The 271,911-nt window shown below is 38.0% G+C and overlaps 1 protein-coding gene, 20 non-coding genes and 233 pseudogenes across 21 annotated transcripts in view; 45 read left to right on the top strand and 209 right to left on the bottom strand.

Annotated features, from left to right (window-relative positions):
* Positions 1–25, top strand: part of TRNAH-GUG (transfer RNA histidin (anticodon GUG)) — a 73-nt gene extending 48 nt beyond the window's left edge. The window contains exon 1 of the tRNA in view: positions 1–25. This exon is cut by the window's left edge and continues 48 nt beyond it. This is a non-coding gene — a tRNA (tRNA-His).
* An 8,794-nt stretch (positions 26–8,819) lies between these two features.
* On the top strand, positions 8,820–8,892 carry TRNAN-GUU (transfer RNA asparagine (anticodon GUU)). Its single transcript has one exon. It is a non-coding gene; the product is annotated as a tRNA-Asn (tRNA).
* A 15,827-nt stretch (positions 8,893–24,719) lies between these two features.
* On the top strand, positions 24,720–24,792 carry TRNAN-GUU (transfer RNA asparagine (anticodon GUU)). The gene has a single exon. It is a non-coding gene; the product is annotated as a tRNA-Asn (tRNA).
* A 23,420-nt stretch (positions 24,793–48,212) lies between these two features.
* Positions 48,213–48,285, bottom strand: TRNAK-CUU (transfer RNA lysine (anticodon CUU)). Its single transcript has one exon. It is a non-coding gene; the product is annotated as a tRNA-Lys (tRNA).
* Positions 48,286–52,939: 4,654 nt separating this feature from the next.
* On the bottom strand, positions 52,940–53,012 carry TRNAN-GUU (transfer RNA asparagine (anticodon GUU)). The gene has a single exon. It is a non-coding gene; the product is annotated as a tRNA-Asn (tRNA).
* Positions 53,013–53,534: 522 nt separating this feature from the next.
* On the bottom strand, positions 53,535–53,607 carry TRNAN-GUU (transfer RNA asparagine (anticodon GUU)). The gene has a single exon. It is a non-coding gene; the product is annotated as a tRNA-Asn (tRNA).
* A 2,289-nt stretch (positions 53,608–55,896) lies between these two features.
* TRNAN-GUU (transfer RNA asparagine (anticodon GUU)) lies at positions 55,897–55,969 on the bottom strand. The gene has a single exon. It is a non-coding gene; the product is annotated as a tRNA-Asn (tRNA).
* Positions 55,970–57,525: 1,556 nt separating this feature from the next.
* On the bottom strand, positions 57,526–57,598 carry TRNAN-GUU (transfer RNA asparagine (anticodon GUU)). The gene has a single exon. It is a non-coding gene; the product is annotated as a tRNA-Asn (tRNA).
* Positions 57,599–58,120: 522 nt separating this feature from the next.
* TRNAN-GUU (transfer RNA asparagine (anticodon GUU)) lies at positions 58,121–58,193 on the bottom strand. The gene has a single exon. It is a non-coding gene; the product is annotated as a tRNA-Asn (tRNA).
* A 2,305-nt stretch (positions 58,194–60,498) lies between these two features.
* Positions 60,499–60,571, bottom strand: TRNAN-GUU (transfer RNA asparagine (anticodon GUU)). Its single transcript has one exon. It is a non-coding gene; the product is annotated as a tRNA-Asn (tRNA).
* A 1,859-nt stretch (positions 60,572–62,430) lies between these two features.
* On the bottom strand, positions 62,431–62,503 carry TRNAN-GUU (transfer RNA asparagine (anticodon GUU)). The gene has a single exon. It is a non-coding gene; the product is annotated as a tRNA-Asn (tRNA).
* A 14,021-nt stretch (positions 62,504–76,524) lies between these two features.
* On the top strand, positions 76,525–76,643 carry LOC149590560 (5S ribosomal RNA; annotated as a pseudogene).
* Positions 76,644–76,766: 123 nt separating this feature from the next.
* Positions 76,767–76,884, top strand: LOC149590561 (5S ribosomal RNA; annotated as a pseudogene).
* Positions 76,885–77,021: 137 nt separating this feature from the next.
* On the top strand, positions 77,022–77,124 carry LOC149590562 (5S ribosomal RNA; annotated as a pseudogene).
* A 1,157-nt stretch (positions 77,125–78,281) lies between these two features.
* LOC149590563 (5S ribosomal RNA) lies at positions 78,282–78,384 on the top strand (annotated as a pseudogene).
* A 228-nt stretch (positions 78,385–78,612) lies between these two features.
* LOC149590564 (5S ribosomal RNA) lies at positions 78,613–78,731 on the bottom strand (annotated as a pseudogene).
* Positions 78,732–78,853: 122 nt separating this feature from the next.
* On the bottom strand, positions 78,854–78,956 carry LOC149590565 (5S ribosomal RNA; annotated as a pseudogene).
* Positions 78,957–79,093: 137 nt separating this feature from the next.
* LOC149590566 (5S ribosomal RNA) lies at positions 79,094–79,212 on the bottom strand (annotated as a pseudogene).
* Positions 79,213–79,334: 122 nt separating this feature from the next.
* Positions 79,335–79,437, bottom strand: LOC149590567 (5S ribosomal RNA; annotated as a pseudogene).
* Positions 79,438–79,572: 135 nt separating this feature from the next.
* Positions 79,573–79,691, bottom strand: LOC149590568 (5S ribosomal RNA; annotated as a pseudogene).
* A 137-nt stretch (positions 79,692–79,828) lies between these two features.
* On the bottom strand, positions 79,829–79,946 carry LOC149590569 (5S ribosomal RNA; annotated as a pseudogene).
* Positions 79,947–80,069: 123 nt separating this feature from the next.
* Positions 80,070–80,172, bottom strand: LOC149590570 (5S ribosomal RNA; annotated as a pseudogene).
* Positions 80,173–80,308: 136 nt separating this feature from the next.
* Positions 80,309–80,411, bottom strand: LOC149590571 (5S ribosomal RNA; annotated as a pseudogene).
* A 361-nt stretch (positions 80,412–80,772) lies between these two features.
* LOC149590572 (5S ribosomal RNA) lies at positions 80,773–80,891 on the bottom strand (annotated as a pseudogene).
* Positions 80,892–81,536: 645 nt separating this feature from the next.
* On the bottom strand, positions 81,537–81,639 carry LOC149590573 (5S ribosomal RNA; annotated as a pseudogene).
* Positions 81,640–81,776: 137 nt separating this feature from the next.
* Positions 81,777–81,894, bottom strand: LOC149590574 (5S ribosomal RNA; annotated as a pseudogene).
* A 123-nt stretch (positions 81,895–82,017) lies between these two features.
* Positions 82,018–82,136, bottom strand: LOC149590575 (5S ribosomal RNA; annotated as a pseudogene).
* A 906-nt stretch (positions 82,137–83,042) lies between these two features.
* Positions 83,043–83,115, top strand: TRNAI-GAU (transfer RNA isoleucine (anticodon GAU)). The gene has a single exon. It is a non-coding gene; the product is annotated as a tRNA-Ile (tRNA).
* Positions 83,116–83,336: 221 nt separating this feature from the next.
* TRNAS-GCU (transfer RNA serine (anticodon GCU)) lies at positions 83,337–83,409 on the top strand. The gene has a single exon. It is a non-coding gene; the product is annotated as a tRNA-Ser (tRNA).
* Positions 83,410–89,312: 5,903 nt separating this feature from the next.
* TRNAN-GUU (transfer RNA asparagine (anticodon GUU)) lies at positions 89,313–89,385 on the bottom strand. The gene has a single exon. It is a non-coding gene; the product is annotated as a tRNA-Asn (tRNA).
* Positions 89,386–90,941: 1,556 nt separating this feature from the next.
* Positions 90,942–91,014, bottom strand: TRNAN-GUU (transfer RNA asparagine (anticodon GUU)). The gene has a single exon. It is a non-coding gene; the product is annotated as a tRNA-Asn (tRNA).
* A 3,861-nt stretch (positions 91,015–94,875) lies between these two features.
* On the top strand, positions 94,876–94,994 carry LOC149590580 (5S ribosomal RNA; annotated as a pseudogene).
* A 123-nt stretch (positions 94,995–95,117) lies between these two features.
* On the top strand, positions 95,118–95,235 carry LOC149590581 (5S ribosomal RNA; annotated as a pseudogene).
* A 137-nt stretch (positions 95,236–95,372) lies between these two features.
* LOC149590582 (5S ribosomal RNA) lies at positions 95,373–95,491 on the top strand (annotated as a pseudogene).
* A 137-nt stretch (positions 95,492–95,628) lies between these two features.
* Positions 95,629–95,747, top strand: LOC149590583 (5S ribosomal RNA; annotated as a pseudogene).
* A 135-nt stretch (positions 95,748–95,882) lies between these two features.
* On the top strand, positions 95,883–95,985 carry LOC149590584 (5S ribosomal RNA; annotated as a pseudogene).
* Positions 95,986–96,107: 122 nt separating this feature from the next.
* Positions 96,108–96,226, top strand: LOC149590585 (5S ribosomal RNA; annotated as a pseudogene).
* A 136-nt stretch (positions 96,227–96,362) lies between these two features.
* LOC149590586 (5S ribosomal RNA) lies at positions 96,363–96,481 on the top strand (annotated as a pseudogene).
* Positions 96,482–96,654: 173 nt separating this feature from the next.
* Positions 96,655–96,773, bottom strand: LOC149590587 (5S ribosomal RNA; annotated as a pseudogene).
* Positions 96,774–96,895: 122 nt separating this feature from the next.
* Positions 96,896–96,998, bottom strand: LOC149590588 (5S ribosomal RNA; annotated as a pseudogene).
* A 136-nt stretch (positions 96,999–97,134) lies between these two features.
* On the bottom strand, positions 97,135–97,253 carry LOC149590589 (5S ribosomal RNA; annotated as a pseudogene).
* Positions 97,254–97,375: 122 nt separating this feature from the next.
* LOC149590590 (5S ribosomal RNA) lies at positions 97,376–97,478 on the bottom strand (annotated as a pseudogene).
* A 136-nt stretch (positions 97,479–97,614) lies between these two features.
* LOC149590591 (5S ribosomal RNA) lies at positions 97,615–97,733 on the bottom strand (annotated as a pseudogene).
* Positions 97,734–97,870: 137 nt separating this feature from the next.
* LOC149590592 (5S ribosomal RNA) lies at positions 97,871–97,989 on the bottom strand (annotated as a pseudogene).
* Positions 97,990–98,111: 122 nt separating this feature from the next.
* LOC149590593 (5S ribosomal RNA) lies at positions 98,112–98,214 on the bottom strand (annotated as a pseudogene).
* A 135-nt stretch (positions 98,215–98,349) lies between these two features.
* On the bottom strand, positions 98,350–98,468 carry LOC149590594 (5S ribosomal RNA; annotated as a pseudogene).
* A 136-nt stretch (positions 98,469–98,604) lies between these two features.
* Positions 98,605–98,723, bottom strand: LOC149590595 (5S ribosomal RNA; annotated as a pseudogene).
* A 137-nt stretch (positions 98,724–98,860) lies between these two features.
* On the bottom strand, positions 98,861–98,963 carry LOC149590596 (5S ribosomal RNA; annotated as a pseudogene).
* A 135-nt stretch (positions 98,964–99,098) lies between these two features.
* On the bottom strand, positions 99,099–99,217 carry LOC149590597 (5S ribosomal RNA; annotated as a pseudogene).
* A 138-nt stretch (positions 99,218–99,355) lies between these two features.
* LOC149590598 (5S ribosomal RNA) lies at positions 99,356–99,474 on the bottom strand (annotated as a pseudogene).
* Positions 99,475–99,596: 122 nt separating this feature from the next.
* LOC149590599 (5S ribosomal RNA) lies at positions 99,597–99,699 on the bottom strand (annotated as a pseudogene).
* A 135-nt stretch (positions 99,700–99,834) lies between these two features.
* Positions 99,835–99,953, bottom strand: LOC149590600 (5S ribosomal RNA; annotated as a pseudogene).
* A 362-nt stretch (positions 99,954–100,315) lies between these two features.
* On the bottom strand, positions 100,316–100,433 carry LOC149590601 (5S ribosomal RNA; annotated as a pseudogene).
* A 137-nt stretch (positions 100,434–100,570) lies between these two features.
* Positions 100,571–100,689, bottom strand: LOC149590602 (5S ribosomal RNA; annotated as a pseudogene).
* A 122-nt stretch (positions 100,690–100,811) lies between these two features.
* Positions 100,812–100,914, bottom strand: LOC149590603 (5S ribosomal RNA; annotated as a pseudogene).
* Positions 100,915–101,050: 136 nt separating this feature from the next.
* Positions 101,051–101,169, bottom strand: LOC149590604 (5S ribosomal RNA; annotated as a pseudogene).
* Positions 101,170–101,303: 134 nt separating this feature from the next.
* LOC149590605 (5S ribosomal RNA) lies at positions 101,304–101,422 on the bottom strand (annotated as a pseudogene).
* A 136-nt stretch (positions 101,423–101,558) lies between these two features.
* LOC149590606 (5S ribosomal RNA) lies at positions 101,559–101,677 on the bottom strand (annotated as a pseudogene).
* Positions 101,678–101,813: 136 nt separating this feature from the next.
* On the bottom strand, positions 101,814–101,932 carry LOC149590607 (5S ribosomal RNA; annotated as a pseudogene).
* A 136-nt stretch (positions 101,933–102,068) lies between these two features.
* LOC149590608 (5S ribosomal RNA) lies at positions 102,069–102,187 on the bottom strand (annotated as a pseudogene).
* Positions 102,188–102,323: 136 nt separating this feature from the next.
* On the bottom strand, positions 102,324–102,442 carry LOC149590609 (5S ribosomal RNA; annotated as a pseudogene).
* A 121-nt stretch (positions 102,443–102,563) lies between these two features.
* Positions 102,564–102,666, bottom strand: LOC149590610 (5S ribosomal RNA; annotated as a pseudogene).
* Positions 102,667–102,802: 136 nt separating this feature from the next.
* On the bottom strand, positions 102,803–102,921 carry LOC149590611 (5S ribosomal RNA; annotated as a pseudogene).
* Positions 102,922–103,523: 602 nt separating this feature from the next.
* LOC149590612 (5S ribosomal RNA) lies at positions 103,524–103,626 on the bottom strand (annotated as a pseudogene).
* Positions 103,627–103,761: 135 nt separating this feature from the next.
* Positions 103,762–103,880, bottom strand: LOC149590613 (5S ribosomal RNA; annotated as a pseudogene).
* A 136-nt stretch (positions 103,881–104,016) lies between these two features.
* Positions 104,017–104,135, bottom strand: LOC149590614 (5S ribosomal RNA; annotated as a pseudogene).
* A 137-nt stretch (positions 104,136–104,272) lies between these two features.
* Positions 104,273–104,391, bottom strand: LOC149590615 (5S ribosomal RNA; annotated as a pseudogene).
* A 122-nt stretch (positions 104,392–104,513) lies between these two features.
* Positions 104,514–104,616, bottom strand: LOC149590616 (5S ribosomal RNA; annotated as a pseudogene).
* Positions 104,617–104,752: 136 nt separating this feature from the next.
* Positions 104,753–104,871, bottom strand: LOC149590617 (5S ribosomal RNA; annotated as a pseudogene).
* A 121-nt stretch (positions 104,872–104,992) lies between these two features.
* Positions 104,993–105,095, bottom strand: LOC149590618 (5S ribosomal RNA; annotated as a pseudogene).
* A 138-nt stretch (positions 105,096–105,233) lies between these two features.
* On the bottom strand, positions 105,234–105,351 carry LOC149590619 (5S ribosomal RNA; annotated as a pseudogene).
* A 121-nt stretch (positions 105,352–105,472) lies between these two features.
* On the bottom strand, positions 105,473–105,575 carry LOC149590620 (5S ribosomal RNA; annotated as a pseudogene).
* Positions 105,576–105,711: 136 nt separating this feature from the next.
* Positions 105,712–105,830, bottom strand: LOC149590621 (5S ribosomal RNA; annotated as a pseudogene).
* A 136-nt stretch (positions 105,831–105,966) lies between these two features.
* Positions 105,967–106,085, bottom strand: LOC149590622 (5S ribosomal RNA; annotated as a pseudogene).
* Positions 106,086–106,222: 137 nt separating this feature from the next.
* LOC149590623 (5S ribosomal RNA) lies at positions 106,223–106,341 on the bottom strand (annotated as a pseudogene).
* Positions 106,342–106,479: 138 nt separating this feature from the next.
* On the bottom strand, positions 106,480–106,598 carry LOC149590624 (5S ribosomal RNA). The gene has a single exon (XR_016379592.1). It is a non-coding gene; the product is annotated as a 5S ribosomal RNA (ribosomal RNA).
* Positions 106,599–106,720: 122 nt separating this feature from the next.
* LOC149590625 (5S ribosomal RNA) lies at positions 106,721–106,823 on the bottom strand (annotated as a pseudogene).
* A 136-nt stretch (positions 106,824–106,959) lies between these two features.
* On the bottom strand, positions 106,960–107,078 carry LOC149590626 (5S ribosomal RNA; annotated as a pseudogene).
* A 347-nt stretch (positions 107,079–107,425) lies between these two features.
* On the bottom strand, positions 107,426–107,528 carry LOC149590627 (5S ribosomal RNA; annotated as a pseudogene).
* A 135-nt stretch (positions 107,529–107,663) lies between these two features.
* On the bottom strand, positions 107,664–107,782 carry LOC149590628 (5S ribosomal RNA; annotated as a pseudogene).
* Positions 107,783–107,920: 138 nt separating this feature from the next.
* On the bottom strand, positions 107,921–108,039 carry LOC149590629 (5S ribosomal RNA). Its single transcript, XR_016379593.1, has one exon. It is a non-coding gene; the product is annotated as a 5S ribosomal RNA (ribosomal RNA).
* Positions 108,040–108,161: 122 nt separating this feature from the next.
* On the bottom strand, positions 108,162–108,264 carry LOC149590630 (5S ribosomal RNA; annotated as a pseudogene).
* Positions 108,265–108,400: 136 nt separating this feature from the next.
* Positions 108,401–108,519, bottom strand: LOC149590631 (5S ribosomal RNA; annotated as a pseudogene).
* Positions 108,520–108,866: 347 nt separating this feature from the next.
* LOC149590632 (5S ribosomal RNA) lies at positions 108,867–108,969 on the bottom strand (annotated as a pseudogene).
* Positions 108,970–109,104: 135 nt separating this feature from the next.
* LOC149590633 (5S ribosomal RNA) lies at positions 109,105–109,223 on the bottom strand (annotated as a pseudogene).
* Positions 109,224–109,361: 138 nt separating this feature from the next.
* On the bottom strand, positions 109,362–109,480 carry LOC149590634 (5S ribosomal RNA). The gene has a single exon (XR_016379594.1). It is a non-coding gene; the product is annotated as a 5S ribosomal RNA (ribosomal RNA).
* Positions 109,481–109,602: 122 nt separating this feature from the next.
* On the bottom strand, positions 109,603–109,705 carry LOC149590635 (5S ribosomal RNA; annotated as a pseudogene).
* Positions 109,706–109,840: 135 nt separating this feature from the next.
* LOC149590636 (5S ribosomal RNA) lies at positions 109,841–109,959 on the bottom strand (annotated as a pseudogene).
* A 122-nt stretch (positions 109,960–110,081) lies between these two features.
* Positions 110,082–110,184, bottom strand: LOC149590637 (5S ribosomal RNA; annotated as a pseudogene).
* A 122-nt stretch (positions 110,185–110,306) lies between these two features.
* Positions 110,307–110,409, bottom strand: LOC149590638 (5S ribosomal RNA; annotated as a pseudogene).
* A 135-nt stretch (positions 110,410–110,544) lies between these two features.
* LOC149590639 (5S ribosomal RNA) lies at positions 110,545–110,663 on the bottom strand (annotated as a pseudogene).
* Positions 110,664–110,785: 122 nt separating this feature from the next.
* LOC149590640 (5S ribosomal RNA) lies at positions 110,786–110,888 on the bottom strand (annotated as a pseudogene).
* A 122-nt stretch (positions 110,889–111,010) lies between these two features.
* LOC149590641 (5S ribosomal RNA) lies at positions 111,011–111,113 on the bottom strand (annotated as a pseudogene).
* A 138-nt stretch (positions 111,114–111,251) lies between these two features.
* Positions 111,252–111,370, bottom strand: LOC149590642 (5S ribosomal RNA; annotated as a pseudogene).
* A 122-nt stretch (positions 111,371–111,492) lies between these two features.
* LOC149590643 (5S ribosomal RNA) lies at positions 111,493–111,595 on the bottom strand (annotated as a pseudogene).
* A 212-nt stretch (positions 111,596–111,807) lies between these two features.
* Positions 111,808–111,910, bottom strand: LOC149590644 (5S ribosomal RNA; annotated as a pseudogene).
* A 134-nt stretch (positions 111,911–112,044) lies between these two features.
* On the bottom strand, positions 112,045–112,163 carry LOC149590645 (5S ribosomal RNA; annotated as a pseudogene).
* Positions 112,164–112,301: 138 nt separating this feature from the next.
* On the bottom strand, positions 112,302–112,420 carry LOC149590646 (5S ribosomal RNA; annotated as a pseudogene).
* Positions 112,421–112,542: 122 nt separating this feature from the next.
* On the bottom strand, positions 112,543–112,645 carry LOC149590647 (5S ribosomal RNA; annotated as a pseudogene).
* Positions 112,646–112,781: 136 nt separating this feature from the next.
* Positions 112,782–112,900, bottom strand: LOC149590648 (5S ribosomal RNA; annotated as a pseudogene).
* Positions 112,901–113,264: 364 nt separating this feature from the next.
* Positions 113,265–113,383, bottom strand: LOC149590649 (5S ribosomal RNA). Its single transcript, XR_016379590.1, has one exon. It is a non-coding gene; the product is annotated as a 5S ribosomal RNA (ribosomal RNA).
* A 122-nt stretch (positions 113,384–113,505) lies between these two features.
* LOC149590650 (5S ribosomal RNA) lies at positions 113,506–113,608 on the bottom strand (annotated as a pseudogene).
* Positions 113,609–113,743: 135 nt separating this feature from the next.
* Positions 113,744–113,862, bottom strand: LOC149590651 (5S ribosomal RNA; annotated as a pseudogene).
* A 137-nt stretch (positions 113,863–113,999) lies between these two features.
* LOC149590652 (5S ribosomal RNA) lies at positions 114,000–114,118 on the bottom strand (annotated as a pseudogene).
* A 136-nt stretch (positions 114,119–114,254) lies between these two features.
* On the bottom strand, positions 114,255–114,373 carry LOC149590653 (5S ribosomal RNA; annotated as a pseudogene).
* A 136-nt stretch (positions 114,374–114,509) lies between these two features.
* Positions 114,510–114,628, bottom strand: LOC149590654 (5S ribosomal RNA; annotated as a pseudogene).
* Positions 114,629–114,764: 136 nt separating this feature from the next.
* LOC149590655 (5S ribosomal RNA) lies at positions 114,765–114,883 on the bottom strand (annotated as a pseudogene).
* A 2,455-nt stretch (positions 114,884–117,338) lies between these two features.
* On the bottom strand, positions 117,339–117,456 carry LOC149590656 (5S ribosomal RNA; annotated as a pseudogene).
* Positions 117,457–117,679: 223 nt separating this feature from the next.
* On the bottom strand, positions 117,680–119,181 carry LOC149590657 (uncharacterized). The gene is made up of 2 exons (XM_089861783.1): positions 118,994–119,181; positions 117,680–118,580 (listed from the first exon to the last, which is right to left on the bottom strand). The coding sequence occupies exon 2, from the start codon at positions 118,448–118,450 to the stop codon at positions 117,929–117,931; it is 522 nt and encodes a 173-aa protein (XP_089717909.1). The 5' UTR covers positions 118,451–118,580; positions 118,994–119,181; the 3' UTR covers positions 117,680–117,928.
* Positions 119,182–119,401: 220 nt separating this feature from the next.
* Positions 119,402–119,520, bottom strand: LOC149590658 (5S ribosomal RNA; annotated as a pseudogene).
* Positions 119,521–119,642: 122 nt separating this feature from the next.
* On the bottom strand, positions 119,643–119,745 carry LOC149590659 (5S ribosomal RNA; annotated as a pseudogene).
* A 2,340-nt stretch (positions 119,746–122,085) lies between these two features.
* On the bottom strand, positions 122,086–122,204 carry LOC149590660 (5S ribosomal RNA; annotated as a pseudogene).
* A 122-nt stretch (positions 122,205–122,326) lies between these two features.
* On the bottom strand, positions 122,327–122,429 carry LOC149590661 (5S ribosomal RNA; annotated as a pseudogene).
* A 137-nt stretch (positions 122,430–122,566) lies between these two features.
* Positions 122,567–122,685, bottom strand: LOC149590662 (5S ribosomal RNA; annotated as a pseudogene).
* A 136-nt stretch (positions 122,686–122,821) lies between these two features.
* LOC149590663 (5S ribosomal RNA) lies at positions 122,822–122,940 on the bottom strand (annotated as a pseudogene).
* Positions 122,941–123,076: 136 nt separating this feature from the next.
* Positions 123,077–123,195, bottom strand: LOC149590664 (5S ribosomal RNA; annotated as a pseudogene).
* Positions 123,196–123,330: 135 nt separating this feature from the next.
* On the bottom strand, positions 123,331–123,449 carry LOC149590665 (5S ribosomal RNA; annotated as a pseudogene).
* Positions 123,450–123,571: 122 nt separating this feature from the next.
* LOC149590666 (5S ribosomal RNA) lies at positions 123,572–123,674 on the bottom strand (annotated as a pseudogene).
* A 136-nt stretch (positions 123,675–123,810) lies between these two features.
* LOC149590667 (5S ribosomal RNA) lies at positions 123,811–123,929 on the bottom strand (annotated as a pseudogene).
* Positions 123,930–124,051: 122 nt separating this feature from the next.
* Positions 124,052–124,154, bottom strand: LOC149590668 (5S ribosomal RNA; annotated as a pseudogene).
* Positions 124,155–124,290: 136 nt separating this feature from the next.
* Positions 124,291–124,409, bottom strand: LOC149590669 (5S ribosomal RNA; annotated as a pseudogene).
* Positions 124,410–124,529: 120 nt separating this feature from the next.
* Positions 124,530–124,632, bottom strand: LOC149590670 (5S ribosomal RNA; annotated as a pseudogene).
* A 136-nt stretch (positions 124,633–124,768) lies between these two features.
* LOC149590671 (5S ribosomal RNA) lies at positions 124,769–124,887 on the bottom strand (annotated as a pseudogene).
* A 136-nt stretch (positions 124,888–125,023) lies between these two features.
* On the bottom strand, positions 125,024–125,142 carry LOC149590672 (5S ribosomal RNA; annotated as a pseudogene).
* A 122-nt stretch (positions 125,143–125,264) lies between these two features.
* On the bottom strand, positions 125,265–125,367 carry LOC149590673 (5S ribosomal RNA; annotated as a pseudogene).
* A 138-nt stretch (positions 125,368–125,505) lies between these two features.
* Positions 125,506–125,624, bottom strand: LOC149590674 (5S ribosomal RNA; annotated as a pseudogene).
* A 138-nt stretch (positions 125,625–125,762) lies between these two features.
* LOC149590675 (5S ribosomal RNA) lies at positions 125,763–125,881 on the bottom strand (annotated as a pseudogene).
* A 122-nt stretch (positions 125,882–126,003) lies between these two features.
* LOC149590676 (5S ribosomal RNA) lies at positions 126,004–126,106 on the bottom strand (annotated as a pseudogene).
* A 136-nt stretch (positions 126,107–126,242) lies between these two features.
* Positions 126,243–126,361, bottom strand: LOC149590677 (5S ribosomal RNA; annotated as a pseudogene).
* Positions 126,362–126,499: 138 nt separating this feature from the next.
* Positions 126,500–126,618, bottom strand: LOC149590678 (5S ribosomal RNA; annotated as a pseudogene).
* A 122-nt stretch (positions 126,619–126,740) lies between these two features.
* On the bottom strand, positions 126,741–126,843 carry LOC149590679 (5S ribosomal RNA; annotated as a pseudogene).
* Positions 126,844–126,979: 136 nt separating this feature from the next.
* On the bottom strand, positions 126,980–127,098 carry LOC149590680 (5S ribosomal RNA; annotated as a pseudogene).
* A 138-nt stretch (positions 127,099–127,236) lies between these two features.
* Positions 127,237–127,355, bottom strand: LOC149590681 (5S ribosomal RNA; annotated as a pseudogene).
* A 122-nt stretch (positions 127,356–127,477) lies between these two features.
* LOC149590682 (5S ribosomal RNA) lies at positions 127,478–127,580 on the bottom strand (annotated as a pseudogene).
* A 136-nt stretch (positions 127,581–127,716) lies between these two features.
* Positions 127,717–127,835, bottom strand: LOC149590683 (5S ribosomal RNA; annotated as a pseudogene).
* Positions 127,836–127,955: 120 nt separating this feature from the next.
* LOC149590684 (5S ribosomal RNA) lies at positions 127,956–128,058 on the bottom strand (annotated as a pseudogene).
* Positions 128,059–128,194: 136 nt separating this feature from the next.
* Positions 128,195–128,313, bottom strand: LOC149590685 (5S ribosomal RNA; annotated as a pseudogene).
* A 136-nt stretch (positions 128,314–128,449) lies between these two features.
* Positions 128,450–128,568, bottom strand: LOC149590686 (5S ribosomal RNA; annotated as a pseudogene).
* A 122-nt stretch (positions 128,569–128,690) lies between these two features.
* On the bottom strand, positions 128,691–128,793 carry LOC149590687 (5S ribosomal RNA; annotated as a pseudogene).
* Positions 128,794–128,929: 136 nt separating this feature from the next.
* On the bottom strand, positions 128,930–129,048 carry LOC149590688 (5S ribosomal RNA; annotated as a pseudogene).
* Positions 129,049–129,185: 137 nt separating this feature from the next.
* On the bottom strand, positions 129,186–129,304 carry LOC149590689 (5S ribosomal RNA; annotated as a pseudogene).
* Positions 129,305–129,426: 122 nt separating this feature from the next.
* Positions 129,427–129,529, bottom strand: LOC149590690 (5S ribosomal RNA; annotated as a pseudogene).
* A 135-nt stretch (positions 129,530–129,664) lies between these two features.
* Positions 129,665–129,783, bottom strand: LOC149590691 (5S ribosomal RNA; annotated as a pseudogene).
* Positions 129,784–129,919: 136 nt separating this feature from the next.
* On the bottom strand, positions 129,920–130,038 carry LOC149590692 (5S ribosomal RNA; annotated as a pseudogene).
* Positions 130,039–130,173: 135 nt separating this feature from the next.
* LOC149590693 (5S ribosomal RNA) lies at positions 130,174–130,292 on the bottom strand (annotated as a pseudogene).
* Positions 130,293–130,414: 122 nt separating this feature from the next.
* Positions 130,415–130,517, bottom strand: LOC149590694 (5S ribosomal RNA; annotated as a pseudogene).
* A 136-nt stretch (positions 130,518–130,653) lies between these two features.
* LOC149590695 (5S ribosomal RNA) lies at positions 130,654–130,772 on the bottom strand (annotated as a pseudogene).
* Positions 130,773–130,894: 122 nt separating this feature from the next.
* On the bottom strand, positions 130,895–130,997 carry LOC149590696 (5S ribosomal RNA; annotated as a pseudogene).
* A 136-nt stretch (positions 130,998–131,133) lies between these two features.
* On the bottom strand, positions 131,134–131,252 carry LOC149590697 (5S ribosomal RNA; annotated as a pseudogene).
* Positions 131,253–131,372: 120 nt separating this feature from the next.
* On the bottom strand, positions 131,373–131,475 carry LOC149590698 (5S ribosomal RNA; annotated as a pseudogene).
* Positions 131,476–131,611: 136 nt separating this feature from the next.
* On the bottom strand, positions 131,612–131,730 carry LOC149590699 (5S ribosomal RNA; annotated as a pseudogene).
* Positions 131,731–131,866: 136 nt separating this feature from the next.
* On the bottom strand, positions 131,867–131,985 carry LOC149590700 (5S ribosomal RNA; annotated as a pseudogene).
* A 122-nt stretch (positions 131,986–132,107) lies between these two features.
* On the bottom strand, positions 132,108–132,210 carry LOC149590701 (5S ribosomal RNA; annotated as a pseudogene).
* Positions 132,211–132,348: 138 nt separating this feature from the next.
* LOC149590702 (5S ribosomal RNA) lies at positions 132,349–132,467 on the bottom strand (annotated as a pseudogene).
* A 138-nt stretch (positions 132,468–132,605) lies between these two features.
* Positions 132,606–132,724, bottom strand: LOC149590703 (5S ribosomal RNA; annotated as a pseudogene).
* Positions 132,725–132,846: 122 nt separating this feature from the next.
* On the bottom strand, positions 132,847–132,949 carry LOC149590704 (5S ribosomal RNA; annotated as a pseudogene).
* A 136-nt stretch (positions 132,950–133,085) lies between these two features.
* On the bottom strand, positions 133,086–133,204 carry LOC149590705 (5S ribosomal RNA; annotated as a pseudogene).
* Positions 133,205–133,340: 136 nt separating this feature from the next.
* On the bottom strand, positions 133,341–133,459 carry LOC149590706 (5S ribosomal RNA; annotated as a pseudogene).
* A 120-nt stretch (positions 133,460–133,579) lies between these two features.
* LOC149590707 (5S ribosomal RNA) lies at positions 133,580–133,682 on the bottom strand (annotated as a pseudogene).
* Positions 133,683–133,816: 134 nt separating this feature from the next.
* LOC149590708 (5S ribosomal RNA) lies at positions 133,817–133,935 on the bottom strand (annotated as a pseudogene).
* A 136-nt stretch (positions 133,936–134,071) lies between these two features.
* Positions 134,072–134,190, bottom strand: LOC149590709 (5S ribosomal RNA; annotated as a pseudogene).
* A 122-nt stretch (positions 134,191–134,312) lies between these two features.
* Positions 134,313–134,415, bottom strand: LOC149590710 (5S ribosomal RNA; annotated as a pseudogene).
* A 136-nt stretch (positions 134,416–134,551) lies between these two features.
* LOC149590711 (5S ribosomal RNA) lies at positions 134,552–134,670 on the bottom strand (annotated as a pseudogene).
* Positions 134,671–134,807: 137 nt separating this feature from the next.
* On the bottom strand, positions 134,808–134,926 carry LOC149590712 (5S ribosomal RNA; annotated as a pseudogene).
* A 122-nt stretch (positions 134,927–135,048) lies between these two features.
* On the bottom strand, positions 135,049–135,151 carry LOC149590713 (5S ribosomal RNA; annotated as a pseudogene).
* A 138-nt stretch (positions 135,152–135,289) lies between these two features.
* On the bottom strand, positions 135,290–135,408 carry LOC149590714 (5S ribosomal RNA; annotated as a pseudogene).
* A 138-nt stretch (positions 135,409–135,546) lies between these two features.
* LOC149590715 (5S ribosomal RNA) lies at positions 135,547–135,665 on the bottom strand (annotated as a pseudogene).
* Positions 135,666–135,787: 122 nt separating this feature from the next.
* LOC149590716 (5S ribosomal RNA) lies at positions 135,788–135,890 on the bottom strand (annotated as a pseudogene).
* A 136-nt stretch (positions 135,891–136,026) lies between these two features.
* Positions 136,027–136,145, bottom strand: LOC149590717 (5S ribosomal RNA; annotated as a pseudogene).
* Positions 136,146–136,283: 138 nt separating this feature from the next.
* LOC149590718 (5S ribosomal RNA) lies at positions 136,284–136,402 on the bottom strand (annotated as a pseudogene).
* Positions 136,403–136,524: 122 nt separating this feature from the next.
* On the bottom strand, positions 136,525–136,627 carry LOC149590719 (5S ribosomal RNA; annotated as a pseudogene).
* Positions 136,628–136,762: 135 nt separating this feature from the next.
* Positions 136,763–136,881, bottom strand: LOC149590720 (5S ribosomal RNA; annotated as a pseudogene).
* A 122-nt stretch (positions 136,882–137,003) lies between these two features.
* LOC149590721 (5S ribosomal RNA) lies at positions 137,004–137,106 on the bottom strand (annotated as a pseudogene).
* Positions 137,107–137,242: 136 nt separating this feature from the next.
* LOC149590722 (5S ribosomal RNA) lies at positions 137,243–137,361 on the bottom strand (annotated as a pseudogene).
* Positions 137,362–137,483: 122 nt separating this feature from the next.
* Positions 137,484–137,586, bottom strand: LOC149590723 (5S ribosomal RNA; annotated as a pseudogene).
* A 135-nt stretch (positions 137,587–137,721) lies between these two features.
* On the bottom strand, positions 137,722–137,840 carry LOC149590724 (5S ribosomal RNA; annotated as a pseudogene).
* A 122-nt stretch (positions 137,841–137,962) lies between these two features.
* Positions 137,963–138,065, bottom strand: LOC149590725 (5S ribosomal RNA; annotated as a pseudogene).
* Positions 138,066–138,201: 136 nt separating this feature from the next.
* Positions 138,202–138,320, bottom strand: LOC149590726 (5S ribosomal RNA; annotated as a pseudogene).
* A 361-nt stretch (positions 138,321–138,681) lies between these two features.
* On the bottom strand, positions 138,682–138,800 carry LOC149590727 (5S ribosomal RNA; annotated as a pseudogene).
* Positions 138,801–138,922: 122 nt separating this feature from the next.
* LOC149590728 (5S ribosomal RNA) lies at positions 138,923–139,025 on the bottom strand (annotated as a pseudogene).
* Positions 139,026–139,161: 136 nt separating this feature from the next.
* Positions 139,162–139,280, bottom strand: LOC149590729 (5S ribosomal RNA; annotated as a pseudogene).
* A 120-nt stretch (positions 139,281–139,400) lies between these two features.
* LOC149590730 (5S ribosomal RNA) lies at positions 139,401–139,503 on the bottom strand (annotated as a pseudogene).
* A 136-nt stretch (positions 139,504–139,639) lies between these two features.
* Positions 139,640–139,758, bottom strand: LOC149590731 (5S ribosomal RNA; annotated as a pseudogene).
* Positions 139,759–139,894: 136 nt separating this feature from the next.
* Positions 139,895–140,013, bottom strand: LOC149590732 (5S ribosomal RNA; annotated as a pseudogene).
* Positions 140,014–140,135: 122 nt separating this feature from the next.
* Positions 140,136–140,238, bottom strand: LOC149590733 (5S ribosomal RNA; annotated as a pseudogene).
* A 1,227-nt stretch (positions 140,239–141,465) lies between these two features.
* On the bottom strand, positions 141,466–141,568 carry LOC149590734 (5S ribosomal RNA; annotated as a pseudogene).
* Positions 141,569–141,705: 137 nt separating this feature from the next.
* Positions 141,706–141,824, bottom strand: LOC149590735 (5S ribosomal RNA; annotated as a pseudogene).
* A 136-nt stretch (positions 141,825–141,960) lies between these two features.
* On the bottom strand, positions 141,961–142,079 carry LOC149590736 (5S ribosomal RNA; annotated as a pseudogene).
* Positions 142,080–142,201: 122 nt separating this feature from the next.
* Positions 142,202–142,304, bottom strand: LOC149590737 (5S ribosomal RNA; annotated as a pseudogene).
* Positions 142,305–142,441: 137 nt separating this feature from the next.
* LOC149590738 (5S ribosomal RNA) lies at positions 142,442–142,560 on the bottom strand (annotated as a pseudogene).
* A 137-nt stretch (positions 142,561–142,697) lies between these two features.
* On the bottom strand, positions 142,698–142,816 carry LOC149590739 (5S ribosomal RNA; annotated as a pseudogene).
* Positions 142,817–142,952: 136 nt separating this feature from the next.
* Positions 142,953–143,071, bottom strand: LOC149590740 (5S ribosomal RNA; annotated as a pseudogene).
* A 122-nt stretch (positions 143,072–143,193) lies between these two features.
* LOC149590741 (5S ribosomal RNA) lies at positions 143,194–143,296 on the bottom strand (annotated as a pseudogene).
* A 135-nt stretch (positions 143,297–143,431) lies between these two features.
* Positions 143,432–143,550, bottom strand: LOC149590742 (5S ribosomal RNA; annotated as a pseudogene).
* Positions 143,551–143,672: 122 nt separating this feature from the next.
* On the bottom strand, positions 143,673–143,775 carry LOC149590743 (5S ribosomal RNA; annotated as a pseudogene).
* A 136-nt stretch (positions 143,776–143,911) lies between these two features.
* Positions 143,912–144,029, bottom strand: LOC149590744 (5S ribosomal RNA; annotated as a pseudogene).
* Positions 144,030–144,165: 136 nt separating this feature from the next.
* LOC149590745 (5S ribosomal RNA) lies at positions 144,166–144,284 on the bottom strand (annotated as a pseudogene).
* A 363-nt stretch (positions 144,285–144,647) lies between these two features.
* On the bottom strand, positions 144,648–144,766 carry LOC149590746 (5S ribosomal RNA; annotated as a pseudogene).
* Positions 144,767–145,127: 361 nt separating this feature from the next.
* LOC149590747 (5S ribosomal RNA) lies at positions 145,128–145,246 on the bottom strand (annotated as a pseudogene).
* Positions 145,247–145,382: 136 nt separating this feature from the next.
* LOC149590748 (5S ribosomal RNA) lies at positions 145,383–145,501 on the bottom strand (annotated as a pseudogene).
* Positions 145,502–145,623: 122 nt separating this feature from the next.
* Positions 145,624–145,726, bottom strand: LOC149590749 (5S ribosomal RNA; annotated as a pseudogene).
* Positions 145,727–145,862: 136 nt separating this feature from the next.
* LOC149590750 (5S ribosomal RNA) lies at positions 145,863–145,981 on the bottom strand (annotated as a pseudogene).
* A 137-nt stretch (positions 145,982–146,118) lies between these two features.
* Positions 146,119–146,237, bottom strand: LOC149590751 (5S ribosomal RNA; annotated as a pseudogene).
* A 122-nt stretch (positions 146,238–146,359) lies between these two features.
* Positions 146,360–146,462, bottom strand: LOC149590752 (5S ribosomal RNA; annotated as a pseudogene).
* Positions 146,463–146,599: 137 nt separating this feature from the next.
* LOC149590753 (5S ribosomal RNA) lies at positions 146,600–146,718 on the bottom strand (annotated as a pseudogene).
* Positions 146,719–146,855: 137 nt separating this feature from the next.
* On the bottom strand, positions 146,856–146,974 carry LOC149590754 (5S ribosomal RNA; annotated as a pseudogene).
* Positions 146,975–147,335: 361 nt separating this feature from the next.
* LOC149590755 (5S ribosomal RNA) lies at positions 147,336–147,454 on the bottom strand (annotated as a pseudogene).
* Positions 147,455–147,589: 135 nt separating this feature from the next.
* Positions 147,590–147,708, bottom strand: LOC149590756 (5S ribosomal RNA; annotated as a pseudogene).
* Positions 147,709–147,830: 122 nt separating this feature from the next.
* Positions 147,831–147,933, bottom strand: LOC149590757 (5S ribosomal RNA; annotated as a pseudogene).
* Positions 147,934–148,069: 136 nt separating this feature from the next.
* LOC149590758 (5S ribosomal RNA) lies at positions 148,070–148,188 on the bottom strand (annotated as a pseudogene).
* Positions 148,189–148,310: 122 nt separating this feature from the next.
* On the bottom strand, positions 148,311–148,413 carry LOC149590759 (5S ribosomal RNA; annotated as a pseudogene).
* Positions 148,414–148,550: 137 nt separating this feature from the next.
* On the bottom strand, positions 148,551–148,669 carry LOC149590760 (5S ribosomal RNA; annotated as a pseudogene).
* A 122-nt stretch (positions 148,670–148,791) lies between these two features.
* LOC149590761 (5S ribosomal RNA) lies at positions 148,792–148,894 on the bottom strand (annotated as a pseudogene).
* A 137-nt stretch (positions 148,895–149,031) lies between these two features.
* LOC149590762 (5S ribosomal RNA) lies at positions 149,032–149,150 on the bottom strand (annotated as a pseudogene).
* Positions 149,151–149,287: 137 nt separating this feature from the next.
* LOC149590763 (5S ribosomal RNA) lies at positions 149,288–149,406 on the bottom strand (annotated as a pseudogene).
* A 122-nt stretch (positions 149,407–149,528) lies between these two features.
* Positions 149,529–149,631, bottom strand: LOC149590764 (5S ribosomal RNA; annotated as a pseudogene).
* A 136-nt stretch (positions 149,632–149,767) lies between these two features.
* LOC149590765 (5S ribosomal RNA) lies at positions 149,768–149,886 on the bottom strand (annotated as a pseudogene).
* A 135-nt stretch (positions 149,887–150,021) lies between these two features.
* On the bottom strand, positions 150,022–150,140 carry LOC149590766 (5S ribosomal RNA; annotated as a pseudogene).
* Positions 150,141–150,262: 122 nt separating this feature from the next.
* Positions 150,263–150,365, bottom strand: LOC149590767 (5S ribosomal RNA; annotated as a pseudogene).
* A 136-nt stretch (positions 150,366–150,501) lies between these two features.
* Positions 150,502–150,620, bottom strand: LOC149590768 (5S ribosomal RNA; annotated as a pseudogene).
* Positions 150,621–150,741: 121 nt separating this feature from the next.
* Positions 150,742–150,860, bottom strand: LOC149590769 (5S ribosomal RNA; annotated as a pseudogene).
* A 137-nt stretch (positions 150,861–150,997) lies between these two features.
* On the bottom strand, positions 150,998–151,116 carry LOC149590770 (5S ribosomal RNA; annotated as a pseudogene).
* A 122-nt stretch (positions 151,117–151,238) lies between these two features.
* Positions 151,239–151,341, bottom strand: LOC149590771 (5S ribosomal RNA; annotated as a pseudogene).
* A 136-nt stretch (positions 151,342–151,477) lies between these two features.
* LOC149590772 (5S ribosomal RNA) lies at positions 151,478–151,596 on the bottom strand (annotated as a pseudogene).
* Positions 151,597–151,732: 136 nt separating this feature from the next.
* Positions 151,733–151,851, bottom strand: LOC149590773 (5S ribosomal RNA; annotated as a pseudogene).
* A 37,710-nt stretch (positions 151,852–189,561) lies between these two features.
* On the top strand, positions 189,562–189,680 carry LOC149590774 (5S ribosomal RNA; annotated as a pseudogene).
* Positions 189,681–189,816: 136 nt separating this feature from the next.
* LOC149590775 (5S ribosomal RNA) lies at positions 189,817–189,935 on the top strand (annotated as a pseudogene).
* Positions 189,936–190,071: 136 nt separating this feature from the next.
* Positions 190,072–190,174, top strand: LOC149590776 (5S ribosomal RNA; annotated as a pseudogene).
* Positions 190,175–190,296: 122 nt separating this feature from the next.
* On the top strand, positions 190,297–190,415 carry LOC149590777 (5S ribosomal RNA; annotated as a pseudogene).
* A 137-nt stretch (positions 190,416–190,552) lies between these two features.
* On the top strand, positions 190,553–190,671 carry LOC149590778 (5S ribosomal RNA; annotated as a pseudogene).
* A 121-nt stretch (positions 190,672–190,792) lies between these two features.
* Positions 190,793–190,911, top strand: LOC149590779 (5S ribosomal RNA; annotated as a pseudogene).
* A 136-nt stretch (positions 190,912–191,047) lies between these two features.
* Positions 191,048–191,150, top strand: LOC149590780 (5S ribosomal RNA; annotated as a pseudogene).
* Positions 191,151–191,272: 122 nt separating this feature from the next.
* LOC149590781 (5S ribosomal RNA) lies at positions 191,273–191,391 on the top strand (annotated as a pseudogene).
* A 135-nt stretch (positions 191,392–191,526) lies between these two features.
* On the top strand, positions 191,527–191,645 carry LOC149590782 (5S ribosomal RNA; annotated as a pseudogene).
* A 136-nt stretch (positions 191,646–191,781) lies between these two features.
* LOC149590783 (5S ribosomal RNA) lies at positions 191,782–191,884 on the top strand (annotated as a pseudogene).
* Positions 191,885–192,006: 122 nt separating this feature from the next.
* Positions 192,007–192,125, top strand: LOC149590784 (5S ribosomal RNA; annotated as a pseudogene).
* A 137-nt stretch (positions 192,126–192,262) lies between these two features.
* LOC149590785 (5S ribosomal RNA) lies at positions 192,263–192,381 on the top strand (annotated as a pseudogene).
* Positions 192,382–192,518: 137 nt separating this feature from the next.
* LOC149590786 (5S ribosomal RNA) lies at positions 192,519–192,621 on the top strand (annotated as a pseudogene).
* Positions 192,622–192,743: 122 nt separating this feature from the next.
* LOC149590787 (5S ribosomal RNA) lies at positions 192,744–192,862 on the top strand (annotated as a pseudogene).
* A 137-nt stretch (positions 192,863–192,999) lies between these two features.
* On the top strand, positions 193,000–193,102 carry LOC149590788 (5S ribosomal RNA; annotated as a pseudogene).
* A 122-nt stretch (positions 193,103–193,224) lies between these two features.
* Positions 193,225–193,343, top strand: LOC149590789 (5S ribosomal RNA; annotated as a pseudogene).
* Positions 193,344–193,479: 136 nt separating this feature from the next.
* LOC149590790 (5S ribosomal RNA) lies at positions 193,480–193,582 on the top strand (annotated as a pseudogene).
* Positions 193,583–193,704: 122 nt separating this feature from the next.
* LOC149590791 (5S ribosomal RNA) lies at positions 193,705–193,823 on the top strand (annotated as a pseudogene).
* A 135-nt stretch (positions 193,824–193,958) lies between these two features.
* Positions 193,959–194,077, top strand: LOC149590792 (5S ribosomal RNA; annotated as a pseudogene).
* A 361-nt stretch (positions 194,078–194,438) lies between these two features.
* LOC149590793 (5S ribosomal RNA) lies at positions 194,439–194,557 on the top strand (annotated as a pseudogene).
* Positions 194,558–194,694: 137 nt separating this feature from the next.
* On the top strand, positions 194,695–194,813 carry LOC149590794 (5S ribosomal RNA; annotated as a pseudogene).
* Positions 194,814–194,950: 137 nt separating this feature from the next.
* On the top strand, positions 194,951–195,053 carry LOC149590795 (5S ribosomal RNA; annotated as a pseudogene).
* A 122-nt stretch (positions 195,054–195,175) lies between these two features.
* LOC149590796 (5S ribosomal RNA) lies at positions 195,176–195,294 on the top strand (annotated as a pseudogene).
* Positions 195,295–195,430: 136 nt separating this feature from the next.
* LOC149590797 (5S ribosomal RNA) lies at positions 195,431–195,549 on the top strand (annotated as a pseudogene).
* A 361-nt stretch (positions 195,550–195,910) lies between these two features.
* Positions 195,911–196,029, top strand: LOC149590798 (5S ribosomal RNA; annotated as a pseudogene).
* Positions 196,030–196,392: 363 nt separating this feature from the next.
* LOC149590799 (5S ribosomal RNA) lies at positions 196,393–196,511 on the top strand (annotated as a pseudogene).
* Positions 196,512–196,647: 136 nt separating this feature from the next.
* On the top strand, positions 196,648–196,765 carry LOC149590800 (5S ribosomal RNA; annotated as a pseudogene).
* Positions 196,766–196,901: 136 nt separating this feature from the next.
* Positions 196,902–197,004, top strand: LOC149590801 (5S ribosomal RNA; annotated as a pseudogene).
* A 54,465-nt stretch (positions 197,005–251,469) lies between these two features.
* On the top strand, positions 251,470–251,542 carry TRNAY-GUA (transfer RNA tyrosine (anticodon GUA)). Its single transcript has one exon. It is a non-coding gene; the product is annotated as a tRNA-Tyr (tRNA).
* Positions 251,543–271,911: the final 20,369 nt, after the last annotated feature.

A 271,911-nucleotide genomic window follows, 5' to 3' on the forward strand; every position in this document is an offset into this window, starting at 1 on the left:
GGTGGTTCGAGCCCACACGGTAGCGGTGTTATGGGATCTCAAATGTAACGTAAAAAGTCAGAGTTTTTCCACAATACCTGACGAACATTTAATTTTCAGGCTTCCGTGGCGCAATGGTTAGCGCGTTCAGCTGTTAATCGAAAGGTTGGTGGTTCGAACCCACCCGGAAGCGGTGTTGTGGGGTCTCAAATGTAACGTAAAAAGTCAGAGTTTTTCCACAATACCTGACGAACATTTCATTTTTAGGCTTCCGTGGCGCAATGGTTAGCGCGTTCAGCTGTTAACCGAAAGGTTGGTGGTTCGAGCCCACCCGGAAGAGGTGTTGTGGGGTCTCAAATGTAACGTAAAAAGTCAGAGTTTTTCCACAATACCTGACGAACATTTAATTTTTGGGCTTCCGTGGCGCATTTTTTAGCGCGTTCAGCTGTTAACCGAAAGTCTGGTGGTTCGAGCCCACCCGGGAGAAGTGTTGTGGGATCTCTGATGTAGCGTGAAAAGTCATAATTTTTCCACAATACCTGACAACCATTTAATTTCAGAGCTTCCGTGGCTCAATGCTTAGAGCGTTCGGCTGTTATCTAATAGGTTGGTGGTTCGAGCCCACCCGGGAGCGGTGTTATGGGTTCTCAAATGTAACGTAAAAAGCCAAAGTTTTTCCAAAATACCTGACGACCATTTATTGTTTGGGCTTCCGTGGCGCAATGGTTAGCGCGTTCGGCTGTTAACCAATAGGTTGGTGGTTCTAGTCCATCCGGGAGCGGTGTTATGGGATCTCAAATGTAACGTAAAAAGTCAGAGTTTTTCCACAATACCTGACGAACATTAAATTTTTGGGCTTCCGTGGCGCAATGGTTAGCGCGTTCGGCTGTTAACCGAAAGGTTGGTGGTTCGAGCCCACCCGGGAGCGGTGTTGTGGGGTCTCAAATGTAACGTAAAAAGTCAGAGTTTTTCCACAATACCTGACGAACATTTAATTTTTAGGCTTCCATGGCGCAATGTTTAGCGTGTTCAGCTGTTAACCGAAAGGTTGGTGGTTCGAGCCCACCCGGAAGCGGTGTTGTGGGGTCTCAAATGTAACGTAAAAAGTCAGAGTTTTTCCACAATACCTGACGAACATTAAATTTTTGGGCTTCCGTGGCGCAATGGTTAGCGCGCAGCGCGTTCAGCTGTTAACCGAAAGGTTGGTGGTTCGAGCCCACCCGCGAGAGGTGTTGTGGGGTCTCTGATGTAGCGTGAAAAGTCATAACTTTTACACAATACCTGACAACCATTTAATTTCTGAGCATCCGTGGCTCAATGGTTAGCGCGTTCGGCTGTTAACCAATAGGTTGGTGGTTCGAGCCCACCCGGGAGCGGTGTTATGGGATCTCAAATGTAACGTAAAAAGTCAGAGTTTTTCCACAATACCTGACGAACATTAAATTGTTGGGCTTCCGTGGCGCAATGGTTAGCGCGTTCGGCTGTTAACCGAAAGGTTGGTGGTTCGAGCCCACCCGGGAGCGGTGTTGTGGGGTCTCAAATGTAACGTAAAAAGTCAGAGTTTTTCCACAATACCTGACGAATATTTAATTTTTAGGCTTCCGTGGCGCAATGGTTAGCGCGTTCAGCTGTTAACCGAATGGTTGGTGGTTCGAGCCCACCCGGGAGCGGTGTTATGGGATCTCAAATGTAACGTAAAAAGTCAGAGTTTTTCCACAATACCTGACAACCATTCAATTTCTGAGCTTCCGTGGCTCAATGGTTAGCGCGTTCGGCTGTTAACCAATAGGTCGGTGGTTCGAGCCCACCCGGGAGCGGTGTTGTGGGGTCTCAAATGTAACGTAAAAAGTCAGAATTTTTCCACAATACCTGACGAACATTATATTTTTGGGCTTCCGTGGCACAATGGTTAGCGCGCAGCGCGTTCAGCTGTTAACCGAAAGGTTGGTTGTTCGAGCCCACCCGCGAGAGGTGTTGTGGGGTCTCTGATGTAACGTGAAAAGTCATAACTTTTCCACAATACCTGACAACCATTTAATTTCTGAGCTTCCGTGGCTCAATGCTTAGAGCGTTCGGCTGTTATCTAATAGGTTGGTGGTTCGAGCCCAGCCGGGAGCGGTGTTATGGGTTCTCAAATGTAACGTTAAAAGCCAAAGTTTTTCCAAAATACCTGACGACCATTTATTGTTTGGGCTTCCGTGGCGCAATGGTTAGCGCGTTCGGCTGTTAACCGAAAGGTTGGTGGTTCGAGCCCACCCGGGAGCGGTGTTATGGGATCTCAAATGTAACGTAAAAAGTCAGAGTTTTTCCACAATAGCTAACGAACATTTAAATTTTGGGCTTCCGTCGCGCAATGGTTAGCGCGTTCAGCTGTTAACCGAAAGGTTGGTGGTTCGAGCCCACCCGGAAGCGGTGTTATGGGATCTCAATGTAACGTAAAAAGTCAGAGTTTTCCCACAATACCTGACAACCGTTCAATTTCTGAGCTTCCGTGGCTCAATGGTTAACGCGTTCGGCTGTTAACCAATAGGTTGGTGGTTCGAGCCCACCCGGGAGCGGTGTTATGGGATCTCAAATGTAACGTAAAAAGTCAGAGTTTTTCCACAATACCTGACGAACATTTAAATTTTAGACTTCCGTGGCGCAATGGTTAGCGCGTTCAGCTGTTAACCGAAAGGTTGGTGGCTCGAGCCCACCCGGGAGAGGTGTTGTGGGATCTCAGATGTAGCGTGAAAAGTCATAACTTTTCCACAATACCTGACAACCATTTAATTTCTGATCTTCCGTGGCTCAATGGTTAGCGCGTTCGGCTGTTAACCAATAGGTTGGTGGTTCGAGCCCACCCGGGAGCGGTGTTGTGAAGTGTCAAATGTAACGTAAAAAGGCAAAGTTTTTCCACTTTACCTGACGAACATTTATTTTTTGGGCTTCCGTGGCGCAATGGTTAGCGCGTTCGGCTGTTAAACGAAAGGTTGGTGGTTCGAGCCCACCCGGGAGCGGTGTTATGGGATCTCAAATGTAACGTAAAAAGTCAGAGTTTTTCCACAATACCTGACGAACATTTAGTTTTTGGGCTTCCGTGGCGCAATGGTTAGCGCGTTCAGCTGTTAACCGAAAGGTTGGTGGTTCGAGCCCACCCGGAAGAGGTGTTGTGGGGTCTCAAATGTAACGTAAAAAGTCAGAGTTTTTCCACAATACCTGACGAACATTTAATTTTTGGGCTTCCGTGGCGCATTTTTTAGCGCGTTCAGCTGTTAACCGAAAGTCTGGTGGTTCGAGCCCACCCGGGAGAGGTGTTGTGGGGTCTCTGATGTAGCGTGAAAAGTCATAATTTTTCCACAATACCTGACAACCATTTAATTTCAGAGCTTCCGTGGCTCAATGCTTAGAGCGTTCGGCTGTTATCTAATAGGTTGGTGGTTCGAGCCCACCCGGGAGCGGTGTTATGGGTTCTCAAATGTAACGTAAAAAGCCAAAGTTTTTCCAAAATACCTGACGACCATTTATTGTTTGGGCTTCCGTGGCGCAATGGTTAGCGCGTTCGGCTGTTAACCAATAGGTTGGTGGTTCTAGTCCATCCGGGAGCGGTGTTATGGGATCTCAAATGTAACGTAAAAAGTCAGAGTTTTTCCACAATACCTGACGAACATTAAATTTTTGGGCTTCCGTGGCGCAATGGTTAGCGCGTTCGGCTGTTAACCGAAAGGTTGGTGGTTCGAGCCCACCCGGGAGCGGTGTTGTGGGGTCTCAAATGTAACGTAAAAAGTCAGAGTTTTTCCACAATACCTGACGAACATTTAATTTTTAGGCTTCCATGGCGCAATGTTTAGCGTGTTCAGCTGTTAACCGAAAGGTTGGTGGTTCGAGCCCACCCGGAAGCGGTGTTGTGGGGTCTCAAATGTAACGTAAAAAGTCAGAGTTTTTCCACAATACCTGACGAACATTAAATTTTTGGGCTTCCGTGGCGCAATGGTTAGCGCGCAGCGCGTTCAGCTGTTAACCGAAAGGTTGGTGGTTCGAGCCCACCCGCGAGAGGTGTTGTGGGGTCTCTGATGTAGCGTGAAAAGTCATAACTTTTACACAATACCTGACAACCATTTAATTTCTGAGCATCCGTGGCTCAATGGTTAGCGCGTTCGGCTGTTAACCAATAGGTTGGTGGTTCGAGCCCACCCGGGAGCGGTGTTATGGGATCTCAAATGTAACGTAAAAAGTCAGAGTTTTTCCACAATACCTGACGAACATTAAATTGTTGGGCTTCCGTGGCGCAATGGTTAGCGCGTTCGGCTGTTAACCGAAAGGTTGGTGGTTCGAGCCCACCCGGGAGCGGTGTTGTGGGGTCTCAAATGTAACGTAAAAAGTCAGAGTTTTTCCACAATACCTGACGAATATTTAATTTTTAGGCTTCCGTGGCGCAATGGTTAGCGCGTTCAGCTGTTAACCGAAAGGTTGGTGGTTCGAGCCCACCCGGGAGCGGTGTTATGGGATCTCAAATGTAACGTAAAAAGTCAGAGTTTTTCCACAATACCTGACAACCATTCAATTTCTGAGCTTCCGTGGCTCAATGGTTAGCGCGTTCGGCTGTTAACCAATAGGTCGGTGGTTCGAGCCCACCCGGGAGCGGTGTTGTGGGGTCTCAAATGTAACGTAAAAAGTCAGAGTTTTTCCACAATACCTGACGAACATTAAATTTTTGGGCTTCCGTGGCGCAATGGTTAGCGCGTTCGGCTGTTAACCGAAAGGTTGGTGGTTCGAGCCCACCCGGGAGCGGTGTTGTGGGGTCTCAAATGTAACGTAAAAAGTCAGAGTTTTTCCACAATACCTGACGAACATTTAATTTTTAGGCTTCCATGGCGCAATGTTTAGCGTGTTCAGCTGTTAACCGAAAGGTTGGTGGTTCGAGCCCACCCGGAAGCGGTGTTGTGGGGTCTCAAATGTAACGTAAAAAGTCAGAGTTTTTCCACAATACCTGACGAACATTAAATTTTTGGGCTTCCGTGGCGCAATGGTTAGCGCGCAGCGCGTTCAGCTGTTAACCGAAAGGTTGGTGGTTCGAGCCCACCCGCGAGAGGTGTTGTGGGGTCTCTGATGTAGCGTGAAAAGTCATAACTTTTACACAATACCTGACAACCATTTAATTTCTGAGCATCCGTGGCTCAATGGTTAGCGCGTTCGGCTGTTAACCAATAGGTTGGTGGTTCGAGCCCACCCGGGAGCGGTGTTATGGGATCTCAAATGTAACGTAAAAAGTCAGAGTTTTTCCACAATACCTGACGAACATTAAATTGTTGGGCTTCCGTGGCGCAATGGTTAGCGCGTTCGGCTGTTAACCGAAAGGTTGGTGGTTCGAGCCCACCCGGGAGCGGTGTTGTGGGGTCTCAAATGTAACGTAAAAAGTCAGAGTTTTTCCACAATACCTGACGAATATTTAATTTTTAGGCTTCCGTGGCGCAATGGTTAGCGCGTTCAGCTGTTAACCGAATGGTTGGTGGTTCGAGCCCACCCGGGAGCGGTGTTATGGGATCTCAAATGTAACGTAAAAAGTCAGAGTTTTTCCACAATACCTGACAACCATTCAATTTCTGAGCTTCCGTGGCTCAATGGTTAGCGCGTTCGGCTGTTAACCAATAGGTCGGTGGTTCGAGCCCACCCGGGAGCGGTGTTGTGGGGTCTCAAATGTAACGTAAAAAGTCAGAATTTTTCCACAATACCTGACGAACATTATATTTTTGGGCTTCCGTGGCACAATGGTTAGCGCGCAGCGCGTTCAGCTGTTAACCGAAAGGTTGGTTGTTCGAGCCCACCCGCGAGAGGTGTTGTGGGGTCTCTGATGTAACGTGAAAAGTCATAACTTTTCCACAATACCTGACAACCATTTAATTTCTGAGCTTCCGTGGCTCAATGCTTAGAGCGTTCGGCTGTTATCTAATAGGTTGGTGGTTCGAGCCCAGCCGGGAGCGGTGTTATGGGTTCTCAAATGTAACGTTAAAAGCCAAAGTTTTTCCAAAATACCTGACGACCATTTATTGTTTGGGCTTCCGTGGCGCAATGGTTAGCGCGTTCGGCTGTTAACCGAAAGGTTGGTGGTTCGAGCCCACCCGGGAGCGGTGTTATGGGATCTCAAATGTAACGTAAAAAGTCAGAGTTTTTCCACAATAGCTAACGAACATTTAAATTTTGGGCTTCCGTCGCGCAATGGTTAGCGCGTTCAGCTGTTAACCGAAAGGTTGGTGGTTCGAGCCCACCCGGAAGCGGTGTTATGGGATCTCAATGTAACGTAAAAAGTCAGAGTTTTCCCACAATACCTGACAACCGTTCAATTTCTGAGCTTCCGTGGCTCAATGGTTAACGCGTTCGGCTGTTAACCAATAGGTTGGTGGTTCGAGCCCACCCGGGAGCGGTGTTATGGGATCTCAAATGTAACGTAAAAAGTCAGAGTTTTTCCACAATACCTGACGAACATTTAAATTTTAGACTTCCGTGGCGCAATGGTTAGCGCGTTCAGCTGTTAACCGAAAGGTTGGTGGCTCGAGCCCACCCGGGAGAGGTGTTGTGGGATCTCAGATGTAGCGTGAAAAGTCATAACTTTTCCACAATACCTGACAACCATTTAATTTCTGATCTTCCGTGGCTCAATGGTTAGCGCGTTCGGCTGTTAACCAATAGGTTGGTGGTTCGAGCCCACCCGGGAGCGGTGTTGTGAAGTGTCAAATGTAACGTAAAAAGGCAAAGTTTTTCCACTTTACCTGACGAACATTTATTTTTTGGGCTTCCGTGGCGCAATGGTTAGCGCGTTCGGCTGTTAAACGAAAGGTTGGTGGTTCGAGCCCACCCGGGAGCGGTGTTATGGGATCTCAAATGTAACGTAAAAAGTCAGAGTTTTTCCACAATACCTGACGAACATTTAGTTTTTGGGCTTCCGTGGCGCAATGGTTAGCGCGTTCAGCTGTTAACCGAAAGGTTGGTGGTTCGAGCCCACCCGGAAGAGGTGTTGTGGGGTCTCAAATGTAACGTAAAAAGTCAGAGTTTTTCCACAATACCTGACGAACATTTAATTTTTGGGCTTCCGTGGCGCATTTTTTAGCGCGTTCAGCTGTTAACCGAAAGTCTGGTGGTTCGAGCCCACCCGGGAGAGGTGTTGTGGGGTCTCTGATGTAGCGTGAAAAGTCATAATTTTTCCACAATACCTGACAACCATTTAATTTCAGAGCTTCCGTGGCTCAATGCTTAGAGCGTTCGGCTGTTATCTAATAGGTTGGTGGTTCGAGCCCACCCGGGAGCGGTGTTATGGGTTCTCAAATGTAACGTAAAAAGCCAAAGTTTTTCCAAAATACCTGACGACCATTTATTGTTTGGGCTTCCGTGGCGCAATGGTTAGCGCGTTCGGCTGTTAACCAATAGGTTGGTGGTTCTAGTCCATCCGGGAGCGGTGTTATGGGATCTCAAATGTAACGTAAAAAGTCAGAGTTTTTCCACAATACCTGACGAACATTAAATTTTTGGGCTTCCGTGGCGCAATGGTTAGCGCGTTCGGCTGTTAACCGAAAGGTTGGTGGTTCGAGCCCACCCGGGAGCGGTGTTGTGGGGTCTCAAATGTAACGTAAAAAGTCAGAGTTTTTCCACAATACCTGACGAACATTTAATTTTTAGGCTTCCATGGCGCAATGTTTAGCGTGTTCAGCTGTTAACCGAAAGGTTGGTGGTTCGAGCCCACCCGGAAGCGGTGTTGTGGGGTCTCAAATGTAACGTAAAAAGTCAGAGTTTTTCCACAATACCTGACGAACATTAAATTTTTGGGCTTCCGTGGCGCAATGGTTAGCGCGCAGCGCGTTCAGCTGTTAACCGAAAGGTTGGTGGTTCGAGCCCACCCGCGAGAGGTGTTGTGGGGTCTCTGATGTAGCGTGAAAAGTCATAACTTTTACACAATACCTGACAACCATTTAATTTCTGAGCATCCGTGGCTCAATGGTTAGCGCGTTCGGCTGTTAACCAATAGGTTGGTGGTTCGAGCCCACCCGGGAGCGGTGTTATGGGATCTCAAATGTAACGTAAAAAGTCAGAGTTTTTCCACAATACCTGACGAACATTAAATTGTTGGGCTTCCGTGGCGCAATGGTTAGCGCGTTCGGCTGTTAACCGAAAGGTTGGTGGTTCGAGCCCACCCGGGAGCGGTGTTGTGGGGTCTCAAATGTAACGTAAAAAGTCAGAGTTTTTCCACAATACCTGACGAATATTTAATTTTTAGGCTTCCGTGGCGCAATGGTTAGCGCGTTCAGCTGTTAACCGAAAGGTTGGTGGTTCGAGCCCACCCGGGAGCGGTGTTATGGGATCTCAAATGTAACGTAAAAAGTCAGAGTTTTTCCACAATACCTGACAACCATTCAATTTCTGAGCTTCCGTGGCTCAATGGTTAGCGCGTTCGGCTGTTAACCAATAAATCGGTGGTTCGAGCCCACCCGGGAGCGGTGTTGTGGGGTCTCAAATGTAACGTAAAAAGTCAGAATTTTTCCACAATACCTGACGAACATTATATTTTTGGGCTTCCGTGGCACAATGGTTAGCGCGCAGCGCGTTCAGCTGTTAACCGAAAGGTTGGTTGTTCGAGCCCACCCGCGAGAGGTGTTGTGGGGTCTCTGATGTAACGTGAAAAGTCATAACTTTTCCACAATACCTGACAACCATTTAATTTCTGAGCTTCCGTGGCTCAATGCTTAGAGCGTTCGGCTGTTATCTAATAGGTTGGTGGTTCGAGCCCAGCCGGGAGCGGTGTTATGGGTTCTCACATGTAACGTTAAAAGCCAAAGTTTTTCCAAAATACCTGACGACCATTTATTGTTTGGGCTTCCGTGGCGCAATGGTTAGCGCGTTCGGCTGTTAACCGAAAGGTTGGTGGTTCGAACCCACCCGGGAGCGGTGTTATGGGATCTCAAATGTAACGTAAAAAGTCAGAGTTTTTCCACAATAGCTAACGAACATTTAAATTTTGGGCTTCCGTCGCGCAATGGTTAGCGCGTTCAGCTGTTAACCGAAAGGTTGGTGGTTCGAGCCCACCCGGAAGCGGTGTTATGGGATCTCAATGTAACGTAAAAAGTCAGAGTTTTCCCACAATACCTGACAACCGTTCAATTTCTGAGCTTCCGTGGCTCAATGGTTAACGCGTTCGGCTGTTAACCAATAGGTTGGTGGTTCGAGCCCACCCGGGAGCGGTGTTATGGGATCTCAAATGTAACGTAAAAAGTCAGAGTTTTTCCACAATACCTGACGAACATTTAAATTTTAGACTTCCGTGGCGCAATGGTTAGCGCGTTCAGCTGTTAACCGAAAGGTTGGTGGCTCGAGCCCACCCGGGAGAGGTGTTGTGGGATCTCAGATGTAGCGTGAAAAGTCATAACTTTTCCACAATACCTGACAACCATTTAATTTCTGATCTTCCGTGGCTCAATGGTTAGCGCGTTCGGCTGTTAACCAATAGGTTGGTGGTTCGAGCCCACCCGGGAGCGGTGTTGTGAAGTGTCAAATGTAACGTAAAAAGGCAAAGTTTTTCCACTTTACCTGACGAACATTTATTTTTTGGGCTTCCGTGGCGCAATGGTTAGCGCGTTCGGCTGTTAAACGAAAGGTTGGTGGTTCGAGCCCACCCGGGAGCGGTGTTATGGGATCTCAAATGTAACGTAAAAAGTCAGAGTTTTTCCACAATACCTGACGAACATTTAGTTTTTGGGCTTCCGTGGCGCAATGGTTAGCGCGTTCAGCTGTTAACCGAAAGGTTGGTGGTTCGAGCCCACCCGGAAGAGGTGTTGTGGGGTCTCAAATGTAACGTAAAAAGTCAGAGTTTTTCCACAATACCTGACGAACATTTAATTTTTGGGCTTCCGTGGCGCATTTTTTAGCGCGTTCAGCTGTTAACCGAAAGTCTGGTGGTTCGAGCCCACCCGGGAGAGGTGTTGTGGGGTCTCTGATGTAGCGTGAAAAGTCATAATTTTTCCACAATACCTGACAACCATTTAATTTCAGAGCTTCCGTGGCTCAATGCTTAGAGCGTTCGGCTGTTATCTAATAGGTTGGTGGTTCGAGCCCACCCGGGAGCGGTGTTATGGGTTCTCAAATGTAACGTAAAAAGCCAAAGTTTTTCCAAAATAGCTAACGAACATTTAAATTTTGGGCTTCCGTCGCGCAATGGTTAGCGCGTTCAGCTGTTAACCGAAAGGTTGGTGGTTCGAGCCCACCCGGGAGCGGTGTTGCGAAGTGTCAAATGTAACGTAAAAAGGCAAAGTTTTTCCACAATACCTGACGAACATTTAATTTTCAGGCTTCCGTGGCGCAATGGTTAGCGCGTTCAGCTGTTAACCGAAAGGTTGGTGGTTCGAGCCCACACGGGAGCGGTGTTATGGGATGTCAAATGTAACGTAAAAAAACAGACTTTTTCCACAATACCTGACGAACATTTAATTTTCAGGCTTCCGTGGCGCAAGGGTTAGCGCGTTCAGCTGTTAACCGAAAGGTTGGTGGTTCGAGCCCACCCGGAAGCGGTGTTGTGGGGTCTCAAATGTAACGTAAAAAGGCAAAGTTTTTCCACAATACCTGACGAACATTTATTTTTTGGGCTTCCGTGGCGCAATGGATAGCGCGTTCGGCTGTTAACCGAAAGGTTGGTGGTTCGAGCCCACACGGTAGCGGTGTTATGGGATCTCAAATGTAACGTAAAAAGTCAGAGTTTTTCCACAATACCTGACGAACATTTAATTTTCAGGCTTCCGTGGCGCAATGGTTAGCGCGTTCAGCTGTTAATCGAAAGGTTGGTGGTTCGAACCCACCCGGAAGCGGTGTTGTGGGGTCTCAAATGTAACGTAAAAAGTCAGAGTTTTTCCACAATACCTGACGAACATTTAATTTTTGGGCTTCCGTGGCGCATTTTTTAGCGCGTTCAGCTGTTAACCGAAAGTCTGGTGGTTCGAGCCCACCCGGGAGAAGTGTTGTGGGGTCTCTGATGTAGCGTGAAAAGTCATAATTTTTCCACAATACCTGACAACCATTTAATTTCAGAGCTTCCGTGGCTCAATGCTTAGAGCGTTCGGCTGTTATCTAATAGGTTGGTGGTTCGAGCCCACCCGGGAGCGGTGTTATGGGTTCTCAAATGTAACGTAAAAAGCCAAAGTTTTTCCACAATACCTGACGAACATTAAATTTTTGGGCTTCCGTCGCGCAATGGTTAGCGCGTTCAGCTGTTAACCGAAAGGTTGGTGGCTCGAGCCCACCCGGGAGAGGTGTTGTGGGATCTCAGATGTAGCGTGAAAAGTCATAACTTTTCCACAATACCTGACAACCATTTAATTTCTGATCTTCCGTGGCTCAATGGTTAGCGCGTTCGGCTGTTAACCAATAGGTTGGTGGTTCGAGCCCACCCGGGAGCGGTGTTGTGAAGTGTCAAATGTAACGTAAAAAGGCAAAGTTTTTCCACTTTACCTGACGAACATTTATTTTTTGGGCTTCCGTGGCGCAATGGTTAGCGCGTTCGGCTGTTAAACGAAAGGTTGGTGGTTCGAGCCCACCCGGGAGCGGTGTTATGGGATCTCAAATGTAACGTAAAAAGTCAGAGTTTTTCCACAATACCTGACGAACATTTAGTTTTTGGGCTTCCGTGGCGCAATGGTTAGCGCGTTCAGCTGTTAACCGAAAGGTTGGTGGTTCGAGCCCACCCGGAAGAGGTGTTGTGGGGTCTCAAATGTAACGTAAAAAGTCAGAGTTTTTCCACAATACCTGACGAACATTTAATTTTTGGGCTTCCGTGGCGCATTTTTTAGCGCGTTCAGCTGTTAACCGAAAGGTTGGTGGTTCGAGCCCAGCCGGGAGCGGTGTTATGGGATCTCAAATGTAACGTAAAAAGTCAGAATTTTTCCACAATACCTGACGAACATTATATTTTTGGGCTTCCGTGGCACAATGGTTAGCGCGCAGCGCGTTCAGCTGTTAACCGAAAGGTTGGTTGTTCGAGCCCACCCGCGAGAGGTGTTGTGGGGTCTCTGATGTAACGTGAAAAGTCATAACTTTTCCACAATACCTGACAACCATTTAATTTCTGAGCTTCCGTGGCTCAATGCTTAGAGCGTTCGGCTGTTATCTAATAGGTTGGTGGTTCGAGCCCAGCCGGGAGCGGTGTTATGGGTTCTCACATGTAACGTTAAAAGCCAAAGTTTTTCCAAAATACCTGACGACCATTTATTGTTTGGGCTTCCGTGGCGCAATGGTTAGCGCGTTCGGCTGTTAACCGAAAGGTTGGTGGTTCGAGCCCACCCGGGAGCGGTGTTATGGGATCTCAAATGTAACGTAAAAAGTCAGAGTTTTTCCACAATAGCTAACGAACATTTAAATTTTGGGCTTCCGTCGCGCAATGGTTAGCGCGTTCAGCTGTTAACCGAAAGGTTGGTGGTTCGAGCCCACCCGGAAGCGGTGTTATGGGATCTCAATGTAACGTAAAAAGTCAGAGTTTTCCCACAATACCTGACAACCGTTCAATTTCTGAGCTTCCGTGGCTCAATGGTTAACGCGTTCGGCTGTTAACCAATAGGTTGGTGGTTCGAGCCCACCCGGGAGCGGTGTTATGGGATCTCAAATGTAACGTAAAAAGTCAGAGTTTTTCCACAATACCTGACGAACATTTAAATTTTAGACTTCCGTGGCGCAATGGTTAGCGCGTTCAGCTGTTAACCGAAAGGTTGGTGGCTCGAGCCCACCCGGGAGAGGTGTTGTGGGATCTCAGATGTAGCGTGAAAAGTCATAACTTTTCCACAATACCTGACAACCATTTAATTTCTGATCTTCCGTGGCTCAATGGTTAGCGCGTTCGGCTGTTAACCAATAGGTTGGTGGTTCGAGCCCACCCGGGAGCGGTGTTGTGAAGTGTCAAATGTAACGTAAAAAGGCAAAGTTTTTCCACTTTACCTGACGAACATTTATTTTTTGGGCTTCCGTGGCGCAATGGTTAGCGCGTTCGGCTGTTAAACGAAAGGTTGGTGGTTCGAGCCCACCCGGGAGCGGTGTTATGGGATCTCAAATGTAACGTAAAAAGTCAGAGTTTTTCCACAATACCTGACGAACATTTAGTTTTTGGGCTTCCGTGGCGCAATGGTTAGCGCGTTCAGCTGTTAACCGAAAGGTTGGTGGTTCGAGCCCACCCGGAAGAGGTGTTGTGGGGTCTCAAATGTAACGTAAAAAGTCAGAGTTTTTCCACAATACCTGACGAACATTTAATTTTTGGGCTTCCGTGGCGCATTTTTTAGCGCGTTCAGCTGTTAACCGAAAGTCTGGTGGTTCGAGCCCACCCGGGAGAGGTGTTGTGGGGTCTCTGATGTAGCGTGAAAAGTCATAATTTTTCCACAATACCTGACAACCATTTAATTTCAGAGCTTCCGTGGCTCAATGCTTAGAGCGTTCGGCTGTTATCTAATAGGTTGGTGGTTCGAGCCCACCCGGGAGCGGTGTTATGGGTTCTCAAATGTAACGTAAAAAGCCAAAGTTTTTCCAAAATAGCTAACGAACATTTAAATTTTGGGCTTCCGTCGCGCAATGGTTAGCGCGTTCAGCTGTTAACCGAAAGGTTGGTGGTTCGAGCCCACCCGGGAGCGGTGTTGCGAAGTGTCAAATGTAACGTAAAAAGGCAAAGTTTTTCCACAATACCTGACGAACATTTAATTTTCAGGCTTCCGTGGCGCAATGGTTAGCGCGTTCAGCTGTTAACCGAAAGGTTGGTGGTTCGAGCCCACACGGGAGCGGTGTTATGGGATGTCAAATGTAACGTAAAAAAACAGACTTTTTCCACAATACCTGACGAACATTTAATTTTCAGGCTTCCGTGGCGCAAGGGTTAGCGCGTTCAGCTGTTAACCGAAAGGTTGGTGGTTCGAGCCCACCCGGAAGCGGTGTTGTGGGGTCTCAAATGTAACGTAAAAAGGCAAAGTTTTTCCACAATACCTGACGAACATTTATTTTTTGGGCTTCCGTGGCGCAATGGATAGCGCGTTCGGCTGTTAACCGAAAGGTTGGTGGTTCGAGCCCACACGGTAGCGGTGTTATGGGATCTCAAATGTAACGTAAAAAGTCAGAGTTTTTCCACAATACCTGACGAACATTTAATTTTCAGGCTTCCGTGGCGCAATGGTTAGCGCGTTCAGCTGTTAATCGAAAGGTTGGTGGTTCGAACCCACCCGGAAGCGGTGTTGTGGGGTCTCAAATGTAACGTAAAAAGTCAGAGTTTTTCCACAATACCTGACGAACATTTAATTTTTGGGCTTCCGTGGCGCATTTTTTAGCGCGTTCAGCTGTTAACCGAAAGTCTGGTGGTTCGAGCCCACCCGGGAGAAGTGTTGTGGGGTCTCTGATGTAGCGTGAAAAGTCATAATTTTTCCACAATACCTGACAACCATTTAATTTCAGAGCTTCCGTGGCTCAATGCTTAGAGCGTTCGGCTGTTATCTAATAGGTTGGTGGTTCGAGCCCACCCGGGAGCGGTGTTATGGGTTCTCAAATGTAACGTAAAAAGCCAAAGTTTTTCCACAATACCTGACGAACATTAAATTTTTGGGCTTCCGTCGCGCAATGGTTAGCGCGTTCAGCTGTTAACCGAAAGGTTGGTGGCTCGAGCCCACCCGGGAGAGGTGTTGTGGGATCTCAGATGTAGCGTGAAAAGTCATAACTTTTCCACAATACCTGACAACCATTTAATTTCTGATCTTCCGTGGCTCAATGGTTAGCGCGTTCGGCTGTTAACCAATAGGTTGGTGGTTCGAGCCCACCCGGGAGCGGTGTTGTGAAGTGTCAAATGTAACGTAAAAAGGCAAAGTTTTTCCACTTTACCTGACGAACATTTATTTTTTGGGCTTCCGAGGCGCAATGGTTAGCGCGTTCGGCTGTTAAACGAAAGGTTGGTGGTTCGAGCCCACCCGGGAGCGGTGTTATGGGATCTCAAATGTAACGTAAAAAGTCAGAGTTTTTCCACAATACCTGACGAACATTTAGTTTTTGGGCTTCCGTGGCGCAATGGTTAGCGCGTTCAGCTGTTAACCGAAAGGTTGGTGGTTCGAGCCCACCCGGAAGAGGTGTTGTGGGGTCTCAAATGTAACGTAAAAAGTCAGAGTTTTTCCACAATACCTGACGAACATTTAATTTTTGGGCTTCCGTGGCGCATTTTTTAGCGCGTTCAGCTGTTAACCGAAAGTCTGGTGGTTCGAGCCCACCCGGGAGAGGTGTTGTGGGGTCTCTGATGTAGCGTGAAAAGTCATAATTTTTCCACAATACCTGACAACCATTTAATTTCAGAGCTTCCGTGGCTCAATGCTTAGAGCGTTCGGCTGTTATCTAATAGGTTGGTGGTTCGAGCCCACCCGGGAGCGGTGTTATGGGTTCTCAAATGTAACGTAAAAAGCCAAAGTTTTTCCAAAATAGCTAACGAACATTTAAATTTTGGGCTTCCGTCGCGCAATGGTTAGCGCGTTCAGCTGTTAACCGAAAGGTTGGTGGTTCGAGCCCACCCGGGAGCGGTGTTGCGAAGTGTCAAATGTAACGTAAAAAGGCAAAGTTTTTCCACAATACCTGACGAACATTTAATTTTCAGGCTTCCGTGGCGCAATGGTTAGCGCGTTCAGCTGTTAACCGAAAGGTTGGTGGTTCGAGCCCACACGGGAGCGGTGTTATGGGATGTCAAATGTAACGTAAAAAAACAGACTTTTTCCACAATACCTGACGAACATTTAATTTTCAGGCTTCCGTGGCGCAAGGGTTAGCGCGTTCAGCTGTTAACCGAAAGGTTGGTGGTTCGAGCCCACCCGGAAGCGGTGTTGTGGGGTCTCAAATGTAACGTAAAAAGGCAAAGTTTTTCCACAATACCTGACGAACATTTATTTTTTGGGCTTCCGTGGCGCAATGGATAGCGCGTTCGGCTGTTAACCGAAAGGTTGGTGGTTCGAGCCCACACGGTAGCGGTGTTATGGGATCTCAAATGTAACGTAAAAAGTCAGAGTTTTTCCACAATACCTGACGAACATTTAATTTTCAGGCTTCCGTGGCGCAATGGTTAGCGCGTTCAGCTGTTAATCGAAAGGTTGGTGGTTCGAACCCACCCGGAAGCGGTGTTGTGGGGTCTCAAATGTAACGTAAAAAGTCAGAGTTTTTCCACAATACCTGACGAACATTTAATTTTTGGGCTTCCGTGGCGCATTTTTTAGCGCGTTCAGCTGTTAACCGAAAGTCTGGTGGTTCGAGCCCACCCGGGAGAAGTGTTGTGGGGTCTCTGATGTAGCGTGAAAAGTCATAATTTTTCCACAATACCTGACAACCATTTAATTTCAGAGCTTCCGTGGCTCAATGCTTAGAGCGTTCGGCTGTTATCTAATAGGTTGGTGGTTCGAGCCCACCCGGGAGCGGTGTTATGGGTTCTCAAATGTAACGTAAAAAGCCAAAGTTTTTCCAAAATACCTGACGACCATTTATTGTTTGGGCTTCCGTGGCGCAATGGTTAGCGCGTTCAGCTGTTAACCGAAAGGTTGGTGGTTCGAGCCCACCCGGGAGCGGTGTTATGGGATTTCAAATGTAACGTAAAAAGTAAGAGTTTTTCCACAATACCTGACGAACATTAAATTTTTGGGCTTCCGTCGCGCAATGGTTAGCGCGTTCAGCTGTTAACCGAAAGGTTGGTGGCTCGAGCCCACCCGGGAGAGGTGTTGTGGGATCTCAGATGTAGCGTGAAAAGTCATAACTTTTCCACAATACCTGACAACCATTTAATTTCTGATCTTCCGTGGCTCAATGGTTAGCGCGTTCGGCTGTTAACCAATAGGTTGGTGGTTCGAGCCCACCCGGGAGCGGTGTTGTGAAGTGTCAAATGTAACGTAAAAAGGCAAAGTTTTTCCACTTTACCTGACGAACATTTATTTTTTGGGCTTCCGTGGCGCAATGGTTAGCGCGTTCGGCTGTTAAACGAAAGGTTGGTGGTTCGAGCCCACCCGGGAGCGGTGTTATGGGATCTCAAATGTAACGTAAAAAGTCAGAGTTTTTCCACAATACCTGACGAACATTTAGTTTTTGGGCTTCCGTGGCGCAATGGTTAGCGCGTTCAGCTGTTAACCGAAAGGTTGGTGGTTCGAGCCCACCCGGAAGAGGTGTTGTGGGGTCTCAAATGTAACGTAAAAAGTCAGAGTTTTTCCACAATACCTGACGAACATTTAATTTTTGGGCTTCCGTGGCGCATTTTTTAGCGCGTTCAGCTGTTAACCGAAAGTCTGGTGGTTCGAGCCCACCCGGGAGAGGTGTTGTGGGGTCTCTGATGTAGCGTGAAAAGTCATAATTTTTCCACAATACCTGACAACCATTTAATTTCAGAGCTTCCGTGGCTCAATGCTTAGAGCGTTCGGCTGTTATCTAATAGGTTGGTGGTTCGAGCCCACCCGGGAGCGGTGTTATGGGTTCTCAAATGTAACGTAAAAAGCCAAAGTTTTTCCAAAATAGCTAACGAACATTTAAATTTTGGGCTTCCGTCGCGCAATGGTTAGCGCGTTCAGCTGTTAACCGAAAGGTTGGTGGTTCGAGCCCACCCGGGAGCGGTGTTGCGAAGTGTCAAATGTAACGTAAAAAGGCAAAGTTTTTCCACAATACCTGACGAACATTTAATTTTCAGGCTTCCGTGGCGCAATGGTTAGCGCGTTCAGCTGTTAACCGAAAGGTTGGTGGTTCGAGCCCACACGGGAGCGGTGTTATGGGATGTCAAATGTAACGTAAAAAAACAGACTTTTTCCACAATACCTGACGAACATTTAATTTTCAGGCTTCCGTGGCGCAATGGTTAGCGCGTTCAGCTGTTAACCGAAAGGTTGGTGGTTCGAGCCCACCCGGAAGCGGTGTTGTGGGGTCTCAAATGTAACGTAAAAAGGCAAAGTTTTTCCACAATACCTGACGAACATTTATTTTTTGGGCTTCCGTGGCGCAATGGATAGCGCGTTCGGCTGTTAACCGAAAGGTTGGTGGTTCGAGCCCACACGGTAGCGGTGTTATGGGATCTCAAATGTAACGTAAAAAGTCAGAGTTTTTCCACAATACCTGACGAACATTTAATTTTCAGGCTTCCGTGGCGCAATGGTTAGCGCGTTCAGCTGTTAATCGAAAGGTTGGTGGTTCGAACCCAAACGGAAGCGGTGTTGTGGGGTCTCAAATGTAACGTAAAAAGTCAGAGTTTTTCCACAATACCTGACGAACATTTAATTTTTGGGCTTCCGTGGCGCATTTTTTAGCGCGTTCAGCTGTTAACCGAAAGTCTGGTGGTTCGAGCCCACCCGGGAGAAGTGTTGTGGGGTCTCTGATGTAGCGTGAAAAGTCATAATTTTTCCACAATACCTGACAACCATTTAATTTCAGAGCTTCCGTGGCTCAATGCTTAGAGCGTTCGGCTGTTATCTAATAGGTTGGTGGTTCGAGCCCACCCGGGAGCGGTGTTATGGGTTCTCAAATGTAACGTAAAAAGCCAAAGTTTTTCCAAAATACCTGACGACCATTTATTGTTTGGGCTTCCGTGGCGCAATGGTTAGCGCGTTCAGCTGTTAACCGAAAGGTTGGTGGTTCGAGCCCACCCGGGAGCGGTGTTATGGGATTTCAAATGTAACGTAAAAAGTAAGAGTTTTTCCACAATACCTGACGAACATTAAATTTTTGGGCTTCCGTCGCGCAATGGTTAGCGCGTTCAGCTGTTAACCGAAAGGTTGGTGGTTCGAGCCCACCCGGAAGCGGTGTTATGGGATCTCAATGTAACGTAAAAAGTCAGAGTTTTTCCACAATACCTGACAACCATTCAATTTCTGAGCTTCCGTGGCTCAATGGTTAACGCGTTCGGCTGTTAACCAATAGGTTGGTGGTTCGAGCCCACCCGGGAGCGGTGTTATGGGATCTCAAATGTAACGTAAAAAGTCAGAGTTTTTCCACAATACCTGACGAACATTTAAATTTTAGACTTCCGTGGCGCAATGGTTAGCGCGTTCAGCTGTTAACCGAAAGGTTGGTGGCTCGAGCCCACCCGGGAGAGGTGTTGTGGGATCTCAGATGTAGCGTGAAAAGTCATAACTTTTCCACAATACCTGACAACCATTTAATTTCTGATCTTCCGTGGCTCAATGGTTAGCGCGTTCGGCTGTTAACCAATAGGTTGGTGGTTCGAGCCCACCCGGGAGCGGTGTTGTGAAGTGTCAAATGTAACGTAAAAGGGCAAAGTTTTTCCACTTTACCTGACGAACATTTATTTTTTGGGCTTCCGTGGCGCAATGGTTAGCGCGTTCGGCTGTTAAACGAAAGGTTGGTGGTTCGAGCCCACCCGGGAGCGGTGTTATGGGATCTCAAATGTAACGTAAAAAGTCAGAGTTTTTCCACAATACCTGACGAACATTTAGTTTTTGGGCTTCCGTGGCGCAATGGTTAGCGCGTTCAGCTGTTAACCGAAAGGTTGGTGGTTCGAGCCCACCCGGAAGAGGTGTTGTGGGGTCTCAAATGTATCGTAAAAAGTCAGAGTTTTTCCACAATACCTGACGAACATTTAATTTTTGGGCTTCCGTGGCGCATTTTTTAGCGCGTTCAGCTGTTAACCGAAAGTCTGGTGGTTCGAGCCCACCCGGGAGAGGTGTTGTGGGGTCTCTGATGTAGCGTGAAAAGTCATAATTTTTCCACAATACCTGACAACCATTTAATTTCAGAGCTTCCGGGGCTCAATGCTTAGAGCGTTCGGCTGTTATCTAATAGGTTGGTGGTTCGAGCCCACCCGGGAGCGGTGTTATGGGTTCTCAAATGTAACGTAAAAAGCCAAAGTTTTTCCAAAATAGCTAACGAACATTTAAATTTTGGGCTTCCGTCGCGCAATGGTTAGCGCGTTCAGCTGTTAACCGAAAGGTTGGTGGTTCGAGCCCACCCGGGAGCGGTGTTATGGGATTTCAAATGTAACGTAAAAAGTAAGAGTTTTTCCACAATACCTGACGAACATTAAATTTTTGGGCTTCCGTCGCGCAATGGTTAGCGCGTTCAGCTGTTAACCGAAAGGTTGGTGGTTCGAGCCCACCCGGAAGCGGTGTTATGGGATCTCAATGTAACGTAAAAAGTCAGAGTTTTTCCACAATACCTGACAACCATTCAATTTCTGAGCTTCCGTGGCTCAGTGGTTAACGCGTTCGGCTGTTAACCAATAGGTTGGTGGTTCGAGCCCACCCGGGAGCGGTGTTATGGGATCTCAAATGTAACGTAAAAAGTCAGAGTTTTTCCACAATACCTGACGAACATTTAAATTTTAGACTTCCGTGGCGCAATGGTTAGCGCGTTCAGCTGTTAACCGAAAGGTTGGTGGCTCGAGCCCACCCGGGAGAGGTGTTGTGGGATCTCAGATGTAGCGTGAAAAGTCATAACTTTTCCACAATACCTGACAACCATTTAATTTCTGATCTTCCGTGGCTCAATGGTTAGCGCGTTCGGCTGTTAACCAATAGGTTGGTGGTTCGAGCCCACCCGGGAGCGGTGTTGTGAAGTGTCAAATGTAACGTAAAAAGGCAAAGTTTTTCCACTTTACCTGACGAACATTTATTTTTTGGGCTTCCGTGGCGCAATGGTTAGCGCGTTCGGCTGTTAAACGAAAGGTTGGTGGTTCGAGCCCACCCGGGAGCGGTGTTATGGGATCTCAAATGTAACGTAAAAAGTCAGAGTTTTTCCACAATACCTGACGAACATTTAGTTTTTGGGCTTCCGTGGCGCAATGGTTAGCGCGTTCAGCTGTTAACCGAAAGGTTGGTGGTTCGAGCCCACCCGGAAGAGGTGTTGTGGGGTCTCAAATGTATCGTAAAAAGTCAGAGTTTTTCCACAATACCTGACGAACATTTAATTTTTGGGCTTCCGTGGCGCATTTTTTAGCGCGTTCAGCTGTTAACCGAAAGTCTGGTGGTTCGAGCCCACCCGGGAGAGGTGTTGTGGGGTCTCTGATGTAGCGTGAAAAGTCATAATTTTTCCACAATACCTGACAACCATTTAATTTCAGAGCTTCCGTGGCTCAATGCTTAGAGCGTTCGGCTGTTATCTAATAGGTTGGTGGTTCGAGCCCACCCGGGAGCGGTGTTATGGGTTCTCAAATGTAACGTAAAAAGCCAAAGTTTTTCCAAAATAGCTAACGAACATTTAAATTTTGGGCTTCCGTCGCGCAATGGTTAGCGCGTTCAGCTGTTAACCGAAAGGTTGGTGGTTCGAGCCCACCCGGGAGCGGTGTTGCGAAGTGTCAAATGTAACGTAAAAAGGCAAAGTTTTTCCACAATACCTGACGAACATTTAATTTTCAGGCTTCCGTGGCGCAATGGTTAGCGCGTTCAGCTGTTAACCGAAAGGTTGGTGGTTCGAGCCCACACGGGAGCGGTGTTATGGGATCTCAAATGTAACGTAAAAAGTCAGAGTTTTTCCACAATACCTGACGAACATTTAGTTTTTGGGCTTCCGTGGCGCAATGGTTAGCGCGTTCAGCTGTTAACCGAAAGGTTGGTGGTTCGAGCCCACCCGGAAGAGGTGTTGTGGGGTCTCAAATGTAACGTAAAAAGTCAGAGTTTTTCCACAATACCTGACGAACATTTAATTTTTGGGCTTCCGTGGCGCATTTTTTAGCGCGTTCAGCTGTTAACCGAAAGTCTGGTGGTTCGAGCCCACCCGGGAGAGGTGTTGTGGGGTCTCTGATGTAGCGTGAAAAGTCATAATTTTTCCACAATACCTGACAACCATTTAATTTCAGAGCTTCCGTGGCTCAATGCTTAGAGCGTTCGGCTGTTATCTAATAGGTTGGTGGTTCGAGCCCACCCGGGAGCGGTGTTATGGGTTCTCAAATGTAACGTAAAAAGCCAAAGTTTTTCCAAAATAGCTAACGAACATTTAAATTTTGGGCTTCCGTCGCGCAATGGTTAGCGCGTTCAGCTGTTAACCGAAAGGTTGGTGGTTCGAGCCCACCCGGGAGCGGTGTTGCGAAGTGTCAAATGTAACGTAAAAAGGCAAAGTTTTTCCACAATACCTGACGAACATTTAATTTTCAGGCTTCCGTGGCGCAATGGTTAGCGCGTTCAGCTGTTAACCGAAAGGTTGGTGGTTCGAGCCCACACGGGAGCGGTGTTATGGGATGTCAAATGTAACGTAAAAAGGCAAAGTTTTTCCACAATACCTGACGAACATTTATTTTTTGGGCTTCCGTGGCGCAATGGATAGCGCGTTCGGCTGTTAACCGAAAGGTTGGTGGTTCGAGCCCACACGGTAGCGGTGTTATGGGATCTCAAATGTAACGTAAAAAGTCAGAGTTTTTCCACAATACCTGACGAACATTTAATTTTCAGGCTTCCGTGGCGCAATGGTTAGCGCGTTCAGCTGTTAATCGAAAGGTTGGTGGTTCGAACCCACCCGGAAGCGGTGTTGTGGGGTCTCAAATGTAACGTAAAAAGTCAGAGTTTTTCCACAATACCTGACGAACATTTAATTTTTAGGCTTCCGTGGCGCAATGGTTAGCGCGTTCAGCTGTTAACCGAAAGGTTGGTGGTTCGAGCCCACCCGGAAGAGGTGTTGTGGGGTCTCAAATGTAACGTAAAAAGTCAGAGTTTTTCCACAATACCTGACGAACATTTAATTTTTGGGCTTCCGTGGCGCATTTTTTAGCGCGTTCAGCTGTTAACCGAAAGTCTGGTGGTTCGAGCCCACCCGGGAGAAGTGTTGTGGGGTCTCTGATGTAGCGTCAAAAGTCATAATTTTTCCACAATACCTGACAACCATTTAATTTCAGAGCTTCCGTGGCTCAATGCTTAGAGCGTTCGGCTGTTATCTAATAGGTTGGTGGTTCGAGCCCACCCGGGAGCGGTGTTATGGGTTCTCAAATGTAACGTAAAAAGCCAAAGTTTTTCCAAAATACCTGACGACCATTTATTGTTTGGGCTTCCGTGGCGCAATGGTTAGCGCGTTCGGCTGTTAACCAATAGGTTGGTGGTTCTAGTCCATCCGGGAGCGGTGTTATGGGATCTCAAATGTAACGTAAAAAGTCAGAGTTTTTCCACAATACCTGACGAACATTAAATTTTTGGGCTTCCGTGGCGCAATGGTTAGCGCGTTCGGCTGTTAACCGAAAGGTTGGTGGTTCGAGCCCACCCAGGAGCGGTGTTGTGGGGTCTCAAATGTAACGTAAAAAGTCAGAGTTTTTCCACAATACTTGACGAACATTTAATTTTTAGGCTTCCATGGCGCAATGTTTAGCGCGTTCAGCTGTTAACCGAAAGGTTGGTGGTTCGAGCCCACCCGGAAGCGGTGTTGTGGGGTCTCAAATGTAACGTAAAAAGTCAGAGTTTTTCCACAATACCTGACGAACATTAAATTTTTGGGCTTCCGTGGCGCAATGGTTAGCGCGCAGCGCGTTCAGCTGTTAACCGAAAGGTTGGTGGTTCGAGCCCACCCGCGAGAGGTGTTGTGGGGTCTCTGATGTAGCGTGAAAAGTCATAACTTTTACACAATACCTGACAACCATTTAATTTCTGAGCATCCGTGGCTCAATGGTTAGCGCGTTCGGCTGTTAACCAATAGGTTGGTGGTTCGAGCCCACCCGGGAGCGGTGTTATGGGATCTCAAATGTAACGTAAAAAGTCAGAGTTTTTCCACAATACCTGACGAACATTAAATTGTTGGGCTTCCGTGGCGCAATGGTTAGCGCGTTCGGCTGTTAACCGAAAGGTTGGTGGTTCGAGCCCACCCGGGAGCGGTGTTGTGGGGTCTCAAATGTAACGTAAAAAGTCAGAGTTTTTCCACAATACCTGACGAATATTTAATTTTTAGGCTTCCGTGGCGCAATGGTTAGCGCGTTCAGCTGTTAACCGAAAGGTTGGTGGTTCGAGCCCACCCGGGAGCGGTGTTATGGGATCTCAAATGTAACGTAAAAAGTCAGAGTTTTTCCACAATACCTGACAACCATTCAATTTCTGAGCTTCCGTGGCTCAATGGTTAGCGCGTTCGGCTGTTAACCAATAGGTCGGTGGTTCGAGCCCACCCGGGAGCGGTGTTGTGGGGTCTCAAATGTAACGTAAAAAGTCAGAATTTTTCCACAATACCTGACGAACATTATATTTTTGGGCTTCCGTGGCACAATGGTTAGCGCGCAGCGCGTTCAGCTGTTAACCGAAAGGTTGGTTGTTCGAGCCCACCCGCGAGAGGTGTTGTGGGGTCTCTGATGTAACGTGAAAAGTCATAACTTTTCCACAATACCTGACAACCATTTAATTTCTGAGCTACCGTGGCTCAATGGTTAGCGCGTTCGGCTGTTAACCAATAGGTTGGTGGTTCGAGTCCTCCCGGGAGCGGTGTTATGGGATCTCAAATGTAACGTAAAAAGTCAGAGTTTTTCCACAATACCTGACGAACATTAAATTTTTGGCCTTCCGTGGCGCAATGGTTAGCGCGCAGCGCGTTCAGCTGTTAACCGAAAGGTTGGTGGTTCGAGCCCACCCGCGAGAGGTGTTGTGGGGTCTCTGATGTAGCGTGAAAAGTCATAACTTTTCCACAATACCTGACAACCATTTAATTTCTGAGCTACCGTGGCTCAATGGTTAGCGCGTTCGGCTGTTAACCAATTGGTTGGTGGTTCGAGTCCACCCGGGAGCGGTGTTATGGGATCTCAAATGTAACGTAAAAAGTCAGAGTTTTTCCACAATACCTGACGAACATTAAATTTTTGGGCTTCCGTGGCGCAATGGTTAGCGCGTTCGGCTGTTAACCGAAAGGTTGGTGGTTCGAGTCCACCCGGGAGCGGTGTTGTGGGGTCTCAAATGTAACGTAAAAAGTCAGAGTTTTTCCACAATACCTGGCGAACATTTAATTTTTAGGCTTCCATGGCGCAATGTTTAGCGCGTTCAGCTGTTAACCGAAAGGTTGGTGGTTCGAGCCCACCCGGAAGCGGTGTTGTGGGGTCTCAAATGTAACGTAAAAAGTCAGAGTTTTTCCACAATACCTGACGAACATTAAATTTTTGGGCTTCCGTGGCGCAATGGTTAGCGCGCAGCGCGTTCAGCTGTTAACCGAAAGGTTGGTGGTTCGAGCCCACCCGCGAGAGGTGTTGTGGGGTCTCTGATGTAACGTGAAAAGTCATAACTTTTCCACAATACCTGACAACCATTTAATTTCTGAGCTACCGTGGCTCAATGGTTAGCGCGTTCGGCTGTTAACCAATAGGTTGGTGGTTCGAGTCCTCCCGGGAGCGGTGTTATGGGATCTCAAATGTAACGTAAAAAGTCAGAGTTTTTCCACAATACCTGACGAACATTAAATTTTTGGGCTTCCGTGGCGCAATGGTTAGCGCGCAGCGCGTTCAGCTGTTAACCGAAAGGTTGGTGGTTCGAGCCCACCCGCGAGAGGTGTTGTGGGGTCTCTGATGTAACGTGAAAAGTCATAACTTTTCCACAATACCTGACAACCATTTAATTTCTGAGCTACCGTGGCTCAATGGTTAGCGCGTTCGGCTGTTAACCAATAGGTTGGTGGTTCGAGCCCACCCGGGAGCGGTGTTGTGAAGTCTCAAATGTAACGTAAAAAGGCAAAGTTTTTCCACAATACCTGACGAACATTTAATTTTTAGGCTTCCGTGGCGCAATGGTTAGCGCGTTCAGCTGTTAACCGAAAGGTTGGTGGTTCGAGCCCATCCGGGAGCGGTGTTATGGGATCTCAAATGTAACGTAAAAAGTCAGAGTTTTTCCACAATACCTGACAACCATTCAATTTCTGAGCTTCCGTGGCTCAATGGTTAGCAGGTTCGGCTGTTGACCAATAGATTGGTGGTTCGAGCCCACCCGGGAGCGGTGTTGTGAAGTGTCAAATGTAACGTAAAAAGGCAAAGTTTTTCCACAATACCTGACGAACATTTAATTTTCAGGCTTCCGTGGCGCAATGGTTAGCGCGTTCAGCTGTTAACCGAAAGGTTGGTGGTTCGAGCCCACCCGGGAGCGGTGTTGTGAAGTCTCGAATGTAACGTAAAAAGGCACAGTTTTTCCACAATACCTGACGAACATTTATTTTTTGGGCTTCCGTGGCGCAATGGATAGCGCGTTCGGCTGTTAACCGAAAGGTTGGTGGTTCGAGCCCACAAGGGAGCGGTGTTATGGGGTCTCAAATGTAACGTAAAAAGTCAGAGTTTTTCCACAATACCTGACGAACATTTAATTTTCAGGCTTCCGTGGCGCAATGGTTAGCGCGTTCAGCTGTTAACCGAAAGGTTGGTGGTTCGAGCCCACCCGGAAGCGGTGTTGTGAGGTCTCAAATGTAACGTAAAAAGTCAGAGTTTTCCCACAATACCTGACGAACATTTAATTTTTAGGCTTCCGTGGCGCAATGGTTAGCGCGTTCAGCTGTTAACCGAAAGGTTGGTGGTTCGAGCCCACCCGGAAGCGGTGTTGTGGAGTCTCAGATGTAGCGTGAAAAGTCATAACTTTTCCACAATACCTGACAACCATTCAATTTCTGAGTTTCCGTGGCTCAATGGTTAGCGCGTTAGGCTGTTAACAAATAGGTTGGTGGTTCGAGCCCACCCGGGAGCGGTGTTATGGGATCTCAAATGTAACGTAAAAAGTCAGAGTTTTTTCCACAATACCTGATGAACATTAAATTTTTGGGCTTCCGTGGCGCAATGGTTAGCGCGCAGCGCGTTCAGCTGTTAACCGAAAGGTTGGTGGTTCGAGCCCACCCGCGAGAGGTGTTGTGGGGTCTCTGATGTAGCGTGAAAAGTCATAACTTTTCCACAATACCTGACAACCATTTAATATCTGAGCATCCGTGGCTCAATGGTTAGCGCGTTCGGCTGTTAACCAATAGGTTGGTGGTTCGAGCCCACCCGGAAGCGGTGTTGTGAAGTCTCAAATGTAACGTAAAAAGGCAAAGTTTTTCCACAATACCTGACGAACATTTAATTTTTAGGCTTCCGTGGCGCAATGGTTAGCGCGTTCAGCTGTTAACCGAAAGGTTGGTGGTTCGAGCCCATCCGGGAGCGGTGTTATGGGATCTCAAATGTAACGTAAAAAGTCAGAGTTTTTCCACAATACCTGACAACCATTCAATTTCTGAGCTTCCGTGGCTCAATGGTTAGCAGGTTCGGCTGTTAACCAATAGATTGGTGGTTCGAGCCCACCCGGGAGCGGTGTTGTGAAGTGTCAAATGTAACGTAAAAAGGCAAAGTTTTTCCACAATACCTGACGAACATTTAATTTTCAGGCTTCCGTGGCGCAATGGTTAGCGCGTTCAGCTGTTAACCGAAAGGTTGGTGGTTCGAGCCCACCCGGGAGCGGTGTTGTGGGGTCTCAAATGTAACGTAAAAAGTAAGAGTTTTTCCACAATACCTGACGAAAATTTAATTTTTAGGCTTCCGTGGCGCAATGGTTAGCGCGTTCAGCTGTTAACCGAAGGGTTGGTGGTTCGAGCCCACCCGGAAGCGGTGTTGTGGGGTCTCAAATGTAACGTAAAAATTCAGAGTTTTTCCACAATACCTGACGAACATTTAATTTTCAGGCTTCCGTGGCGCAATGGTTAGCGCGTTCAGCTGTTAACCGAAAGGTTGGTGGTTCGAGCCCACACGGAAGCGGTGTTATGGGATGTCAAATGTAACGTAAAAAGTCAGAGTTTTTCCACAATACCTGACGAACATTTAATTTTCAGGCTTCCGTGGCGCAATGGTTAGCGCGTTCAGCTGTTAACCGAAAGGGTGGTGGTTCGAGCCCACCCGGAAGCGGTGTTGTGGGGTCTCAAATGTAACGTAAAAAGGCAAAGTTTTTCCACAATACCTGACGAACATTTATTTTTTGGGCTTCCGTGGCGCAATGGTTAGCGCGTTCAGCTGTTAACCGAAAGGTTGGTGGTTCGAGCCCACCCGGAAGCGGTGTTGTGGAGTCTCAGATGTAGCGTGAAAAGTCATAACTTTTCCACAATACCTGACAACCATTCAATTTCTGAGTTTCCGTGGCTCAATGGTTAGCGCGTTAGGCTGTTAACAAATAGGTTGGTGGTTCGAGCCCACCCGGGAGCGGTGTTATGGGATCTCAAATGTAACGTAAAAAGTCAGAGTTTTTTCCACAATACCTGATGAACACTTAATTTTTGGGCTTCCGTGGCGCAATGGTTAGCGCGTTCAGCTGTTAACCGAAAGGTTGGTGGTTCGAGCCCACCCGGGAGCGGTGTTATGGGATCTCAAATGTAACGTAAAAAGTCAGAGTTTTTCCACAATACCTGACGAACATTAAATTTTTGGGCTTCCGTGGCGCAATGGTTAGCGCGCAGCGCGATCAGCTGTTAACCGAAAGGTTGGTGGTTCGAGCCCACCCGCGAGAGGTGTTGTGGGGTCTCTGATGTAGCGTGAAAAGTCATAACTTTTCCACAATACCTGACAACCATTTAATTTCTGAGCTACCGTGGCTCAATGGTTAGCGCGTTCGGCTGTTAACCAATAGGTTGGTGGTTCGAGTCCACCCGGGAGCGGTGTTATGGGATCTCAAATGTAACGTAAAAAGTCAGAGTTTTTCCACAATACCTGACGAACATTTAATTTTTAGGCTTCCATGGCGCAATTTTTAGCGCGTTCAGCTGTTAACCGAAAGGTTGGTGGTTCGAGCCCACCCGGGAGCGGTGTTGTTGGGTCTCAAATGTAACGTAAAAAGTCAGAGTTTTTCCACAATACCTGACGAACATTTAATTTTTAGGCTTCCGTGGCGCAATGGTTAGCGCGTTCAGCTGTTAACCGAAGGGTTGGTGGTTCGAGCCCACCCGGGAGCGGTGTTGTTGGGTCTCAAATGTAACGTAAAAAGTCAGAGTTTTTCCACAATACCTGACGAACATTAAATTTTTGGGCTTCCGTGGCGCAATGGTTAGCGCGCAGCGCGTTCAGCTGTTAACCGAAAGGTTGGTGGTTCGAGCCCACCCGCGAGAGGTGTTGTGGGGTCTCTGATGTAGCGTGAAAAGTCATAACTTTTCCACAATACCTGACAAACATTAAATTGTTTGGGCTTCCGTGGCGCAATGGTTAGCGCGTTCGGCTGTTAACCGAAAGGTTGGTGGTTCGAGCCCACCCGGGAGCGGTGTTGTGAAGTCCCGAATGTAACGTAAAAAGGCAAAGTTTTTCCACAATACCTGACGAACATTTACTTTTTGGGCTTCCGTGGCGCAATGGTTAGCGCGTTCGGCTGTTAACTGAAAGGTTGGTGGTTCGAGCCCACCCGGGAGCGGTGTTATGGGATCTCAAATGTAGCGTGAAAAGTCATAACTTTTCCACAATACCTGACAACCATTTAATTTCTGAGCTTCCGTGACTCAATGCTTAGAGCGTTCGGCTGTTATCTAATAGGTTGGTGGTTCAAGCCCACCCGGGAGCGGTGTTATGGGTTTTCAAATGTAACGTAAAAAGCCAAAGTTTTTCCAAAATACCTGACGACCATTTATTGTTTGGGCTTCCGTGGCGCAATGGTTAGCGCGTTCAGCTGTTAACCGAAGGGTTGGTGGTTCGAGCCCACCCGGAAGCGGTGTTGTGGGGTCTCAAATGTAACGTAAAAAGTCAGAGTTTTTCCACAATACCTGACGAACATTTAATTTTTGGGCTTCCGTGGCATATTTTTTAGCGCGTTCAGCTGTTAACCGAAAGGTTGGTGGTTCGAGCCCACCCGGGAGAGGTGTTGTGGGGTCTCTGATGTAGCGTGAAAAGTCATAAATTTTCCACAATACCTGACAACCATTTACTTTCTGAGCTTCCGTGGCTCAATGGTTAGCGCGTTCGGCTGTTAACCAATAGGTTGGTGGTTCGAGCCCACCCGGGAGCGGTGTTATGGGATCTCAAATGTAACGTAAAAAGTCAGAGTTTTTCCACAATACCTGACGAACATTTTCTTTTTGGGCTTCCGTGGCGCAATGGTTAGCGCGTTCGGCTGTTAACCGAAAGGTTGGTGTTTCGAACCCACCCGGGAGCGGTGTTGTGGGGTCTCAAATGTAACGTAAAAAGTCAGAGTTTTTCCACAATACCTGACGAACATTTAATTTATAGGCTTCCATGGCGCAATGGTTAGCGCGTTCAGCTGTTAACCGAAAGGTTGGTGGTTCGAGCCCACCCGGAAGCGGTGTTGTGGGGTCTCAAATGTAACGTAAAAAGTCAGAGTTTTTCCACAATACCTGACGAACATTAAATTTTTGGGCTTCCGTGGCGCAATGGTTAGCGCGCAGCGCGTTCAGCTGTTAACCGAAAGGTTGGTGGTTCGAGCCCACCCGCGAGAGGTGTTGTGGGGTCTCTGATGTAGCGTGAAAAGTCATAACTTTTCCACAATACCTGACAAACATTAAATTGTTTGGGCTTCCGTGGCGCAATGGTTAGCGCGTTCGGCTGTTAACCGAAAGGTTGGTGGTTCGAGCCCACCCGGGAGCGGTGTTGTGAAGTCCCGAATGTAACGTAAAAAGGCAAAGTTTTTCCACAATACCTGACGAACATTTACTTTTTGGGCTTCCGTGGCGCAATGGTTAGCGCGTTCGGCTGTTAACTGAAAGGTTGGTGGTTCGAGCCCACCCGGGAGCGGTGTTATGGGATCTCAAATGTAGCGTGAAAAGTCATAACTTTTCCACAATACCTGACAACCATTTAATTTCTGAGCTTCCGTGACTCAATGCTTAGAGCGTTCGGCTGTTATCTAATAGGTTGGTGGTTCAAGCCCACCCGGGAGCGGTGTTATGGGTTTTCAAATGTAACGTAAAAAGCCAAAGTTTTTCCAAAATACCTGACGACCATTTATTGTTTGGGCTTCCGTGGCGCAATGGTTAGCGCGTTCAGCTGTTAACCGAAGGGTTGGTGGTTCGAGCCCACCCGGAAGCGGTGTTGTGGGGTCTCAAATGTAACGTAAAAAGTCAGAGTTTTTCCACAATACCTGACGAACATTTAATTTTTGGGCTTCCGTGGCATATTTTTTAGCGCGTTCAGCTGTTAACCGAAAGGTTGGTGGTTCGAGCCCACCCGGGAGAGGTGTTGTGGGGTCTCTGATGTAGCGTGAAAAGTCATAAATTTTCCACAATACCTGACAACCATTTACTTTCTGAGCTTCCGTGGCTCAATGGTTAGCGCGTTCGGCTGTTAACCAATAGGTTGGTGGTTCGAGCCCACCCGGGAGCGGTGTTATGGGATCTCAAATGTAACGTAAAAAGTCAGAGTTTTTCCACAATACCTGACGAACATTTTCTTTTTGGGCTTCCGTGGCGCAATGGTTAGCGCGTTCGGCTGTTAACCGAAAGGTTGGTGTTTCGAACCCACCCGGGAGCGGTGTTGTGGGGTCTCAAATGTAACGTAAAAAGTCAGAGTTTTTCCACAATACCTGACGAACATTTAATTTATAGGCTTCCATGGCGCAATGGTTAGCGCGTTCAGCTGTTAACCGAAAGGTTGGTGGTTCGAGCCCACCCGGAAGCGGTGTTGTGGGGTCTCAAATGTAACGTAAAAAGTCAGAGTTTTTCCACAATACCTGACGAACATTAAATTTTTGGGCTTCCGTGGCGCAATGGTTAGCGCGCAGCGCGTTCAGCTGTTAACCGAAAGGTTGGTGGTTCGAGCCCACCCGCGAGAGGTGTTGTGGGGTCTCTGATGTAGCGTGAAAAGTCATAACTTTTCCACAATACCTGACAACCATTTAATTTCTGAGCATCCGTGGCGCAATGGTTAGCGCGTTCAGCTGTTAACCGAAAGGTTGGTGGTTCGAGCCCACCCGGGAGCGGTGTTGTGAAGTCCCGAATGTAACGTAAAAAGGCAAAGTTTTTCCACAATACCTGACGAACATTTACTTTTTGGGCTTCCGTGGCGCAATAGTTAACGCGTTCGGCTGTTAACTGAAAGGTTGGTGGTTCGAGCCCACCCGGGAGCGGTGTTATGGGATCTCAAATGTAACGTAAAATGTCAGTTTTTCCACAATACCTAACGAACATTTAATTTTTGGGCTTCCGTGGCGCAATGGTTAGCGCGTTCAGCTGTTAACCGAAAGGTTGGTGGTTCGAGCCCACCCGGAAGCGGTGTTATGGGATCTCAAATGTAGCGTGAAAAGTCATAACTTTTCCACAATACCTGACAACCATTTAATTTCTGAGTTTTCCGTGACTCAATGCTTAGAGCGTTCGGCTGTTATCTAATAGGTTGGTGGTTCAAGCCCACCCGGGAGCGGTGTTATGGGTTTTCAAATGTAACGTAAAAAGTCAGAGTTTTTCCACAATAGCTAACGAACATTTAAATTTTGGGCTTCCGTGGCGCAATAGTTAGCGCGTTCAGCTGTTAACCGAAAGGTTGGTGGTTCGAACCCACCCGGAAGCGGTGTTATGAGATCTCAAATGTAACGTAAAAAGTCAGAGTTTTTCCAAAATACCTGACAACCAGTCAATTTCTGAGCTTCCGTGGCTCAATGGTTAACGCGTTCGGCTGATAACCAATAGGTTGGTGGTTCGAGCCCACCCGGGTGCGGTGTTGTGGGGTCTCAAATGTAACGTAAAAAGTCAGAGTTTTTCCACAATACCTGACGAACATTTAATTTATAGGCTTCCATGGCGCAAGGGTTAGCGCGTTCAGCTGTTAACCGAAAGGTTGGTGGTTCGAGCCCACCCGGAAGCGGTGTTGTGGGGTCTCAAATGTAACGTAAAAAGTCAGAGTTTTTCCACAATACCTGACGAACATTAAATTGTTGGGCTTCCGTGGCGCAATGGCTAGCGCGTTCGGCTGTTAACCGAAAGGTTGGTGGTTCGAGCCCACCCGGGAGCGGTGTTGTGGGGTCTCAAATGTAACGTAAAAAGTCAGAGTTTTTCCACAATACCTGACGAACATTTAATTTTTAGGCTTCCGTGGCGCAATGGTTAGCGCGTTCAGCTGTTAACCGAAGGGTTGGTGGTTCGAGCCCACCCGGAAGCGGTGTTGTGGGGTCTCAAATGTAACGTAAAAAGTGAGAGTTTTTCCACAATACCTGACGAACATTTAATTTTTGGGCTTCCGTGGCATATTTTTTAGCGCGTTCAGCTGTTAACCGAAAGGTTGGTGGTTCGAGCCCACCCGGGAGAGGTGTTGTGGGGTCTCTGATGTAGCGTGAAAAGTCATAAATTTTCCACAATACCTGACAACCATTTACTTTCTGAGCTTCCGTGGCTCAATGGTTAGCGCGTTCGGCTGTTAACCAATAGGTTGGTGGTTCGAGCCCACCCGGGAGCGGTGTTATGGGATCTCAAATGTAACGTAAAAAGTCAGAGTTTTTCCACAATACCTGACGAACATTTTCTTTTTGGGCTTCCGTGGCGCAATGGTTAGCGCGTTCGGCTGTTAACCGAAAGGTTGGTGTTTCGAGCCCACCCGGGAGCGGTGTTGTGGGGTCTCAAATGTAACGTAAAAAGTCAGAGTTTTTCCACAATACCTGACGAACATTTAATTTATAGGCTTCCATGGCGCAATGGTTAGCGCGTTCAGCTGTTAACCGAAAGGTTGGTGGTTCGAGCCCACCCGGAAGCGGTGTTGTGGGGTCTCAAATGTAACGTAAAAAGTCAGAGTTTTTCCACAATACCTGACAACCATTTAATTTCTGAGCATCCGTGGCGAAATGGTTAGCACGTTCAGCTGTTAACCGAAAGGTTGGTGGTTCGAGCCCACCCGGGAGCGGTGTTGTGAAGTCCCGAATGTAACGTAAAAAGGCAAAGTTTTTCCACAATACCCGACGAACATTTACTTTTTGGGCTTCCGTGGCGCAATGGTTAGCGCGTTCGGCTGTTAACTGAAAGGTTGGTGGTTCGAGCCCACCCGGGAGCGGTGTTATGGGATCTCAAATGTAACGTAAAATGTCAGTTTTTCCACAATACCTAACGAACATTTAATTTTTGGGCTTCCGTGGCGCAATGGTTAGCGCGTTCAGCTGTTAACCGAAAGGTTGGTGGTTCGAGCCCACCCGGAAGCGGTGTTATGGGATCTCAAATGTAGCGTGAAAAGTCATAACTTTTCCACAATACCTGACAACCATTTAATTTCTGAGCTTCCGTGACTCAATGCTTAGAGCGTTCGGCTGTTATCTAATAGGTTGGTGGTTCAAGCCCACCCGGGAGCGGTGTTATGGGTTTTCAAATGTAACGTAAAAAGCCAAAGTTTTTCCAAAATACCTGACGACCATTTAATTTCTGAGCTTCCGTGGCTCAATGGTTAGCGCGCTCGGCTGTTAACCAATAGAGTGGTGGTTCGAGCCCACCCGGGAGCAGTGTTATGGGCTCTAAAATGTAACGTAAAAAGTCAGAGTTTTTCCACAATACCTGACGAACATTTAATTTTTGGGCTTCCGTGGCGCAATAGTTAGCGCGTTCAGCTGTTAACCGAAAGGTTGGTGGTTCGAGCCCACCCGGAAGCGGTGTTATGAGATCTCAAATGTAACGTAAAAAGTCAAGAGTTTTTCCAAAATACCTGACAACCAGTCAATTTATGAGCTTCCGTGGCTCAATGGTTAACGCGTTCGGCTGATAACCAATAGGTTGGTGGTTCGAGCCCACGCGGGAGAGGTGTTGTGGGGTCTCTGATGTAGCGTGAAAAGTCAAAAATTTTCCACAATACCTGACAACCATTTACTTTCTGAGCTTCCGTTTCAATGGTTAGCGCGTTCGGCTGTTAACCAATAGGTTGGTGGTTCGAGCCCACCCGGGAGCGGTGTTATGGGATCTCAAATGGAACGTAAAAAGTCAGAGTTTTTCCACAATACCTGACAAACATTAAATTGTTGGGCTTCCGTGGCGCAATGGTTAGCGCGTTCGGCTGTTAACCGAAAGGTTGGTGGTTCGAGCCCACCCGGGAGCGGTGTTGTGAAGTCTCGAATGTAACGTAAAAAGGCAAAGTTTTTCCACAATACCTGACGAACATTTTTTTTTTGGGCTTCCGTGGCGCAATGGTTAGCGCGTTCGGCTGTTAACCGACAGGTTGGTGGTTCGAGCCCACCCGGGAGCGGTGTTGTGGGGTCTCAAATGTAACGTAAAAAGTCAGAGTTTTTCCATAATACCTGACGAACATTTAATTTATAGGCTCGAACCACCAGCCTTTCGGTTAACAGCTGAACGCGCTGCGCGCTAACCATTGCGCCACGGAAGCCCAAAAATTTAATGTTCGTCAGGTATTGTGGAAAAACTATGACTTTTTACGTTACATTTGAGACCCCACAACACCGCTTCCGGGTGGGCTCGAACCACCAACCTTTCGGTTAACAGCTGAACGCGCTAAACATTGCGCCATGGAAGCCTAAAAATTAAATGTTCGTCAGGTATTGTGGAAAAACTCTGACTTTTTACGTTACATTTGAGACCCCACAACACCGCTCCCGGGTGGGCTCGAACCACCAACCTTTCGGTTAACAGCCGAACGCGCTAACCATTGCGCCACGGAAGCCCAAAAATTTAATGTTCGTCAGGTATTGTGGAAAAACTCTGACTTTTTACGTTACATTTGAGATCCCATAACACCGCTCCCGGGTGGACTCGAACCACCAACCTATTGGTTAACAGCCGAACGCGCTAACCATTGAGCCACGGTAGCTCAGAAATTAAATGGTTGTCAGGTATTGTGGAAAAGTTATGACTTTTCACGCTACATCAGAGACCCCACAACACCTCTCGCGGGTGGGCTCGAACCACCAACCTTTCGGTTAACAGCTGAACGCGCTGCGCGCTAACCATTGCGCCACGGAAGCCTAAAAATTAAATGTTCGTCAGGTATTGTGGAAAAACTCTGACTTTTTACGTTACATTTGAGACCCAACAACACCGCTCCCGGGTGGGCTCGAACCACCAACCTTTCGGTTAACAGCCGAACGCGCTAACCATTGCGCCACGGAAGCCCAACAATTTAATGTTCGTCAGGTATTGTGGAAAAACTCTGACTTTTTACGTTACATTTGAGATCCCATAACACCGCTCCCGGGTGGGCTCGAACCACCAACCTATTGGTTAACAGCCGAACGCGCTAACCATTGAGCCACGGATGCTCAGAAATTAAATGGTTGTCAGGTATTGTGGAAAAGTTATGACTTTTCACGCTACATCAGAGACCCCACAACACCTCTCGCGGGTGGGCTCGAACCACCAACCTTTCGGTTAACAGCTGAACGCGCTGCGCGCTAACCATTGCGCCACGGAAGCCCAAAAATTTAATGTTCGTCAGGTATTGTGGAAAAACTATGACTTTTTACGTTACATTTGAGACCCCACAACACCGCTTCCGGGTGGGCTCGAACCACCAACCTTTCGGTTAACAGCTGAACGCGCTAAACATTGCGCCATGGAAGCCTAAAAATTAAATGTTCGTCAGGTATTGTGGAAAAACTCTGACTTTTTACGTTACATTTGAGACCCCACAACACCGCTCCCGGGTGGGCTCGAACCACCAACCTTTCGGTTAACAGCCGAACGCGCTAACCATTGCGCCACGGAAGCCCAAAAATTTAATGTTCGTCAGGTATTGTGGAAAAACTCTGACTTTTTACGTTACATTTGAGATCCCATAACACCGCTCCCGGGTGGACTCGAACCACCAACTTATTGGTTAACAGCCGAACGCGCTAACCATTGAGCCACGGTAGCTCAGAAATTAAATGGTTGTCAGGTATTGTGGAAAAGTTATGACTTTTCACGCTACATCAGAGACCCCACAACACCTCTCGCGGGTGGGCTCGAACCACCAACCTTTCGGTTAACAGCTGAACGCGCTGCGCGCTAACCATTGCGCCACGGAAGCCCAAAAATTTAATGTTCGTCAGGTATTGTGGAAAAACTCTGACTTTTTACGTTACATTTGAGATCCCATAACACCGCTCCCGGGTGGGCTCGAACCACCAACCTATTTGTTAACAGCCTAACGCGCTAACCATTGAGCCACGGAAACTCAGAAATTGAATGGTTGTCAGGTATTGTGGAAAAGTTATGACTTTTCACGCTACATCTGAGACTCCACAACACCGCTTCCGGGTGGGCTCGAACCACCAACCTTTCGGTTAACAGCTGAACGCGCTAACCATTGCGCCACGGAAGCCTGAAAATTAAATGTTCGTCAGGTATTGTGGAAAAACTCTGACTTTTTACGTTACATTTGAGATCCCATAACACCGCTCCCGTGTGGGCTCGAACCACCAACCTTTCGGTTAACAGCCGAACGCGCTATCCATTGCGCCACGGAAGCCCAAAAAATAAATGTTCGTCAGGTATTGTTGAAAAACTTTGCCTTTTTACGTTACATTTGAGACCCCACAACACCGCTTCCGGGTGGGCTCGAACCACCAACCTTTCGGTTAACAGCTGAACGCGCTAACCATTGCGCCACGGAAGCCTGAAAATTAAATGTTCGTCAGGTATTGTGGAAAAACTCTGACTTTTTACGTTACATTTGACATCCCATAACACCGCTTCCGTGTGGGCTCGAACCACCAACCTTTCGGTTAACAGCTGAACGCGCTAACCATTGCGCCACGGAAGCCTGAAAATTAAATGTTCGTCAGGTATTGTGGAAAAACTCTGACTTTTTACGTTACATTTGAGACCCCACAACACCGCTCCCGGTTGGGCTCGAACCACCAACCTTTCGGTTAACAGCTGAACGCGCTAACCATTGCGCCACGGATGCTCAGAAATTAAATGGTTGTCAGGTATTGTGGAAAAGTTATGACTTTTCACGCTACATCAGAGACCCCACAACACCTCTCGCGGGTGGGCTCGAACCACCAACCTTTCGGTTAACAGCTGAACGCGCTGCGCGCTAACCATTGCGCCACGGAAGCCCAAAAATTTAATGTTCGTCAGGTATTGTGGAAAAACTCTGACTTTTTACGTTACATTTGAGACCCCACAACACCGCTTCCGGGTGGGCTCGAACCACCAACCTTTCGGTTAACAGCTGAACGCGCTAAAAATTGCGCCATGGAAGCCTAAAAATTAAATGTTCGTCAGGTATTGTGGAAAAACTCTGACTTTTTACGTTACATTTGAGACCCCACAACACCGCTCCCGGGTGGGCTCGAACCACCAACCTTTCGGTTAACAGCCGAACGCGCTAACCATTGCGCCACGGAAGCCCAAAAATTTAATGTTCGTCAGGTATTGTGGAAAAACTCTGACTTTTTACGTTACATTTGAGATCCCATAACACCGCTCCCGGGTGGGCTCGAACCACCAACCTATTTGTTAACAGCCTAACGCGCTAACCATTGAGCCACGGAAACTCAGAAATTGAATGGTTGTCAGGTATTGTGGAAAAGTTATGACTTTTCACGCTACATCTGAGACTCCACAACACCGCTTCCGGGTGGGCTCGAACCACCAACCTTTCGGTTAACAGCTGAACGCGCTAACCATTGCGCCACGGAAGCCTGAAAATTAAATGTTCGTCAGGTATTGTGGAAAAACTCTGACTTTTTACGTTACATTTGAGATCCCATAACACCGCTCCCGTGTGGGCTCGAACCACCAACCTTTCGGTTAACAGCCGAACGCGCTATCCATTGCGCCACGGAAGCCCAAAAAATAAATGTTCGTCAGGTATTGTTGAAAAACTTTGCCTTTTTACGTTACATTTGAGACCCCACAACACCGCTTCCGGGTGGGCTCGAACCACCAACCTTTCGGTTAACAGCTGAACGCGCTAACCATTGCGCCACGGAAGCCTGAAAATTAAATGTTCGTCAGGTATTGTGGAAAAACTCTGACTTTTTACGTTACATTTGACATCCCATAACACCGCTTCCGTGTGGGCTCGAACCACCAACCTTTCGGTTAACAGCTGAACGCGCTAACCATTGCGCCACGGAAGCCTGAAAATTAAATGTTCGTCAGGTATTGTGGAAAAACTCTGACTTTTTACGTTACATTTGACATCCCATAACACCGCTTCCGTGTGGGCTCGAACCACCAACCTTTCGGTTAACAGCTGAACGCGCTAACCATTGCGCCACGGAAGCCTGAAAATTAAATGTTCGTCAGGTATTGTGGAAAAACTCTGACTTTTTACGTTACATTTGAGACCCCACAACACCGCTCCCGGTTGGGCTCGAACCACCAACCTTTCGGTTAACAGCTGAACGCGCTAACCATTGCGCCACGGATGCTCAGAAATTAAATGGTTGTCAGGTATTGTGGAAAAGTTATGACTTTTCACGCTACATCAGAGACCCCACAACACCTCTCGCGGGTGGGCTCGAACCACCAACCTTTCGGTTAACAGCTGAACGCGCTGCGCGCTAACCATTGCGCCACGGAAGCCCAAAAATTTAATGTTCGTCAGGTATTGTGGAAAAACTCTGACTTTTTACGTTACATTTGAGACCCCACAACACCGCTTCCGGGTGGGCTCGAACCACCAACCTTTCGGTTAACAGCTGAACGCGCTAAAAATTGCGCCATGGAAGCCTAAAAATTAAATGTTCGTCAGGTATTGTGGAAAAACTCTGACTTTTTACGTTACATTTGAGACCCCACAACACCGCTCCCGGGTGGGCTCGAACCACCAACCTTTCGGTTAACAGCCGAACGCGCTAACCATTGCGCCACGGAAGCCCAAAAATTTAATGTTCGTCAGGTATTGTGGAAAAACTCTGACTTTTTACGTTACATTTGAGATCCCATAACACCGCTCCCGGGTGGGCTCGAACCACCAACCTATTTGTTAACAGCCTAACGCGCTAACCATTGAGCCACGGAAACTCAGAAATTGAATGGTTGTCAGGTATTGTGGAAAAGTTATGACTTTTCACGCTACATCTGAGACTCCACAACACCGCTTCCGGGTGGGCTCGAACCACCAACCTTTCGGTTAACAGCTGAACGCGCTAACCATTGCGCCACGGAAGCCTGAAAATTAAATGTTCGTCAGGTATTGTGGAAAAACTCTGACTTTTTACGTTACATTTGAGATCCCATAACACCGCTCCCGTGTGGGCTCGAACCACCAACCTTTCGGTTAACAGCCGAACGCGCTATCCATTGCGCCACGGAAGCCCAAAAAATAAATGTTCGTCAGGTATTGTTGAAAAACTTTGCCTTTTTACGTTACATTTGAGACCCCACAACACCGCTTCCGGGTGGGCTCGAACCACCAACCTTTCGGTTAACAGCTGAACGCGCTAACCATTGCGCCACGGAAGCCTGAAAATTAAATGTTCGTCAGGTATTGTGGAAAAACTCTGACTTTTTACGTTACATTTGACATCCCATAACACCGCTTCCGTGTGGGCTCGAACCACCAACCTTTCGGTTAACAGCTGAACGCGCTAACCATTGCGCCACGGAAGCCTGAAAATTAAATGTTCGTCAGGTATTGTGGAAAAACTCTGACTTTTTACGTTACATTTGAGACCCCACAACACCGCTCCCGGTTGGGCTCGAACCACCAACCTTTCGGTTAACAGCTGAACGCGCTAACCATTGCGCCACGGATGCTCAGAAATTAAATGGTTGTCAGGTATTGTGGAAAAGTTATGACTTTTCACGCTACATCAGAGACCCCACAACACCTCTCGCGGGTGGGCTCGAACCACCAACCTTTCGGTTAACAGCTGAACGCGCTGCGCGCTAACCATTGCGCCACGGAAGCCCAAAAATTTAATGTTCGTCAGGTATTGTGGAAAAACTCTGACTTTTTACGTTACATTTGAGACCCCACAACACCGCTTCCGGGTGGGCTCGAACCACCAACCTTTCGGTTAACAGCTGAACGCGCTAAAAATTGCGCCATGGAAGCCTAAAAATTAAATGTTCGTCAGGTATTGTGGAAAAACTCTGACTTTTTACGTTACATTTGAGACCCCACAACACCGCTCCCGGGTGGGCTCGAACCACCAACCTTTCGGTTAACAGCCGAACGCGCTAACCATTGCGCCACGGAAGCCCAAAAATTTAATGTTCGTCAGGTATTGTGGAAAAACTCTGACTTTTTACGTTACATTTGAGATCCCATAACACCGCTCCCGGGTGGGCTCGAACCACCAACCTATTTGTTAACAGCCTAACGCGCTAACCATTGAGCCACGGAAACTCAGAAATTGAATGGTTGTCAGGTATTGTGGAAAAGTTATGACTTTTCACGCTACATCTGAGACTCCACAACACCGCTTCCGGGTGGGCTCGAACCACCAACCTTTCGGTTAACAGCTGAACGCGCTAACCATTGCGCCACGGAAGCCTGAAAATTAAATGTTCGTCAGGTATTGTGGAAAAACTCTGACTTTTTACGTTACATTTGAGATCCCATAACACCGCTCCCGTGTGGGCTCGAACCACCAACCTTTCGGTTAACAGCCGAACGCGCTATCCATTGCGCCACGGAAGCCCAAAAAATAAATGTTCGTCAGGTATTGTTGAAAAACTTTGCCTTTTTACGTTACATTTGAGACCCCACAACACCGCTTCCGGGTGGGCTCGAACCACCAACCTTTCGGTTAACAGCTGAACGCGCTAACCATTGCGCCACGGAAGCCTGAAAATTAAATGTTCGTCAGGTATTGTGGAAAAACTCTGACTTTTTACGTTACATTTGACATCCCATAACACCGCTTCCGTGTGGGCTCGAACCACCAACCTTTCGGTTAACAGCTGAACGCGCTAACCATTGCGCCACGGAAGCCTGAAAATTAAATGTTCGTCAGGTATTGTGGAAAAACTCTGACTTTTTACGTTACATTTGAGCCCCCACAACACCGCTCCCGGTTGGGCTCGAACCACCAACCTTTCGGTTAACAGCTGAACGCGCTAACCATTGCGCCACGGATGCTCAGAAATTAAATGGTTGTCAGGTATTGTGGAAAAGTTATGACTTTTCACGCTACATCAGAGACCCCACAACACCTCTCGCGGGTGGGCTCGAACCACCAACCTTTCGGTTAACAGCTGAACGCGCTGCGCGCTAACCATTGCGCCACGGAAGCCCAAAAATTTAATGTTCGTCAGGTATTGTGGAAAAACTCTGACTTTTTACGTTACATTTGAGACCCCACAACACCGCTTCCGGGTGGGCTCGAACCACCAACCTTTCGGTTAACAGCTGAACGCGCTAAAAATTGCGCCATGGAAGCCTAAAAATTAAATGTTCGTCAGGTATTGTGGAAAAACTCTGACTTTTTACGTTACATTTGAGACCCCACAACACCGCTCCCGGGTGGGCTCGAACCACCAACCTTTCGGTTAACAGCCGAACGCGCTATCCATTGCGCCACGGAAGCCCAAAAAATAAATGTTCGTCAGGTATTGTTGAAAAACTTTGCCTTTTTACGTTACATTTGAGACCCCACAACACCGCTTCCGGGTGGGCTCGAACCACCAACCTTTCGGTTAACAGCTGAACGCGCTAACCATTGCGCCACGGAAGCCTGAAAATTAAATGTTCGTCAGGTATTGTGGAAAAACTCTGACTTTTTACGTTACATTTGACATCCCATAACACCGCTTCCGTGTGGGCTCGAACCACCAACCTTTCGGTTAACAGCTGAACGCGCTAACCATTGCGCCACGGAAGCCTGAAAATTAAATGTTCGTCAGGTATTGTGGAAAAACTCTGACTTTTTACGTTACATTTGAGACCACACAACACCGCTCCCGGTTGGGCTCGAACCACCAACCTTTCGGTTAACAGCTGAACGCGCTAACCATTGCGCCACGGATGCTCAGAAATTAAATGGTTGTCAGGTATTGTGGAAAAGTTATGACTTTTCACGCTACATCAGAGACCCCACAACACCTCTCGCGGGTGGGCTCGAACCACCAACCTTTCGGTTAACAGCTGAACGCGCTGCGCGCTAACCATTGCGCCACGGAAGCCCAAAAATTTAATGTTCGTCAGGTATTGTGGAAAAACTCTGACTTTTTACGTTACATTTGAGACCCCACAACACCGCTTCCGGGTGGGCTCGAACCACCAACCTTTCGGTTAACAGCTGAACGCGCTAAAAATTGCGCCATGGAAGCCTAAAAATTAAATGTTCGTCAGGTATTGTGGAAAAACTCTGACTTTTTACGTTACATTTGAGACCCCACAACACCGCTCCCGGGTGGGCTCGAACCACCAACCTTTCGGTTAACAGCCGAACGCGCTAACCATTGCGCCACGGAAGCCCAAAAATTTAATGTTCGTCAGGTATTGTGGAAAAACTCTGACTTTTTACGTTACATTTGAGATCCCATAACACCGCTCCCGGGTGGGCTCGAACCACCAACCTATTTGTTAACAGCCTAACGCGCTAACCATTGAGCCACGGAAACTCAGAAATTGAATGGTTGTCAGGTATTGTGGAAAAGTTATGACTTTTCACGCTACATCTGAGACTCCACAACACCGCTTCCGGGTGGGCTCGAACCACCAACCTTTCGGTTAACAGCTGAACGCGCTAACCATTGCGCCACGGAAGCCTGAAAATTAAATGTTCGTCAGGTATTGTGGAAAAACTCTGACTTTTTACGTTACATTTGAGATCCCATAACACCGCTCCCGTGTGGGCTCGAACCACCAACCTTTCGGTTAACAGCCGAACGCGCTATCCATTGCGCCACGGAAGCCCAAAAAATAAATGTTCGTCAGGTATTGTTGAAAAACTTTGCCTTTTTACGTTACATTTGAGACCCCACAACACCGCTTCCGGGTGGGCTCGAACCACCAACCTTTCGGTTAACAGCTGAACGCGCTAACCATTGCGCCACGGAAGCCTGAAAATTAAATGTTCGTCAGGTATTGTGGAAAAACTCTGACTTTTTACGTTACATTTGACATCCCATAACACCGCTTCCGTGTGGGCTCGAACCACCAACCTTTCGGTTAACAGCTGAACGCGCTAACCATTGCGCCACGGAAGCCTGAAAATTAAATGTTCGTCAGGTATTGTGGAAAAACTCTGACTTTTTACGTTACATTTGAGCCCCCACAACACCGCTCCCGGTTGGGCTCGAACCACCAACCTTTCGGTTAACAGCTGAACGCGCTAACCATTGCGCCACGGATGCTCAGAAATTAAATGGTTGTCAGGTATTGTGGAAAAGTTATGACTTTTCACGCTACATCAGAGACCCCACAACACCTCTCGCGGGTGGGCTCGAACCACCAACCTTTCGGTTAACAGCTGAACGCGCTGCGCGCTAACCATTGCGCCACGGAAGCCCAAAAATTTAATGTTCGTCAGGTATTGTGGAAAAACTCTGACTTTTTACGTTACATTTGAGACCCCACAACACCGCTTCCGGGTGGGCTCGAACCACCAACCTTTCGGTTAACAGCTGAACGCGCTAAAAATTGCGCCATGGAAGCCTAAAAATTAAATGTTCGTCAGGTATTGTGGAAAAACTCTGACTTTTTACGTTACATATGAGACCCCACAACACCGCTCCCGGGTGGGCTCGAACCACCAACCTTTCGGTTAACAGCCGAACGCGCTAACCATTGCGCCACGGAAGCCCAAAAATTTAATGTTCGTCAGGTATTGTGGAAAAACTCTGACTTTTTACGTTACATTTGAGATCCCATAACACCGCTCCCGGGTGGGCTCGAACCACCAACCTATTTGTTAACAGCCTAACGCGCTAACCATTGAGCCACGGAAACTCAGAAATTGAATGGTTGTCAGGTATTGTGGAAAAGTTATGACTTTTCACGCTACATCTGAGACTCCACAACACCGCTTCCGGGTGGGCTCGAACCACCAACCTTTCGGTTAACAGCTGAACGCGCTAACCATTGCGCCACGGAAGCCTGAAAATTAAATGTTCATCAGGTATTGTGGAAAAACTCTGACTTTTTACGTTACATTTGAGATCCCATAACACCGCTCCCGTGTGGGCTCGAACCACCAACCTTTCGGTTAACAGCCGAACGCGCTATCCATTGCGCCACGGAAGCCCAAAAAATAAATGTTCGTCAGGTATTGTTGAAAAACTTTGCCTTTTTACGTTACATTTGAGACCCCACAACACCGCTTCCGGGTGGGCTCGAACCACCAACCTTTCGGTTAACAGCTGAACGCGCTAACCATTGCGCCACGGAAGCCTGAAAATTAAATGTTCGTCAGGTATTGTGGAAAAACTCTGACTTTTTACGTTACATTTGACATCCCATAACACCGCTTCCGTGTGGGCTCGAACCACCAACCTTTCGGTTAACAGCTGAACGCGCTAACCATTGCGCCACGGAAGCCTGAAAATTAAATGTTCGTCAGGTATTGTGGAAAAACTCTGACTTTTTACGTTACATTTGAGCCCCCACAACACCGCTCCCGGTTGGGCTCGAACCACCAACCTTTCGGTTAACAGCTGAACGCGCTAACCATTGCGCCACGGATGCTCAGAAATTAAATGGTTGTCAGGTATTGTGGAAAAGTTATGACTTTTCACGCTACATCAGAGACCCCACAACACCTCTCGCGGGTGGGCTCGAACCACCAACCTTTCGGTTAACAGCTGAACGCGCTGCGCGCTAACCATTGCGCCACGGAAGCCCAAAAATTTAATGTTCGTCAGGTATTGTGGAAAAACTCTGACTTTTTACGTTACATTTGAGACCCCACAACACCGCTTCCGGGTGGGCTCGAACCACCAACCTTTCGGTTAACAGCTGAACGCGCTAAAAATTGCGCCATGGAAGCCTAAAAATTAAATGTTCGTCAGGTATTGTGGAAAAACTCTGACTTTTTACGTTACATATGAGACCCCACAACACCGCTCCCGGGTGGGCTCGAACCACCAACCTTTCGGTTAACAGCCGAACGCGCTAACCATTGCGCCACGGAAGCCCAAAAATTTAATGTTCGTCAGGTATTGTGGAAAAACTCTGACTTTTTACGTTACATTTGAGATCCCATAACACCGCTCCCGGGTGGGCTCGAACCACCAACCTATTTGTTAACAGCCTAACGCGCTAACCATTGAGCCACGGAAACTCAGAAATTGAATGGTTGTCAGGTATTGTGGAAAAGTTATGACTTTTCACGCTACATCTGAGACTCCACAACACCGCTTCCCGGTGGGCTCGAACCACCAACCTTTCGGTTAACAGCTGAACGCGCTAACCATTGCGCCACGGAAGCCTGAAAATTAAATGTTCATCAGGTATTGTGGAAAAACTCTGACTTTTTACGTTACATTTGAGATCCCATAACACCGCTCCCGTGTGGGCTCGAACCACCAACCTTTCGGTTAACAGCCGAACGCGCTATCCATTGCGCCACGGAAGCCCAAAAAATAAATGTTCGTCAGGTATTGTTGAAAAACTTTGCCTTTTTACGTTACATTTGAGACCCCACAACACCGCTTCCGGGTGGGCTCGAACCACCAACCTTTCGGTTAACAGCTGAACGCGCTAACCATTGCGCCACGGAAGCCTGAAAATTAAATGTTCGTCAGGTATTGTGGAAAAACTCTGACTTTTTACGTTACATTTGACATCCCATAACACCGCTTCCGTGTGGGCTCGAACCACCAACCTTTCGGTTAACAGCTGAACGCGCTAACCATTGCGCTACGGAAGCCTGAAAATTAAATGTTCGTCAGGTATTGTGGAAAAACTCTGACTTTTTACGTTACATTTGAGACCCCACAACACCGCTCCCGGGTGGGCTCGAACCACCAACCTTTCGGTTAACAGCTGAACGCGCTAACCATTGCGCCACGGATGCTCAGAAATTAAATGGTTGTCAGGTATTGTGGAAAAGTTATGACTTTTCACGCTACATCAGAGACCCCACAACACCTCTCGCGGGTGGGCTCGAACCACCAACCTTTCGGTTAACAGCTGAACGCGCTGCGCGCTAACCATTGCGCCACGGAAGCCCAAAAATTTAATGTTCGTCAGGTATTGTGGAAAAACTCTGACTTTTTACGTTACATTTGAGACCCCACAACACCGCTTCCGGGTGGGCTCGAACCACCAACCTTTCGGTTAACAGCTGAACGCGCTAACCATTGCGCCACGGAAGCCCAGAAATTAAATGTTCGTTAGGTATTGTGGAAAAACTCTGACATTTTACGTTACATTTGAGATCCCATAACACCGCTCCCGGGTGGGCTCGAACCACCAACCTTTCAGTTAACAGCCGAACGCGCTAACCATTGCGCCACGGAAGCCCAAAAAGTAAATGTTCGTCAGGTATTGTGGAAAAACTTTGCCTTTTTACGTTACATTCGAGACTTCACAACACCGCTCCCGGGTGGGCTCGAACCACCAACCTTTCGGTTAACAGCCGAACGCGCTAACCATTGCGCCACGGAAGCCCAACAATTTAATGTTTGTCAGGTATTGTGGAAAAACTCTGACTTTTTACGTTACATTTGAGATCCCATAACACCACTCCCGGGTGGGCTCGAACCACCAACCTATTGGTTAACAGCCGAACGCGCTAACCATTGAGCCACGGAAGCTCAGAAAGTAAATGGTTGTCAGGTATTGTGGAAAAGTTATGACTTTTCACGCTACATCAGAGACCCCACAACACCTCTCCCGGGTGGGCTCGAACCACCAACCTTTCGGTTAACAGCTGAACGCGCTAACCATTGCGCCACGGAAGCCTAAAAATTAAATGTTCGTCAGGTATTGTGGAAAAACTCTGACTTTTTACGTTACATTTGAGACCCAACAACACCGCTCCCGGGTGGGCTCGAACCACCAACCTTTCGGTTAACAGCCGAACGCGCTAACCATTGCGCCACGGAAGCCCAACAATTTAATGTTCGTCAGGTATTGTGGAAAAACTCTGACTTTTTACGTTACATTTGAGATCCCATAACACCGCTCCCGGGTGGGCTCGAACCACCAACCTTTCGGTTAACAGCTGAACGCGCTAAAAATTGCGCCATGGAAGCCTAAAAATTAAATGTTCGTCAGGTATTGTGGAAAAACTCTGACTTTTTACGTTACATTTGAGACCCCACAACACCGCTCCCGGGTGGGCTCGAACCACCAACCTTTCGGTTAACAGCCGAACGCGCTAACCATTGCGCCACGGAAGCCCAAAAATTTAATGTTCGTCAGGTATTGTGGAAAAACTCTGACTTTTTACGTTACATTTGAGATCCCATAACACCGCTCCCGGGTGGGCTCGAACCACCAACCTATTTGTTAACAGCCTAACGCGCTAACCATTGAGCCACGGAAACTCAGAAATTGAATGGTTGTCAGGTATTGTGGAAAAGTTATGACTTTTCACGCTACATCTGAGACTCCACAACACCGCTTCCGGGTGGGCTCGAACCACCAACCTTTCGGTTAAGAGCTGAACGCGCTAACCATTGCGCCACGGAAGCCTGAAAATTAAATGTTCGTCAGGTATTGTGGAAAAACTGACTTTTTACGTTACATTTGAGATCCCATAACACCGCTCCCGTGTGGGCTCGAACCACCAACCTTTCGGTTAACAGCCGAACGCGCTATCCATTGCGCCACGGAAGCCCAAAAAATAAATGTTCGTCAGGTATTGTTGAAAAACTTTGCCTTTTTACGTTACATTTGAGACCCCACAACACCGCTTCCGGGTGGGCTCGAACCACCAACCTTTCGGTTAACAGCTGAACGCGCTAACCATTGCGCCACGGAAGCCTGAAAATTAAATGTTCGTCAGGTATTGTGGAAAAACTCTGACTTTTTACGTTACATTTGACATCCCATAACACCGCTTCCGTGTGGGCTCGAACCACCAACCTTTCGGTTAACAGCTGCACGCGCTAACCATTGCGCCACGGAAGCCTGAAAATTAAATGTTCGTCAGGTATTGTGGAAAAACTCTGACTTTTTACGTTACATTTGAGACCCCACAACACCGCTCCCGGGTGGGCTCGAACCACCAACCTTTCGGTTAACAGCTGAACGCGCTAACCATTGCGCCACGGATGCTCAGAAATTAAATGGTTGTCAGGTATTGTGGAAAAGTTATGAGTTTTCACGCTACATCAGAGACCCCACAACACCTCTCGCGGGTGGGCTCGAACCACCAACCTTTCGGTTAACAGCTGAACGCGCTGCGCGCTAACCATTGCGCCACGGAAGCCCAAAAATTTAATGTTCGTCAGGTATTGTGGAAAAACTCTGACTTTTTACGTTACATTTGAGACCCCACAACACCGCTTCCGGGTGGGCTCGAACCACCAACCTTTCGGTTAACAGCTGAACGCGCTAACCATTGCGCCACGGAAGCCCAGAAATTAAATGTTCGTTAGGTATTGTGGAAAAACTCTGACATTTTACGTTACATTTGAGATCCCATAACACCGCTCCCGGGTGGGCTCGAACCACCAACCTTTCAGTTAACAGCCGAACGCGCTAACCATTGAGCCACGGAAACTCAGAAATTGAATGGTTGTCAGGTATTGTGGAAAAGTTATGACTTTTCACGCTACATCTGAGACTCCACAACACCGCTTCCGGGTGGGCTCGAACCACCAACCTTTCGGTTAACAGCTGAACGCGCTAACCATTGCGCCACGGAAGCCCAAAAAATAAATGTTCGTCAGGTATTGTGGAAAAACTTTGCCTTTTTACGTTACATTTGAGACCCCACAACACCGCTTCCGGGTGGGCTCGAACCACCAACCTTTCGGTTAACAGCTGAACGCGCTAACCATTGCGCCACGGAAGCCTGAAAATTAAATGTTCGTCAGGTATTGTGGAAAAACTCTGACTTTTTACGTTACATTTGACATCCCATAACACCGCTTCCGTGTGGGCTCGAACCACCAACCTTTCGGTTAACAGCTGAACGCGCTAACCATTGCGCCACGGAAGCCTGAAAATTAAATGTTCGTCAGGTATTGTGGAAAAACTCTGACTTTTTACGTTACATTTGAGACCCCACAACACCGCTTCCGGGTGGGCTCGAACCACCAACCCTTCGGTTAACAGCTGAACGCGCTAACCATTGCGCCACGGAAGCCTAAAAATTAAATGTTCGGTAGGTATTGTGGAAAAACTCTTACTTTTTACGTTACATTTGAGACCCCACAACACCGCTCCCGGGTGGGCTCGAACCACCAACCTATTGGTTAACAGCCGAACGCGCTAACCATTGAGCCACGGATGCTCAGAAATTAAATGGTTGTCAGGTATTGTGGAAAAGTTATGACTTTTCACGCTACATCAGAGACCCCACAACACCTCTCGCGGGTGGGCTCGAACCACCAACCTTTCGGTTAACAGCTGAACGCGCTGCGCGCTAACCATTGCGCCACGGAAGCCCAAAAATTTAATGTTCGTCAGGTATTGTGGAAAAACTCTGACTTTTTACGTTACATTTGAGACCCCACAACACCGCTTCCGGGTGGGCTCGAACCACCAACCTTTCGGTTAACAGCTGAACGCGCTAAAAATTGCGCCATGGAAGCCTAAAAATTAAATGTTCGTCAGGTATTGTGGAAAAACTCTGTTTTTTACGTTACATTTGAGACCCCACAACACCGCTCCCGGGTGGGCTCGAACCACCAACCTATTTGTTAACAGCCTAACGCGCTAACCATTGAGCCACGGAAACTCAGAAATTGAATGGTTGTCAGGTATTGTGGAAAAGTTATGACTTTTCACGCTACATCTGAGACTCCACAACACCGCTTCCGGGTGGGCTCGAACCACCAACCTTTCGGTTAACAGCTGAACGCGCTAACCATTGCGCCACGGAAGCCTAAAAATTAAATGTTCGTCAGGTATTGTGGGAAAACTCTGACTTTTTACGTTACATTTGAGACCTCACAACACCGCTTCCGGGTGGGCTCGAACCACCAACCCTTCGGTTAACAGCTGAACGCGCTAACCATTGCGCCACGGAAGCCTAAAAATTAAATGTTCGGTAGGTATTGTGGAAAAACTCTTACTTTTTACGTTACATTTGAGACCCCACAACACCGCTCCCGGGTGGGCTCGAACCACCAACCTATTGGTTAACAGCCGAACGCGCTAACCATTGAGCCACGGATGCTCAGAAATTAAATGGTTGTCAGGTATTGTGGAAAAGTTATGACTTTTCACGCTACATCAGAGACCCCACAACACCTCTCGCGGGTGGGCTCGAACCACCAACCTTTCGGTTAACAGCTGAACGCGCTGCGCGCTAACCATTGCGCCACGGAAGCCCAAAAATTTAATGTTCGTCAGGTATTGTGGAAAAACTCTGACTTTTTACGTTACATTTGAGACCCCACAACACCGCTTCCGGGTGGGCTCGAACCACCAACCTTTCGGTTAACAGCTGAACGCGCTAAAAATTGTGCCATGGAAGCCTAAAAATTAAATGTTCGTCAGGTATTGTGGAAAAACTCTGTTTTTTACGTTACATTTGAGACCCCACAACACCGCTCCCGGGTGGGCTCGAACCACCAACCTATTTGTTAACAGCCTAACGCGCTAACCATTGAGCCACGGAAACTCAGAAATTGAATGGTTGTCAGGTATTGTGGAAAAGTTATGACTTTTCACGCTACATCTGAGACTCCACAACACCGCTTCCGGGTGGGCTCGAACCACCAACCTTTCGGTTAACAGCTGAACGCGCTAACCATTGCGCCACGGAAGCCTAAAAATTAAATGTTCGTCAGGTATTGTGGGAAAACTCTGACTTTTTACGTTACATTTGAGACCTCACAACACCGCTTCCGGGTGGGCTCGAACCACCAACCTTTCGGTTAACAGCTGAACGCGCTAACCATTGCGCCACGGAAGCCTGAAAATTAAATGTTCGTCAGGTATTGTGGAAAAACTCTGACTTTTTACGTTACATTTGAGACCCCATAACACCGCTCCCCTTGTGGGCTCGAACCACCAACCTTTCGGTTAACAGCCGAACGCGCTATCCATTGCGCCACGGAAGCCCAAAAAATAAATGTTCGTCAGGTATTGTGGAAAAACTCTGACTTTTTACGTTACATTTGACATCCCATAACACCGCTCCCGTGTGGGCTCGAACCACCAACCTTTCGGTTAACAGCTGAACGCGCTAACCATTGCGCCACGGAAGCCTGAAAATTAAATGTTCGTCAGGTATTGTGGAAAAACTTTGCCTTTTTACGTTACATTTGAGACTTCACAACACCGCTCCCGGGTGGGCTCGAACCACCAACCTATTGGTTAACAGCCGAACGCGCTAACCATTGAGCCACGGAAGCTCAGAAATTGAATGGTTGTCAGGTATTGTGGAAAAACTGACTTTTTACGTTACATTTGAGATCCCATAACACCGCTCCCGGGTGGGCTCGAACCACCAACCTTTCGGTTAACAGCTGAACGCGCTAACCATTGCGCCACGGAAGCCTAAAAGTTAAATGTTCGTCAGGTATTGTGGAAAAACTCTGACTTTTTACGTTACATTTGAGACCCCACAACACCGCTCCCGGGTGGGCTCGAACCACCAACCTTTCGGTTAACAGCCGAACGCGCTAACCATTGCGCCACGGAAGCCCAACAATTTAATGTTCGTCAGGTATTGTGGAAAAACTCTGACTTTTTACGTTACATTTGAGATCCCATAACACCGCTCCCGGGTTGGCTCGAACCACCAACCTATTGGTTAACAGCCGAACGCGCTAACCATTGAGCCACGGATGCTCAGAAATTAAATGGTTGTCAGGTATTGTGTAAAAGTTATGACTTTTCACGCTACATCAGAGACCCCACAACACCTCTCGCGGGTGGGCTCGAACCACCAACCTTTCGGTTAACAGCTGAACGCGCTGCGCGCTAACCATTGCGCCACGGAAGCCCAAAAATTTAATGTTCGTCAGGTATTGTGGAAAAACTCTGACTTTTTACGTTACATTTGAGACCCCGCAACACCGCTTCCGGGTGGGCTCGAACCACCAACCTTTCGGTTAACAGCTGAACGCGCTAAACATTGCGCCATGGAAGCCTAAAAATTAAATGTTCGTCAGGTATTGTGGAAAAACTCTGACTTTTTACGTTACATTTGAGACCCCACAACACCGCTCCCGGGTGGACTCGAACCACCAACCTTTCGGTTAACAGCCGAACGCGCTAACCATTGCGCCACGGAAGCCCAAAAATTTAATGTTCGTCAGGTATTGTGGAAAAACTCTGACTTTTTACGTTACATTTGAGATACCATAACACCGCTCCCGGGTGGACTCGAACCACCAACCTATTGGTTAACAGCCGAACTTGCTAACCATTGAGCCACGGTAGCTCAGAAATTAAATGGTTGTCAGGTATTGTGGAAAAGTTATGACTTTTCACGCTACATCAGAGACCCCACAACACCTCTCGCGGGTGGGCTCGAACCACCAACCTTTCGGTTAACAGCTGAACGCGCTGCGCGCTAACCATTGCGCCACGGAAGCCCAAAAATTTAATGTTCGTCAGGTATTGTGGAAAAACTCTGACTTTTTACGTTACATTTGAGACCCCGCAACACCGCTTCCGGGTGGGCTCGAACCACCAACCTTTCGGTTAACAGCTGAACGCGCTAAACATTGCGCCATGGAAGCTTAAAAATTAAATGTTCGTCAGGTATTGTGGAAAAACTCTGACTTTTTACGTTACATTTGAGACCCCACAACACCGCTCCCGGGTGGACTCGAACCACCAACCTTTCGGTTAACAGCCGAACGCGCTAACCATTGCGCCACGGAAGCCCAAAAATTTAATGTTCGTCAGGTATTGTGGAAAAACTCTGACTTTTTACGTTACATTTGAGATCCCATAACAACGCTCCCGGGTGGACTCGAACCACCAACCTATTGGTTAACAGCCGAACGCGCTAACCATTGAGCCACGGTAGCTCAGAAATTAAATGGTTGTCAGGTATTGTGGAAAAACTCTGACTTTTTACGTTACATTTGACATCCCATAACACCGCTCCCGTGTGGGCTCGAACCACCAACCTTTCGGTTAACAGCTGAACGCGCTAACCATTGCGCCACGGAAGCCTGAAAATTAAATGTTCGTCAGGTATTGTGGAAAAACTTTGCCTTTTTACGTTACATTTGAGACTTCACAACACCGCTCCCGGGTGGGCTCGAACCACCAACCTATTGGTTAACAGCCGAACGCGCTAACCATTGAGCCACGGAAGCTCAGAAATTGAATGGTTGTCAGGTATTGTGGAAAAACTGACTTTTTACGTTACATTTGAGATCCCATAACACCGCTCCCGGGTGGGCTCGAACCACCAACCTTTCGGTTAACAGCCGAACGCGCTAACCATTGAGCCACGGTAGCTCAGAAATTAAATGGTTGTCAGGTATTGTGGAAAAGTTATGACTTTTCACGCTACATCAGAGACCCCACAACACCTCTCGCGGGTGGGCTCGAACCACCAACCTTTCGGTTAACAGCCGAACGCGCTAACCATTGCGCCACGGAAGCCCAACAATTTAATGTTCGTCAGGTATTGTGGAAAAACTCTGACTTTTTACGTTACATTTGAGATCCCATAACACCGCTCCCGGGTTGGCTCGAACCACCAACCTATTGGTTAACAGCCGAACGCGCTAACCATTGAGCCACGGATGCTCAGAAATTAAATGGTTGTCAGGTATTGTGTAAAAGTTATGACTTTTCACGCTACATCAGAGACCCCACAACACCTCTCGCGGGTGGGCTCGAACCACCAACCTTTCGGTTAACAGCTGAACGCGCTGCGCGCTAACCATTGCGCCACGGAAGCCCAAAAATTTAATGTTCGTCAGGTATTGTGCAAAAACTCTGACTTTTTACGTTACATTTGAGACCCCATAACACCGCTCCCTTGTGGGCTCGAACCACCAACCTTTCGGTTAACAGCCGAACGCGCTATCCATTGCGCCACGGAAGCCCAAAAAATAAATGTTCGTCAGGTATTGTGGAAAAACTCTGACTTTTTACGTTACATTTGACATCCCATAACACCGCTCCCGTGTGGGCTCGAACCACCAACCTTTCGGTTAACAGCTGAACGCGCTAACCATTGCGCCACGGAAGCCTGAAAATTAAATGTTCGTCAGGTATTGTGGAAAAACTTTGCCTTTTTACGTTACATTTGAGACTTCACAACACCGCTCCCGGGTGGGCTCGAACCACCAACCTATTGGTTAACAGCCGAACGCGCTAACCATTGAGCCACGGAAGCTCAGAAATTGAATGGTTGTCAGGTATTGTGGAAAAACTGACTTTTTACGTTACATTTGAGATCCCATAACACCGCTCCCGGGTGGGCTCGAACCACCAACCTTTCGGTTAACAGCTGAACGCGCTAACCATTGCGCCACGGAAGCCTAAAAGTTAAATGTTCGTCAGGTATTGTGGAAAAACTCTGGCTTTTTACGTTACATTTGAGACCCCACAACACCGCTCCCGGGTGGGCTCGAACCACCAACCTTTCGGTTAACAGCCGAACGCGCTAACCATTGCGCCACGGAAGCCCAACAATTTAATGTTCGTCAGGTATTGTGGAAAAACTCTGACTTTTTACGTTACATTTGAGATCCCATAACACCGCTCCCGGGTTGGCTCGAACCACCAACCTATTGGTTAACAGCCGAACGCGCTAACCATTGAGCCACGGATGCTCAGAAATTAAATGGTTGTCAGGTATTGTGTAAAAGTTATGACTTTTCACGCTACATCAGAGACCCCACAACACCTCTCGCGGGTGGGCTCGAACCACCAACCTTTCGGTTAACAGCTGAACGCGCTGCGCGCTAACCATTGCGCCACGGAAGCCCAAAAATTTAATGTTCGTCAGGTATTGTGGAAAAACTCTGACTTTTTACGTTACATTTGAGACCCCGCAACACCGCTTCCGGGTGGGCTCGAACCACCAACCTTTCGGTTAACAGCTGAACGCGCTAAACATTGCGCCATGGAAGCCTAAAAATTAAATGTTCGTCAGGTATTGTGGAAAAACTCTGACTTTTTACGTTACATTTGAGACCCCACAACACCGCTCCCGGGTGGACTCGAACCACCAACCTTTCGGTTAACAGCCGAACGCGCTAACCATTGCGCCACGGAAGCCCAACAATTTAATGTTCGTCAGGTATTGTGGAAAAACTCTGACTTTTTACGTTACATTTGAGATCCCATAACACCGCTCCCGGGTTGGCTCGAACCACCAACCTATTGGTTAACAGCCGAACGCGCTAACCATTGAGCCACGGATGCTCAGAAATTAAATGGTTGTCAGGTATTGTGTAAAAGTTATGACTTTTCACGCTACATCAGAGACCCCACAACACCTCTCGCGGGTGGGCTCGAACCACCAACCTTTCGGTTAACAGCTGAACGCGCTGCGCGCTAACCATTGCGCCACGGAAGCCCAAAAATTTAATGTTCGTCAGGTATTGTGCAAAAACTCTGACTTTTTACGTTACATTTGAGACCCCATAACACCGCTCCCTTGTGGGCTCGAACCACCAACCTTTCGGTTAACAGCCGAACGCGCTATCCATTGCGCCACGGAAGCCCAAAAAATAAATGTTCGTCAGGTATTGTGGAAAAACTCTGACTTTTTACGTTACATTTGACATCCCATAACACCGCTCCCGTGTGGGCTCGAACCACCAACCTTTCGGTTAACAGCTGAACGCGCTAACCATTGCGCCACGGAAGCCTGAAAATTAAATGTTCGTCAGGTATTGTGGAAAAACTTTGCCTTTTTACGTTACATTTGAGACTTCACAACACCGCTCCCGGGTGGGCTCGAACCACCAACCTATTGGTTAACAGCCGAACGCGCTAACCATTGAGCCACGGAAGCTCAGAAATTGAATGGTTGTCAGGTATTGTGGAAAAACTGACTTTTTACGTTACATTTGAGATCCCATAACACCGCTCCCGGGTGGGCTCGAACCACCAACCTTTCGGTTAACAGCTGAACGCGCTAACCATTGCGCCACGGAAGCCTAAAAGTTAAATGTTCGTCAGGTATTGTGGAAAAACTCTGGCTTTTTACGTTACATTTGAGACCCCACAACACCGCTCCCGGGTGGGCTCGAACCACCAACCTTTCGGTTAACAGCCGAACGCGCTAACCATTGCGCCACGGAAGCCCAACAATTTAATGTTCGTCAGGTATTGTGGAAAAACTCTGACTTTTTACGTTACATTTGAGATCCCATAACACCGCTCCCGGGTTGGCTCGAACCACCAACCTATTGGTTAACAGCCGAACGCGCTAACCATTGAGCCACGGATGCTCAGAAATTAAATGGTTGTCAGGTATTGTGTAAAAGTTATGACTTTTCACGCTACATCAGAGACCCCACAACACCTCTCGCGGGTGGGCTCGAACCACCAACCTTTCGGTTAACAGCTGAACGCGCTGCGCGCTAACCATTGCGCCACGGAAGCCCAAAAATTTAATGTTCGTCAGGTATTGTGGAAAAACTCTGACTTTTTACGTTACATTTGAGACCCCGCAACACCGCTTCCGGGTGGGCTCGAACCACCAACCTTTCGGTTAACAGCTGAACGCGCTAAACATTGCGCCATGGAAGCCTAAAAATTAAATGTTCGTCAGGTATTGTGGAAAAACTCTGACTTTTTACGTTACATTTGAGACCCCACAACACCGCTCCCGGGTGGACTCGAACCACCAACCTTTCGGTTAACAGCCGAACGCGCTAACCATTGCGCCACGGAAGCCCAAAAATTTAATGTTCGTCAGGTATTGTGGAAAAACTCTGACTTTTTACGTTACATTTGAGATCCCATAACACCGCTCCCGGGTGGACTCGAACCACCAACCTATTGGTTAACACCCGAACGCGCTAACCATTGAGCCACGGTAGCTCAGAAATTAAATGGTTGTCAGGTATTGTGGAAAAGTTATGACTTTTCACGCTACATCAGAGACCCCACAACACCTCTCGCGGGTGGGCTCGAACCACCAACCTTTCGGTTAACAGCTGAACGCGCTGCGCGCTAACCATTGCGCCACGGAAGCCCAAAAATTTAATGTTCGTCAGGTATTGTGGAAAAACTCTGACTTTTTACGTTACATTTGAGATCCCATAACACCGCTCCCGGATGGACTAGAACCACCAACCTATTGGTTAAAAGCTGAACGCGCTAAACATTGCGCCATGGAAGCCTAAAAATTAAATGTTCGTCAGGTATTGTGGAAAAACTCTGACTTTTTACGTTACATTTGAGACCCCACAACACCGCTCCCGGGTGGACTCGAACCACCAACCTTTCGGTTAACAGCCGAACGCGCTAACCATTGCGCCACGGAAGCCCAAAAATTTAATGTTCGTCAGGTATTGTGGAAAAACTCTGACTTTTTACGTTACATTTGAGATCCCATAACACCGCTCCCGGGTGGACTCGAACCACCAACCTATTGGTTAACACCCGAACGCGCTAACCATTGAGCCACGGTAGCTCAGAAATTAAATGGTTGTCAGGTATTGTGGAAAAGTTATGACTTTTCACGCTACATCAGAGACCCCACAACACCTCTCGCGGGTGGGCTCGAACCACCAACCTTTCGGTTAACAGCTGAACGCGCTGCGCGCTAACCATTGCGCCACGGAAGCCCAAAAATTTAATGTTCGTCAGGTATTGTGGAAAAACTCTGACTTTTTACGTTACATTTGAGATCCCATAACACCGCTCCCGGATGGACTAGAACCACCAACCTATTGGTTAACAGCCGAACGCGCTAACCATTGAGCCACGGTAGCTCAGAAATTAAATGGTTGTCAGGTATTGTGGAAAAGTTATGACTTTTCACGCTACATCAGAGACCCCACAACACCTCTCGCGGGTGGACTCGAACCACCAACCTATTGGTTAACAGCCGAACGCGCTAACCATTGAGCCACGGTAGCTCAGAAATTAAATGGTTGTCAGGTATTGTGGAAAAGTTATGACTTTTCACGCTACATCAGAGACCCCACAACACCTCTCGCGGGTGGGCTCGAACCACCAACCTTTCGGTTAACAGCTGAACGCGCTGCGCGCTAACCATTGCGCCACGGAAGCCCAAAAAATTAATGTTCGTCAGGTATTGTGGAAAAACTCTGACTTTTTACGTTTCATTTGAGATCCCATAACACCGCTCCCGGGTGGACTCGAACCACCAACCTATTGGTTAACAGCCGAACGCGCTAACCATTGAGCCACGGTAGCTCAGAAATTAAATGGTTGTCAGGTATTGTGGAAAAGTTATGACTTTTCACGCTACATCAGAGACCCCACAACACCTCTCGCGGGTGGGCTCGAACCACCAACCTTTCGGTTAACAGCTGAACGCGCTGCGCGCTAACCATTGCGCCACTGAAGCCCAAAAATTTAATGTTCGTCAGGTATTGTGGAAAAACTCTGACTTTTTACGTTACATTTGAGACCCCATAACACCGCTCCCTTGTGGGCTCGAACCACCAACCTTTCGGTTAACAGCCGAACGCGCTATCCATTGCGCCACGGAAGCCCAAAAAATAAATGTTCGTCAGGTATTGTGGAAAAACTCTGAGTTTTTACGTTACATTTGACATCCCATAACACCGCTCCCGTGTGGGCTCGAACCACCAACCTTTCGGTTAACAGCTGAACGCGCTAACCATTGCGCCACGGAAGCCTGAAAATTAAATGTTCGTCAGGTATTGTGGAAAAACTTTGCCTTTTTACGTTACATTTGAGACTTCACAACACCGCTCCCGGGTGGGCTCGAACCACCAACCTATTGGTTAACAGCCGAACGCGCTAACCATTGAGCCACGGAAGCTCAGAAATTGAATGGTTGTCAGGTATTGTGGAAAAACTGACTTTTTACGTTACATTTGAGATCCCATAACACCGCTCCCGGGTGGGCTCGAACCACCAACCTTTCGGTTAACAGCTGAACGCGCTAACCATTGCGCCACGGAAGCCTAAAAGTTAAATGTTCGTCAGGTATTGTGGAAAAACTCTGGCTTTTTACGTTACATTTGAGACCCCACAACACCGCTCCCGGGTGGGCTCGAACCACCAACCTTTCGGTTAACAGCCGAACGCGCTAACCATTGCGCCACGGAAGCCCAACAATTTAATGTTCGTCAGGTATTGTGGAAAAACTCTGACTTTTTACGTTACATTTGAGATCCCATAACACCGCTCCCGGGTTGGCTCGAACCACCAACCTTTTGGTTAACAGCCGAACGCGCTAACCATTGAGCCACGGATGCTCAGAAATTAAATGGTTGTCAGGTATTGTGTAAAAGTTATGCCTTTTCACGCTACATCAGAGACCCCACAACACCTCTCGCGGGTGGGCTCGAACCACCAACCTTTCGGTTAACAGCTGAACGCGCTGCGCGCTAACCATTGCGCCACGGAAGCCCAAAAATTTAGTGTTCGTCAGGTATTGTGGAAAAACTCTGACTTTTTACGTTACATTTGAGACCCCGCAACACCGCTTCCGGGTGGGCTCGAACCACCAACCTTTCGGTTAACAGCTGAACGCGCTAAACATTGCGCCATGGAAGCCTAAAAATTAAATGTTCGTCAGGTATTGTGGAAAAACTCTAACTTTTTACGTTACATTTGAGACCCCACAACACCGCTCCCGGGTGGACTCGAACCACCAACCTTTCGGTTAACAGCCGAACGCGCTAACCATTGCGCCACGGAAGCCCAAAAATTTAATGTTCGTCAGGTATTGTGGAAAAACTCTGAATTTTTACGTTACATTTGAGATCCCATAACACCGCTCCCGGGTGGACTCGAAATACCAACCTATTGGTTAACACCCGAACGCGCTAACCATTGAGCCACGGTAGCTCAGAAATTAAATGGTTGTCAGGTATTGTGGAAAAGTTATGACTTTTCACGCTACATCAGAGACCCCACAACACCTCTCGCGGGTGGGCTCGAACCACCAACCTTTCGGTTAACAGCTGAACGCGCTGCGCGCTAACCATTGCGCCACGGAAGCCCAAAAATTTAATGTTCGTCAGGTATTGTGGAAAAACTCTGACTTTTTACGTTACATTTGAGATCCCATAACACCGCTCCCGGATGGACTAGAACCACCAACCTATTGGTTAACAGCCGAACGCGCTAACCATTGAGCCACGGTAGCTCAGAAATTAAATGGTTGTCAGGTATTGTGGAAAAGTTATGACTTTTCACGCTACATCAGAGACCCCACAACACCTCTCGCGGGTGGACTCGAACCACCAACCTATTGGTTAACAGCCGAACGCGCTAACCATTGAGCCACGGTAGCTCAGAAATTAAATGGTTGTCAGGTATTGTGGAAAAGTTATGACTTTTCACGCTACATCAGAGACCCCACAACACCTCTCGCGGGTGGGCTCGAACCACCAACCTTTCGGTTAACAGCTGAACGCGCTGCGCGCTAACCATTGCGCCACGGAAGCCCAAAAAATTAATGTTCGTCAGGTATTGTGGAAAAACTCTGACTTTTTACGTTACATTTGAGACCCCACAACACCGCTTCCGGGTGGGCTCGAACCACCAACCTATTGGTTAACAGCCGAACGCGCTAACCATTGAGCCACGGAAGCTCAGAAATTGAATGGTTGTCAGGTATTGTGGAAAAACTCTGACTTTTTACGTTACATTTGAGATCCCATAACACCGCTCCCGGGTGGGCTCGAACCACCAACCTTTCGGTTAACAGCTGAACGCGCTAAACATTGCGCCACGGAAGCCTAAAAATTAAATGTTCGTCAGGTATTGTGGAAAAACTCTGACTTTTTACGTTACATTTGAGACCCCACAACACCGCTCCCGGGTGGGCTCGAACCACCAACCTTTCGGTTAACAGCCGAACGCGCTAACCATTGCGCCACGGAAGCCCAACAATTTAATGTTCGTCAGGTATTGTGGAAAAACTCTGACTTTTTACGTTACATTTGAGATCCCATAACACCGCTCCCGGGTGGGCTCGAACCACCAACCTATTGGTTAACAGCCGAACGCGCTAACCATTGAGCCACGGATGCTCAGAAATTAAATGGTTGTCAGGTATTGTGTAAAAGTTATGACTTTTCACGCTACATCAGAGACCCCACAACACCTCTCGCGGGTGGGCTCGAACCACCAACCTTTCGGTTAACAGCCGAACGCGCTAACCATTGAGCCACGGATGCTCAGAAATTAAATGGTTGTCAGGTATTGTGTAAAAGTTATGCCTTTTCACGCTACATCAGAGACCCCACAACACCTCTCGCGGGTGGGCTCGAACCACCAACCTTTCGGTTAACAGCTGAACGCGCTGCGCGCTAACCATTGCGCCACGGAAGCCCAAAAATTTAGTGTTCGTCAGGTATTGTGGAAAAACTCTGACTTTTTACGTTACATTTGAGACCCCGCAACACCGCTTCCGGGTGGGCTCGAACCACCAACCTTTCGGTTAACAGCTGAACGCGCTAAACATTGCGCCATGGAAGCCTAAAAATTAAATGTTCGTCAGGTATTGTGGAAAAACTCTAACTTTTTACGTTACATTTGAGACCCCACAACACCGCTCCCGGGTGGACTCGAACCACCAACCTTTCGGTTAACAGCCGAACGCGCTAACCATTGCGCCACGGAAGCCCAAAAATTTAATGTTCGTCAGGTATTGTGGAAAAACTCTGAATTTTTACGTTACATTTGAGATCCCATAACACCGCTCCCGGGTGGACTCGAAATACCAACCTATTGGTTAACACCCGAACGCGCTAACCATTGAGCCACGGTAGCTCAGAAATTAAATGGTTGTCAGGTATTGTGGAAAAGTTATGACTTTTCACGCTACATCAGAGACCCCACAACACCTCTCGCGGGTGGGCTCGAACCACCAACCTTTCGGTTAACAGCTGAACGCGCTGCGCGCTAACCATTGCGCCACGGAAGCCCAAAAATTTAATGTTCGTCAGGTATTGTGGAAAAACTCTGACTTTTTACGTTACATTTGAGATCCCATAACACCGCTCCCGGATGGACTAGAACCACCAACCTATTGGTTAACAGCCGAACGCGCTAACCATTGAGCCACGGTAGCTCAGAAATTAAATGGTTGTCAGGTATTGTGGAAAAGTTATGACTTTTCACGCTACATCAGAGACCCCACAACACCTCTCGCGGGTGGACTCGAACCACCAACCTATTGGTTAACAGCCGAACGCGCTAACCATTGAGCCACGGTAGCTCAGAAATTAAATGGTTGTCAGGTATTGTGGAAAAGTTATGACTTTTCACGCTACATCAGAGACCCCACAACACCTCTCGCGGGTGGGCTCGAACCACCAACCTTTCGGTTAACAGCTGAACGCGCTGCGCGCTAACCATTGCGCCACGGAAGCCCAAAAAATTAATGTTCGTCAGGTATTGTGGAAAAACTCTGACTTTTTACGTTACATTTGAGACCCCACAACACCGCTTCCGGGTGGGCTCGAACCACCAACCTATTGGTTAACAGCCGAACGCGCTAACCATTGAGCCACGGAAGCTCAGAAATTGAATGGTTGTCAGGTATTGTGGAAAAACTCTGACTTTTTACGTTACATTTGAGATCCCATAACACCGCTCCCGGGTGGGCTCGAACCACCAACCTTTCGGTTAACAGCTGAACGCGCTAAACATTGCGCCACGGAAGCCTAAAAATTAAATGTTCGTCAGGTATTGTGGAAAAACTCTGACTTTTTACGTTACATTTGAGACCCCACAACACCGCTCCCGGGTGGGCTCGAACCACCAACCTTTCGGTTAACAGCCGAACGCGCTAACCATTGCGCCACGGAAGCCCAACAATTTAATGTTCGTCAGGTATTGTGGAAAAACTCTGACTTTTTACGTTACATTTGAGATCCCATAACACCGCTCCCGGGTGGGCTCGAACCACCAACCTATTGGTTAACAGCCGAACGCGCTAACCATTGAGCCACGGATGCTCAGAAATTAAATGGTTGTCAGGTATTGTGTAAAAGTTATGACTTTTCACGCTACATCAGAGACCCCACAACACCTCTCGCGGGTGGGCTCGAACCACCAACCTTTCGGTTAACAGCCGAACGCGCTAACCATTGAGCCACGGTAGCTCAGAAATTAAATGGTTGTCAGGTATTGTGGAAAAGTTATGACTTTTCACGCTACATCAGAGACCCCACAACACCTCTCGCGGGTGGGCTCGAACCACCAACCTTTCGGTTAACAGCTGAACGCGCTGCGCGCTAACCATTGCGCCACGGAAGCCCAAAAATTTAATGTTCGTCAGGTATTGTGGAAAAACTCTGACTTTTTACGTTACATTTGAAATCCCATAACACCGCTCCAGGGTGGGCTCGAACCACCAACCTTTCGGTTAACAGCTGAACGCGCTAACCATTGCGCAACGGAAGCCCAAAAATTAAGTGTTCGTCAGGTATTGTGGAAAAACTCTGACTTTTTACGTTACATTTGAGATCCCATAACACCGCTCCCGGGTGGACTCGAACCACCAACCTATTGGTTAACAGCCGAACGCGCTAACCATTGAGCCACGGTAGCTCAGAAATTAAATGGTTGTCAGGTATTGTGGAAAAGTTATGACTTTTCACGCTACATCAGAGACCCCACAACACCTCTCGCGGGTGGACTCGAACCACCAACCTATTGGTTAACAGCCGAACGCGCTAACCATTGAGCCACGGTAGCTCAGAAATTAAATGGTTGTCAGGTATTGTGGAAAAGTTATGACTTTTCACGCTACATCAGAGACCCCACAACACCTCTCGCGGGTGGGCTCGAACCACCAACCTTTCGGTTAACAGCTGAACGCGCTGCGCGCTAACCATTGCGCCACGGAAGCCCAAAAAATTAATGTTCGTCAGGTATTGTGGAAAAACTCTGACTTTTTACGTTACATTTGAGACCCCACAACACCGCTTCCGGGTGGGCTCGAACCACCAACCTATTGGTTAACAGCCGAACGCGCTAACCATTGAGCCACGGAAGCTCAGAAATTGAATGGTTGTCAGGTATTGTGGAAAAACTCTGACTTTTTACGTTACATTTGAGATCCCATAACACCGCTCCCGGGTGGGCTCGAACCACCAACCTTTCGGTTAACAGCTGAACGCGCTAAACATTGCGCCACGGAAGCCTAAAAATTAAATGTTCGTCAGGTATTGTGGAAAAACTCTGACTTTTTACGTTACATTTGAGACCCCACAACACCGCTCCCGGGTGGGCTCGAACCACCAACCTTTCGGTTAACAGCCGAACGCGCTAACCATTGCGCCACGGAAGCCCAACAATTTAATGTTCGTCAGGTATTGTGGAAAAACTCTGACTTTTTACGTTACATTTGAGATCCCATAACACCGCTCCCGGGTGGGCTCGAACCACCAACCTATTGGTTAACAGCCGAACGCGCTAACCATTGAGCCACGGATGCTCAGAAATTAAATGGTTGTCAGGTATTGTGTAAAAGTTATGACTTTTCACGCTACATCAGAGACCCCACAACACCTCTCGCGGGTGGGCTCGAACCACCAACCTTTCGGTTAACAGCCGAACGCGCTAACCATTGAGCCACGGTAGCTCAGAAATTAAATGGTTGTCAGGTATTGTGGAAAAGTTATGACTTTTCACGCTACATCAGAGACCCCACAACACCTCTCGCGGGTGGGCTCGAACCACCAACCTTTCGGTTAACAGCTGAACGCGCTGCGCGCTAACCATTGCGCCACGGAAGCCCAAAAATTTAATGTTCGTCAGGTATTGTGGAAAAACTCTGACTTTTTACGTTACATTTGAAATCCCATAACACCGCTCCAGGGTGGGCTCGAACCACCAACCTTTCGGTTAACAGCTGAACGCGCTAACCATTGCGCAACGGAAGCCCAAAAATTAAGTGTTCGTCAGGTATTGTGGAAAAACTCTGACTTTTTACGTTACATTTGAGATCCCATAACACCGCTCCCGGGTGGACTCGAACCACCAACCTATTGGTTAACAGCCGAACGCGCTAACCATTGAGCCACGGTAGCTCAGAAATTAAATGGTTGTCAGGTATTGTGGAAAAGTTATGACTTTTCACGCTACATCAGAGACCCCACAACACCTCTCGCGGGTGGACTCGAACCACCAACCTATTGGTTAACAGCCGAACGCGCTAACCATTGAGCCACGGTAGCTCAGAAATTAAATGGTTGTCAGGTATTGTGGAAAAGTTATGACTTTTCACGCTACATCAGAGACCCCACAACACCTCTCGCGGGTGGGCTCGAACCACCAACCTTTCGGTTAACAGCTGAACGCGCTGCGCGCTAACCATTGCGCCACGGAAGCCCAAAAATTTAATGTTCGTCAGGTATTGTGGAAAAACTCTTACTTTTTACGTTACATTTGAAATCAAATAACACCGCTCCCGGGTGGGCTCGAACCACCAACCTTTCGGTTAACAGCTGAACGCGCTAACCATTGCGCCACGGAAGCCCAAACAATAAATGGTTGTCAGGTATTGTGGAAAAATTATGACTTTTCACGCTACATCAGAGACCCCACAACACCTCTCCCGGGTGGGCTCGAACCACCAGACTTTCGGTTAACAGCTGAACGCGCTAAAAAATGCGCCACGGAAGCCCAAAAATTAAATGTTCGTCAGGTATTGTGGAAAAACTCTGACTTTTTACGTTACATTTGAGACCCCACAACACCGCTTCCGGGTGGGTTCGAACTACCAACCTTTCGATTAACAGCTGAACGCGCTAACCATTGCGCCACGGAAGCCTGAAAATTAAATGTTCGTCAGGTATTGTGGAAAAACTCTGACTTTTTACGTTACATTTGAGATCCCATAACACCGCTCCCGTGTGGACTCGAACCACCAACCTTTCGGTTAACAGCCGAACGCGCTATCCATTGCGCCACGGAAGCCCAAAAAATAAATGTTCGTCAGGTATTGTGGAAAAACTTTGCCTTTTTACGTTACATTTGAGACCCCACAACACCGCTTCCGGGTGGGCTCGAACCACCAACCTTTCGGTTAACAGCTGAACGCGCTAACCATTGCGCCACGGAAGCCTGAAAATTAAATGTTCGTCAGGTATTGTGGAAAAACTCTGTTTTTTTACGTTACATTTGACATCCCATAACACCGCTCCCGTGTGGGCTCGAACCACCAACCTTTCGGTTAACAGCTGAACGCGCTAACCATTGCGCCACGGAAGCCTGAAAATTAAATGTTCGTCAGGTATTGTGGAAAAACTTTGCCTTTTTACGTTACATTTGACACTTCGCAACACCGCTCCCGGGTGGGCTCGAACCACCAACCTTTCGGTTAACAGCTGAACGCGCTAACCATTGCGCGACGGAAGCCCAAAATTTAAATGTTCGTTAGCTATTGTGGAAAAACTCTGACTTTTTACGTTACATTTGAGATCCCATAACACCGCTCCCGGGTGGGCTCGAACCACCAACCTTTCGGTTAACAGCCGAACGCGCTAACCATTGCGCCACGGAAGCCCAAACAATAAATGGTCGTCAGGTATTTTGGAAAAACTTTGGCTTTTTACGTTACATTTGAGAACCCATAACACCGCTCCCGGGTGGGCTCGAACCACCAACCTATTAGATAACAGCCGAACGCTCTAAGCATTGAGCCACGGAAGCTCTGAAATTAAATGGTTGTCAGGTATTGTGGAAAAATTATGACTTTTCACGCTACATCAGAGACCCCACAACACCTCTCCCGGGTGGGCTCGAACCACCAGACTATCGGTTAACAGCTGAACGCGCTAAAAAATGCGCCACGGAAGCCCAAAAATTAAATGTTCGTCAGGTATTGTGGAAAAACTCTGACTTTTTACGTTACATTTGAGACCCCACAACACCTCTCCCGGGTGGGCTCGAACCACCAACCTTTCGGTTAACAGCTGAACGCGCTAACCATTGCGCCACGGAAGCCCAAAAACTAAATGTTCGTCAGGTATTGTGGAAAAACTCTGACTTTTTACGTTACATTTGAGATCCCATAACACCGCTCCCGGGTGGGCTCGAACCACCAACCTTTCGTTTAACAGCCGAACGCGCTAACCATTGCGCCACGGAAGCCCAAAAAATAAATGTTCGTCAGGAATAGTGGAAAAACTTTGCCTTTTTACGTTACATTTGAGACTTCACAACACCGCTCCCGGGTGGGCTCGAACTACCAACCTATTGGTTAACAGCCGAACGCGCTAACAATTGAGCCACGGAAGCTCAGAAATTGAATGGTTGTCAGGTATTGTGGAAAAACTCTGACTTTTTACGTTACATTTGAGATCCCATAACACCGCTCCCGGGTGGGCTCGAACCACCAACCTTTCGGTTAACAGCTGAACGCGCTAACCATTGCGCCACGGAAGCCTAAAAATTAAATGTTCGTCAGGTATTGTGGAAAAACTTTGCCTTTTTACGTTACATTTGAGACTTCACAACACCGCTCCGGGTGGGCTCGAACCACCAACCTATTGGTTAACAGCCGAACGCGCTAACCATTGAGCCACGGAAGCTCAGAAATTGAATGGTTGTCAGGTATTGTGGAAAAGTTATGACTTTTCACGCTACATCTGAGACCCCACAACACCTCTCCCGGGTGGGCTCGAGCCACCAGCCTTTCGGTTAACAGCTGAACGCGCTAACCATTGCGCCACGGAAGCCCAAAAACTAAATGTTCGTCAGGTATTGTGGAAAAACTCTGACTTTTTACGTTACATTTGAGATCCCATAACACCGCTCCCGGGTGGGCTCGAACCACCAACCTATTGGTTAACAGCCGAACGCGCTAACCATTGAGCCACGGAAGCTCAGAAATTGAATGGTTGTCAGGTATTGTGGAAAAGTTATGACTTTTCACGTTACATTTGAGACTTCACAACACCGCTCCCGGGTGGGCTCGAACTACCAACCTATTGGTTAACAGCCGAACGCGCTAACAATTGAGCCACGGAAGCTCAGAAATTGAATGGTTGTCAGGTATTGTGGAAAAACTCTGACTTTTTACGTTACATTTGAGATCCCATAACACCGCTCCCGGGTGGGCTCGAACCACCAACCTTTCGGTTAACAGCTGAACGCGCTAACCATTGCGCCACGGAAGCCTAAAAATTAAATGTTCGTCAGGTATTGTGGAAAAACTTTGCCTTTTTACGTTACATTTGAGACTTCACAACACCGCTCCGGGTGGGCTCGAACCACCAACCTATTGGTTAACAGCCGAACGCGTTAACCATTGAGCCACGGAAGCTCAGAAATTGAATGGTTGTCAGGTATTGTGGAAAAACTCTGACTTTTTACGTTACATTTGAGATCCCATAACACCGCTCCCGGGTGGGCTCGAACCACCAACCTTTCGGTTAACAGCTGAACGCGCTAACCATTGCGCCACGGAAGCCTAAAAATTAAATGTTCGTCAGGTATTGTGGAAAAACTTTGCCTTTTTACGTTACATTTGAGACTTCACAACACCGCTCCGGGTGGGCTCGAACCACCAACCTATTGGTTAACAGCCGAACGCGCTAACCATTGAGCCACGGAAGCTCAGAAATTGAATGGTTGTCAGGTATTGTGGAAAAGTTATGACTTTTCACGCTACATCTGAGACCCCACAACACCTCTCCCGGGTGGGCTCGAGCCACCAGCCTTTCGGTTAACAGCTGAACGCGCTAACCATTGCGCCACGGAAGCCCAAAAACTAAATGTTCGTCAGGTATTGTGGAAAAACTCTGACTTTTTACGTTACATTTGAGATCCCATAACACCGCTCCCGGGTGGGCTCGAACCACCAACCTTTCGTTTAACAGCCGAACGCGCTAACCATTGCGCCACGGAAGCCCAAAAAATAAATGTTCGTCAGGTATAGTGGAAAAACTTTGCCTTTTTACGTTACATTTGAGACTTCACAACACCGCTCCCGGGTGGGCTCGAACTACCAACCTATTGGTTAACAGCCGAACGCGCTAACAATTGAGCCACGGAAGCTCAGAAATTGAATGGTTGTCAGGTATTGTGGAAAAACTCTGACTTTTTACGTTACATTTGAGATCCCATAACACCGCTCCCGGGTGGGCTCGAACCACCAACCTTTCGGTTAACAGCTGAACGCGCTAACCATTGCGCCACGGAAGCCTAAAAATTAAATGTTCGTCAGGTATTGTGGAAAAACTTTGCCTTTTTACGTTACATTTGAGACTTCACAACACCGCTCCGGGTGGGCTCGAACCACCAACCTATTGGTTAACAGCCGAACGCGCTAACCATTGAGCCACGGAAGCTCAGAAATTGAATGGTTGTCAGGTATTGTGGAAAAGTTATGACTTTTCACGCTACATCTGAGACCCCACAACACCTCTCCCGGGTGGGCTCGAGCCACCAGCCTTTCGGTTAACAGCTGAACGCGCTAACCATTGCGCCACGGAAGCCCAAAAATTAAATGTTCGTCAGGTATTGTGGAAAAACTCTGACTTTTTACGTTACATTTGAGATCCCATAACACCGCTCCCGGGTGGTCTCGAACCACCAACCTATTGGTTAACAGCCGAACGCGTTAACCATTGAGCCACGGAAGCTCAGAAATTGAATGGTTGTCAGGTATTGTGGAAAAAGTCTGACTTTTTACGTTACATTTGAGATCCCATAACACCGCTTCCGGGTGGGCTCGAACCACCAACCTTTCGGTTAACAGCTGAACGCGCTAACCATTGCGCGACGGAAGCCCAAAATTTAAATGTTCGTTAGCTATTGTGGAAAAACTCTGACTTTTTACGTTACATTTGAGATCCCATATAACCGCTCCCGGGTGGGCTCGAACCACCAACCTTTCGGTTAACAGCCGAACGCGCTAACCATTGCGCCATGGAAGCCCAAACAATAAATGGTCGTCAGGTATTTTGGAAAAACTTTGGCTTTTTACGTTACATTTGAGAACACATAACACCGCTCCCGGGTGGGCTCGAACCACCAACCTATTAGATAACAGCCGAACGCTCTAAGCATTGAGCCACGGAAGCTCAAAAATTAAATGGTTGTCAGGTATTGTGGAAAAATTATGACTTTTCACGCTACATCAGAGACCCCACAACACCTCTCCCGGGTGGGCTCGAACCACCAGACTTTCGGTTAACAGCTGAACGCGCTAAAAAATGCGCCACGGAAGCCCAAAAATTAAATTTTCGTCAGGTATTGTTGAAAAACTCTGACTTTTTACGTTACATTTGAGACCCCACAACACCTCTCCCGGGTGGGCTCGAACCACCAACCTTTCGGTTAACAGCTGAACGCGCTAACCATTGCGCCACGGAAGCCCAAAAACTAAATGTTCGTCAGGTATTGTGGAAAAACTTTGCCTTTTTACGTTACATTTGAGACTTCACAACACCGCTCCGGGTGGGCTCGAACCACCAACCTATTGGTTAACAGCCGAACGCGCTAACCATTGAGCCACGGAAGCTCAGAAATTGAATGGTTGTCAGGTATTGTGGAAAAGTTATGACTTTTCACGCTACATCTGAGACCCCACAACACCTCTCCCGGGTGGGCTCGAGCCACCAGCCTTTCGGTTAACAGCTGAACGCGCTAACCATTGCGCCACGGAAGCCCAAAAATTAAATGTTCGTCAGGTATTGTGGAAAAACTCTGACTTTTTACGTTACATTTGAGATCCCATAACACCGCTCCCGGGTGGGCTCGAACCACCAACCTTTCGTTTAACAGCCGAACGCGCTAACCATTGCGCCACGGAAGCCCAAAAAATAAATGTTCGTCAGGAATAGTGGAAAAACTTTGCCTTTTTACGTTACATTTGAGACTTCACAACACCGCTCCCGGGTGGGCTCGAACTACCAACCTATTGGTTAACAGCCGAACGCGCTAACAATTGAGCCACGGAAGCTCAGAAATTGAATGGTTGTCAGGTATTGTGGAAAAACTCTGACTTTTTACGTTACATTTGAGATCCCATAACACCGCTCCCGGGTGGGCTCGAACCACCAACCTTTCGGTTAACAGCTGAACGCGCTAACCATTGCGCCACGGAAGCCTAAAAATTAAATGTTCGTCAGGTATTGTGGAAAAACTTTGCCTTTTTACGTTACATTTGAGACTTCACAACACCGCTCCGGGTGGGCTCGAACCACCAACCTATTGGTTAACAGCCGAACGCGCTAACCATTGAGCCACGGAAGCTCAGAAATTGAATGGTTGTCAGGTATTGTGGAAAAGTTATGACTTTTCACGCTACATCTGAGACCCCACAACACCTCTCCCGGGTGGGCTCGAGCCACCAGCCTTTCGGTTAACAGCTGAACGCGCTAACCATTGCGCCACGGAAGCCCAAAAATTAAATGTTCGTCAGGTATTGTGGAAAAACTCTGACTTTTTACGTTACATTTGAGATCCCATAACACCGCTCCCGGGTGGGCTCGAACCACCAACCTTTCGTTTAACAGCCGAACGCGCTAACCATTGCGCCACGGAAGCCCAAAAAATAAATGTTCGTCAGGAATAGTGGAAAAACTTTGCCTTTTTACGTTACATTTGAGACTTCACAACACCGCTCCCGGGTGGGCTCGAACTACCAACCTATTGGTTAACAGCCGAACGCGCTAACAATTGAGCCACGGAAGCTCAGAAATTGAATGGTTGTCAGGTATTGTGGAAAAACTCTGACTTTTTACGTTACATTTGAGATCCCATAACACCGCTCCCGGGTGGGCTCGAACCACCAACCTTTCGGTTAACAGCTGAACGCGCTAACCATTGCGCCACGGAAGCCTAAAAATTAAATGTTCGTCAGGTATTGTGGAAAAACTTTGCCTTTTTACGTTACATTTGAGACTTCACAACACCGCTCCGGGTGGGCTCGAACCACCAACCTATTGGTTAACAGCCGAACGCGCTAACCATTGAGCCACGGAAGCTCAGAAATTGAATGGTTGTCAGGTATTGTGGAAAAGTTATGACTTTTCACGCTACATCTGAGACCCCACAACACCTCTCCCGGGTGGGCTCGAGCCACCAGCCTTTCGGTTAACAGCTGAACGCGCTAACCATTGCGCCACGGAAGCCCAAAAACTAAATGTTCGTCAGGTATTGTGGAAAAACTCTGACTTTTTACGTTACATTTGAGATCCCATAACACCGCTCCCGGGTGGGCTCGAACCACCAACCTTTCGTTTAACAGCCGAACGCGCTAACCATTGCGCCACGGAAGCCCAAAAAATAAATGTTCGTCAGGTATAGTGGAAAAACTTTGCCTTTTTACGTTACATTTGAGACTTCACAACACCGCTCCCGGGTGGGCTCGAACTACCAACCTATTGGTTAACAGCCGAACGCGCTAACAATTGAGCCACGGAAACTCAGAAATTGAATGGTTGTCAGGTATTGTGGAAAAACTCTGACTTTTTACGTTACATTTGAGATCCCATAACACCGCTCCCGGGTGGGCTCGAACCACCAACCTTTCGGTTAACAGCTGAACGCGCTAACCATTGCGCCACGGAAGCCTAAAAATTAAATGTTCGTCAGGTATTGTGGAAAAACTTTGCCTTTTTACGTTACATTTGAGACTTCACAACACCGCTCCGGGTGGGCTCGAACCACCAACCTATTGGTTAACAGCCGAACGCGCTAACCATTGAGCCACGGAAGCTCAGAAATTGAATGGTTGTCAGGTATTGTGGAAAAGTTATGACTTTTCACGCTACATCTGAGACCCCACAACACCTCTCCCGGGTGGGCTCGAGCCACCAGCCTTTCGGTTAACAGCTGAACGCGCTAACCATTGCGCCACGGAAGCCCAAAAATTAAATGTTCGTCAGGTATTGTGGAAAAACTCTGACTTTTTACGTTACATTTGAGATCCCATAACACCGCTCCCGGGTGGGCTCGAACCACCAACCTTTCGTTTAACAGCCGAACGCGCTAACCATTGCGCCACGGAAGCCCAAAAAATAAATGTTCGTCAGGAATAGTGGAAAAACTTTGCCTTTTTACGTTACATTTGAGACTTCACAACACCGCTCCCGGGTGGGCTCGAACTACCAACCTATTGGTTAACAGCCGAACGCGCTAACAATTGAGCCACGGAAGCTCAGAAATTGAATGGTTGTCAGGTATTGTGGAAAAACTCTGACTTTTTACGTTACATTTGAGATCTCATAACACCGCTCCCGGGTGGGCTCGAACCACCAACCTTTCGGTTAACAGCTGAACGCGCTAACCATTGCGCCACGGAAGCCTAAAAATTAAATGTTCGTCAGGTATTGTGGAAAAACTTTGCCTTTTTACGTTACATTTGAGACTTCACAACACCGCTCCGGGTGGGCTCGAACCACCAACCTATTGGTTAACAGCCGAACGCGCTAACCATTGAGCCACGGAAGCTCAGAAATTGAATGGTTGTCAGGTATTGTGGAAAAGTTATGACTTTTCACGCTACATCTGAGACCCCACAACACCTCTCCCGGGTGGGCTCGAGCCACCAGCCTTTCGGTTAACAGCTGAACGCGCTAAACATTGCGCCACGGAAGCCCAAAAACTAAATGTTCGTCAGGTATTGTGGAAAAACTCTGACTTTTTACGTTACATTTGAGATCCCATAACACCGCTCCCGGGTGGGCTCGAACCACCAACCTTTCGTTTAACAGCCGAACGCGCTAACCATTGCGCCACGGAAGCCCAAAAAATAAATGTTCGTCAGGTATAGTGGAAAAACTTTGCCTTTTTACGTTACATTTGAGACTTCACAACACCGCTCCCGGGTGGGCTCGAACTACCAACCTATTGGTTAACAGCCGAACGCGCTAACAATTGAGCCACGGAAACTCAGAAATTGAATGGTTGTCAGGTATTGTGGAAAAACTCTGACTTTTTACGTTACATTTGAGATCCCATAACACCGCTCCCGGGTGGGCTCGAACCACCAACCTTTCGGTTAACAGCTGAACGCGCTAACCATTGCGCCACGGAAGCCTAAAAATTAAATGTTCGTCAGGTATTGTGGAAAAACTTTGCCTTTTTACGTTACATTTGAGACTTCACAACACCGCTCCGGGTGGGCTCGAACCACCAACCTATTGGTTAACAGCCCAACGCGCTAACCATTGAGCCACGGAAGCTCAGAAATTGAATGGTTGTCAGGTATTGTGGAAAAGTTATGACTTTTCACGCTACATCTGAGACCCCACAACACCTCTCCCGGGTGGGCTCGAGCCACCAGCCTTTCGGTTAACAGCTGAACGCGCTAACCATTGCGCCACGGAAGCCCAAAAACTAAATGTTCGTCAGGTATTGTGGAAAAACTCTGACTTTTTACGTTACATTTGAGATCCCATAACACCGCTCCCGGGTGGGCTCGAACCACCAACCTTTCGTTTAACAGCCGAACGCGCTAACCATTGCGCCACGGAAGCCCAAAAAATAAATGTACGTCAGGTATAGTGGAAAAACTTTGCCTTTTTACGTTACATTTGAGACTTCACAACACCGCTCCCGGGTGGGCTCGAACTACCAACCTATTGGTTAACAGCCGAACGCGCTAACAATTGAGCCACGGAAGCTCAGAAATTGAATGGTTGTCAGGTATTGTGGAAAAACTCTGACTTTTTACGTTACATTTGAGATCCCATAACACCGCTCCCGGGTGGTCTCGAACCACCAACCTATTGGTTAACAGCCGAACGCGTTAACCATTGAGCCACGGAAGCTCAGAAATTGAATGGTTGTCAGGTATTGTGGAAAAAGTCTGACTTTTTACGTTACATTTGAGATCCCATAACACCGCTTCCGGGTGGGCTCGAACCACCAACCTTTCGGTTAACAGCTGAACGCGCTAACCATTGCGCGACGGAAGCCCAAAATTTAAATGTTCGTTAGCTATTGTGGAAAAACTCTGACTTTTTACGTTACATTTGAGATCCCATATAACCGCTCCCGGGTGGGCTCGAACCACCAACCTTTCGGTTAACAGCCGAACGCGCTAACCATTGCGCCATGGAAGCCCAAACAATAAATGGTCGTCAGGTATTTTGGAAAAACTTTGGCTTTTTACGTTACATTTGAGAACACATAACACCGCTCCCGGGTGGGCTCGAACCACCAACCTATTAGATAACAGCCGAACGCTCTAAGCATTGAGCCACGGAAGCTCAAAAATTAAATGGTTGTCAGGTATTGTGGAAAAATTATGACTTTTCACGCTACATCAGAGACCCCACAACACCTCTCCCGGGTGGGCTCGAACCACCAGACTTTCGGTTAACAGCTGAACGCGCTAAAAAATGCGCCACGGAAGCCCAAAAATTAAATTTTCGTCAGGTATTGTTGAAAAACTCTGACTTTTTACGTTACATTTGAGACCCCACAACACCTCTCCCGGGTGGGCTCGAACCACCAACCTTTCGGTTAACAGCTGAACGCGCTAACCATTGCGCCACGGAAGCCCAAAAACTAAATGTTCGTCAGGTATTGTGGAAAAACTCTGACTTTTTACGTTACATTTTGTTTCCTCTTTTAAATTCCACCAGATATGAAAAAAGCAAACATATCTTCTTTTTGTTATTGTTTTATAAAGATGAAGGTTAATTAGATTCAAATTATTAACTAGCACTCTCGGCAACAGCCATATCACGCTGCCTACACCGGTTCTCGTCCGATAACTGAAGTTAAGCAGCGTCGAGCGCAGTCAGTACTTGGGAGGGAGACCACTTAGGAACAATGCGTGCCGTTGGCTTTTTCCTTTTTGTTTCCTCTTTTAAATTCCACCAGATATGAAAAAAGCATACATATCTTCTTTTTGTTATCTTTTTATAAAGTAGAAGTTTAATTAAATTGAAATTATTAACTAGCACTCTCAGCAACGGCCATATCACGCTGAATACACCGGTTCTCGTCCGATTACCGCAGTTAAGCAGCGTCGAGCGCAGTCAGTACTTGGGAGGGAGACCACTTAGGAACACTGCTTGCCGTTAGCTTTTTCACTTTTTTTTTGTCTTTTAAATTCCAATAGATATGAAAAAAGCAAACATATTTACTTTTTGTTATTGTTTTAAAAAGATGAAGGATAATTTGTCTCACTTACTTTAAATTCGAATTATTGACTAGCACTCTCGGCAACGGTGATATCACGCTGAAAACACCGGTTCTCGTCCGATCACCGAAGTTAAGCTGCGTCGAGCGCAGTCAGTACTTGGGAACACTGCGTGCCGTTGGCTTTTTCCTTTTTAAATTTTTGTTAAAAGAAGAGAAAACTTATGGCAATTAAATACAAGTATTTTATTAGGTGTAGAATGCCTAATTAAAATACATTAAGATGAGAGCTTTCGGCTCGAGAGCCTTCATCAGTCATACTAAAATCTAAAACGCGTGACACATAACAAAGTAACCTCGGTTTTTAAAAAATCATATCACGCCCTCTTTTGAACAAGATGCCTGTCGTCTATGACTCCCCAATATTTTATTAGCAAATATAGTTTAAAAATAAAAGAAGTTTTTACACCCTTAATTTTTTTTTTAAAACCCTTAAAAATTAAGGGTGTAAAAGACATAAATAATATTTTAATGTCATAACGTAAACTTTTTAATTAGTATTAAATATGACAATGTGTTTATTTATAATAAGGAGAGCCTCAGGACAATTTTTAGAAATGTCAGAATGTCTGCTTTTAATTTTTGGGTTAATTTATATTTTATCTAAGGAATTTGTTTAATTTTCATGTGAACATGCTATACTTAAAAAACATTAAAGTTTATTTTAAATAAGTTTTATTTACAATAAAATGTATACTATCAAAGATAACATTTTTCAAGGATCCCATTTGGGCTTTATAAATTTCACCCCTAATTAAATTCTAAATTTAACTCAATCAATCTGACAAAATGGAGAATAAAAAAGAGTAAAACTTTGTTAGCTTTATCATAGCCACCCTTTATTTTTATAAGGTACTTTTTTACTATAAAAATTTTTTAAAATAATTTTGATTAAAAAATCCTTTCGTACTAATTTAATCCATGAATAATTAACTAAAGATAGAAACCAACCTGGCTTACACCGGTTTGAACTCAAATCATGTAAAATATTACTAGTCGAACAGACTATCTTTTAAAGCTCCTGCACCCTAAAGAAATTTTAATTCAACATCGAGGTCATAATCCCATTCTTCGATTTGAACTCCCTAAATGGATTATGCTGTTATCCCTAAAGTAACTTAATCTTCTTCTCAATAAAATTGGATCAATAATTTTAAAATATATTAGTTTTTAACTTTAGATATGAAAAAAGCAAACATATTTACTTTTTGTTATTGTTTTAAAAAGATGAAGGTTAATTTGTCTCACTTACTTTAAATTCGAATTATTGACTAGCACTCTCGGCAACGGTGATATCACGCTGAAAACACCGGTTCTCGTCCGATCACCGAAGTTAAGCTGCGTCGAGCGCAGTCAGTACTTGGGAACACTGCGTGCCGTTGGCTTTTTCCTTTTTGTTTCCTCTTTTAAATTCCACCAGATATGAAAAAAGCAAACATATCTTCTTTTTGTTATTGTTTTATAAAGATGAAGGTTAATTAGATTCAAATTATTAACTTGCACTCTCGGCAACAGCCATATCACGCTGACTACACCGGTTCTCGTCCGATAACCGAAGTTAAGCAGCGTCGAGCATATCTGGTGGAATTTAAAAGAGGAAACAAAAAGGAAAAAGCCAACCTCACGCAGTGTTCCTAAGTGGACTCCATCCCAAGTACTGACTGCGCTCGACGCTGCTTAACTTCGGTTATCGGACGAGAACCGGTGTAGTCAGCGTGATATGGCTGTTGCCGAGAGTGCTAGTTAATAATTTGAATCTAATTAACCTTCATCTTTATAAAACAATAACAAAAAGAAGATATGTTTGCTTTTTTAATATCTGGTGGAATTTAAAAGAGGAAACAAAAAGGAAAAAGCCAACGGCACGCAGTGTTCCCAAGTACTGACTACGCTCGACGCTGCTTAACTTCGGTGATCGGACTAGAACCGGTGTTTTCAGCGTGATATGGCCGTTGCCGAGAGTGCTAGTTAATAATTCGAATTTAAAGTAAGTGAGACAAATTAACCTTCATCTTTATAAAACAATAATAAAATGAAGATATTTTTGCTTTTTTCATATCTGGTGGAATTTAAAAGAGGAAACAAAAAGGAAAAAGCCAACCTCACGCAGTGTTCCTAAGTGGACTCCCTCCCAAGTACTGACTGCGCTCGACGCTGCTTAACTTCGGTTATCGGACGAGAACCGGTGTAGTCAGCGTGATATGGCTGTTGCCGAGAGTGCTAGTTAATAATTTGAATCTAATTAACCTTCATCTTTATAAAACAATAACAAAAAGAAGATATGTTTGCTTTTTTCATATCTGGTGGAATTTAAAAGAGGAAACAAAAAGAAAAAAGCCAACGGCACGCAGTGTTCCCAAGTACTGACTACGCTCGACGCTGCTTAACTTCGGTGATCGGACGAGAACCGGTGTTTTCAGCGTGATATGGCCGTTGCCGAGAGTGCTAGCTAATAATTCGAATTTAAATTAAGTGAGACAAATTAACCTTCATCTTTTTAAAACAATAACAAAAAGAAAATGTTTGCTTTTTTCATATCTATTGGAATTGAAAAGACAACAAAAAAGTGAAAAAGCTAACGGCATGCAGTGTTCCTAAGTGGCCTCCCTCCCAAGTACTGACTGCGCTCGACGCTGCTTATCTTCAGTGAACGGACGAGAACCGGTGTTTTCAGCGTGATATGGCCGTTGCCGAGAGTGCTAGTTAATAATTCGAATTTAAATTAAGTAAGACAAATTAACCTTCATCATTTTAGAACAACAACAAAAAGAAAATATATTTGCTTTTTTCATATCTGTTGGAATTTAAATGAGAAAAAAAAAGTGAAAAAGCTAACGGTACGCAGTGTTCCTAAGTGGTCTCCCTCCCAAGTACTGACTGCGCTCGACGCTGCTTAACTGCGGTGATCGGACGAGAACCGGTGTATTCAGCGTGATATGGCCGTTGCTGAGAGTGCTAGTTAATAATTTCAATTTAATTAAACTTCTACTTTATAAAAAGATAACAAAAAGAAGATATGTTTGCTTTTTTCATATCTGGTGGAATTTAAAAGAGGAAACAAAAAGTAAAAAGCCAACGGCACGCAGTGTTCCCAAGTACTGACTGCGCTCGACGCTGCTTAACTTCGGTGATCGGACGAGAACCGGTTTTTTCAGCGTGATATGGCCGTTGCCGAGAGTGCTAGTTAATAATTCGAATTTAAAGTAAGTGAGACAAATTAACCTTCATCTTTTTAAAACAATAACAAAAAGAAAATATGTTTGCTTTTTTCATATCTGTTGGAATTTAAATGAGAAAAAAAAAGGAAAAAGCCAACGGCACGCAGTGTTTCCAAGTACTGACTGCGCTCGACGCTGCTTAACTTCGTTGGTCGGACGAGAACCGGTGTTTTCAGCGTGATATGGCCGTTGCCCAGACTGCTAGTTAATAATTTGAGATTAATTAACCTTCATCTTTGTAAAACAATATCAAAAAGAAGATATGTTTGCTTTTTTATATCTGGTGGAATTTAAAAGAGGAAATAAAAGTGAAAAAGCCCACGTCACGCAGTGTTTCCAAGTACTGACTGCGCTCGACGCTGCTTAACTTGGTTGTTCGGAGGAGAACCGGTGTTTTCAGCGTGATATGGCCGTTGCCGAGAGTGCTAGATAATAATTCGAATTTAAATTAAGTGAGACAAATTAACCTTCATCTTTTTAAAACAATAACAAAAAGAAGATATGTATGCTTTTTTCATATTTGGTGGAATTTAAAAGAGGAAACAAAAAGGAAAAAGCCAACCTCACGCAGTGTTCCTAAGTGGACTCCCTCCCAAGTACTAACTGCGCTCGACGCTGCTTAACTTCGGTTATCGGACGAGAACCGGTGTAGTCAGCGTGATATGGCTGTTGCCGAGAGTGCTAGTTAATAATTTGAATCTAATTAACCTTCATCTTTATAAAACAATAACAAAAAGAAGATATGTTTGCTTTTTTCATATCTGGTGGAATTTAAAAGAGGAAACAAAAAGGAAAAATATTAAACTTTTTCGAAGCCATAGTGTAAGTTAATAATTAAATTTTTGTTAAAAGAAGAGAAAACTTATGGCAATTAAATACAAGTATTTTATTAGGTGTAGAATGCCTAATTAAAATACATTAAGATGAGAGCTTTCGGCTCGAGAGCCTTCATCAGTCATACTAAAATCTAAAACGCGTGACACATAACAAGGTAACCTCGGTTTTTAAAAAATCATATCACGCCCTCTTTTGAACAAGATGCCTGTCGTCTATGACTCCCCAATATTTTGCTAATAAAATATTGGGGAGTCATAGACGACAGGCATCTTGTTCAAAAAAGGGCGTGATATGATTTTTTAAAAACCGAGGTTACTTTGTTATGTGTCACGCGTTTTAGATTTTAGTATGACTGATGAAGGCTCTCGAGCCGAAAGCTCTCATCTTAATGTATTTTAATTAGGCATTCTACACCTAATAAAATACTTGTATTTAATTGCCATAAGTTTTCTCTTCTTTTAACAAAAATTTAAAAAGGGAAAAGCCAACGGCACTCAGTGTTCCCAAGTACTGACTGCGCTCGACGCAGCTTAACTTCGGTGATCGGACGAGAACCGGTGTTTTCAGCGTGATATCACCGTTGCCGAGAGTGCTAGTCAATAATTCGAATTTAAAGTAAGTGAGACAAATTAACCTTCATCTTTTTAAAACAATAACAAAAAGTAAATATGTTTGCTTTTTTCATATCTATTGGAATTTAAAAGACAAAAAAAAAGTGAAAAAGCTAACGGCAAGCAGTGTTCCTAAGTGGTCTCCCTCCCAAGTACTGACTGCGCTCGACGCTGCTTAACTGCAGTAATCGGACGAGAACCGGTGTATTCAGCGTGATATGGCCGTTGCTGAGAGTGCTAGTTAATAATTTCAATTTAATTAAACTTCTACTTTATAAAAAGATAACAAAAAGAAGATATGTATGCTTTTTTCATATCTGGTGGAATTTAAAAGAGGAAACAAAAAGTAAAAAGCCAACGGCACGCATTGTTCCTAAGTGGTCTCCCTCCCAAGTACTGACTGCGCTCGACGCTGCTTAACTTCAGTTATCGGACGAGAACCGGTGTAGGCAGCGTGATATGGTTGTTGCCGAGAGTGCTAGTTAATAATTTGAATCTAATTAACCTTCATCTTTATAAAACAATAACAAAAAGAAGATATGTTTGCTTTTTTCATATCTGGTGGAATTTAAAAGAGGAAACAAAATGTAACGTAAAAAGTCAGAGTTTTTCCACAATACCTGACGAACATTTAGTTTTTGGGCTTCCGTGGCGCAATGGTTAGCGCGTTCAGCTGTTAACCGAAAGGTTGGTGGTTCGAGCCCACCCGGGAGAGGTGTTGTGGGGTCTCAAATGTAACGTAAAAAGTCAGAGTTTTTCCACAATACCTGACGAAAATTTAATTTTTGGGCTTCCGTGGCGCATTTTTTAGCGCGTTCAGCTGTTAACCGAAAGTCTGGTGGTTCGAGCCCACCCGGGAGAGGTGTTGTGGGGTCTTTGATGTAGCGTGAAAAGTCATAATTTTTCCACAATACCTGACAACCATTTAATTTTTGAGCTTCCGTGGCTCAATGCTTAGAGCGTTCGGCTGTTATCTAATAGGTTGGTGGTTCGAGCCCACCCGGGAGCGGTGTTATGTGTTCTCAAATGTAACGTAAAAAGCCAAAGTTTTTCCAAAATACCTGACGACCATTTATTGTTTGGGCTTCCGTGGCGCAATGGTTAGCGCGTTCGGCTGTTAACCGAAAGGTTGGTGGTTCGAGCCCACCCGGGAGCGGTTATATGGGATCTCAAATGTAACGTAAAAAGTCAGAGTTTTTCCACAATAGCTAACGAACATTTAAATTTTGGGCTTCCGTCGCGCAATGGTTAGCGCGTTCAGCTGTTAACCGAAAGGTTGGTGGTTCGAGCCCACCCGGAAGCGGTGTTATGGGATCTCAAATGTAACGTAAAAAGTCAGACTTTTTCCACAATACCTGACAACCATTCAATTTCTGAGCTTCCGTGGCTCAATGGTTAACGCGTTCGGCTGATAACCAATAGGTTGGTGGTTCGAGCCCACCCGGGAGCGGTGTTATGGGATCTCAAATGTAACGTAAAAAGTCAGAGTTTTTCCACAATACCTGACGAACATTTAATTTTTGGGCTTCCGTGGCGCAATGGTTAGCGCGTTCAGCTGTTAACCGAAAGGCTGGTGGCTCGAGCCCACCCGGGAGAGGTGTTGTGGGGTCTCAGATGTAGCGTGAAAAGTCATAACTTTTCCACAATACCTGACAACCATTCAATTTCTGAGCTTCCGTGGCTCAATGGTTAGCGCGTTCGGCTGCTAACCGAAAGGTTGGTGGTTCGAGCCCACCCGGGAGCGGTGTTATGGGATCTCAAATGTAACGTAAAAAGTCAGAGTTTTTCCACAATACCTGACAACCATTCAATTTCTGAGCTTCGGTGGCTCAATTGTTAGCGCGTTCGGCTGTTAACCAATAGGTTGGTGGTTCGAGCCCACCCGGGAGAGGTGTTGTGGGGTCTCAAATGTAACGTAAAAAGTCAGAGTTTTTCCACAATACCTGACGAACATTTAATTTTTGGGCTTCCGTGGCGCATTTTTTAGCGCGTTCAGCTGTTAACCGAAAGTCTGGTGGTTCGAGCCCACCCGGGAGAGGTGTTGTGGGGTCTCTGATGTAGCGTGAAAAGTCATAATTTTTCCACAATACCTGACAACCATTTAATTTCAGAGCTTCCGTGGCTCAATGCTTAGAGCGTTCGGCTGTTATCTAATAGGTTGGTGGTTCGAGCCCACCCGGGAGCGGTGTTATGGGTTCTCAAATGTAACGTAAAAAGCCAAAGTTTTTCCAAAATACCTGACGACCATTTATTGTTTGGGCTTCCGTGGCGCAATGGTTAGCGCGTTCGGCTGTTAACCGAAAGGTTGGTGGTTCGAGCCCACCCGGGAGCGGTGTTATGGGATCTCAAATGTAACGTAAAAAGTCAGAGTTTTTCCACAATAGCTAACGAACATTTAAATTTTGGGCTTCCGTCGCGCAATGGTTAGCGCGTTCAGCTGTTAACCGAAAGGTTGGTGGTTCGAGCCCACCCGGGAGCGGTGTTAAGAAGTGTCAAATGTAACGTTAAAAGGCAAAGTTTTTCCACAATACCTGACGAACATTTAATTTTCAGGCTTCCGTGGCGCAATGGTTAGCGCGTTCAGCTGTTAACCGAAAGGTTGGTGGTTCGAGCCCACACGGGAGCGGTGTTATGGGATGTCAAATGTAACGTAAAAAAACAGAGTTTTTCCACAATACCTGACGAACATTTAATTTTCAGGCTTCCGTGGCGCAATGGTTAGCGCGTTCAGCTGTTAACCGAAAGGTTGGTGGTTCGAGCCCACCCGGAAGCGGTGTTGTGGGGTCTCAAATGTAACGTAAAAAGGCAAAGTTTTTCCACAATACCTGACGAACATTTATTTTTTGGGCTTCCGTGGCGCAATGGATAGCGCGTTCGGCTGTTAACCGAAAGGTTGGTGGTTCGAGCCCACACGGGAGCGGTGTTATGGGATCTCAAATGTAACGTAAAAAGTCAGAGTTTTTCCACAATACCTGACGAACATTTAATTTTCAGGCTTCCGTGGCGCAATGGTTAGCGCGTTCAGCTGTTAATCGAAAGGTTGGTAGTTCGAACCCACCCGGAAGCGGTGTTGTGGGGTCTCAAATGTAACGTAAAAAGTCAGAGTTTTTCCACAATACCTGACGAACATTTAATTTTTGGGCTTCCGTGGCGCATTTTTTAGCGCGTTCAGCTGTTAACCGAAAGTCTGGTGGTTCGAGCCCACCCGGGAGAGGTGTTGTGGGGTCTCTGATGTAGCGTGAAAAGTCATAATTTTTCCACAATACCTGACAACCATTTATTGTTTGGGCTTCCGTGGCGCAATGGTTAGCGCGTTCAGCTGTTAACCGAAAGGTTGGTGGTTCGAGCCCACCCGGGAGCGGTGTTATTTGATTTCAAATGTAACGTAAAAAGTAAGAGTTTTTCCACAATACCTGACGAACATTAAATTTTTGGGCTTCCGTGGCGCAATGGTTAGCGCGCAGCGCGTTCAGCTGTTAACCGAAAGGTTGGTGGTTCGAGCCCACCCGCGAGAGGTGTTGTGGGGTCTCTGATGTAGCGTGAAAAGTCATAACTTTTCCACAATACCTGACAAATATTTAATTTCTGAGCTACCGTGGCTCAATGGTTAGCGCGTTCGGCTGTTAACCAATAGGTTGGTGGTTCGAGTCCACCCGGGAGCGGTGTTATGGGATCTCAAATGTAACGTAAAAAGTCAGAGTTTTTCCACAATACCTGACGAACACTTAATTTTTGGGCTTCCGTTGCGCAATGGTTAGCGCGTTCAGCTGTTAACCGAAAGGTTGGTGGTTCGAGCCTTTCGGTTAACAGCTGAACGCGCTAACCATTGCGCCACGGAAGCCTGAAAATTAAATGTTCGTCAGGTATTGTGGAAAAACTCTGACTTTTTACGTTACATTTGAGACCCCATAACACCGCTCCCTTGTGGGCTCGAACCACCAACCTTTCGGTTAACAGCCGAACGCGCTATCCATTGCGCCACGGAAGCCCAAAAAATAAATGTTCGTCAGGTATTGTGGAAAAACTCTGACTTTTTACGTTACATTTGACATCCCATAACACCGCTCCCGTGTGGGCTCGAACCACCAACCTTTCGGTTAACAGCTGAACGCGCTAACCATTGCGCCACGGAAGCCTGAAAATTAAATGTTCGTCAGGTATTGTGGAAAAACTTTGCCTTTTTACGTTACATTTGAGACTTCACAACACCGCTCCCGGGTGGGCTCGAACCACCAACCTATTGGTTAACAGCCGAACGCGCTAACCATTGAGCCACGGAAGCTCAGAAATTGAATGGTTGTCAGGTATTGTGGAAAAACTGACTTTTTACGTTACATTTGAGATCCCATAACACCGCTCCCGGGTGGGCTCGAACCACCAACCTTTCGGTTAACAGCTGAACGCGCTAACCATTGCGCCACGGAAGCCTAAAAGTTAAATGTTCGTCAGGTATTGTGGAAAAACTCTGACTTTTTACGTTACATTTGAGACCCCACAACACCGCTCCCGGGTGGGCTCGAACCACCAACCTTTCGGTTAACAGCCGAACGCGCTAACCATTGCGCCACGGAAGCCCAACAATTTAATGTTCGTCAGGTATTGTGGAAAAACTCTGACTTTTTACGTTACATTTGAGATCCCATAACACCGCTCCCGGGTTGGCTCGAACCACCAACCTATTGGTTAACAGCCGAGCGCGCTAACCATTGAGCCACGGATGCTCAGAAATTAAATGGTTGTCAGGTATTGTGTAAAAGTTATGACTTGTCACGCTACATCAGAGACCCCACAACACCTCTCGCGGGTGGGCTCGAACCACCAACCTTTCGGTTAACAGCTGAACGCGCTGCGCGCTAACCATTGCGTCACGGAAGCCCAAAAATTTAATGTTCGTCAGGTATTGTGGAAAAACTCTGACTTTTTACGTTACATTTGAGACCCCGCAACCGAGGGGGAAACCACTTGTGAAATCAGGTGTACAAAATTTTTGAAATCACAATTGAAGTCCATAAATTGTTTTTGAAGTCTCTATAAATCGCAAAGTTTAGTTGAAATCTCGGAAGTCTTAGGAAGTCCCTAGAGAATCCCTTGAAGTCATGCGAAGTCCCTTGGAAATCGCTTGAAGTCATTCGAAGTGTTTCGGAAGTCTCTTGAAGTCATACGAAATCCCTTTGAAATCTCTTGAAGTCTCTCTGAAGTCATACGAATTCCCTTTGAAATCTCTTGAAGTCTCTTGGAAATCTCTTGAAGTCTCTTGGAAATCTCTTGAAGTCTCTTGGAAATCTCTTGAAGTCTCTTGGAAATCTCTTGAAGTCTCTTGGAAATCTCTTGAAGTCTCTTGGAAATCTCTTGAAGTCTCTTGGAAATCTCTTGAAGTCTCTCGGAAATCTCTTGAAGTCTCTTAGAAGTCATACGAAGTCCGTTGGAAATCTCTTGAAGTCAAATGAAGTGCTAGAAAAATCCCTTGAAGTCTATTGAAATTCCGTCTTTCATAAGTGGAAATTTCCTTTTCTACAAATTTTATTTTCAATACTCTTGATCAGGGCCGGAAATAAGCATAGGACACTGGAATTTTAAAATGTGCCATAATTTTGTTAAAAACTAAGGGGGTCACTGGACAGTTTGACCAATAAAATTTTGGAAGTTTTGATAGTTTGACTATGGAGATGTGATACTATTTCTCCACACTACAGTGGACAATGTCCTATAAATTTTCCAGTCAAACAGGGGGGGCCCTGGTCTTGATCCCTCAATTTTCGGCCGTTTTCGGAGGTGCAATGCTACCAGACTCTTGTGCCAGACACACTTCCCCAGAATTTTTTCCTTTTTGGACTTATTGTCGGCTGCTAATCATTCCGTTTTCAAAGAATATTCGTAAAAACTATATATTTTTGTTTGTGGCGAAGTTTAATTGGCTTAATTTAAACTACTATTTAACTAAATTGGGAACCTTTAAAATACAGCATACAAGCAGACAATTTAAAAATTGTGTCTTCTAGTTCTCTGAACTATGAATTCGAGTATGAATCAGACGATAATCAGTTTCAAAAACCTGAGGGGTCAAACGTTTTGGAAAAAGTGTACGGGATTTCGAAATCCAATTTGATTTCTTCGGATTTCGTTTGATTTCGTCGGATTTCAATTGATTTCGTCGGATTTTGTTTGATTTCAAAGTTCGATAAAATGCAACGGATTTTGCAATTTTTCCCGTGATTTCCTCGGATTTTTTCCATGATTTTGGCAGATTTTGGGATATTTCAATTGATTTCGTTGGATTTTGTGATTTCTTTTGAGCTTGGATTTCGTGAATTTTCTAATGGATTTCGCGATTTCGTTACTGATTTTGTCGTTTCTTTGTTGATTTTGTGGTATCTTTACTGATTTTGTGATTTCTCTACTGATTTTGTGATTTCTTTACTGTTTTGTTATTTCGTTATTGATTTCGGATTTTTTGTGAGATTTCTTAAGTTGGATTTCGCGGGTAGCGTACGGGATTTCATGAATGACCGACCCCTTGCAAAAACTACTGCCCAAGCGCTCACTGGCGTGATTGAGTTAGCTATGCCACGACAAAAACTTCTTTCTGTAAATAGCGGCCGATCACCATAGATATAGTAAAACTATAAAGGGTCTAGATCCACTTCTCTGGCTTAGGCTTAACGAAAAAAACGCGGAAGGGGCAACGAGCAGACAGCCGCTATTTTCTGGGGGTAGCCGTATAAAACGCCATCTATCGGAGACAAATTCAAGTGGTGAGAAGTAAATCGCGCGGGAAATGGGCTACCCCCAGAAAATAGCGGCTGTCTGCTCGTTGCCCCTTCCGCGTCGACCTCCCATTGAATTGTGTATCTATCTACCCTTTTAACATATCTATGCCGATCACGTGATCATAGTTTACCGCGTGAAACGTCGCAGAATTCTTGAGACATAAGCGAAGATCAAATGGATCAGTATACTATCCGGTCTTGTATCTGCGCCAAATAATTCTGCATAGATATATTGCTTTCGGTTGCGCTGCACCTTAGTACTTAATAGCGAAGTACATAGATATTTTTAATTATTACAATTTAATGAAGTCTTGAGAAAAAAATAGAAATCGGCTTTAGTCTATAAATTCTATTGAAGTCACTTGAAGTCTTTAAATTATGTTGAAGTCACTAGAAGTCTTTGCAAATTCTATTGAAGTCACTTGAAGTCTATAAAATGTAATGAAGTCACTTGAAGTCTATAAATTATATTGAAGTCACTTGAAGTCTTTATAAATTGTATTGAAGTCACTTGAAGTCTTTATAAATTGTATTGAAGTCACTTGAAGTCTTTATAAATTATATTGAAGTGACTTGAAGTCTTTATAAATTTTATTGAAGTCATCTGAAATCAAATACAGTTAGTGAAGTCTTTGAAGTCAAATGAAGTCTATGATAGTTCAATTGAAGTCATTTGAAATCTGAAATCAGGTGTACAAAATTTTCTTAGTGGTTTCCCCCTCGCCCGCAACACCGCTTCCGGGTGGGCTCGAACCACCAACCTTTCGGTTAACAGCTGAACGCGCTAAACATTGCGCCATGGAAGCCTAAAAATTAAATGTTCGTCAGGTATTGTGGAAAAACTCTGACTTTTTACGTTACATTTGAGACCCCACAACACCGCTCCCGGGTGGACTCGAACCACCAACCTTTCGGTTAACAGCCGAACGCGCTAACCATTGCGCCACGGAAGCCCAAAAATTTAATGTTCGTCAGGTATTGTGGAAAAACTCTGACTTTTTACGTTACATTTGAGATCCCATAACACCGCTCCCGGGTGGACTCGAACCACCAACCTATTGCTTAACAGCCGAACGCGCTAACCATTGAGCCACGGTAGCTCAGAAATTAAATGGTTGTCAGGTATTGTGGAAAAGTTATGACTTTTCACGCTACATCAGAGACCCCACAACACCTCTCGCGGGTGGGCTCGAACCACCAACCTTTCGGTTAACAGCTGAACGCGCTGCGCGCTAACCATTGCGCCACGGAAGCCCAAAAATTTAATGTTCGTCAGGTATTGTGGAAAAACTCTGACTTTTTACGTTACATTTGAGACCCCATAACACCGCTCCCTTGTGGGCTCGAACCACCAACCTTTCGGTTAACAGCCGAACGCGCTATCCATTGCGCCACGGAAGCCCAAAAAATAAATGTTCGTCAGGTATTGTGGAAAAACTCTGACTTTTTACGTTACATTTGACATCCCATAACACCGCTCCCGTGTGGGCTCGAACCACCAACCTTTCGGTTAACAGCTGAACGCGCTAACCATTGCGCCACGGAAGCCTGAAAATTAAATGTTCGTCAGGTATTGTGGAAAAACTTTGCCTTTTTACGTTACATTTGAGACTTCACAACACCGCTCCCGGGTGGGCTCGAACCACCAACCTATTGGTTAACAGCCGAACGCGCTAACCATTGAGCCACGGAAGCTCAGAAATTGAATGGTTGTCAGGTATTGTGGAAAAACTGACTTTTTACGTTACATTTGAGATCCCATAACACCGCTCCCGGGTGGGCTCGAACCACCAACCTTTCGGTTAACAGCTGAACGCGCTAACCATTGCGCCACGGAAGCCTAAAAGTTAAATGTTCGTCAGGTATTGTGGAAAAACTCTGACTTTTTACGTTACATTTGAGACCCCACAACACCGCTCCCGGGTGGGCTCGAACCACCAACCTTTCGGTTAACAGCCGAACGCGCTAACCATTGCGCCACGGAAGCCCAACAATTTAATGTTCGTCAGGTATTGTGGAAAAACTCTGACTTTTTACGTTACATTTGAGATCCCATAACACCGCTCCCGGGTTGGCTCGAACCACCAACCTATTGGTTAACAGCCGAACGCGCTAACCATTGAGCCACGGATGCTCAGAAATTAAATGGTTGTCAGGTATTGTGTAAAAGTTATGACTTTTCACGCTACATCAGAGACCCCACAACACCTCTCGCGGGTGGGCTCGAACCACCAACCTTTCGGTTAACAGCTGAACGCGCTGCGCGCTAACCATTGCGCCACGGAAGCCCAAAAATTTAATGTTCGTCAGGTATTGTGGAAAAACTCTGACTTTTTACGTTACATTTGAGACCCCGCAACACCGCTTCCGGGTGGGCTCGAACCACCAACCTTTCGGTTAACAGCTGAACGCGCTAAACATTGCGCCATGGAAGCCTAAAAATTAAATGTTCGTCAGGTATTGTAGAAAAACTCTGACTTTTTACGTTACATTTGAGACCCCACAACACCGCTCCCGGGTGGACTCGAACCACCAACCTTTCGGTTAACAGCCGAACGCGCTAACCATTGCGCCACGGAAGCCCAAAAATTTAATGTTCGTCAGGTATTGTGGAAAAACTCTGACTTTTTACGTTACATTTGAGATCCCATAACACCGCTCCCGGGTGGACTCGAACCACCAACCTATTGGTTAACAGCCGAACGCGCTAACCATTGAGCCACGGTAGCTCAGAAATTAAATGGTTGTCAGGTATTGTGGAAAAGTTATGACTTTTCACGCTACATCAGAGACCCCACAACACCTCTCGCGGGTGGGCTCGAACCACCAACCTTTCGGTTAACAGCTGAACGCGCTGCGCGCTAACCATTGCGCCACGGAAGCCCAAAAATTTAATGTTCGTCAGGTATTGTGGAAAAACTCTGACTTTTTACGTTACATTTGAGATCCCATAACACCGCTCCCGGATGGACTAGAACCACCAACCTATTGGTTAACAGCCGAACGCGCTAACCATTGAGCCACGGTAGCTCAGAAATTAAATGGTTGTCAGGTATTGTGGAAAAGTTATGACTTTTCACGCTACATCAGAGACCCCACAACACCTCTCGCGGGTGGACTCGAACCACCAACCTATTGGTTAACAGCCGAACGCGCTAACCATTGAGCCACGGTAGCTCAGAAATTAAATGGTTGTCAGGTATTGTGGAAAAGTTATGACTTTTCACGCTACATCAGAGACCCCACAACACCTCTCGCGGGTGGGCTCGAACCACCAACCTTTCGGTTAACAGCTGAACGCGCTGCGCGCTAACCATTGCGCCACGGAAGCCCAAAAAATTTAATGTTCGTCAGGTATTGTGGAAAAACTCTTACTTTTTACGTTACATTTGAAATCAAATAACACCGCTCCCGGGTGGGCTCGAACCACCAACCTTTCGGTTAACAGCTGAACGCGCTAACCATTGCGCCACGGAAGCCCAAACAATAAATGGTTGTCAGGTATTGTGGAAAAATTATGACTTTTCACGCTACATCAGAGACCCCACAACACCTCTCCCGGGTGGGCTCGAACCACCAGACTTTCGGTTAACAGCTGAACGCGCCAAAAAATGCGCCACGGAAGCCCAAAAATTAAATGTTCGTCAGGTATTGTGGAAAAACTCTGACTTTTTACGTTACATTTGAGACCCCACAACACCGCTTCCGGGTGGGTTCAAACTACCAACCTTTCGATTAACAGCTGAACGCGCTAACCATTGCGCCACGGAAGCCTGAAAATTAAATGTTCGTCAGGTATTGTGGAAAAACTCTGACTTTTTACGTTACATTTGAGATCCCATAACACCGCTCCCGTGTGGGCTCGAACCACCAACCTTTCGGTTAACAGGTGAACGCGCTAACCATTGCGCCACGGAAGCCTGAAAATTAAATGTTCGTCAGGTATTGTGGAAAAACTCTGTTTTTTTACGTTACATTTGACATCCCATAACACCGCTCCCTTGTGGGCTCGAACCACCAACCTTTCGGTTAACAGCTGAACGCGCTAACCATTGCGCCACGGAAGCCTGAAAATTAAATGTTCGTCAGGTATTGTGGAAAAACTTTGCCTTTTTACGTTACATTTGAGACTTCACAACACCGCTCCCGGGTGGGCTCGAACCACCAACCTTTCGGTTAACAGCTGAACGCGCTAACCATTGCGCGACGGAAGCCCAAAATTTAAATGTTCGTTAGCTATTGTGGAAAAACTCTGACTTTTTACGTTACATTTGAGATCCCATAACACCGCTCCCGGGTGGGCTCGAACCACCAACCTTTCGGTTAACAGCCGAACGCGCTAACCATTGCGCCACGGAAGCCCAAACAATAAATGGTCGTCAGGTATTTTGGAAAAACTTTGGCTTTTTACGTTACATTTGAGAACCCATAACACCGCTCCCGGGTGGGCTCGAACCACCAACCTATTAGATAACAGCCGAACGCTCTAAGCATTGAGCCACGGAAGCTCTGAAATTAAATGGTTGTCAGGTATTGTGGAAAAATTATGACTTTTCACGCTACATCAGAGACCCCACAACACCTCTCCCGGGTGGGCTCGAACCACCAGACTTTCGGTTAACAGCTGAACGCGCTAAAAAATGCGCCACGGAAGCCCAAAAATTAAATGTTCGTCAGGTATTGTGGAAAAACTCTGACTTTTTACGTTACATTTGAGACCCCACAACACCTCTCCCGGGTGGGCTCGAACCACCAACCTTTCGGTTAACAGCTGAACGCGCTAACCATTGCGCCACGGAAGCCCAAAAAATAAATGTTCGTCAGGTATAGTGGAAAAACTTTGCCTTTTTACGTTACATTTGAGACTTCACAACACCGCTCCCGGGTGGGCTCGAACCACCAACCTATTGGTTAACAGCCGAACGCGCTAACAATTGAGCCACGGAAGCTCAGAAATTGAATGGTTGTCAGGTATTGTGGAAAAACTCTGACTTTTTACGTTACATTTGAGATCCCATAACACCGCTCCCGGGTGGGCTCGAACCACCAACCTTTCGGTTAACAGCTGAACGCGCTAACCATTGCGCCACGGAAGCCTAAAAATTAAATGTTCGTCAGGTATTGTGGAAAATCTTTGCCTTTTTACGTTACATTTGAGACTTCACAACACCGCTCCCGGGTGGGCTCGAACCACCAACCTATTGGTTAACAGCCGAACGCGCTAACCATTGAGCCACGGAAGCTCAGAAATTGAATGGTTGTCAGGTATTGTGGAAAAGTTATGACTTTTCACGCTACATCTGAGACCCCACAACACCTCTCCCGGGTGGGCTCGAGCCACCAGCCTTTCGGTTAACAGCTGAACGCGCTAACCATTGCGCCACGGAAGCCCAAAAATTAAATGTTCGTCAGGTATTGTGGAAAAACTCTGACTTTTTACGTTACATTTGAGATCCCATAACACCGCTCCCGGGTGGTCTCGAACCACCAACCTATTGGTTAACAGCCGAACGCGTTAACCATTGAGCCACGGAAGCTCAGAAATTGAATGGTTGTCAGGTATTGTGGAAAAAGTCTGACTTTTTACGTTACATTTGAGATCCCATAACACCGCTTCCGGGTGGGCTCGAACCACCAACCTTTCGGTTAACAGCTGAACGCGCTAACCATTGCGCGACGGAAGCCCAAAATTTAAATGTTCGTTAGCTATTGTGGAAAAACTCTGACTTTTTACGTTACATTTGAGATCCCATATAACCGCTCCAGGGTGGGCTCGAACCACCAACCTTTCGGTTAACAGCCGAACGCGCTAACCATTGCGCCACGGAAGCCCAAACAATAAATGGTCGTCAGGTATTTTGGAAAAACTTTGGCTTTTTACGTTACATTTGAGAACCCATAACACCGCTCCCGGGTGGGCTCGAACCACCAACCTATTAGATAACAGCCGAACGCTCTAAGCATTGAGCCACGGAAGCTCTGAAATTAAATGGTTGTCAGGTATTGTGGAAAAATTATGACTTTTCACGCTACATCAGAGACCCCACAACACCTCTCCCGGGTGGGCTCGAACCACCAGACTTTCGGTTAACAGCTGAACGCGCTAAAAAATGCGCCACGGAAGCCCAAAAATTAAATGTTCGTCAGGTATTGTGGAAAAACTCTGACTTTTTACGTTACATTTGAGACCCCACAACACCTCTCCCGGGTGGGCTCGAACCACCAACCTTTCGGCTAACAGCTGAACGCGCTAACCATTGCGCCACGGAAGCCCTAAAACTAAATGTTCGTCAGGTATTGTGGAAAAACTCTGACTTTTTACGTTACATTTTGTTTCCTCTTTTAAATTCCACCAGATATGAAAAAAGCAAACATATCTTCTTTTTGTTATTGTTTTATAAAGATGAAGGTTAATTAGATTCAAATTATTAACTAGCACTCTCGGCAACAGCCATATCACGCTGCCTACACCGGTTCTCGTCCGATAACTGAAGTTAAGCAGCGTCGAGCGCAGTCAGTACTTGGGAGGGAGACCACTTAGGAACAATGCGTGCCGTTGGCTTTTTCCTTTTTGTTTCCTCTTTTAAATTCCACCAGATATGAAAAAAGCATACATATCTTCTTTTTGTTATCTTTTTATAAAGTAGAAGTTTAATTAAATTGAAATTATTAACTAGCACTCTCAGCAACGGCCATATCACGCTGAATACACCGGTTCTCGTCCGATTACCGCAGTTAAGCAGCGTCGAGCGCATTCAGTACTTGGGAGGGAGACCACTTAGGAACACTGCTTGCCGTTAGCTTTTTCACTTTTTTTTTGTCTTTTAAATTCCAATAGATATGAAAAAAGCAAACATATTTTCTTTTTGTTATTGTTTTAAAAAGATGAAGGTTAATTTGTCTCACTTAATTTAAATTCGAATTATTAACTAGCACTCTCGTCAACGGCCATATCACGCTGAAAACACCGGTTCTCGTCCGATCACCGAAGTTAAGCAGCGTCGAGCGCAGTCAGTGCTTGGGAGGGAGAGCACTTAGGAACACTGCTTGCCGTTAGCTTTTTCACTTTTTTTTTGTCTTTTAAATTCCAATAGATTTGAAAAAAGCAAACATATTTTCTTTTTGTTATTGTTTTAAAAAGATGAAGGTTAATTTGTCTCACTCAATTTAAATTCGAATTATTAACTTGCACTCTCGTCAACGGCCATATCACGCTGAAAACACCGGTTCTCGTCCGATCACCGAAGTTAAGCAGCGTCGAGCGCAGTCAGTCCTTGGGAGGGAGACCACTTAGGAACAGTGCGTGCCGTTGGCTTTTTCACTTTTTTTCCTCTGTTAAATTCCAATAGATATGAAAAAAGCAAACATATTTTTTTTTGTTATTGTTTTAAAAAGATGAAGGTTAATTTGTCTCACTTTCTTTAAATTCGAATTATTAACTAGCACTCTCGGCAACGGCCATATCACGCTGGAAACACCGGTTCTCGTCCGATCACCGAAGTTAAGCAGCGTCGAGCTCAGTCAGTACTTGGGAACACTTCGTGCCGTTGGCTTTTTCCTTTTTGTTTCCTCTTTTAAATTCCACCAGATATGAAAAAAGCAAACATATCTTCTTTTTGTTATTGTTTTATAAAGATGAAGGTTAATAAAATTCAAATTATTAGCAAGCACTCTCGGCAACGGCCATATCACGCTGAATACACCGGTTCTAGTCCGATCACCGAAGTTAAGCAGCGTTGAGCGCAGTCAGTACTTGGGAGGGAGACCACTTATAAACACTGCTTCCCGTTAGCTTTTTCACTTTTTTTTGTCTTTTAAATTCCAATAGATATGAAAAAAGCAAACATATTTTCTTTTTGTTATTGTTTTAAAAAGGTGAAGGTTAATTTGTCTCACTTACTTTAAATTCGAATTATTAACTACCACTCTCGGCAACGGCCATATCACGTTGAAAACACCGGTTCTCGTCCGATCACCGAAGTTAAGCAGCGTTGAGCGCAGTCAGTACTTGGGAGGGAGAGCACCTAGGAACACTGCTTGCCGTTAGCATTTTCACTTTTTTTTGTATTTTAAATTCCAATAGATATGAAAAAAGCAAACATATTTTCTTTTTGGTATTGTTTTAAAAAGATTAACCTTCATCTTTTTAAAACAATAACAAAAAGAAAACATGTTTGCTTTTTTCATATCTATTGGAATTTAAAAGAGGAAAAAAGTGAAAAAGCCAACGGCACGCACTGTTCCTAAGTTGTTTCCCTCCCAAGGACTGACTGCGCTCGACGCTGCTTAACTTCGGTGATCGGACGAGAACAGGTGTATTCATTGTGATATGGCCGTTGCCGACAGTACTAGTTAATAATTTGAATTTAATTAACCTTCATTTTTATAAAACAATAACCAAAAGAAGATATGTTTGCTTTTTTCATATCTGGTGGAATTTTAAAGAGGAAACAAAAAGGAAAAAGCCAACGGCACGAAGTGTTCCCAAGTACTGACTGAGCTCGACGCTGCTTAACTTCGGTGATCGGACGAGAACCGGTGTTTCCAGCGTGATATGGCCGTTGCCGAGAGTGCTAGTTAATAATTGGAATTTAAAGAAAGTGAGACAAATTAACCTTCACCTTTTTAAAACAATATCAAAAAGAAAATATGTTTGCTTTTTTCATATCTATTGGAATTTAAAATACAATAAAAAGTGAAAAAGCTAACGGGAAGCAGTGTTTATAAGTGGTCTCCCTCCCAAGTACTGACTGCGCTCAACGCTGCTTAACTTCGGTGATCGGACGAGAACCGGTGTATTCAGCGTGATATGGCCGTTGCCGAGAGTGCTTGCTAATAATTTGAATTTTATTAACCTTCATCTTTATAAAACAATAACAAAAAGAAGATATGTTTGCATTTTTCATATCTGGTGGAATTTAAAAGAGGAAACAAAAAGGAAAAAGCCAACGGCACGAAGTGTTCCCAAGTACTGACTGAGCTCGACGCTGCTTAACTTCGGTGATCGGACGAGAACCGGTGTCTCCAGCGTGATATGGCCGTTGCCGAGAGTGCTAGTTAATAATTCGAATTTAAAGAAAGTGAGACAAATTAACCTTCATCTTTTTAAAACAATAACAAAAAGAAAAAATGTTTGCTTTTTTTCTATCTATTGGAATTTAAAAGAGGAAAAAAAGTGAAAAAGCCAACGGCACGCACTGTTCCTAAGTGGTCCCCCTCCCAAGGACTGACTGCGCTCGACGCTGCTTAACTTCGGTGATCGGACGAGCACCGGTGTTTTCAGCGTGATATGGCCGTTGACGAGAGTGCTAGTTAATAATTCGAATTTAAATTAAGTGAGACAAGTTAACCTTCATCTTTTTAAAACAATAACAAAAAGAAAATATGTATGCTTTTTTCATATCTATTGGAATTTAAAAGAGGGAAAAAAAGTGAAAAAGCCAACGGCACGCAGTGTTCCTAAGTGGTCTCCCTCCCAAGTACTGACTGCGCTCGACGCTGCTTAACTTCGGTGATCGGACGAGAACAGGTGTATTCATTGTGATATGGCCGCTGCCGACAGTACTAGTTTATAATTTGAATTTAATTAACCATCATCTTTATAAAACAATAACAAAAAGAAGATATGTTTGCTTTTTTCATATCTGGTGGAATTTAAAAGAGGAAACAAAAAGGAAAAAGCCAACGGCACGAAGTGTTCCCAAGTACTGACTGAGCTCGACGCTGCTTAACTTTGGTGATCGGACGAGAACCGGTGTTTCCAGCGTGATATGGCCGTTGCCGAGAGTGCTAGTTAATAATTCGAATTTAAAGAAAGTGAGACAAATTAACCTTCACCTTTTTAAAACAATATCAAAAAGAAAATATGTTTGCTTTTTTCATATCTATTGGAATTTAAAATACAAAAAAAGTGAAAATGCTAACGGCAAGCAGTGTTCCTAAGTGCTCTCCCTCCCAAGTACTGACTGCGCTTAACGCTGCTTAACTTCGGTGATCGGACGAGAACCAGTGTTTTCAGCGTGATTTGGCCGTTGCCGAGAGTGCTAGTTAATAATTCGAATTTAAAGTAATCGAGACAAATTAACCTTCATCTTTTTAAAACAATAACAAAAAGAAAATATGTATGCTTTTTTCATATCTATTTGAATTTAAAAGACAAAAAAAAGTGAAAAAGCAAACGGGAAGCAGTGTTTATAAGTGGTCTCCCTCCCAAGTACTGACTGCGCTCAACGCTGCTTAACTTCGGTGATCGGACGAGAACCGGTGTATTCAGCGTGATATGGCCGTTGCCGAGAGTGCTAGTTAATAATTCGAATTTAAAGAAAGTGAGACAAATTAACCTTCATCTTTTTAAAACAATAACAAAAAGAAGATATGTTTGCTTTTTTCATATCTGGTGGAATTTAAAAGAGGAAACAAAAAGGAAAAAGCCAACGGCACGAAGTGTTCCCAAGTACTGACTGAGCTCGACGCTGCTTAACTTCGGTGATCGGACGAGAACCGGTGTTTCCAGCGTGATATGGCCGTTGCCGAGAGTGCTAGTTAATAATTCGAATTTAAAGAAAGTGAGACAAATTAACCTTCATCTTTTTAAAACAATAACAAAAAAAAATATGTTTGCTTTTTTCATATCTATTGGAATTTAACAGAGGAAAAAAAGTGAAAAAGCCAACGGCACGCACTGTTCCTAAGTGGTCTCCCTCCCAAGGACTGACTGCGCTCGACGCTGCTTAACTTCGGTGATCGGACGAGAACCGGTGTTTTCCGCGTGATATGGCCGTTGACGAGAGTGCAAGTTAATAATTCGAATTTAAATTGAGTGAGACAAATTAACCTTCATCTTTTTAAAACAATAACAAAAAGAAAATATGTTTGCTTTTTTCAAATCTATTGGAATTTAAAAGAGGGAAAAAAAAGTGAAAAAGCCAACGGCACGCAGTGTTCCTAAGTGGTCTCCCTCCCAAGTACTGACGGCGCTCGACGCTGCTTAACTTCGGTGATCGGACGAGAACAGGTGTATTCATTGTGATATGACCGTTGCCGACAGTACTAGTTAATAATTTGAATTTAATTAACCTTCATCTTTATAAAACAATAACAAAAAGAAGATATGTTTGCTTTTTTCATATCTGGTGGAATTTAAAAGAGGAAACAAAAAGGAAAAAGCCAACGGCACGAAGTGTTCCCAAGTACTGACTGCGCTCGACGCTGCTTAACTACGGTGATCGGACGAGAACCGGTGTTTTCAGCGTGATATGGCCGTTGCCGAGAGTGCTAGTTAATAATTCGAATTTAAAGTAAGTGAGACAAATTAACCTTCACCTTTTTAAAACAATAACAAAAAGAAAATATGTTTGCTTTTTTCATATCTATTGGAATTTAAAAGACAAAAAAAGTGAAAAAGCTAACGGGAAGCAGTGTTTATAAGTGGTCTCCCTCCCAAGTACTGACTGCGCTCAACGCTGCTTAACTTCGGTGATCGGACGAGAACCGGTGTATTCAGCGTGATATAGCCGTTGCCGACAGTACTAGTTAATAATTTGAATTTTATTAACCTTCATCTTTATAAAACAATAACAAAAAGAAGATATGTTTGCTTTTTTCATATCTGGTGGAATTTAAAAGAGGAAACAAAAAGGAAAAAGCCAATGGCACGAAGTGTTCCCAAGTACAGACGGCGCTCGACGCTGCTTAAACTTCGGTGATCGGACGAGAACCGGTGTTTTCAACGTAATATGGCCGTTGCCGAGAGTGCTAGATAATAATTCGAATTTAAATTAAGTGAGACAAATTAACCTTCATCTTTTTAAAACAATAACAAAAAGATAACATGTTTGCTTTTTTCATATCTATTAAAATTTAAAAGAGCAAAAAAAGTGAAAAAGCCAACGGCACGCATTGTTCCTAATTGGTCTCCTCACAAGTACTGACTGCGCTCGACGCCGCTTAACTTCGGTGATCGGACGAGAACCGGTGTTTTCACCGTGATATCGCCGTTGCCGAGAGTGCTAGATAATAATTCGAATTTAAATTAAGTGAGACAAATTAACCTTCATCTTTTTAAAACAATAACAAAAAGAAAATATGTTTGCTTTTTTCATATCTATTGGAATTTAACAGAGGAAAAAAAAGTGAAAAAGCCAACGGCACGCAGTGTTCCTAAGTGGTCTCCCTCCCAAGTACTGACTGCTCTCAACGCTGCTTAACTTCGGTGATCGGACGAGAACCGGTGTTTTCAGCGTGATATAGCCGTTGCCGAGAGTGCTTGTTAATAATTTGAATTTAATTAACCTTCATCTTTAAAAAACAATAACAAAAAGAAGATATGTTTGCTTTTTTCATATCTGGTGGAATTTAAAAGAGGAAACAATAAGGAAAAAGCCAACGGCACGAAGTGTTCCCAAGTACTGACTGAGCTCGACGCTGCTTAACTTCGGTGATCGGACGAGAACCGGTGTTTTCACCGTGATATCGCCGTTGCCGAGAGTGCTAGATAATAATTCGAATTTAAATTAAGTGAGACAAATTAACCTTCATCTTTTTAAAACAATAACAAAAAGAAAATATGTTTGCTTTTTTCATATCTATTGGAATTTAAAATACAAAAAAAAGTGAAAATGCTAACGGAGAGCAGTGTTCCTAAGTGCTCTCCCTCCCAAGTACTGACAGCGCTCAACGCTGCTTAACTTCGGTGATCGGACGAGAACCGGTGTTTTCAGCGTGATATGGCCGTTGACGAGAGTGCTAGTTAATAATTCGAATTTAAATTAAGTGAGACAAATTAACCTTTATCTTTTTAAAACAATAACAAAAAGAAAATATGTTTGCTTTTTTCATATCTATTGGAATTTAAAAGACAAAAAAGTGAAAAAGCTAACGGGAAGCAGTGTTTATAAGTGGTCTCCCTCCCAAGTACTGACTGCGCTCAACGCTGCTTAACTTCGGTGATCGGACGACAACCGGTGTTTTCAGCGTGATATGGCCGTTGACGAGAGTACAAGTTAATAATTCGAATTGAAATTAAGTGAGACAAATTAACCTTCATCTTTTTAAAACAATAACAAAAAGAAAATATGTTTGCTTTTTTCATATCTATTGAAATTTAAAAGAGGAAAAAAAGTGAAAAACCCAACGGCACGCACTGTTCCTAAGTGGTCTCCCTCCCAAGGACTGACTGCGCTCGACGCTGCTTAACTTCGGTGATCGGACGAGAACCGGTGTTTTCAGCGTGGTATGGCCGTTGACGAGAGTGCTAGTTAATAATTCGAATTTAAATTAAGTGAGACAAATTAACCTTCATCTTTTTAAAACAATAACAAAAGGAAAATATGTATGCTTTTTTCATATCTATTGGAATTTAAAAGAGGGAAAAAAGTGAAAAAGCCAACGGCACGCACTGTTCCTAAGTGGTCTCCCTCCCAACGACTGACTGCGCTCGACGCTGCTTAACTTCGGTGATCGGACGACAACCGGTGTTTTCAGCGTGATATGGCCGTTGACGAGAGTACAAGTTAATAATTCGAATTGAAATTAAGTGAGACAAATTAACCTTCATCTTTTTAAAACAATAACAAAAAGAAAATATGTTTGCTTTTTTCATATCTATTGAAATTTAAAAGACAAAAAAAAGGGAAAAAGCTAACGGCAAGCAGTTTTCGTAAGTGCTCTCCCTCCCAAGCACTGACTGCGCTCGACGCTGCTTAACTTCGGTGATCGGACGAGAACCGGTGTTTTCAGCGTGATATGGCCGTTGACGAGAGTGCTAGTTAATAATTCGAATTTAAAATAAGTGAAACAAATTAACCTTCATCTTTTTAAAACAATAACAAAAAGAAAATATGTTTGCTTTTTTCATATCTATTGGAATTTAAAATACAAAAAAAAGTGAAAAAGCTAACGGCAAGCAGTGTTCGTAAGTGCTCTCCTTCCCAAGCACTGACTGCGCTCGACGCTGCTTAACTTCGGTGATCGGACGAGAACCGGTGTTTTCAGCGTGATATGGCCGTTGACGAGAGTGCTAGTTAATAATTCGAATTTAATTAACCTTCATCTTTATAAAACAATAACAAAAAGAAGATATGTTTGCTTTTTTCATATCAGGTGGAATTTAAAAGAGGAAACAAAAAGGAAAAGCCAACGGCACGAAGTGTTCCCAAGTACTGACTGAGCTCGACGCTGCTTAACTTCGGTGATCGGACGAGAACCGGTGTTTCCAGCGTGATATGGCCGTTGCCGAGAGTGCTAGTTAATAATTCGAATTTAAAGAAAGTGAGACAAATTAACCTTCATCTTTTTAAAACAATAACAAAAAGAAAACATGTTTGCTTTTTTCATATCTATTGGAATTTAAAATACAAAAAAAAGTGAAAAAGCTAACGGCAAGCAGTGTTCGTAAGTGCTCTCCTTCCCAAGCACTGACTGCGCTCGACGCTGCTTAACTTCGGTGATCGGACGAGAACCGGTGTTTTCAGCGTGATATGGCCGTTGACGAGAGTGCTAGTTAATAATTCGAATTTAATTAACCTTCATCTTTATAAAACAATAACAAAAAGAAGATATGTTTGCTTTTTTCATATCAGGTGGAATTTAAAAGAGGAAACAAAAAGGAAAAAGCCAACGGCACGAAGTGTTCCCAAGTACTGACTGAGCTCGACGCTGCTTATTTTCGGTGATCGGACGAGAACCGGTGTTTCCAGCGTGATATGGCCGTTGCCGAGAGTGCTAGTTAATAATTCGAATTTAAAGAAAGTGAGACAAATTAACCTTCATCTTTTTAAAACAATAACAAAAAGAAAACATGTTTGCTTTTTTCATATCTACTGGAATTTAAAAGAGGAAAAATAGTGAAAAAGCCAACGGCAAGCACTGTTCCTAAGTGGTTTCCTTCCAAAGGACTGACTGCGCTCGACGCTGCTTAACTTCGGTGATCGGACGAGAACAGGTGTATTCATTGTGATATGGCCGTTGCCGACAGTACTAGTTAATAATTTGAATTTAATTAACCTTCATTTTTATAAAACAATAACAAAATGAAGATATGTTTGCTTTTTTCATATCTGGTGGAATTTAAAAGAGGAAACAAAAAGGAAAAAGCCAACGGCACGAAGTGTTCCCAAGTACTGACTGAGCTCGACGCTGCTTAACTTCGGTGATCGGACGAGAACCGGTGTCTCCAGCGTGATATGGCCGTTGCCGAGAGTGCTAGTTAATAATTCGAATTTAAAGAAAGTGAGACAAATTAACCTTCATCTTTTTAAAACAATAACAAAAAGAAAATATGTTTGCTTTTTTCATATCTTTTGGAATTTAAAAGAGGAAAAAAGTGAAAAAGCCAACGGCACGCACTGTTCCTAAGTGGTCTCCCTCCCAAGGACTGACTGCGCTCGGCGCTGCTTAACTTCGGTGATCGGACGAGAACCGGTGTTTTCAGCGTGATATGGCCGTTGACCAGAGTGCAAGTTAATATTTCGATTTTAAATTAAGTGAGACAAATTAACCTTCATCTTTTTAAAACAATAACAAAAAGAAAATATGTTTGCTTTTTTCATATCTATTGGAATTTAAAAGACAAAAAAAAGTGAAAAAGCTAACGGCAAGCATTGTTCCTAAGTGCTCTCCCTCCCAAGCACTGACTGCGCTCGACGCTGCTTAACTTCGATGATCGGAAGAGAACCGGTGTTTTCAGCGTGATATGGCCGTTGACGAGAGTGCTAGTTAATAATTCGAATTTAAATTAAGTGAGACAAATTAACCTTCATCTTTTTAAAACAATAACAAAAAGAAAATATGTATGCTTTTTTCATATCTATTGGAATTTAAAAGAGGGAAAAAAAGTGAAAAAGCCAACGGCACGCATTGTTCCTAAGTGGTCTCCCTCCCAAGTACTGACTGCGCTCGACGCTGCTTAACTTCGGTGATCGAACGAGAACAGGTGTATTCATTGTGATATGGCCGTTGCCGACAGTACTAGTTAATAATTTGAATTTTATTAACCTTCATCTTTATAAAACAATAACAAAAAGAAGATATGTTTGCTTTTTTCATATCTGGTGGAATTTAAAAGAGGAAACAAAAAGGAAAAAGCCAACGGCACGAAGTGTTCCCAAGTACTGACTGCGCTCGACGCTGCTTAACTACGGTGATCGGACGAGAACCGGTGTTTTCAGCGTGATATGGCCGTTGCCGAGAGTGCTAGTTAATAATTCGAATTTAAAGTAAGTGAGACAAATTAACCTTCACCTTTTTAAAACAATAACAAAAAGAAAATATGTTTGCTTTTTTCATATCTATTGGAATTTAAAAGACAAAAAAAAGTGAAAAAGCTAACGGGAAGCAGTGTTTATAAATGGTCTCCCTCCCAAGTACTGACTGCGCTCAACGCTGCTTAACTTCGGTGATCGGACGAGAACCGGTGTATTCAGCGTGATATAGCCGTTGCCGAGAGTGCTTGTTAATAATTTGAATTTAATTAACCTTCATCCCTATAAAACAATATCAAAAAGAAGATATGTTTGCTTTTTTCATATCTGGTGGAATTTGAAGAGGAAACAAAAAGGAAAAAGCCAACGGCACGAAGTGTTCCCAAGTACTGACTGAGCTCGACGCTGCTTAACTTCGGTGATCGGACGAGAACCGGTGTTTCCAGCGTGATATGGCCGTTGCCGAGAGTGCTAGTTAATAATTCGAATTTAAAGAAAGTGAGACAAATTAACCTTCATATTTTTAAAAAAAAAACCAAAAGAAAACATGTTTGCTTTTTTCATATCTATTGGAATTTAAAAGAGGAAAAAAAAAGTGAAAAAGCCAACGGCACGCATTGTTCCTAAGTGGTCTCCTCCCAAGTACTGACTGCGCTCGACGCCGCTTAACTTCGGTGATCGGACGAGAACCGGTGTATTCAGCGTGATATGGCCGTGGCCGAGAGTGCTTGTTAATAATTTGGATTTAATTAACCTTCACCATTATAAAACAATAACAAAAAGAAGATATGTTTGCTTTTTTCATATCTGGTGGAATTTAAAAGAGGAAACAAAAAGGAAAAACCAACGGCACGAAGTGTTCCCAAGTACTGACTGAGCTCGAGGCTGCTTAACTTCGGTGATCGGACGAGAACCGGTGTTTCCAGCGTGATATGGCCGTTGCCGAGAGTGCTAGTTAATAATTCGAATTTAAAGTAAGTGAGACAAATTAACCTTCACCTTTTTAAAACAATAACAAAAAGAAAATATGTTTGCTTTTTTCATATCTATTGGAATTTAAAAGACAAAAAAAAGTGAAAAAGCTAACGGGAAGCAGTGTTTATAAATGGTCTCCCTCCCAAGTACTGACTGCGCTCAACGCTGCTTAACTTCGGTGATCGGACGAGAACCGGTGTATTCAGCGTGATATAGCCGTTGACGAGAGAGCGAGTTAATAATTCGAATTTAAAGAAAGTGAGACAAATTAATCTTCATCTTTTTAAAACAAAAACCAAAAGAAAATATGTTTGCTTTTTTCATATCTATTGGAATTTAACAGAGGAAAAAAAGTGAAAAAGCCAACGGCACGCACTGTTCCTAAGTGGTCTCCCTCCCAAGGACTGACTGCGCTCGACGCTGCTTAACTTCGGTGATCGGACGAGAACCGGTGTTTTCAGCGTGATATGGCCGTTGACGAGAGTGCAAGTTAATAATTCGAATTTAAATTGAGTGAGACAAATTAACATTCATCTTTTTAAAACAATAACAAAAAGAAAATATGTTTGCTTTTTTCAAATCTATTGGAATTTAAAAGACAAAAAAAAAGTGAAAAAGCTAACGGCAAGCAGTGTTCCTAAGTGCTCTCCCTCCCAAGCACTGACTGCGCTCGACGCTGCTTAACTTCGGTGATCGGACGAGAACCGATGTTTTCAGCGTGATATGGCCGTTGACGAGAGTGCTAGTTAATAATTCGAATTTAAATTAAGTGAGACAAATTAACCTTCATCTTTTTAAAACAATAACAAAAAGAAAATATGTATGCTTTTTTCATATTTATTGGAATTTAAAAGAGGGAAAAAAAAGTGAAAAAGCCAACGGCACGCAGTGTTCCTAAGTGGTCTCCCTCCCAAGTACTGACTGCGCTCAACGCTGCTTAACTTCGGTGATCGGACGAGAACCGGTGTATTCAGCGTGATATAGCCGTTGCCGAGAGTGCTTGTTAATAATTTGAATTTAATTAACCTTCATCCCTATAAAACAATATCAAAAAGAAGATATGTTTGCTTTTTTCATATCTGGTGGAATTTAAAAGAGGAAACAAAAAGGAAAAAGCCAACGGCACGAAGTGTTCCCAAGTACTGACTGCGCTCGACGCTGCTTAACTACGGTGATCGGACGAGAACCGGTGTTTTCAGCGTGATATGGCCGTTGCCGAGAGTGCTAGTTAATAATTCGAATTTAAAGTAAGTGAGACAAATTAACCTTCACCTTTTTAAAACAATAACAAAAAGAAAATATGTTTGCTTTTTTCATATCTATTGGAATTTAAAAGACAAAAAAAAGTGAAAAAGCTAACGGGAAGCAGTGTTTATAAGTGGTCTCCCTCCCAAGTACTGACTGCGCTCAACGCTGCTTAACTTCGGTGATCGGACGAGAACCGGTGTATTCAGCGTGATATAGCCGTTGCCGAGAGTGCTTGTTAATAATTTGAATTTAATTAACCTTCATCCCTATAAAACAATATCAAAAAGAAGATATGTTTGCTTTTTTCATATCTGGTGGAATTTAAAAGAGGAAACAAAAAGGAAAAAGCCAACGGCACGAAGTGTTCCCAAGTATTGACTGAGCTCGACGATGCTTAACTTCGGTGATCGGACGAGAACCGGTGTTTCCAGCGTGATATGGCCGTTGCCGACAGTACTAGTTAATAATTTGAATTTAATTAACCTTCATCTTTATAAAACAATAACATAAAGAAGATATGTTTGCTTTTTTCATATCTGGTGGAATTTAAAAGAGGAAACAAAAAGGAAAAAGCCAACGGCACGAAGTGTTCCCAAGTACTGACTGCGCTCGACGCTGCTTAACCACGGTGATCGGACGAGAACCGGTGTTTTCAGCGTGATATGGCCGTTGCCGAGAGTGCTAGTTAATAATTCGAATTTAAAGTAAGTGAGACAAATTAACCTTCACCTTTTTAAAACAATAACAAAAAGAAAATATGTTTGCTTTTTTCATATCTATTGGAATTTAAAAGACAAAAAAAGTGAAAAAGCTAACGGCAAACAGTGTTCCTAAGTGCTCTTCCTCCCAAGCACTGACTGCGCTCGACGCTGCTTAACTTCGGTGATCGGACGAGAACCGATGTTTTCAGCGTGATATGGCCGTTGACGAGAGTGCTAGTTAATAATTCGAATTTAAATTAAGTGAGACAAATTAACCTTCATCTTTTTAAAACAATAACAAAAAGAAAATATGTATGCTTTTTTCATATTTATTGGAATTTAAAAGAGGGAAAAAAAAGTGAAAAAGCCAACGGCACGCAGTGTTCCTAAGTGGTCTCCCTCCCAAGTACTGACTGCGCTCAACGCTGCTTAACTTCGGTGATCGGACGAGAACCGGTGTATTCAGCGTGATATAGCCGTTGCCGAGAGTGCTTGTTAATAATTTGAATTTAATTAACCTTCATCCCTATAAAACAATATCAAAAAGAAGATATGTTTGCTTTTTTCATATCTGGTGGAATTTAAAAGAGGAAACAAAAAGGAAAAAGCCAACGGCACGAAGTGTTCCCAAGTACTGACTGCGCTCGACGCTGCTTAACTACGGTGATCGGACGAGAACCGGTGTTTTCAGCGTGATATGGCCGTTGCCGAGAGTGCTAGTTAATAATTCGAATTTAAAGTAAGTGAGACAAATTAACCTTCACCTTTTTAAAACAATAACAAAAAGAAAATATGTTTGCTTTTTTCATATCTATTGGAATTTAAAAGACAAAAAAAAGTGAAAAAGCTAACGGGAAGCAGTGTTTATAAGTGGTCTCCCTCCCAAGTACTGACTGCGCTCAACGCTGCTTAACTTCGGTGATCGGACGAGAACCGGTGTATTCAGCGTGATATAGCCGTTGCCGAGAGTGCTTGTTAATAATTTGAATTTAATTAACCTTCATCCCTATAAAACAATATCAAAAAGAAGATATGTTTGCTTTTTTCATATCTGGTGGAATTTAAAAGAGGAAACAAAAAGGAAAAAGCCAACGGCACGAAGTGTTCCCAAGTATTGACTGAGCTCGACGATGCTTAACTTCGGTGATCGGACGAGAACCGGTGTTTCCAGCGTGATATGGCCGTTGCCGACAGTACTAGTTAATAATTTGAATTTAATTAACCTTCATCTTTATAAAACAATAACATAAAGAAGATATGTTTGCTTTTTTCATATCTGGTGGAATTTAAAAGAGGAAACAAAAAGGAAAAAGCCAACGGCACGAAGTGTTCCCAAGTACTGACTGCGCTCGACGCTGCTTAACCACGGTGATCGGACGAGAACCGGTGTTTTCAGCGTGATATGGCCGTTGCCGAGAGTGCTAGTTAATAATTCGAATTTAAAGTAAGTGAGACAAATTAACCTTCACCTTTTTAAAACAATAACAAAAAGAAAATATGTTTGCTTTTTTCATATCTATTGGAATTTAAAAGACAAAAAAAGTGAAAAAGCTAACGGCAAACAGTGTTCCTAAGTGCTCTTCCTCCCAAGCACTGACTGCGCTCGACGCTGCTTAACTTCGGTGATCGGACGAGAACCGGTGTTTTCAGCGTGATATGGCCGTTGACGAGAGTGCTAGTTAATAATTCGAATTTAAATTAAGTGAGACAAATTAACCTTCATCTTTTTAAAACAATAACAAAAAGAAAATATGTATGCTTTTTTCATATCTATTGGAATTTAAAAGAGGGAAAAAAAAGTGAAAAAGCCAACGGCACGCAGTGTTCCTAAGTGGTCTCCCTCCCAAGTACTGACTGCGCTCAACGCTGCTTAACTTCGGTGATCGGACGAGAACCGGTGTATTCAGCGTGATATAGCCGTTGCCGAGAGTGCTTGTTAATAATTTGAATTTAATTAACCTTCATCCCTATAAAACAATATCAAAAAGAAGATATGTTTGCTTTTTTCATATCTGGTGGAATTTAAAAGAGGAAACAAAAAGGAAAAAGCCAACGGCACGAAGTGTTCCCAAGTACTGACTGCGCTCGACGCTGCTTAACCACGGTGATCGGACGAGAACCGGTGTTTTCAGCGTGATATGGCCGTTGCCGAGAGTGCTAGTTAATAATTCGAATTTAAAGTAAGTGAGACAAATTAACCTTCACCTTTTTAAAACAATAACAAAAAGAAAATATGTTTGCTTTTTTCATATCTATTGGAATTTAAAAGACAAAAAAAGTGAAAAAGCTAACGGGAAGCAGTGTTTATAAGTGGTCTCCCTCCCGAGTACTGACTGCGCTCAACGCTGCTTAACTTCGGTGATCGGACGAGAACCGGTGTATTCAGCGTGATATAGCCGTTGCCGAGAGTGCTTGTTAATAATTTGAATTTAATTAACCTTCATCCCTATAAAACAATATCAAAAAGAAGATATGTTTGCTTTTTTCATATCTGGTGGAATTTAAAAGAGGAAACAAAAAGGAAAAAGCCAACGGCACGAAGTGTTCCCAAGTACTGACTGAGCTCGACGATGCTTAACTTCGGTGATCGGACGAGAACCGGTGTTTCCAGCGTGATATGGCCGTTGCCGACAGTACTAGTTAATAATTTGAATTTAATTAACCTTCATCTTTATAAAACAATAACATAAAGAAGATATGTTTGCTTTTTTCATATCTGGTGGAATTTAAAAGAGGAAACAAAAAGGAAAAAGCCAACGGCACGAAGTGTTCTTAAGTACTGACTGCGCTCGACGCTGCTTAACTACGGTGATCGGACGAGAACCGGTGTTTTCAGCGTGATATGGCCGTTGCCGAGAGTGCTAGTTAATAATTCGAATTTAAAGTAAGTGAGACAAATTAACCTTCACCTTTTTAAAACAATAACAAAAAGAAAATATGTTTGCTTTTTTCATATCTATTGGAATTTAAAAGACAAAAAAAGTGAAAAAGCTAACGGGAAGCAGTGTTTATAAGTGGTCTCCCTCCCAAGTACTGACTGCGCTCAACGCTGCTTAACTTCGGTGATCGGACGAGAACCGGTGTATTCAGCGTGATATAGCCGTTGCCGAGAGTGCTTGTTAATAATTTGAATTTAATTAACCTTCATCCCAATAAAACAATATCAAAAAGAAGATATGTTTGCTTTTTTCATATCTGGTGGAATTTAAAAGAGGAAACAAAAAGGAAAAAGCCAACGGCACGAAGTGTTCCCAAGTACTGACTGAGCTCGACGATGCTTAACTTCGGTGATCGGACGAGAACCGGTGTTTCCAGCGTGATATGGCCGTTGCCGACAGTACTAGTTAATAATTTGAATTTAATTAACCTTCATCTTTATAAAACAATAACATAAAGAAGATATGTTTGCTTTTTTCATATCTGGTGGAATTTAAAAGAGGAAACAAAAAGGAAAAAGCCAACGGCACGAAGTGTTCTTAAGTACTGACTGCGCTCGACGCTGCTTAACTACGGTGATCGGACGAGAACCGGTGTTTTCAGCGTGATATGGCCGTTGCCGAGAGTGCTAGTTAATAATTCGAATTTAAAGTAAGTGAGACAAATTAACCTTCATCTTTTTAAAACAATAACAAAAAGAAAATATGTATGCTTTTTTCATATCTATTGGAATTTAAAAGAGGGAAAAAAAAGTGAAAAAGCCAACGGCACGCAGTGTTCCTAAGTGGTCTCCCTCCCAAGTACTGACTGCGTTCGACGCTGCTTAACTTCGGTGATCGGACGAGAACAGGTGTATTCATTGTGATATGACCGTTGCCGACAGTACTAGTTAATAATTTGAATTTAATTAACCTTCATCTTTATAAAACAATAACAAAAAGAAGATATGTTTGCTTTTTTCATATCTGGTGGAATTTAAAAGAGGAAACAAAAAGGAAAAAGCCAACGGCACGAAGTGTTCCCAAGTACTGACTGCGCTCGACGCTGCTTAACTACGGTGATCGGACGAGAACCGGTGTTTCCAGCGTGATATGGCCGTTGCCGAGAGTGCTAGTTAATAATTCGAATTTAAAGTAAGTGAGACAAATTAACCTTCACCTTTTTAAAACAATAACAAAAAGAAAATATGTTTGCTTTTTTCATATCTATTGGAATTTAAAAGACAAAAAAAGTGAAAAAGCTAACGGGAAGCAGTGTTTATATCTGACTATTTTTCATATCTGGTGGAATTTAAAAGAGGAAACAAAAAGGAAAAAGCCAACGGCACGAAGTGTTCCCAAGTACTGACTGCGCTCGACGCTGCTTAACCACGGTGATCGGACGAGAACCGGTGTTTTCAGCGTGATATGGCCGTTGCCGAGAGTGCTAGTTAATAATTCGAATTTAAAGTAAGTGAGAAAATTAACCTTCACCTTTTTAAAACAATAACAAAAAGAAAATATGTTTGCTTTTTTCATATCTATTGGAATTTAAAAGACAAAAAAAGTGAAAAAGCTAACGGCAAACAGTGTTCCTAAGTGCTCTCCCTCCCAAGCACTGACTGCGCTCGACGCTGCTTAACTTCGGTGATCGGACGAGAACCGGTGTTTTCAGCGTGATATGGCCGTTGACGAGAGTGCTAGTTAATAATTCGAATTTAAATTAAGTGAGACAAATTAACCTTCATCTTTTTAAAACAATAACAAAAAGAAAATATGTATGCTTTTTTCATATCTATTGGAATTTAAAAGAGGGAAAAAAAAGTGAAAAAGCCAACGGCACGCAGTGTTCCTAAGTGGTCTCCCTCCCAAGTACTGACTGCGCTCGACGCATCTTAACTTCGGTGATCGGACGAGAACAGGTGTATTCATTGTGATATGACCGTTGCCGACAGTACTAGTTAATAATTTGAATTTAATTAACCTTCATCTTTATAAAACAATAACAAAAAGAAGATATGTTTGCTTTTTTCATATCTGGTGGAATTTAAAAGAGGAAACAAAAAGGAAAAAGCCAACGGCACGAAGTGTTCCCAAGTACTGACTGCGCTCGACGCTGCTTAACTACGGTGATCGGACGAGAACCGGTGTTTTCAGCGTGATATGGCCGTTGCCGAGAGTGCTAGTTAATAATTCGAATTTAAAGAAAGTGAGACAAATTAACCTTCATCTTTTTAAAACAATAACAAAAAGAAAATATGTTTGCTTTTTTCATATCTATTGGAATTTAAAAGAGGAAAAAAAGTGAAAAAGCCAACGGCACGCACTGTTCCTAAGTGGTCTCCCTCCCAAGGGCTGACTGCGCTCGACGCTGCTTAACTTCGGTGATCGGACGAGAACAGGTGTATTCATTGTGATATGGCCGTTGCCGACAGTACTAGTTAATAATTTGAATTTAATTAACCTTCATTTTTATAAAACAATAACAAAAAGAAGATATGTTTGCTTTTTTCATATCTGGTGGAATTTAAAAGAGGAAACAAAAAGGAAAAAGCCAATGGCACGAAGTGTTCCCAAGTACAGACTGCGCTCGACGCTGCTTAAACTTCGGTGATCGGACGAGAACCGGCGTTTTCAACGTTATATGGCCGTTGCCGAGAGTGCTAGATAATAATTCGAATTTAAATTAAGTGAGACAAATTAACCTTCATCTTTTTAAAACAATAACAAAAAGAAAATATGTTTGCTTTTTTCATATCTATTGGAATTTAAAAGAGGGAAAAAAAAGCGAAAAAGCCAACGGCACGCAGTGTTCCTAAGTGGTCTCCCTCCCAAGTACTGACTGCGCTCGACGCTGCTTAACTTCGGTGATCGGACGAGAACAGGTGTATTCAGCGTGATATGGCCGTTGCCGACAGTACTAGTTAATAATTTGAATTTAATTAACCTTCATCTTTATAAAACAATAACAAAAAGAAGATATGTTTGCTTTTTTCATATCTGGTGGAATTTAAATGAGGAAACAAAAAGGAAAAAGCCAACGGCACGAAGTGTTCCCAAGTACTGACTGAGCTCGACGCTGCTTAACTTCGGTGATCGGACGAGAACCGGTGTTTCCAGCGTGATATGGCCGTTGCCGAGAGTGCTAGTTAATAATTCGAATTTAAAGAAAGTGAGACAAATTAACCTTCATCTTTTTAAAACAATAACAAAAAGAAAATATGTTTGCTTTTTTCATATCTATTGGAATTTAAAAGAGGAAAAAAGTGAAAAAGCCAACGGCACGCACTGTTCCTAAGTGGTCTCCCTCCCAAGGACTGACTGCGCTCGACGCTGCTTAACTTCGGTGATCGGACGAGAACCGGTGTTTTCAGCGTGGTATGGCCGTTGACGACAGTGCTAGTTAATAATTCGAATTTAAATTAAGTGAGACAAATTAACCTTCATCTTTTTAAAACAATAACAAAAAGAAAATATGTATGCTTTTTTCATATCTATTGGAATTTAAAAGAGGGAAAAAAAGTGAAAAAGCCAACGGCACGCACTGTTCCTAAGTGGTCTCCCTCCCAAGGACTGACTGCGCTCGACGCTGCTTAACTTCGGTGATCGGACGAGAACCGGTGTTTTCAGCGTGATATGGCCGTTGACGAGAGTACAAGTTAATATTTCGAATTTAAATTAAGTGAGACAAATTAACCTTCATCTTTTTAAAACAATAACAAAAAGAAAATATGTTTGCTTTTTTCATATCTATTGGAATTTAAAAGACAAAAAAAAGTGAAAAAGCTAACGGCAAGCAGTGTTCGTAAGTGCTCTCCCTCCCAAGCACTGACTGCGCTCGACGCTGCTTAACTTCGGTGATCGGACGAGAACCTGTGTTTTCAGCGTGATATGGCCGTTGACGAGAGTGCTAGTTAATAATTCGAATTTAAAATAAGTGAGACAAATTAACCTTCATCTTTTTAAAACAATAACAAAAAGAAAATATGTTTGCTTTTTTCATATCTATTGGAATTTAAAAAACAAAAAAAAGTGAAAAAGCTAACGGCAAGCAGTGTTCGTAAGTGCTCTCCCTCTCAAGCACTGACTGCGCTCGACGCTGCTTAACTTCGGTGATCGGACGAGAACCGGTGTTTTCAGCGTGATATAGCCGTTGACGAGAGTGCTAGTTAATAATTCGAATTTAAATTAAGTGAGACAAATTACCCTTCATCTTTTTAAAACAATAACAAAAAGAAAATATGTTTGCTTTTTTCATATCTATTGGAATTTAAAAGAGGAAAAAAAGTGAAAAAGCCAACGGCACGCACTGTTCCTAAGTGGTCTCCCTCCCAAGGACTGACTGCGCTCGACGCTGCTTAACTTCGGTGATCGGACGAGAACCGGTGTTTTCACTGTGATATGGCCGTTGACGAGAGTGCTAGGTAATAATTCGAATTTAAATTAAGTGAGACAAATTAACCTTCATCTTTTTAAAACAATAACAAAAAGAAAATATGTATGCTTTTTACCTCTCCGTGTGACGTAGTCCAGGAGAGGTTCTGTAACGGCCGTGTCTGTGTGTGTGTCTGTGTGTCTGTCCGTTGTTACACCCACGTGACCGCGTTCGCAGTTTGCGTATCGGAGCAAACGTGTTCCCAATTTCCGGACCGCATTGACAGGTCACAGAAATTTAGAAAATTGTATTTCTCTCCGTTGGCTACTCTATTCTCATACCACCATGTTTGGTCTTCGTCCATCCCACATGGACACCAGTCTGTACATACTGGCTTCTAATCACCACCATCTTTTTGGTCTTCGTCCATCCCACATGGACACCAGTCTGTACATACTGGCTTTTAATCACCACCATCTTCTGGTCTTCGTCCATTCCACTTGGACACCAGTCCCTAAATACTGGCTTCTAATCACCACCATCTTCTGGTTTTTGTCCATCCCACTTGGACACCAGTCTGTACATACTGGCTTCTAATCACCACCATCTTCTGGTCTTCGTCCATCCCACATGGACATTAGTCAGTACATACTGGCTTCTAATCACCACCATCTTCTGCTCTTCGTCCATTCCACTTGGACACCAGTCTCTACATACTGGCTTCTAATCACCACCATCTTCGGGTCTTTGTCCATCCCACTTGGACACCAGTCTGCACATACTGGTTCCTAAACACCACCATCCACTGGTCTTCCGTCTATTCCACATAGACACCAATCTGTATCATTGGCTTCTACTCCATTATCATCGTTTGGTTTTAGGATATACGCGGCGATCAGCTAGGGTTACGAGAAACGTCTAGCCTCCCTAAGGTGGGATCGCCACCAAAGGTTGTCGCAATTGCGCTTTTTCCTTACTATTATAATCGAAACCCCAAAATTTGAAGAAAGTGGGCAAGAGGGGTACCCTTCACTTTACACGTCAATATTAGCAAAGTTTGAGATGATAATAGGTAAAACTTTATTTTAAACGATTTAACTATTATTAATGTTAATTATTGAAGATTAAAATAATTAAAAATAATTATATTTATTTAAATATTAAAGATAAACCTCTCGCGCAAAGAGAGAGATTAACATCGCCTCCTATATCTGCCAAGGCCCGTACATGCGATATATTTCATTCATTGCCTCCTATCTATCAAGGCCCGTGTATTGCGATATATTTTTCAAAACAACAACCAAAATGGGAAGCTCCTCTCAGAAACACAATAATTTCTTTTCTCTGTATATGAAATGAAAATATGGATAATACTGCGCTCCTTCTTTAATGGTATCAATCCTTGCCTGTCTATTAATATTTTACGTAGTAGTAAGACGTTTTTAGCGAAGTCTAGAGAGGATAAACATAAGCGAGATTGTTTCGGAAAAAAATACTGCTTCCACTAATGGGTTTATACTCCTTGTTACTCTTGTTGTCTGTGTGTGTAGCAGTTAGCCTTGTGTTGATGTGTTAAGAAATCATGCAAAACCTTAATATTCCCTTTTTCCATAATATAAAGTGAATATGTGGAAGTATTTTTCGTAATTATGATGTATTTAGTACGTTTGTAGCTTTAAAGCTCTGTTTCATTTGGATATTCCAAAGATTTTTTTTAATATTGTTATTTGAAATGGCTGTTTATATATTGCTTAAGCTATACTACATCTGTATATAGAATAATCCTTGGTTTAGTGATTTCATGAAGAAAACTAAGACCTAGACTTCGGCGCGTATAACAAGTATTATCCGCAATAGGCTTAGTGAAACAAAGAGTAAATAATTGAGGCCTGAGGTGAAGTAAACTCTTGGCGTTGATTTTCGTGTCTGAAATGAACAGACATCAACGGTTCAGAGTGAGCCGAAAGTTAAATACACTCTTAAATAATAATAATAAGGTTAGTAAAAGGGCTAATGGTAACTACAGACTTATTCTATTTATGGTGCGCATTGACTATTAGTGAGTCTAGCTACAATTTAGCTTTGGTGTTATTTAACGTTAACATTCATGTTGGCAAACTAAGAATATTGTTGAGGTGAGACGAGACGATAATGTTTACACTGCAAACCAGTTGTGAATGTAGCTTTCAGAATATAGGGTAAACAGCTGAAGCGTAGACTTCATTTCCTGTTCTTTTCCCCATTGACTTATTTCCATGTGTCCAAGATTTATTCTTATTGGATGTAAAATGTCGTCTGCTTTACTGTACATTCGCTATGTTTGGAGTACTGCTTCAATATTTCGTAAATTTTTACTTCAAAAAAGTGAAATAATTCCATATCTAGGTAAATACGTTTGTAGTAGTAGACCTCTTGACACGGAGAGGAAATATTTTGGTTTTCCCAACTTGTTTCATATCTATTGGAATTTAAAAGAGGGAAAAAAAGTGAAAAAGCCAACGGCACGCAGTGTTCCTAAGTGGCCTCCCTCCCAAGTACTGACTGCGCTCGACGCTGCTTAACTTCGGTGATCGGACGAGAACCGGTGTTTCCAGCGTGATATGGCATTGCCGCCTCTATTATAAGGCCGGAGCGCGCAGCTCCCGAGGTAGGGAACATTCGCGGGGGGGATGAAACCTCACTTCTCCGATAGACGGAGCTCGTTTGGAAAGAATTTAAAAAATTAAATGGCGCGTAAATTCAAAGTCTTGTAATGGTTCCTTTGCAAGAAAGACGAATTATATAAGTTTTTGGCTTATCTTCTCTAGGAATTAGAAAACTAAATATAAACAGAGTAGCTTTAAAAGATTTTATTTTGTTTTATAAGAGTAACAAGAATTCTTATTTTGATTTATAAAGTGACAATTTTTATTTTGATTTATAACAGTGACAATTTTTATTTTGATTTATAACAGTGACAATTTTTATTTTGATTTATAACAGTGACAATTTCTGTTTTGATTTATAAGAGTAACAATTTTTATTTTTATTTATAAGAGTGACAATTTTTATTTTGATTTATAAGAGTACATTTTAAACTTTGATTACTTTCTGGATAAAGGTTTTGAATTTAATTTCTTAAAAGCTCCGTATTGGTCAGTAATATCTTTAGCATAATTATTTAAAAGTGGTCTCAAAAACTTTTCTAACAATACCTTTGCAAATTGTATATTGCCACAATTGCACTGTAATGGTTGACAGAAATAAGGCAATAAAATATCCATGTAACTCTCTAGAACATGGCTTCGTGGGAATAAATGTAAAGACAACTGAACAAATTCATCGTCACTAGCTAATAAGGCAATCAACAGTCTCGTGTGATATTTAAGCCCTCCTCGATCCAGTGCACTTATAAGCGCGTGCTGTCGTGAATTAGATGCTGCAGTAATAACTTTATTGAGGCAATCCCAGCACTCGGAATTTTCTTCGGCAATCCGAACAATGTATCCTCCGATCATGGCGGTTGAAATTGATTTTATTGTTACTACCGTGTTGTCAGTAATAGTTAGCTTCCCCATTCTCATTAATATCATCTTTAAAGAATTTGTCAAGACAATAACTTGCATGCCACGTTCACTTCCTCCAACAGCATGTGATTGACACAGTTCTCCTCGACCTTCGTTGGTTATAACTGGCCTTGAAATTGATCGCCGGCTGCAGTTAGATGATCCGAAGTCGGTGCTTTTAAAATGCCTGCTACAAATTTTCAGTTCAGAACTTCCGTGCAGGAAGGTTTCAAGATAAGCCGAATTCCCTCCAAATATTGTATATATCCATTTTTGCCTTAATGTTTGGTCTTTCGGAAATGAATGAAAGGTAATGCGTCTATTATCACAAAGTCTCTTCCTTCCCTTCTGATGGCAATCTGGTGCAGCGCATTTTATCATTTTGTAGTTATTTTTCAAATTCTAATTACTCCTTTGAATTACATCCTAACATTGAATTAAAACTAAATTAGTAAATTTTAAGCCTTGGTTAAATGTGAATAATAGCTACCCTAACCCGAAACAAGACAAGGTTACCAAATAATTAGGTTATAATCTATATTGCCCAATTCCCTACATTGATTTTATAATCACACAAGTTTTAAACATTTAAATTAATCTTACCATTTAATGAATTGAGGAACGGTAACGAACCGACTTCGCACACTCCTTGTACTGACGTCCCCAGAGACCCAACAAGCTAACCGGCCCTGCCGTTGAACGGTTGAAGCCGCGCGAAAAGCCTCAGGTTTAAAAATTATGACGTCACATTTTTGTCCAAACGAGCGCCTCTCGCGACAGAAAGCGGCGAATTAAAATGTTAGATTTTGAGAGGGGAAATATCGCGCGCTCCGGCCTTATACAATAGAGGCGGCAATGGATATGGCCGTTGCCGAGAGTGCTAGTTAATAATTCGAATTTAAAGAAAGTGAGACAAATTAACCTTCATCTTTTTAAAACAATATCAAAAAGAAAATACGTTTTCTTTTTTCATATCTATTGGAATTTAAAAGAGGGAAAAAAAAGTGAAAAAGCCAACGGCAAGCAGTGTTCCTAAGTGGTCTCCCTCCCAAGTACTGACTGCGCTCGACGCTGCTTAACTTCGGTGATCGGTCGAGAACAGGTGTATTCATTGTGATATGGCCGTTGCCGACAGTACTAGTTAATAATTTGAATTTAATTAACCTTCATTTTTATAAAACAATAACAAAAAGAAGATATGTTTGCTTTTTTCATATCTGGTGGAATTTAAAAGAGGAAACAAAAAGGAAAAAGCCAACGGCACGAAGTGTTCCCAAGTACTGACTGAGCTCGACGCTGCTTAACTTCGGTGATCGGACGAGAACCGGTATTTCCAGCGTGATATGGCCGTTGCCGAGAGTGCTAGTTAATAATTCGAATTTAAAGAAAGTGAGACAAATTAACCTTCACCTTTTTAAAACAATATCAAAAAGAAAATATGTTTGCTTTTTTCATATCTATTGGAATTTAAAAGAGGAAAAAAAGTGAAAAAGCCAACGGCACACACTGTTCAAATTCAAAAAAATTCAAATTCAAAAAAATGTTTATTTTTTACTTTTCATTACATATACAGTTTGCTACGGGGCTAAGTCACATTGTGACTTGTAAGCCCCGTGCCTATCTGCTTAATTTAACTACAACAATTTAATTTAAAAAATAGATTTAACAATGGTGTATTATAATAATTAGTGTTAAAGATTCATGAAAAAAGAATTAATGAATTTATGTTATATCCACTTAAAATTGAACAGTGGCATGGTATAATATAAAAAATTTAACAATTGGTTATGCCAAAGGTGGCTTTATAAAAACAAATTAAATAAAAAAGTAAAGGTTTTATTATTTTTTTCTACTATTAGTGATTTTATAGTCTTTTTAAATCTAGTTAAAGTCGGTTTTGCTTGAATTTCAGGTGATATTGTGTTATATAATTTTATTCCCGTATAAAATATTGACGTGAATTTTTTTGAAGTGTTACATTTAGGTAAATCTAATAGCTCTAGTGATCTAGTATGTCTATTTTTCAGCTTAATTTTTAGTAGGCTATTTTCCCGCCTAATGTTTGTGTATATGAAACATAAGCTATTATACTGTATACTCTCTTGTATGTTTAAAATTTTTGCCCTAGTAAAGTACTCTTGGGTATGGTCTCTAAATGATAAATTATATATTGATCTAATTGCCCTTTTTTGTAGGATATGTATCCTATTTTTATTAGCTTTTGTTGTGTTGCCCCAGAATTGTATTCCATAGGAGAGCACCGAATTAAATAATGCGTGGTATATTTCAATTAGAATATTTCTGGGTACCATTTTTCTACAATGGTAAAGTAATCCATTAACTCGGGCTAATTTTGAGCTGGTTATATTAACATGACTGTCCCAGGTCAGGTGTTTATCAAAGTATAGGCCTAGATATTTGTATTTATCTACTATTTTAATTATTTCCTTATTAAGTTCGATACCATTTAGTACCCTACTGACATCTGTACCCCTATTATGGAATATTATGCATTCCGTCTTTTTTATATTAAGGAGAAGCCCATTATCTGTGATCCACTTAAATATCTTATCTAGGTAGTGGTTTGATTGATCTATTGCATTTATTGGGTTTGCGGATTTATATAAAAGGAGCGCGTCATCTGCGTACATGAACATGTGACCAGACGGTGCCTGTTTAATGAGGTCATTTATAAATAGATTAAATAGGAGTGGTGATATTATAGAGCCCTGCGGAACTCCAGACATTAATTGACTTGGCGCAGATAAATCCCTTCCCACTCTAGTGTAGCATTGTCTATTTTCTAGGTAGCTTTTTAGCCACGCACTTGCAGTTCCTCTGATCCCTTGTTTGTATAGTTTGTTTAGTAGATGTTCGTGATCTACACTATCGAAAGCTTTTCGCAGATCCAGAAAAACGCCCACACAGATTTCACTTTGATCAAGTGCCTCTAGTATATACTTGTATGCTCCCCCTAATGCTTCCATTGTACCATTTCCACTACGGAAACCAAATTGAAATTCCGATAATATGTTAAATTTCTCCACGAAGGAGTTGAGTCGCACGTGAAAGGCTTTATCAAATATTTTTGCTATAATAGATAGAAGTGAAATAGGGCGATAATTTGACGGAGTTTTTGGGTCGTCTTTTTTAAAAATTGGAACTGTTATGGTTTTTTTTAGATTTTCTGGATAGATACCTAGATTGAAGGATAAGTTAATTAGGTATTTAAGTGGGGTTATTATGCTTTCTATCACTATTTTCAGCGGTTTAGCTTTTATGCCGTCAAAGCCAGATGACGAGTTATTTTGGAGGGAGTTAATTATGGTTACCAGTTCTGCTTCGTCGGTTTCGTACAGAGCCATTGTGTTGGGGTTTAGTTCGAGAAAGTTTAATGATTTAACATTAACTGGTTTAGATTCGTTGCTAGTAAAATATTCATTTAATTTATTAGGGTTCCTAAGTGGTCTCCCTCCCAAGGACTGACTGCGCTCGACGCTGCTTAACTTCGGTGATCGGACGAGAACCGGTGTTTTCAGCGTGATATGGCCGTTGACGAGAGTGCAAGTTAATAATTCGAATTTAAATTAAGTGAGACAAATTAACCTTCATCTTTTTAAAACAATAACAAAAAGAAAATATGTTTGCTTTTTTCATATCTATTGGAATTTAAAAGAGGGAAAAAAAAGTGAAAAAGCCAACGGCAAGCAGTGTTCCTAAGTGGTCTCCCTCCCAAGTACTGACTGCGCTAGACGCTGCTTAACTTCGGTGATCGGACGAGAACCGGTGTATTCAGCGTGATATGGCCGTTGCCGAGAGTGCTTGTTAATAATTTGAATTTAATTAACCTTCATCTTTATAAAACAATAACAAAAAGAAGATATGTTTGCTTTTTTCATATCTGGTGGAATTTAAAAGAGGAAACAAAAAGTAAAAAGCCAACGGCACGAAGTGTTCCCAAGTACTGACTGAGCTCGACGCTGCTTAACTTCGGTGATCGGACGAGAACCGGTATTTCCAGCGTGATATGGCCGTTGCCGAGAGTGCTAGTTAATAATTCGAATTTAAAGAAAGTGAGACAAATTAACCTTCACCTTTTTAAAACAATATCAAAAAGAAAATATGTTTGCTTTTTTCATATCTATTGGAATTTAAAATACAAAAAAAAAGTGAAAATGCTAACGGCAAGCAGTGTTCCTAAGTGCTCTCCCTCCCAAGTACTGACTGCGCTCGACGCTGCTTAACTTCGGTTATCGGACGAGAACCGGTGTTTTCAGCGTGATATGGCCGTTGCCGAGAGTGCTAGTTAATAATTCGAATTTAAAGTAAGTGAGACAAATTAACCTTCACCTTTTTAAAACAATAACAAAAAGAAAATAAGTTTGCTTTTTTCATATCTATTGGAATTTAAAAGACAAAAAAAAGTGAAAAAGCTAACAGGAAGCAGTGTTTATAAGTGGTCTCCCTCCCAAGCACTGACTGCGCTCAACGCTGCTTAACTTCGGTGATCGGACGAGAACCGGTGTATTCAGCGTGATATGGCCGTTGCCGAGAGTGCTTGTTAATAATTTGAATTTAAAGAAAGTGAGACAAATTAACCTTCATCTTTTTAAAACAATAACAAAAAGAAAATATGTTTGCTTTTTTCATATCTATTGGAATTTAAAAGAGGAAAAAAAGTGAAAAAGCCAACGGCACACACTGTTCCTAAGTGGTCTCCCTCCCAAGGACTGACTGCGCTCGACGCTGCTTAACTTCGGTGATCGGACGAGAACCGGTGTTTTCAGCGTGATATGGCCGTTGACGAGAGTGCAAGTTAATAATTCGAATTTTAATTAAGTGAGACAAATTAACCTTCATCTTTTTAAAACAATAACAAAAAGAAAATATGTTTGCTTTTTTCATATCTATTGGAATTAAAAAGACAAAAAAAGTGAAAAAGCTAACAGGAAGCAGTGTTTATAAGTGGTCTCCCTCCCAAGTACTGACTGCGCTCAACGCTGCTTAACTTCGGTGATCGGACGAGAACCGGTGTATTCAGCGTGATATGGCCGTTGCCGAGAGTGCTTGTTAATAATTTGAATTTAATTAACCTTCATCTTTATAAAACAATATCAAAAAGAAGATATGTTTGCTTTTTTCATATCTGGTGGAATTTAAAAGAGGAAACAAAAAGGAAAAAGCCAACGGCACGAAGTGTTCCCAAGTACTGACTGAGCTCGACGCTGCTTAACTTCGGTGATCGGACGAGAACCGGTGTTTCCAGCGTGATATGGCCGTTGCCGAGAGTGCTAGTTAATAATTCGAATTTAAAGAAAGTGAGACAAATTAACCTTCATCTTTTTAAAACAATAACAAAAAGAAAATATGTTTGCTTTTTTCATATCTATTGGAATTTAAAAGAGGAAAAAAAGTGAAAAAGCCAACGGCACGCACTGTTCCTAAGTGGTCTCCCTCCCAAGGACTGACTGCGCTCGACGCTGCTTAACTTCGGTGATCGGAGGAGAACAGGTGTATTCATTGTGATATGGCCGTTGCCGACAGTACTAGTTAATAATTTGAATTTAATTAACCTTCATTTTTATAAAACAATAACAAAAAGAAGATATGTTTGCTTTTTTCATATCTGGTGGAATTTAAAAGAGGAAACAAAAAGGAAAAAGCCAACGGCACGAAGTGTTCCCAAGTACTGACTGAGCTCGACGCTGCTTAACTTCGGTGATCGGACGAGAACCGGTATTTCCAGCGTGATATGGCCGTTGCCGAGAGTGCTAGTTAATAATTCGAATTTAAAGAAAGTGAGGCAAATTAACCTTCACCTTTTTAAAACAATATCAAAAAGAAAATATGTTTGCTTTTTTCATATCTATTGGAATTTAAAATACAAAAAAAAGTGAAAATGCTAACGGCAAGCAGTGTTCCTAAGTGCTCTCCCAACCAAGTACTGACTGCGCTCAACGCTGCTTAACTTCGGTGATCGGACGAGAACCGGTGTATTCAGCGTGATATAGCCGTTGCCGAGAGTGCTTGTTAATAATTTGAATTTAATTAACCTTCATCCCTATAAAAATATCAAAAAGAAGATATGTTTGCTTTTTTCATATCTGGTGGAATTTAAAAGCGGAAACAAAAAGGAAAAAGCCAACGGCACGAAGTGTTCCCAAGTACTAACTGAGCTCGACGCTGCTTAACTTCGGTGATCGGACGAGAACCGGTGTTTCCAGCGTGATATGGCCGTTGCCGAGAGTGCTAGTTAATAATTCGAATTTAAAGAAAGTGTATCAAATTAACCTTCACCTTTTTAAAACAATATCAAAAAGAAAATATGATTGCTTTTTTAATATCTATTGGAATTTAAAATACAAAAAAAAGTGAAAATGCTAACGGCAAGCAGTGTTCCTAAGTGCTCTCCCTCCCAAGTACTGACTGCGCTCAACGCTGCTTAACTTCGGAGATCGGACGAGAACCGGTGTTTTCAGCATGATATGGCCGTTGCCGAGAGTGCTAGTTAATAATTCGAATTTAAAGTAAGTGAGACAAATTAACCTTCATCTTTTTAAAACAATAACAAAAAGAAAATATGTATGCTTTTTTCATATCTATTGGAATTTAAAAGACAAAAAAAAGTGAAAAAGCAAACGGGAAGCAGTGTTTATAAGTGGTCTCCCTCCCAAGTACTGACTGCGCTCAACGCTGCTTAACTTCGGTGATCGGACGAGAACCGGTGTATTCAGCGTGATATGGCCGTTGCCGAGAGTGCTTGTTAATAATTTGAATTTAATTAACCTTCATCTTTATAAAACAATAACAAAAAGAAGATATGTTTGCTTTTTTCATATCTGGTGGAATTTAAAAGAGGAAACAAAAAGGAAAAAGCCAACGGCACGAAGTGTTCCCAAGTACTGACTGAGCTCGACGCTGCTTAACTTCGGTGATCGGACGAGAACCGGTGTTTCCAGCGTGATATGGCCGTTGCCGAGAGTGCTAGTTAACAATTCGAATTTAAATTAAGTGAGACAAATTAACCTTCATCTTTTTAAAACAATAACAAAAAGAAAATATGTATGCTTTTTTCATATTTATTGGAATTTAAAAGAGGGAAAAAAAGGTGAAAAAGCCAACGGCACGCAGTGTTCCTTAGTGCTCTCCCTCCCAAGTACTGACTGCGCTCGACGCTGCTTAACTTCGGTGATCGGACGAGAACCGGTGTTTTCAGCGTGATATGGCCGTTGACGAGAGTGCAAATTAATAATTCGAATATAAATTAAGTGAGACAAATTAACCTTCATCTTTTTAAAACAATAACAAAAAGAAAATATGTTTGCTTTTTTCATATCTATTGGAATTTAAAAGAGGGGAAAAAAAGTGAAAAAGCCAACGGTAAGCAGTGTTCCTAAGTGGTCTCCCTCCCAAGTACTGACTGCGCTCGACGCTGCTTAACTTCGGTGATCGGACGAGAACAGGTGTATTCATTGTGATATGGCCGTTGCCGACAGTACTAGTTAATAATTTGAATTTAATTAACCTTCATTTTTATAAAACAATAACAAAAAGAAGATATGTTTGCTTTTTTCATGTCTGGTGGAATTTAAAAGAGGAAACAAAAAGGAAAAAGCCAACGGCACGAAGTGTTCCCAAGTACTGACTGAGCTCGACGCTGCTTAACTTCGGTGATCGGACGAGAACCGGTGTTTCCAGCGTGATATGGCCGTTGCCGAGAGTGCTAGTTAATAATTCGAATTTAAAGAAAGTGAGACAAATTAACCTTCATCTTTTTAAAACAATAACAAAAAGAAAATATGTTTGCTTTTTTCATATCTATTGGAATTTAAAAGAGGAAAAAAAGTGAAAAAGCCAACGGCACGCACTGTTCCTAAGTGGTCTCCCTCCCAAGGACTGACTGCGCTCGACGCTGCTTAACTTCGGTGATCGGACGAGACCCGGTGTTTTCAGCGTGATATGGCCGTTGACGAGAGTGCAAGTTAATAATTCGAATATAAATTAAGTGAGACAAATTAACCTTCATCTTTTTAAAACAATAACAAAAAGAAAATATGTTTGCTTTTTTCATATCTATTGGAATTTAAAAGAGGGGAAAAAAAGTGAAAAAGCCAACGGTAAGCAGTGTTCCTAAGTGGTCTCCCTCCCAAGTACTGACTGCGCTCGACGCTGCTTAACTTCGGTGATCGGACGTGAACAGGTGTATTCATTGTGATATGGCCGTTGCCGACAGTACTAGTTAATAATTTGAATTTAATTAACCTTCATTTTTATAAAACAATAACAAAAAGAAGATATGTTTGCTTTTTTCATGTCTGGTGGAATTTAAAAGAGGAAACAAAAAGGAAAAAGCCAACGGCACGAAGTGTTCCCAAGTACTGACTGAGCTCGACGCTGCTTAACTTCGGTAATCGGACGAGAACCGGTGTTTCCAGCGTGATATGGCCGTTGCCGAGAGTGCTAGTTAATAATTCGAATTTAAAGAAAGTGAGACAAATTAACCTTCATCTTTTTAAAACAATAACAAAAAGAAAATATGTTTGCTTTTTTCATATCTATTGGAATTTAAAAGAGGAAAAAAAGTGAAAAAGCCAACGGCACGCACTGTTCCTAAGTGGTCTCCCTCCCAAGGACTGACTGCGCTCGACGCTGCTTAACTTCGGTGATCGGACGAGACCCGGTGTTTTCAGCGTGATATGGCCGTTGACGAGAGTGCAAGTTAATAATTCGAATATAAATTAAGTGAGACAAATTAACCTTCATCTTTTTAAAACAATAACAAAAAGAAAATATGTTTGCTTTTTTCATATCTATTGGAATTTAAAAGAGGGAAAAAAAAGTGAAAAAGCCAACGGTAAGCAGTGTTCCTAAGTGGTCTCCCTCCCAAGTACTGACTGCGCTCGACGCTGCTTAACTTCGGTGATCGGACGAGAACAGGTGTATTCATTGTGATATGGCCGTTGCCGACAGTACTAGTTAATAATTTGAATTTAATTAACCTTCATTTTTATAAAACAATAACAAAAAGAAGATATGTTTGCTTTTTTCATATCTGGTGGAATTTAAAAGAGGAAACAAAAAGGAAAAAGCCAACGGCACGAAGTGTTCCCAAGTACTGACTGAGCTCGACGCTGCTTAACTTCGGTGATCGGACGAGAACCGGTATTTCCAGCGTGATATGGCCGTTGCCGAGAGTGCTAGTTAATAATTCGAATTTAAAGAAAGTGAGGCAAATTAACCTTCACCTTTTTAAAACAATATCAAAAAGAAAATATGTTTGCTTTTATCATATCTATTGGAATTTAAAATACAAAAAAAAGTGAAAATGCTAACGGCAAGCAGTGTTCCTAAGTGCTCTCCCTCCCAAGTACTGACTGCGCTCAACGCTGCTTAACTTCGGTGATCGGACGAGAACCGGTGTATTCAGCGTGATATAGCCGTTGCCGAAAGTGCTTGTTAATAATTTGAATTTAATTAACCTTCATCCCTATAAAAATATCAAAAAGAAGATATGTTTGCTTTTTTCATATCTGGTGGAATTTAAAAGAGGAAACAAAAAGGAAAAAGCCAACGGCACGAAGTGTTCCCAAGTACTAACTGAGCTCGACGCTGCTTAACTTCGGTGATCGGACGAGAACCGGTGTTTCCAGCGTGATATGGCCGTTGCCGAGAGTGCTAGTTAATAATTCGAATTTAAAGAAAGTGTAACAAATTAACCTTCACCTTTTTAAAACAATATCAAAAAGAAAATATGATTGCTTTTTTAATATCTATTGGAATTTAAAATACAAAAAAAAGTGAAAATGCTAACGGCAAGCAGTGTTCCTAAGTGCTCTCCCTCCCAAGTACTGACTGCGCTCAACGCTGCTTAACTTCGGAGATCGGACGAGAACCGGTGTTTTCAGCGTGATATGGCCGTTGCCGAGAGTGCTAGTTAATAATTCGAATTTAAAGTAAGTGAGACAAATTAACCTTCATCTTTTTAAAACAATAACAAAAAGAAAATATGTATGCTTTTTTCATATCTATTGGAATTTAAAAGACAAAAAAAAGTGAAAAAGCAAACGGGAAGCAGTGTTTATAAGTGGTCTCCCTCCCAAGTACTGACTGCGCTCAACGCTGCTTAACTTCGGTGATCGGACGAGAACCGTTGTATTCAGCGTGATATGGCCGTTGCCGAGAGTGCTTGTTAATAATTTGAATTTAATTAACCTTCATCTTTATAAAACAATAACAAAAAGAAGATATGTTTGCTTTTTTCATATCTGGTGGAATTTAAAAGAGGAAACAAAAAGGAAAAAGCCAACGGCACGAAGTGTTCCCAAGTACTGACTGAGCTCGACGCTGCTTAACTTCGGTGATCGGACGAGAACCGGTATTTCCAGCGTGATATGGCCGTTGCCGAGAGTGCTAGTTAATAATTCGAATTTAAAGAAAGTGAGACAAATTAACCTTCACCTTTTTAAAACAATATCAAAAAGAAAATATGTTTGCTTTTTTCATATCTATTGGAATTTAAAAGAGGAAAAAAAGTGAAAAAGCCAACGGCACACACTGTTCCTAAGTGGTCTCCCTCCCAAGGACTGACTGCGCTCGGCGCTGCTTAACTTCGGTGATCGGACGAGAACCGGTGTTTTCAGCGTGATATGGCCGTTGACGAGAGTGCAAGTTAATAATTCGAATTTAAATTAAGTGAGACAAATTAACCTTCATCTTTTTAAAACAATAACAAAAAGAAAATATGTTTGCTTTTTTCATATCTATTGGAATTTAAAAGAGGGAAAAAAAGTGAAAAAGCCAACGGCAAGCAGTGTTCCTAAGTGGTCTCCCTCCCAAGTACTGACTGCGCTAGACGCTGCTTAACTTCGGTGATCGGACGAGAACCGGTGTATTCAGCGTGATATGGCCGTTGCCGAGAGTGCTTGTTAATAATTTGAATTTAATTAACCTTCATCTTTATAAAACAATAACAAAAAGAAGATATGTTTGCTTTTTTCATATCTGGTGGAATTTAAAAGAGGAAACAAAAAGTAAAAAGCCAACGGCACGAAGTGTTCCCAAGTACTGACTGAGCTCGACGCTGCTTAACTTCGGTGATCGGACGAGAACCGGTATTTCCAGCGTGATATGGCCGTTGCCGAGAGTGCTAGTTAATAATTCGAATTTAAAGTAAGTGAGACAAATTAACCTTCACCTTTTTAAAACAATAACAAAAAGAAAATATGTTTGCTTTTTTCATATCTATTGGAATTTAAAAGACAAAAAAAGTGAAAAAGCTAACAGGAAGCAGTGTTTATAAGTGGTCTCCCTCCCAAGCACTGACTGCGCTCAACGCTGCTTAACTTCGGTGATCGGACGAGAACCGGTGTATTCAGCGTGATATGGCCGTTGCCGAGAGTGCTTGTTAATAATTTGAATTTAAAGAAAGTGAGACAAATTAACCTTCATCTTTTTAAAACAATAACAAAAAGAAAATATGTTTGCTTTTTTCATATCTATTGGAATTTAAAAGAGGAAAAAAAGTGAAAAAGCCAACGGCACACACTGTTCCTAAGTGGTCTCCCTCCCAAGGACTGACTGCGCTCGACGCTGCTTAACTTCGGTGATCGGACGAGAACCGGTGTTTTCAGCGTGATATGGCCGTTGACGAGAGTGCAAGTTAATAATTCGAATTTAAATTAAGTGAGACAAATTAACCTTCATCTTTTTAAAACAATAACAAAAAGAAAATATGTTTGCTTTTTTCATATCTATTGGAATTTAAAAGACAAAAAAAGTGAAAAAGCTAACAGGAAGCAGTGTTTATAAGTGGTCTCCCTCCCAAGTACTGACTGCGCTCAACGCTGCTTAACTTCGGTGATCGGACGAGAACCGGTGTATTCAGCGTGATATGGCCGTTGCCGAGAGTGCTTGTTAATAATTTGAATTTAATTAACCTTCATCTTTATAAAACAATATCAAAAAGAAGATATGTTTGCTTTTTTCATATCTGGTGGAATTTAAAAGAGGAAACAAAAAGGAAAAAGCCAACGGCACGAAGTGTTCCCAAGTACTGACTGAGCTCGACGCTGCTTAACTTCGGTGATCGGACGAGAACCGGTGTTTCCAGCGTGATATGGCCGTTGCCGAGAGTGCTAGTTAATAATTCGAATTTAAAGAAAGTGAGACAAATTAACCTTCATCTTTTTAAAACAATAACAAAAAGAAAATATGTTTGCTTTTTTCATATCTATTGGAATTTAAAAGAGGAAAAAAAGTGAAAAAGCCAACGGCACGCACTGTTCCTAAGTGGTCTCCCTCCCAAGGACTGACTGCGCTCGACGCTGCTTAACTTCGGTGATCGGAGGAGAACAGGTGTATTCATTGTGATATGGCCGTTGCCGACAGTACTAGTTAATAATTTGAATTTAATTAACCTTCATTTTTATAAAACAATAACAAAAAGAAGATATGTTTGCTTTTTTCATATCTGGTGGAATTTAAAAGAGGAAACAAAAAGGAAAAAGCCAACGGCACGAAGTGTTCCCAAGTACTGACTGAGCTCGACGCTGCTTAACTTCGGTGATCGGACGAGAACCGGTATTTCCAGCGTGATATGGCCGTTGCCGAGAGTGCTAGTTAATAATTCGAATTTAAAGAAAGTGAGGCAAATTAACCTTCACCTTTTTAAAACAATATCAAAAAGAAAATATGTTTGCTTTTTTCATATCTATTGGAATTTAAAATACAAAAAAAAGTGAAAATGCTAACGGCAAGCAGTGTTCCTAAGTGCTCTCCCTCCCAAGTACTGACTGCGCTCAACGCTGCTTAACTTCGGTGATCGGACGAGAACCGGTGTATTCAGCGTGATATAGCCGTTGCCGAGAGTGCTTGTTAATAATTTGAATTTAATTAACCTTCATCCCTATAAAAATATCAAAAAGAAGATATGTTTGCTTTTTTCATATCTGGTGGAATTTAAAAGAGGAAACAAAAAGGAAAAAGCCAACGGCACGAAGTGTTCCCAAGTACTAACTGAGCTCGACGCTGCTTAACTTCGGTGATCGGACGAGAACCGGTGTTTCCAGCGTGATATGGCCGTTGCCGAGAGTGCTAGTTAATAATTCGAATTTAAAGAAAGTGTAACAAATTAACCTTCACCTTTTTAAAACAATATCAAAAAGAAAATATGATTGCTTTTTTAATATCTATTGGAATTTAAAATACAAAAAAAAGTGAAAATGCTAACGGCAAGCAGTGTTCCTAAGTGCTCTCCCTCCCAAGTACTGACTGCGCTCAACGCTGCTTAACTTCGGAGATCGGACGAGAACCGGTGTTTTCAGCGTGATATGGCCGTTGCCGAGAGTGCTAGTTAATAATTCGAATTTAAAGTAAGTGAGACAAATTAACCTTCATCTTTTTAAAACAATAACAAAAAGAAAATATGTATGCTTTTTTCATATCTATTGGAATTTAAAAGACAAAAAAAAGTGAAAAAGCAAACGGGAAGCAGTGTTTATAAGTGGTCTCCCTCCCAAGTACTGACTGCGCTCAACGCTGCTTAACTTCGGTGATCGGACGAGAACCGGTGTATTCAGCGTGATATGGCCGTTGCCGAGAGTGCTTGTTAATAATTTGAATTTAATTAACCTTCATCTTTATAAAACAATAACAAAAAGAAGATATGTTTGCTTTTTTCATATCTGGTGGAATTTAAAAGAGGAAACAAAAAGGAAAAAGCCAACGGCACGAAGTGTTCCCAAGTACTGACTGAGCTCGACGCTGCTTAACTTCGGTGATCGGACGAGAACCGGTGTTTCCAGCGTGATATGGCCGTTGCCGAGAGTGCTAGTTAACAATTCGAATTTAAATTAAGTGAGACAAATTAACCTTCATCTTTTTAAAACAATAACAAAAAGAAAATATGTATGCTTTTTTCATATTTATTGGAATTTAAAAGAGGGAAAAAAAGGTGAAAAAGCCAACGGCACGCAGTGTTCCTTAGTGCTCTCCCTCCCAAGTACTGACTGCGCTCGACGCTGCTTAACTTCGGTGATCGGACGAGAACCGGTGTTTTCAGCGTGATATGGCCGTTGACGAGACTGCAAGTTAATAATTCGAATATAAATTAAGTGAGACAAATTAACCTTCATCTTTTTAAAACAATAACAAAAAGAAAATATGTTTGCTTTTTTCATATCTATTGGAATTTAAAAGAGGGGAAAAAAAGTGAAAAAGCCAACGGTAAGCAGTGTTCCTAAGTGGTCTCCCTCCCAAGTACTGACTGCGCTCGACGCTGCTTAACTTCGGTGATCGGACGAGAACAGGTGTATTCATTGTGATATGGCCGTTGCCGACAGTACTAGTTAATAATTTGAATTTAATTAACCTTCATTTTTATAAAACAATAACAAAAAGAAGATATGTTTGCTTTTTTCATATCTGGTGGAATTTAAAAGAGGAAACAAAAAGGAAAAAGCCAACGGCACGAAGTGTTCCCAAGTACTGACTGAGCTCGACGCTGCTTAACTTCGGTGATCGGACGAGAACCGGTGTTTCCAGCGTGATATGGCCGTTGCCGAGAGTGCTAGTTAATAATTCGAATTTAAAGAAAGTGAGACAAATTAACCTTCATCTTTTTAAAACAATAACAAAAAGAAAATATGTTTGCTTTTTTCATATCTATTGGAATTTAAAAGAGGAAAAAAAGTGAAAAAGCCAACGGCACGCACTGTTCCTGAGTGGTCTCCCTCCCAAGGACTGACTGCGCTCGACGCTGCTTAACTTCGGTGATCGGACGAGAACCGGTATTTCCAGCGTGATATGGCCGTTGCCGAGAGTGCTAGTTAATAATTCGAATTTAAAGAAAGTGAGGCAAATTAACCTTCACCTTTTTAAAACAATATCAAAAAGAAAATATGTTTGCTTTTATCATATCTATTGGAATTTAAAATACAAAAAAAAGTGAAAATGCTAACGGCAAGCAGTGTTCCTAAGTGCTCTCACTCCCAAGTACTGACTGCGCTCAACGCTGCTTAACTTCGGTGATCGGACGAGAACCGGTGTATTCAGCGTGATATAGCCGTTGCCGAAAGTGCTTGTTAATAATTTGAATTTAATTAACCTTCATCCCTATAAAAATATCAAAAAGAAGATATGTTTGCTTTTTTCATATCTGGTGGAATTTAAAAGAGGAAACAAAAAGGAAAAAGCCAACGGCACGATGTGTTCCCAAGTACTAACTGAGCTCGACGCTGCTTAACTTCGGTGATCGGACGAGAACCGGTGTTTCCAGCGTGATATGGCCGTTGCCGAGAGTGCTAGTTAATAATTCGAATTTAAAGAAAGTGTAACAAATTAACCTTCACCTTTTTAAAACAATATCAAAAAGAAAATATGATTGCTTTTTTAATATCTATTGGAATTTAAAATACAAAAAAGTGAAAATGCTAACGGCAAGCAGTGTTCCTAAGTGCTCTCCCTCCCAAGTACTGACTGCGCTCAACGCTGCTTAACTTCGGAGATCGGACGAGAACCGGTGTTTTCAGCGTGATATGGCCGTTGCCGAGAGTGCTAGTTAATAATTCGAATTTAAAGTAAGTGAGACAAATTAACCTTCATCTTTTTAAAACAATAACAAAAAGAAAATATGTATGCTTTTTTCATATCTATTGGAATTTAAAAGACAAAAAAAAGTGAAAAAGCAAACGGGAAGCAGTGTTTATAAGTGGTCTCCCTCCCAAGTACTGACTGCGCTCAACGCTGCTTAACTTCGGTGATCGGACGAGAACCGGTGTATTCAGCGTGATATGGCCGTTGCCGAGAGTGCTTGTTAATAATTTGAATTTAATTAACCTTCATCTTTATAAAACAATAACAAAAAGAAGATATGTTTGCTTTTTTCATATCTGGTGGAATTTAAAAGAGCAAACAAAAAGGAAAAAGCCAACGGCACGAAGTGTTCCCAAGTACTGACTGAGCTCGACGCTGCTTAACTTCGGTGATCGGACGAGAACCGGTGTTTCCAGCGTGATATGGCCGTTGCCGAGAGTGCTAGTTAACAATTCGAATTTAAATTAAGTGAGACAAATTAACCTTCACCTTTTTAAAACAATATCAAAAAGAAAATATGATTGCTTTTTTAATATCTATTGGAATTTAAAATACAAAAAAAAGTGAAAATGCTAACGGCAAGCAGTGTTCCTAAGTGCTCTCCCTCCCAAGTACTGACTGCGCTCAACGCTGCTTAACTTCGGAGCTCGGACGAGAACCGGTGTTTTCAGCGTGATATGGCCGTTGCCGAGAGTGCTAGTTAATAATTCGAATTTAAAGTAAGTGAGACAAATTAACCTTCATCTTTTTAAAACAATAACAAAAAGAAAATATGTATGCTTTTTTCATATCTATTGGAATTTAAAAGACAAAAAAAAAGTGAAAAAGCAAACGGGAAGCAGTGTTTATAAGTGGTCTCCCTCCCAAGTACTGACTGCGCTCAACGCTGCTTAACTTCGGTGATCGGACGAGAACCGGTGTATTCAGCGTGATATGGCCGTTGCCGAGAGTGCTTGTTAATAATTTGAATTTAATTAACCTTCATCTTTATAAAACAATAACAAAAAGAAGATATGTTTGCTTTTTTCATATCTGGTGGAATTTAAAAGAGCAAACAAAAAGGAAAAAGCCAACGGCACGAAGTGTTCCCAAGTACTGACTGAGCTCGACGCTGCTTAACTTCGGTGATCGGACGAGAACCGGTGTTTCCAGCGTGATATGGCCGTTGCCGAGAGTGCTAGTTAACAATTCGAATTTAAATTAAGTGAGACAAATTAACCTTCATCTTTTTAAAACAATAACAAAAAGAAAATATGTATGCTTTTTTCATATTTATTGGAATTTAAAAGAGGGAAAAAAAGGTGAAAAAGCCAACGGCACGCAGTGTTCCTTAGTGCTCTCCCTCCCAAGTACTGACTGCGCTCGACGCTGCTTAACTTCGGTGATCGGACGAGAACCGGTGTTTTCAGCGTGATATGGCCGTTGACGAGAGTGCAAGTTAATAATTCGAATATAAATTAAGTGAGACAAATTAACATTCATCTTTTTAAAACAATAACAAAAAGAAAATATGTTTGCTTTTTTCATATCTATTGGAATTTAAAAGAGGGGAAAAAAAGTGAAAAAGCCAACGGTAAGCAGTGTTCCTAAGTGGTCTCCCTCCCAAGTACTGACTGCGCTCGACGCTGCTTAACTTCGGTGATCGGACGAGAACAGGTGTATTCATTGTGATATGGCCGTTGCCGACAGTACTAGTTAATAATTTGAATTTAATTAACCTTCATTTTTATAAAACAATAACAAAAAGAAGATATGTTTGCTTTTTTCATATCTGGTGGAATTTAAAAGAGGAAACAAAAAGGAAAAAGCCAACGGCACGAAGTGTTCCCAAGTACTGACTGAGCTCGACGCTGCTTAACTTCGGTGATCGGACGAGAACCGGTGTTTCCAGCGTGATATGGCCGTTGCCGAGAGTGCTAGTTAATAATTCGAATTTAAAGAAAGTGAGACAAATTAACCTTCATCTTTTTAAAACAATAACAAAAAGAAAATATGTTTGCTTTTTTCATATCTATTGGAATTTAAAAGAGGAAAAAAAGTGAAAAAGCCAACGGGACGCACTGTTCCTAAGTGGTCTCCCTCCCAAGGACTGACTGCGCTCGACGCTGCTTAACTTCGGTGATCGGACGAGAACCGGTGTTTTCAGCGTGATATGGCCGTTGACGAGAGTGCAAGTTAATAATTCGAATATAAATTAAGTGAGACAAATTAACCTTCATCTTTTTAAAACAATAACAAAAAGAAAATATGTTTGCTTTTTTCATATCTATTGGAATTTAAAAGAGGGAAAAAAAAGTGAAAAAGCCAACGGTAAGCAGTGTTCCTAAGTGGTCTCCCTCCCAAGTACTGACTGCGCTCGACGCTGCTTAACTTCGGTGATCGGACGAGAACAGGTGTATTCATTGTGATATGGCCGTTGCCGACAGTACTAGTTAATAATTTGAATTTAATTAACCTTCATTTTTATAAAACAATAACAAAAAGAAGATATGTTTGCTTTTTTCATATCTGGTGGAATTTAAAAGAGGAAACAAAACGGAAAAAGCCAACGGCACGAAGTGTTCCCAAGTACTGACTGAGCTCGACGCTGCTTAACTTCGGTGATCGGACGAGAACCGGTGTTTCCAGCGTGATATGGCCGTTGCCGAGAGTGCTAGTTAATAATTCGAATTTAAAGAAAGTGAGACAAATTAACCTTCATCTTTTTAAAACAATAACAAAAAGAAAATATGTTTGCTTTTTTCATATCTATTGGAATTTAAAAGACAAAAAAAGTGAAACAGCTAACAGGAAGCAGTGTTTATAAGTGGTCTCCCTCCCAAGTACTGACTGCGCTCAACGCTGCTTAACTTCGGTGATCGGACGAGAACCGGTGTATTCAGCGTGATATGGCCGTTGCCGAGAGTGCTTGTTAATAATTTGAATTTAATTAACCTTCATCTTTATAAAACAATAACAAAAAGAAGATATGTTTGCTTTTTTCATATCTGGTGGAATTTAAAAGAGGAAACAAAAAGGAAAAAGCCAACGGCACGAAGTGTTCCCAAGTACTGACTGAGCTCGACGCTGCTTAACTTCGGTGATCGGACGAGAACCGGTGTTTCCAGCGTGATATGGCCGTTGCCGAGAGTGCTAGTTAATAATTCGAATTTAAAGAAAGTGAGACAACTTAACCTTCATCTTTTTAAAACAATAACAAAAAGAAAATATGTTTGCTTTTTTCATATCTATTGGAATTTAAAAGAGGAAAAAAAGTGAAAAAGCCAACGGCACGCACTGTTCCTAAGTGGTCTCCCTCCCAAGGACTGACTGCGCTCGACGCTGCTTAACTTCGGTGATCGGACGAGAACAGGTGTATTCATTGTGATATGGCCGTTGCCGACAGTACTAGTTAATAATTTGAATTTAATTAACCTTCATTTTTATAAAACAATAACAAAAAGAAGATATGTTTGCTTTTTTCATATCTGGTGGAATTTAAAAGAGGAAACAAAAAGGAAAAAGCCAACGGCACGAAGTGTTCCCAAGTACTGACTGAGCTCGACGCTGCTTAACTTCGGTGATCGGACGAGAACCGGTGTTTCCAGCGTGATATGGCCGTTGCCGAGAGTGCTAGTTAATAATTCGAATTTAAAGAAAGTGAGACAAATTAACCTTCATCTTTTTAAAACAATAACAAAAAGAAAATATGTTTGCTTTTTTCATATCTATTGGAATTTAAAAGACAAAAAAAGTGAAACAGCTAACAGGAAGCAGTGTTTATAAGTGGTCTCCCTCCCAAGTACTGACTGCGCTCAACGCTGCTTAACTTCGGTGATCGGACGAGAACCGGTGTATTCAGCGTGATATGGCCGTTGCCGAGAGTGCTTGTTAATAATTTGAATTTAATTAACCTTCATCTTTATAAAACAATAACAAAAAGAAGATATGTTTGCTTTTTTCATATCTGGTGGAATTTAAAAGAGGAAACAAAAAGGAAAAAGCCAACGGCACGAAGTGTTCCCAAGTACTGACTGAGCTCGACGCTGCTTAACTTCGGTGATCGGACGAGAACCGGTGTTTCCAGCGTGATATGGCCGTTGCCGAGAGTGCTAGTTAATAATTCGAATTTAAAGAAAGTGAGACAACTTAACCTTCATCTTTTTAAAACAATAACAAAAAGAAAATATGTTTGCTTTTTTCATATCTATTGGAATTTAAAAGAGGAAAAAAAGTGAAAAAGCCAACGGCACGCACTGTTCCTAAGTGGTCTCCCTCCCAAGGACTGACTGCGCTCGACGCTGCTTAACTTCGGTGATCGGACGAGAACAGGTGTATTCATTGTGATATGGCCGTTGCCGACAGTACTAGTTAATAATTTGAATTTAATTAACCTTCATTTTTATAAAACAATAACAAAAAGAAGATATGTTTGCTTTTTTCATATCTGGTGGAATTTAAAAGAGGAAACAAAAAGGAAAAAGCCAACGGCACGAAGTGTTCCCAAGTACTGACTGAGCTCGACGCTGCTTAACTTGGGTGATCGGACGAGAACCGGTATTTCCAGCGTGATATGGCCGTTGCCGAGAGTGCTAGTTAATAATTCGAATTTAAAGAAAGTGAGACAAATTAACCTTCATCTTTTTAAAACAATAACAAAAAGAAAATATGTTTGCTTTTTTCATATCTATTGGAATTTAAAAGAGGAAAAAAAGTGAAAAAGCCAACGGCACGCACTGTTCCTAAGTGGTCTCCCTCCCAAGGGCTGACTGCGCTCGACGCTGCTTAACTTCGGTGATCGGACGAGAACAGGTGTATTCATTGTGATATGGCCGTTGCCGACAGTACTAGTTAATAATTTGAATTTAATTAACCTTCATTTTTATAAAACAATAACAAAAAGAAGATATGTTTGCTTTTTTCATATCTGGTGGAATTTAAAAGAGGAAACAAAAAGGAAAAAGCCAACGGCACGAAGTGTTCCCAAGTACTGACTGAGCTCGACGCTGCTTAACTTCGGTGATCGGACGAGAACCGGTATTTCCAGCGTGATATGGCCGTTGCCGAGAGTGCTAGTTAATAATTCGAATTTAAAGAAAGTGAGGCAAATTAACCTTCACCTTTTTAAAACAATATCAAAAAGAATATATGTTTGCTTTTTTCATATCTATTGGAATTTAAAATACAAAAAAAAGTGAAAATGCTAACGGCAAGCAGTATTCCTAAGTGCTCTCCCTCCCAAGTACTGACTGCGCTCAACGCTGCTTAACTTCGGTGATCGGACGAGAACCGGTGTATTCAGCGTGATATAGCCGTTGCCGAGAGTGCTTGTTAATAATTTGAATTTAATTAACCTTCATCCCTATAAAAATATCAAAAAGAAGATATGTTTGCTTTTTTCATATCTGGTGGAATTTAAAAGAGGAAACAAAAAGGAAAAAGCCAACGGCACGAAGTGTTCCCAAGTACTAACTGAGCTCGACGCTGCTTAACTTCGGTGATCGGACGAGAACCGGTGTTTCCAGCGTGATATGGCCGTTGCCGAGAGTGCTAGTTAATAATTCGAATTTAAAGAAAGTGTAACAAATTAACCTTCACCTTTTTAAAACAATATCAAAAAGAAAATATGATTGCTTTTTTAATATCTATTGGAATTTAAAATACAAAAAAAAGTGAAAATGCTAACGGCAAGCAGTGTTCCTAAGTGCTTTCCCTCCCAAGTACTGACTGCGCTCAACGCTGCTTAACTTCGGAGATCGGACGAGAACCGGTGTTTTCAGCGTGATATGGCCGTTGCCGAGAGTGCTAGTTAATAATTCGAATTTAAAGTAAGTGAGACAAATTAACCTTCATCTTTTTAAAACAATAACAAAAAGAAAATATGTATGCTTTTTTCATATCTATTGGAATTTAAAAGACAAAAAAAAGTGAAAAAGCAAACGGGAAGCAGTGTTTATAAGTGGTCTCCCTCCCAAGTACTGACTGCGCTCAACGCTGCTTAACTTCGGTTATCGGACGAGAACCGGTGTATTCAGCGTGATATGGCCGTTGCCGAGAGTGCTTGTTAATAATTTGAATTTAATTAACCTTCATCTTTATAAAACAATAACAAAAAGAAGATATGTTTTCTTTTTTCATATCTGGTGGAATTTAAAAGAGGAAACAAAAAGGAAAAAGCCAACGGCACGAAGTGTTCCCAAGTACTGACTGAGCTCGACGCTGCTTAACTTCGGTGATCGGACGAGAACCGGTGTTTCCAGCGTGATATGGCCGTTGCCGAGAGTGCTAGTTAACAATTCGAATTTAAATTAAGTGAGACAAATTAACCTTCATCTTTTTAAAACAATAACAAAAAGAAAATATGTATGCTTTTTTCATATTTATTGGAATTTAAAAGAAGGAAAAAAAGGTGAAAAAGCCAACGGCACGCAGTGTTCCTTAAGGTTGTCGCACACTAGGCTGTTTCTCGTATCGGCAACGGTTGCCGCTAGTAAATCCGTTGCTGCTATAGGCAACTCGTATCGCACACATAGAAGTAAAAAATTATGCTCGCGTCGCCGATCTGGCGCTCGGACCAAAAACCTGTTCTGTCCCGAGTTCAGCTAGCCCCAACTTTTTGTCGCTCCTCTTGGCAACCGCTCTGACGTCAAGGCATACCTCACTTTTTCAACCAATTGGAGCCGGGTCCTACGGAATTTTTTCTATTGCACCACGTTTGAAAAAATGAAACGCCGCTTTAATGATTTTTTCTCACTTTCTTTTGAAATTTTGAACGAGTTGTTTTTATTTCCTAGCTTTCTTTCGTGAAAAATGGCAGAGCATAATATCATGTCTATAATTTTAGAAAATGAGGGAAAGGCCTAAAAAATAACATTACGTGATAAACTAAAATTATATAAATAACGTTTATTTTTTACCTGAATAAGTGGTAGTTCAACCAATTTCCACTATCATAAATTAAAAACTATCATATAATGTATGAACACTGATTAATTAATAAAAATATGCTACAAAAAAATTAAAAGAAAAAGAAATCTGAAACACGATCGATACACGAAAAGTTTAGGGATGTAAATAAACGGATGCGCGCGCATTCACGTTCACATGCATTCAGTACCAGCGCTTTTACCTAGTGCGCGAGTACTCTATAAGATCGCCAGAACCGACGCGAAATCTTCCCGACGCCGATGCCGAAATATTTCCTCCCCCAAAATTTGTTTTTGATGCTAGTAACAGCGTCACGTTTTTTTTGCTCTAGTGTGCGACAACCTTTAGTGCTCTCCCTCCCAAGTACTGACTGCGCTCGACGCTGCTTAACTTCGGTGATCGGACGAGAACCGGTGTTTTCAGCGTGATATGGCCGTTGACGAGAGTGCAAGTTAATAATTCGAATATAAATTAAGTGAGACAAATTAACCTTCATCTTTTTAAAACAATAACAAAAAGAAGATATGTTTGCTTTTTTCATATCTGGTGGAATTTAAAAGAGGAAACAAAAAGGAAAAAGCCAACGGCACGAAGTGTTCCCAAGTACTAACTGAGCTCGACGCTGCTTAACTTCGGTGATCGGACGAGAACCGGTGTTTCCAGCGTGATATGGCCGTTGCCGAGAGTGCTAGTTAATAATTCGAATTTAAAGAAAGTGTAACAAATTAACCTTCACCTTTTTAAAACAATATCAAAAAGAAAATATGATTGCTTTTTTAATATCTATTGGAATTTAAAATACAAAAAAAAAGTGAAAATGCTAACGGCAAGCAGTGTTCCTAAGTGCTCTCCCTCCCAAGTACTGACTGCGCTCAACGCTGCTTAACTTCGGAGATCGGACGAGAACCGGTGTTTTCAGCGTGATATGGCCGTTGCCGAGAGTGCTAGTTAATAATTCGAATTTAAAGTAAGTGAGACAAATTAACCTTCATCTTTTTAAAACAATAACAAAAAGAAAATATGTATGCTTTTTTCATATCTATTGGAATTTAAAAGACAAAAAAAAGTGAAAAAGCAAACGGGAAGCAGTGTTTATAAGTGGTCTCCCTCCCAAGTACTGACTGCGCTCAACGCTGCTTAACTTCGGTGATCGGACGAGAACCGGTGTATTCAGCGTGATATGGCCGTTGCCGAGCGTGCTTGTTAATAATTTGAATTTAATTAACCTTCATCTTTATAAAACAATAACAAAAAGAAGATATGTTTGCTTTTTTCATATCTGGTGGCATTTAAAAGAGGAAACAAAAAGGAAAAAGCCAACGGCACGAAGTGTTCCCAAGTACTGACTGAGCTCGACGCTGCTTAACTTCGGTGATCGGACGAGAACCGGTGTTTCCAGCGTGATATGGCCGTTGCCGAGAGTGCTAGTTAACAATTCGAATTTAAATTAAGTGAGACAAATTAACCTTCATCTTTTTAAAACAATAACAAAAAGATATATGTATGCTTTTTTCATATTTATTGGAATTTAAAAGAGGGAAAAAAAGGTGAAAAAGCCAACGGCACGCAGTGTTCCTTAGTGCTCTCCCTCCCAAGTACTGACTGCGCTCGACGCTGCTTAACTTCGGTGATCGGACGAAAACCGGTGTTTCCAGCGTGATATGGCCGTTGCCGAAAGTGCTAGTTAATAATTCGAATTTAAATTAAGTGAGACAAATTAACCTTCATCTTTTTAAAACAATAACAAAAAGAAAATATGTTTGCTTTTTTCATATCTATTGCAATTTAAAAGACAAAAAAAAAGTGAAAAAGCCAACGGCACGCAGTGTTCCTAAGTGGTCTCCCTCCCAAGGACTGACTGCGCTCGACGCTTCTTAACTTCGGTGATCGGACGAGAACCGGTGTTTTCAGCGTGATATGGCCGTTGACGAGAGTGCTTGTTGATAATTCGAATTTAAATTAAGTGAGACAAATTAACCTTCATCTTTTTAAAACAATAACAAAAAGAAAATATGTATGCTTTTTTCATATCTATTGGAATTTAAAATACAAAAAAAAGTGAAAATGCTAACGGCAAGCAGTGTTCCTAAGTGCTCTCCCTCCCAAGTACTGACTGCGCTCAACGCTGCTTAACTTCGGTGATCGGACGAGAACCGGTGTATTCAGCGTGATATAGCCGTTGCCGAGAGTGCTTGTTAATAATTTGAATTTAATTAACCTTCATCCCTATAAAACAATATCAAAAAGAAGATATGTTTGCTTTTTTCATTTCTGGTGGAATTTAAAAGAGGAAACAAAAAGGAAAAAGCCAACGGCACGAAGTGTTCCCAAGTACTAACTGAGCTCGACGCTGCTTAACTTCGGTGATCGGACGAGAACCGGTGTTTCCAGCGTGATATGGCCGTTGCCGAGAATGCTAGTTAATAATTCGAATTTAAAGAAAGTGAGACAAACTAACCTTCACCTTTTTAAAACAATATCAAAAAGAAAATATGATTGCTTTTTTAATATCTATTGGAATTTAAAATACAAAAAAAGTGAAAATGCTAACGGCAAGCAGTGTTCCTAAGTGCTCTCCCTCCCAAGTACTGACTGCGCTCAACGCTGCTTAACTTCAGTGATCGGACGAGAACCGGTGTATTCAGCGTGATATAGCCGTTGCCGAGAGTGCTTGTTAGTAATTTGAATTTAATTAACCTTCATCCCTATAAAACAATATCAAAAAGAAGATATGTTTGCTTTTTTCATATCTGGTGGAATTTAAAAGAGGAAACAAAAAGGAAAAAGCCAACGGCACGAAGTGTTCCCAAGTACTAACTGAGCTCGACGCTGCTTAACTTCGGTGATCGGACGAGAACCGGTGTTTCCAGCGTGATATGGCCGTTGCCGAGAGTGCTAGTTAATAATTCGAATTTAAAGAAAGTGAGACAAATTAACCTTCACCTTTTTAAAACAATATCAAAAAGAAAATATGATTGCTTTTTTAATATCTATTGGAATTTAAAATACAAAAAAAAGTGAAAATGCTAACGGCAAGCAGTGTTCCTAAGTGCTCTCCCTCCCAAGTACTGACTGCGCTCAACGCTGCTTAACTTCGGTGATCGGACGAGAACCGGTGTTTTCAGCGTGATATGGCGTTGCCGAGAGTGCTAGTTAATAATTCGAATTTAAAGTAAGTGAGACAAATTAACCTTCATCTTTTTAAAACAATAACAAAAAGAAAATATGTATGCTTTTTTCATATCTATTGGAATTTAAAAGACAAAAAAAAGTGAAAAAGCAAACGGGAAGCAGTGTTTATAAGTGGTCTCCCTCCCAAGTACTGACTGCGCTCAACGCTGCTTAACTTCGGTGATCGGACGAGAACCGGTGTATTCAGCGTGATATGGCCGTTGCCGAGAGTGCTTGTTAATAATTTGAATTTAATTAACCTTCATCTTTATAAAACAATAACAAAAAGAAGATATGTTTGCTTTTTTCATATCTGGTGGAATTTAAAAGAGGAAACAAAAAGGAAAAAGCCAACGGCACGAAGTGTTCCCAAGTTTTGACTGAGCTCGACGCTGCTTAACTTCGGTGATCGGACGAGAACCGGTGTTTCCAGCGTGATATGGCCGTTGCCGAGAGTGCTAGTTAACAATTCGAATTTAAATTAAGTGAGACAAATTAACCTTCATCTTTTTAAAACAATAACAAAAAGAAAATATGTATGCTTTTTTCATATTTATTGGAATTTAAAAGAGGGAAAAAAAGGTGAAAAAGCCAACGGCACGCAGTGTTCCTTAGTGGTCTCCCTCCCAAGTACTGACTGCGCTCGACGCTGCTTAACTTCGGTGATCGGACGAGAACAGGTGTATTCATTGTGATATGGCCGTTGCCGACAGTACTAGTTAATAATTTGAATTTAATTAACCTTCATCTTTATAAAACAATAACAAAAAGATGATATGTTTGCTTTTTTCATATCTGGTGGAATTTAAAAGAGGAAACAAAAAGGAAAAAGCCAACGGCACGAAGTGTTCCCAAGTTTTGACTGAGCTCGACGCTGCTTAACTTCGGTGATCGGACGAGAACCGGTGTTTCCAGCGTGATATGGCCGTTGCCGAGAGTGCTAGTTAATAATTCGAATTTAAATTAAGTGAGACAAATTAACCTTCATCTTTTTAAAACAATAACAAAAAGAAAATATGTTTGCTTTTTTCATATCTATTGGAATTTAAAAGACAAAAAAAAGTGAAAAAGCCAACGGCACGCAGTGTTCCTAAGTGGTCTCCCTCCCAAGGACTGACTGCGCTCGACGCTTCTTAACTTCGGTGATCGGACGAGAACCGGTGCTTTCAGCGTGATATGGCCGTTGACGAGAGTGCAAGTTAATAATTCGAATTTAAATTAAGTGAGACAAATTAACCTTCATCTTTTTAAAACAATAACAAAAAGAAAATATGTTTGCTTTTTTCATATCTATTGGAATTTAAAAGACAAAAAAAAGTGCAAAAGCCAACGGCACGCAGTGTTCCTAAGTGGTCTCCCTCCCAAGTACTGACTGCGCTCGACGCTGCTTAACTTCGGTGATCGGACGAGAACAGGTGTATTCATTGTGATATGGCCGTTGCCGACAGTACTAGTTAATAATTTGAATTTTATTAACCTTCATCTTAATAAAACAATAACAAAAAGAAGATATGTTTGCTTTTTTCATATCTGGTGGAATTTAAAAGAGGAAACAAAAAGGAAAAAGCCAACGGCACGAAGTGTTCCCAAGTACTGACTGAGCTCGACGCTGCATAACTTCGGTGATCGGACGAGAACCGGTGTTTTCAGCGTGATATGGCCGTTGACGAGAGTGCAAGTTAATAATTCGAATTTAAATTAAGTGAGACAAATTAACCTTCATCTTTTTAAAACAATAACAAAAAGAAAATATGTTTGCTTTTTTCATAGCTATTGGAATTTAAAAGACAAAAAAAAGTGAAAAAGCTAACGGCAAGCAGTGTTCCTAAGTGCTCTCCCTCCCAAGCACTGACTGCGCTCGACGCTGCTTAACTTCGGTGATCGGACGAGAACCGGTGTTTTCAGCGTGATATGGCCGTTGACGAGAGTGCTTGTTAATAATTCGAATTTAAATTAAGTGAGACAAATTAACCTTCATCTTTTTAAAACAATAACAAAAAGAAAATATGTATGCTTTTTTCATATCTATTGGAATTTAAAAGAGGGAAAAAAAGTGAAAAAGCCAACGGCACGCAGTGTTCCTAAGTGGTCTCCCTCCCAAGTACTGACTGCACTCGACGCTGCTTAACTTCGGTGATCGGACGAGAACAGGTGTATTCATTGTGATATGGCCGTTGCCGACAGTACTAGTTAATAATTTGAATTTTATTAACCTTCATCTTTATAAAACAATAACAAAAAGAAGATATGTTTGCTTTTTTCATATCTGGTGGAATTTAAAAGAGGAAACAAAAAGGAAAAAGCCAACGGCACGAAGTGTTCCCAAGTACTGACTGAGCTCGACGCTGCATAACTTCGGTGATCGGACGAGAACCGGTGTTTTCAGCGTGATATGGCCGTTGACGAGAGTGCAAGTTAATAATTCGAATTTAAATTAAGTGAGACAAATTAACCTTCATCTTTTTAAAACAATAACAAAAAGAAAATATGTTTGCTTTTTTCATAGCTATTGGAATTTAAAAGACAAAAAAAAAGTGAAAAAGCTAACGGCAAGCAGTGTTCCTAAGTGCTCTCCCTCCCAAGCACTGACTGCGCTCGACGCTGCTTAACTTCGGTGATCGGACGAGAACCGGTGTTTTCAGCGTGATATGGCCGTTGACGAGAGTGCTTGTTAATAATTCGAATTTAAATTAAGTGAGACAAATTAACCTTCATCTTTTTAAAACAATAACAAAAAGAAAATATGTATGCTTTTTTCATATCTATTGGAATTTAAAAGAGGGAAAAAAAGTGAAAAAGCCAACGGCACGCAGTGTTCCTAAGTGGTCTCCCTCCCAAGTACTGACTGCACTCGACGCTGCTTAACTTCGGTGATCGGACGAGAACAGGTGTATTCATTGTGATATGGCCGTTGCCGACAGTACTAGTTAATAATTTGAATTTTATTAACCTTCATCTTTATAAAACAATAACAAAAAGAAGATATGTTTGCTTTTTTCATATCTGGTGGAATTTAAAAGAGGAAACAAAAAGGAAAAAGCGAACGGCACGAAGTGTTCCCAAGTACTGACTGAGCTCGACGCTGCATAACTTCGGTGATCGGACGAGAACCGGTGTTTCCAGCGTGATATGGCCGTTGCCGAGAGTGCTAGTTAATTATTCGAATTTAAAGAAAGTGAGACAAATTAACCTTCACCTTTTTAAAACAATATCAAAAAGAAAATATGTTTGCTTTTTTCATATCTATTGGAATTTAAAATACAAAAAAAAGTGAAAATGCTAACGACAAGCAGTGTTCCTAGGTGCTCTCCCTCCCAAGTACTGACTGCGCTCAACGCTGCTTAACTTCGGTGATCGGACGAGAACCGGTGTTTTCAGCGTGATATGGCCGTTGCCGAGAGTGCTAGTTAATAATTCGAATTTAAAGTAAGTGAGACAAATTAACCTTCATCTTTTTAAAACAATAACAAAAAGAAAATATGTATGCTTTTTTCATATCTATTGGAATTTAAAAGACAAAAAAAGTGAAAAAGCAAACGGGAAGCAGTGTTTATAAGTGGTCTCCCTCCCAAGTACTGACTGCGCTCAACGCTGCTTAACTTCGGTGATCGGACGAGAACCGGTGTATTCAGCGTGATATAGCCGTTGCCGAGAGTGCTTGTTAATAATTTGAATTTAATTAACCTTCATCCCTATAAAACAATATCAAAAAGAAGATATGTTTGCTTTTTTCATATCTGGTGGAATTTAAAAGAGGAAACAAAAAGGAAAAAGCCAACGGCACGAAGTGTTCCCAAGTACTGACTGAGCTCGACGCTGCTTAACTTCGGTGATCGGACGAGAACCGGTGTTTCCAGCGTGATATGGCTGTTGCCGAGAGTGCTAGTTAACAATTCGAATTTAAATTAAGTGAGACAAATTAACCTTCATCTTTTTAAAACAATAACAAAAAGAAAATATGTTTGCTTTTTTCATATCTATTGGAATTTAAAAGACAAAAAAAAGTGAGAAAGCTAACGGCAAGCAGTGTTCCTAAGTGCTCTCCCTCCCAAGTACTGACTGCGCTCGACGCTGCTTAACTTCGGTGATCGGACGAGAACAGGTGTATTCATTGTGATATGGCCGTTGCCGACAGTACTAGTTAATAATTTGAATTTTATTAACCTTCATCTTTATAAAACAATAACAAAAAGAAGATATGTTTGCTTTTTTCATATCTGGTGGAATTTAAAAGAGGAAACAAAAAGGAAAAAGCCAACGGCACGAAGTGTTCCCAAGTACTGACTGAGCTCGACGCTGCATAACTTCGGTGATCGGACGAGAACCGGTGTTTTCAGCGTGATATGGCCGTTGACGAGAGTGCAAGTTAATAATTCGAATTTAAAGAAAGTGAGACAAATTAACCTTCATCTTTTTAAAACAATAACAAAAAGAAATTATGTATGCTTTTTTCATATCTATTGGAATTTAAAAGAGGGAAAAAAAGTGAAAAAGCCAACGGCACGCAGTGTTCCTAAGTGGTCTCCCTCCCAAGTACTGACTGCACTCGACGCTGCTTAACTTCGGTGATCGGACGAGAACAGGTGTATTCATTGTGATATGGCCGTTGCCGACAGTACTAGTTAATAATTTGAATTTTATTAACCTTCATCTTTATAAAACAATAACAAAAAGAAGATATGTTTGCTTTTTTCATATCTGGTGGAATTTAAAAGAGGAAACAAAAAGGAAAAAGCCAACGGCACGAAGTGTTCCCAAGTACTGACTGAGCTCGACGCTGCATAACTTCGGTGATCGGACGAGAACCGGTGTTTTCAGCGTGATATGGCCGTTGACGAGAGTGCAAGTTAATAATTCGAATTTAAATTAAGTGAGACAAATTAACCTTCATCTTTTTAAAACAATAACAAAAAGAAAATATGTTTGCTTTTTTCATAGCTATTGGAATTTAAAAGACAAAAAAAAAGTGAAAAAGCTAACGGCAAGCAGTGTTCCTAAGTGCTCTCCCTCCCAAGCACTGACTGCGCTCGACGCTGCTTAACTTCGGTGATCGGACGAGAACCGGTGTTTTCAGCGTGAAATGGCCGTTGACGAGAGTGCTTGTTAATAATTCGAATTTAAATTAAGTGAGACAAATTAACCTTCATCTTTTTAAAACAATAACAAAAAGAAAATATGTATGCTTTTTTCATATCTATTGGAATTTAAAAGAGGGAAAAAAAGTGAAAAAGCCAACGGCACGCAGTGTTCCTAAGTGGTCTCCCTCCCAAGTACTGACTGCACTCGACGCTGCTTAACTTCGGTGATCGGACGAGAACAGGTGTATTCATTGTGATATGGCCGTTGCCGACAGTACTAGTTAATAATTTGAATTTTATTAACCTTCATCTTTATAAAACAATAACAAAAAGAAGATATGTTTGCTTTTTTCATATCTGGTGGAATTTAAAAGAGGAAACAAAAAGGAAAAAGCCAACGGCACGAAGTGTTCCCAAGTACTGACTGAGCTCGACGCTGCATAACTTCGGTGATCGGACGAGAACCGGTGTTTCCAGCGTGATATGGCCGTTGCCGAGAGTGCTAGTTAATTATTCGAATTTAAAGAAAGTGAGACAAATTAACCTTCACCTTTTTAAAACAATATCAAAAAGAAAATATGTTTGCTTTTTTCATATCTATTGGAATTTAAAATATAAAAAAAAGTGAAAATGCTAACGACAAGCAGTGTTCCTAGGTGCTCTCCCTCCCAAGTACTGACTGCGCTCAACGCTGCTTAACTTCGGTGATCGGACGAGAACCGGTGTTTTCAGCGTGATATGGCCGTTGCCGAGAGTGCTAGTTAATAATTCGAATTTAAAGTAAGTGAGACAAATTAACCTTCATCTTTTTAAAACAATAACAAAAAGAAAATATGTATGCTTTTTTCATATCTATTGGAATTTAAAAGACAAAAAAAGTGAAAAAGCAAACGGGAAGCAGTGTTTATAAGTGGTCTCCCTCCCAAGTACTGACTGCGCTCAACGCTGCTTAACTTCGGTGATCGGACGAGAACCGGTGTATTCAGCGTGATATAGCCGTTGCCGAGAGTGCTTGTTAATAATTTGAATTTAATTAACCTTCATCCCTATAAAACAATATCAAAAAGAAGATATGTTTGCTTTTTTCATATCTGGTGGAATTTAAAAGAGGAAACAAAAAGGAAAAAGCCAACGGCACGAAGTGTTCCCAAGTACTGACTGAGCTCGACGCTGCTTAACTTCGGTGATCGGACGAGAACCGGTGTTTCCAGCGTGATATGGCCGTTGCCGAGAGTGCTAGTTAACAATTCGAATTTAAATTAAGTGAGACAAATTAACCTTCATCTTTTTAAAACAATAACAAAAAGAAAATATGTTTGCTTTTTTCATATCTATTGGAATTTAAAAGACAAAAAAAAGTGAGAAAGCTAACGGCAAGCAGTGTTCCTAAGTGCTCTCCCTCCCAAGTACTGACTGCGCTCGACGCTGCTTAACTTCGGTGATCGGACGAGAACAGGTGTATTCATTGTGATATGGCCGTTGCCGACAGTACTAGTTAATAATTTGAATTTTATTAACCTTCATCTTTATAAAACAATAACAAAAAGAAGATATGTTTGCTTTTTTCATATCTGGTGGAATTTAAAAGACAAAAAAAAGTGAAAAAGCTAACGTCAAGCAGTGTTCCTAAGTGCTCTCCCTCCCAAGCACTGACTGCGCTCGACGCTGCTTAACTTCGGTGATCGGACGAGAACCGGTGTTTTCAGCGTGATATGGCCGTTGACGAGAGTGCTTGTTAATAATTCGAATTTAAATTAAGTGAGACAAATTAAACTTCATCTTTTTAAAACAATAACAAAAAGAAAATATGTATGCTTTTTTCATATCTATTGGAATTTAAAAGAGGGAAAAAAAGTGAAAAAGCCAACGGCACGCAGTGTTCCTAAGTGGTCTCCCTCCCAAGTACTGACTGCGCTCGACGCGGCTTAACTTCGGTGATCGGACGAGAACAGGTGTATTCATTGTGATATGGCCGTTGCCGACAGTACTAGTTAATAATTTGAATTTTATTAACCTTCATCTTTATAAAACAATAACAAAAAGAAGATTTGTTTGCTTTTTTCATATCTGGTGGAATTTAAAAGAGGAAACAAAAAGGAAAAAGCCAACGGCACGAAGTGTTCCCAAGTACTGACTGAGCTCGACGCTGCATAACTTCGGTGATCGGACGAGAACCGGTGTTTCCAGCGTGATATGGCCGTTGCCGAGAGTGCTAGTTAATAATTCGAATTTAAAGAAAGTGAGACAAATTAACCTTCATCTTTTTAAAACAATAACAAAAAGAAAATATGTTTGCTTTTTTCATATCTATTGGAATTTAAAAGAGGAAAAAAAGTGAAAAAGCCAACGGCACGCACTGTTCCTAAGTGGTCTCCCTCCCAAGGACTGACTGCGCTCGACGCTGCTTATCTTCGGTGATCGGACGAGAACCGGTGTTTTCAGCGAGATATGGCCGTTGACGAGAGTGCAAGTTAATAATTCGAATTTAAATTAAGTGAGACAAAATAACCTTCATCTTTTTAAAACAATATCAAAAAGAAAATATGTTTGCTTTTTTCATATCTATTGGAATTTAAAAGACAAAAAAAAGTGAAAATGCTAACGACAAGCAGTGTTCCTAAGTGCTCTCCCTCCCAAGTACTGACTGCGCTCAACGCTGCTTAACTTCGGTGATCGGACGAGAACCGGTGTTTTCAGCGTGATATGGCCGTTGCCGAGAGTGCTAGTTAATAATTCGAATTTAAAGTAAGTGAGACAAATTAACCTTCATCTTTTTAAAACAATAACAAAAAGAATATATGTTTGCTTTTTTCATATCTATTGGAATTTAAAAGAATGCATTTTTTTCTGGTCAAATTTTTGACTGAATTCAGCTTATTTACCTATAAAATACTCATTAAAAGTGATTTCATCTCGATTGATCAATAAATAAAAATGTACCTCGATTTTTAATAAAATTTTCAAAATCGACGTTTCTCGACCAGAGAAGCTCTTTTTGAGAATTTTTTCACTATTTTCAAATACAACCGCTGAAACCATAGTTTTTGTACTTTTTGCTTTAATTCAAGCAAATGTAACGATATTCATTCAAAAAACTGTTAAAATTCAATTTTCAATAAGAAATCGTTGTCACGGATTTTGTATCTTGAAGAAAAAAAACATGCGATTTTTTCGGTACAATTTTGAATGCATTTTTTCCTGGACAAATTTTTGACCGAATTCAGCTTATTTACCTATAAAATACTCATTAAAAGGGATTTCATCTCGATTGATCAATAAATAAAAATGTACCTCGATTTTTTTTAACATTTTCAAAATCGACGTTTCTCGACCAGAGAAGCACATTTTGAGTTTTTTTTCGCTATTTTCAAATATAATCACTGAAACCAATAATTTTGTACTTTTTGCTTTAATTCAAGCAAATGAAACAATATTCATTCATAAAACTGTTCAAATTCAATTTTCAATAAGAAATCGTTGTCACGGATTTTTTTTACCTTGAAGAAAAAAAACATGCGATTTTTTCGGTTCACTTTTGAATGCATTTTTTTCTGGACAAATTTTTGACCAAATTTAGCTTAAATACCTATGAAATACTCATTAAAAGTGATTTCATATCGATTGATCAATAAATAAAAATGTACCTCGATTTTTAATAAAATTTTCAAAATCGACGTTTCTCGACCAGAGAAGCACTTTTTGAGAATTTTTTCACTATTTTCAAATATAACCGCTGAAACCATAGTTTTTGTACTTTTTGCTTTAATTCAAGCAAATATAACGATATTCATTCAAAAAACTGTTCAAATTCAAATTTCAATAAGAAATCGTTGTCACGGATTTTGTATCTTGAAGAAAAAAAACATGCGATTTTTTCGGTACAATTTTGAATGCATTTTTTCCTGGACAAATTTTTGACCGAATTCAGCTTATTTACCTATAAAATACTCATTAAAAGGGATTTCATCTCGATTGATCAATAAATAAAAATGTACCTCGATTTTTTTTAACATTTTCAAAATCGACGTTTCTCGACCAGAGAAGCACTTTTTGAGAATTTTTTCACTATTTTCAAATATAACCGCTGAAACCATAGTTTTTGTACTTTTTGCTTTAATTCAAGCAAATGTAACGATATTCATTCAAAAAACTGTTCAAATTCAATTTTCAATAAGAAATCGTTGTCACGGATTTTGTATCTTGAAGAAAAAAAACATGCGATTTTTTCGGTACAATTTTGAATGCATTTTTTCCTGGACAAATTTTTGACCGAATTCAGCTTATTTACCTATAAAATACTCATTAAAAGGGATTTCATCTCGATTGATCAATAAATAAAAATGTACCTCGATTTTTTTTAACATTTTCAAAATCGACGTTTCTCGACCAGAGAAGCACATTTTGAGTTTTTTTTCGCTATTTTCAAATATAATCACTGAAACCAATAATTTAAAACTTTTTGCTTTAATTCAAGCAAATGAAACAATATTCATTCATAAAACTGTTCAAATTCAATTTTCAATAAGAAATCGTTGTCACGGATTTTTTTACCTTGAAGAAAAAAAACATGCGATTTTTTCGGTTCACTTTTGAATGCATTTTTTTCTGGACAAATTTTTGACCAAATTTAGCTTAAATACCTATGAAATACTCATTAAAAGTGATTTCATATCGATTGATCAATAAATAAAAATGTACCTCGATTTTTAATAAAATTTTCAAAATCGACGTTTCTCGACCAGAGAAGCACTTTTTGAGAATTTTTTCACTATTTTCAAATATAACCGCTGAAACCATAGTTTTTGTACTTTTTGCTTTAATTCAAGCAAATATAACGATATTCATTCAAAAAACTGTTCAAATTCAATTTTCAATAAGAAATCGTTGTCACGGATTTTGTATCTTGAAGAAAAAAAACATGCGATTTTTTCGGTACAATTTTGAATGCATTTTTTCCTGGACAAATTTTTGACCGAATTCAGCTTATTTACCTATAAAATACTCATTAAAAGGGATTTCATCTCGATTGATTAATAAATAAAAATGTACCTCGATTTTTTTTAACATTTTCAAAATCGACGTTTCTCGACCAGAGAAGCACATTTTGAGTTTTTTTCGCTATTTTCAAATATAATCACTGAAACCATTAATTTTGTACTTTTTGCTTTAATTCAAGCAAATGTAACAATATTCATTCATAAAACTGTTCAAATTCAATTTTCAATAAGAAATCGTTGTCACGGATTTTTTTTACCTTGAAGAAAAAAAACATGCGATTTTTTCGGTTCACTTTTGAATGCATTTTTTTCTGGACAAATTTTTGACCAAATTTAGCTTAAATACCTATGAAATACTCATTAAAAGTGATTTCATATCGATTGATCAATAAATAAAAATGTACCTCGATTTTTAATAAAATTTTCAAAATCGACGTTTCTCGACCAGAGAAGCACTTTTTGAGAATTTTTTCACTATTTTCAAATATAACCGCTGAAACCATAGTTTTTGTACTTTTTGCTTTAATTCAAACAAATATAACGATATTCATTCAAAAAACTGTTAAAATTCAATTTTCAATAAGAAATCGTCACGGATTTTGTGTCTTGAAGAAAAAAAGCATGCGATTTTTTCTGTACAATTTTGAATGCATTTTTTTCTGGACAAATTTTTGACCGAATTTAGCTTAAATACCTATGAAATACTCATTAAAAGTGATTTCATATCGATTGATCAATAAATAAAAATGTACCTCGATTTTTAATAAAATTTTCAAAATCGACGTTTCTCGACCAGAGAAGCACTTTTTGAGAATTTTTTCACTATTTTCAAATATAACCGCTGAAACCATAGTTTTTGTACTTTTTGCTTTAATTCAAGCAAATGTAACAATATTCATTCATAAAACTGTTCAAATTCAATTTTCAATAAGAAATCGTTGTCACGGATTTTGTATCTTGAAGAAAAAAACATGCGATTTTTTCGGTACACTTTTGAATGCATTTTTTTCTGGACAAATGTTTGACCAAATTCAGCTTATTTACCTATACAATAACCATTAAAAGTGATTTCATCTCGATTGATCAATAAATAAAAATGTACCTTGATTTTTAATAAAATTTTCAAAATCGACGTTTCTCAACCAGAGAAGCACTTTTTGAGAATTTTTTCACTATTTTCAAATATAACCGCTGAAACCATAGTTTTTGTACTTTTTGCTTTAATTCAAGCAAATATAACGATATTCATTCAAAAAACTGTTAAAATTTAATTTTCAATAAGAAATCGTCACGGATTTTGTGTCTTGAAGAAAAAAAGTATGCGATTTTTTCTGTACAATTTTGAATGCATTTTTTTTCTGGACAAAGTTTTGACCGAATTTAGCTTAAATACATATAAAATACTCTTTAAAAGTGATTTCATCTCGATTGATCAATAAATAAAAATGTACCTCGATTTTTAATAACATTTTCGAAATGAACGTTTCTCGACCATAGAAGCACTTTTTGAGAATTTTTTCACTATTTTCAAATAAAACCGCTGAAACCATAGTTTTTGTACTTTTTGCTTTAATTCAAGCAAATATAACGATATTCATTTAAAAAACTGTTAAATTTCAATTTTCAATAAGAAATCGTTGTCACGGATTTTTTTTACCTTGAAGAAAAAAAACATGCGATTTTTTCGGTTCACTTTTGAATGCATTTTTTTCTGGACAAATTTTTGACCAAATTTAGCTTAAATACCTATGAAATACTCATTAAAAGTGATTTCATCTCGATTGATCAATAAATAAAAATGTACCTCGATTTTTAATAAAATTTTCAAAATCGACGTTTCTCGACCAGAGAAGCACTTTTTGAGAATTTTTTCACTATTTTCAAATATAACCGCTGAAACCATAGTTTTTGTACTTTTTGCTTTAATTCAAGCAAATGTAACGATATTCATTCAAAAAACTGTTCAAATTCAATTTTCAATAAGAAATCGTTGTCACGGATTTTGTATCTTGAAGAAAAAAAACATGCGATTTTTTCGTTACAATTTTGAATGCATTTTTTCCTGGACAAATTTTTGACCGAATTCAGCTTATTTACCTATAAAATACTCATTGAAAGGGATTTCATCTCGATTGATCAATAAATAAAAATGTACCTCGATTTTTTTTAACATTTTCAAAATCGACGTTTCTCGACCAGAGAAGCACATTTTGAGTTTTTTTTTTCGCTATTTTCAAATATAATCACTGAAACCATTAATTTTGTACTTTTTGCTTTAATTCAAGCAAATGTAACAATATTCATTCATAAAACTGTTCAAATTCAATTTTCAATAAGAAATCGTTGTCACGGATTTTGTATCTTGAAGAAAAAAACATGCGATTTTTTCGGTACACTTTTGAATGCATTTTTTTCTGGACAAATGTTTGACCGAATTCAGCTTATTTACCTATAAAATACTCTTTAAAAGTGATTTCATCTCGATTGATCAATAAATAAAAATGTACCTTGATTTTTAATAAAATTTTCAAAATCGACGTTTCTCGACCAGAGAAGCACTTTTTGAGAATTTTTTCACTATTTTCAAATATAACCGCTGAAACCATAGTTTTTGTACTTTTTGCTTTAATTCAAGCAAATATAACGATATTCATTCAAAAAACTGTTAAAATTCAATTTTCAATAAGAAATCGTCACGGATTTTGTGTCTTGAAGAAAAAAAGCATGCGATTTTTTCTGTACAATTTTGAATGCATTTTTTTCTGGACAAAATTTTGACCGAATTTAGGTTATATACGTATAAAATACTCATTAAAAGTGATTTCATCTCGATTGATCAATAAATAAAAATGTACCTCGATTTTTAATAACATTTTCGAAATCGACGTTTCTAGACCAGAGAAGCACTTTTTGATAATTTTTTCACTATTTTCAAATATAACCGCTGAAACCATAGTTTTTGTACTTTTTGCTTTAATTCAAGCAAATATAACGATATTCATTCAAAAAACTGTTAAAATTCAATTTTCAATAAGAAATCGTTGTCACGGATTTTGTATCTTGAAGAAAAAAAAACATGCGATTTTTTCGGTTCACTTTTGAATGCATTTTTTTCTGGACAAATTTTTGACTGAACTCAGCTTATTTACCTATAAAATACTCATTAAAAGTGATTTCATCTCGATTGATCAATAAATAAAAATGTACCTCGATTTTTAATAAAATTTTCAAAAATCGACGTTTCTCGACCAGAGAAGCATTTTTTGAGAATTTTTTCACTATTTTCAAATATAACCGCTGAAACCACAGTTTTTGTACTTTTTCCTTTAATTCAAGCAAATATAACGATATTCATTCAAAAAACTGTTAAAATGCAATTTTCAATAAGAAATCGTTGTCACGGATTTTGTATATTGAAGAAAAAAAACATGCGATTATTTCGGTACAATTTTGAATGCATTTTTTTCTGGACAAATTTTTGACCGAATTCAGCTTATTTACCTATATAATACTCATTAAAAGTGATTTCATCTCGATTGATCAATAAATAAAAATGTACCTCGATTTTTTAAAACATTTTCGAAGTGAACGTTTCTCGACCAGAAAAGCACTTTTTGAGAATGTTTTCACTATTTTCAAATAAAACCGCTGAAACCATAGTTTTTGTACTTTTTGCTTTAATTCAAGCAAATATAACGATATTCATTCAAAAAACTGTTAAAATTCAATTTTCAATAAGAAATCGTCACGGATTTTGTGTCTTGAAGAAAAAAAGCATGCGATTTTTTCGGTTCACTTTTGAATGCATTTTTTTCTGGACAAATTTTTGACCAAATTTAGCTTAAATACCTATGAAATACTCATTAAAAGTGATTTCATATCGATTGATCAATAAATAAAAATGTACCTCGATTTTTAATAAAATTTTCAAAATCGACGTTTCTCGACCAGAGAAGCACTTTTTGAGAATTTTTTCACTATTTTCAAATATAACCGCTGAAACCATAGTTTTTGTACTTTTTGCTTTAATTCAAGCAAATGTAACGATATTCATTCAAAAAACTGTTCAAATTCAATTTTCAATAAGAAATCGTTGTCACGGATTTTGTATCTTGAAGAAAAAAAACATGCGATTTTTTCGGTACAATTTTGAATGCATTTTTTCCTGGACAAATTTTTGACCGAAATCAGCTTATTTACCTATAAAATACTCATTAAAAGGGATTTCATCTCGATTGATCAATAAATAAAAATGTACCTCGATTTTTAATAAAATTTTCAAAATCGACGTTTCTCGACCAGAGAAGCACTTTTTGAGAATTTTTTCACTATTTTCAAATATAACCGCTGAAACCATAGTTTTTGTACTTTTTGCTTTAATTCAAGCAAATGTAACAATATTCATTCATAAAACTGTTCAAATTCAATTTTCAATAAGAAATCGTTGTCACGGATTTTGTATCTTGAAGAAAAAAACATGCGATTTTTTCGGTACACTTTTGAATGCATTTTTTTCTGGACAAATGTTTGACCAAATTCAGCTTATTTACCTATACAATAACCATTAAAAGTGATTTCATCTCGATTGATCAATAAATAAAAATGTACCTTGATTTTTAATAAAATTTTCAAAATCGACGTTTCTCAACCAGAGAAGCACTTTTTGAGAATTTTTTCACTATTTTCAAATATAACCGCTGAAACCATAGTTTTTGTACTTTTTGCTTTAATTCAAGCAAATATAACGATATTCATTCAAAAAACTGTTAAAATTCAATTTTCAATAAGAAATCGTCACGAATTTTGTGTCTTGAAGAAAAAAAGCATGCGATTTTTTCTGTACAATTTTGAATGCATTTTTTTCTGGACAAAGTTTTGACCGAATTTAGCTTAAATACATATAAAATACTCTTTAAAAGTGATTTCATCTCGATTGATCAATAAATAAAAATGTACCTCGATTTTTTTTAACATTTTCAAAATCGACGTTTCTCGACCAGAGAAGCACATTTTGAGTTTTTTTTTCGCTATTTTCAAATATAATCACTGAAACCATTAATTTTGTACTTTTTGCTTTAATTCAAGCAAATGTAACAATATTCATTCATAAAACTGTTCAAAATCAATTTTCAATAAGAAATCGTTGTCACGGATTTTTTTTACCTTGAAGAAAAAAAACATGCGATTTTTTCGGTTCACTTTTGAATGCATTTTTTTCTGGACAAATGTTTGACCAAATTTAGCTTAAATACCTATGAAATACTCATTAAAAGTGATTTCATATCGATTGATCAATAAATAAAAATGTACCTCGATTTTTAATAAAATTTTCAAAATCGACGTTTCTCGACCAGAGAAGCACTTTTTGAGAATTTTTTCACTATTTTCAAATATAACCGCTGAAACCATAGTTTTTGTACTTTTTGCTTTAATTCAAACAAATATAACGATATTCATTCAAAAAACTGTTAAAATTCAATTTTCAATAAGAAATCGTCACGGATTTTGTGTCTTGAAGAAAAAAAGCATGCGATTTTTTCTGTACAATTTTGAATGCATTTTTTTCTGGACAAATTTTTGACCGAATTTAGCTTAAATACCTATGAAATACTCATTAAAAGTGATTTCATATCGATTGATCAATAAATAAAAATGTACCTCGATTTTTAATAAAATTTTCAAAATCGACGTTTCTCGACCAGAGAAGCACTTTTTGAGAATTTTTTCACTATTTTCAAATATAACCGCTGAAACCATAGTTTTTGTACTTTTTGCTTTAATTCAAGCAAATGTAACAATATTCATTCATAAAACTGTTCAAATTCAATTTTCAATAAGAAATCGTTGTCACGGATTTTGTATCTTGAAGAAAAAAACATGCGATTTTTTCGGTACACTTTTGAATGCATTTTTTTCTGGACAAATGTTTGACCAAATTCAGCTTATTTACCTATACAATAACCATTAAAAGTGATTTCATCTCGATTGATCAATAAATAAAAATGTACCTTGATTTTTAATAAAATTTTCAAAATCGACGTTTCTCAACCAGAGAAGCACTTTTTGAGAATTTTTTCACTATTTTCAAATATAACCGCTGAAACCATAGTTTTTGTACTTTTTGCTTTAATTCAAGCAAATATAACGATATTCATTCAAAAAACTGTTAAAATTTAATTTTCAATAAGAAATCGTCACGGATTTTGTGTCTTGAAGAAAAAAAGTATGCGATTTTTTCTGTACAATTTTGAATGCATTTTTTTTCTGGACAAAGTTTTGACCGAATTTAGCTTAAATACATATAAAATACTCTTTAAAAGTGATTTCATCTCGATTGATCAATAAATAAAAATGTACCTCGATTTTTAATAACATTTTCGAAATGAACGTTTCTCGACCATAGAAGCACTTTTTGAGAATTTTTTCACTATTTTCAAATAAAACCGCTGAAACCATAGTTTTTGTACTTTTTGCTTTAATTCAAGCAAATATAACGATATTCATTTAAAAAACTGTTAAATTTCAATTTTCAATAAGAAATCGTTGTCACGGATTTTTTTTACCTTGAAGAAAAAAAACATGCGATTTTTTCGGTTCACTTTTGAATGCATTTTTTTCTGGACAAATTTTTGACCAAATTTAGCTTAAATACCTATGAAATACTCATTAAAAGTGATTTCATATCGATTGATCAATAAATAAAAATGTACCTCGATTTTTAATAAAATTTTCAAAATCGACGTTTCTCGACCAGAGAAGCACTTTTTGAGAATTTTTTCACTATTTTCAAATATAACCGCTGAAACCATAGTTTTTGTACTTTTTGCTTTAATTCAAGCAAATGTAACGATATTCATTCAAAAAACTGTTCAAATTCAATTTTCAATAAGAAATCGTTGTCACGGATTTTGTATCTTGAAGAAAAAAAACATGCGATTTTTTCGTTACAATTTTGAATGCATTTTTTCCTGGACAAATTTTTGACCGAATTCAGCTTATTTACCTATAAAATACTCATTGAAAGGGATTTCATCTCGATTGATCAATAAATAAAAATGTACCTCGATTTTTTTTAACATTTTCAAAATCGACGTTTCTCGACCAGAGAAGCACATTTTGAGTTTTTTTTTCGCTATTTTCAAATATAATCACTGAAACCATTAATTTTGTACTTTTTGCTTTAATTCAAGCAAATGTAACAATATTCATTCATAAAACTGTTCAAATTCAATTTTCAATAAGAAATCGTTGTCACGGATTTTGTATCTTGAAGAAAAAAACATGCGATTTTTTCGGTACACTTTTGAATGCATTTTTTTCTGGACAAATGTTTGACCGAATTCAGCTTATTTACCTATAAAATACTCTTTAAAAGTGATTTCATCTCGATTGATCAATAAATAAAAATGTACCTTGATTTTTAATAAAATTTTCAAAATCGACGTTTCTCGACCAGAGAAGCACTTTTTGAGAATTTTTTCACTATTTTCAAATATAACCGCTGAAACCATAGTTTTTGTACTTTTTGCTTTAATTCAAGCAAATATAACGATATTCATTCAAAAAACTGTTAAAATTCAATTTTCAATAAGAAATCGTCACGGATTTTGTGTCTTGAAGAAAAAAAGCATGCGATTTTTTCTGTACAATTTTGAATGCATTTTTTTCTGGACAAAGTTTTGACCGAATTTAGGTTATATACGTATAAAATACTCATTAAAAGTGATTTCATCTCGATTGATCAATAAATAAAAATGTACCTCGATTTTTAATAACATTTTCGAAATCGACGTTTCTAGACCAGAGAAGCACTTTTTGATAATTTTTTCACTATTTTCAAATATAACCGCTGAAACCATAGTTTTTGTACTTTTTGCTTTAATTCAAGCAAATATAACGATATTCATTCAAAAAACTGTTAAAATTCAATTTTCAATAAGAAATCATTGTCACGGATTTTGTATCTTGAAGAAAAAAAAACATGCGATTTTTTCGGTTCACTTTTGAATGCATTTTTTTCTGGACAAATTTTTGACTGAACTCAGCTTATTTACCTATAAAATACTCATTAAAAGTGATTTCATCTCGATTGATCAATAAATAAAAATGTACCTCGATTTTTAATAAAATTTTCAAAAATCGACGTTTCTCGACCAGAGAAGCATTTTTTGAGAATTTTTTCACTATTTTCAAATATAACCGCTGAAACCACAGTTTTTGTACTTTTTCCTTTAATTCAAGCAAATATAACGATATTCATTCAAAAAACTGTTAAAATGCAATTTTCAATAAGAAATCGTTGTCACGGATTTTGTATATTGAAGAAAAAAAACATGCGATTATTTCGGTACAATTTTGAATGCATTTTTTTCTGGACAAATTTTTGACCGAATTCAGCTTATTTACCTATATAATACTCATTAAAAGTGATTTCATCTCGATTGATCAATAAATAAAAATGTACCTCGATTTTTTAAAACATTTTCGAAATGAACGTTTCTCGACCAGAAAAGCACTTTTTGAGAATGTTTTCACTATTTTCAAATAAAACCGCTGAAACCATAGTTTTTGTACTTTTTGCTTTAATTCAAGCAAATATAACGATATTCATTCAAAAAACTGTTAAAATTCAATTTTCAATAAGAAATCGTCACGGATTTTGTGTCTTGAAGAAAAAAAGCATGCGATTTTTTCGGTTCACTTTTGAATGCATTTTTTTCTGGACAAATTTTTGACCAAATTTAGCTTAAATACCTATGAAATACTCATTAAAAGTGATTTCATATCGATTGATCAATAAATAAAAATGTACCTCGATTTTTAATAAAATTTTCAAAATCGACGTTTCTCGACCAGAGAAGCACTTTTTGAGAATTTTTTCACTATTTTCAAATATAACCGCTGAAACCATAGTTTTTGTACTTTTTGCTTTAATTCAAGCAAATGTAACGATATTCATTCAAAAAACTGTTCAAATTCAATTTTCAATAAGAAATCGTTGTCACGGATTTTGTATCTTGAAGAAAAAAAACATGCGATTTTTTCGGTACAATTTTGAATGCATTTTTTCCTGGACAAATTTTTGACCGAAATCAGCTTATTTACCTATAAAATACTCATTAAAAGGGATTTCATCTCGATTGATCAATAAATAAAAATGTACCTCGATTTTTTTTAACATTTTCAAAATCGACGTTTCTCGACCAGAGAAGCACATTTTGATTTTTTTTCGCTATTTTCAAATATAATCACTGAAACCATTAATTTTGTACTTTTTGCTTTAATTCAAGCAAATGTAACAATATTCATTCATAAAACTGTTCAAATTCAATTTTCAATAAGAAATCGTTGTCACGGATTTTGTATCTTGAAGAAAAAAACATGCGATTTTTTCGGTACACTTTTGAATGCATTTTTTTCTGGACAAATGTTTGACCGAATTCAGCTTATTTACCTATACAATAACCATTAAAGGTGATTTCATCTCGATTGATCAATAAATAAAAATGTACCTTGATTTTTAATAACATTTTCGAAATCGACGTTTCTCGACCAGAGAAGCACTTTTTGAGAATTTTTTCACTATTTTCAAATATAACCGCTGAAACGATAGTTTTTGTACTTTTTGCTTTAATTCAAGCAAATATAACGATATTCATTCAAAAAACTGTTAAAATTCAATTTTCAATAAGAAATCGTCACGGATTTTGTGTCTTGAAGAAAAAAAGCATGCGATTTTTTCTGTACAATTTTGAATGCATTTTTTTCTGGACAAAGTTTTGACCGAATTTAGGTTAAATACGTATAAAATACTCATTAAAAGTGATTTCATCTCGATTGATCAATAAATAAAAATGTACCTCGATTTTTAATAACATTTTCGAAATCGACGTTTCTAGACCAGAGAAGCACTTTTTGATAATTTTTTCACTATTTTCAAATATAACCGCTGAAACCATAGTTTTTGTACTTTTTGCTTTAATTCAAGCAAATATAACGATATTCATTCAAAAAACTGTTAAAATGCAATTTTCAATAAGAAATCGTTGTCACGGATTTTGTATCTTGAAGAAAAAAAAACATGCGATTTTTTCGGTTCACTTTTGAATGCATTTTTTTATGGACAAATTTTTGACTGAACTCAGCTTATTTACCTATAAAATACTCATTAAAAGTGATTTCATCTCGATTGATCAATAAATAAAAATGTACCTCGATTTTTAATAAAATTTTCAAAAATCGACGTTTCTCGACCAGAGAAGCATTTTTTGAGAATTTTTTCACTATTTTCAAATATAACCGCTGAAACCACAGTTTTTGTACTTTTTCCTTTAATTCAAGCAAATATAACGATATTCATTCAAAAAACTGTTAAAATGCAATTTTCAATAAGAAATCGTTGTCACGGATTTTGTATATTGAAGAAAAAAAACATGCGATTATTTCGGTACAATTTTGAATGCATTTTTTTCTGGACAAATTTTTGACCGAATTCAGCTTATTTACCTATATAATACTCATTAAAAGTGATTTCATCTCGATTGATCAATAAATAAAAATGTACCTCGATTTTTTAAAACATTTTCGAAATGAACGTTTCTCGACCAGAAAAGCACTTTTTGAGAATTTTTTCACTATTTTCAAATAAAACCGCTGAAACCATAGTTTTTGTACTTTTTGCTTTAATTCAAGCAAATATAACGATATTCATTCAAAAAACTGTTAAAATTCAATTTTCAATAAGAAATCGTCACGGATTTTGTGTCTTGAAGAAAAAAAGCATGCGATTTTTTCGGTTCACTTTTGAATGCATTTTTTTCTGGACAAATTTTTGACCAAATTTAGCTTAAATACCTATGAAATACTCATTAAAAGTGATTTCATATCGATTGATCAATAAATAAAAATGTACCTCGATTTTTAATAAAATTTTCAAAATCGACGTTTCTCGACCAGAGAAGCACTTTTTGAGAATTTTTTCACTATTTTCAAATATAACCGCTGAAACCACAGTTTTTGTACTTTTTCCTTTAATTCAAGCAAATATAACGATATTCTTTCAAAAAACTGTTAAAATGCAATTTTCAATAAGAAATCGTTGTCACGGATTTTGTATATTGAAGAAAAAAAACATGCGATTATTTCGGTACAATTTTGAATGCATTTTTTTCTGGACAAATTTTTGACCGAATTCAGCTTATTTACCTATATAATACTCATTAAAAGTGATTTCATCTCGATTGATCAATAAATAAAAATGTACCTCGATTTTTTAAAACATTTTCGAAATGAACGTTTCTCGACCAGAAAAGCACTTTTTGAGAATTTTTTCACTATTTTCAAATAAAACCGCTGAAACCATAGTTTTTGTACTTTTTGCTTTAATTCAAGCAAATATAACGATATTCATTCAAAAAACTGTTAAAATTCAATTTTCAATAAGAAATCGTCACGGATTTTGTGTCTTGAAGAAAAAAAGCATGCGATTTTTTCGGTTCACTTTTGAATGCATTTTTTTCTGGACAAATTTTTGACCAAATTTAGCTTAAATACCTATGAAATACTCATTAAAAGTGATTTCATATCGATTGATCAATAAATAAAAATGTACCTCGATTTTTAATAAAATTTTCAAAATCGACGTTTCTCGACCAGAGAAGCACTTTTTGAGAATTTTTTCACTATTTTCAAATATAACCGCTGAAACCATAGTTTTTGTACTTTTTGCTTTAATTCAAGCAAATGTAACGATATTCATTCAAAAAACTGTTCAAATTCAATTTTCAATAAGAAATCGTTACTCACGGATTTTGTATCTTGAAGAAAAAAAACATGCGATTTTTTCGGTACAATTTTGAATGCATTTTTTCCTGGACAAATTTTTGACCGAATTCAGCTTATTTACCTATAAATTACTCATTAAAAGTGATTTCATCTCGATTGATCAATAAATAAAAATGTACCTCGATTTTTTATAACATTTTCAAAATCGACGTTTCTCGACCAGAGAAGCACATTTTGAGTTTTTTTTAGCTATTTTCAAATATAATCACTGAAACCATTAATTTTGTACTTTTTTCTTTAATTCAAGCAAATGTAACAATATTCATTCATAAAACATTTCAAATTCAATTTTCAATAAGAAATCGTTGTCACGAATTTTGTATCTTGAAGTAAAAAAACATGCGATTTTTTCGGTACACTTTTGAATGCATTTTTTTCTGGACAAATGTTTGACCGAATTCAGCTTATTTACCTATACAATTCTCATTAAAAGTGATTTCATCTCGATTGCTCAATAAATAAAAATGTACCTTGATTTTTAATAACATTTTCGAAATCGACGTTTCTCGACCAGAGAAGCACTTTTTGAGAATTTTTTCACTATTTTCAAATATAACCGCTGAAACCATAGTTTTTGTACTTTTTGCTTTAATTCAAGCAAATATAACGATATTCATTCAAAAAACTGTTAAAATTAAATTTTCAATAAGAAATCGTCACGGATTTTGTATCTTGAAGAAAAAAAGCATGCGATTTTTTCTGTACAATTTTGAATGCATTTTTTTCTGGACAAAGTTTTGACCGAATTTAGGTTAAATACGTATAAAATACTCATTAAAAGTGATTTCATCTCGATTGATCAATAAATAAAAATGTACCTCGATTTTTAATAACATTTTCGAAATCGACGTTTCTAGACCAGAGAAGCACTTTTTGATAATTTTTTCACTATTTTCAAATATAACCTCTGAAACCATAGTTTTAGTACTTTTTGCTTTAATTCAAGCAAATATAACGATATTCATTCAAAAAACTGTTCAAATTCAATTTTCAATAAGAAATCGTTGTCACGGATTTTGTATCTTGAAGAAAAAAAACATGCGATTTTTTCGGTTCACTTTTGAATGCATTTTTTTCTGGACAAATTTTTGACTGAACTCAGCTTATTTACATATAAAATACTCATTAAAAGTGATTTCATCTCGATTGATCAATAAATAAAAATGTACCTCGATTTTTAATAAAATTTTCAAAAATCGACGTTTCTCGACCAGAGAAGCATTTTTTGAGAATTTTTTCACTATTTTCAAATATAACCGCTGAAACCACAGTTTTTGTACTTTTTCCTTTAATTCAAGCAAATATAACGATATTCATTCAAAAAACTGTTAAAATGCAATTTTCAATAAGAAATCGTTGTCACGGATTTTGTATATTGAAGAAAAAAAACATGCGATTATTTCGGTACAATTTTGAATGCATTTTTTTCTGGACAAATTTTTGACCGAATTCAGCTTATTTACCTATATAATACTCATTAAAAGTGATTTCATCTCGATTGATCAATAAATAAAAATGTACCTCGATTTTTTAAAACATTTTCGAAATGAACGTTTCTCGACCAGAAAAGTACTTTTTGAGAATTTTTTCGCTATTTTCAAATATAATCACTGAAACCATTAATTTTGTACTTTTTGCTTTAATTCAAGCAAATATAACGATATTCATTCAAAAAACTGTTAAAATTCAATTTTCAATAAGAAATCGTCACGGATTTTGTGTCTTGAAGAAAAAAAGCATGCGATTTTTTCTGTACAATTTTGAATGCATTTTTTTCTGGACAAAGTTTTGACCGAATTTAGCTTAAATACATATAAAATACTCTTTAAAAGTGATTTCATCTCGATTGATCAATAAATAAAAATGTACCTCGATTTTTTTTAACATTTTCAAAATCGACGTTTCTCGACCAGAGAAGCACTTTTTGAGAATTTTTTCAGTATTTTCAAATAAAACCGCTGAAACCATAGTTTTTGTACTTTTTGCTTTAATTCAAGCAAATATAACGATATTCATTCAAAAAACTGTTAAAATTCAATTTTCAATAAGAAATCGTTGTCACGGATTTTGTATCTTGAAGAAAAAAAACATGCGATTTTTTCGGTACAATTTTGAATGCATTTTTTCCTGGACAAATTTTTGACCTAATTTAGCTTAAATACATATAAAATACTCATTAAAAGTGATTTCATCTCGATTGATCAATAAATAAAAATGTACCTCGATTTTAATAACATTTTCAAAATCGACGTTTCTCGACCAGAGACGCACATTTTAAGAATTTTTTCACTATTTTCAAATATAACCGCTGAAACCATAGTTTTTGTTTTTTTGCTTTAATTCAAGCAAATATAACGATATTCATTCAAAAAACTGTTAAAATTCAATTTTCAATAAGAAATCGTTGTCACGGATTTTTTTACCTTTAAGAAAAAAAGCATGCGATTTTTTCGGTACAATTTTGAATGCATTTTTTTCTGGACAAATGTTTGACCGAATTTAGCTTAAATACATATAAAATACTCATTAAAAGTGATTTCATCTCGATTGATCAATAAATAAAAATGTACCTCGATTTTTTAAAACATTTTCAAAATAGACGTTTCTCGACCAGAGAAGCTCATTCAGAGTTTTTTTTCACTATTTTCAAATATAATCACTGAAACCATAGTTTTTGTACTTTTTGCTTTAATTCAAGCAAATATAACGATATTCATTCAAAAAACTGTTAAAATTCAATTTCCAATAAGAAATCGTCACGGATTTTGTGTCTTGAAGAAAAAAAGCATGCAATTTTTTCGGTACAATTTTGAATGCATTTTTTTCTGGACAAATTTTTGACCGAATTTAGCTTAAATACATATAAAATACTCATTAAAAGTGATTCCATCTCGATTGTTCAATAAATAAAAATGTACCTCGATTTTAAAAACATTTTCAAAATCGACTTTTCTCGACCAGAGAAGCACATTTTGAGAATTGTTTCACTATTTTCAAATATAACCGCTGAAACCATAGTTTTTGTACTTTTTGCTTTAATTCAAGCAAATATAACGATATTCATTCAAAAAACTGTTAAAATTCAATTTCCAATAAGAAATCGTCACGGATTTTGTGTCTTGAAGAAAAAAAAGCATGCAATTTTTTCGGTACAATTTTGAATGCATTTTTTTCTGGACAAATTTTTGACCGAATTTAGCTTAAATACATATAAAATACTCATTAAAAGTGATTCCATCTCGATTGTTCAATAAATAAAAATGTACCTCGATTTTAAAAACATTTTCAAAATCGACGTTTCTCGACCAGAGAAGCACATTTTGAGAATTGTTTCACTATTTTCAAATATAACCGCTGAAACCATAGTTTTTGTACTTTTTGCTTTAATTCAAGCAAATATAACGATATTCATTCAAAAAACTGTTAAAATTCAATTTCCAATAAGAAATCGTCACGGATTTTGTGTCTTGAAGAAAAAAAGCATGCAATTTTTTCGGTACAATTTTGAATGCATTTTTTTCTGGACAAATTTTTGACCGAATTTAGCTTAAATACATATAAAATACTCATTAAAAGTGATTCCATCTCGATTGTTCAATAAATAAAAATGTACCTCGATTTTAATAACATTTTCAAAATCGACGTTTCTCGACCAGAGAAGCACATTTTGAGAATTTTTTCACTATTTTCAAATATAACCGCTGAAACCATAGTTTTTGTACTTTTTGCTTTAATTCGAGGTACATTTTTATTTATTGATCAATCGAGATGAAATCACTTTTAATGAGTATTTTATATGTATTTAAGCTAAATTCGGGCAAAAATTTGTCCAGAAAAAAATGCATTCAAAATTGTACCGAAAAAATCGCATGCTTTTTTTCTTAAAGGTAAAAAAATCCGTGACAACGATTTCTTATTGAAAATTGAATTTTAACAGTTTTTTGAATGAATATCGTTATATTTGCTTGAATTAAAGCAAAAAAAACAAAAACTATGGTTTCAGCGGTTATATTTGAAAATAGTGAAAAAATTCTCAAAAAGTGCTTCTCTGGTCGAGAAACGTCGATTTTGAAAATGTAATTAAAAAGCGAGGTACATTTTTATTTACTGATCAATCGAGATGAAATCGCTTTTAAAGAGTATTTTATATGTATTTAAGCTAAATTCGGTCAAAAATCTGTCCAGAAAAAAATGCATTCAAAATTGTACCGAAATAATCGCATGCTTTTTTTCTTCAAGATACAAAATCCGTGACAACGATTTCTTATTGAAAATTGAATTTGAACAGTTTCTTGAACGAATATCGTTACATTTGCTTGAATTAAAGCAAAAAGTACAAAAATAATGGTTCAGTGATTATATTTGAAAATTGTGAAAAAAAACTCAAAATGTGCTTCTCTGGTCGAGAAACGTCGATTTTGAAAATGTTTTAAAAAATCGAGGTACATTTTTATTTATTGATCAATCGAGATGAAATCACTTTTAATGAGTATTTTATATGTATTTAAGCTAAATTCGGTTAAAAATTTGTCCAGAAAAAAATGCATTCAAAATTGTACCGAAAAAATTGCATGCTTTTTTTCTTCAAGACACAAAATCCGTGACGATTTCTTATTGGAAATTGAATTTTAACAGTTTTTTGAATGAATATCCTTATATTTGCTTGAATTAAAGCAAAAAGTACAAAAACTATGGTTTCAGCGGTTATATTTGAAAATAGTGAAAAAATTCTCAAAATGTGCTTCTCTGGTCGAGAAACGTCGATTTTGAAAATGTTATTAAAATCGAGGTACATTTTTATTTATTGAACAATCGAGATGGAATCACTTTTAATGAGTATTTTATATGTATTTAAGCTAAATTCGGGCAAAAATTTGTCCAGAAAAAAATGCATTCAAAATTGTACCGAAAAAATCGCATGCTTTTTTTCTTAAAGGTAAAAAAATCCGTGACAACGATTTCTTATTGAAAATTGAATTTTAACAGTTTTTTGAATGAATATCGTTATATTTGCTTGAATTAAAGCAAAAAAAACGAAAACTATGGTTTCAGCGGTTATATTTGAAAATAGTGAAAAAATTCTCAAAAAGTGCTTCTCTGGTCGAGAAACGTCGATTTTGAAAATGTAATTAAAAATCGAGGTACATTTTTATTTACTGATCAATCGAGATGAAATCGCTTTTAAAGAGTATTTTATATGTATTTAAGCTAAATTCGGTCAAAAATCTGTCCAGAAAAAAATGCATTCAAAATTGTACCGAAATAATCGCATGCTTTTTTTCTTCAAGATACAAAATCCGTGACAACGATTTCTTATTGAAAATTGAATTTGAACAGTTTTTTGAACGAATATCGTTACATTTGCTTGAATTAAAGCAAAAAGTACAAAAATAATGGTTCAGTGATTATATTTGAAAATTGTGAAAAAAAACTCAAAATTTGCTTCTCTGGTCGAGAAACGTCGATTTTGAAAATGTTTTAAAAAATCGAGGTACATTTTTATTTATTGATCAATCGAGATGAAATCACTTTTAATGAGTATTTTATATGTATTTAAGCTAAATTCGGTTAAAAATTTGTCCAGAAAAAAATGCATTCAAAATTGTACCGAAAAAATTGCATGCTTTTTTTCTTCAAGACACAAAATCCGTGACGATTTCTTATTGGAAATTGAATTTTAACAGTTTTTTGAATGAATATCCTTATATTTGCTTGAATTAAAGCAAAAAGTACAAAAACTATGGTTTCAGCGGTTATATTTGAAAATAGTGAAAAAATTCTCAAAATGTGCTTCTCTGGTCGAGAAACGTCGATTTTGAAAATGTTATTAAAATCGAGGTACATTTTTATTTATTGAACAATCGAGATGGAATCACTTTTAATGAGTATTTTATATGTATTTAAGCTAAATTCGGGCAAAAATTTGTCCAGAAAAAAATGCATTCAAAATTGTACCGAAAAAATCGCATGCTTTTTTTCTTAAAGGTAAAAAAATCCGTGACAACGATTTCTTATTGAAAATTGAATTTTAACAGTTTTTTGAATGAATATCGTTATATTTGCTTGAATTAAAGCAAAAAAAACAAAAACTATGGTTTCAGCGGTTATATTTGAAAATAGTGAAAAAATTCTCAAAAAGTGCTTCTCTGGTCGAGAAACGTCGATTTTGAAAATGTAATTAAAAATCGAGGTACATTTTTATTTACTGATCAATCGAGATGAAATCGCTTTTAAAGAGTATTTTATATGTATTTAAGCTAAATTCGGTCAAAAATCTGTCCAGAAAAAAATGCATTCAAAATTGTACCGAAATAATCGCATGCTTTTTTTCTTCAAGATACAAAATCCGTGACAACGATTTCTTATTGAAAATTGAATTTGAACAGTTTTTTGAACGAATATCGTTACATTTGCTTGAATTAAAGCAAAAAGTACAAAAATAATGGTTCAATGATTATATTTGAAAATTGTGAAAAAAAACTCAAAATTTGCTTCTCTGGTCGAGAAACGTCGATTTTGAAAATGTTTTAAAAAATCGAGGTACATTTTTATTTATTGATCAATCGAGATGAAATCACTTTTAATGAGTATTTTATATGTATTTAAGCTAAATTCGGTTAAAAATTTGTCCAGAAAAAAATGCATTCAAAATTGTACCGAAAAAATTGCATGCTTTTTTTCTTCAAGACACAAAATCCGTGACGATTTCTTATTGGAAATTGAATTTTAACAGTTTTTTGAATGAATATCCTTATATTTGCTTGAATTAAAGCAAAAAGTACAAAAACTATGGTTTCAGCGGTTATATTTGAAAATAGTGAAAAAATTCTCAAAATGTGCTTCTCTGGTCGAGAAACGTCGATTTTGAAAATGTTTTTAAAATCGAGGTACATTTTTATTTATTGAACAATCGAGATGGAATCACTTTTAATGAGTATTTTATATGTATTTAAGCTAAATTCGGTCAAAAATTTGTCCAGAAAAAAATGCATTCAAAATTGTACCGAAAAAATTGCATGCTTTTTTTTCTTCAAGACACAAAATCCGTGACGATTTCTTATTGGAAATTGAATTTTAACAGTTTTTTGAATGAATATCGTTATATTTGCTTGAATTAAAGCAAAAAGTACAAAAACTATGGTTTCAGCGGTTATATTTGAAAATAGTGAAACAATTCTCAAAATGTGCTTCTCTGGTCGAGAAAAGTCGATTTTGAAAATGTTTTTAAAATCGAGGTACATTTTTATTTATTGAACAATCGAGATGGAATCACTTTTAATGAGTATTTTATATGTATTTAAGCTAAATTCGGTCAAAAATTTGTCCAGAAAAAAATGCATTCAAAATTGTACCGAAAAAATTGCATGCTTTTTTTCTTCAAGACACAAAATCCGTGACGATTTCTTATTGGAAATTGAATTTTAACAGTTTTTTGAATGAATATCGTTATATTTGCTTGAATTAAAGCAAAAAGTACAAAAACTATGGTTTCAGTGATTATATTTGAAAATAGTGAAAAAAAACTCTGAATGAGCTTCTCTGGTCGAGAAACGTCTATTTTGAAAATGTTTTAAAAAATCGAGGTACATTTTTATTTATTGATCAATCGAGATGAAATCACTTTTAATGAGTATTTTATATGTATTTAAGCTAAATTCGGTCAAACATTTGTCCAGAAAAAAATGCATTCAAAATTGTACCGAAAAAATCGCATGCTTTTTTTCTTAAAGGTAAAAAAATCCGTGACAACGATTTCTTATTGAAAATTGAATTTTAACAGTTTTTTGAATGAATATCGTTATATTTGCTTGAATTAAAGCAAAAAAACAAAAACTATGGTTTCAGCGGTTATATTTGAAAATAGTGAAAAAATTCTTAAAATGTGCGTCTCTGGTCGAGAAACGTCGATTTTGAAAATGTTATTAAAATCGAGGTACATTTTTATTTATTGATCAATCGAGATGAAATCACTTTTAATGAGTATTTTATATGTATTTAAGCTAAATTAGGTCAAAAATTTGTCCAGGAAAAAATGCATTCAAAATTGTACCGAAAAAATCGCATGTTTTTTTTCTTCAAGATACAAAATCCGTGACAACGATTTCTTATTGAAAATTGAATTTTAACAGTTTTTTGAATGAATATCGTTATATTTGCTTGAATTAAAGCAAAAAGTACAAAAACTATGGTTTCAGCGGTTTTATTTGAAAATACTGAAAAAATTCTCAAAAAGTGCTTCTCTGGTCGAGAAACGTCGATTTTGAAAATGTTAAAAAAAATCGAGGTACATTTTTATTTATTGATCAATCGAGATGAAATCACTTTTAAAGAGTATTTTATATGTATTTAAGCTAAATTCGGTCAAAACTTTGTCCAGAAAAAAATGCATTCAAAATTGTACAGAAAAAATCGCATGCTTTTTTTCTTCAAGACACAAAATCCGTGACGATTTCTTATTGAAAATTGAATTTTAACAGTTTTTTGAATGAATATCGTTATATTTGCTTGAATTAAAGCAAAAAGTACAAAATTAATGGTTTCAGTGATTATATTTGAAAATAGCGAAAAAATTCTCAAAAAGTACTTTTCTGGTCGAGAAACGTTCATTTCGAAAATGTTTTAAAAAATCGAGGTACATTTTTATTTATTGATCAATCGAGATGAAATCACTTTTAATGAGTATTATATAGGTAAATAAGCTGAATTCGGTCAAAAATTTGTCCAGAAAAAAATGCATTCAAAATTGTACCGAAATAATCGCATGTTTTTTTTCTTCAATATACAAAATCCGTGACAACGATTTCTTATTGAAAATTGCATTTTGACAGTTTTTTGAATGAATATCGTTATATTTGCTTGAATTAAAGGAAAAAGTACAAAAACTGTGGTTTCAGCGGTTATATTTGAAAATAGTGAAAAAATTCTCAAAAAATGCTTCTCTGGTCGAGAAACGTCGATTTTTGAAAATTTTATTAAAAATCGAGGTACATTTTTATTTATTGATCAATCGAGATGAAATCACTTTTAATGAGTATTTTATATGTAAATAAGCTGAGTTCAGTCAAAAATTTGTCCAGAAAAAAATGCATTCAAAAGTGAACCGAAAAAATCGCATGTTTTTTTTTCTTCAAGATACAAAATCCGTGACAACGATTTCTTATTGAAAATTGAATTTGAACAGTTTTTTGAATGAATATCGTTATATTTGCTTGAATTAAAGCAAAAAGTACAAAAACTATGGTTTCAGCGGTTATATTTGAAAATAGTGAAAAAATTATCAAAAAGTGCTTCTCTGGTCTAGAAACGTCGATTTCGAAAATGTTATTAAAAATCGAGGTACATTTTTATTTATTGATCAATCGAGATGAAATCACTTTTAATGAGTATTTTATACGTATTTAATCTAAATTCGGTCAAAACTTTGTCCAGAAAAAAATGCATTCAAAATTGTACAGAAAAAATCGCATGCTTTTTTTCTTCAAGATACAAAATCCGTGACGATTTCTTATTGAAAATTTAATTTTAACAGTTTTTTGAATGAATATCGTTATATTTGCTTGAATTAAAGCAAAAAGTACAAAAACTATGGTTTCAGCGGTTATATTTGAAAATAGTGAAAAAATTCTCAAAAAGTGCTTCTCTGGTCGAGAAACGTCGATTTCGAAAATGTTATTAAAAATCAAGGTACATTTTTATTTATTGAGCAATCGAGATGAAATCACTTTTAATGAGAATTGTATAGGTAAATAAGCTGAATTCGGTCAAACATTTGTCCAGAAAAAAATGCATTCAAAAGTGTACCGAAAAAATCGCATGTTTTTTTACTTCAAGATACAAAATTCGTGACAACGATTTCTTATTGAAAATTGAATTTGAAATGTTTTATGAATGAATATTGTTACATTTGCTTGAATTAAAGAAAAAAGTACAAAATTAATGGTTTCAGTGATTATATTTGAAAATAGCTAAAAAAAACTCAAAATGTGCTTCTCTGGTCGAGAAACGTCGATTTTGAAAATGTTATAAAAAATCGAGGTACATTTTTATTTATTGATCAATCGAGATGAAATCACTTTTAATGAGTAATTTATAGGTAAATAAGCTGAATTCGGTCAAAAATTTGTCCAGGAAAAAATGCATTCAAAATTGTACCGAAAAAATCGCATGTTTTTTTTCTTCAAGATACAAAATCCGTGACAACGATTTCTTATTGAAAATTGAATTTGAACAGTTTTTTGAATGAATATCGTTACATTTGCTTGAATTAAAGCAAAAAGTACAAAAACTATGGTTTCAGCGGTTATATTTGAAAATAGTGAAAAAATTCTCAAAAAGTGCTTCTCTGGTCGAGAAACGTCGATTTTGAAAATTTTATTAAAAATCGAGGTACATTTTTATTTATTGATCAATCGATATGAAATCACTTTTAATGAGTATTTCATAGGTATTTAAGCTAAATTTGGTCAAAAATTTGTCCAGAAAAAAATGCATTCAAAAGTGAACCGAAAAAATCGCATGCTTTTTTTCTTCAAGACACAAAATCCGTGACGATTTCTTATTGAAAATTGAATTTTAACAGTTTTTTGAATGAATATCGTTATATTTGCTTGAATTAAAGCAAAAAGTACAAAAACTATGGTTTCAGCGGTTTTATTTGAAAATAGTGAAAAAATTCTCAAAAAGTGCTTTTCTGGTCGAGAAACGTTCATTTCGAAAATGTTTTAAAAAATCGAGGTACATTTTTATTTATTGATCAATCGAGATGAAATCACTTTTAATGAGTATTATATAGGTAAATAAGCTGAATTCGGTCAAAAATTTGTCCAGAAAAAAATGCATTCAAAATTGTACCGAAATAATCGCATGTTTTTTTTCTTCAATATACAAAATCCGTGACAACGATTTCTTATTGAAAATTGCATTTTAACAGTTTTTTGAATGAATATCGTTATATTTGCTTGAATTAAAGGAAAAAGTACAAAAACTGTGGTTTCAGCGGTTATATTTGAAAATAGTGAAAAAATTCTCAAAAAATGCTTCTCTGGTCGAGAAACGTCGATTTTTGAAAATTTTATTAAAAATCGAGGTACATTTTTATTTATTGATCAATCGAGATGAAATCACTTTTAATGAGTATTTTATAGGTAAATAAGCTGAGTTCAGTCAAAAATTTGTCCATAAAAAAATGCATTCAAAAGTGAACCGAAAAAATCGCATGTTTTTTTTTCTTCAAGATACAAAATCCGTGACAACGATTTCTTATTGAAAATTGCATTTTAACAGTTTTTTGAATGAATATCGTTATATTTGCTTGAATTAAAGCAAAAAGTACAAAAACTATGGTTTCAGCGGTTATATTTGAAAATAGTGAAAAAATTATCAAAAAGTGCTTCTCTGGTCTAGAAACGTCGATTTCGAAAATGTTATTAAAAATCGAGGTACATTTTTATTTATTGATCAATCGAGATGAAATCACTTTTAATGAGTATTTTATACGTATTTAACCTAAATTCGGTCAAAACTTTGTCCAGAAAAAAATGCATTCAAAATTGTACAGAAAAAATCGCATGCTTTTTTTCTTCAAGACACAAAATCCGTGACGATTTCTTATTGAAAATTGAATTTTAACAGTTTTTTGAATGAATATCGTTATATTTGCTTGAATTAAAGCAAAAAGTACAAAAACTATCGTTTCAGCGGTTATATTTGAAAATAGTGAAAAAATTCTCAAAAAGTGCTTCTCTGGTCGAGAAACGTCGATTTCGAAAATGTTATTAAAAATCAAGGTACATTTTTATTTATTGAGCAATCGAGATGAAATCACTTTTAATGAGAATTGTATAGGTAAATAAGCTGAATTCGGTCAAACATTTGTCCAGAAAAAAATGCATTCAAAAGTGTACCGAAAAAATCGCATGTTTTTTTACTTCAAGATACAAAATTCGTGACAACGATTTCTTATTGAAAATTGAATTTGAAATGTTTTATGAATGAATATTGTTACATTTGCTTGAATTAAAGAAAAAAAGTACAAAATTAATGGTTTCAGTGATTATATTTGAAAATAGCTAAAAAAAACTCAAAATGTGCTTCTCTGGTCGAGAAACGTCGATTTCGAAAATGTTATTAAAAATCAAGGTACATTTTTATTTATTGAGCAATCGAGATGAAATCACTTTTAATGAGTATTTTATAGGTAAATAAGCTGAGTTCAGTCAAAAATTTGTCCAGAAAAAAATGCATTCAAAAGTGAACCGAAAAAATCGCATGTTTTTTTTTCTTCAAGATACAAAATCCGTGACAACGATTTCTTATTGAAAATCGAATTTTAACAGTTTTTTGAATGAATATCGTTATATTTGCTTGAATTAAAGCAAAAAGTACAAAAACTATGGTTTCAGCGGTTATATTTGAAAATAGTGAAAAAAATTCTCAAAAAGTGCTTCTCTGGTCGAGAAACGTCGATTTTGAAAATTTTATTAAAAATCAAGGTACATTTTTATTTATTGATCAATCGAGATGAAATCACCTTTAATGGTTATTGTATAGGTAAATAAGCTGAATTCGGTCAAACATTTGTCCAGAAAAAAATGCATTCAAAAGTGTACCGAAAAAATCGCATGTTTTTTTCTTCAAGATACAAAATCCGTGACAACGATTTCTTATTGAAAATTGAATTTGAACAGTTTTATGAATGAATATTGTTACATTTGCTTGAATTAAAGCAAAAAGTACAAAATTAATGGTTTCAGTGATTATATTTGAAAATAGCGAAAAAAAATCAAAATGTGCTTCTCTGGTCGAGAAACGTCGATTTTGAAAATGTTAAAAAAAATCGAGGTACATTTTTATTTATTGATCAATCGAGATGAAATCCCTTTTAATGAGTATTTTATAGGTAAATAAGCTGATTTCGGTCAAAAATTTGTCCAGGAAAAAATGCATTCAAAATTGTACCGAAAAAATCGCATGTTTTTTTTCTTCAAGATACAAAATCCGTGACAACGATTTCTTATTGAAAATTGAATTTGAACAGTTTTTTGAATGAATATCGTTACATTTGCTTGAATTAAAGCAAAAAGTACAAAAACTATGGTTTCAGCGGTTATATTTGAAAATAGTGAAAAAATTCTCAAAAAGTGCTTCTCTGGTCGAGAAACGTCGATTTTGAAAATTTTATTAAAAATCGAGGTACATTTTTATTTATTGATCAATCGATATGAAATCACTTTTAATGAGTATTTCATAGGTATTTAAGCTAAATTTGGTCAAAAATTTGTCCAGAAAAAAATGCATTCAAAAGTGAACCGAAAAAATCGCATGCTTTTTTTCTTCAAGACACAAAATCCGTGACGATTTCTTATTGAAAATTGAATTTTAACAGTTTTTTGAATGAATATCGTTATATTTGCTTGAATTAAAGCAAAAAGTACAAAAACTATGGTTTCAGCGGTTTTATTTGAAAATAGTGAAAACATTCTCAAAAAGTGCTTTTCTGGTCGAGAAACGTTCATTTCGAAAATGTTTTAAAAAATCGAGGTACATTTTTATTTATTGATCAATCGAGATGAAATCACTTTTAATGAGTATTATATAGGTAAATAAGCTGAATTCGGTCAAAAATTTGTCCAGAAAAAAATGCATTCAAAATTGTACCGAAATAATCGCATGTTTTTTTTCTTCAATATACAAAATCCGTGACAACGATTTCTTATTGAAAATTGCATTTTAACAGTTTTTTGAATGAATATCGTTATATTTGCTTGAATTAAAGGAAAAAGTACAAAAACTGTGGTTTCAGCGGTTATATTTGAAAATAGTGAAAAAATTCTCAAAAAATGCTTCTCTGGTCGAGAAACGTCGATTTTTGAAAATTTTATTAAAAATCGAGGTACATTTTTATTTATTGATCAATCGAGATGAAATCACTTTTAATGAGTATTTTATAGGTAAATAAGCTGAGTTCAGTCAAAAATTTGTCCAGAAAAAAATGCATTCAAAAGTGAACCGAAAAAATCGCATGTTTTTTTTTCTTCAAGATACAAAATCCGTGACAACGATTTCTTATTGAAAATTGAATTTTAACAGTTTTTTGAACGAATATCGTTATATTTGCTTGAATTAAAGCAAAAAGTACAAAAACTATGGTTTCAGCGGTTATATTTGAAAATAGTGAAAAAAATTCTCAAAAAGTGCTTCTCTGGTCGAGAAACGTCGATTTTGAAAATTTTATTAAAAATCAAGGTACATTTTTATTTATTGATCAATCGAGATGAAATCACCTTTAATGGTTATTGTATAGGTAAATAAGCTGAATTCGGTCAAACATTTGTCCAGAAAAAAATGCATTCAAAAGTGTACCGAAAAAATCGCATGTTTTTTTCTTCAAGATACAAAATCCGTGACAACGATTTCTTATTGAAAATTGAATTTGAACAGTTTTATGAATGAATATTGTTACATTTGCTTGAATTAAAGCAAAAAGTACAAAATTAATGGTTTCAGTGATTATATTTGAAAATAGCGAAAAAAAATCAAAATGTGCTTCTCTGGTCGAGAAACGTCGATTTTGAAAATGTTAAAAAAAATCGAGGTACATTTTTATTTATTGATCAATCGAGATGAAATCCCTTTTAATGAGTATTTTATAGGTAAATAAGCTGATTTCGGTCAAAAATTTGTCCAGGAAAAAATGCATTCAAAATTGTACCGAAAAAATCGCATGTTTTTTTTCTTCAAGATACAAAATCCGTGACAACGATTTCTTATTGAAAATTGAATTTGAACAGTTTTTTGAATGAATATCGTTACATTTGCTTGAATTAAAGCAAAAAGTACAAAAACTATGGTTTCAGCGGTTATATTTGAAAATAGTGAAAAAATTCTCAAAAAGTGCTTCTCTGGTCGAGAAACGTCGATTTTGAAAATTTTATTAAAAATCGAGGTACATTTTTATTTATTGATCAATCGATATGAAATCACTTTTAATGAGTATTTCATAGGTATTTAAGCTAAATTTGGTCAAAAATTTGTCCAGAAAAAAATGCATTCAAAAGTGAACCGAAAAAATCGCATGCTTTTTTTCTTCAAGACACAAAATCCGTGACGATTTCTTATTGAAAATTGAATTTTAACAGTTTTTTGAATGAATATCGTTATATTTGCTTGAATTAAAGCAAAAAGTACAAAAACTATGGTTTCAGCGGTTTTATTTGAAAATAGTGAAAACATTCTCAAAAAGTGCTTTTCTGGTCGAGAAACGTTCATTTCGAAAATGTTTTAAAAAATCGAGGTACATTTTTATTTATTGATCAATCGAGATGAAATCACTTTTAATGAGTATTATATAGGTAAATAAGCTGAATTCGGTCAAAAATTTGTCCAGAAAAAAATGCATTCAAAATTGTACCGAAAAAATCGCATGTTTTTTTCTTCAAGATACAAAATCCGTGACAACGATTTCTTATTGAAAATTGAATTTGAACAGTTTTATGAATGAATATTGTTACATTTGCTTGAATTAAAGCAAAAAGTACAAAATTAATGGTTTCAGTGATTATATTTGAAAATAGCGAAAAAAAATCAAAATGTGCTTCTCTGGTCGAGAAACGTCGATTTTGAAAATGTTAAAAAAAATCGAGGTACATTTTTATTTATTGATCAATCGAGATGAAATCCCTTTTAATGAGTATTTTATAGGTAAATAAGCTGATTTCGGTCAAAAATTTGTCCAGGAAAAAATGCATTCAAAATTGTACCGAAAAAATCGCATGTTTTTTTTCTTCAAGATACAAAATCCGTGACAACGATTTCTTATTGAAAATTGAATTTGAACAGTTTTTTGAATGAATATCGTTACATTTGCTTGAATTAAAGCAAAAAGTACAAAAACTATGGTTTCAGCGGTTATATTTGAAAATAGTGAAAAAATTCTCAAAAAGTGCTTCTCTGGTCGAGAAACGTCGATTTTGAAAATTTTATTAAAAATCGAGGTACATTTTTATTTATTGATCAATCGATATGAAATCACTTTTAATGAGTATTTCATAGGTATTTAAGCTAAATTTGGTCAAAAATTTGTCCAGAAAAAAATGCATTCAAAAGTGAACCGAAAAAATCGCATGCTTTTTTTCTTCAAGACACAAAATCCGTGACGATTTCTTATTGAAAATTGAATTTTAACAGTTTTTTGAATGAATATCGTTATATTTGCTTGAATTAAAGCAAAAAGTACAAAAACTATGGTTTCAGCGGTTTTATTTGAAAATAGTGAAAACATTCTCAAAAAGTGCTTTTCTGGTCGAGAAACGTTCATTTCGAAAATGTTTTAAAAAATCGAGGTACATTTTTATTTATTGATCAATCGAGATGAAATCACTTTTAATGAGTATTATATAGGTAAATAAGCTGAATTCGGTCAAAAATTTGTCCAGAAAAAAATGCATTCAAAATTGTACCGAAATAATCGCATGTTTTTTTTCTTCAATATACAAAATCCGTGACAACGATTTCTTATTGAAAATTGCATTTTAACAGTTTTTTGAATGAATATCGTTATATTTGCTTGAATTAAAGGAAAAAGTACAAAAACTGTGGTTTCAGCGGTTATATTTGAAAATAGTGAAAAAATTCTCAAAAAATGCTTCTCTGGTCGAGAAACGTCGATTTTTGAAAATTTTATTAAAAATCGAGGTACATTTTTATTTATTGATCAATCGAGATGAAATCACTTTTAATGAGTATTTTATAGGTAAATAAGCTGAGTTCAGTCAAAAATTTGTCCAGAAAAAAATGCATTCAAAAGTGAACCGAAAAAATCGCATGTTTTTTTTTCTTCAAGATACAAAATCCGTGACAACGATTTCTTATTGAAAATTGAATTTTAACAGTTTTTTGAATGAATATCGTTATATTTGCTTGAATTAAAGCAAAAAGTACAAAAACTATGGTTTCAGCGGTTATATTTGAAAATAGTGAAAAAAATTCTCAAAAAGTGCTTCTCTGGTCGAGAAACGTCGATTTTGAAAATTTTATTAAAAATCAAGGTACATTTTTATTTATTGATCAATCGAGATGAAATCACCTTTAATGGTTATTGTATAGGTAAATAAGCTGAATTCGGTCAAACATTTGTCCAGAAAAAAATGCATTCAAAAGTGTACCGAAAAAATCGCATGTTTTTTTCTTCAAGATACAAAATCCGTGACAACGATTTCTTATTGAAAATTGAATTTGAACAGTTTTATGAATGAATATTGTTACATTTGCTTGAATTAAAGCAAAAAGTACAAAATTAATGGTTTCAGTGATTATATTTGAAAATAGCGAAAAAAAATCAAAATGTGCTTCTCTGGTCGAGAAACGTCGATTTTGAAAATGTTAAAAAAAATCGAGGTACATTTTTATTTATTGATCAATCGAGATGAAATCCCTTTTAATGAGTATTTTATAGGTAAATAAGCTGATTTCGGTCAAAAATTTGTCCAGGAAAAAATGCATTCAAAATTGTACCGAAAAAATCGCATGTTTTTTTTCTTCAAGATACAAAATCCGTGACAACGATTTCTTATTGAAAATTGAATTTGAACAGTTTTTTGAATGAATATCGTTACATTTGCTTGAATTAAAGCAAAAAGTACAAAAACTATGGTTTCAGCGGTTATATTTGAAAATAGTGAAAAAATTCTCAAAAAGTGCTTCTCTGGTCGAGAAACGTCGATTTTGAAAATTTTATTAAAAATCGAGGTACATTTTTATTTATTGATCAATCGATATGAAATCACTTTTAATGAGTATTTCATAGGTATTTAAGCTAAATTTGGTCAAAAATTTGTCCAGAAAAAAATGCATTCAAAAGTGAACCGAAAAAATCGCATGCTTTTTTTCTTCAAGACACAAAATCCGTGACGATTTCTTATTGAAAATTGAATTTTAACAGTTTTTTGAATGAATATCGTTATATTTGCTTGAATTAAAGCAAAAAGTACAAAAACTATGGTTTCAGCGGTTTTATTTGAAAATAGTGAAAACATTCTCAAAAAGTGCTTTTCTGGTCGAGAAACGTTCATTTCGAAAATGTTTTAAAAAATCGAGGTACATTTTTATTTATTGATCAATCGAGATGAAATCACTTTTAATGAGTATTATATAGGTAAATAAGCAGAATTCGGTCAAAAATTTGTCCAGAAAAAAATGCATTCAAAATTGTACCGAAATAATCGCATGTTTTTTTTCTTCAATATACAAAATCCGTGACAACGATTTCTTATTGAAAATTGCATTTTAACAGTTTTTTGAATGAATATCGTTATATTTGCTTGAATTAAAGGAAAAAGTACAAAAACTGTGGTTTCAGCGGTTATATTTGAAAATAGTGAAAAAATTCTCAAAAAATGCTTCTCTGGTCGAGAAACGTCGATTTTTGAAAATTTTATTAAAAATCGAGGTACATTTTTATTTATTGATCAATCGAGATGAAATCACTTTTAATGAGTATTTTATAGGTAAATAAGCTGAGTTCAGTCAAAAATTTGTCCAGAAAAAAATGCATTCAAAAGTGAACCGAAAAAATCGCATGTTTTTTTTTCTTCAAGATACAAAATCCGTGACAACGATTTCTTATTGAAAATTGAATTTTAACAGTTTTTTGAATGAATATCGTTATATTTGCTTGAATTAAAGCAAAAAGTACAAAAACTATGGTTTCAGCGGTTATATTTGAAAATAGTGAAAAAATTATCAAAAAGTGCTTCTCTGGTCTAGAAACGTCGATTTCGAAAATGTTATTAAAAATCGAGGTACATTTTTATTTATTGATCAATCGAGATGAAATCACTTTTAATGAGTATTTTATACGTATATAACCTAAATTCGGTCAAAACTTTGTCCAGAAAAAAATGCATTCAAAATTGTACAGAAAAAATCGCATGCTTTTTTTCTTCAAGACACAAAATCCGTGACGATTTCTTATTGAAAATTGAATTTTAACAGTTTTTTGAATGAATATCGTTATATTTGCTTGAATTAAAGCAAAAAGTACAAAAACTATGGTTTCAGCGGTTATATTTGAAAATAGTGAAAAAATTCTCAAAAAGTGCTTCTCTGGTCGAGAAACGTCGATTTTGAAAATTTTATTAAAAATCAAGGTACATTTTTATTTATTGATCAATCGAGATGAAATCACTTTTAAAGAGTATTTTATAGGTAAATAAGCTGAATTCGGTCAAACATTTGTCCAGAAAAAAATGCATTCAAAAGTGTACCGAAAAAATCGCATGTTTTTTTCTTCAAGATACAAAATCCGTGACAACGATTTCTTATTGAAAATTGAATTTGAACAGTTTTATGAATGAATATTGTTACATTTGCTTGAATTAAAGCAAAAAGTACAAAATTAATGGTTTCAGTGATTATATTTGAAAATAGCGAAAAAAAAACTCAAAATGTGCTTCTCTGGTCGAGAAACGTCGATTTTGAAAATGTTAAAAAAAATCGAGGTACATTTTTATTTATTGATCAATCGAGATGAAATCCCTTTCAATGAGTATTTTATAGGTAAATAAGCTGAATTCGGTCAAAAATTTGTCCAGGAAAAAATGCATTCAAAATTGTAACGAAAAAATCGCATGTTTTTTTTCTTCAAGATACAAAATCCGTGACAACGATTTCTTATTGAAAATTGAATTTGAACAGTTTTTTGAATGAATATCGTTACATTTGCTTGAATTAAAGCAAAAAGTACAAAAACTATGGTTTCAGCGGTTATATTTGAAAATAGTGAAAAAATTCTCAAAAAGTGCTTCTCTGGTCGAGAAACGTCGATTTTGAAAATTTTATTAAAAATCGAGGTACATTTTTATTTATTGATCAATCGATATGAAATCACTTTTAATGAGTATTTCATAGGTATTTAAGCTAAATTTGGTCAAAAATTTGTCCAGAAAAAAATGCATTCAAAAGTGAACCGAAAAAATCGCATGTTTTTTTTCTTCAAGGTAAAAAAAATCCGTGACAACGATTTCTTATTGAAAATTGAAATTTAACAGTTTTTTAAATGAATATCGTTATATTTGCTTGAATTAAAGCAAAAAGTACAAAAACTATGGTTTCAGCGGTTTTATTTGAAAATAGTGAAAAAATTCTCAAAAAGTGCTTCTATGGTCGAGAAACGTTCATTTCGAAAATGTTATTAAAAATCGAGGTACATTTTTATTTATTGATCAATCGAGATGAAATCACTTTTAAAGAGTATTTTATATGTATTTAAGCTAAATTCGGTCAAAACTTTGTCCAGAAAAAAAATGCATTCAAAATTGTACAGAAAAAATCGCATACTTTTTTTCTTCAAGACACAAAATCCGTGACGATTTCTTATTGAAAATTAAATTTTAACAGTTTTTTGAATGAATATCGTTATATTTGCTTGAATTAAAGCAAAAAGTACAAAAACTATGGTTTCAGCGGTTATATTTGAAAATAGTGAAAAAATTCTCAAAAAGTGCTTCTCTGGTTGAGAAACGTCGATTTTGAAAATTTTATTAAAAATCAAGGTACATTTTTATTTATTGATCAATCGAGATGAAATCACTTTTAATGGTTATTGTATAGGTAAATAAGCTGAATTTGGTCAAACATTTGTCCAGAAAAAAATGCATTCAAAAGTGTACCGAAAAAATCGCATGTTTTTTTCTTCAAGATACAAAATCCGTGACAACGATTTCTTATTGAAAATTGAATTTGAACAGTTTTATGAATGAATATTGTTACATTTGCTTGAATTAAAGCAAAAAGTACAAAAACTATGGTTTCAGCGGTTATATTTGAAAATAGTGAAAAAATTCTCAAAAAGTGCTTCTTTGGTCGAGAAACGTCGATTTTGAAAATTTTATTAAAAATCGAGGTACATTTTTATTTATTGATCAATCGATATGAAATCACTTTTAATGAGTATTTCATAGGTATTTAAGCTAAATTTGGTCAAAAATTTGTCCAGAAAAAAATGCATTCAAAAGTGAACCGAAAAAATCGCATGTTTTTTTTCTTCAAGGTAAAAAAAATCCGTGACAACGATTTCTTATTGAAAATTGAATTTGAACAGTTTTATGAATGAATATTGTTACATTTGCTTGAATTAAAGCAAAAAGTACAAAATTAATGGTTTCAGTGATTATATTTGAAAATAGCGAAAAAAACTCAAAATGTGCTTCTCTGGTCGAGAAACGTCGATTTTGAAAATGTTAAAAAAAATCGAGGTACATTTTTATTTATTAATCAATCGAGATGAAATCCCTTTTAATGAGTATTTTATAGGTAAATAAGCTGAATTCGGTCAAAAATTTGTCCAGGAAAAAATGCATTCAAAATTGTACCGAAAAAATCGCATGTTTTTTTTCTTCAAGATACAAAATCCGTGACAACGATTTCTTATTGAAAATTGAATTTGAACAGTTTTTTGAATGAATATCGTTATATTTGCTTGAATTAAAGCAAAAAGTACAAAAACTATGGTTTCAGCGGTTATATTTGAAAATAGTGAAAAAATTCTCAAAAAGTGCTTCTCTGGTCGAGAAACGTCGATTTTGAAAATTTTATTAAAAATCGAGGTACATTTTTATTTATTGATCAATCGATATGAAATCACTTTTAATGAGTATTTCATAGGTATTTAAGCTAAATTTGGTCAAAAATTTGTCCAGAAAAAAATGCATTCAAAAGTGAACCGAAAAAATCGCATGTTTTTTTTCTTCAAGGTAAAAAAATCCGTGACAACGATTTCTTATTGAAAATTGAATTTGAACAGTTTTATGAATGAATATTGTTTCATTTGCTTGAATTAAAGCAAAAAGTTTTAAATTATTGGTTTCAGTGATTATATTTGAAAATAGCGAAAAAAAACTCAAAATGTGCTTCTCTGGTCGAGAAACGTCGATTTTGAAAATGTTAAAAAAAATCGAGGTACATTTTTATTTATTGATCAATCGAGATGAAATCCCTTTTAATGAGTATTTTATAGGTAAATAAGCTGAATTCGGTCAAAAATTTGTCCAGGAAAAAATGCATTCAAAATTGTACCGAAAAAATCGCATGTTTTTTTCTTCAAGATACAAAATCCGTGACAACGATTTCTTATTGAAAATTGAATTTGAACAGTTTTTTGAATGAATATCGTTACATTTGCTTGAATTAAAGCAAAAAGTACAAAAACTATGGTTTCAGCGGTTATATTTGAAAATAGTGAAAAAATTCTCAAAAAGTGCTTCTCTGGTCGAGAAACGTCGATTTTGAAAATGTTAAAAAAAATCGAGGTACATTTTTATTTATTGATCAATCGAGATGAAATCCCTTTTAATGAGTATTTTATAGGTAAATAAGCTGAATTCGGTCAAAAATTTGTCCAGGAAAAAATGCATTCAAAATTGTACCGAAAAAATCGCATGTTTTTTTTCTTCAAGATACAAAATCCGTGACAACGATTTCTTATTGAAAATTGAATTTGAACAGTTTTTTGAATGAATATCGTTATATTTGCTTGAATTAAAGCAAAAAGTACAAAAACTATGGTTTCAGCGGTTATATTTGAAAATAGTGAAAAAATTCTCAAAAAGTGCTTCTCTGGTCGAGAAACGTCGATTTTGAAAATTTTATTAAAAATCGAGGTACATTTTTATTTATTGATCAATCGATATGAAATCACTTTTAATGAGTATTTCATAGGTATTTAAGCTAAATTTGGTCAAAAATTTGTCCAGAAAAAAATGCATTCAAAAGTGAACCGAAAAAATCGCATGTTTTTTTTCTTCAAGGTAAAAAAAATCCGTGACAACGATTTCTTATTGAAAATTGAATTTGAACAGTTTTATGAATGAATATTGTTTCATTTGCTTGAATTAAAGCAAAAAGTACAAAATTATTGGTTTCAGTGATTATATTTGAAAATAGCGAAAAAAAACTCAAAATGTGCTTCTCTGGTCGAGAAACGTCGATTTTGAAAATGTTAAAAAAAATCGAGGTACATTTTTATTTATTGATCAATCGAGATGAAATCCCTTTTAATGAGTATTTTATAGGTAAATAAGCTGAATTCGGTCAAAAATTTGTCCAGGAAAAAATGCATTCAAAATTGTACCGAAAAAATCGCATGTTTTTTTTCTTCAAGATACAAAATCCGTGACAACGATTTCTTATTGAAAATTGAATTTTAACAGTTTTTTGAATGAATATCGTTACATTTGCTTGAATTAAAGCAAAAAGTACAAAAACTATGGTTTCAGCGGTTGTATTTGAAAATAGTGAAAAAATTCTCAAAAAGAGCTTCTCTGGTCGAGAAACGTCGATTTTGAAAATTTTATTAAAAATCGAGGTACATTTTTATTTATTGATCAATCGAGATGAAATCACTTTTAATGAGTATTTTATAGGTAAATAAGCTGAATTCAGTCAAAAATTTGACCAGAAAAAAATGCATTCTTTTAAATTCCAATAGATATGAAAAAAGCAAACATATATTCTTTTTGTTATTGTTTTAAAAAGATGAAGGTTAATTTGTCTCACTTACTTTAAATTCGAATTATTAACTAGCACTCTCGGCAACGGCCATATCACGCTGAAAACACCGGTTCTCGTCCGATCACCGAAGTTAAGATGCGTTGAGCGCAGTCAGTACTTGGGAGGGAGAGCACTTAGGAACACTGCTTGTCGTTAGCATTTTCACTTTTTTTTGTCTTTTAAATTCCAATAGATATGAAAAAAGCAAACATATTTTCTTTTTGATATTGTTTTAAAAAGATGAAGGTTATTTTGTCTCACTTAATTTAAATTCGAATTATTAACTTGCACTCTCGTCAACGGCCATATCTCGCTGAAAACACCGGTTCTCGTCCGATCACCGAAGATAAGCAGCGTCGAGCGCAGTCAGTCCTTGGGAGGGAGACCACTTAGGAACAGTGCGTGCCGTTGGCTTTTTCACTTTTTTTCCTCTTTTAAATTCCAATAGATATGAAAAAAGCAAACATATTTTCTTTTTGTTATTGTTTTAAAAAGATGAAGGTTAATTTGTCTCACTTTCTTTAAATTCGAATTATTAACTAGCACTCTCGGCAACGGCCATATCACGCTGGAAACACCGGTTCTCGTCCGATCACCGAAGTTATGCAGCGTCGAGCTCAGTCAGTACTTGGGAACACTTCGTGCCGTTGGCTTTTTCCTTTTTGTTTCCTCTTTTAAATTCCACCAGATATGAAAAAAGCAAACAAATCTTCTTTTTGTTATTGTTTTATAAAGATGAAGGTTAATAAAATTCAAATTATTAACTAGTACTGTCGGCAACGGCCATATCACAATGAATACACCTGTTCTCGTCCGATCACCGAAGTTAAGCCGCGTCGAGCGCAGTCAGTACTTGGGAGGGAGACCACTTAGGAACACTGCGTGCCGTTGGCTTTTTCACTTTTTTTCCCTCTTTTAAATTCCAATAGATATGAAAAAAGCATACATATTTTCTTTTTGTTATTGTTTTAAAAAGATGAAGTTTAATTTGTCTCACTTAATTTAAATTCGAATTATTAACAAGCACTCTCGTCAACGGCCATATCACGCTGAAAACACCGGTTCTCGTCCGATCACCGAAGTTAAGCAGCGTCGAGCGCAGTCAGTGCTTGGGAGGGAGAGCACTTAGGAACACTGCTTGACGTTAGCTTTTTCACTTTTTTTTGTCTTTTAAATTCCACCAGATATGAAAAAAGCAAACATATCTTTGTTTTGTTATTGTTTTATAAAGATGAAGGTTAATAAAATTCAAATTATTAACTAGTACTGTCGGCAACGGCCATATCACAATGAATACACCTGTTCTCGTCCGATCACCGAAGTTAAGCAGCGTCGAGCGCAGTCAGTACTTGGGAGGGAGAGCACTTAGGAACACTGCTTGCCGTTAGCTTTCTCACTTTTTTTTGTCTTTTAAATTCCAATAGATATGAAAAAAGCAAACATATTTTCTTTTTGTTATTGTTTTAAAAAGATGAAGGTTAATTTGTCTCACTTAATTTAAATTCGAATTGTTAACTAGCACTCTCGGCAACGGCCATATCACGCTGGAAACACCGGTTCTCGTCCGATCACCGAAGTTAAGCAGCGTCGAGCTCAGTCAGTACTTGGGAACACTTCGTGCCGTTGGCTTTTTCCTTTTTGTTTCCTCTTTTAAATTCCACCAGATATGAAAAAAGCAAACATATCTTCTTTTTGATATTGTTTTATAGGGATGAAGGTTAATTAAATTCAAATTATTAACAAGCACTCTCGGCAACGGCTATATCACGCTGAATACACCGGTTCTCGTCCGATCACCGAAGTTAAGCAGCGTTGAGCGCAGTCAGTACTTGGGAGGGAGACCACTTATAAACACTGCTTCCCGTTTGCTTTTTCACTTTTTTTGTCTTTTAAATTCCAATAGATATGAAAAAAGCATACATATTTTCTTTTTGTTATTGTTTTAAAAAGATGAAGGTTAATTTGTCTCACTTACTTTAAATTCGAATTATTAACTAGCACTCTCGGCAACGGCCATATCACGCTGAAAACACCGGTTCTCGTCCGATCACCGAAGTTAAGCAGCGTTGAGCGCAGTCAGTACTTGGGAGGGAGAGCACCTAGGAACACTGCTTGTCGTTAGCATTTTCACTTTTTTTTATATTTTAAATTCCAATAGATATGAAAAAAGCAAACATATTTTCTTTTTGATATTGTTTTAAAAAGGTGAAGGTTAATTTGTCTCACTTTCTTTAAATTCGAATAATTAACTAGCACTCTCGGCAACGGCCATATCACGCTGGAAACACCGGTTCTCGTCCGATCACCGAAGTTATGCAGCGTCGAGCTCAGTCAGTACTTGGGAACACTTCGTGCCGTTGGCTTTTTCCTTTTTGTTTCCTCTTTTAAATTCCACCAGATATGAAAAAAGCAAACATATCTTCTTTTTGTTATTGTTTTATAAAGATGAAGGTTAATAAAATTCAAATTATTAACTAGTACTGTCGGCAACGGCCATATCACAATGAATACACCTGTTCTCGTCCGATCACCGAAGTTAAGCAGCGTCGAGTGCAGTCAGTACTTGGGAGGGAGACCACTTAGGAACACTGCGTGCCGTTGGCTTTTTCACTTTTTTTCCCTCTTTTAAATTCCAATAGATATGAAAAAAGCATACATATTTTCTTTTTGTTATTGTTTTAAAAAGATGAAGGTTAATTTGTCTCACTTAATTTAAATTCGAATTATTAACAAGCACTCTCGTCAACGGCCATTTCACGCTGAAAACACCGGTTCTCGTCCGATCACCGAAGTTAAGCAGCGTCGAGCGCAGTCAGTGCTTGGGAGGGAGAGCACTTAGGAACACTGCTTGCCGTTAGCTTTTTCACTTTTTTTTTGTCTTTTAAATTCCAATAGCTATGAAAAAAGCAAACATATTTTCTTTTTGTTATTGTTTTAAAAAGATGAAGGTTAATTTGTCTCACTTAATTTAAATTCGAATTATTAACTTGCACTCTCGTCAACGGCCATATCACGCTGAAAACACCGGTTCTCGTCCGATCACCGAAGTTATGCAGCGTCGAGCTCAGTCAGTACTTGGGAACACTTCGTGCCGTTGGCTTTTTCCTTTTTGTTTCCTCTTTTAAATTCCACTAGATATGAAAAAAGCAAACATATCTTCTTTTTGTTATTGTTTTATAAAGATGAAGGTTAATAAAATTCAAATTATTAACTAGTACTGTCGGCAACGGCCATATCACAATGAATACACCTGTTCTCGTCCGATCACCGAAGTTAAGCAGCGTCGAGTGCAGTCAGTACTTGGGAGGGAGACCACTTAGGAACACTGCGTGCCGTTGGCTTTTTCACTTTTTTTCCCTCTTTTAAATTCCAATAGATATGAAAAAAGCATACATAATTTCTTTTTGTTATTGTTTTAAAAAGATGAAGGTTAATTTGTCTCACTTTCTTTAAATTCGAATTATTAACTTGCACTCTCGTCAACGGCCATATCACGCTGAAAACACCGGTTCTCGTCCGATCACCGAAGTTATGCAGCGTCGAGCTCAGTCAGTACTTGGGAACACTTCGTGCCGTTGGCTTTTTCCTTTTTGTTTCCTCTTTTAAATTCCACCAGATATGAAAAAAGCAAACATATCTTCTTTTTGTTATTGTTTTATAAAGATGAAGGTTAATAAAATTCAAATTATTAACTAGTACTGTCGGCAACGGCCATATCACAATGAATACACCTGTTCTCGTCCGATCACCGAAGTTAAGCAGCGTCGAGCGCAGTCAGTACTTGGGAGGGAGAGCACTTAGGAACACTGCTTGCCGTTAGCTTTCTCACTTTTTTTTGTCTTTTAAATTCCAATAGATATGAAAAAAGCAAACATATTTTCTTTTTGTTATTGTTTTAAAAAGATGAAGGTTAATTTGTCTCACTTAATTTAAATTCGAATTGTTAACTAGCACTCTCGGCAACAGCCATATCACGCTGGAAACACCGGTTCTCGTCCGATCACCGAAGTTAAGCAGCGTCGAGCTCAGTCAGTACTTGGGAACACTTCGTGCCGTTGGCTTTTTCCTTTTTGTTTCCTCTTTTAAATTCCACCAGATATGAAAAAAGCAAACATATCTTCTTTTTGATATTGTTTTATAGGGATGAAGGTTAATTAAATTCAAATTATTAACAAGCACTCTCGGCAACGGCTATATCACGCTGAATACACCGGTTCTCGTCCGATCACCGAAGTTAAGCAGCGTTGAGCGCAGTCAGTACTTGGGAGGGAGACCACTTATAAACACTGCTTCCCGTTTGCTTTTTCACTTTTTTTGTCTTTTAAATTCCAATAGATATGAAAAAAGCATACATATTTTCTTTTTGTTATTGTTTTAAAAAGATGAAGGTTAATTTGTCTCACTTACTTTAAATTCGAATTATTAACTAGCACTCTCGGCAACGGCCATATCACGCTGAAAACACCGGTTCTCGTCCGATCACCGAAGTTAAGCAGCGTTGAGCGCAGTCAGTACTTGGGAGGGAGAGCACCTAGGAACACTGCTTGTCGTTAGCATTTTCACTTTTTTTTGTATTTTAAATTCCAATAGATATGAAAAAAGCAAACATATTTTCTTTTTGATATTGTTTTAAAAAGGTGAAGGTTAATTTGTCTCACTTTCTTTAAATTCGAATAATTAACTAGCACTCTCGGCAACGGCCATATCACGCTGGAAACACCGGTTCTCGTCCGATCACCGAAGTTATGCAGCGTCGAGCTCAGTCAGTACTTGGGAACACTTCGTGCCGTTCGCTTTTTCCTTTTTGTTTCCTCTTTTAAATTCCACCAGATATGAAAAAAGCAAACATATCTTCTTTTTGTTATTGTTTTATAAAGATGAAGGTTAATAAAATTCAAATTATTAACTAGTACTGTCGGCAACGGCCATATCACAATGAATACACCTGTTCTCGTCCGATCACCGAAGTTAAGCAGCGTCGAGTGCAGTCAGTACTTGGGAGGGAGACCACTTAGGAACACTGCGTGCCGTTGGCTTTTTCACTTTTTTTCCCTCTTTTAAATTCCAATAGATATGAAAAAAGCATACATATTTTCTTTTTGTTACTGTTTTAAAAAGATGAAGGTTAATTTGTCTCACTTAATTTAAATTCGAATTATTAACAAGCACTCTCGTCAACGGCCATATCACGCTGAAAACACCGGTTCTCGTCCGATCACCGAAGTTAAGCAGCGTCGAGCGCAGTCAGTGCTTGGGAGGGAGAGCACTTAGGAACACTGCTTGCCGTTAGCTTTTTCACTTTTTTTTTGTCTTTTAAATTCCAATAGCTATGAAAAAAGCAAACATATTTTCTTTTTGTTATTGTTTTAAAAAGATGAAGGTTAATTTGTCTCACTTAATTTAAATTCGAATTATTAACTTGCACTCTCGTCAACGGCCATATCACGCTGAAAACACCGGTTCTCGTCCGATCACCGAAGTTATGCAGCGTCGAGCTCAGTCAGTACTTGGGAACACTTCGTGCCGTTGGCTTTTTCCTTTTTGTTTCCTCTTTTAAATTCCACCAGATATGAAAAAAGCAAACATATCTTCTTTTTGTTATTGTTTTATAAAGATGAAGGTTAATAAAATTCAAATTATTAACTAGTACTGTCGGCAACGGCCATATCACAATGAATACACCTGTTCTCGTCCGATCACCGAAGTTAAGCAGCGTCGAGCGCAGTCAGTACTTGGGAGGGAGACCACTTAGGAACACTGCGTGCCGTTGGCTTTTGCACTTTTTTTTGTCTTTTAAATTCCAATAGATATGAAAAAAGCAAACATATTTTCTTTTTGTTATTGTTTTAAAAAGATGAAGGTTAATTTGTCTCACTTAATTTAAATTCGAATTATTAACTTGCACTCTCGTCAACGGCCATATCACGCTGAAAGCACCGGTTCTCGTCCGATCACCGAAGTTAAGAAGCGTCGAGCGCAGTCAGTCCTTGGGAGGGAGACCACTTAGGAACACTGCGTGCCGTTGGCTTTTTCACTTTTTTTTGTCTTTTAAATTCCAATAGATATGAAAAAAGCAAACATATTTTCTTTTTGTTATTGTTTTAAAAAGATGAAGGTTAATTTGTCTCACTTAATTTAAATTCGAATTATTAACTAGCACTCTCGGCAACGGCCATATCACGCTGGAAACACCGGTTCTCGTCCGATCACCGAAGTTAAGCAGCGTCGAGCTCAGTCAAAACTTGGGAACACTTCGTGCCGTTGGCTTTTTCCTTTTTGTTTCCTCTTTTAAATTCCACCAGATATGAAAAAAGCAAACATATCATCTTTTTGTTATTGTTTTATAAAGATGAAGGTTAATTAAATTCAAATTATTAACTAGTACTGTCGGCAACGGCCATATCACAATGAATACACCTGTTCTCGTCCGATCACCGAAGTTAAGCAGCGTCGAGCGCAGTCAGTACTTGGGAGGGAGACCACTAAGGAACACTGCGTGCCGTTGGCTTTTTCACCTTTTTTTCCCTCTTTTAAATTCCAATAAATATGAAAAAAGCATACATATTTTCTTTTTGTTATTGTTTTAAAAAGATGAAGGTTAATTTGTCTCACTTAATTTAAATTCGAATTGTTAACTAGCACTCTCGGCAACGGCCATATCACGCTGGAAACACCGGTTCTCGTCCGATCACCGAAGTTAAGCAGCGTCGAGCTCAGTCAAAACTTGGGAACACTTCGTGCCGTTGGCTTTTTCCTTTTTGTTTCCTCTTTTAAATTCCACCAGATATGAAAAAAGCAAACATATCTTCTTTTTGTTATTGTTTTATAAAGATGAAGGTTAATTAAATTCAAATTATTAACAAGCACTCTCGGCAACGGCCATATCACGCTGAATACACCGGTTCTCGTCCGATCACCGAAGTTAAGCAGCGTTGAGCGCAGTCAGTACTTGGGAGGGAGACCACTTATAAACACTGCTTCCCGTTTGCTTTTTCACTTTTTTTTGTCTTTTAAATTCCAATAGATATGAAAAAAGCATACATATTTTCTTTTTGTTATTGTTTTAAAAAGATGAAGGTTAATTTGTCTCACTTACTTTAAATTCGAATTATTAACTAGCACTCTCGGCAACGCCATATCACGCTGAAAACACCGGTTCTCGTCCGATCACCGAAGTTAAGCAGCGTTGAGCGCAGTCAGTACTTGGGAGGGAGAGCACTTAGGAACACTGCTTGCCGTTAGCATTTTCACTTTTTTTTGTATTTTAAATTCCAATAGATATTAAAAAAGCAATCATATTTTCTTTTTGATATTGTTTTAAAAAGGTGAAGGTTAATTTGTCTCACTTTCTTTAAATTCGAATTATTAACTAGCACTCTCGGCAACGGCCATATCACGCTGGAAACACCGGTTCTCGTCCGATCACCGAAGTTAAGCAGCGTCGAGCTCAGTTAGTACTTGGGAACACTTCGTGCCGTTGGCTTTTTCCTTTCAGGCATATGTAACGATATTCATTCAAAAAACTGTTCAAATTCAATTTTCAATAAGAAATCGTTGTCAAGGATTTTTTTACCTTGAAGAAAAAAAACATGCGATTTTTTCGGTTCACTTTTGAATGCATTTTTTTCTGGACAAATTTTTGACTGAATTCAGCTTATTTACCTATAAAATACTCATTTAAAGTGATTTCATCTCGATTGATCAATAAATAAAAATGTACCTCGATTTTTAATAAAATTTTCAAAATCAACGTTTCTCGACCAGAGAAGCACTTTTTGAGAATTGTCTCACTATTTTCAAATATAACCACTGAAACCATAGTTTTTGTACTTTTTGCTTTAATTCAAGCAAATATAACGATGTTCATTCAAAAAACTGTTAAAATTCAATTTTCAATAAGAAATCGTTGTCACGGATTTTGTGTCTTGAAGAAAAAAAGCATGCGATTTTTTCGGTACAATTTTGAATGGATTTTTTTCTGGACAAATTTTTGACCGAATTTAGCTTAAATACATATAAAATACTCATTAAAAGTGATTTCATCTCGATTGATCAATAAATAAAAATGTACCTCGATTTTTAATAACATTTTAAAATCGACGTTTCTCGACCAGAGAAGCACATTTTGAGAATTTTTTACTATTTTCAAGTATAAGCGCTGAAACCATTATTTTTGTAATTTTTGCTTTAATTCAAGCAAATATAACGATATTCATTCTAAAAACTGTTAAAATTCATTTTTCAATAAGAAATCGTTGTCACGTATTTTTTGTCTTGAAGAAAAATACATGCGATTTTTTCGGTTCACTTTTGAATGCATTTTTTTCTGGACAAATGTTTGACCGAATTCATCTTATTTACCTATATAATACTCATTAAAAGTGATTTCATCTCGATTGATCAATAAATAAAAATGTACCTCGATTTTTTATAACATTTTCAAAATCGACGTTTCTCGACCAGAGAAGCACATTTTGAGTTTTTTTTTCACTATTTTCAAATATAAGCGCTGAAACCATTATTTTTGTAATTTTTGCTTTAATTCAAGCAAATATAACGATATTCATTCAAAAAACTGTTAAAATTCAATTTTCAATAAGAAATCGTTGTCACGGATTTTTTTACCTTGAAGAAAAAACATGCGATTTTTTCGGTTCACTTTTGAATGCATTTTTTTCTGGACAAATTTTTGACTGAATTCAGCTTATTTACCTATAAAATACTCATTTAAAGTGATTTCATCTCGATTGATCAATAAATAAAAATATACCTCGATTTTTAATAAAATTTTCAAAATCAACGTTTCTCGACCAGAGAAGCACTTTTTGAGAATTTTCTCACTATTTTCAAATATAACCACTGAAAAAATAGTTTTTGTACTTTTTGCTTTAATTCAAGCAAATATAACGATGCTCATTCAAAAAACTGTTAAAATTCAATTTTCAATAAGAAATCGTTGTCACGGATTTTGTGTCTTGAAGAAAAAAAGCATGCGATTTTTTCGGTACAATTTTGAATGGATTTTTTTCTGGACAAATTTTTGACCGAATTTAGCTTAAATACATATAAAATACTCATTAAAAGGGATTTCATCTCGATTGATCAATAAATAAAAATGTACCTCGATTTTTAATAACATTTTCAAAATCGACGTTTCTCGACCAGAGAAGCACATTTTGAGTTTTTTTTCACTATTATCAAATATAACCGCTGAAACCATTATTTTTGTAATTTTTGCTTTAATTCAGGCATATGTAACGATATTCATTCAAAAAACTGTTCAAATTCAATTTTCAATAAGAAATCGTTGTCAAGGATTTTTTTACCTTGAAGAAAAAAAACATGCGATTTTTTCGGTTCACTTTTGAATGCATTTTTTTCTGGACAAATGTTTGACTGAATTCAGCTTATTTACCTATAAAATACTCATTTAAAGTGATTTCATCTCGATTGATCAATAAATAAAAATGTACCTCGATTTTTAATAAAATTTTCAAAATCAACGTTTCTCGACCAGAGAAGCACTTTTTGAGAATTGTCTCACTATTTTCAAATATAACCACTGAAACCATAGTTTTGTACTTTTTGCTTTAATTCAAGCAAATATAACGATATTCATTCAAAAAACTGTTAAAATTCAATTTTCAATAATTCAAATTCAAAATTCAAATTCAAAAATGTTTATTTTTTACTTTTCATTACATTACAGTTTGCTACGGGGCTAAGTCACATTGTGACTTGTAAGCCCCGTGCCTATCTGCTTAATTTAATATAACAATTTAATTTAATCAAATAAAAAATAGATTTAACAATGGTGTCTTATAATAATTCGTGTTAAAGATTCATGAAAAAAGATTTAATGAATATATGTTATATCCACTTAAAATTGAACAGTGGCATGGTATATTATAAAATATTTAACAATTGGTTATGCCAAAGGTGGCTTTATAAAAACAAGTTAAATAAAAAAGTAAAGGTTTTATTATTTTTTTCTAATATTAGTGATTTTATAGTCTTTTTAAATCTAGTTAAAGTCGGTTTTGCTTGAATTTCAGGTGATATTGTGTTATATAATTTTATTCCCGTATAAAAGATAGACGTGAATTTTTTTGAGGTGTTACATTTAGGTAAATCTAATAGCTCTAGTGATCTAGTATGTCTATTTTTCTGCTTCTGAAGAAATCGTTGTCACGGATTTTGTGTCTTGAAGAAAAAAAGCATGCGATTTTTTCTGTACAATTTTGAATGGATTTTTTTCTGGACAAATTTTTGACCGAATTTAGCTTAAATACATATAAAATACTCATTAAAAGTGATTTCATCTCGATTGATCAATAAATAAAAATGTACCTCGATTTTTAATAACATTTTAAAATCGACGTTTCTCGACCAGAGAAGCACATTTTGAGAATTTTTTCACTATTTTCAAATATAAGCGCTGAAACCATTATTTTTGTAATTTTTCCTTTAATTCAAGCAAATATAACGATATTCATTCAAAAAACTGTTAAAATTCAATTTTCAATAAGAAATCGTTGTCACGGATTTTGTGTCTTGGATTTTTTTCTGGACAAATTTTTGACCGAATTTAGCTTAAATACATATAAAATACTCATTAAAAGTGATTTCATCTCGATTGATCAATAAATAAAAATGTACCTCGATTTTTAAAAACATTTTAAAATCGACGTTTCTCGACCAGAGAAGCACATTTTGAGAATTTTTTCACTATTTTCAAGTATAAGCGCTGAAACCATTATTTTTGTAATTTTTGCTTTAATTCAAGCAAATATAACGATATTCATTCTAAAAACTGTTAAAATTCAATTTTCAATAAGAAATCGTTGTCACGGATTTTGTGTCTTGAAGAAAAATACATGCGATTTTTTCGGTTCACTTTTGAATGCATTTTTTTCTGGACAAATGTTTGACCGAATTTAGCTTAAATACATATAAAATACTCATTAAAAGTGATTTCATCTCGATTGATCAATAAATAAAATGTACCTCGATTTTTAATAACATTTTCAAAATCGACGTTTCTCGACCAGAGAAGCACATTTTGAGAATTTTTTCACTATTTTCAAATATAACCGCTGAAACCATTATTTTTGTTTCTTTTGCTTTAATTCAAGCAAATGTAACGATATTCATTCAAAAAACTGTTAAAATTCAATTTTCAATAAGACATCGTTGTCACGGATTTTGTATCTTGAAGGAAAAAAACATGCGATTTTTTCGGTACACTTTTGAATGCATTTTTTTCTGGACAAATGTTTGACCGAATTCATCTTATTTACCTATATAATACTCATTAAAAGTGATTTCATCTCGATTGATCAATAAATAAAAATGTACCTCGATTTTTAATAAAATTTTCAAAATCGACGTTTCTCGACCAGAGAAGCACTTTTTGAGAATTTTTTCACTATTTTCAAATATAACCGCTGAAACCATAGTTTTTGTACTTTTTGCTTTAATTCAAGCAAATGTAACGATATTCATTCAAAAAACTGAATGAAATCGTTGTCACGGATTTTGTATCTTGAAGAAAAAAAACATGCGATTTTTTCGTTACAATTTTGAATGCATTTTTTCCTGGACAAATTTTTGACCGAATTCAGCTTATTTACCTATAAAATACTCATTGAAAGGGATTTCATCTCGATTGATCAATAAATAAAAATGTACCTCGATTTTTTTTAACATTTTCAAAATCGACGTTTCTCGACCAGAGAAGCACATTTTGAGTTTTTTTTTCGCTATTTTCAAATATAATCACTGAAACCATTAATTTTGTACTTTTCGCTTTAATTCAAGCAAATATAACGATATTCATTCAAAAACATGCGATTTTTTCGGTTCACTTTTGAATGCATTTTTTTCTGGACAAATTTTTGACTGAATTCAGCTTATTTACCTATAAAATACTCATGAAAAGTGATTTCATCTCGATTGATCAATAAATAAAAATGTACCTCGATTTTTAATGAAATTTTCAAAATCGACGTTTCTCGACCAGAAAAGCACATTTTGAGTTTTATTTTCGCTATTTACAAATATAATCACTGAAACCATTAATTTTGTACTTTTCGCTTTAATTCAAGCAAATATAACGATATTCATTCAAAAAACTGTTAAAATTCAATTTTCAATAAGAAATCGTTGTCACGGATTTTTTTACCTTGAAGAAAAAAAACATGCGATTTTTTCGGTTCACTTTTGAATGCATTTTTTTCTGGACAAATTTTTGACTGAATTCAGCTTATTTACCTATAAAATACTCATTAAAAGTGATTTCATCTCGATTGATCAATAAATAAAAATGTACCTCGATTTTTAATAAAATTTTCAAAATCGACGTTTCTCGACCAGAGAAGCACTTTTTGAGAATTTTTTCACTATTTTCAAATATAACCGCTGAAACCATAGTTTTTGTACTTTTTGCTATAATTCAAGCAAATATAACGATATTCATTCAAAAAACTGTTAAAATTCAATTTTCAATAAGAAATCGTTGTCACGGATTTTTTTACCTTGAAGAAAAAAAACATGCGATTTTTTCGGTTCACTTTTGAATGCATTTTTTTCTGGACAAATTTTTGACTGAATTCAGCTTATTTACCTATAAAATACTCATGAAAAGTGATTTCATCTCGATTGATCAATAAATAAAAATGTACCTCGATTTTTAATAAAATTTTCAAAATCGACGTTTCTCGACCAGAGAAGCATTTTTTGAGAATTTTTTCAATATTTTCAAATATAACCGCTGAAACCATAGTTTTTGTACTTTTTGCTATAATTCAAGGAAATATAACGATATTCATTCAAAAAACTGCTAAAATTCAATTTTCAATAAGAAATCGTTGTCACGGATTTTTTTACCTTGAGAAAAAAAACATGCGATTTTTTCGGTTCACTTTTGAATGCATTTTTTTCTGGACAAATTTTTGACTGAATTCAGCTTATTTACCTATAAAATACTCATGAAAAGTGATTTCATCTCGATTGATCAATAAATAAAAATGTACCTCGATTTTTAATGAAATTTTCAAAATCGACGTTTCTCGACCAGAAAAGCACATTTTGAGTTTTATTTTCGCTATTTACAAATATAATCACTGAAACCATTAATTTTGTACTTTTCGCTTTAATTCAAGCAAATATAACGATATTCATTCAAAAAACTGTTAAAATTCAATTTTCAATAAGAAATCGTTGTCACGGATTTTTTTACCTTGAAGAAAAAAAACATGCGATTTTTTCGGTTCACTTTTGAATGCATTTTTTTCTGGACAAATTTTTGACTGAATTCAGCTTATTTACCTATAAAATACTCATTAAAAGTGATTTCATCTCGATTGATCAATAAATAAAAATGTACCTCGATTTTTAATAAAATTTTCAAAATCGACGTTTCTCGACCAGAGAAGCACATTTTGAGAATTTTTTCACTATTTTCAAATATAACCGCTGAAACCATTATTTTTGTTTCTTTTGCTTTAATTCAAGCAAATGTAACGATATTCATTCAAAAAACTGTTAAAATTCAATTTTCAATAAGACATCGTTGTCACGGATTTTGTATCTTGAAGGAAAAAAACATGCGATTTTTTCGGTACACTTTTGAATGCATTTTTTTCTGGACAAATGTTTGACCGAATTCATCTTATTTACCTATATAATACTCATTAAAAGTGATTTCATCTCGATTGATCAATAAATAAAAATGTACCTCGATTTTTAATAAAATTTTCAAAATCGACGTTTCTCGACCAGAGAAGCACTTTTTGAGAATTTTTTCACTATTTTCAAATATAACCGCTGAAACCATAGTTTTTGTACTTTTTGCTTTAATTCAAGCAAATGTAACGATATTCATTCAAAAAACTGAATGAAATCGTTGTCACGGATTTTGTATCTTGAAGAAAAAAAACATGCGATTTTTTCGTTACAATTTTGAATGCATTTTTTCCTGGACAAATTTTTGACCGAATTCAGCTTATTTACCTATAAAATACTCATTGAAAGGGATTTCATCTCGATTGATCAATAAATAAAAATGTACCTCGATTTTTTTTAACATTTTCAAAATCGACGTTTCTCGACCAGAGAAGCACATTTTGAGTTTTTTTTTCGCTATTTTCAAATATAATCACTGAAACCATTAATTTTGTACTTTTCGCTTTAATTCAAGCAAATATAACGATATTCATTCAAAAACATGCGATTTTTTCGGTTCACTTTTGAATGCATTTTTTTCTGGACAAATTTTTGACTGAATTCAGCTTATTTACCTATAAAATACTCATGAAAAGTGATTTCATCTCGATTGATCAATAAATAAAAATGTACCTCGATTTTTAATGAAATTTTCAAAATCGACGTTTCTCGACCAGAAAAGCACATTTTGAGTTTTATTTTCGCTATTTACAAATATAATCACTGAAACCATTAATTTTGTACTTTTCGCTTTAATTCAAGCAAATATAACGATATTCATTCAAAAAACTGTTAAAATTCAATTTTCAATAAGAAATCGTTGTCACGGATTTTTTTACCTTGAAGAAAAAAAACATGCGATTTTTTCGGTTCACTTTTGAATGCATTTTTTTCTGGACAAATTTTTGACTGAATTCAGCTTATTTACCTATAAAATACTCATTAAAAGTGATTTCATCTCGATTGATCAATAAATAAAAATGTACCTCGATTTTTAATAAAATTTTCAAAATCGACGTTTCTCGACCAGAGAAGCACTTTTTGAGAATTTTTTCACTATTTTCAAATATAACCGCTGAAACCATAGTTTTTGTACTTTTTGCTATAATTCAAGCAAATATAACGATATTCATTCAAAAAACTGTTAAAATTCAATTTTCAATAAGAAATCGTTGTCACGGATTTTTTTACCTTGAAGAAAAAAAACATGCGATTTTTTCGGTTCACTTTTGAATGCATTTTTTTCTGGACAAATTTTTGACTGAATTCAGCTTATTTACCTATAAAATACTCATGAAAAGTGATTTCATCTCGATTGATCAATAAATAAAAATGTACCTCGATTTTTAATAAAATTTTCAAAATCGACGTTTCTCGACCAGAGAAGCATTTTTTGAGAATTTTTTCAATATTTTCAAATATAACCGCTGAAACCATAGTTTTTGTACTTTTTGCTATAATTCAAGGAAATATAACGATATTCATTCAAAAAACTGCTAAAATTCAATTTTCAATAAGAAATCGTTGTCACGGATTTTTTTACCTTGAGAAAAAAAACATGCGATTTTTTCGGTTCACTTTTGAATGCATTTTTTTCTGGACAAATTTTTGACTGAATTCAGCTTATTTACCTATAAAATACTCATGAAAAGTGATTTCATCTCGATTGATCAATAAATAAAAATGTACCTCGATTTTTAATGAAATTTTCAAAATCGACGTTTCTCGACCAGAAAAGCACATTTTGAGTTTTATTTTCGCTATTTACAAATATAATCACTGAAACCATTAATTTTGTACTTTTCGCTTTAATTCAAGCAAATATAACGATATTCATTCAAAAAACTGTTAAAATTCAATTTTCAATAAGAAATCGTTGTCACGGATTTTTTTACCTTGAAGAAAAAAAACATGCGATTTTTTCGGTTCACTTTTGAATGCATTTTTTTCTGGACAAATTTTTGACTGAATTCAGCTTATTTACCTATAAAATACTCATTAAAAGTGATTTCATCTCGATTGATCAATAAATAAAAATGTACCTCGATTTTTAATAAAATTTTCAAAATCGACGTTTCTCGACCAGAGAAGCACTTTTTGAGAATTTTTTCACTATTATCAAATATAACCGCTGAAACCATAGTTTTTGTACTTTTTGCTATAATTCAAGCAAATATAACGATATTCATTCAAAAAACTGTTAAAATTCAATTTTCAATAAGAAATCGTTGTAACGGATTTTTTTACCTTGAAGAAAAAAAACATGCGATTTTTTCGGTTCACTTTTGAATGCATTTTTTTCTGGACAAATTTTTGACTGAATTCAGCTTATTTACCTATAAAATACTCATGAAAAGTGATTTCATCTCGATTGATCAATAAATAAAAATGTACCTCGATTTTTAATAAAATTTTCAAAATCGACGTTTCTCGACCAGAGAAGCATTTTTTGAGAATTTTTTCAATATTTTCAAATATAACCGCTGAAACCATAGTTTTTGTACTTTTTGCTATAATTCAAGGAAATATAACGATATTCATTCAAAAAACTGCTAAAATTCAATTTTCAATAAGAAATCGTTGTCACGGACTTTTTTACCTTGAGAAAAAAAACATGCGATTTTTTCGGTTCACTTTTGAATGCATTTTTTTTCTGGACAAATTTTTGACTGAATTCAGCTTATTTACCTATAAAATACTCATTAAAAGTGGTTTCATCTCGATTGATCAATAAATAAAAATGTACCTCGATTTTTAATAAAATTTTCAAAATCGACGTTTCTCGACCAGAGAAGCACTTTTTGAGAATTTTTGCACTATTTTCAAATATAACCGCTGAAACCATAGTTTTTGTACTTTTTGCTATAATTCAAGCAAATATAACGATATTCATTCAAAAAACTGTTAAAATTCAATTTTCAATAAGAAATCGTTGTCACAGATTTTTTTACCTTGAAAAAAAAACATGCGATTTTTTCGGTTCACTTTTGAATGCATTTTTTTTCTGGACAAATTTTTGACTGAATTCAGCTTATTTACCTATAAAATACTCATTAAAAGTGGTTTCATCTCGATTGATCAATAAATAAAAATGTACCTCGATTTTTAATAAAATTTTCAAAATCGACGTTTCTCGACCAGAGAAGCACTTTTTGAGAATTTTTTCACTATTTTCAAATATAAATGCTGAAACCAAATTTTTTGTACTTTTTGCTTTAATTCAAGCAAATATAACGATATTCATTCAAAAAACTGTTAAAATTCAATTTTCAATAAGAAATCGTCACGGATTTTGTGTCTCGAAGAAAAAAAGCATGCGATTTTTTCGGTACAATTTTGAATGCATTTTTTTCTGGACAAATTTTTGACCGAATTTAGCTTAAATACATCAAATACTCATTAAAAGTGATTTCATCTCGATTGATCAATAAATAAAAATGTACCTCGATTTTTAATAAAATTTTCAAAATCGACGTTTCTCGACCAGAGAAGCACTTTTTGAGAATTTTTTCACTATTTTCAAATATAACCGCTGAAACCATAGTTTTTGTACTTTTTGCTATAATTCAAGCAAATATAACGATATTCATTCAAAAAACTGTTAAAATTCAATTTTCAATAAGAAATCGTCACGGATTTTGTCTCGAAGAAAAAAAGCATGCGATTTTTTCGGTACAATTTTGAATGCATTTTTTTCTGGACAAATTTTTGACTGAATTCAGCTTATTTACCTATAAAATACTCATTAAAAGTGATTTCATCTCGATTGATCAATAAATAAAAATGTACCTCGATTTTTAATAAAATTTTCAAAATCGACGTTTCTCGACCAGAGAAGCACTTTTTGAGAATTTTTTCACTATTTTCAAATATAACCGCTGAAACCATAGTTTTTGTACTTTTTGCTATAATTCAAGCAAATATAACGATATTCATTCAAAAAACTGTTAAAATTCAATTTTCAATAAGAAATCGTTGTCACGGATTTTTTTACCTTGAAGAAAAAAAACATGCGATTTTTTCGGTTCACTTTTGAATGCATTTTTTTCTGGACAAATTTTTGACTGAATTCAGCTTATTTACCTATAAAATACTCATTAAAAGTGATTTCATCTCGATTGATCAATAAATAAAAATGTACCTCGATTTTTAATAAAATTTTCAAAATCGACGTTTCTCGACCAGAGAAGCACTTTTTGAGAATTTTTTCACTATTATCAAATATAACCGCTGAAACCATAGTTTTTGTACTTTTTGCTATAATTCAAGCAAATATAACGATATTCATTCAAAAAACTGTTAAAATTCAATTTTCAATAAGAAATCGTTGTCACGGATTTTTTTACCTTGAAGAAAAAAAACATGCGATTTTTTCGGTTCACTTTTGAATGCATTTTTTTCTGGACAAATTTTTGACTGAATTCAGCTTATTTACCTATAAAATACTCATGAAAAGTGATTTCATCTCGATTGATCAATAAATAAAAATGTACCTCGATTTTTAATAAAATTTTCAAAATCGACGTTTCTCGACCAGAGAAGCACTTTTTGAGAATTTTTTCACTATTTTCAAATATAACCGCTGAAACCATAGTTTTTGTACTTTTTGCTATAATTCAAGCAAATATAACGATATTCATTCAAAAAACTGTTAAAATTCAATTTTCAATAAGAAATCGTTGTCACGGATTTTTTTACCTTGAAGAAAAAAAACATGCGATTTTTTCGGTTCACTTTTGAATGCATTTTTTTCTGGACAAATTTTTGACTGAATTCAGCTTATTTACCTATAAAATACTCATTAAAAGTGATTTCATCTCGATTGATCAATAAATAAAAATGTACCTCGATTTTTAATAAAATTTTCAAAATCGACGTTTCTCGACCAGAGAAGCACTTTTTGAGAATTTTTTCACTATTATCAAATATAACCGCTGAAACCATAGTTTTTGTACTTTTTGCTATAATTCAAGCAAATATAACGATATTCATTCAAAAAACTGTTAAAATTCAATTTTCAATAAGAAATCGTTGTCACGGATTTTTTTACCTTGAAGAAAAAAAACATGCGATTTTTTCGGTTCACTTTTGAATGCATTTTTTTCTGGACAAATTTTTGACTGAATTCAGCTTATTTACCTATAAAATACTCATGAAAAGTGATTTCATCTCGATTGATCAATAAATAAAAATGTACCTCGATTTTTAATAAAATTTTCAAAATCGACGTTTCTCGACCAGAGAAGCATTTTTTGAGAATTTTTTCACTATTTTCAAATATAACCGCTGAAACCATAGTTTTTGTACTTTTTGCTATAATTCAAGGAAATATAACGATATTCATTCAAAAAACTGCTAAAATTCAATTTTCAATAAGAAATCGTTGTCACGGATTTTTTTACCTTGAGAAAAAAAACATGCGATTTTTTCGGTTCACTTTTGAATGCATTTTTTTTCTGGACAAATTTTTGACTGAATTCAGCTTATTTACCTATAAAATACTCATTAAAAGTGGTTTCATCTCGATTGATCAATAAATAAAAATGTACCTCGATTTTTAATAAAATTTTCAAAATCGACGTTTCTCGACCAGAGAAGCACTTTTTGAGAATTTTTTCACTATTTTCAAATATAACCGCTGAAACCATAGTTTTTGTACTTTTTGCTATAATTCAAGCAAATATAACGATATTCATTCAAAAAACTGTTAAAATTCAATTTTCAATAAGAAATCGTTGTCACGGATTTTTTTACCTTGAAAAAAAAAACATGCGATTTTTTCGGTTCACTTTTGAATGCATTTTTTTTCTGGACAAATTTTTGACTGAATTCAGCTTATTTACCTATAAAATACTCATTAAAAGTGGTTTCATCTCGATTTATCAATAAATAAAAATGTACCTCGATTTTTAATAAAATTTTCAAAATCGACGTTTCTCGACCAGAGAAGCACTTTTTGAGAATTTTTTCACTATTTTCAAATATAAATGCTGAAACCAAATTTTTTGTACTTTTTGCTTTAATTCAAGCAAATATAACGATATTCATTCAAAAAACTGTTAAAATTCAATTTTCAATAAGAAATCGTTGTCACGGATTTTTTTACCTTGAGAAAAAAAACATGCGATTTTTTCGGTTCACTTTTGAATGCATTTTTTTCTGGACAAATTTTTGACTGAATTCAGCTTATTTACCTATAAAATACTCATGAAAAGTGATTTCATCTCGATTGATCAATAAATAAAAATGTACCTCGATTTTTAATGAAATTTTCAAAATCGACGTTTCTCGACCAGAAAAGCACATTTTGAGTTTTATTTTCGCTATTTACAAATATAATCACTGAAACCATTAATTTTGTACTTTTCGCTTTAATTCAAGCAAATATAACGATATTCATTCAAAAAACTGTTAAAATTCAATTTTCAATAAGAAATCGTTGTCACGGATTTTTTTACCTTGAAGAAAAAAAACATGCGATTTTTTCGGTTCACTTTTGAATGCATTTTTTTCTGGGCAAATTTTTGACTGAATTCAGCTTATTTACCTATAAAATACTCATTAAAAGTGATTTCATCTCGATTGATCAATAAATAAAAATGTACCTCGATTTTTAATAAAATTTTCAAAATCGACGTTTCTCGACCAGAGAAGCACTTTTTGAGAATTTTTTCACTATTTTCAAATATAACCGCTGAAACCATAGTTTTTGTACTTTTTGCTATAATTCAAGCAAATATAACGATATTCATTCAAAAAACTGTTAAAATTCAATTTTCAATAAGAAATCGTTGTCACGGATTTTTTTACCTTGAAGAAAAAAAACATGCGATTTTTTCGGTTTACTTTTGAATGCATTTTTTTCTGGACAAATTTTTGACTGAATTCAGCTTATTTACCTATAAAATACTCATGAAAAGTGATTTCATCTCGATTGATCAATAAATAAAAATGTACCTCGATTTTTAATAAAATTTTCAAAATCGACGTTTCTCGACCAGAGAAGCATTTTTTGAGAATTTTTTCAATATTTTCAAATATAACCGCTGAAACCATAGTTTTTGTACTTTTTGCTATAATTCAAGGAAATATAACGATATTCATTCAAAAAACTGCTAAAATTCAATTTTCAATAAGAAATCGTTGTCACGGATTTTTTTACCTTGAGAAAAAAAACATGCGATTTTTTCGGTTCACTTTTGAATGCATTTTTTTTCTGGACAAATTTTTGACTGAATTCAGCTTATTTACCTATAAAATACTCATTAAAAGTGGTTTCATCTCGATTGATCAATAAATAAAAATGTACCTCGATTTTTAATAAAATTTTCAAAATCGACGTTTCTCGACCAGAGAAGCACTTTTTGAGAATTTTTGCACTATTTTCAAATATAACCGCTGAAACCATAGTTTTTGTACTTTTTGCTATAATTCAAGGAAATATAACGATATTCATTCAAAAAACTGCTAAAATTCAATTTTCAATAAGAAATCGTTGTCACGGATTTTTTTACCTTGAGAAAAAAAACATGCGATTTTTTCGGTTCACTTTTGAATGCATTTTTTTTCTGGACAAATTTTTGACTGAATTCAGCTTATTTACCTATAAAATACTCATTAAAAGTGGTTTCATCTCGATTGATCAATAAATAAAAATGTACCTCGATTTTTAATAAAATTTTCAAAATCGACGTTTCTCGACCAGAGAAGCACTTTTTGAGAATTTTTGCACTATTTTCAAATATAACCGCTGAAACCATAGTTTTTGTACTTTTTGCTATAATTCAAGCAAATATAACGATATTCATTCAAAAAACTGTTAAAATTCAATTTTCAATAAGAAATCGTTGTCACAGATTTTTTTACCTTGAAAAAAAAACATGCGATTTTTTCGGTTCACTTTTGAATGCATTTTTTTTCTGGACAAATTTTTGACTGAATTCAGCTTATTTACCTATAAAATACTCATTAAAAGTGGTTTCATCTCGATTGATCAATAAATAAAAATGTACCTCGATTTTTAATAAAATTTTCAAAATCGACGTTTCTCGACCAGAGAAGCACTTTTTGAGAATTTTTTCACTATTTTCAAATATAAATGCTGAAACCAAATTTTTTGTACTTTTTGCTTTAATTCAAGCAAATATAACGATATTCATTCAAAAAACTGTTAAAATTCAATTTTCAATAAGAAATCGTCACGGATTTTGTGTCTCGAAGAAAAAAAGCATGCGATTTTTTCGGTACAATTTTGAATGCATTTTTTTCTGGACAAATTTTTGACCGAATTTAGCTTAAATACATCAAATACTCATTAAAAGTGATTTCATCTCGATTGATCAATAAATAAAAATGTACCTCGATTTTTAATAAAATTTTCAAAATCGACGTTTCTCGACCAGAGAAGCACTTTTTGAGAATTTTTTCACTATTTTCAAATATAACCGCTGAAACCATAGTTTTTGTACTTTTTGCTATAATTCAAGCAAATATAACGATATTCATTCAAAAAACTGTTAAAATTCAATTTTCAATAAGAAATCGTCACGGATTTTGTCTCGAAGAAAAAAAGCATGCGATTTTTTCGGTACAATTTTGAATGCATTTTTTTCTGGACAAATTTTTGACTGAATTCAGCTTATTTACCTATAAAATACTCATTAAAAGTGATTTCATCTCGATTGATCAATAAATAAAAATGTACCTCGATTTTTAATAAAATTTTCAAAATCGACGTTTCTCGACCAGAGAAGCACTTTTTGAGAATTTTTTCACTATTTTCAAATATAACCGCTGAAACCATAGTTTTTGTACTTTTTGCTATAATTCAAGCAAATATAACGATATTCATTCAAAAAACTGTTAAAATTCAATTTTCAATAAGAAATCGTTGTCACGGATTTTTTTACCTTGAAGAAAAAAAACATGCGATTTTTTCGGTTCACTTTTGAATGCATTTTTTTCTGGACAAATTTTTGACTGAATTCAGCTTATTTACCTATAAAATACTCATTAAAAGTGATTTCATCTCGATTGATCAATAAATAAAAATGTACCTCGATTTTTAATAAAATTTTCAAAATCGACGTTTCTCGACCAGAGAAGCACTTTTTGAGAATTTTTTCACTATTATCAAATATAACCGCTGAAACCATAGTTTTTGTACTTTTTGCTATAATTCAAGCAAATATAACGATATTCATTCAAAAAACTGTTAAAATTCAATTTTCAATAAGAAATCGTTGTCACGGATTTTTTTACCTTGAAGAAAAAAAACATGCGATTTTTTCGGTTCACTTTTGAATGCATTTTTTTCTGGACAAATTTTTGACTGAATTCAGCTTATTTACCTATAAAATACTCATGAAAAGTGATTTCATCTCGATTGATCAATAAATAAAAATGTACCTCGATTTTTAATAAAATTTTCAAAATCGACGTTTCTCGACCAGAGAAGCACTTTTTGAGAATTTTTTCACTATTTTCAAATATAACCGCTGAAACCATAGTTTTTGTACTTTTTGCTATAATTCAAGCAAATATAACGATATTCATTCAAAAAACTGTTAAAATTCAATTTTCAATAAGAAATCGTTGTCACGGATTTTTTTACCTTGAAGAAAAAAAACATGCGATTTTTTCGGTTCACTTTTGAATGCATTTTTTTCTGGACAAATTTTTGACTGAATTCAGCTTATTTACCTATAAAATACTCATTAAAAGTGATTTCATCTCGATTGATCAATAAATAAAAATGTACCTCGATTTTTAATAAAATTTTCAAAATCGACGTTTCTCGACCAGAGAAGCACTTTTTGAGAATTTTTTCACTATTATCAAATATAACCGCTGAAACCATAGTTTTTGTACTTTTTGCTATAATTCAAGCAAATATAACGATATTCATTCAAAAAACTGTTAAAATTCAATTTTCAATAAGAAATCGTTGTCACGGATTTTTTTACCTTGAAGAAAAAAAACATGCGATTTTTTCGGTTCACTTTTGAATGCATTTTTTTCTGGACAAATTTTTGACTGAATTCAGCTTATTTACCTATAAAATACTCATGAAAAGTGATTTCATCTCGATTGATCAATAAATAAAAATGTACCTCGATTTTTAATAAAATTTTCAAAATCGACGTTTCTCGACCAGAGAAGCATTTTTTGAGAATTTTTTCACTATTTTCAAATATAACCGCTGAAACCATAGTTTTTGTACTTTTTGCTATAATTCAAGGAAATATAACGATATTCATTCAAAAAACTGCTAAAATTCAATTTTCAATAAGAAATCGTTGTCACGGATTTTTTTACCTTGAGAAAAAAAACATGCGATTTTTTCGGTTCACTTTTGAATGCATTTTTTTTCTGGACAAATTTTTGACTGAATTCAGCTTATTTACCTATAAAATACTCATTAAAAGTGGTTTCATCTCGATTGATCAATAAATAAAAATGTACCTCGATTTTTAATAAAATTTTCAAAATCGACGTTTCTCGACCAGAGAAGCACTTTTTGAGAATTTTTTCACTATTTTCAAATATAACCGCTGAAACCATAGTTTTTGTACTTTTTGCTATAATTCAAGCAAATATAACGATATTCATTCAAAAAACTGTTAAAATTCAATTTTCAATAAGAAATCGTTGTCACGGATTTTTTTACCTTGAAAAAAAAAACATGCGATTTTTTCGGTTCACTTTTGAATGCATTTTTTTTCTGGACAAATTTTTGACTGAATTCAGCTTATTTACCTATAAAATACTCATTAAAAGTGGTTTCATCTCGATTTATCAATAAAAAAAAATGTACCTCGATTTTTAATAAAATTTTCAAAATCGACGTTTCTCGACCAGAGAGGCACTTTTTGAGAATTTTTTCACTATTTTCAAATATAAATGCTGAAACCAAATTTTTTGTACTTTTTGCTTTAATTCAAGCAAATATAACGATATTCATTCAAAAAACTGTTAAAATTCAATTTTCAATAAGAAATCGTTGTCACGGATTTTTTTACCTTGAGAAAAAAAACATGCGATTTTTTCGGTTCACTTTTGAATGCATTTTTTTCTGGACAAATTTTTGACTGAATTCAGCTTATTTACCTATAAAATACTCATGAAAAGTGATTTCATCTCGATTGATCAATAAATAAAAATGTACCTCGATTTTTAATGAAATTTTCAAAATCGACGTTTCTCGACCAGAAAAGCACATTTTGAGTTTTATTTTCGCTATTTACAAATATAATCACTGAAACCATTAATTTTGTACTTTTCGCTTTAATTCAAGCAAATATAACGATATTCATTCAAAAAACTGTTAAAATTCAATTTTCAATAAGAAATCGTTGTCACGGATTTTTTTACCTTGAAGAAAAAAAACATGCGATTTTTTCGGTTCACTTTTGAATGCATTTTTTTCTGGACGAATTTTTGACTGAATTCAGCTTATTTACCTATAAAATACTCATTAAAAGTGGTTTCATCTCGATTGATCAATAAATAAAAATGTACCTCGATTTTTAATAAAATTTTCAAAATCGTCGTTTCTCGACCAGAGAAGCACTTTTTGAGAATTTTTGCACTATTTTCAAATATAACCGCTAAAACCATAGTTTTTGTACTTTTTGCTATAATTCAAGCAAATATAACGATATTCATTCAAAAAACTGTTAAAATTCAATTTTCAATAAGAAATCGTTGTCACAGATTTTTTTACCTTGAAAAAAAAAACATGCGATTTTTTCGGTTCACTTTTGAATGCATTTTTTTTCTGGACAAATTTTTGACTGAATTCAGCTTATTTACCTATAAAATACTCATTAAAAGTGGTTTCATCTCGATTGATCAATAAATAAAAATGTACCTCGATTTTTAATAAAATTTTCAAAATCGACGTTTCTCGACCAGAGAAGCACTTTTTGAGAATTTTTTCACTATTTTCAAATATAAATGCTGAAACCAAATTTTTTGTACTTTTTGCTTTAATTCTAGCAAATATAACGATATTCATTCAAAAAACTGTTAAAATTCAATTTTCAATAATATAAGAAATCGTCACGGATTTGTGTCTCGAAGAAAAAAAGCATGCGATTTTTTCGGTACAATTTGAATGCATTTTTTTCTGGACAAATTTTTGACCGAATTTAGCTTAAATACATCAAATACTCATTAAAAGTGATTTCATCTCGATTGATCAATAATAAAAATGTACCTCGATTTTTATAAAATTTTCAAAATCGACGTTTCTCGACCAGAGAAGCACTTTTGAGAATTTTTTCACTATTTTCAAATATTACCGCTGAAACCATAGTTTTTGTACTTTTTGCTATAATTCAAGCAAATATAACGATATTCATTCAAAAAACTGTTAAAATCAATTTTCAATAAGAAATCGTCACGGATTTTGTCTCGAAGAAAAAAAGCATGCCATTTTTTCGGTACAATTTTGAATGCATTTTTTTCTGGACAAATTTTTGACTGAATTCAGCTTATTTACCTATAAAATACTCATTAAAAGTGATTTCATCTCGATTGATCAATAAATAAAAATGTACCTCGATTTTTAATAAAATTTTCAAAATCGACGTTTCTCGACCAGAGAAGCACTTTTTGAGAATTTTTTCACTATTTTCAAATATAACCGCTGAAACCATAGTTTTTGTACTTTTTGCTATAATTCAAGCAAATATAACGATATTCATTCAAAAAACTGTTAAAATTCAATTTTCAATAACAAATCGTTGTCACGGATTTTTTTACCTTGAAAAAAAAAACATGCGATTTTTTCGGTTCACTTTTGAATGCATTTTTTTTCTGGACAAATTTTTGACTGAATTCAGCTTATTTACCTATAAAATACTCATTAAAAGTGGTTTCATCTCGATTTATCAATAAATAAAAATGTACCTCGATTTTTAATAAAATTTTCAAAATCGACGTTTCTCGACCAGAGAAGCACTTTTTGAGAATTTTTTCACTATTTTCAAATATAAATGCTGAAACCAAATTTTTTGTACTTTTTTGCTTTAATTCAAGCAAATATAACGATATTCATTCAAAAACTGTTTAAAATTCAATTTTCAATAAGAAATCGTTGTCACGGATTTTTTTACCTTGAGAAAAAAAACATGCGATTTTTTCGGTTCACTTTTGAATGCATTTTTTCTGGACAAATTTTTGACTGAATTCAGCTTATTTACCTATAAAATACTCATGAAAAGTGATTTCATCTCGATTGATCAATAAATAAAAATGTACCTCGATTTTTAATAAAATTTTCAAAATCGACGTTTCTCGACCAGAGAAGCATTTTTTGAGAATTTTTTCACTATTTTCAAATATAACTTCTGAAACCATAGTTTTTGTACTTTTTGCTATAATTCAAGCAAATATAACGATATTCATTCAAAAAACTGTTAAAATTCAATTTTCAGTAAGAAATCGTTGTCACGGATTTTTTTACCTTGAAGAAAAAAAACATGCGATTTTTTCGGTTCACTTTTGAATGCATTTTTTTCTGGACAAATTTTTGACTGAATTCAGCTTATTTACCTATAAAATACTCATGAAAAGTGATTTCATCTCGATTGATCAATAAATAAAAATGTACCTCGATTTTTAATAAAATTTTCAAAATCGACGTTTCTCGACCAGAGAAGCACTTTTTGAGAATTTTTTCACTATTTTCAAATATAACCGCTGAAACCATAGTTTTTGTACTTTTTGCTATAATTCAAGCAAATATAACGATATTCATTCAAAAAACTGTTAAAATTCAATTTTCAATAAGAAATCGTTGTCACGGATTTTTTTACCTTGAAAAAAAAAAAACATGCGATTTTTTCGGTTCACTTTTGAATGCATTTTTTTTCTGGACAAATTTTTGACTGAATTCAGCTTATTTACCTATAAAATACTCATTAAAAGTGGTTTCATCTCGATTGATCAATAAATAAAAATGTACCTCGATTTTTAATAAAATTTTCAAAATCGACGTTTCTCGACCAGAGAAGCACTTTTTGAGAATTTTTTCACTATTTTCAAATATAAATGCTGAAACCAAATTTTTTGTACTTTTTGCTTTAATTCAAGCAAATATAACGATATTCATTCAAAAAACTGTTAAAATTCAATTTTCAATAAGAAATCGTTGTCACGGATTTTTTTACCTTGAGAAAAAAAACATGCGATTTTTTCGGTTCACTTTTGAATGCATTTTTTTCTGGACAAATTTTTGACTGAATTCAGCTTATTTACCTATAAAATACTCATGAAAAGTTATTTCATCTCGATTGATCAATAAATAAAAATGTACCTCGATTTTTAATAAAATTTTCAAAATCGACGTTTCTCGACCAGAGAAGCACTTTTTGAGAATTTTTTCACTATTTTCAAATATAACCGCTGAAACCATAGTTTTTGTACTTTTTGCTTAAATTCAAGCAAATATAACGATATTCATTCAAAAAACTGTTAAAATTCAATTTTCAATAAGAAATCGTTGTCACGGATTTTTTTACCTTGAAAAAAAAAACATGCGATTTTTTCGGTTCACTTTTGAATGCATTTTTTTTCTGGACAAATTTTTGACTGAATTCAGCTTATTTACCTATAAAATACTCATTAAAAGTGGTTTCATCTCGATTTATCAATAAATAAAAATGTACCTCGATTTTTAATAAAATTTTCAAAATCGACGTTTCTCGACCAGAGAAGCACTTTTTGAGAATTTTTTCACTATTTTCAAATATAAATGCTGAAACCAAATTTTTGGTATTTTTTGCTTTAATTCAAGCAAATATAACGATATTCATTCAAAAAACTGTTAAAATTCAATTTTCAATAAGAAATCGTTGTCACGGATTTTTTTACCTTGAGAAAAAAAACATGCGATTTTTTCGGTTCACTTTTGAATGCATTTTTTTCTGGACAAATTTTTGACTGAATTCAGCTTATTTACCTATAAAATACTCATGAAAAGTGATTTCATCTCGATTGATCAATAAATAAAAATGTACCTCGATTTTTAATGAAATTTTCAAAATCGACGTTTCTCGACCAGAAAAGCACATTTTGAGTTTTATTTTCGCTATTTACAAATATAATCACTGAAACCATTAATTTTGTACTTTTCGCTTTAATTCAAGCAAATATAACGATATTCATTCAAAAAACTGTTAAAATTCAATTTTCAATAAGAAATCGTTGTCACGGATTTTTTTACCTTGAAGAAAAAAAACATGCGATTTTTTCGGTTCACTTTTGAATGCATTTTTTTCTGGACAAATTTTTGACTGAATTCAGCTTATTTACCTATAAAATACTCATTAAAAGTGATTTCATCTCGATTGATCAATAAATAAAAATGTACCTCGATTTTTAATAAAATTTTCAAAATCGACGTTTCTCGACCAGAGAAGCACTTTTTGAGAATTTTTTCACTATTTTCAAATATAACCGCTGAAACCATAGTTTTTGTACTTTTTGCTATAATTCAAGCAAATATAACGATATTCATTCAAAAAACTGTTAAAATTCAATTTTCAATAAGAAATCGTTGTCACGGATTTTTTTACCTTGAAGAAGAAAAACATGCGATTTTTTCGGTTCACTTTTGAATGCATTTTTTTCTGGACAAATTTTTGACTGAATTCAGCTTATTTACCTATAAAATACTCATGAAAAGTGATTTCATCTCGATTGATCAATAAATAAAAATGTACCTCGATTTTTAATAAAATTTTCAAAATCGACGTTTCTCGACCAGAGAAGCATTTTTTGAGAATTTTTTCAATATTTTCAAATATAACCGCTGAAACCATAGTTTTTGTACTTTTTGCTATAATTCAAGGAAATATAACGATATTCATTCAAAAAACTGCTAAAATTCAATTTTCAATAAGAAATCGTTGTCACGGATTTTTTTACCTTGAGAAAAAAAACATGCGATTTTTTCGGTTCACTTTTGAATGCATTTTTTTTCTGGACAAATTTTTGACTGAATTCAGCTTATTTACCTATAAAATACTCATTAAAAGTGGTTTCATCTCGATTGATCAATAAATAAAAATGTACCTCGATTTTTAATAAAATTTTCAAAATCGACGTTTCTCGACCAGAGAAGCACTTTTTGAGAATTTTTTCACTATTTTCAAATATAAATGCTGAAACCAAATTTTTTGTACTTTTTGCTTTAATTCTAGCAAATATAACGATATTCATTCAAAAAACTGTTAAAATTCAATTTTCAATAAGAAATCGTCACGGATTTTGTGTCTCGAAGAAAAAAAGCATGCGATTTTTTCGGTACAATTTTGAATGCATTTTTTTCTGGACAAATTTTTGACCGAATTTAGCTTAAATACATCAAATACTCATTAAAAGTGATTTCATCTCGATTGATCAATAAATAAAAATGTACCTCGATTTTTAATAAAATTTTCAAAATCGACGTTTCTCGACCAGAGAAGCACTTTTTGAGAATTTTTTCACTATTTTCAAATATAACCGCTGAAACCATAGTTTTTGTACTTTTTGCTATAATTCAAGCAAATATAACGATATTCATTCAAAAAACTGTTAAAATTCAATTTTCAATAAGAAATCGTCACGGATTTTGTCTCGAAGAAAAAAAGCATGCCATTTTTTCGGTACAATTTTGAATGCATTTTTTTCTGGACAAATTTTTGACTGAATTCAGCTTATTTACCTATAAAATACTCATTAAAAGTGATTTCATCTCGATTGATCAATAAATAAAAATGTACCTCGATTTTTAATAAAATTTTCAAAATCGACGTTTCTCGACCAGAGAAGCACTTTTTGAGAATTTTTTCACTATTTTCAAATATAACCGCTGAAACCATAGTTTTTGTACTTTTTGCTATAATTCAAGCAAATATAACGATATTCATTCAAAAAACTGTTAAAATTCAATTTTCAATAAGAAATCGTTGTCACGGATTTTTTTACCTTGAAAAAAAAAACATGCGATTTTTTCGGTTCACTTTTGAATGCATTTTTTTTCTGGACAAATTTTTGACTGAATTCAGCTTATTTACCTATAAAATACTCATTAAAAGTGGTTTCATCTCGATTTATCAATAAATAAAAATGTACCTCGATTTTTAATAAAATTTTCAAAATCGACGTTTCTCGACCAGAGAAGCATTTTTTGAGAATTTTTTCACTATTTTCAAATATAACTTCTGAAACCATAGTTTTTGTACTTTTTGCTATAATTCAAGCAAATATAACGATATTCATTCAAAAAACTGTTAAAATTCAATTTTCAATAAGAAATCGTTGTCACGGATTTTTTTACCTTGAAGAAAAAAAACATGCGATTTTTTCGGTTCACTTTTGAATGCATTTTTTTCTGGACAAATTTTTGACTGAATTCAGCTTATTTACCTATAAAATACTCATGAAAAGTTATTTCATCTCGATTGATCAATAAATAAAAATGTACCTCGATTTTTAATAAAATTTTCAAAATCGACGTTTCTCGACCAGAAAAGCACATTTTGAGTTTTATTTTCGCTATTTACAAATATAATCACTGAAACCATTAATTTTGTACTTTTCGCTTTAATTCAAGCAAATATAACGATATTCATTCAAAAAACTGTTAAAATTCAATTTTCAATAAGAAATCGTTGTCACGGATTTTTTTACCTTGAAGAAAAAAAACATGCGATTTTTTCGGTTCACTTTTGAATGCATTTTTTTCTGGGCAAATTTTTGACTGAATTCAGCTTATTTACCTATAAAATACTCATTAAAAGTGATTTCATCTCGATTGATCAATAAATAAAAATGTACCTCGATTTTTAATAAAATTTTCAAAATCGACGTTTCTCGACCAGAGAAGCACTTTTTGAGAATTTTTTCACTATTTTCAAATATAACCGCTGAAACCATAGTTTTTGTACTTTTTGCTATAATTCAAGCAAATATAACGATATTCATTCAAAAAACTGTTAAAATTCAATTTTCAATAAGAAATCGTTGTCACGGATTTTTTTACCTTGAAGAAAAAAAACATGCGATTTTTTCGGTTCACTTTTGAATGCATTTTTTTCTGGACAAATTTTTGACTGAATTCAGCTTATTTACCTATAAAATACTCATGAAAAGTGATTTCATCTCGATTGATCAATAAATAAAAATGTACCTCGATTTTTAATAAAATTTTCAAAATCGACGTTTCTCGACCAGAGAAGCATTTTTTGAGAATTTTTTCAATATTTTCAAATATAACCGCTGAAACCATAGTTTTTGTACTTTTTGCTATAATTCAAGGAAATATAACGATATTCATTCAAAAAACTGCTAAAATTCAATTTTCAATAAGAAATCGTTGTCACGGATTTTTTTACCTTGAGAAAAAAAACATGCGATTTTTTCGGTTCACTTTTGAATGCATTTTTTTTCTGGACAAATTTTTGACTGAATTCAGCTTATTTACCTATAAAATACTCATTAAAAGTGGTTTCATCTCGATTGATCAATAAATAAAAATGTACCTCGATTTTTAATAAAATTTTCAAAATCGACGTTTCTCGACCAGAGAAGCACTTTTTGAGAATTTTTGCACTATTTTCAAATATAACCGCTGAAACCATAGTTTTTGTACTTTTTGCTATAATTCAAGGAAATATAACGATATTCATTCAAAAAACTGCTAAAATTCAATTTTCAATAAGAAATCGTTGTCACGGATTTTTTTACCTTGAGAAAAAAAACATGCGATTTTTTCGGTTCACTTTTGAATGCATTTTTTTTCTGGACAAATTTTTGACTGAATTCAGCTTATTTACCTATAAAATACTCATTAAAAGTGGTTTCATCTCGATTGATCAATAAATAAAAATGTACCTCGATTTTTAATAAAATTTTCAAAATCGACGTTTCTCGACCAGAGAAGCACTTTTTGAGAATTTTTTCACTATTTTCAAATATAACCGCTGAAACCATAGTTTTTGTACTTTTTGCTATAATTCAAGCAAATATAACGATATTCATTCAAAAAACTGTTAAAATTCAATTTTCAATAAGAAATCGTTGTCACGGATTTTTTTACCTTGAAAAAAAAAACATGCGATTTTTTCGGTTCACTTTTGAATGCATTTTTTTTCTGGACAAATTTTTGACTGAATTCAGCTTATTTACCTATAAAATACTCATTAAAAGTGGTTTCATCTCGATTTATCAATAAAAAAAAATGTACCTCGATTTTTAATAAAATTTTCAAAATCGACGTTTCTCGACCAGAGAGGCACTTTTTGAGAATTTTTTCACTATTTTCAAATATAAATGCTGAAACCAAATTTTTTGTACTTTTTGCTTTAATTCAAGCAAATATAACGATATTCATTCAAAAAACTGTTAAAATTCAATTTTCAATAAGAAATCGTTGTCACGGATTTTTTTACCTTGAGAAAAAAAACATGCGATTTTTTCGGTTCACTTTTGAATGCATTTTTTTCTGGACAAATTTTTGACTGAATTCAGCTTATTTACCTATAAAATACTCATGAAAAGTGATTTCATCTCGATTGATCAATAAATAAAAATGTACCTCGATTTTTAATGAAATTTTCAAAATCGACGTTTCTCGACCAGAAAAGCACATTTTGAGTTTTATTTTCGCTATTTACAAATATAATCACTGAAACCATTAATTTTGTACTTTTCGCTTTAATTCAAGCAAATATAACGATATTCATTCAAAAAACTGTTAAAATTCAATTTTCAATAAGAAATCGTTGTCACGGATTTTTTTACCTTGAAGAAAAAAAACATGCGATTTTTTCGGTTCACTTTTGAATGCATTTTTTTCTGGACGAATTTTTGACTGAATTCAGCTTATTTACCTATAAAATACTCATTAAAAGTGGTTTCATCTCGATTGATCAATAAATAAAAATGTACCTCGATTTTTAATAAAATTTTCAAAATCGTCGTTTCTCGACCAGAGAAGCACTTTTTGAGAATTTTTGCACTATTTTCAAATATAACCGCTAAAACCATAGTTTTTGTACTTTTTGCTATAATTCAAGCAAATATAACGATATTCATTCAAAAAACTGTTAAAATTCAATTTTCAATAAGAAATCGTTGTCACAGATTTTTTTACCTTGAAAAAAAAAACATGCGATTTTTTCGGTTCACTTTTGAATGCATTTTTTTTCTGGACAAATTTTTGACTGAATTCAGCTTATTTACCTATAAAATACTCATTAAAAGTGGTTTCATCTCGATTGATCAATAAATAAAAATGTACCTCGATTTTTAATAAAATTTTCAAAATCGACGTTTCTCGACCAGAGAAGCACTTTTTGAGAATTTTTTCACTATTTTCAAATATAAATGCTGAAACCAAATTTTTTGTACTTTTTGCTTTAATTCTAGCAAATATAACGATATTCATTCAAAAAACTGTTAAAATTCAATTTTCAATAAGAAATCGTCACGGATTTTGTGTCTCGAAGAAAAAAAGCATGCGATTTTTTCGGTACAATTTTGAATGCATTTTTTTCTGGACAAATTTTTGACCGAATTTAGCTTAAATACATCAAATACTCATTAAAAGTGATTTCATCTCGATTGATCAATAAATAAAAATGTACCTCGATTTTTAATAAAATTTTCAAAATCGACGTTTCTCGACCAGAGAAGCACTTTTTGAGAATTTTTTCACTATTTTCAAATATAACCGCTGAAACCATAGTTTTTGTACTTTTTGCTATAATTCAAGCAAATATAACGATATTCATTCAAAAAACTGTTAAAATTCAATTTTCAATAAGAAATCGTCACGGATTTTGTCTCGAAGAAAAAAAGCATGCCATTTTTTCGGTACAATTTTGAATGCATTTTTTTCTGGACAAATTTTTGACTGAATTCAGCTTATTTACCTATAAAATACTCATTAAAAGTGATTTCATCTCGATTGATCAATAAATAAAAATGTACCTCGATTTTTAATAAAATTTTCAAAATCGACGTTTCTCGACCAGAGAAGCACTTTTTGAGAATTTTTTCACTATTTTCAAATATAACCGCTGAAACCATAGTTTTTGTACTTTTTGCTATAATTCAAGCAAATATAACGATATTCATTCAAAAAACTGTTAAAATTCAATTTTCAATAACAAATCGTTGTCACGGATTTTTTTACCTTGAAAAAAAAAACATGCGATTTTTTCGGTTCACTTTTGAATGCATTTTTTTTCTGGACAAATTTTTGACTGAATTCAGCTTATTTACCTATAAAATACTCATTAAAAGTGGTTTCATCTCGATTTATCAATAAATAAAAATGTACCTCGATTTTTAATAAAATTTTCAAAATCGACGTTTCTCGACCAGAGAAGCACTTTTTGAGAATTTTTTCACTATTTTCAAATATAAATGCTGAAACCAAATTTTTTGTACTTTTTGCTTTAATTCAAGCAAATATAACGATATTCATTCAAAAAACTGTTAAAATTCAATTTTCAATAAGAAATCGTTGTCACGGATTTTTTTACCTTGAGAAAAAAAACATGCGATTTTTTCGGTTCACTTTTGAATGCATTTTTTTCTGGACAAATTTTTGACTGAATTCAGCTTATTTACCTATAAAATACTCATGAAAAGTGATTTCATCTCGATTGATCAATAAATAAAAATGTACCTCGATTTTTAATAAAATTTTCAAAATCGACGTTTCTCGACCAGAGAAGCATTTTTTGAGAATTTTTTCACTATTTTCAAATATAACTTCTGAAACCATAGTTTTTGTACTTTTTGCTATAATTCAAGCAAATATAACGATATTCATTCAAAAAACTGTTAAAATTCAATTTTCAATAAGAAATCGTTGTCACGGATTTTTTTACCTTGAAGAAAAAAAACATGCGATTTTTTCGGTTCACTTTTGAATGCATTTTTTTCTGGACAAATTTTTGACTGAATTCAGCTTATTTACCTATAAAATACTCATGAAAAGTGATTTCATCTCGATTGATCAATAAATAAAAATGTACCTCGATTTTTAATAAAATTTTCAAAATCGACGTTTCTCGACCAGAGAAGCACTTTTTGAGAATTTTTTCACTATTTTCAAATATAACCGCTGAAACCATAGTTTTTGTACTTTTTGCTATAATTCAAGCAAATATAACGATATTCATTCAAAAAACTGTTAAAATTCAATTTTCAATAAGAAATCGTTGTCACGGATTTTTTTACCTTGAAAAAAAAAAAACATGCGATTTTTTCGGTTCACTTTTGAATGCATTTTTTTTCTGGACAAATTTTTGACTGAATTCAGCTTATTTACCTATAAAATACTCATTAAAAGTGGTTTCATCTCGATTGATCAATAAATAAAAATGTACCTCGATTTTTAATAAAATTTTCAAAATCGACGTTTCTCGACCAGAGAAGCACTTTTTGAGAATTTTTTCACTATTTTCAAATATAAATGCTGAAACCAAATTTTTTGTACTTTTTGCTTTAATTCAAGCAAATATAACGATATTCATTCAAAAAACTGTTAAAATTCAATTTTCAATAAGAAATCGTTGTCACGGATTTTTTTACCTTGAGAAAAAAAACATGCGATTTTTTCGGTTCACTTTTGAATGCATTTTTTTCTGGACAAATTTTTGACTGAATTCAGCTTATTTACCTATAAAATACTCATGAAAAGTTATTTCATCTCGATTGATCAATAAATAAAAATGTACCTCGATTTTTAATAAAATTTTCAAAATCGACGTTTCTCGACCAGAGAAGCACTTTTTGAGAATTTTTTCACTATTTTCAAATATAACCGCTGAAACCATAGTTTTTGTACTTTTTGCTTAAATTCAAGCAAATATAACGATATTTATTCAAAAAACTGTTAAAATTCAATTTTCAATAAGAAATCGTTGTCACGGATTTTTTTACCTTGAAAAAAAAAACATGCGATTTTTTCGGTTCACTTTTGAATGCATTTTTTTTCTGGACAAATTTTTGACTGAATTCAGCTTATTTACCTATAAAATACTCATTAAAAGTGGTTTCATCTCGATTTATCAATAAATAAAAATGTACCTCGATTTTTAATAAAATTTTCAAAATCGACGTTTCTCGACCAGAGAAGCACTTTTTGAGAATTTTTTCACTATTTTCAAATATAAATGCTGAAACCAAATTTTTGGTATTTTTTGCTTTAATTCAAGCAAATATAACGATATTCATTCAAAAAACTTTTAAAATTCAATTTTCAATAAGAAATCGTTGTCACGGATTTTTTTACCTTGAGAAAAAAAACATGCGATTTTTTCGGTTCACTTTTGAATGCATTTTTTTCTGGACAAATTTTTGACTGAATTCAGCTTATTTACCTATAAAATACTCATGAAAAGTGATTTCATCTCGATTGATCAATAAATAAAAATGTACCTCGATTTTTAATGAAATTTTCAAAATCGACGTTTCTCGACCAGAAAAGCACATTTTGAGTTTTATTTTCGCTATTTACAAATATAATCACTGAAACCATTAATTTTGTACTTTTCGCTTTAATTCAAGCAAATATAACGATATTCATTCAAAAAACTGTTAAAATTCAATTTTCAATAAGAAATCGTTGTCACGGATTTTTTTACCTTGAAGAAAAAAAACATGCGATTTTTTCGGTTCACTTTTGAATGCATTTTTTTCTGGACAAATTTTTGACTGAATTCAGCTTATTTACCTATAAAATACTCATTAAAAGTGATTTCATCTCGATTGATCAATAAATAAAAATGTACCTCGATTTTTAATAAAATTTTCAAAATCGACGTTTCTCGACCAGAGAAGCACTTTTTGAGAATTTTTTCACTATTTTCAAATATAACCGCTGAAACCATAGTTTTTGTACTTTTTGCTATAATTCAAGCAAATATAACGATATTCATTCAAAAAACTGTTAAAATTCAATTTTCAATAAGAAATCGTTGTCACGGATTTTTTTACCTTGAAGAAGAAAAACATGCGATTTTTTCGGTTCACTTTTGAATGCATTTTTTTCTGGACAAATTTTTGACTGAATTCAGCTTATTTACCTATAAAATACTCATGAAAAGTGATTTCATCTCGATTGATCAATAAATAAAAATGTACCTCGATTTTTAATAAAATTTTCAAAATCGACGTTTCTCGACCAGAGAAGCATTTTTTGAGAATTTTTTCAATATTTTCAAATATAACCGCTGAAACCATAGTTTTTGTACTTTTTGCTATAATTCAAGGAAATATAACGATATTCATTCAAAAAACTGCTAAAATTCAATTTTCAATAAGAAATCGTTGTCACGGATTTTTTTACCTTGAGAAAAAAAACATGCGATTTTTTCGGTTCACTTTTGAATGCATTTTTTTTCTGGACAAATTTTTGACTGAATTCAGCTTATTTACCTATAAAATACTCATTAAAAGTGGTTTCATCTCGATTGATCAATAAATAAAAATGTACCTCGATTTTTAATAAAATTTTCAAAATCGACGTTTCTCGACCAGAGAAGCACTTTTTGAGAATTTTTTCACTATTTTCAAATATAAATGCTGAAACCAAATTTTTTGTACTTTTTGCTTTAATTCTAGCAAATATAACGATATTCATTCAAAAAACTGTTAAAATTCAATTTTCAATAAGAAATCGTCACGGATTTTGTGTCTCGAAGAAAAAAAGCATGCGATTTTTTCGGTACAATTTTGAATGCATTTTTTTCTGGACAAATTTTTGACCGAATTTAGCTTAAATACATCAAATACTCATTAAAAGTGATTTCATCTCGATTGATCAATAAATAAAAATGTACCTCGATTTTTAATAAAATTTTCAAAATCGACGTTTCTCGACCAGAGAAGCACTTTTTGAGAATTTTTTCACTATTTTCAAATATAACCGCTGAAACCATAGTTTTTGTACTTTTTGCTATAATTCAAGCAAATATAACGATATTCATTCAAAAAACTGTTAAAATTCAATTTTCAATAAGAAATCGTCACGGATTTTGTCTCGAAGAAAAAAAGCATGCCATTTTTTCGGTACAATTTTGAATGCATTTTTTTCTGGACAAATTTTTGACTGAATTCAGCTTATTTACCTATAAAATACTCATTAAAAGTGATTTCATCTCGATTGATCAATAAATAAAAATGTACCTCGATTTTTAATAAAATTTTCAAAATCGACGTTTCTCGACCAGAGAAGCACTTTTTGAGAATTTTTTCACTATTTTCAAATATAACCGCTGAAACCATAGTTTTTGTACTTTTTGCTATAATTCAAGCAAATATAACGATATTCATTCAAAAAACTGTTAAAATTCAATTTTCAATAAGAAATCGTTGTCACGGATTTTTTTACCTTGAAAAAAAAAACATGCGATTTTTTCGGTTCACTTTTGAATGCATTTTTTTTCTGGACAAATTTTTGACTGAATTCAGCTTATTTACCTATAAAATACTCATTAAAAGTGGTTTCATCTCGATTTATCAATAAATAAAAATGTACCTCGATTTTTAATAAAATTTTCAAAATCGACGTTTCTCGACCAGAGAAGCACTTTTTGAGAATTTTTTCACTATTTTCAAATATAAATGCTGAAACCAAATTTTTTGTACTTTTTGCTTTAATTCAAGCAAATATAACGATATTCATTCAAAAAACTGTTAAAATTCAATTTTCAATAAGAAATCGTTGTCACGGATTTTTTTACCTTGAGAAAAAAAACATGCGATTTTTTCGGTTCACTTTTGAATGCATTTTTTTCTGGACAAATTTTTGACTGAATTCAGCTTATTTACCTATAAAATACTCATGAAAAGTGATTTCATCTCGATTGATCAATAAATAAAAATGTACCTCGATTTTTAATAAAATTTTCAAAATCGACGTTTCTCGACCAGAGAAGCATTTTTTGAGAATTTTTTCACTATTTTCAAATATAACTTCTGAAACCATAGTTTTTGTACTTTTTGCTATAATTCAAGCAAATATAACGATATTCATTCAAAAAACTGTTAAAATTCAATTTTCAATAAGAAATCGTTGTCACGGATTTTTTTACCTTGAAGAAAAAAAACATGCGATTTTTTCGGTTCACTTTTGAATGCATTTTTTTCTGGACAAATTTTTGACTGAATTCAGCTTATTTACCTATAAAATACTCATGAAAAGTGATTTCATCTCGATTGATCAATAAATAAAAATGTACCTCGATTTTTAATAAAATTTTCAAAATCGACGTTTCTCGACCAGAGAAGCACTTTTTGAGAATTTTTTCACTATTTTCAAATATAACCGCTGAAACCATAGTTTTTGTACTTTTTGCTATAATTCAAGCAAATATAACGATATTCATTCAAAAAACTGTTAAAATTCAATTTTCAATAAGAAATCGTTGTCACGGATTTTTTTACCTTGAAAAAAAAAAAACATGCGATTTTTTCGGTTCACTTTTGAATGCATTTTTTTTCTGGACAAATTTTTGACTGAATTCAGCTTATTTACCTATAAAATACTCATTAAAAGTGGTTTCATCTCGATTGATCAATAAATAAAAATGTACCTCGATTTTTAATAAAATTTTCAAAATCGACGTTTCTCGACCAGAGAAGCACTTTTTGAGAATTTTTTCACTATTTTCAAATATAAATGCTGAAACCAAATTTTTTGTACTTTTTGCTTTAATTCAAGCAAATATAACGATATTCATTCAAAAAACTGTTAAAATTCAATTTTCAATAAGAAATCGTTGTCACGGATTTTTTTACCTTGAGAAAAAAAACATGCGATTTTTTCGGTTCACTTTTGAATGCATTTTTTTCTGGACAAATTTTTGACTGAATTCAGCTTATTTACCTATAAAATACTCATGAAAAGTTATTTCATCTCGATTGATCAATAAATAAAAATGTACCTCGATTTTTAATAAAATTTTCAAAATCGACGTTTCTCGACCAGAGAAGCACTTTTTGAGAATTTTTTCACTATTTTCAAATATAACCGCTGAAACCATAGTTTTTGTACTTTTTGCTTAAATTCAAGCAAATATAACGATATTCATTCAAAAAACTGTTAAAATTCAATTTTCAATAAGAAATCGTTGTCACGGATTTTTTTACCTTGAAAAAAAAAACATGCGATTTTTTCGGTTCACTTTTGAATGCATTTTTTTTCTGGACAAATTTTTGACTGAATTCAGCTTATTTACCTATAAAATACTCATTAAAAGTGGTTTCATCTCGATTTATCAATAAATAAAAATGTACCTCGATTTTTAATAAAATTTTCAAAATGGACGTTTCTCGACCAGAGAAGCACTTTTTGAGAATTTTTTCACTATTTTCAAATATAAATGCTGAAACCAAATTTTTTGTACTTTTTGCTTTAATTCAAGCAAATATAACGATATTCATTCAAAAAACTGTTAAAATTCAATTTTCAATAAGAAATCGTTGTCACGGATTTTTTTACCTTGAGAAAAAAAACATGCGATTTTTTCGGTTCACTTTTGAATGCATTTTTTTCTGGACAAATTTTTGACTGAATTCAGCTTATTTACCTATAAAATACTCATGAAAAGTGATTTCATCTCGATTGATCAATAAATAAAAATGTACCTCGATTTTTAATGAAATTTTCAAAATCGACGTTTCTCGACCAGAAAAGCACATTTTGAGTTTTATTTTCGCTATTTACAAATATAATCACTGAAACCATTAATTTTGTACTTTTCGCTTTAATTCAAGCAAATATAACGATATTCATTCAAAAAACTGTTAAAATTCAATTTTCAATAAGAAATCGTTGTCACGGATTTTTTTACCTTGAAGAAAAAAAACATGCGATTTTTTCGGTTCACTTTTGAATGCATTTTTTTCTGGACAAATTTTTGACTGAATTCAGCTTATTTACCTATAAAATACTCATTAAAAGTGATTTCATCTCGATTGATCAATAAATAAAAATGTACCTCGATTTTTAATAAAATTTTCAAAATCGACGTTTCTCGACCAGAGAAGCACTTTTTGAGAATTTTTTCACTATTTTCAAATATAACCGCTGAAACCATAGTTTTTGTACTTTTTGCTATAATTCAAGCAAATATAACGATATTCATTCAAAAAACTGTTAAAATTCAATTTTCAATAAGAAATCGTTGTCACGGATTTTTTTACCTTGAAGAAGAAAAACATGCGATTTTTTCGGTTCACTTTTGAATGCATTTTTTTCTGGACAAATTTTTGACTGAATTCAGCTTATTTACCTATAAAATACTCATGAAAAGTGATTTCATCTCGATTGATCAATAAATAAAAATGTACCTCGATTTTTAATAAAATTTTCAAAATCGACGTTTCTCGACCAGAGAAGCATTTTTTGAGAATTTTTTCAATATTTTCAAATATAACCGCTGAAACCATAGTTTTTGTACTTTTTGCTATAATTCAAGGAAATATAACGATATTCATTCAAAAAACTGCTAAAATTCAATTTTCAATAAGAAATCGTTGTCACGGATTTTTTTACCTTGAGAAAAAAAACATGCGATTTTTTCGGTTCACTTTTGAATGCATTTTTTTTCTGGACAAATTTTTGACTGAATTCAGCTTATTTACCTATAAAATACTCATTAAAAGTGGTTTCATCTCGATTGATCAATAAATAAAAATGTACCTCGATTTTTAATAAAATTTTCAAAATCGACGTTTCTCGACCAGAGAAGCACTTTTTGAGAATTTTTGCACTATTTTCAAATATAACCGCTGAAACCATAGTTTTTGTACTTTTTGCTATAATTCAAGCAAATATAACGATATTCATTCAAAAAACTGTTAAAATTCAATTTTCAATAAGAAATCGTTGTCACAGATTTTTTTACCTTGAAAAAAAAAACATGCGATTTTTTCGGTTCACTTTTGAATGCATTTTTTTTCTGGACAAATTTTTGACTGAATTCAGCTTATTTACCTATAAAATACTCATTAAAAGTGGTTTCATCTCGATTGATCAATAAATAAAAATGTACCTCGATTTTTAATAAAATTTTCAAAATCGACGTTTCTCGACCAGAGAAGCACTTTTTGAGAATTTTTTCACTATTTTCAAATATAAATGCTGAAACCAAATTTTTTGTACTTTTTGCTTTAATTCAAGCAAATATAACGATATTCATTCAAAAAACTGTTAAAATTCAATTTTCAATAAGAAATCGTCACGGATTTTGTGTCTCGAAGAAAAAAAGCATGCGATTTTTTCGGTACAATTTTGAATGCATTTTTTCTGGACAAATTTTTGACCGAATTTAGCTTAAATACATCAAATACTCATTAAAAGTGATTTCATCTCGATTGATCAATAAATAAAAATGTACCTCGATTTTTAATAAAATTTTCAAAATCGACGTTTCTCGACCAGAGAAGCACTTTTTGAGAATTTTTTCACTATTTTCAAATATAACCGCTGAAACCATAGTTTTTGTACTTTTTGCTATAATTCAAGCAAATATAACGATATTCATTCAAAAAACTGTTAAAATTCAATTTTCAATAAGAAATCGTCACGGATTTTGTCTCGAAGAAAAAAAGCATGCGATTTTTTCGGTACAATTTTGAATGCATTTTTTTCTGGACAAATTTTTGACTGAATTCAGCTTATTTACCTATAAAATACTCATTAAAAGTGATTTCATCTCGATTGATCAATAAATAAAAATGTACCTCGATTTTTAATAAAATTTTCAAAATCGACGTTTCTCGACCAGAGAAGCACTTTTTGAGAATTTTTTCACTATTTTCAAATATAACCGCTGAAACCATAGTTTTTGTACTTTTTGCTATAATTCAAGCAAATATAACGATATTCATTCAAAAAACTGTTAAAATTCAATTTTCAATAAGAAATCGTTGTCACGGATTTTTTTACCTTGAAGAAAAAAAACATGCGATTTTTTCGGTTCACTTTTGAATGCATTTTTTTCTGGACAAATTTTTGACTGAATTCAGCTTATTTACCTATAAAATACTCATGAAAAGTGATTTCATCTCGATTGATCAATAAATAAAAATGTACCTCGATTTTTAATAAAATTTTCAAAATCGACGTTTCTCGACCAGAGAAGCACTTTTTGAGAATTTTTTCACTATTTTCAAATATAACCGCTGAAACCATAGTTTTTGTACTTTTTGCTATAATTCAAGCAAATATAACGATATTCATTCAAAAAACTGTTAAAATTCAATTTTCAATAAGAAATCGTTGTCACGGATTTTTTTACCTTGAAAAAAAAAACATGCGATTTTTTCGGTTCACTTTTGAATGCATTTTTTTTCTGGACAAATTTTTGACTGAATTCAGCTTATTTACCTATAAAATACTCATTAAAAGTGGTTTCATCTCGATTTATCAATAAATAAAAATGTACCTCGATTTTTAATAAAATTTTCAAAATCGACGTTTCTCGACCAGAGAAGCACTTTTTGAGAATTTTTTCACTATTTTCAAATATAAATGCTGAAACCAAATTTTTTGTACTTTTTGCTTTAATTCAAGCAAATATAACGATATTCATTCAAAAAACTGTTAAAATTCAATTTTCAATAAGAAATCGTTGTCACGGATTTTTTACCTTGAAGAAAAAAAACATGCGATTTTTTCGGTTCACTTTTGAATGCATTTTTTTTCTGGACAAATTTTTGACTGAATTCAGCTTATTTACCTATAAAATACTCATTAAAAGTGGTTTCATCTCGATTGATCAATAAATAAAAATGTACTTCGATTTTTAATAAAATTTTCAAAATCGACGTTTCTCGACCAGAGAAGCACTTTTTGAGAATTTTTTCACTATTTTCAAATATAACCGCTGAAACCATAGTTTTTGTACTTTTTGCTATAATTCAAGCAAATATAACGATATTCATTCAAAAAACTGTTAAAATTCAATTTTCAATAAGAAATCGTTGTCACGGTTTTTTTTACCTTGAAGAAAAAAAACATGCGATTTTTTCGGTTCACTTTTGAATGCATTTTTTTCTGGACAAATTTTTGACTGAATTCAGCTTATTTACCTATAAAATACTCATTAAAAGTGATTTCATCTCGATTGATCAATAAATAAAAATGTACCTCGATTTTTAATAAAATTTTCAAAATCGACGTTTCTCGACCAGAGAAGCACTTTTTGAGAATTTTTTCACTATTTTCAAATATAACCGCTGAAACCATAGTTTTTGTACTTTTTGCTATAATTCAAGCAAATATAACGATATTCATTCAAAAAACTGTTCAAATTCAATTTTCAATAAGAAATCGTTGTCACGGATTTTTTTACCTTGAAGAAAAAAAACATGCGATTTTTTCGGTTCACTTTTGAATGCATTTTTTTCTGGACAAATTTTTGACTGAATTCAGCTTATTTACCTATAAAATACTCATGAAAAGTGATTTCATCTCGATTGATCAATAAATAAAAATGTACCTCGATTTTTAATAAAATTTTCAAAATCGACGTTTCTCGACCAGAGAAGCACTTTTTGAGAATTTTTTCACTATTTTCAAATATAACCGCTGAAACCATAGTTTTTGTACTTTTTGCTATAATTCAAGCAAATATAACGATATTCATTCAAAAAACTGTTAAAATTCAATTTTCAATAAGAAATCGTTGTCACGGATTTTTTTACCTTGAAAAAAAAAACATGCGATTTTTTCGGTTCACTTTTGAATGCATTTTTTTTCTGGACAAATTTTTGACTGAATTCAGCTTATTTACCTATAAAATACTCATTAAAAGTGGTTTCATCTCGATTTATCAATAAATAAAAATGTACCTCGATTTTTAATAAAATTTTCAAAATCGACGTTTCTCGACCAGAGAAGCACTTTTTGAGAATTTTTTCACTATTTTCAAATATAAATGCTGAAACCAAATTTTTTGTACTTTTTGCTTTAATTCAAGCAAATATAACGATATTCATTCAAAAAACTGTTAAAATTCAATTTTCAATAAGAAATCGTTGTCACGGATTTTTTACCTTGAAGAAAAAAAACATGCGATTTTTTCGGTTCACTTTTGAATGCATTTTTTTTCTGGACAAATTTTTGACTGAATTCAGCTTATTTACCTATAAAATACTCATTAAAAGTGGTTTCATCTCGATTGATCAATAAATAAAAATGTACTTCGATTTTTAATAAAATTTTCAAAATCGACGTTTCTCGACCAGAGAAGCACTTTTTGAGAATTTTTTCACTATTTTCAAATATAACCGCTGAAACCATAGTTTTTGTACTTTTTGCTATAATTCAAGCAAATATAACGATATTCATTCAAAAAACTGTTAAAATTCAATTTTCAATAAGAAATCGTTGTCACGGTTTTTTTTACCTTGAAGAAAAAAAACATGCGATTTTTTCGGTTCACTTTTGAATGCATTTTTTTCTGGACAAATTTTTGACTGAATTCAGCTTATTTACCTATAAAATACTCATTAAAAGTGATTTCATCTCGATTGATCAATAAATAAAAATGTACCTCGATTTTTAATAAAATTTTCAAAATCGACGTTTCTCGACCAGAGAAGCACTTTTTGAGAATTTTTTCACTATTTTCAAATATAACCGCTGAAACCATAGTTTTTGTACTTTTTGCTATAATTCAAGCAAATATAACGATATTCATTCAAAAAACTGTTCAAATTCAATTTTCAATAAGAAATCGTTGTCACGGATTTTTTTACCTTGAAGAAAAAAAACATGCGATTTTTTCGGTTCACTTTTGAATGCATTTTTTTCTGGACAAATTTTTGACTGAATTCAGCTTATTTACCTATAAAATACTCATTAAAAGTGATTTCATCTTGATTGATCAATAAATAAAAATGTACCTCGATTTTTAATAAAATTTTCAAAATCGACGTTTCTCGACCAGAGAAGCACTTTTTGAGAATTTTTTCACTATTTTCAAATATAACCGCTGAAACCATAGTTTTTGTACTTTTTGCTATAATTCAAGCAAATATAACGATATTCATTCAAAAAACGGTTAAAATTCAATTTTCAATAAGAAATCGTTGTCACGGATTTTTTTACCTTGAAGAAAAAAAACATGCGATTTTTTCGGTTCACTTTTGAATGCATTTTTTTCTGGACAAATTTTTGACTGAATTCAGCTTATTTACCTATAAAATACTCATTAAAAGTGATTTCATCTCGATTGATCAATAAATAAAAATGTACCTCGATTTTTAATAAAATTTTCAAAATCGACGTTTCTCGACCAGAGAAGCACTTTTTGAGAATTTTTTCACTATTTTCAAATATAACCGCTGAAACCATAGTTTTTGTACTTTTTGCTATATTTCAAGCAAATATAACGATATTCATTCAAAAAACTGTTCAAAATCAATTTTCAATAAGAAATCGTTGTCACGGATTTTTTTACCTTGAAGAAAAAAAACATGCGATTTTTTCGGTTCACTTTTGAATGCATTTTTTTCTGGACAAATTTTTGACTGAATTCAGCTTATTTACCTATAAAATACTCATTAAAAGTGATTTCATCTCGATTGATCAATAAATAAAAATGTACCTCGATTTTTAATAAAATTTTCAAAATCGACGTTTCTCGACCAGAGAAGCACTTTTTGAAAATATTTTCACTATTTTCAAATATAACCGCTGAAACCATAGTTTTTGTACTTTTTGCTATAATTCAAGCAAATATAACGATATTCATTCAAAAAACTGTTAAAATTCAATTTTCAATAAGAAATCGTTGTCACGGATTTTTTTACCTTGAAGAAAAAAAACATGCGATTTTTTCGGTTCACTTTTGAATGCATTTTTTTCTGGACAAATTTTTGACTGAATTCAGCTTATTTACCTATAAAATACTCATGAAAAGTGATTTCATCTCGATTGATCAATAAATAAAAATGTACCTCGATTTTTAATGAAATTTTCAAAATCGACGTTTCTCGACCAGAAAAGCACATTTTGAGTTTTATTTTCGCTATTTACAAATATAATCACTGAAACCATTAATTTTGTACTTTTCGCTTTAATTCAAGCAAATATAACGATATTCATTCAAAAAACTGTTAAAATTCAATTTTCAATAAGAAATCGTTGTCACGGATTTTTTTACCTTGAAGAAAAAAAACATGCGATTTTTTCGGTTCACTTTTGAATGCATTTTTTTCTGGACAAATTTTTGACTGAATTCAGCTTATTTACCTATAAAATACTCATTAAAAGTGATTTCATCTCGATTGATCAATAAATAAAAATGTACCTCGATTTTTAATAAAATTTTCAAAATCGACGTTTCTCGACCAGAGAAGCACTTTTTGAGAATTTTTTCACTATTTTCAAATATAACCGCTGAAACCATAGTTTTTGTACTTTTTGCTATAATTCAAGCAAATATAACGATATTCATTCAAAAAACTGTTAAAATTCAATTTTCAATAAGAAATCGTTGTCACGGATTTTTTTACCTTGAAGAAAAAAAACATGCGATTTTTTCGGTTCACTTTTGAATGCATTTTTTTCTGGACAAATTTTTGACTGAATTCAGCTTATTTACCTATAAAATACTCATTAAAAGTGATTTCATCTCGATTGATCAATAAATAAAAATGTACCTCGATTTTTAATAAAATTTTCAAAATCGACGTTTCTCGACCAGAGAAGCACTTTTTGAGAATTTTTTCACTATTTTCAAATATAACCGCTGAAACCATAGTTTTTGTACTTTTTGCTATAATTCAAGCAAATATAACGATATTCATTCAAAAAACTGTTAAAATTCAATTTTCAATAAGAAATCGTTGTCACGGATTTTTTTACCTTGAAGAAAAAAAACATGCGATTTTTTCGGTTCACTTTTGAATGCATTTTTTTCTGGACAAATTTTTGACTGAATTCAGCTTATTTACCTATAAAATACTCATGAAAAGTGATTTCATCTCGATTGATCAATAAATAAAAATGTACCTCGATTTTTAATAAAATTTTCAAAATCGACGTTTCTCGACCAGAAGAGCACTTTTTGAGAATTTTTGCACTATTTTCAAATATAACCGCTGAAACCATAGTTTTTGTACTTTTTGCTATAATTCAAGCAAATATAACGATATTCATTCAAAAAACTGTTAAAATTCAATTTTCAATAAGAAATCGTTGTCACAGATTTTTTTACCTTGAAAAAAAAAACATGCGATTTTTTCGGTTCACTTTTGAATGCATTTTTTTTCTGGACAAATTTTTGACTGAATTCAGCTTATTTACCTATAAAATACTCATTAAAAGTGGTTTCATCTCGATTGATCAATAAATAAAAATGTACCTCGATTTTTAATAAAATTTTCAAAATCGACGTTTCTCGACCAGAGAAGCACTTTTTGAGAATTTTTTCACTATTTTCAAATATAAATGCTGAAACCAAATTTTTTGTACTTTTTGCTTTAATTCAAGCAAATATAACGATATTCATTCAAAAAACTGTTAAAATTCAATTTTCAATAAGAAATCGTCACGGATTTTGTGTCTCGAAGAAAAAAAGCATGCGATTTTTTCGGTACAATTTTGAATGCATTTTTTTCTGGACAAATTTTTGACCGAATTTAGCTTAAATACATCAAATACTCATTAAAAGTGATTTCATCTCGATTGATCAATAAATAAAAATGTACCTCGATTTTTAATAAAATTTTCAAAATCGACGTTTCTCGACCAGAGAAGCACTTTTTGAGAATTTTTTCACTATTTTCAAATATAACCGCTGAAACCATAGTTTTTGTACTTTTTGCTATAATTCAAGCAAATATAACGATATTCATTCAAAAAACTGTTAAAATTCAATTTTCAATAAGAAATCGTCTCGGATTTTGTCTCGAAGAAAAAAAGCATGCGATTTTTTCGGTACAATTTTGAATGCATTTTTTTCTGGACAAAGTTTTGACTGAATTCAGCTTATTTACCTATAAAATACTCATTAAAAGTGATTTCATCTCGATTGATCAATAAATAAAAATGTACCTCGATTTTTAATAAAATTTTCAAAATCGACGTTTCTCGACCAGAGAAGCACTTTTTGAGAATTTTTTCACTATTTTCAAATATAACCGCTGAAACCATAGTTTTTGTACTTTTTGCTATAATTCAAGCAAATATAACGATATTCATTCAAAAAACTGTTAAAATTCAATTTTCAATAAGAAATCGTTGTCACGGATTTTTTTACCTTGAAGAAAAAAAACATGCGATTTTTTCGGTTCACTTTTGAATGCATTTTTTTCTGGACAAATTTTTGACTGAATTCAGCTTATTTACCTATAAAATACTCATGAAAAGTGATTTCATCTCGATTGATCAATAAATAAAAATGTACCTCGATTTTTAATAAAATTTTCAAAATCGACGTTTCTCGACCAGAGAAGCATTTTTTGAGAATTTTTTCACTATTTTCAAATATAACCGCTGAAACCATAGTTTTTGTACTTTTTGCTATAATTCAAGGAAATATAACGATATTCATTCAAAAAACTGCTAAAATTCAATTTTCAATAAGAAATCGTTGTCACGGATTTTTTTACCTTGAGAAAAAAAACATGCGATTTTTTCGGTTCACTTTTGAATGCATTTTTTTTCTGGACAAATTTTTGACTGAATTCAGCTTATTTACCTATAAAATACTCATTAAAAGTGGTTTCATCTCGATTGATCAATAAATAAAAATGTACCTCGATTTTTAATAAAATTTTCAAAATCGACGTTTCTCGACCAGAGAAGCACTTTTTGAGAATTTTTTCACTATTTTCAAATATAACCGCTGAAACCATAGTTTTTGTACTTTTTGCTATAATTCAAGCAAATATAACGATATTCATTCAAAAAACTGTTAAAATTCAATTTTCAATAAGAAATCGTTGTCACGGATTTTTTTACCTTGAAGAAAAAAAACATGCGATTTTTTCGGTTCACTTTTGAATGCATTTTTTTCTGGACAAATTTTTGACTGAATTCAGCTTATTTACCTATAAAATACTCATGAAAAGTGATTTCATCTCGATTGATCAATAAATAAAAATGTACCTCGATTTTTAATAAAATTTTCAAAATCGACGTTTCTCGACCAGAGAAGCATTTTTTGAGAATTTTTTCACTATTTTCAAATATAACCGCTGAAACCATAGTTTTTGTACTTTTTGCTATAATTCAAGGAAATATAACGATATTCATTCAAAAAACTGCTAAAATTCAATTTTCAATAAGAAATCGTTGTCACGGATTTTTTTACCTTGAGAAAAAAAACATGCGATTTTTTCGGTTCACTTTTGAATGCATTTTTTTTCTGGACAAATTTTTGACTGAATTCAGCTTATTTACCTATAAAATACTCATTAAAAGTGGTTTCATCTCGATTGATCAATAAATAAAAATGTACCTCGATTTTTAATAAAATTTTCAAAATCGACGTTTCTCGACCAGAGAAGCACTTTTTGAGAATTTTTGCACTATTTTCAAATATAACCGCTGAAACCATAGTTTTTGTACTTTTTGCTATAATTCAAGCAAATATAACGATATTCATTCAAAAAACTGTTAAAATTCAATTTTCAATAAGAAATCGTTGTCACAGATTTTTTTACCTTGAAAAAAAAAACATGCGATTTTTTCGGTTCACTTTTGAATGCATTTTTTTTCTGGACAAATTTTTGACTGAATTCAGCTTATTTACCTATAAAATACTCATTAAAAGTGGTTTCATCTCGATTGATCAATAAATAAAAATGTACCTCGATTTTTAATAAAATTTTCAAAATCGACGTTTCTCGACCAGAGAAGCACTTTTTGAGAATTTTTTCACTATTTTCAAATATAAATGCTGAAACCAAATTTTTTGTACTTTTTGCTTTAATTCAAGCAAATATAACGATATTCATTCAAAAAACTGTTAAAATTCAATTTTCAAAAAGAAATCGTCACGGATTTTGTGTCTCGAAGAAAAAAAGCATGCGATTTTTTCGGTACAATTTTGAATGCATTTTTTTCTGGACAAATTTTTGACCGAATTTAGCTTAAATACATCAAATACTCATTAAAAGTGATTTCATCTCGATTGATCAATAAATAAAAATGTACCTCGATTTTTAATAAAATTTTCAAAATCGACGTTTCTCGACCAGAGAAGCACTTTTTGAGAATTTTTTCACTATTTTCAAATATAACCGCTGAAACCATAGTTTTTGTACTTTTTGCTATAATTCAAGCAAATATAACGATATTCATTCAAAAAACTGTTAAAATTCAATTTTCAATAAGAAATCGTCTCGGATTTTGTCTCGAAGAAAAAAAGCATGCGATTTTTTCGGTACAATTTTGAATGCATTTTTTCTGGACAAATTTTTGACTGAATTCAGCTTATTTACCTATAAAATACTCATTAAAAGTGATTTCATCTCGATTGATCAATAAATAAAAATGTACCTCGATTTTTAATAAAATTTTCAAAATCGACGTTTCTCGACCAGAGAAGCACTTTTTGAGAATTTTTTCACTATTTTCAAATATAACCGCTGAAACCATAGTTTTTGTACTTTTTGCTATAATTCAAGCAAATATAACGATATTCATTCAAAAAACTGTTAAAATTCAATTTTCAATAAGAAATCGTTGTCACGGATTTTTTTACCTTGAAGAAAAAAAACATGCGATTTTTTCGGTTCACTTTTGAATGCATTTTTTTCTGGACAAATTTTTGACTGAATTCAGCTTATTTACCTATAAAATACTCATGAAAAGTGATTTCATCTCGATTGATCAATAAATAAAAATGTACCTCGATTTTTAATAAAATTTTCAAAATCGACGTTTCTCGACCAGAGAAGCATTTTTTGAGAATTTTTTCACTATTTTCAAATATAACCGCTGAAACCATAGTTTTTGTACTTTTTGCTATAATTCAAGGAAATATAACGATATTCATTCAAAAAACTGCTAAAATTCAATTTTCAATAAGAAATCGTTGTCACGGATTTTTTTACCTTGAGAAAAAAAACATGCGATTTTTTCGGTTCACTTTTGAATGCATTTTTTTTCTGGACAAATTTTTGACTGAATTCAGCTTATTTACCTATAAAATACTCATTAAAAGTGGTTTCATCTCGATTGATCAATAAATAAAAATGTACCTCGATTTTTAATAAAATTTTCAAAATCGACGTTTCTCGACCAGAGAAGCACTTTTTGAGAATTTTTTCACTATTTTCAAATATAACCGCTGAAACCATAGTTTTTGTACTTTTTGCTATAATTCAAGCAAATATAACGATATTCATTCAAAAAACTGTTAAAATTCAATTTTCAATAAGAAATCGTTGTCACGGATTTTTTTACCTTGAAAAAAAAAAACATGCGATTTTTTCGGTTCACTTTTGAATGCATTTTTTTTCTGGACAAATTTTTGACTGAATTCAGCTTATTTACCTATAAAATACTCATTAAAAGTGGTTTCATCTCGATTTATCAATAAATAAAAATGTACCTCGATTTTTAATAAAATTTTCAAAATCGACGTTTCTCGACCAGAGAAGCACTTTTTGAGAATTTTTTCACTATTTTCAAATATAAATGCTGAAACCAAATTTTTTGTACTTTTTGCTTTAATTCAAGCAAATATAACGATATTCATTAAAAAAACTGTTAAAATTCAATTTTCAATAAGAAATCGTTGTCACGGATTTTTTTACCTTGAGAAAAAAAACATGCGATTTTTTCGGTTCACTTTTGAATGCATTTTTTTCTGGACAAATTTTTGACTGAATTCAGCTTATTTACCTATAAAATACTCATTAAAAGTGGTTTCATCTCGATTGATCAATAAATAAAAATGTACCTCGATTTTTAATAAAATTTTCAAAATCGACGTTTCTCGACCAGAGAAGCACTTTTTGAGAATTTTTGCACTATTTTCAAATATAACCGCTGAAACCATAGTTTTTGTACTTTTTGCTATAATTCAAGCAAATATAACGATATTCATTCAAAAAACTGTTAAAATTCAATTTTCAATAAGAAATCGTTGTCACAGATTTTTTTACCTTGAAAAAAAAAACATGCGATTTTTTCGGTTCACTTTTGAATGCATTTTTTTTCTGGACAAATTTTTGACTGAATTCAGCTTATTTACCTATAAAATACTCATTAAAAGTGGTTTCATCTCGATTGATCAATAAATAAAAATGTACCTCGATTTTTAATAAAATTTTCAAAATCGACGTTTCTCGACCAGAGAAGCACTTTTTGAGAATTTTTTCACTATTTTCAAATATAAATGCTGAAACCAAATTTTTTGTACTTTTTGCTTTAATTCAAGCAAATATAACGATATTCATTCAAAAAACTGTTAAAATTCAATTTTCAATAAGAAATCGTCACGGATTTTGTGTCTCGAAGAAAAAAAGCATGCGATTTTTTCGGTACAATTTTGAATGCATTTTTTTCTGGACAAATTTTTGACCGAATTTAGCTTAAATACATCAAATACTCATTAAAAGTGATTTCATCTCGATTGATCAATAAATAAAAATGTACCTCGATTTTTAATAAAATTTTCAAAATCGACGTTTCTCGACCAGAGAAGCACTTTTTGAGAATTTTTTCACTATTTTCAAATATAACCGCTGAAACCATAGTTTTTGTACTTTTTGCTATAATTCAAGCAAATATAACGATATTCATTCAAAAAACTGTTAAAATTCAATTTTCAATAAGAAATCGTCTCGGATTTTGTCTCGAAGAAAAAAAGCATGCGATTTTTTCGGTACAATTTTGAATGCATTTTTTTCTGGACAAATTTTTGACTGAATTCAGCTTATTTACCTATAAAATACTCATTAAAAGTGATTTCATCTCGATTGATCAATAAATAAAAATGTACCTCGATTTTTAATAAAATTTTCAAAATCGACGTTTCTCGACCAGAGAAGCACTTTTTGAGAATTTTTTCACTATTTTCAAATATAACCGCTGAAACCATAGTTTTTGTACTTTTTGCTATAATTCAAGCAAATATAACGATATTCATTCAAAAAACTGTTAAAATTCAATTTTCAATAAGAAATCGTTGTCACGGATTTTTTTACCTTGAAGAAAAAAAACATGCGATTTTTTCGGTTCACTTTTGAATGCATTTTTTTCTGGACAAATTTTTGACTGAATTCAGCTTATTTACCTATAAAATACTCATGAAAAGTGATTTCATCTCGATTGATCAATAAATAAAAATGTACCTCGATTTTTAATAAAATTTTCAAAATCGACGTTTCTCGACCAGAGAAGCATTTTTTGAGAATTATTTCACTATTTTCAAATATAACCGCTGAAACCATAGTTTTTGTACTTTTTGCTATAATTCAAGGAAATATAACGATATTCATTCAAAAAACTGCTAAAATTCAATTTTCAATAAGAAATCGTTGTCACGGATTTTTTTACCTTGAGAAAAAAAACATGCGATTTTTTCGGTTCACTTTTGAATGCATTTTTTTTCTGGACAAATTTTTGACTGAATTCAGCTTATTTACCTATAAAATACTCATTAAAAGTGGTTTCATCTCGATTGATCAATAAATAAAAATGTACCTCGATTTTTAATAAAATTTTCAAAATCGACGTTTCTCGACCAGAGAAGCACTTTTTGAGAATTTTTTCACTATTTTCAAATATAACCGCTGAAACCATAGTTTTTGTACTTTTTGCTATAATTCAAGCAAATATAACGATATTCATTCAAAAAACTGTTAAAATTCAATTTTCAATAAGAAATCGTTGTCACGGATTTTTTTACCTTGAAAAAAAAAAACATGCGATTTTTTCGGTTCACTTTTGAATGCATTTTTTTTCTGGACAAATTTTTGACTGAATTCAGCTTATTTACCTATAAAATACTCATTAAAAGTGGTTTCATCTCGATTTATCAATAAATAAAAATGTACCTCGATTTTTAATAAAATTTTCAAAATCGACGTTTCTCGACCAGAGAAGCACTTTTTGAGAATTTTTTCACTATTTTCAAATATAAATGCTGAAACCAAATTTTTTGTACTTTTTGCTTTAATTCAAGCAAATATAACGATATTCATTAAAAAAACTGTTAAAATTCAATTTTCAATAAGAAATCGTTGTCACGGATTTTTTTACCTTGAGAAAAAAAACATGCGATTTTTTCGGTTCACTTTTGAATGCATTTTTTTCTGGACAAATTTTTGACTGAATTCAGCTTATTTACCTATAAAATACTCATGAAAAGTGATTTCATCTCGATTGATCAATAAATAAAAATGTACCTCGATTTTTAATAAAATTTTCAAAATCGACGTTTCTCGACCAGAGAAGCATTTTTTGAGAATTTTTTCACTATTTTCAAATATAACCGCTGAAACCATAGTTTTTGTACTTTTTGCTATAATTCAAGCAAATATAACGATATTCATTCAAAAAACTGTTAAAATTCAATTTTCAATAAGAAATCGTTGTCACAGATTTTTTTACCTTGAAAAAAAAAACATGCGATTTTTTCGGTTCACTTTTGAATGCATTTTTTTTCTGGACAAATTTTTGACTGAATTCAGCTTATTTACCTATAAAATACTCATTAAAAGTGGTTTCATCTCGATTGATCAATAAATAAAAATGTACCTCGATTTTTAATAAAATTTTCAAAATCGACGTTTCTCGACCAGAGAAGCACTTTTTGAGAATTTTTTCACTATTTTCAAATATAAATGCTGAAACCAAATTTTTTGTACTTTTTGCTTTAATTCAAGCAAATATAACGATATTCATTCAAAAAACTGTTAAAATTCAATTTTCAATAAGAAATCGTCACGGATTTTGTGTCTCGAAGAAAAAAAGCATGCGATTTTTTCGGTACAATTTTGAATGCATTTTTTTCTGGACAAATTTTTGACCGAATTTAGCTTAAATACATCAAATACTCATTAAAAGTGATTTCATCTCGATTGATCAATAAATAAAAATGTACCTCGATTTTTAATAAAATTTTCAAAATCGACGTTTCTCGACCAGAGAAGCATTTTTTGAGAATTTTTTCACTATTTTCAAATATAACCGCTGAAACCATAGTTTTTGTACTTTTTGCTATAATTCAAGCAAATATAACGATATTCATTCAAAAAACTGTTAAAATTCAATTTTCAATAAGAAATCGTTGTCACGGATTTTTTTACCTTGAAGAAAAAAAACATGCGATTTTTTCGGTTCACTTTTGAATGCATTTTTTTCTGGACAAATTTTTGACTGAATTCAGCTTATTTACCTATAAAATACTCATGAAAAGTGATTTCATCTCGATTGATCAATAAATAAAAATGTACCTCGATTTTTAATAAAATTTTCAAAATCGACGTTTCTCGACCAGAGAAGCACTTTTTGAGAATTTTTTCACTATTTTCAAATATAACCGCTGAAACCATAGTTTTTGTACTTTTTGCTATAATTCAAGCAAATATAACGATATTCATTCAAAAAACTGTTAAAATTCAATTTTCAATAAGAAATCGTTGTCACGGATTTTTTTACCTTGAAAAAAAAAAACATGCGATTTTTTCGGTTCACTTTTGAATGCATTTTTTTTCTGGACAAATTTTTGACTGAATTCAGCTTATTTACCTATAAAATACTCATTAAAAGTGGTTTCATCTCGATTGATCAATAAATAAAAATGTACCTCGATTTTTAATAAAATTTTCAAAATCGACGTTTCTCGACCAGAGAAGCACTTTTTGAGAATTTTTTCACTATTTTCAAATATAAATGCTGAAACCAAATTTTTTGTACTTTTTGCTTTAATTCAAGCAAATATAACGATATTCATTCAAAAAACTGTTAAAATTCAATTTTCAATAAGAAATCGTTGTCACGGATTTTTTTACCTTGAGAAAAAAAAACATGCGATTTTTTCGGTTCACTTTTGAATGCATTTTTTTCTGGACAAATTTTTGACTGAATTCAGCTTATTTACCTATAAAATACTCATGAAAAGTGATTTCATCTCGATTGATCAATAAATAAAAATGTACCTCGATTTTTAATAAAATTTTCAAAATCGACGTTTCTCGACCAGAGAAGCACTTTTTGAGAATTTTTTCACTATTTTCAAATATAACCGCTGAAACCATAGTTTTTGTACTTTTTGCTATAATTCAAGCAAATATAACGATATTCATTCAAAAAACTGTTAAAATTCAATTTTCAATAAGAAATCGTCACGGATTTTGTGTCTCGAAGAAAAAAAGCATGCGATTTTTTCGGTACAATTTTGAATGCATTTTTTTCTGGACAAATTTTTGGCCGAATTTAGCTTAAATACATCAAATACTCATTAAAAGTGATTTCATCTCGATTGATCAATAAATAAAAATGTACTTCGATTTTTAATAAAATTTTCAAAATCGACGTTTCTCGACCAGAGAAGCACTTTTTGAGAATTTTTTCACTATTTTCAAATATAACCGCTGAAACCATAGTTTTTGTACTTTTTGCTATAATTCAAGCAAATATAACGATATTCATTCAAAAAACTGTTAAAATTCAATTTTCAATAAGAAATCGTTGTCACGGTTTTTTTTACCTTGAAGAAAAAAAAACATGCGATTTTTTCGGTTCACTTTTGAATGCATTTTTTTCTGGACAAATTTTTGACTGAATTCAGCTTATTTACCTATAAAATACTCATGAAAAGTGATTTCATCTCGATTGATCAATAAATAAAAATGTACCTCGATTTTTAATGAAATTTTCAAAATCGACGTTTCTCGACCAGAAAAGCACATTTTGAGTTTTATTTTCGCTATTTACAAATATAATCACTGAAACCATTAATTTTGTACTTTTCGCTTTAATTCAAGCAAATAAAACGATATTCATTCAAAAAACTGTTAAAATTCAATTTTCAATAAGAAATCGTTGTCACGGATTTTTTTACCTTGAAGAAAAAAAAACATGCGATTTTTTCGGTTCACTTTTGAATGCATTTTTTTCTGGACAAATTTTTGACTGAATTCAGCTTATTTACCTATAAAATACTCATTAAAAGTGATTTCATCTCGATTGATCAATAAATAAAAATGTACCTCGATTTTTAATAAAATTTTCAAAATCGACGTTTCTGGACCAGAGAAGCTCTTTTTGAGAATTTTTTCACTATTTTCAAATATAACCGCTGAAACCATAGTTTTTGTACTTTTTGCTATAATTCAAGCAAATATAACGATATTCATTCAAAAAACTGTTAAAATTCAATTTTCAATAAGAAATCGTCACGGATTTTGTGTCTCGAAGAAAAAAAGCATGCGATTTTTTCGGTACAATTTTGAATGCATTTTTTTCTGGACAAATTTTTGGCCGAATTTAGCTTAAATACATCAAATACTCATTAAAAGTGATTTCATCTCGATTGATCAATAAATAAAAATGTACCTCGATTTTTAATAAAATTTTCAAAATCGACGTTTCTCGACCAGAGAAGCACTTTTTGAGAATTTTTTCACTATTTTCAAATATAACCGCTGAAACCATAGTTTTTGTACTTTTTGCTTTAATTCAAGCAAATAAAACGATATTCATTCAAAAAACTGTTAAAATTCAATTTTCAATAAGAAATCGTTGTCACGGATTTTTTTACCTTGAAGAAAAAAAAAACATGCGATTTTTTCGGTTCACTTTTGAATGCATTTTTTTCTGGACAAATTTTTGACTGAATTCAGCTTATTTACCTATAAAATACTCATTAAAAGTGATTTCATCTCGATTGATCAATAAATAAAAATGTACCTCGATTTTTAATAAAATTTTCAAAATCGACGTTTCTCGACCAAAGAAGCACTTTTTGAGAATTTTTTCACTATTTTCAAATATAACCGCTGAAACCATAGTTTTTGTACTTTTTGCTATAATTCAAGCAAATATAACGATATTCATTCAAAAAACTGTTAAAATTCAATTTTCAATAAGAAATCGTTGTCACGGATTCTTTTACCTTGAAAAAAAAAACATGCAATTTTTTCGGTTCACTTTTGAATGCATTTTTTTTCTGGACAAATCTTTGACTGAATTCAGCTTATTTACCTATAAAATACTCATTAAAAGTGATTTCATCTCGATTGATCAATAAATAAAAATGTACCTCGATTTTTAATGAAATTTTCAAAATCGACGTTTCTCGACCAGAAAAGCACATTTTGAGTTTTATTTTCGCTATTTACAAATATAATCACTGAAACCATTAATTTTGTACTTTTCGCTTTAATTCAAGCAAATATAACGATATTCATTCAAAAAACTGTTAAAATTCAATTTTCAATAAGAAATCGTTGTCACGGATTTTTTTACCTCGAATAAAAAAAACATGCGATTTTTTCGGTTCACTTTTGAAAGCAATTTTTTCTGGACAAATTTTTGACTGAATTCAGCTTATTTACCTATAAAATACTCATTAAAAGTGATTTCATCTCGATTGATCAATAAATAAAAATGTACCTCGATTTTTAATAAAATTTTCAAAATCGACGTTTCTCGACCAGAGAAGCACTTTTTGAGAATTTTTTCACTACTTTCAAATATAACCGCTGAAACCATAGTTTTTGTACTTTTTGCTATAATTCAAGCAAATATAACGATATTCATTCAAAAAACTGTTAAAATTCAATTTTCAATAAGAAATCGTCACGGATTTTGTGTCTTGAAGAAAAAAAAGCATGCGATTTTTCGGTACAAATTTTGAATGCATTTTTTTCTGGACAAATTTTTGACCGAATTTATTTTTTTTGCTTCCGTAGCGCAATGGTTAGCGCGTTCGGCTGTTAACCGAAAGGTTGGTGGTACGAACCCACCCGGGAGCGGTGTTGTGAAGTCTCAAATGTAACGTAAAAAGCCAAAGTTTTTCCACAATACCTGACAACCATTTAATTTCTGAGATTCCGTGGCTCAATGGTTAGCGCGTTCGGCTGTTAACCGAAAGGTTGGTGGTTCGAGCCCACCCGGAAGAGGTGCTGTGGAGTCTCAGATGTAGCGTAAAAAGTCAAAACTTTTCCACAATACGTGACAACCATTTAATTTCTGAGCTCCCGTGGCTCAATGGTTATCGCGTTCGGCTGTTAACCAATAGGTTGGTGGTTCGAGCCCACCCGGGAGTGGTGTTGTGAGATCTCAAATGTAACGTAAAAAGCCAAAGTTTTTCCACAATACCTGACGACCATTTAATTTTTGGGCTTCCGTGGCGCAATGGTTAGCACGTTCGGCTGTTAACCAAAAGGTTGGTGGTTCGAGCCCACCCGGGAGCGGTATTATGGGATCTCAAATGTAAGGTAAAAAGTCAGAGTTTTTCCACAATAGCTGAAGACCATTTCATTTCTGACTTCTTTGGCTCCATGGTTAGCGCGTTCGGATGTTAACCGAAAGGTTGGTGGTTCGAGCCCACCCGGGAGAGGTGTTGTGGAGTCTCAGATGTAGCGTAAAAAGCCAAAGTTTTTCCACAATACGTGACAACCATTTAATTTATGAGCTCCCTTGGCTCAATGGTTATCGCGTTCGGCTGTTAACCAATAGGTTGGTGGTTCGAGCCCACCCGGGAGTGGTGTTGTGGGTTCTCAAATGTAACGTAAAAAGTCAGAGTTTTTCCACAATACCTGACAAGCATTTAATTTCTGAGATTCCGTGGCTCAATGGTTAGCGCGTTCGGCTGTTAACTGAAAGGTTGGTGGTTCAAGCCCACCCGGGAGCGGTGTTGTGAAGTCTCAAATGTAACGTAAAAAGCCAAAGCTTTTCCACAATACCTGACGACCATTTATTTTTTGGGCTTCCGTGGCGCAATGGTTAGCGCGTTCTGCTGTTAACCGAAAGGTTGGTGGTTCGAGCCCACCCGGGAGAGGTGTTGTGGAGTCTCAGATGTAGCATAAAAAGTCAAAACTTTTCCACAATACGTGACAACCATTTAATTTCTGAGCACCCGTGGCTCAATGGTTATCGCGTTCGGCTGTTAACCAATAGGTTGGTGGTTCGAGCCCACCCGGGAGCGGTGTTGTGGGATCTCAAATGTAACGTAAAAAGCCAAAGTTTTTCCACAATACCTGACAACCATTTAATTTCTGAGATTCCGTGGCTCAATGGTTAGCGCGTTCGGCTGTAAACCAAAAGGTTGGTGGTTCAAGCCCACCCGGAAGCGGTGTTATGGGATCTCAAATGTAAGGTAAAAAGTCAGAGTTTTTCCACAATAGCTGAAGACTATTTCATTTCTGAGCTTCTTTGGCTCCATGGTTAGCGCGTTCGGATGTTAACCGAAAGGTTGGTGGTTCGAGCCCACCCGGGAGAGGTGTTGTGGAGTCTCAGATGTAGCGTAAAAAGCCAAAGTTTTTCCCCAATACGTGACAAACATTTAATTTATGAGCTACCTTGGCTCAATGGTTATCGCGTTCGGCTGTTAACCAATAGGTTGGTGGTTCGAGCCCACCCGGGAGTGGTGTTGTGGGATCTCAAATGTAACGTAAAAAGTCAGAGTTTTTCCACAATACCTGACAACCATTTAATTTCTGAGATTCCGTGGCTCAATGGTTAGCGCGTTCGGCTGTTAAACGAAAGGTTGGTGGTTCAAGCCCACCCGGGAGCGGTGTTGTGAAGTCTCAAATGTAACGTAAAAAGCCAAAGCTTTTCCACAATACCTGACGACCACTTATTTTTTGGGCTTCCGTGGCGCAATGGTTAGCGCGTTCGGCTGTTAACCAAAAGGTTGGTGGTTCGAGCCCACCCAGGAGAGGTGTTGTGGAGTCTCAGATGTAGCGTAAAAAGTCAAAACTTTTCCACAATACGCGACAACCATTTAATTTCTGAGCTTCCGTGGCTCAATGGTTAGAGCGTTCGGCTGTTAACCAAGAGGTTGGTGGTTCGAGCCCACACGGGAGCGGTGTTATGGGATCTCAAATGAAACGTAAAAAGTCAAAGTTTTTCCACAATACGTGACAACCATTTAATTTCTGAGCTCCCGTGGCTCAATGGTTATCGCGTTCGGCTGTTAACCGAAAGGTTGGTGGTTCGAGCCCACCCGGGAGCGGTGTTGTGAAGTCTCAAATGTAACGTAAAAAGGCAAAGTTTTTCCACAATACCTGACGACCATTTGTTTTTTGGGCTTCCGTGGCGCAATGGTTATCGCGTTCGGCTGTGGTAAAACTTTGGCTTTTTACGTTATATTTGAGACTTCACAACACCGCTCCCGGGTGGGCTCGAACCAACAACCTTTCGGTTAACAGCCGAACGCGCTAACCATTGCACACGGAAGCCCAAAAATTAAATGGTCGTCAGGAATTGTGGAAAAACTTTGGCTTTTTACGTTACATTTGAGATCCCACAACACCGCTCCCGGGTGGGCTCGAACCACCAACCTATTGGTTAACAGCCAAACGCGATAACCATTGAGCCACGGGAGCTCAGAAATTAAATGGTTGTCACGTGTTGTGGAAAAACTCTGACTTTTTACGTTTCATTTGAGATCCCATAACACCGCTCCCGGGTGGGCTCGAACCACCAACCTTTCGGTTAACAGCCGAACGCGCTAACCATTGAGCCACGGAATCTCAGATATTAAATGGTTGTCAGGTATTGTGGAAAAACTTTGGCTTTTTACGTTACATTTGATATCCCACAACACCGCTCCCGGGTGGGCAGAAACCACCAACCTATTGGTTAACAGCCGAACGCGATAACCATTGAGCCACGGGAGCTCAGAAATTAAATGGTTGTCACGTATTGTGGAAAAGTTTTGACTATTTACGCTACATCTGAGACACCACAACAACTCTCCCGGGTGGGCTCGAACCACCAATCTTTTGGTTAACATCCGAACGCGCTAACCACGGAGCCAAAGAAGCTCAGAAATGAAATGGTCTTCAGCTATTGTTGAAAAACTCTGACTTTTTACCTTACATTTGAGATCCCATAACACCGCTCCCGGGTGGGCTCGAACCACCAACATTTTGGTTAACAGCCGAACGCGCTAACCATTGCACACGGAAGCCCAAAAATTAAATGGTCGTCAGGAATTGTGGAAAAACTTTGGCTTTTTACGTTACATTTGAGATCCCACAACACCGCTCCCGGGAGGGCTCGAACCACCAACCTATTGGTTAACAGCCAAACGCGATAACCATTGAGCCACGGGAGCTCAGAAATTAAATGGTTGTCACGTGTTGTGGAAAAACTCTGACTTTTTACGTTTCATTTGAGATCCCATAACACCGCTCCCGTGTGGGCTCGAACCACCAACCTATTGGTTAACAGCCGAACGCGATAACCATTGCGCCACGGAAGCCCAAAAAATAAATGGTCGTCAGGTATTGAGGAAAAACTTTGGCTTTTTACGTTACATTTGAGACTTCACAACACCGCGCCCGGGTGGGCTCGAACCACCAACCTTTCGGTTAACAGCCGAACGCGCTAACCATTGAGCCACGGAATCTCAGTAATTAAATGGTTGTCAGGTATTGTGGAAAAACTTTGGCTTTTTACGTTATATTTGAGACTTCACAACACCGCTCCCGGGTGGGCTCGAACCAACAACCTTTCGGTTAACAGCCGAACGCGCTAACCATTGCGCCACGGAAGCCCAAAAATTAAAAGGTCGTCAGGTATTGTGGAAAAACTTTGGCTTTTTACGTTACATTTGATATCCCACAACGCCGCTCCCGGGTGGGCTCGAACCACCAACCTTTCGGTTAACAGCCGAACGCGCTAACCATTGAGCCACGGACTCTCAGATATTAAATGGTTGTCAGGTATTGTGGAAAAACTTTGGCTTTTTACGTTACATTTGATATCCCACAACACCGCTCCCGGGTGGGCAGAAACCACCAACCTATTGGTTAACAGCCGAACGCGATAACCATTGAGCCACGGGAGCTCAGAAATTAAATGGTTGTCACGTATTGTGGAAAAGTTTTGACTATTTACGCTACATCTGAGAAACCACAACAACTCTCCCGGGTGGGCTCGAACCACCAACCTTTTGGTTAACATCCGAACGCGCTAACCACGGAGCCAAAGAAGCTCAGAAATGAAATGGTCTTCAGCTATTGTTGAAAAACTCTGACTTTTTACCTTACATTTGAGATCCCATAACACCGCTCCCGGGTAGGTCGAACCACCAACATTTTGGTTAACAGCCGAACGCGCTAACCATTGCACACGGAAGCCCAAAAATTAAATGGTCGTCAGGAATTGTGGAAAAACTTTGGCTTTTTACGTTACATTTGAGATCCCACAACACCGCTCCCGGGTGGGCTCGAACCACCAACCTATTGGTTAACAGCCAAACGCGATAACCATTGAGCCACGGGAGCTCAGAAATTAAATGGTTGTCACGTGTTGTGGAAAAACTCTGACTTTTTACGTTTCATTTGAGATCCCATAACACCGCTCCCGGGTGGGCTCGAACCACCAACCTTTCGGTTAACAGCCGAACGCGCTAACCATTGAGCCACGGAATCTCAGATATTAAATGGTTGTCAGGTATTGTGGAAAAACTTTGGCTTTTTACGTTACATTTGATATCCCACAACACCGCTCCCGGGTGGGCAGAAACCACCAACCTATTGGTTAACAGCCGAACGCGATAACCATTGAGCCACGGGAGCTCAGAAATTAAATGGTTGTCACGTATTGTGGAAAAGTTTTGACTATTTACGCTACATCTGAGACACCACAACAACTCTCCCGGGTGGGCTCGAACCACCAACCTTTTGGTTAACATCCGAACGCGCTAACCACGGAGCCAAAGAAGCTCAGAAATGAAATGGTCTTCAGCTATTGTTGAAAAACTCTGACTTTTTACCTTACATTTGAGATCCCATAACACCGCTCCCGGGTGGGCTCGAACCACCAACATTTTGGTTAACAGCCGAACGCGCTAACCATTGCACACGGAAGCCCAAAAATTAAATGGTCGTCAGGAATTGTGGAAAAACTTTGGCTTTTTACGTTACATTTGAGATCCCACAACACCGCTCCCGGGAGGGCTCGAACCACCAACCTATTGGTTAACAGCCAAACGCGATAACCATTGAGCCACGGGAGCTCAGAAAATAAATGGTTGTCACGTGTTGTGGAAAAACTCTGACTTTTTACGTTTCATTTGAGATCCCATAACACCGCTCCCGTGTGGGCTCGAACCACCAACCTATTGGTTAACAGCCGAACGCGATAACCATTGCGCCACGGAAGCCCAAAAAATAAATGGTCGTCAGGTATTGAGGAAAAACTTTGGCTTTTTACGTTACATTTGAGACTTCACAACACCGCGCCCGGGTGGGCTCGAACCACCAACCTTTCGGTTAACAGCCGAACGCGCTAACCATTGAGCCACGGAATCTCAGTAATTAAATGGTTGTCAGGTATTGTGGAAAAGTTGTGACTTTTCACGCTACATCTGAGACCCCACAACACCTCTCCCGGGTGGGTACGAACCACCAACCTTTCGGTTAACAGCTGAACGCGCTAACCATTGCGCCACGGAAGAACAAAAATTAAATGTTCGTCAGGTATTGTGGAAAAACTCTGACTTTTTACGTTATATTTGAGATCCCATAACACCGCTCCCGGGTGGGCTCGAACCACCAACCTTTTGGTTAACAGCCGAACGCGCTAACCATTGAGCCACGGAATCTCAGAAATTAAATGGTTGTCACGTATTGTGGAAAAGTTTTGACTTTTTACGCTAAATCTGAGACTCCACAACACCTCTCCCGGGTGGGCTTGAACCACCAACCTTTCGGTTAACAGCCGAACGCGATAACCATTGAGCCACGGGAGCTCAGAAACTAGATGGTTGTCACGTATTGTGGAAAAGTTTTGACTTTTTATGCTACATCTGAGACTCCACAACACCTCTCCCGGGTGGGCTCGAACTACCAACCTTTCGGTTAACAGCCGAACGCGCTAACCATTGCGCTACGGAAGCCCAAAAAATAAATGGTCGTCAGGTATCGAGGAAAAACTTTGGCTTTTTACGTTACATTTGAGACTTCACAACACCGCTCCCGGGTGGGCTCGAACCACCAACCTTTCGGTTAACAGCCGAACGCGCTAACCGTTGAGCCACGGAATCTCAGAAATTAAATGGTTGTCAGGTATTGTGGAAAAGTTATGACTTTTCACGCTACATCTGAGACTCCACAACACCTCTCCCGGGTAGGCTCGAACCACCAACCTTTTGGTTAACATCCGAACGCGCTAACCACGGAGCCAAAGAAGCTCAGAAATGAAATGGTCTTCAGCTATTGTTGAAAAACTCTGACTTTTTACCTTACATTTGAGATCCCATAACACCGCTCCCGGGTGGGCTCGAACCACCAACATTTTGGTTAACAGCCGAACGCGCTAACCATTGCACACGGAAGCCCAAAAATTAAATGGTCGTCAGGTATTGTGGAAAAACTTTGGCTTTTTACGTTACATTTGAGATCCCACAACACCGCTCCCGGGTGGGCTCGAACCACCAACCTATTGGTTAACAGCCGAACGCGATAACCATTGCGCCACGGAAGCCCAAAAAATAAATGGTCGTCAGGTATTGAGGAAAAACTTTGGCTTTTTACGTTACATTTGAGACTTCACAACACCGCTCCCGGGTGGGCTCGAACCACCAACCTTTCGGTTAACAGCCGAACACACTAACCATTGAGCCACGGAATCTCAGAAGTTAAATGGTTGTCAGGTATTGTGGAAAAGTTGTGACTTTTCACGCTACATCTGAGACCCCACAACACCTCTCCCGGGTGGGCTCGAACCACCAACCTTTCGGTTAACAGCTGAACGCGCTAACCATTGAGCCACGGAATCTCCGAAATTAAATGGTTGTCACGTATTGTGGAAAAGTTTTGACTTTTTACGCTAAATCTGAGACTCCACAACACCTCTCCCGGGTGGGCTTGAACCACCAACCTTTCGGTTAACAGGCGAACGCGATAACCATTGAGCCACGGAATCTCAGAAATTAAATGGTTGTCAGGTATTGTGGAAAAGTTATGACTTTTCACGCTACATCTGAGACTCCACAACACCTCTCCCGGGTGGGCTTGAACCACCAACCTTTCGGTTAACAGCCGAACGCGATAACCATTGAGCCACGGAATCTCAGAAATTAAGTGGTTGTCAGGTATTGTGAAAAACTTTGGCTTTTTCCGTTACATTTGACATCCCACAACACCGCTCCCGGGTGGGCTCGAGCCACCAACCTATTGGTTAACAGCCGAACGCGATAACCATTGAGCCACGGAATCTCAGAAATTAAATGGTTGTCAGGTATTGTGGAAAAGTTGTGACTTTTCACGCTACATCTGAGACCCCACAACACCTCTCCCGGGTGGGCTCGAACCACGAACCTTTCGGTTAACAGCTGAACGCGCTAACCATTGCGCCACGGAAGAACAAAACTTAAATGTTCGTCAGGTATTGTGGAACAACTCTGACTTTTTACGTTATATTTGAGATCCCATAACACCGCTTCCGGGTGGGCTCGAACCACCAACCTTTTGGTTAACAGCCGAACGCGCTAACCATTGAGCCACGGAATCTCCGAAATTAAATGGTTGTCACGTATTGTGGAAAAGTTTTGACTTTTTACGCTAAATCTGAGACTCCACAACACCTCTCCCGGGTGGGCTTGAACCACCAACCTTTCGGTTAACAGGCGAACGCGATAACCATTGAGCCACGGAATCTCAGAAATTAAATGGTTGTCAGGTATTGTGGAAAAGTTATGACTTTTCACGCTACATCTGAGACTCCACAACACCTCTCCCGGGTGGGCTCGAACCACCAACCTTTTGGTTAACATCCGAACGCGCTAACCATGGAGCCAAAGAAGCTCAGAAATTAAATGGTTGTCACGTATTGTGGAAAAGTTTTGACTTTTTACGCTAAATCTGAGACTCCACAACACCTCTCCCGGGTGGGCTCGAACCACCAACCTTTCGGTTAACAGCTGAACGCGCTAACCATTGCGCCACGGAAGCCCAAAAATTAAATGGTCGTCAGGTATTGTGGAAAAACTTTGGCTTTTTACGTTATATTTGAGACTTCACAACACCACTCCCGGATGGGCTCGAACCACCAACCTTTCGGTTAACAGCCGAACCACCAACCTTTCGGTTAACAGCTGAACGCGCTAAAAAATGCGCCACGGAAGCCCAAAAATTAAATGTTCGTCAGGTATTGTGGAAAAACTCTGACTTTTTACGTTACATTTGAGACCCCAAAACAACTCTCCCGGGTGGGCTTGAACCACCAACCTTTCGGTTAACAGCTGAACGCGCTAACCATTGCGCCACGGAAGCCCAAAAATTAGATGTGCGTCAGGTATTTTTGGAAAAACTTTGGCTTTTTACGTTACATTTGAGACTTCACAACACCGCTCCCGGGTGGGCTAGAACCACCAACCTTTTGAATAACAGCTGAGCGCGCTAACCATTGCGCCACGGAAGCCCAAAAATTAAATGTTCGTCAGGTATTGTAGAAAAACTCTGACCTTTTACGTTACATTTGAGATCCCATAACACCGCTCCCGGGTGGGCTCGAACCACAAACCTTTCGGTTAACAGCTGAACGCGCTAACCATTGAGCCACGGAATCTCAGAAATTAAATGGTTGTCAGGTATTGTGGAAAAGTTGTGACTTTTCACGCTACATCTGAGACCCCACAACACCTCTCCCGGGTGGGTTCGAACCACCAACCTTTCGGTTAACAGCTGAACGCGCTAACCATTGCGCCAAGGAAGAACAAAAATTAAATGTTCGTCAGGTATTGTGGAAAAACTCTGACTTTTTACGTTAAATTTGAGATCCCATAACACCGCTTCCGGGTGGGCTCGAACCACCAACCTTTCGTTTAACAGCTGAACGCGCTAACCATTGCGCCACGGAAGCCCAAAAATTAAATGTTCGTCAGGTATTGTGAAAAAAATCTGACTTTTTACGTTACATTTGAGACCCCACAACACCTCTCCCGGGTGGGCTCGAACCACCAACCTTTCGGTTAACAGCTGAACGCGCTAACCATTGCGCCACGGAAGAACAAAAATTAAATGTTCGTCAGGTATTGTGGAACAACTCTGACCTTTTACGTTATATTTGAGATCCCATAACACCGCTCCCGGGTGGGCTCGAACCACCAACCTTTTGGTTAACAGCCGAACGCGCTAACCATTGAGCCACGGAATCTCAGAAATTAAATGGTTGTCACGTATTGTGGAAAAGTTTTGACTTTTTACGCTAAATCTGAGACTCCACAACACCTCTCCCGGGTGGGCTTGAACCACCAACCTTTCGGTTAACAGGCGAACGCGATAACCATTGAGCCACGGAATCTCAGAAATTAAATGGTTGTCAGGTATTTTGGAAAAGTTATGACTTTTCACGCTACATCTGAGACTCCACAACACCTCTCCCGGGTGGGCTCGAACCACCAACCTTTTGGTTAACATCCGAACGCGCTAACCATGGAGCCAAAGAAGCTCAGAAATTAAATGTTGTCACGTATTGTGGAAAAGTTTGGACTTTTTACGCTAAATCTGAGACTCCACAACACCTCTCCCGGGTGGGCTCGAACCACCAACCTTTCGGTTAACAGCTGAACGCGCTAACCATTGCGCCACGGAAGAACAAAAATTAAATGTTCGTCAGGTATTGTGGAACAACTCTGACTTTTTACGTTATATTTGAGATCCCATAACACCGCTCCCGGGTGGGCTCGAACCACCAACCTTTTGGTTAACAGCCGAACGCGCTAACCATTGAGCCACGGAATCTCAGAAATTAAATGGTTGTCACGTATTGTGGAAAAGTTTTGACTTTTTACGCTAAATCTGAGACTCCACAACACCTCTCCCGGGTGGGCTTGAACCACCAACCTTTCGGTTAACAGGCGAACGCGATAACCATTGAGCCACGGAATCTCAGAAATTAAATGGTTGTCAGGTATTGTGGAAAAGATGTGACTTTTCACGCTACATCTGAGACTCCACAACACCTCTCCCGGGTGGGCTTGAACCACCAACCTTTCGGTTAAAAGCCGAACGCGCTAACCATTGAGCCACGGAAGCTCAGAAATTAAATGGTTGTCAGGTATTGTGGAAAAGTTATGACTTTTCACGCTACATCTGAGACTCCACAACACCTCTCCCGGGTGGGCTCGAACCACCAACCTTTTGGTTAACATCCGAACGCGCTAACCATGGAGCCAAAGAAGCTCAGAAATTAAATGGTTGTCACGTATTGTGGAAAAGTTTGGACTTTTTACGCTAAATCTGAGACTCCACAACACCTCTCCCGGGTGGGCTCGAACCACCAACCTTTCGGTTAACAGCTGAACGCGCTAACCATTGCGCCACGGAAGCCCAAAAATTAAATGGTCGTCAGGTATTGTGGAAAAACTTTGGCTTTTTACGTTATATTTGAGACTTCACAACACCACTCCCGGATGGGCTCGAACCACCAACCTTTCGGTTAACAGCCGAACCACCAACCTTTCGGTTAACAGCTGAACGCGCTAAAAAATGCGCCACGGAAGCCCAAAAATTAAATGTTCGTCAGGTATTGTGGAAAAACTCTGACTTTTTACGTTACATTTGAGACCCCAAAACAACTCTCCCGGGTGGGCTTGAACCACCAACCTTTCGGTTAACAGCTGAACGCGCTAACCATCGCGCCACGGAAGCCCAAAAATTAGATGTGCGTCACGGTATTTTTGGAAAAACTTTGGCTTTTTACGTTACATTTGAGACTTCACAACACCGCTCCCGGGTGGGCTAGAACCACCAACCTTTTGAATAACAGCTGAGCGCGCTAACCATTGCGCCACGGAAGCCCAAAAATTAAATGTTCGTCAGGTATTGTAGAAAAACTCTGACCTTTTACGTTACATTTGAGATCCCATAACACCGCTCCCGGGTGGGCTCGAACCACAAACCTTTCGGTTAACAGCTGAACACGCTAACCATTGAGCCACGGAATCTCAGAAATTAAATGGTTGTCAGGTATTGTGGAAAAGATGTGACTTTTCACGCTACATCTGAGACTCCACAACACCTCTCCCGGGTGGGCTTGAACCACCAACCTTTCGGTTAAAAGCCGAACGCGCTAACCATTGAGCCACGGAAGCTCAGAAATTAAATGGTTGTCAGGTATTGTGGAAAAGTTATGACTTTTCACGCTACATCTGAGACTCCACAACACCTCTCCCGCTTGGGCTCGAACCACCAACCTTTTGGTTAACATCCGAACGCGCTAACCATGGAGCCAAAGAAGCTCAGAAATTAAATGGTTGTCACGTATTGTGGAAAAGTTTGGACTTTTTACGCTAAATCTGAGACTCCACAACACCTCTCCCGGGTGGGCTCGAACCACCAACCTTTCGGTTAACAGCTGAACGCGCTAACCATTGCGCCACGGAAGCCCAAAAATTAAATGGTCGTCAGGTATTGTGGAAAAACTTTGGCTTTTTACGTTATATTTGAGACTTCACAACACCACTCCCGTATGGGCTCGAACCACCAACCTTTCGGTTAACAGCCGAACCACCAACCTTTCGGTTAACAGCTGAACGCGCTAAAAAATGCGCCACGGAAGCCCAAAAATTAAATGTTCGTCAGGTATTGTGGAAAAACTCTGACTTTTTACGTTACATTTGAGACCCCAAAACAACTCTCCCGGGTGGGCTTGAACCACCAACCTTTCGGTTAACAGCTGAACGCGCTAACCATCGCGCCACGGAAGCCCAAAAATTAGATGTGCGTCACGGTATTTTTGGAAAAACTTTGGCTTTTTACGTTACATTTGAGACTTCACAACACCGCTCACGGGTGGGCTAGAACCACCAACCTTTTGAATAACAGCTGAGCGCGCTAACCATTGCGCCACGGAAGCCCAAAAATTAAATGTTCGTCAGGTATTGTAGAAAAACTCTGACCTTTTACGTTACATTTGAGATCCCATAACACCGCTCCCGGGTGGGCTCGAACCACAAACCTTTCGGTTAACAGCTGAACACGCTAACCATTGCGCCACGGAAGCCGAAAAATTAAATGTTCGTCAGGTATTGTGGAAAAACTATGACTTTTTACGTTACATATGAGATCCCATAACACCTCTCCCGGGTAAGCTCGAACCACCAACCTTTCGGTTATTAGCTGAACGCGCTAACCATTGCGCCACGGAAGCCCAAATATTAAATGTTCGTCAGGTATTGTGGAAAAACTCTGACTTTTTACGTTAAATTTGAGATCCCATAACACCGCTTCCGGGTGGGCTCGAACCACAAACCTTTCGTTTAACAGCTGAACGCGCTAACCATTGCGCCACGGAAGCCCAAAAATTAGATGTTCGTCAGGTATTGTGAAAAAAATCTGACTTTTAACGTTACATTTGAGACCCCACAACACCTCTCCCGGGTGGGCTCGAACCACCACCCTTTCGGTTAACAGCCGAACGCGCTAACCATTGCGCCACGGAAGCCCAAAAAAAAATGTTCGTCAGGTATTGTGGAAAAACTTTGCCTTTTTACGTTACATTTGAGACTACACAACACCGCTCCCGGGTGGGCTCGAACCACCAACCTATTGGTTAACAGCCGAACGCGCTAACCATTGAGCCACGGAAGCTCAGAAATTGAATGGTTGTCAGGTATTGTGGAAAAGTTATGACTTTTCACGCTACATCTGAGACCCCACAACACTTCTCCTGGGTGGGCTCGAACCACCAACCTTTCGGTTAACAGCTGAACGCGCTAAAAAATGCGCCACAGAAGCCCAAAAATTAAATGTTCGTCAGGTATTGTGGAAAAACTCTGACCTTTTACGTTACATTTGAGATCCCATAACACCGCTCCCGGGTGGGCTCGATCCACCAACCTTTCGGTTAACAGCGTTCGGCTGTTAATCGAAAGGTTGGTGGTTCGAGCCCACCCGGGAGCGGTGTTATGGGATCTCAAATGTAACGTAAAAGTCAGAGTTTTTCCACAATACCTAACGAACATTTATTTTTTGGGCTTCCGTGGCGCAATGGATTGCGCGTTCGGCTGTTAACCGAAAGGTTGGTGGTTCGAGCCCACACGGGAGCGGTGTTATGGGATCTCAAATGTAACGTAAAAAGTCAGAGTTTTTCCACAATACGTAACGAACATTCAATTTTTGGGCTTCCGTGGCGCAATGGTTAGCGCATTCAGCTGTTAACCAAAAGGTTGATTGTTCGAGCCCACCCGGAAGCGGTGTTATGGGATCTCAAGTGTAACGTAAAAAGTCAGAGTTTTTCCACAATACCTGACAACCATTCAATTTCTGAGCTTCCGTGGCTCAATGGTTAGCGCGTTCGGCTGTTATCCAATAGAATGGTGGTTCGAGCCAACCCGGGAGCGGTGTTATGGGATCTCAAATGTAACGTAAAAAGTCAGAGTTTTTCCACAATACCTGACGGACATTTAATTTTTGGGCTTCCGTGGCGCATTTTTTAGCGCGTTCAGCTGTTAACCGAAAGGTTGGTGGTTCGAGCCCACCCGCGAGAGGTGTTGTGGGGTCTCAGATGTAGCGTGAAAAGTCATAACTTTTCCACAATACCTGACAACCATTTAATTTCTGGGCTTCCGTGGCTCAATGGTTAGCGCGTTCGGCTGTTAACCAATAGGTTGGTGGTTCGAGCCCAACCGGTAGCGGTGTTATGGGATCTCAAATGTAACGTAAAAAGTCAGAGTTTTTCCACAATACCTGACGAACGTTTAATTTTTGGGCTTCCGTGGCGCAATGGTTAGCGCGTTCAGCTGTTAACCGAAAGGTTGGTGGTTCGAGCCCACCCGGGAGAGGTGTTGTGGGGTCTCAAATGTAACGTGAAAAGTCAGAGTTTTTCCACAATACCTGACGAACATTTAATTTTTGGGCTTCCGTGGCGCATTTTTTAGAGCGTTCAGCTGTTAACCGAAAGGTTGGTGGTTCGAGCCCACCCGCGAGAGGTGTTGTGGGGTCTCAAGTGTAACGTAAAAAGTCAGAGTTTTTCCTCAATACCTGACAACCATTCAATTTCTGAGCTTCCGTGGCTCAATGGTTAGCGCGTTCGGCTGTTATCCAATAGGTTGGTGGTTCGAGCCCACCCGGGAGCGGTGTTATGGGATCTCAAATGTAACGTAAAAATTCAGAGTTTTTCCACAATACCTGACGAACATTTAATTTTTGGGCTTCCGTGGCGCAATGGTTAGCGCGTTCAGCTGTTAACCGAAAGGTTGGTGGTTCGAGCCCACCCGGGAGAGGTGTTGTGGGGTCTCAAATGTAACGTAAAAAGTCAGAGTTTTTCCACAATACCTGACGAACATTTAATTTTAGGGCTTCCGTGGCGCATTTTTTAGCGCGTTTAGCTGTTAACCGAAAGGTTGGTGGTTCGAGCCCACCCGGGAGAGGTGTTGTGGGGTCTCAGATGTAGCGTGAAAAGTCATAACTTTTCCACAATACCTGACAACCATTTAAATTCTGAGCTTCCGTGGCTCAATGGTTAGCGCGCTCGGCTGTTAACCAATAGATTGGTGGTTCGAGCCCACCCGGAAGCGGTGTTATGGGATCTCAAGTGTAACGTAAAAAGTCAGAGTTTTTCCACAATACCTGACAACCATTCAATTTCTGAGCTTCCGTGGCTCAATGGTTAGCGCGTTCGGCTGTTATCCAATAGGTTGGTGGTTCGAGCCCACCCGGGAGCGGTGTTATGGGATCTCAAATGTAACGTAAAAAGTCAGATCTTTTCCACAATACCTGACGAACATTTAATTTTTGGGCTTCCGTGGCGCAATGGTTAGCGCGTTCAGCTGTTAACCGAAAGGTTGGTTGTTCGAGCCCACCCGGAAGCGGTGTTATGGGATCTCAAGTGTAACGTAAAAAGTCAGAGTTTTTCCACAATACCTGACAACCATTCAATTTCTGAGCTTCCGTGGCTCAATGGTTAGCGCGTTCGGCTGTTATCCAATAGGTTGGTGGTTCGAGCCCACCCGGGAGCGGTGTTATGGGATCTCAATTGTAACGTAAAAAGTCAGAGTTTTTCCACAATACCTGACGAACGTTTAATTTTTGGGCTTCCGTGGCGCAATGGTTAGCGCGTTCAGCTGTTAACCGAAAGGTTGGTGGTTCGAGCCCACCCGGGAGAGGTGTTGTGGGGTCTCAAATGTAACGTGAAAAGTCAGAGTTTTTCCACAATACCTGACGAACATTTAATTTTTGGGCTTCCGTGGCGCATTTTTTAGCGCGTTCAGCTGTTAACCGAAAGGTTGGTGGTTCGAGCCCACCCGCGAGAGGTGTTGTGGGGTCTCAAGTGTAACGTAAAAAGTCAGAGTTTTTCCACAATACCTGACAACCATTCAATTTCTGAGCTTCCGTGGCTCAATGGTTAGCGCGTTCGGCGGTTATCCAATAGGTTGGTGGTTCGAGCCCACCCGGGTGCGGTGTTATGGGATCTCAAATGTAACGTAAAAAGTCAGAGTTTTTCCACAATACCTGACGAACGTTTAATTTTTGGGCTTCCGTGGCGCAATGGTTAGCGCGTTCAGCTGTTAACCGAAAGGTTGGTGGTTCGAGCCCACCCGGGAGAGGTGTTGTGGGGTCTCAAATGTAACGTGAAAAGTCAGAGTTTTTCCACAATACCTGACGAACATTTAATTTTTGGGCTTCCGTGGCGCATTTTTTAGCGCGTTCAGCTGTTAACCGAAAGGTTGGTGGTTCGAGCCCACCCGCGAGAGGTGTTGTGGGGTCTCAAGTGTAACGTAAAAAGTCAGAGTTTTTCCACAATACCTGACAACCATTCAATTTCTGAGCTTCCGTGGCTCAATGGTTAGCGCGTTCGGCTGTTATCCAATAGGTTGGTGGTTCGAGCCCACCCGGGAGCGGTGTTATGGGATCTCAAATGTAACGTAAAAAGTCAGAGTTTTTCCACAATACCTGACGAACATTTAATTTTTGGGCTTCCGTGGCGCAATGGTTTGCGCGTTCAGCTGTTAACCGAAAGGTTGGTGGTTCGAGCCCACCCGGGAGAGGTGTTGTGGGGTCTCAAATGTAACGTAAAAAGTCAGAGTTTTTCCACAATACCTGACGAACATTTAATTTTAGGGCTTCCGTGGCGCATTTTTTAGCGCGTTTAGCTGTTAACCGAAAGGTTGGTGGTTCGAGCCCACCCGGGAGAGGTGTTGTGGGGTCTCAGATGTAGCGTGAAAAGTCATAACTTTTCCACAATACCTGACAACCATTTAAATTCTGAGCTTCCGTGGCTCAATGGTTAGCGCGCTCGGCTGTTAACCAATAGATTGGTGGTTCGAGCCCACCCGGAAGCGGTGTTATGGGATCTCAAGTGTAACGTAAAAAGTCAGAGTTTTTCCACAATACCTGACAACCATTCAATTTCTGAGCTTCCGTGGCTCAATGGTTAGCGCGTTCGGCTGTTATCCAATAGGTTGGTGGTTCGAGCCCACCCGGGAGCGGTGTTATGGGATCTCAAATGTAACGTAAAAAGTCAGATCTTTTCCACAATACCTGACGAACATTTAATTTTTGGGCTTCCGTGGCGCAATGGTTAGCGCGTTCAGCTGTTAACCGAAAGGTTGGTTGTTCGAGCCCACCCGGAAGCGGTGTTATGGGATCTCAAGTGTAACGTAAAAAGTCAGAGTTTTTCCACAATACCTGACAACCATTCAATTTCTGAGCTTCCGTGGCTCAATGGTTAGCGCGTTCGGCGGTTATCCAATAGGTTGGTGGTTCGAGCCCACCCGGGTGCGGTGTTATGGGATCTCAAATGTAACGTAAAAAGTCAGAGTTTTTCCACAATACCTGACGAACGTTTAATTTTTGGGCTTCCGTGGCGCAATGGTTAGCGCGTTCAGCTGTTAACCGAAAGGTTGGTGGTTCGAGCCCACCCGGGAGAGGTGTTGTGGGGTCTCAAATGTAACGTGAAAAGTCAGAGTTTTTCCACAATACCTGACGAACATTTAATTTTTGGGCTTCCGTGGCGCATTTTTTAGCGCGTTCAGCTGTTAACCGAAAGGTTGGTGGTTCGAGCCCACCCGCGAGAGGTGTTGTGGGGTCTCAAGTGTAACGTAAAAAGTCAGAGTTTTTCCACAATACCTGACAACCATTCAATTTCTGAGCTTCCGTGGCTCAATGGTTAGCGCGTTCGGCTGTTATCCAATAGGTTGGTGGTTCGAGCCCACCCGGGAGCGGTGTTATGGGATCTCAAATGTAACGTAAAAAGTCAGAGTTTTTCCACAATACCTGACGAACATTTAATTTTTGGGCTTCCGTGGCGCAATGGTTTGCGCGTTCAGCTGTTAACCGAAAGGTTGGTGGTTCGAGCCCACCCGGGAGAGGTGTTGTGGGGTCTCAAATGTAACGTAAAAAGTCAGAGTTTTTCCACAATACCTGACGAACATTTAATTTTAGGGCTTCCGTGGCGCATTTTTTAGCGCGTTTAGCTGTTAACCGAAAGGTTGGTGGTTCGAGCCCACCCGGGAGAGGTGTTGTGGGGTCTCAGATGTAGCGTGAAAAGTCATAACTTTTCCACAATACCTGACAACCATTTAAATTCTGAGCTTCCGTGGCTCAATGGTTAGCGCGCTCGGCTGTTAACCAATAGATTGGTGGTTCGAGCCCACCCGGAAGCGGTGTTATGGGATCTCAAGTGTAACGTAAAAAGTCAGAGTTTTTCCACAATACCTGACAACCATTCAATTTCTGAGCTTCCGTGGCTCAATGGTTAGCGCGTTCGGCTGTTATCCAATAGGTTGGTGGTTCGAGCCCACCCGGGAGCGGTGTTATGGGATCTCAAATGTAACGTAAAAAGTCAGATCTTTTCCACAATACCTGACGAACATTTAATTTTTGGGCTTCCGTGGCGCAATGGTTAGCGCGTTCAGCTGTTAACCGAAAGGTTGGTTGTTCGAGCCCACCCGGAAGCGGTGTTATGGGATCTCAAGTGTAACGTAAAAAGTCAGAGTTTTTCCACAATACCTGACAACCATTCAATTTCTGAGCTTCCGTGGCTCAATGGTTAGCGCGTTCGGCTGTTATCCAATAGGTTGGTGGTTCGAGCCCACCCGGGAGCGGTGTTATGGGATCTCAATTGTAACGTAAAAAGTCAGAGTTTTTCCACAATACCTGACGAACGTTTAATTTTTGGGCTTCCGTGGCGCAATGGTTAGCGCGTTCAGCTGTTAACCGAAAGGTTGGTGGTTCGAGCCCACCCGGGAGAGGTGTTGTGGGGTCTCAAATGTAACGTGAAAAGTCAGAGTTTTTCCACAATACCTGACGAACATTTAATTTTTGGGCTTCCGTGGCGCATTTTTTAGCGCGTTCAGCTGTTAACCGAAAGGTTGGTGGTTCGAGCCCACCCGCGAGAGGTGTTGTGGGGTCTCAAGTGTAACGTAAAAAGTCAGAGTTTTTCCACAATACCTGACAACCATTCAATTTCTGAGCTTCCGTGGCTCAATGGTTAGCGCGTTCGGCGGTTATCCAATAGGTTGGTGGTTCGAGCCCACCCGGGTGCGGTGTTATGGGATCTCAAATGTAACGTAAAAAGTCAGAGTTTTTCCACAATACCTGACGAACGTTTAATTTTTGGGCTTCCGTGGCGCAATGGTTAGCGCGTTCAGCTGTTAACCGAAAGGTTGGTGGTTCGAGCCCACCCGGGAGAGGTGTTGTGGGGTCTCAAATGTAACGTGAAAAGTCAGAGTTTTTCCACAATACCTGACGAACATTTAATTTTAGGGCTTCCGTGGCGCATTTTTTAGCGCGTTTAGCTGTTAACCGAAAGGTTGGTGGTTCGAGCCCACCCGGGAGAGGTGTTGTGGGGTCTCAGATGTAGCGTGAAAAGTCATAACTTTTCCACAATACCTGACAACCATTTAAATTCTGAGCTTCCGTGGCTCAATGGTTAGCGCGCTCGGCTGTTAACCAATAGATTGGTGGTTCGAGCCCACCCGGAAGCGGTGTTATGGGATCTCAAGTGTAACGTAAAAAGTCAGAGTTTTTCCACAATACCTGACAACCATTCAATTTCTGAGCTTCCGTGGCTCAATGGTTAGCGCGTTCGGCTGTTATCCAATAGGTTGGTGGTTCGAGCCCACCCGGGAGCGGTGTTATGGGATCTCAAATGTAACGTAAAAAGTCAGATCTTTTCCACAATACCTGACGAACATTTAATTTTTGGGCTTCCGTGGCGCAATGGTTAGCGCGTTCAGCTGTTAACCGAAAGGTTGGTTGTTCGAGCCCACCCGGAAGCGGTGTTATGGGATCTCAAGTGTAACGTAAAAAGTCAGAGTTTTTCCACAATACCTGACAACCATTCAATTTCTGAGCTTCCGTGGCTCAATGGTTAGCGCGTTCGGCTGTTATCCAATAGGTTGGTGGTTCGAGCCCACCCGGGAGCGGTGTTATGGGATCTCAATTGTAACGTAAAAAGTCAGAGTTTTTCCACAATACCTGACGAACGTTTAATTTTTGGGCTTCCGTGGCGCAATGGTTAGCGCGTTCAGCTGTTAACCGAAAGGTTGGTGGTTCGAGCCCACCCGGGAGAGGTGTTGTGGGGTCTCAAATGTAACGTGAAAAGTCAGAGTTTTTCCACAATACCTGACGAACATTTAATTTTTGGGCTTCCGTGGCGCATTTTTTAGCGCGTTCAGCTGTTAACCGAAAGGTTGGTGGTTCGAGCCCACCCGCGAGAGGTGTTGTGGGGTCTCAAGTGTAACGTAAAAAGTCAGAGTTTTTCCACAATACCTGACAACCATTCAATTTCTGAGCTTCCGTGGCTCAATGGTTAGCGCGTTCGGCGGTTATCCAATAGGTTGGTGGTTCGAGCCCACCCGGGTGCGGTGTTATGGGATCTCAAATGTAACGTAAAAAGTCAGAGTTTTTCCACAATACCTGACGAACGTTTAATTTTTGGGCTTCCGTGGCGCAATGGTTAGCGCGTTCAGCTGTTAACCGAAAGGTTGGTGGTTCGAGCCCACCCGGGAGAGGTGTTGTGGGGTCTCAAATGTAACGTGAAAAGTCAGAGTTTTTCCACAATACCTGACGAACATTTAATTTTTGGGCTTCCGTGGCGCATTTTTTAGCGCGTTCAGCTGTTAACCGAAAGGTTGGTGGTTCGAGCCCACCCGCGAGAGGTGTTGTGGGGTCTCAAGTGTAACGTAAAAAGTCAGAGTTTTTCCACAATACCTGACAACCATTCAATTTCTGAGCTTCCGTGGCTCAATGGTTAGCGCGTTCGGCTGTTATCCAATAGGTTGGTGGTTCGAGCCCACCCGGGTGCGGTGTTATGGGATCTCAAATGTAACGTAAAAAGTCAGAGTTTTTCCACAATACCTGACGAACGTTTAATTTTTGGGCTTCCGTGGCGCAATGGTTAGCGCGTTCAGCTGTTAACCGAAAGGTTGGTGGTTCGAGCCCACCCGGGAGAGGTGTTGTGGGGTCTCAAATGTAACGTGAAAAGTCAGAGTTTTTCCACAATACCTGACGAACATTTAATTTTTGGGCTTCCGTGGCGCATTTTTTAGCGCGTTCAGCTGTTAACCGAAAGGTTGGTGGTTCGAGCCCACCCGCGAGAGGTGTTGTGGGGTCTCAAGTGTAACGTAAAAAGTCAGAGTTTTTCCACAATACCTGACAACCATTCAATTTCTGAGCTTCCGTGGCTCAATGGTTAGCGCGTTCGGCGGTTATCCAATAGGTTGGTGGTTCGAGCCCACCCGGGTGCGGTGTTATGGGATCTCAAATGTAACGTAAAAAGTCAGAGTTTTTCCACAATACCTGACGAACGTTTAATTTTTGGGCTTCCGTGGCGCAATGGTTAGCGCGTTCAGCTGTTAACCGAAAGGTTGGTGGTTCGAGCCCACCCGGGAGAGGTGTTGTGGGGTCTCAAATGTAACGTGAAAAGTCAGAGTTTTTCCACAATACCTGACGAACATTTAAATTCTGAGCTTCCGTGGCTCAATGGTTAGCGCGCTCGGCTGTTAACCAATAGATTGGTGGTTCGAGCCCACCCGGAAGCGGTGTTATGGGATCTCAAGTGTAACGTAAAAAGTCAGAGTTTTTCCACAATACCTGACAACCATTCAATTTCTGAGCTTCCGTGGCTCAATGGTTAGCGCGTTCGGCTGTTATCCAATAGGTTGGTGGTTCGAGCCCACCCGGGAGCGGTGTTATGGGATCTCAAATGTAACGTAAAAAGTCAGATCTTTTCCACAATACCTGACGAACATTTAATTTTTGGGCTTCCGTGGCGCAATGGTTAGCGCGTTCAGCTGTTAACCGAAAGGTTGGTTGTTCGAGCCCACCCGGAAGCGGTGTTATGGGATCTCAAGTGTAACGTAAAAAGTCAGAGTTTTTCCACAATACCTGACAACCATTCAATTTCTGAGCTTCCGTGGCTCAATGGTTAGCGCGTTCGGCTGTTATCCAATAGGTTGGTGGTTCGAGCCCACCCGGGAGCGGTGTTATGGGATCTCAATTGTAACGTAAAAAGTCAGAGTTTTTCCACAATACCTGA

This window comes from Phalangium opilio, unplaced genomic scaffold (assembly GCF_054372755.1).
Source record: "Phalangium opilio isolate 3A_F unplaced genomic scaffold, DU_Popi_V2 ptg000505l_1, whole genome shotgun sequence".
In the NCBI taxonomy this organism is placed as follows: Eukaryota; Metazoa; Arthropoda; class Arachnida; order Opiliones; family Phalangiidae; genus Phalangium; species Phalangium opilio.

Coding starts and splice junctions, on each gene's coding strand:
- LOC149590657 (XM_089861783.1), bottom strand. CDS start 118,450: ATGCAAGTTATTGTCTTGACAAATTCTTTAAAGATGATATTAATGAGA.